Source organism: Calypte anna, chromosome 3, assembly GCF_003957555.1.
Source record: "Calypte anna isolate BGI_N300 chromosome 3, bCalAnn1_v1.p, whole genome shotgun sequence".
Lineage (NCBI taxonomy): Eukaryota > Metazoa > Chordata > Aves > Apodiformes > Trochilidae > Calypte > Calypte anna.
In genome coordinates, this window is record NC_044246.1 from 2,335,195 (window position 1) to 2,622,908 (window position 287,714).

General features: G+C 44.6%; 1 protein-coding gene across 6 annotated transcripts; it reads left to right on the forward strand.

Moving 5' to 3' along the window:
- Positions 1-35,293: 35,293 nt before the first annotated feature.
- SMOC2 (SPARC related modular calcium binding 2) lies at positions 35,294-191,707 on the forward strand. Of its 6 annotated transcripts, none has more exons than XM_030448386.1 (13): positions 35,294-35,894; positions 83,865-84,036; positions 96,920-97,026; positions 98,082-98,181; positions 107,800-107,847; positions 112,211-112,294; positions 113,072-113,146; positions 141,378-141,564; positions 145,893-145,975; positions 180,131-180,233; positions 181,052-181,326; positions 184,888-184,931; positions 190,058-191,707. In XM_030448386.1, exons 1-13 carry the CDS (start codon positions 35,814-35,816, stop codon positions 190,079-190,081), a joined length of 1,383 nt encoding a protein of 460 aa, XP_030304246.1. In that variant the 5' UTR covers positions 35,294-35,813; the 3' UTR covers positions 190,082-191,707. The 6 variants fall into 6 exon arrangements, with proteins under 6 accessions (XP_030304246.1, XP_030304248.1, XP_030304251.1 ...); XM_030448388.1 differs by having other exon boundaries at positions 181,052-181,299; XM_030448391.1 differs by having other exon boundaries at positions 112,244-112,294.
- Positions 191,708-287,714: the final 96,007 nt, after the last annotated feature.

The window sequence follows — 287,714 nt, forward strand, 5'->3', positions numbered from 1 at the left end:
TAAGCCAAGGTTTTCAATGTGACATTTAGTCATAGAATCATAGAATCATAGAATTGGCTGGGTTGGAAGGGACCTCAGAGATCATCAAGTCCAACCCTTGATCCACTCCCACTGCAGTTCCCAGCCCATGGCACTCAGTGCCACATCCAGGCTCTTTGGAAAGATCTCCAGACACGGAGAATCCACTACTTCCCTGGGCAGCCCATTCCAATGCCTGATCACCCTCTCCAGAAAGAAATTCTTTCTCATCTCCAACCTAAACCTCCCCTGGCACAACTTGAGACCTTTTGTGCCCTCTTGTCTTGCTGAGAGTTGCCTGGGAAAAGAGCCCAACCCCCCCCTGGCTCCAACCTCCTTTCAGGGAGTTGGAGAGAGTGATGAGGTCTCCCCTGAGCCTCCTCTTCTCCAGCCTCAACACCCCCAGCTCCCTCAGCCTCTCTTCATAGGATATTTGCTTAAGTCCCTTCACCAGCCCAGTTGCCTCCTTTGGACCTGCTCCAGGACCTCGATATCCTTCCTAAACTGAGGATCTTCACACTAGACTAAGCAAATGGGTGGCCTGACTTGTCTGAGCTCAGCAGAATGAGCTGGAATCTTAGTTTTGTCTATTGGTAAATATGACACAAAGCTGCTGTGGAACAAAACCAACCACCAAAATCACTTGGATTTTTATATCCTGGTGAGAAATTCCATTGATTCCACTAATGCTATGTTTGCTTTCAGATGAAGTTGTGGCTTACTGGACATGAAGAAGAATTTAATATCTTGAGTTGAGTTTAAACAAGAATTAAAGTATACAAAGTATACAAATAAAGTATACAAAACGTTTTTTTCATCCCATAAATCCCAGATCAGGTGCTGCCTAACCCCAGAGGTGAAATGCCTCCATTTTTGTCTTTAAGGTCTCCAGACTCTCCTTCAGGAGATGTCCAAGAGCTTTTCCATCTTACCAGACTCAGACCCCTGGGGCTTCTTGAAACTCTGTACAGTTTATTTCAACTTCACAGTAAGATCTCAGCTTTCCCTGATACTCAGCACTTTTGGAATAGGAGGACTTTTTATGAGCCTCCATCTGGGTCCCTCCAGATGGAAACAGCTGAAAATGCTGTTCATTTATTGCATTTATTTTGCTAAATCTGGAGTGTTGCTTCTCCAAGGCCATCACGCAGTACAATAAAATACTTGCTAATACTGGTTTGCCTACCCAAGCCCAGAAGAACCCTCTTGGTTTCACTAGAATTTTATTTTTGGCCTGTCACTTTTCAAGTCCTTTCCTCATCTCAGGATTACTCAGAGGCTGAACAGCTCTTCTGGGAACTGCAACCTGGCTCAAGAGTTTTGGCAGCAGTCTGGGCAGCAATGTGCCAGCCTGAGAAGCTGAAGGGTCTTCTGTGGCCTGCAGGGAAACCTTGGCAAGAGGCTAAAGCACTGGTGGGAAGGCATCTGAAAACTCATGGAAAAGTGTGGATGTGTTGGTTAATATAACCCAGCATAGTTATCTGTGTTCTCTGCAGAAAGATTCAGAAAAAAAGGGGAAAAAATTTCCATTTTTAACAGCTTCACTTCCCTGAACCAAACCAAACAAAACAAAACAAAAAAAACCCCAACAAACCAGAATTTCAGTGGTGGGACCAGTCCCTGAGGCAGGTGTTAGGTGTTTTCCTCCCTCTTTCTTTTCCTCCTTCTTCTTTCTTTTCTTTTCTTTTCTTTTCTTTTCTTTTCTTTTCTTTTCTTTTCTTTCTTTTCTTTTCTTTTCTTTTCTTTTCTTTCTTTTCTTTTCTTTTCTTTTCTTTTTTCTTTCCTTTCCTTTCCTTTCCTTTCCTTTCCTTTCCTTTCCTTTCCTTTCCTTTCCTTTCCTTTCCTTTCCTTTCCTTTCCTTTCCTTTCCTTTCCTTTCCTTTCCTTTCCTTTCCTTTCTTTCCTTTCCTTTCTTTCTTTCTTTTTCCTTTCTTTTCTTTCCTTTCTTTTCTTTTCTTTTCTTTCTTTTCTTTTCTTTTCTTTTCTTTTCTTTTTTCTTTTCTTTCTTTTCTTTTCTTTTTCCTTTCCTTTCCTTTCCTTTCCTTTCCTTTCCTTTCCTTTCCTTTCCTTTCCTTTCCTTTCCTTTCCTTTCCTTTCCTTTCCTTTTCCTCCCTTTTTCTCTGCCACTGGAGGGGTTGATGAAAACCCCACCTGCCCACCCAAGCCTCCAACCACTCCCCCCCTGCCCTGAAGTCCTTTTAATTACCTTTGGATTTCTCTCTGCAGCCTGGATAACCCACAGAGGGCTGTTGGTAACCACACCACACCACAGTCATAATCCTTACAGTTGGAAAAAACCTCTGGGATCATCCAGACCCATCCAACCATCAGCCCAACACCACTGTGCCAACCAAACCATGTCCTGCAGTGCCATGGGCACCACCAGAGAGTGAGGGCTGAGTCCTTTTAGCGTCTCTATCCCCAGGGACACAGCAAACTTCCCTGTGGGATGGCTCTGGTTGACAAATGGGGTCTTCTGCTCCTCTCAGAAGGAGTCACCTGTTACAATCACTCTCCTTTCCTTAGTTGAAGATGGGATGGGGGTGAGTGACCAGCCCTGGGCAACTCACTGCATGGATCTTCATCTCCATCCTCATCAACTGCCTCTCAGCTTCCAAACCCCATCCATGTTGGGCAACTGGGAAGGTGGGAGGGACTGGGAGAGGTTTCACTTACCTCTCTCCATTCCTTCTTGTCCCTTAGGTCCCCTCCTTCTACCTGGTGGCAGGAGGGGATCCTCCACTTCTTGTGGAACCTCCACCTCCTGCCTTTGCCTCAGGTTGTGGCTCCATCAATTTATTTTGTTCTTGCATTCCCAATGCTTCTTCACCTTTCTGCTTCCCCCCCTCAGCTCAACCCCCTCCCTAAGCAGCTCTCTCCTTGTGGCCTGAAGAAAACTGCTCACACTTTTGGGGCCTCAGCAAAAGAAAAAAAAAAAAATATTGGAGAGGCTTTTAGATATCTTCTCCTATTGTCTTCAACATGTGGATAGGATTCCCTCTGCCAAAAGAACTCAGAGGACTCTTCTGGGCTATAATTATCCCCCAAAATGACTGATTCTCTTGGTAGTGATGGAAAATATAAAGGATCAGCCATGGTGGGTCTGAGTTTTCAGCCTCATACTGAAGAGTGCATGTGAGGAAAAAGAGTTTGCATTTGATAATCTTAGCATTATGACAGAAAATGCAGTGCTGTATAAATCCAAAGGACTTAAGCCAGGGGGTTTCTAGGGGTGAAACTTGTTTCCTCCAACTCAGACTTGTACCCCTCGTGGCTGGTGTTTGGTTCCTGTCACTTGTACTTGGTTCCTTCAGCCAAGAACTGAGAAAGAACACCAGAGATGTTGTTTCATCTCCAGATGTTCAGTGTGACAAGTCCTTGCTCAGATGAAGCCCTCTGGGGCCAAACCATGACAATCTGAAGAAATGCTGCCAAATGTATGAAAATGCTCAATGTATTTGACAGAAATCTGAATATCTGTGGTGCTCAGGGAAGATTTTGTCAAGCTCTGTAAGTGATGTTCCATGGAATTAGCTTCACTACTAATGTATGGGTGCATTATTATGGGTAAAGGGATTGGCACAGAAAAAGTAAGCAAGTTGCCTTGGAGAAAGAAAAATATTTTATCCTCCAGGGAAAAGCAGAACCCAAGCAAGTCAAGTAGTAAACCTTGTCCATCTCTTAGTTTGCAGAACACCACTTTGTGGAGCTTCTAATGTGGAAGAGATCTCAATCAACAGTTCCTGGTTACAAAGCTGTGCTCTATAGCACATTTCTTATCAATGTCCTGCTCAGGGGTATCTGGTAGCCACTGCCAATCCCAGGAACACAAGGCATAAATTCCTGGAATTCATTATTCAGGCTTCAAAATGGAGGAGATAGTTTTAAAGGCTGTGTGCTTGCTTTTAAAAAGTATTTCTGTTGCCCTCTAGTTCCTGATTCTGTCTGATACATTTAAAATACTTTTTTTGGCTGGCCACTGTCTGACAGTGGCAATGAAGTCATCACCAAGTGGTGTATCCTACTGGATCTTTGGAAACGACATGATAAACTGAATTAGAGATCCTCCAAGTATTTAATTTCATGTTTTTAAAGATTCAGTATGTCTTCAGATGTGACAATCTTTGAAACATCATGGGTTTGAATGAATGCAGGGTTTTGTAGGTACCCGTTTGGAAGGATAGACCTTGGCAATACTCTTTGAAGAGACCTCCCCAAGCCAGGAACCCAAATGATGTTTTTCTGTTCAGCTGAGATGTGGGAACCCAACTGGGTGAAGAAGGTGCTGTTGCCCCTTGGCCCTGCCTCATCAGGGACCATCATGCAAATATTCACATTAAAGGGACTTCCCCCACCCTAACAACTTTTAGCATGGAGTAATAATGAGAAAATACTCAACACCTGACAAGGCAGAAGCACAAGGGTTGGCTCGGAGGGTCTGAGCACCAGGTGTCACTGTAGCCCAAGGAAAAGGCACCAACCATCCCAAGGGGCCCCAGCAACTGCCTGAGAAAAAGTAAGTTTTAAGTTTGGGGATGGTAGCAAAGAAATAGAAGGGAAAGGCAACCGTGTTATAAATAAAGATATAAGTATATAATGCAAATTTTATGTGGACAGCATCTTTATTTCAGAAGGGAAACCCTTTGTATGGTATATTGAAGATTATTTTAGGTGTAGCTTTTTTAGCTCTCATCTTGTTCCAGCTGAAGGCTCCCATCTTGAGCAGCTCTGCTCTGCTGCCACTGCTCTGTCTTATTTCCCTAACTAGCAGCAATTTCAGATAATTTCTACAGCAGGATTGAAGGCATGGGGGGTGTGGGGGAGATTGGGGAATTCTGATGTGTAAGTACAGGGCACACTCAAACAGAAATTTATGGGAAAACATCCATTCCTCTCCAACACCTCAAATTTCCCTGTTCACTCATCTTTCCTAAACTTGTGAACGTTTTCTCACACTTCCTTGCTCTCTGCATCTTAAATACCTTCATCTCCTCTGCTCTTCTAAATCTCCTGCAGTAATTGCAGATGTTGTGAGTTAGAAAAAGGAGAGTGACAAGTAAGGAATACAAGTTTATACTTGGAGATAATGAATCCTTGCTGTTCTTCATGCCTGGGTTTCATCATTTGCTGCTCTGTAGTGTAGAAGAGCAATGTGAATGAGAAGCAAGGTTCTGCAAATGTGGCTTTTTTCTTCTTTTTTCTGTCTTGTAACAAACACTGGCTTCTGTCAAATCAAACCCCTATAAAACCTGGAGTTTCTCTGTGAGATCATCCAGTGCCATTTAAATTCTAATGAAATCTATTTTTTTTATTTCCTTATTTATTTAACATGTCCAGACAGCCTCTGGCTGCTATTAGAAATTTGCAAATAAAGCAGACAGCTTATTGATCTGTGTCAGCTCAGCTCAGTCCCCTTCGGGATGAACTAGACATGTGCACCCCCCACATCCAAAGAGATCACCCACACATCCCAGCTGAAAAATCAACAGGCTGGGACCCTGGCAGACCAGTGGAGGAAAAGAAATTCCCAGGTAGACAGTTCTCCAAGTGGGTAAGAGGCATTTTCATCCTGGGGCAGGGGAAATTCCTGCTGCAAAGAACAAGAGGGGGATCTGGAGGCAGTTTGGGCTCTGCTGGGTCTTCTCCCAGCAGTGGGCTCAAAGCTGAGCTCTGGAGTCACCCATTAAGAGGAGCAATTCCCACTGAAATGAGAGGGCAGTTCATAGAATCCTAGAATCCTAGAACTGGCTGGGTTGGAAGGGACCTCAGAGATCATCAAGTCCAACCCTTGATCCACTCCCGCTGCAGTTCCCAGCCCATGGCACTCAGTGCCACATCCAGGCTCTTTGGAAAGATCTCCAGACACGGAGAATCCACTACTTCCCTGGGCAGCCCATTCCAATGCCTGATCACCCTCTCCAGAAAGAAATTCTTTCTCATCTCCAACCTAAACCTCCCCTGACACAACTTGAGACCTTTTGTGCCCTCTTGTCTTGCTGAGAGTTGCCTGGGAAAAGAGCCCAACCCCCCCCTGGCTCCAACCTCCTTTCAGGGAGTTGGAGAGAGTGATGAGGTCTCCCCTGAGCCTCCTCTTCTCCAGCCTCAACACCCCCAGCTCCCTCAGCCCTTCCTCACAGCACTTGTGCTGGATCCCTTCACAGCCTCCTTGCTCTTCTCTGGACCTGCTCCAGCACCTCAAGCTCCTTCCTGAACTTCCTGAGGGGCCCAGAACTGGACACAGGACTCAAGCTGTGGCCTCCCCAGAGCTGAGCACAGGGGCAGAATCCCTTCCCTGGACCTGCTGGCCACGCTCTTCCTGAGCCAGCCCAGGATGCCATTGGCCTTCTTGGCCACCTGGGCACACTGCTGGCTCATGGTCACCTTCCTGTCAATCCAGACTCCCAGGTCCCTCTCTGTCTGGCTGCTCTCCAACCACTCTGTGCCCAGCCTGGAGCTCCCCATGGGGTTGTTGTGGCCAAAGTGCAGGACCAGGCAGTTATGCATTCCCAAAGGTTCCTTGCAGGAGGGAAGCTTAAAGGATTTTGCAGTTGCAAGGAAAGGAAACATTTGAAGCCCTGGGTGAGCTGCTCTTGACCTGCTTTGACTCAGGGGGATTGAACTAGAGACATCCAGAGGTTCCCTTCCCACTTCAGCTATGCTGTGAATCTTCAAGGCTTTTCCAGTTCTAATTCCTAGGTTCATAGGTTTATGTTACAGAGAAAAGACAGAGAAACTGTGGGTTTTGTTTACACCTTTGCACAGGAGTAAAAAAAAAACCAAAACCCAACAAAACAGTGAGCTCGAAAATCTTGCAGTGGGATCAAAGCACTCTGTGAAAAGAACATGACCTCCTGGTGGCCTTCCAGATTTCCTCCAGTTCAGCTGAGAAACTTTATCTGTTTTCACCCAGTTTCTTCAAGTGCAAAATTACCCTGTTAAGGATGGGTGTTAGCAGGTCATAGAGCTGCAGACTGATAAATGCAGAGCTCAGTCAGGGCTGAGCAGAGGCACTCACATGCCCCATGCTGGGTTGCCAAAGGGACAATTTATCAACTCTGGAGGTATCCAGCCCAAAAAGGGGGGTCAGCTGGCAGGTGACAGGTAATTCTTCATAAGCTGTGACTAACAAGCTGTGTGGCACACAGTTAATAGCAGATGATGTCTTTTCCTTCTTGGTGTTGTAATAAACCCTTGATTTAAAGGTGAGCTGAGGTAAACTGGAAAGTTTTGGGTTGCTGGATTTATTTTTTTATTTTTGAGAGGTTAACAACAGTGTGCCTAATTGAAAAAAAACCCATATAGTTACCATGAAATGAGATTAATTGGTTGTGCTGGTTTTATGTCAAGGCTTACATTCAGGGTCCAGTTCTCTGAGTAAAATGAATGTTTCACAAGCAACTTGAAATGGCATTTTGTTGAATTCTTCTGACACAATTACTGCAGAGTATGGACATGCTGCTTTCTGCTGACTAACCCACTGACAGCAAGTCTACTTTTTCTCTACCAATCCTCTTGCTTTTGGTATGTTTGGTGCCTTTTTTTTCTCCTTTCTTCCAGCTTCTCTCCTGTACTTCTCTCCTCAGTTTATTTTCTTTCCTCTGGTCACCCTCATGTCTTTGCCATCATCTCCATCATTCCTTAGTTTTCTCCTCTCCTTAAACACAAGCTCTGCCTCACCAAGGGCAGCCCTGTAAATATCTGAGTCTTCCTGAATCATCCCCACAGGCTTCTCCTGAACAACCATTTCCAGTAGAACATCAGGACTCAGAGGGACCAGACTGCCACTGACCATGCTCAGCATCACCCCAAGTCCATCTGATGCCATTCCACAGCCACCTTCCTGGTTCTTTCTTTTGGTTTCCCCCAATCACTGGTACTGGCCTGGCAGCTTCACAAAGCACAGTTATTTAATGGTGCCTGGACAAGGCAGAGAGTTGGAGCTAGTAGAATCATGGAATCAGACTGGTTTGGGTTGGAAGGGACCTTAAAGCTCATCCAGTCCCAACCCCATGGGCAGTCCCAACCTCCCACAGCCCAGGTTGCTCCAAGCCCCATCCAACCTGACCTTAAACTCTTCCAGGGATGGGGCAGCCACAACCTCCCTGTGTCTCACCACTCTCACAGCAAAGAATTTCTTCCTAAGATCTCATCTCAGTCTCCCCTCTTCCAGTTTAAAGCCATTCCCCCTTGTGCTATCACTACACATCCTTTTATAAAGTCCCTCTCCAGCTGGCTTGTAGCCCCTTCAGGCACTGGCAGGTGGCTATAACACCCCCAGGAGCCTCCTCTTCTCCAGGCTGGACACCCCAACTCTCTCAGCCTATTTCCAGAGCAGCTTTAGGAAGCTGTGATTTATTTTCACCCCGGCCAGCTGGAGATTCAGCATCAAAAGATGTGTCAGGACACAACTGCAGTCAGACAGAACATGGAGGGCTGTGCTATCATGAGAGGAATTCAGGTTTTTAAGTGTAGGGACCAACAGGTGAACAGCAAAGGTTCTAGAGATTATGTGGAAAGGCAATGCCTTCTTCTCTTCCTGGACAAGAGGGAAAATATCTGTCCTCTTTTCTCTAGCTTGAAGCAAAACAGCTCCCTCCTTTCTTTCAAGGTAGGGGAATCATATGATGAGTCAAAATATGGAAACTGATTTTGGCTGCAAAGTAATAACCCAGATGTATGGTCTCTTTCTAGACCTTAGCCAGACCTTGAGCACCATCCATGGTGAAATATTTAACCTACATCTTTCCAGCAACATAGAATCATAGAATGGGCTGGGTTGGAAGGGACCTCAGAGATCATCAAGTCCAACCCTCCAACACAGAGCAGAGCAGCTAAGGAAAAAAAAAATCACATCTAGGTCAAGTGGAATGAAACAGAAGTGGTTCTGTAATGGCTTCTTCTCTAAAAGAAGCAATTATCAGAGCCCACAAGGAAAAAAGACACATCAATATTACTTGCAGAAATAAAATTGCAACCTCAGCACATTTTTCTCCGTGGCTTCCCATAGCAGAGAGGTGGTGGAGAGCCCAGAGAGCAGCCTCTGACACCCACAGGTACCTCCCTTGCCCTGCCTTCCTGTCAGAAAACACCTCCTTTCAGCCACATCCCTGCCTCTTTTGTTCTCTACCCAGCAGCTCAGCAGATCTGTATTTTTCTCTTGCTTATTTGGATCTATTTTAAACAACACCTGAAAGGTTTCTTCTGAGGTGTTTGGTCAAGAAGTCCAAATAAGACTCATCTCATCAAAGTGTGTCAGGAGGTGTTTACCTCCCTCCTTATTCATCACACCCTACGTGCTCCAGGGATACTTGTGCAGTTATTATGGAAAAGCTCTGCAAAAATTCCTGTTCAGTTTTTTTATTTTTCAGTCACTCTGTGATTTTTAGACCTTTGCTAATAATTCAAAATACTTTATTAATCATAGAATCATAGAATCATAGAATTGGCTGGGTTGGAAGGGACCTCAGAGATCATCAAGTCCAACCCTTGAACCACCGTTGCGGTTGCTAGACCATGGCACTGAGTGCCACATCCAGTCTCTTTGGAAAGATCTCCAGACACGGAGAATCCACTACTTCCCTGGGCAGCCCATTAATTAATAATACAAAATTAAACACTTTCACAGGGCAGGGGGGAAGGTGAGCCACAAAAAAAGAGAATTTTTTTTGGTGAATACTTTTGTGAATGCTGTGGACATCACCTCCAGTTCTCAGACAAGCCACAGAAATACCAAAGTTTCCACGCTGATACTTTCCCCTGAATATACTCCAAACATTCCCACTGAGTATACATTCTGAAAAATTCCTTTTGTATTCCATAAATTGCTTGTCTGCAAAATTTGAGCCTGGTTCTGACAAGCTTGTTTGCCATCGTGTGGTTTCATTTTTGTTATCTGAGGCTGATAAACAGGAAAGCATTTCCTGCAAGAACTGTTGCATGTGCATTTTTGTCTGTTAGTCTTGGGAGATAATATCCAAACAACTTCACTAATTCTTTTTTTTTCTCTGGGCAGTCAGTGATATGCAATCACTTCACTGTTTAAGGAAAGACTGAAATATTGAGAGGAAATAGACAGTGGCATAAGCATATAGATTTCCTTGGAGTTATAGAGGATTCTTGGACTATTTTTTTTTTTTTTTCAGTTCAGAACTTCTGGAATTTTAAGTAGATTCATGAATTTGTATATGCCCACAAAGAACAAAAAAATCTCATTTCAGTTCTCCCAGAAATGTAATTTACCCTCACAGATTTCATCACAGCTTCATATTTCAACTCAGGTTATCAGCAGTGGAATCTGTAGGACAGGAATAGGAATGCTATGGGTATTTTAAAGACTGATTGGTTTTCTGCTGAGTTTACTAGATGTACAAAGAACTATGCCAAATGTCTCTCTATTTTAACCACAGATTTGCATTTTATCATTGCCTCAGCCCAGTTTGCTTATTTCTCTTCTTTTGTAAAGGCCAAATGACAATTTTCTCTTGCAAGGAAAACTTCTCACCAGAACCTTTTGAAAGCCATCAAAAGAAAGAATGATAATGCTAAGAAAAAAATACCTGTTTAGGTTACAGATTGGGCTATCAGCTGTGAGCAGGATATATATTGAATTAGGAACCAAAATAAATAGTGAAGAAAAATCTTTCTTGAAGGGTCATTTGGATTTAGTAGCAATTTTCTATCCAAGTCAACATGTCAGACTCTTGTAATGTTGCCAGCTCACACAATTGGAGCTTGGGTGTTCTGCCATAAAGCTTTAAATTACCCCATTTGCAAGTCCTGGGCTGAAATCACCACCAGCACGTTGAGAAGTGCCCATTGGGTGTGCAAGTCCAAGTTACACCATTCCTTCAGGGACAGAAACCACCCAAGTGAGAGCAGAAATGGTGAAATCAGATGACTCAGTTTCCAACCAAAGCAACCAGAGAACATCTCCAAATCCCAAAAGGGCAACTTTGAGAGGATTAAAACCCCTGGGTGCAGCACTTTACACCAACCACATGGAAGGCTGCTGCATAAAGGAGGTAAAAATCCCTTCAGGAAAGTCTGTGTGATCTATTTCTTTTCCCACTAAAAGTCAGAAGTTAGGACAGGGCTATCAGGATCCTTTGGTGTTCAGACACCCATCACTCCTTCCTCTGGAAGGTCCATTACTGGAGCATGACACCCACTCATGCACCCATACATTGGTTCTTGGCTTATTAATGGCCCTGTTAATAACTGGTGACAGTGAGAGTCAATTTCCACAGTTCACAGCCCTTTGGAAAGCTTCTTCTGGAACATATTTCTCTCCACTATCATCACCAGGACTCCCCCTCTGACCTCTTTTATCAGTCAGTGAGTGGTACCGGAGGCTTCAGACACAGAAGCACAGCACAGTGCCATGTGTGCTCTGCAGAGCAGCACAACACTGAGGGAAGAACTAGTACAAAAAAAAAGAAAAAAAAAAAGAAAAAAAAAAAGAAAAAGAAAAACCCCCAAAACCCCCCAAACAAACAAAAAAACCCCACAAAAAAGCATCGCTTTAAAAAAAATGGAAGTTTCTCTTAGTCATAGAATCCTAGAATCACAAAACTGGCTGGGTTGGAAGGGACCTCAGAGCTCATCAAGTCCAACCCTTGATCCACTCCCGCTGCAGTTCCCAGCCCATGGCACTCAGTGCCACATCCAGGCTCTTTGGAAAGATCTCCAGACACGGAGAATCCACTACTTCCCTGGGCAGCCCATTCCAATGCCTGAGCACCCTCTCCAGAAAGAAATTCTTTCTCATCTCCAACCTAAACCTCCCCTGGCACAACTTGAGACCTTTTGTGCCCTCTTGTCTTGCTGAGAGTTGCCTGGGAAAAGAGCCCAACCCCCCCCTGGCTCCAACCTCCTTTCAGGGAGTTGCAGAGAGTGATGAGGTCTCCCCTGAGCCTCCTCTTCTCCAGCCTCAACACCCCCAGCTCCCTCAGCCCTTCCTCACAGCACTTGTGCTGGATCCCTTCACAGCCTCCTTGCTCTTCTCTGGACCTGCTCCAGCACCTCAAGCTCCTTCCTGAACTTCCTGAGGGGCCCAGAACTGGACACAGGACTCAAGCTGTGGCCTCCCCAGAGCTGAGCACAGGGGCAGAATCCCTTTCCTGGACCTGCTGGCCACGCTCTTCCTGAGCCAGCCCAGGATGCCATTGGCCTTCTTGGCCACCTGGGCACACTGCTGGCTCATGGTCACCTTCCTGGCAATCCAGACTTCCAGGTCCCTCTCTGTCTGGCTGCTCTTCATGAGGTAACAATAATTTCCTTTCATTTTACCTTCCCCTTTCGTGCTTACTATCATCACAAAATCACTGAATTTTGGTTGGAAGGGACCTTAAAGCTCATCCAATCCCAACCCCATGGGCAGGGACACCTCCCCAGGGTGCTACCAGCCCCATTCAACCTCACCTTGGACAATTCCAGGGCTGGGGCAGCCACAGCTTCCTTGGGCAACCTGTGCCAGGGGCTCAGCACCCTTGCAGCAAAGAATTTCTTCCTATTATCCAACCTAAATCTCCCCTCTTCAAATTTGAAACCATTTCCCCTTGTCTTCTCACTGCACACCTGTGTAAAAAGCCCTGTCCCAGTTTTCTTGTAGCCCTTTTTGATACTGGAAAGCCCCTATAATGTCACCTTGGAGCCTCTTCTTCTCTAGGCTGAACTTCTCTATCTTCATGTGCATATTCATATTTCATCTTCAAGTGGATTTTCATATTTTGAGCTATGTAACCTGATGTAAAAGCCACCCAGGACATTGGCAGTGCTGCTGTTGACTTCAATAGATTCTGAATCAAGTCCATATCTACCTTTGGGCTTTGGGCTCCCATGTTCAGAAGCTGAACAGGGCTTATCTTCATAGTTCAGGAATTAAAAGTAACATTAAAAAAAAAAAAGCAACAACAAACTCTATTTTTTCTTCCACTTCTGCTTTCCTTCCAAGAGCAAGAGAAATAGCAGCTCACTGCCTCAATTAAAGGTGAAATCCCCAGCTATGTGGTACACTTTATTTCAAGCATGTTTCTTGCTCAGGAAACTTTAGAATATGGAAACCTTTTGCTCCTGTCTTTTTTCTCCACAGACCAAGTGGTTGAGTGAATCCTCATTGTTTGGTTCAGGTAATGTTCTGTAGATGATGCTGAAGCACCAGAGTCTTGGACTGCCCTGGGTGTCTGCAGGGGCACCTGGAGTCTTCCAGACCTTGCACTTGGCCTTCCCCATCCCTAAAGATGTTGGTGCCTGGAACAGGGAGGGTGTCTGCAATGTTCTGCTCCATCTGAGGCTGCAGAGACACCAAATCTCACTGCTTCATCTCTTCAGACTGACAGAGGTTCCTTCAGACACTTTCTTGAGTGCTTGCAGCATGGATGGTTCCTGTGCTTCATGGAAAGTAAGGTGGACAAAACCATCCTGAGGATCTTCCCTCTGCCAAGGGACAACACAAGAACAATATCCATGCTTGGCTGCCCATTTTTGGTAACTCAGACTATGAGTTAGTCAAAAGAGGTTTAAAATACTCCTTTTTTTAATTTTTTTTTTTCCAGAAGCATCAAGGGTTGGTGTTGGGTAGCAATTCCCATAATTAAAAGATCAGTGAAGCCATTTTCAAGTCTGCTTCACAGTAAAAGTAACTTCAAGCTTTCTGTTCCTCCTTTTGGTGTTTTACAGCCGGCTAGGAGAGCTCTTGAATTAATCACTTTGGATACCTTCTGGGTTTTTAAAAATAATTTCTTAAAGGAATCTTTTACTTGCTTTGTTTCCTTAACAAAATTATCTATATAATCCACACTTAAACTCAGAGAAGTTGTTCAGTTAGCAGAGAATCACCCTGGCTTGCACAGGGCTGGTCAAATGGCAAAAATTTATGTATTTTTTCCCCTTTGTTTTCTTTTGCTTAACACCAGTGGTACATTTCAGGTTTATTTGGAGCCTTGGGGAACTGGAGGGGTACCTTTTCCTTAGGTAAGACTTCTTCTTTCCCAGAAGTCCCACCTCTAAATGTCAGGTCACTATATGATGCCCTGAGATGAAAAGCACACAGTTCTTTGGGAAGCACTGAGCCTGCTGCTGCCTGGCTGCCCAAGAGCATTGGAAATTATTTTGATATTTCAGCAGTGGGAGGATCCCTTGGTTTGTTTTTTTTTTTAACATCTGTTGCTAGTCCCCTGCTTCAGGGAAATTTGCTTGATGCTGATTTTCTCCGAGACTGCTGGTCCTGGTTAAATAGATAAATGGATTCAGAGGAGATGGGGCAGCAGTGAGACACAGCCAGACATGTGCAGGTGATGATAAACATCCAGTTTATTTAGGAGATGGGAGAGAAGCCCAGCTACGTGGTTCTGTTTCAGAAGAGTCTGGATTTCTGCAGGTTTTGCCCTGGGCTGGGCAGAGAGGGAGAAGCCTTGAGGTGAGCAGTGGTACTCAAGCCACCTTCTCAGCAGCTTGGTGGAGAGCTACAAGAAGCTGCTCTGAGCCATCCTTTAGACCTTGCCAGGTGGTGCAGATGTTGGCCTGAGTCCAGCAAAGCACTTAAGCAGATGCTGAACTTTCAACACTGCCATTACTCAGGGGGAAGTCAGGGCTGGAGAAGCCGCTGCTGCTGCAGAGATAGCGGGGAAAAGGAAACGGGGAAGGTGGTGACCTTACTGCTCCTCTTGCCCAATGGACCTGTCTGCAGCCATCATGTAGGGCCCCGGGGGAAAATGATCACTGAGGTTAAGAGGTCAGTGACCTGACTTTTCTGTCCTTGGCCAAGCCCCAAGCTTTGCCAGAGAGAGGGGAAGGGCTGTACAGTTTGTCAGATGTTATCGCGCTTGATAAGACAAAGCTTCGCTTTCAGGAGTTTTTGTTTCCCAGTTTGCTCGGGAGAACGATGGCAACCCCTGGGCTCTGTGGTGGCAAAGAGGAGGCTCACAGCCTTTTGTTCTTGCTCTGCCACTCACAGCTGTGACAGGTTTCCCTTCTCCCTGAAGCTATCCCAATTTCTGTGTCCAAATAAGTTCCCAGAGCAAATCGCCAGCGTACGGGGTACTTGGAGCTGTCATTTTGGTGTCAGGGAAAAGCACTCCCCGGATCAGCAGCATAGTGTAGTGATGGGGATGAATCTGGCATTTGTCTCAATTGGTTCTTTTTTGTTTTGTTTTATTTTGGTTTGGTTTTCTTCACTGGAGGGACAGGAGAAGGAAAAAGGAGAGAACTGCTTTCTGCTGCTGCCACACAAGCCCTTCTCTGTTTCCAGAACTCAGGAAAAACACTGCTGAGAGGCAGACAGCTATGCAGAACCATTGCAACACCAAGAAGTGACCTCAGAGTCACCTCTTCAGAAAGCTGAATTTGAAGATAATTTTTTAAAAAATGCATATATTCAAAAATAGCATTCAAAAAAGAAAATGGAAGCAAAGGGAATCACAAGATCTCCAGTAACGTGAAAACCTTTTAATACAAGTTTGGAGGATTATCTTTAACAAGTACAATGACAACATGCAACTTAGCTCCTCACTCTTCCAGAAAGACCCTCAGAGACACATTTGAAGCTCCCTCCCTAGAACCCCGCCAGTAATGGCTTTCTGACCAAGAATCAGCTCTAGATTGTTCTCATGGTTTTGTTTTAAATGTGAGCATTTTGTACTAATGGCAAAGTGCATGGAGATCATGACTTCAAAGCCTTCTTTTCTTCATGGGAGTCCAAATGTACACAAAAAAAGAAATTATTTTCCAAGCAAAACTGCCTTGATTTAGTTTCTGTACTCCTGTGTAAAACCTCTGTAAAATTACAGCTTTCTCCCCAGCCTTCCCTGGGGCACCTGCAGCACCTCAGCCACAGGGGATTTTGAGCAGAATGGAGCCAAAGCAGTGTTTGAGCTGTGGAAAGAGGGAACCTCAAGTGCATACTGCAGGATGGGAATGAAAATCAGGTTTGAGGTGCAGGGGCCTTGCCCTCAGGTTGCTGCTGGCTGATCCACTACTGGGGAGTCATTTGCTTTCAGGGTCTTTGGGTCCCCAGGGGATCATTGTGATTTATTTTTCCCATTTTTTCCTGCCATATGGCATTTTTGTGGTGTGCAGGGAGGTGCTGCTACTCAAGACATGGTTTAGTTGCTGAGATTGACAGAAGGACTGGATGATCTTAGAGTTCTTTCCCAACCTTGATGATTCTATGATTGATTCTGCGATTCTATGAATCTTATTGATTTATTTTTACTTTAGCAGTACTACTTCCAAAAAAACACTTTAGGTCTGGAATCTTTTACCCTATGTCTGTGTGTCTGAGCATGGAGAAGGGGCCTTGTGTTGGGGATATTAAAAAAATGGGCAGATGTGGTGCTTTGGGAGATGATTCAGTGGTTACAGTGGTGGCTGGACTTGAGGATCTTGAAGGTCCTTTCCAGTAGTGATGAATCTGTGATTCTGCTGGGAAATCATAGAATCCTAGAACTGGCTGGGTTGGAAGGGACCTCAGAGCTCATCAAGTCCAACCCTTGATCCACTCCCGCTGCAGTTCCCAGCCCATGGCACTCAGTGCCACATCCAGGCTCTTTGGAAAGATCTCCAGACACGGAGAATCCACTACTTCCCTGGGCAGCCCATTCCAATGCCTGATCACCCTCTCCAGAAAGAAATTCTTTCTCATCTCCAACCTAAACCTCCCCTGGCACAACTTGAGACCTTTTGTGCCCTCTTGTCTTGCTGAGAGTTGCCTGGGAAAAGAGCCCAACCCCCCCCTGGCTCCAACCTCCTTTCAGGGAGTTGGAGAGAGTGATGAGGTCTCCCCTGAGCCTCCTCTTCTCCAGCCTCAACACCCCCAGCTCCCTCAGCCCTTCCTCACAGCACTTGTGCTGGATCCCTTCACCAGCCCAGCTGCCCTCCTATTGAGCATGGAGAAGGAACCTCTCTGAGGAACCCTTCAGTGCTTTGCTGGTGGCATCACTTTGAGGACTCCTGCCCATCCCATCAGCTTGTCCCTCTCTGTGTAGCTGCAATTAACTGCCCTGTCACTTGTGCCACTCAGAATTTTGCTGAAAGCTGCAGAAAGCAGCTCAGGGAGCTTATCTGCTTAACAACACATCTCCCCTCAGCACCAGCACTTCTCATGTGCTGATAAACACCCATCAACAGGTCCCAGCACAAGCAAGTGGGCTCTGAGGGATATCACAGGGCTGGAAACCAAGACCTGGGGATTTCTTAAACCAGAATTTTGTTTCACTACAGTGAAATTGTATTTAATGTTTTCTTTTTTTTTTTTTTAGGTTGGAGAAGCATCACCTGTGGTCCCATGAGTCCGTGCTGTGACAGAGTTGTGAAACTTTGCCCTCCTGCAGGATTTCTGCTCATGGAGCAGAGGAAATCTTTACAAAGATGAAGTGCTGTGTCCCCACAACACCCCTGGCAGGCAGGTACAGTGTCCTCTTATCAGATGGGTAAAATGAGCTGCAGAGGGATGACAATGGGCTCAGCCATGCAGCACCAGCCAACTGGAGAGTCAGCAAGGAGCAGAAAGTCCTTGTGGCTTCAGGGACATTTGAACTCTGAGGCCCCCAAGAGAAACTGCCAAAGATGCTTCCAGCAGCAGTAAGAATAGGATGGGGAAGAGCAGTGATATGGCTTGCAGATGGCTTTCATTAAATGGGAGTTTTTATTGGATTAGAGACACGGTTTGGTGTCTACAGTACAACTGCTTGAAATACTTTAATCTAATCTCCAAGAGGGTTTTTTTTTTTTTTTGTGACCAAATCAAACGTTTGGCTGGGAGTTTTTCAACTCCACACTGAAATTTCCTGGGGTATTCTTGGTTTGAAACAAACAAGCAAACAAAATAATAGTGATAAAAAAGTAATTTCAAAGCAGTCATGTTAGTTTTACCACTAAAATGAGATGTAGCTTCTAGAAAATATATGTTTCTGCTTCTGGGAATAAATATTTTTTGCCAGTTTTTGCCAGTAGAATCTTTGCTATGGATTATCATGAGTCACTGGGCTACAAATACTGTGAAAACTGAAATGGTTTTGTTAAAGTAGCAACAAGAAAATACTTATTCCAGGGTTGAAACCAGTAGTTGTAGAGAGACATTGTCAACCAGGTGCCTTGAGTTGCCAAAGAGTGGGTGTGAGTCCACCTGTGCCTGATTAGGACAGGCCCCTATTGGGCATGAGCAAGACCAGGGGGCCAATAAAGGTGGGACACACACCCACAGAAGGCACCTCAGCTCACTCTGGTGCGAGGCATGGAGAGGCCAGCAGCTCATCGAGCATCAGGAGCAAGAAAGGCTCTTCCTGCTACACTTCTACCCTGGAAGTGCTGTGTGGTGGCTGGAGTCCTGGAAGAGACCAGCAGCTCGTGGAGCTTCAGGAGCAAGAATGGCTCCTCCCGCTACAAGTAGTGATTAACCTCTCCTGAAAGAAAGCTTCCTTCTTCTTATATTTGGTGTTTATCTTCAGTCCTTAAATAAATATCCCTGTTTCCACAGGAAAAATCATCCTGTGGCATTGTTTGGCTCAGGGGGTTTTGGTAGCAGGGGTTTAGCAGACAAAGGATAATTGTATTTAGCCAAATATTAACATTACCACATAGAGTTCTATCCCAAGATAGATCATCAAGGCACAAATTGCCTTGAGTTGTATTGCACAATCCACAGAAAATTCTATATTATTTCTATGCAACCTCTATTTACTGCTATACACTAAGCCATTAACACAACATTTTCTTTATTGAGGGGTAAATCCACACAGATATCTCAGGCTGAAGCTGTGAGTGGGCAAGGGAAGTAAGTTGGCCTTGTTTGAGTAGTCAAAGGAAGCAGAAGATTTCCCATACTAGGTTTTTAAGCCTATCTGGGATTGCTTCAGAAATCAAACAAACTGAAACATTAGCTGCACTTTCTTTCTAATTTTCAAGTGTTCAAAATTAGCTGTGGAATTCAGGCTTCAGTGTAAACAGCCACCTAAAACCCACTTAGGCTGAATCCTCAAATGCCAGAGAAATCCCTTTTGGTTATGGGTCATAAAAAGAAAAAAATTCTCTAAACATGGAAGAAAAAAGAAAAAGAAGAACATATTTTCATAAATAATGAAAAAAAGTGGTGAGGGATGTTAAGGGAAGGGATGCAGCTTGCAATTCTAAACCAAAGAAACAAACACCAAAACCAAAAACCCCCCCTGAAAGACTCAGAAGTCCCATCAGACCAAACCAAATGTTTTCAAAATCTACAAAAAAAAACCCTCCTGGTGTAAAATCAAGTTTCAGTGAGAGTGGGGTCAGCAAGAAACCATAAATCACTGCACAGAAAAGTTCCTGCCTGGCAAGGAGCAGACACATGAAGGCTGTTTCTCCATACTTCTGTTTGAAGACAATGTTTTTGATGTTGTTCATAAAGGAACACGAGTTTTATAAAATATCACTGCATTTCTCAGGCTTTTCACTCTCTCTGAGCCCTGCTGGTGAAATCCAGCTCAGGCTGACAGAGATCTGGAGACTTGGAGAGGCTGTGGTCCCAAATGTCCCATGAATGTCACTCCCCAGGTATTTGGAGAGTGGCACAGAGACACAGAAGAGCTGTGGCTGCATCACCAGACACTGCTGGCACCAAAGATGTGAGACCCATCTCACTGAGCAGATTTGGTATCTTATTGCTGGAGATACTTGGGGAAAGAACCTCTGCCCACTCTCAGCTCTTCTCTGTGGTTGTTTTGGGTTTTTTTCCACTTTTCTCTCCTTTAGCTTCATCTTGAGGGAGAAGGTAAACAACAGGAACTGAGCAAATGCCCCTGAATACTGAGGGATTTGGGCAGCCAGATGGTTTTGTTACAGCTGATGTATTGCTTTCTCCTTCACCTTCCAGAAATTCTTTATTCCACAGGGTTTCCACCCACAAAGTAAAAAATCAAATGTGTTCCCAGTGTCTGCAGGAGTCACTGCTCTGGTAGTGTCAGGTAAGCCCCTGAGGAGCCTGAACTCCTCTCCAGGATTCACTGATTCCTCCTGGGAACCAGCAGGCTCCTGGCAAAATGCTTTTCATAATCTCCCTTTCTGTTAATCTCCTGTGATAACATTTCAGCCACAGGCAGGAGAAGACTTGTCTTCCAGCAGCAGCTCCATAGCTGACATGGAAAGGGGAAAGGTGAAGGGATGAAGGGCAATCATCTGCATTCTCTGAGCCTCTGAGGACTCCTCCATCAGGGCCCAGGAAAGTCAGAGCTCTCCTGCAACACCTGGTGAGTCAGTTTGCAGACACAACCACTACAGGGACATCACCAACATTCCAGTTCAAAGCTGTGTTGCTTGCTGGATGGTGCAGACAGGACCAGGACTCAGCACTGGCCATCTGAGTGCTGACAGCTTCTCAGCAGGTTTTGAAAAGGTTCTGTGGGCTTAGGTCCTGCCTGAAGCCAGTGAGATGTCTCCTAACTCTGGGCTGGATGGTCAGGAATCAAGAGCTCCCTGAAATCTGGCTTTGCCTGTGTGGTCAGGTGTGGCTTTGGGGTGCATGGCAAAGCCCAGGAAGCTGAAGGTTCAACTCCTTGTGACCTTAAAAGCTCACTCAGAAAGGGTCTTTATTGTTTTGGGATGGGAATTAGCTGTACAGAGGAAAAAGGATGACTGTGTATAGTGATGCAGAATGAAACCTGAGTAAAGAGAGGGGCAAGAGAGAGAAGGGATACTCCCTGGGAGCATTCAGCTGGAGTTCTGTATTGGGGGACAGAAAAAGCAGTGAGCCAGCTGAGCTTGATGCTGGAGAGCAAATGTGATTTGTCTTTATTAATAAAAGAGGTCTCCCCACAAAGGAAATTCCCATCTTGGCCTGGTGATGCAGCACTAAGTGGTAACTGATCCAGGAGATGCCAAAGCCCATAGATCTCCAGTTACACTGGAGCAGACACTCTTTGGGGCTTGTAATTACAGGGAGCTGGCAGACATACAGATTTCATCTCTGAGAGAGAAAAGGACTTTCTGCTCTCCTGCCAGCTGGGCTGACTAAACTCAGTGCCAGTTGGACATACCTTCCAGAGCCTTGGCAAAGCACTGCTCAGTTTTACCTCGGATTCTGTCCCCTGCCAGCTTTCTGAAAATAAGCTAATAAAATATTTGTGATGGCACCTGCAGCAGTGAGGCAGCTGGGAGAGAAAAGCCAAGTCCTGCCTCCCAGCCAGAGGAAAGCACAGGCTGGAGACAGCAGCAGCTCAGAGCTGGGAGACAGGAAAAGTTTGGTAATGGCTGGGGGAGAAATGATGGCTGGAGGAGTGGTGATGTTCCTGGGCACTGTCCTGACCATGAGGGAACTCTGGAGCCATCCTGCTGGTGCAGAGAGCAGGCACTGATGTCCCTAACAATGGGGAAATTGTGGTTCTGCAGGCACTGATGTCCCCAACCGTGGGGCAACTGTGGTTCTGTGGGCACTGATGTCCCCAACTGTGGCTCCTCAGGCACTGATGTCCCCAACCATGGGGCAAAAGTGGTTCCATTGGCACTGATGTCCCCAAACATGGGGCAACTGTGGTTCTGTAGGCACTGATGTCCCCAGCTGTGGTTCCTCAGGCACTGATGTGCCCAACCATGGGGCCAATGTGGTTCCTCAGGCACTGATGTGCCCAACCATGGGGCAAAAGTGGTTCTGTAGGCACTGATGTCCCCAGCTGTGGTTCCTCAGGCACTGATGTGCCCAACCATGGGGCCAATGTGGTTCCTCAGGCACTGATGTGCCCAACCATGGGGCAAAAGTGGTTCCTTTGGCACTGATGTCCCCAACTATGGGGCAAAAGTGGTTCCATTGGCACTGATGTCCCCAACCATGGGGCAAAAGTGGTTCTGTAGGCACTGATGTCCCGAACTGTGGTTCCTCAGGCACTGATGTCCCCAGCCATGGGGAAAATGTGGTTCTGCAGGCACTGATGTCCCCAACCATGGGACAAAAGTGGTTCCCTTGGCACTGATGTCCCCAAACATGGGGCAAAAGTGGTTCTGTAGGCACTGATGTCCCCAGCTGTGTTTCCTCAGGCACTGATGCGCCCAGCCATGGGGCAACTGTGATTCCCCAGGCACTGGTGTCCCCAGTTATGGGGCAAAAGTGGTTCCATTGGCACTGATGTCCCCAGCCATGGGACAAAAGTAGTTCTGTAGACACTGATGTCCCCAACTGTGGTTCCTCAGGCACTGATGTCCCCAGCCATGGGGCAAATGTCGTTCTGTGGGCACTGATGTCACCAATTGTGGTTCCTCAGGCACTGATGTGCCCAACCATGGGGCAACTGTGGTTCTGTAGGCACTGATGTCCCCAGCTGTGGTTCCTCAGGCACTGATGTGCCCAACCATGGGGCCAATGCGGTTCCTCAGGCACTGATGTCCCCAACTATGGGGCAAAAGTGGTTCCATTGGCACTCATGTCCCCAACCATGGGGCAAAAGTGGTTCTGTAGGCACTGATGTCCCGAACTGTGGTTCCTCAGGCACTGATGTCCCCAGCCATGGGGAAAATGTGGTTCTGCAGGCACTGATGTCTCCAGCCATGGGGCAAAAGTGGTTCTGTAGGCACTGATGTCCCCAACTGTGGTTCCGTTGGCACTGATGTCCCCAGCCATGGGGCAACTGTGGTTCTGTGGGCACTGATGTCCCCAGATGTGGTTCCTCAGGCACTGATGTGCCCAACCATGGGGCAAAAGTGGTTCCTTTGGCACTGATGTCCCCAACTATGGGGCAAATGTGGTTCCTCAGAGACTCCACTGGAGGCATCTGTATAGTCCAGAGCTGTTGTAAGCACACCTGGAAAGCCAGGCCTGTCCTCTGTTGCTCTCTGCTGATTATCTCAGCACACTTGGGATTTGTAGCACTGAAATCAACCACATCAAGTCTGGCCTTGGTGATCTGTTCTGGATGCCAAGGTGGCAGATGATCCCTGGCACTCAGCTAGACATCTCCACATGAAATATGTATAAAACCTGTGGGCAATAGAGCACTACTAATACTTTTTAGCCAAATTCTCTTCTCAGTTACACCAGAGGAATGCAACTGAAGTCAATATGATTTACAGGAATTAAGGACAGCACATGGTTTGGGTTTTTTTTACTTTTTTTTTGGGTTTTTTTATTTTATTAAGATGACATTTAGACTCCAGTTGCAGCTAACAGGGCTGGCTGCAGACAAATCTGAATGAAAGTACCACTGCTGTTTGGTTTTCCTTCCCTAAATCCAGTGTCATTCCCAGTCTAACAAAGCACCCTCTCTAATGTTTGCTTAGGCACTGACTTGGTTAGCTGAGCTTATTTTTTACTGTTTATCCCACGTTTCTGTAAAAACTATAACATAAAGAACTAATAATAATAAACCTATGAGTGCCAAATAGTTCCCAAATACTCTTTTTCATAGTGGGTGCTAGGAAGAACTTGCAAGTGTAGCTATGCTGGAATTTTTATCTGAATAAACCCTGGAGGGGTGGTGTAGCATCCTGGCAACCTGAGAGCTTTTTTTGTTTGGTTTTTTAATAGAAGAAGAGCTGCAAGCCATTTGTTTGTTTGCTGAGACAGAATCTCTCTAAAAGCTCCTCCTGCAAAACAAATCAGGGGCTGCTCATGAAGCTGAGATGCTCACCTGGCACGAAGGAGGCAAAGTTGGACATCCCTGCTCTGCTGCACCCACCCTGAGTTGCTGCTGTGTTGATTCTGAGTCTTCCAGGACAACATTTCCCCACCCTTGACCCTGCTGACTGCCAAAAGATGACTCCATTCCTCTCTGCTCATCACTCAGAGCTGCTTCAGGATGGTTCCAGGATCTGGTGGTGAGGATGGGAGGTGCTGGGCACCTGTCAGGAGCTCAAAGAGGTCTCAGCTCCACCTCAGCAAAGCCTTTGACACCGTCCCCCATAGCATTCTCCTGAAAAAGCTGTCAGCCCCCAGCTTGGACAGGAGCACCCTGTGCTGGGTTAGGAACTGGCTGGAGGGCCGGGCCCAGAGAGTGGTGCTGAACGGGGCTGCATCCAGTTGGCGGACGGTCACTAGTGGTGTCCCCCAGGGATCAGTGTTGGGCCCAGTTCTGTTTAATATCTTTATCGACAACTTAGACAAAGGAATTGAGTCCATCATCAGCAAATTCGCAGATGACACCAAGCTGGGAGGAAGTGTGGACTAACTCGAAGGCAGGAGGGCTCTGCAGAGGGACCTGGACAGACTGGAGAGTTGGGATGATCCCAACGGGATGAGGTTCAACATTCCAAGTGCCGGGTCCTGCACTTTGGCCACAACAACCCCATGGGGAGCTCCAGGCTGGGCACAGAGTGGTTGGAGAGCAGCCAGACAGAGAGGGACCTGGGAGTCTGGATTGACAGGAAGGTGACCATGAGCCAGCAGTGTGCCCAGGTGGCCAAGAAGGCCAATGGCATCCTGGCCTGTATCAAAAACAGCGTCACCAGCAGGTCCAGGGAGGTGATTCTTCCGCTGTACTCAGCACTGGTTAGGCCACACCTCGAGTACTGTGTCCAGTTCTGGGCCCCTCAGTTTAAGAAGGATGTAGAGGTCCTGGAACAGGTCCAAAGGAGGGCAACCAGGCTGGTGAAGGGACTCCAGCACAGACCCTATGAGGAGAGGCTGAGAGAGCTGGGGCTGTTCAGCCTGAAGAAGAGGAGGCTCAGGGGAGACCTCATTGCTGTCTACAACTCCCTGAAAGGAGGCTGTAGCGAGGTGGGAACTGGACTCTTTTCACAGACAACCTTCAACAAGACAAGAGGACACAGTCTTAAGTTGTGCCAGGGGAGGTTTAGGTTGGATATTAGAAAGAATTTCTTCACGGAGAGGGTGATCAGGCTATGGAATGGACTGCCCGGTGAGGTGGTAGATTCTCCGTCCCTGGAGACATTTAAAAAAAGACTGGATGTGGCACTCAGTGCCATGGTCTAGCAACTGCTCCGGTGGGTCAAGGGTTGGACTAGATGATCTCTGAGGTCCCTTCCAACCCGGCTAATTCTATGATTCTATGATTCTATGATTCTCTGGACAGCCCAAATCTTTCCCAACAAGGATTTTGTGGCAGCTGTTGTGCCTCTGGGAAGGAGCTTTTGAAAAGTTGCTGTCCTCTGCCACAAGCAGACACCTGATGGTATTTCAGTGAAGAACTTCTGAGCAGCTCTTGTTGGGGAGGCCAAATGACCTCAGGGTTACAAGGTGCCAGTTACAGATTCTGTTTCACATTCTTTCTTAGAAAAATAGTTATGAAACTACTGGATTTTCTTTCCCTACTTTGTTCTGTATCTCTTCCAATGCAACATACTTTGTTCTCCCAGTGGGAACCAATCATTTACTAAATATTTAGTGTAATTCATATCTCTGTCTCTCAAGTGGGCCAGTGTTTACCCTTCAGAAGCAGGAATCTTTCTTCTCGTGCCACAGTCACTCCACAGAAATAAATACAAACCACAGAACCTGCACAAATCTTTTGCTGAGACACAGAATTTTAAACACCTCGTGGATTAATGTTTATGGAGCCTGTCAGAGACTTAAAACCACCATGAGAAGCAAAGGCTTTCTTCAGCCCTCAGAGATGAACTTTTTTTTTGTCTCATGTCAGCCCTCCCCTGCAAGAGCTTTGGCAGGTTGTTTCTCTGGGTCCTGATTTAATTGTTCATTATGTCTTTCCACTCTGTTCTTGCTAGAAATTGGTCTCTTTGCCACCTTTCTTTACACTACAGCTCAGTGTGCCTCAGAGCCAGCAGCTCACCACCAGCTCAGCCAGAGGGGAAACATTTGCAACAAAGACCAGGCTGCCAAAACCCATAAAACTTGCTACTTTTTGCCTTGCTTTAAAACAAAAAAATAATATTATCTTTTCTCTAAAGTGGTAAAGTAACACATGCCCAAATGAGTTCTTGACATTACACTACAGGGGTTTTTTTGGTGGTTTTTTTTTTTCTTTTTTTTTTTTTTTTTTTGGGTTTTTTCTTGAGGGTTTTAAAGAAACCTTGGCATTCATCAACATGTTCTCCAAAATGGCTGGCTGGTAATTGGTTTAGCAGTCAGCAAAAGTAACAAAATTGGTGGCAGGAGCTGCAAGCAATGGCTTTGGGGAAAGCAGTGGGAAAGCCATGAAAATCACAGCCTCTGAGATACTGAATAAATCCAAAAGGAAAGAAGCAATTAAAAGCAGAAATAGAGTCATGTCCACTGCCATGATAACCTCCTGTTTCACTGCTGCCACTCTATGAGAAAGTACCTGTATTTACCAGCTGGGCAAAGCTAGGTAATGAAAAATCCTAACCATGAAGAGAAACAGGTATTTTCCCCAAACTTTGGCATTTTTAATCTTGAAGGTTTCACTGAGCTTCTTGCATTACTTGTCATTATTTGTCCTCTTTCTGAAGGGAGCTTGGTAAGAAAAGATGGCACTCAATGGACTGAAAGCCACTGCCACCCATTGCAAAGCAGAATTTGGCTGGGGAAAGCCCAGTGATTTTAGCACAGATCACAAAGTGGTGAGAATGCCACTTTATGCCACTTTCTGACCAGAAAAGTGTCAGCTCCTCTGGCTGAGAGCATCTGCTGCACAGCTCCGTCCCTGCTGGGTGCCTCTTCCTGCTCTCCCCTTTTTAAAGGCTCCTTCCCACACCTTCCTCACTTTCCCAGTGTTCCAGCCCTGCAGGTGATGCTGTTCATTGCAGTCATGTTTTCCCTAGCACTGCAGAGTTGTTCTACCTTTTCTTGGACTTGGAAAACCTTTGGTTGAGGGCAGAGAGGAGAAAAGGCACTTTTCTTGGCTGCCAGCCTGTTGGGAGGATGGGGTAGGATGGAAGGGAGAAGGAGTGAGGAACAACACAGCCTGTGTCTGTTTGCTTTCTACTGCCTAATTTCTTCAAAGACATTAAAATCTGTGCAAGGTGACACAGGACACCTGGAGACCTAAGCCCTGCAGACTGAAGCACTGGAAACTGAAGCCTTGGAGACCAAAACTGTGGAGATTGAAGCTCTGGAAACCAAAGTCCTGGAGACCAAAACCTTAGAAACCAAGGCCCTGGAGACTGAAGCCCTGGAAACGATAGCCCTGGAGACCAAAACCTTGGAAACCAAACCCCTGGAGACCAAAACCCTGGAGACTGAAGCCCTGGACACTGAAGCCCTAGAAACCATAGCCCTGGAGACCAAAACCTTGGAAACTGAAACTCTGGAGTCCAAAGCCCTGAAAACCAAAGCCCTGGAGACTGAAACCCTGGAGACCAAAACCTTGGAAACCAAACCCCTGGAGACCAAAATCCTGGAAACTGGAGCCCTGGAAACCAGAGACCTGGAGACTGAAGCCCTGGAGACCAAAACCCTGGAGACTGAAGCCCTGGAGACCAAAGCCTTGGAAACCAAAGCCCTGGAGACCAAAGCCCTGGAGACTGAAGCCCTGGAGACCCAAACCTTGGAAACCAAACCCCTGGAAACCAAAACCGTGGAGACTGAAGCCCTGGAGACCAAAACCCTGGAGACTGGAGCCCTGGAAACCAAAGCCCTGGAAACTGAAGCCCTGGAAACTGAAGCCTTGGAGACTAAAACCCTGGAGACCAAAACCCTGGAGACCAAACCTTGGAAACCTAAGTCCTGGAAACTGAAGCCCTGGAAACCAAAACCCTGGAAACCAAAACCCTGGAAACCAAGGACCTGGAGACTGAAGCCCTGGAGACCAAAGCCCAGTGTTAATGTGTGAGTTATGGCTGGTGTGGGAAGGCACAGGGGGGTTTGCTCTTCACATGGGTGGCTTCTCCTCCATCCTGTCCTGGGTTGCTCTCTGTCAGTGGTGTCTGAACTGGCCCTGGCACAGGGCCCATTCAGGCTTTGGCAGCTGGGTTGAGGTTGTTCAGGGTGGTGAAGGCTTTGCAAACACCTCCTGCCCACAAGCTGCTGGTCTGGGAGCATGGAGCACAGGGCTGAGGAAGAGGCATGAGAACCTCATGGGTTTTGGGCTACTACGAGTTTACAAATCTGAAATAGCAAGATGGTACACAACACAAATGTCAGCCCCAGGAACTGGAAAGAAGAGATATTCACGTAGTTTACTGAGCTTTTTATTCCACATTTGGGACTGCATGAAGTTTCCACTGCTAAAATAACCACACTTTACCTGTGGAACCCTTTCCATTTCACTCCACAACAGATCTCTTCCTGTTCCTCTGAGAAGCAGTGGGATGCTGAAGGAGCACATCTGCCCAGGATCTTCTCCATAAGACTTCCTACATCTTCACAGTCAAACTGTTTGCTCCTTCTTTTATTTGCAAGTATGAAAAACCTCCTTCTGAAGATGATGAACCATAGAGCACAGAGGGAGTGACAGCAGAATAATTCTAGTCAAAGAAAGGGGATAATAACAATATAAGGATGTTCTGCTTGTGAGCCTCATGATTGCAATCTATTTTATGACTTCTGGTGTTGTTTTGTGTTCTGATTTTCTGATGCATCCCCCATCATTTCAGCTATTTCACCAGCACTGAGAAAACCATTTTGCTGCCAGCATTTCACTTCATGTCCTGGCTGTTTTCCTGTATGATTTTCATGGTTGGTGTCAATCTGCTTATGATCCCTCCCCAGACAGAGCTCCTCCTGCTGACATTTTCCACTCTATGGTTTGTTTTCAAGGCTCCAAGAACTGTGCAGAATCCCGTGGTTAATAGAATCATAGAATCATAGAATTGGCTGGGTTGGAAGGGACCTCAGAGATCATCTAGTCCAACCCTTGACCCACCGGAGCAGTTGCTAGACCATGGCACTGAGTGCCACATCCAGTCTTTTTTTAAATATCTCCAGGGACGGAGAATCTACCACCTCACCGGGCAGTCCATTCCATAGCCTGATCACCCTCTCCGTGAAGAAATTCTTTCTAATATCTAACCTAAACTTCCCCTGGCACAACTTAAGTCCATGCCCTCTTGTCTTGTTGAAAGTCGTTTGGTAAAAGAGCCCAACCCCCACCTGGCTACACCCTCCTTTCAGGTAGTTGTAGACAGCAATGAGGTCTCCCCTGAGCCTCCTCTTCTTTAGGCTGAACAACCCCAGTTCTCTCAGCCTCTCCTCGTAGGGTCTATGCTCGAGTCCCTTCACCAGCCTGGTTGCCCTCCTTTGGACCTGCTCCAGGACCTCGATATCCTTCCTGAACTGGGGGGCCCAGAACTGGACACAGTACTCCAGGTGTGGCCTCACGAGGGCTGAGTACAGGGGCAGAATCACTTCCTTGGACCTGCTGGCAATGCTGTTCCGGATACAGGCCAGGATGCCATTGGCTTTCTTGGCCACCTGGGCACACTGCTGGCTCATGTTCAGTTTCTTGTCGATCCAGACTCCCAGGTCCCTCTCTGTCTGGCTGCTCTCCAACCACTCTGTGCCCAGCCTGTAGCGCTGCATGGGGTTGTTGTGGCCAAAGTGCAGGACCCGGCACTTGGCCGTTTTAAACCTCATCCCGTTGGAATCAGCCCAACTCTCCAGTCTGTCCAGGTCCCTCTGCAGAGCCCTCCTGCCTTCTAGTTGATCCACACTCCCCCCCAGCTTAGTGTCGTCTGCGAATTTGCTGATGATGGACTCAATCCCCTCATCTATGGTTGTTTCCAGAGGATCAGGACACAGGCTGGTTCCTCCACAATTTTAAGCTTCACCCCCACATTGTGTTCCCTTTCCAAAAGGTTGGTTTGATAACTTTATTTTTCAGGATCAAATATTGCGTGGGCCTTGGTATTTTGGGATGAGGGTTTGGCTCACCTCTGTAGCTCTCAAAGTTAAAAAAGAAAAAAAAGGATCTCAGCCTCTGGTTCCCATAAACACTTGAAAAAATTCCACCCCACATTTCATCAGTCATAAGCTGCTTGCTCAGAGGTGGGTTAAAATAAATTGTGTGTTAAAGAAGTTTAATAATTTTCTCCTTAAAAAAAAAATAATTAAAGAAAAAAAGTAATTTTTTTTTTGTTTAAGACATCTCCCAACCTTCTGCTTTTCTCTTGGTCTCCATCTGCCTTATTATACACAGCAAGCACAAAGAAGTAAGATAGCAGAGGATTCTATTATAACTTTAAAAGAAACATATGATATATATAGGATATCCCCCATATCAAGTAGGAAAACCTGTGAGTCAGGTTTAATGATACCACAAGCACATCAGGGCTGGGGTCTTGGTTGGGTGTTTGTGAGCTTTGCATTCACATTCATGTATTAAAGCCATGGGAGATTTGCTATCAAGTCCCAGTTGGTTTTGATTTAGTATCTTTCTTCATAAGAAGCTAAGTGGGAGTGCTTTACAAATAAAAAAAAATTACTTCTGTTATCATTTGCCCAAGTCACTGCCCAGGACTTGGTGTTTCTCAGTGGTGCAGACACATTGGGGAAGGAAGGGAAATCCCAGGTACACAGCATGCACATAACTGTTCTGTACTTGTTTGCATGCCTGTAAGTGCCCACATATTCTCCAGGAACTGCTTTTAATATTATTTCCCATTATTTTTTGAAACTGAAAACATTAAGAAAGAGTTTCATGTACCTCAGTTGAGGCTGCAAATGCTGCTTGAGAAACAGCAAACTTGAAAAGCAGGGAAGAGAGCAGGGCAATTCCTTAAGAAAGTGCCAGGAATCCATAGGAGGAAAGGAATTTCTTTCTAAGAACTGCATTAACCTCTGCCAAGCAATACCTGATCCTGTTACAAGAAGCAGAACACTTACACACCCCAGCCAAGCAACACAGCTGGGATCTAGCTGCCCATCCCTGTCCTTCCAGGGCTGCACAGAAACCTGAGGATTTACTTTACCCTCAGTAGTTAAGAGACAGATAATTCCTCATTTCACACTGTTAGAATTTCCAAGACCCTTATGGCAACAATCTTGATGAGTTTAATGATGGATGGGCAGCTGTCCACAGGAGGTGATTCCTTTTTGCAAGCTAATTAGAAGCAGGAGCAGAAAGCACTCGTGCTCTAGTAAATTCTGCTGAGTAGTTCCTATCTGTTTGCATCCACTGATGTTGGAACAAACAGGATTGCTCCATGAGACTCACTCACCTAAGCAACAGGAGTTGCTTTCTACAGCAGTTCTAGAAGGATTTGGGGCAAGAGGAGATAACAGGGTTCTCACTTCACGACCAGAAGCAAAGGACCTCAGGAAACTTGGGTACAATTTCTAATACACCCCAGATCAAGTCTGGTGTAAGTCTGGACCTGGTGGAAAGTGGTAGCCAGGTCAAAACTGACCACAAGATGTACCTTGAGTCCTGTGTCCAGTTCTGGGCCCCTCAGCTCAGGAAGGAGATTGAGGTGCTGGAGCAGGTCCAGAGAAGAGCAAGGAGGCTGTGAAGGGATCCAGCAGAATTCCTGTGAGGAAGGGCTGAGGGAGCTGGGGGTGTTGAGGCTGGAGAAGAGGAGGCTCAGGGGAGACCTCATCACTCTCTCCAACTCCCTGAAAGGAGGTTGGAGCCAGGGGGGGGGTCGGGGAGGTATCAGAGGGATATCTGGGCACAGACTAAAGAATTTTTTCCTAATATCCAACCTAAACCTCCCCTGGCAGAGCTGAAGCTCTGCCAGGGGAGGTTTAGGTTGGATATTAGGAAAGGATTCTTAGCAGAGAGGGTGATCAGACACTGGAATGCCCAGGGAGGGGTGGATTCTCCATCCCTGGAGGTTTTTAGGAAGAGCCTGGATGTGGCACTGAGTGCCATGGGCTGGGAACTGCAGCGGGAGTGGATCAAGGGTTGGACTTGATGAGCTCTGAGGTCCCTTCCAACCCAGCCAGTTCTAGGATTCTATGTGACCAGAAAGACATTTGAGGGGACACTCATAATGTGAAAGGACACGAGTCCTTCTGAAAATCTGTTTCCTTTTTAAATGGGAGCTCAACACCAGTAAGGAACACTGATGTGATTCTCTCAGAGTCCTTCCCCAGCTATAAAAAGGAAAAATGTTCCTTTACCTTTTTATCTCCCTTATCTAAGCAGACTGAAAGCTCTAAGCAGGTTTCTTACCAGCACAGTGGTGTCTGAAAGCTCTGCCTCTTAAAATCTCTCTGGTTTTACATTCTGAAGCACTATTTTCAGCTTGTTAGACCTTGCCAGTTTTTTATCACTTGGTCTCATATTTTCCTTTAAAAATATTTACTTTAGGCTGAACTATCTTCTGGGATGGGGAGGCAAAGAAAGGGAAGAAGAAATTTTAAGCAGTGTAGTCAAGTCCTTTTTGAGAAAAAAAAAATTTGGGGAAATGACAGGAGGTGAAATAAGAGTGTATGTTTTGGCATCTTCATTTTAAAACCATAATGCCACCAGTTTCTGGCTTTTAAATTTCCCTTTTTTGCAGGGTTTTGGCTCTTTGGCTGTTGCCAGCTCTGCAGAAATCCGATCAAATTTAGCTAAGTTTGAAAACCTGCAGCTTGTTCATATGAGATGAACTTCTTATTTATTCTGAGGATGGATTTTTTTTTTTCCCTTGCAGTGTCAAATCCAAATGTCATTGAAAGGAAAGGGGCTGTGGGCTCAGAGAGCTCTGAGGAGTGTGGCAGAAGGGGAAGCAGGGGCTGTAGGATGCTCAGTGATGGAGAGGACCTGGACTCAAACTGGGAGACAAACTGGGAGAAGCTGGCAGAGAAGGAAGAGGACTGGGAAGATGATTCTGGAGAGGTCAGCCTGCCTTCATGGACACGGTGATGGGAAGGAGAGGTTTTATGGGGGGAAAGCGGAGCAAGGTACATGTGGGGAGTTAATTTTAATATGAAGGTGGCTGGAGTCATGGGCTGAGAGGCAAGGGCTGTGAAACTGGCACAAAGTTCTGCACTGCCTGCTGCAGAAAGCAGCAAAATCCGCTGCCCCCATGTGAGATGCTGCTATTGGAGACCCAGGGAGGGCTGTGTGGGGCAGTGAAGGGCCCCAGGCATGTTCTGACCTGGGCATTGATGTATCACAGGATCATCAAATGCTTTGGGGTGGAAGGGACCTTAAAGCTCCTCCAGTCCCAACCCCATGGGCAGGGACACCTCCCACAGCCCAGGGTGCCCCCAGCCCCATCCAACCTGGGCTGAGACACTGCCAGGGATGGGGCAGCCACAACCCCTGGGTAACCTGTGCCAGGGCCTCAGCACCCTGACACTGAAGAATTTCTCCTTAATGTCTAACCTAAATCTAGTATGATCACTTTCTTTTCTTTTTCCCATTTCAGAAGCCCAGGAGATGCTACAGGCCACACACACACACTCATGCACTCACAGATTTGGTGTTGGTACTGAGAGAACAGTTGGGTGTTAGCTTTCTGGGAGAGTAGTCAGGCTTTGGAATGGGCTGTCCAGGGAGGTAGTGGAATCACCATCCCTGGAAGTATTAAGAAACTATGTAGATGAGGCACTTCAGTACATGCTCTAGTAGGCATGGTGATACAGGCATTGATAAATTTATTTATTTGTTTATTTAATTTTATTTTTTTTTATTTGAGGGGGATGTTATGGTTGAATGTGGTGATCTTGGAGGTCTTTTCCAACCGTGACGATCCTGTGATAATTGAGTTGCCTAAACCCAAACCCTCCTGAAAAGCAAGCTTGCCAAATTCTTGTGACTCTGGGTGCTCAGCTGAGACCTGGGGAATCTGTGACCACTCAGTCTGCTGGCTGCTTGCCTCTGAACCTCCTGGGATCTGGAAAAATCAGAGCATCTGATTCAAGCAGAGCATCTGAGTCTGTCCGTAATTAGTATCTACTTCTGGATTAATATCTTCTTCTGGATTGACAGGAAGCCAGCAGTGTGCCCAGGTGGCCAAGAAGGCCAATGGCATCCTGGGCTGGCTCAGGAACAGCGTGGCCAGCAGGTCCAGGGAAGGGATTCTGCCCCTGTGCTCAGCTCTGGGGAGGCCACAGCTTGAGTCCTGTGTCCAGTTCTGGGCCCCTCAGGAAGTTCAGGAAGGAGCTTGAGGTGCTGGAGCAGGTCCAGAGAAGAGCAAGGAGGCTGTGAAGGGATCCAGCACAAGTGCTGTGAGGAAGGGCTGAGGGAGCTGGGGGTGTTGAGGCTGGAGAAGAGGAGGCTCAGGGGAGACCTCATCACTCTCTCCAACTCCCTGAAAGGAGGTTGGAGCCGGGGGGGGTTGGGCTCTTTTCCCAGGCAACTCTCAGCAAGACAAGAGGGCACAAAAGGTCTCAAGTTGTGCCAGGGGAGGTTTAGGTTGGAGATGAGAAAGAATTTCTTTCTGGAGAGGGTGATCAGGCATTGGAATGGGCTGCCCAGGGAAGTAGTGGATTCTCCGTGTCTGGAGATCTTTCCAAAGAGCCTGGATGTGGCACTGAGTGCCATGGGCTGGGAACTGCAGCGGGAGTGGATCAAGGGTTGGACTTGATGATCTCTAAGGTCCCTTCCAACCCAGCCCATTCTAGGATTCTGTGATTCTCCCTGCTTTGGTTCATGCAGCTGCTGTTCCAGAGACTGTTATGACATCCCCTGCCCTGGCTGGGGCAGCCTGTGTGACAAACCTGGCAGGGCAGAGCTGCTGCGAAATTGTCACTTGTGTGCTGGGAGCCTGTCACTTCGCAGCCTCCCTGAGCTGCTTTCACACCCGGATCTTCTCCCACAGAAGAGTAAAAGCAAAGCCCGGCTCCCTGGTGGCACCACCGAAACCCAAGCTCTCTGGGAAGGAGCAGGGGACTCCTCCATTGACACACAAAAAAAGAAAAAAAAAAAGAAAAAAAGAAAAAAAAATGCAGTAAAAGGGTTTCTTTCAGGCAGGGGTGGTGGTTTAGGGGAAAGGGGGCGGAGGGGGAGGGAAGGAGATCCTTTGGCGGTTGACCGTCAGGAAATAACAAAATACCTTCATTTAGCTCCCGAAAGCCAGAAAAGCTCTCAAACTGTGGGAAGGTTTCACCTGGCATTTCACTGCACCCCTATCGGCATCTCCCCAGGGGGCTCCGGGACACCCCGGCAGCCCCCAGGGACCCCCGACCCCTGTCTGCTGCCCGGCCAGCAATCAGCCTAACCCGGCCCTTGCTCCGGCTCCGAACCGGAGTCGAGGAGAACCGGAGGGTTCGGGAGGTTCGGGGAGGGCGAGGGGGGAAGGAGGAGGAGACGAGGTGACCCTGAGCACGATCGGGGTTCCCGTGGTCCCCTAAAACCTCCCCCGGGGCTGTCGGTGTTTGATGCGGGGAAGGGATGGGAAGGGGGGGGGTGGAAATGAGTCCTCAGGGGGGAGCAGCGGGGAGGGTTAATCCGGAGAGGATCTGTGGGTCTGGGAGGAGAAAAGCGGAGGCCGGGCAGGGGAGGGGGGAGGATAAAGAGGGGAAGAGCAGCGGGGTGAGGGCTCACACCCCCAGGCTCCGCAGTGCCGCCCCCCCCGGACGGGGTGGGTGGGGAGGGTCCTGCCTTCCAGTCCCGAATTTTTTCCTCCTGTTTTTCCCCTCTCACGGGGGAGGGGGACGGACGAGGTTGGAGAGGAAAGAAAGCTGAGCCCCAGGGCTAGGCTGCAGCCTGTCCCAGGCGGAGCGAGGCGCGGAGCCCCGGGGGGAAGGCGGAGGGGTCCGGAGGGTCCCCGTGAGGGTCCCCGTGAGGTTGGGGAGCACCTCCCAGCCGGGGCTGACTCCCTAGGAGCGAAAGAGAGAGACAGAAAAACCTCCGCCTCTCTGCTAGCCTCCTGAATTTCAAGGGGAGAGGTGGGAGGGGAAGAAGAAGAAAAAAAAAAAATTAAAAAAAATATCATAATCAAGGACTTAAGCTGGGACCTCCCAGCGGGAGAGATTGAAAAGGAGCCAAAGCGGGACGGAGGGAGAGACATCCCGAGCAGTGTGTGTCTCGGTTTGTGTCTGTCCTGTCCCCCCCCTGCTTTTTTTTTTCCTCCCTCCGCTGCCCCCCCAGGATGTGGGTGCCGGTGCCGCTGCTGCTGCTGCTCCCGGAGCTGCTCCCCGCCGTGCCAGCCCAGAAGCTCTCTGCCCTCACGGTAAGGCTGACACCCCCCCAAAAAATCCCCCCCCAAAACCCCATTCACCCCCAGTTTGGTCCCCTCTGGGACACACCTGAGCGGGTTGATCCCCCCGGGGTGTGTGGGACCCCCCCTGCTCCCCCAACCCAGGTTTGGGGAGGAGGGAGGGGGGGAAGCGGGGCAGCTGCCCCGGAGAGTTTGAAGAGGGGAGAGCAAGGGAGCCAAGTGGAAGTTTACTGTGGGTACCCGCAGAGCTTCGGGCCAGGGGTGATGTCGGTGTTAATGCTTTTTATTTTCCCCCGAGAGGAATAACCCAGCAGTGAGGTTCTCTTCGGGACCTCTATTTTTTATTTTTTAATTTTTTTTATTTTTTTCCCCCCGCTTTATTTATAATTCTAATACGAAAGGAGACTCTGGTGGCTATTCCAAGCTATTCTGTGATGCTAAACGTGGAACTCTGCGTAGAGAGAAGGGTGAGCCAATTCATTAGGCTTGCTAAATAAGCCATAACCACTTCTCTAGCCAAGACCTGAGGTTTGCAGCTAATAGCTCAGTTCAGGCTTCTTGTGGAGCTCGCAGTGTTTGCGAAGCTATAATTAATGCAATCTGTAGAAATAAAAACATTTTCCTTAAATGTGTTTTTAAACAAGTGCTTGAGTAAACATAACGGGCAGCCAGTGCCCCTTTCAAGCTGTTTTTAAGTGTTTTGGTGAAGGCTTTGCCCTTTGGAGTTCATTATGCTGAAGTTACAGGCTGTGGCATAGGGAAATAGACCCTGGTTTTGTTTTGGCTGTTCAGGGAAAAAAAAAAATCTGTGAAGAAGAGATGAGTTTTCCCCTTTCTTCTTCTTTTTTGGGTAAGGGGAGGCTCAAGGAGAAATTGTGGTAGGGGGTGGTTGGGTTGTTCATACCTGGAATTCTTCAGAAAAAGCTTTGCCTCGGATGGTTTTTTTTTGTGTTTTTTTTTTAGGGGGTGGGAATGATTTGTAGATTAGTAGTTGCTAATTGAAAACCTTAAAGGAGTGGGTTATCTCCATGAATTTTATAGTGTGGGGCATTTGAATGTGTGGGACAGATAAAGTCAAGTGATTCTCATCTTTTACTCCTTAAGAACCTCATTTGAACACTCTGAGACTGTCAGGTGATGTATATTATTCTATTTAATAGCTTAACATTGCAATTTAATTCCAAGTGAACGTTCACAAGTGTGTAAATGGAAGTTACAAGAGACTACATGTTGCATTCTTTCTTCTGTCTAGAAGAGAAGTTCTAAATGTTAGCATGGAAAAAAACTGGGAATGCTGCTAAACCATAATTTGTCCAAATGTAAAAATCAGTGATTGGGACTGTTACATCATCTTTAAATGCTCCATGACTCAGCTGATGCCAAAGCCTTTTGATAGATGTGTATAAATCAGTGCTGAATGGAACTGTCATTCCGTGAGTGGCTCCCTGCTTCATGAAAGGGAACAAAAAATGAGCCCAGGGCACTTGGCCAGACTCTTACAAAATGTCTATGTCACAAACTCATGTGGCTGCATCTGGCTTCACCGTTAGCTGGGAGATGTCACCCAGACACCCAGAGTGTGTAGTTTGGTTCCAGTGGTTTGCATCTCCATGAACCACGGCCAGAAAACCCCAGCCTGGTGGAATTCCCACTCTTTGCTACCAAACAGGTAAAGGCTTTGGTGACTCAAAGCTTTCAGACTAAATGAAACTTGAATATTTTGGTAGGGGGAGGTAGGCTTGTTAGTAGGGGACTGGAGGTAGGGAGCCTGTGATAGTTTATTTTGAGTTCCTGTGCTCTTCCTGCAGATCAGGAGAGTCCTGGACTGCGTTAGGAATCCTTCCATAAAATGGGTAAGGCAGAGTCAGACACACGGAGGAAGAAAACAACACACCCACTCAATACCCAGATTTGTTTTGCATCTTCCCACAGGACAGGTTTATTTCTTTTCCTTCTCCCTATTTAAACAACAACAAAAAGCCAAGGCTGTTACAGCTACCAGAGCACTACATCAGTCTTTCCTCCTGTAGTCCTTTTCCTTGGAGCTCACAGACTCCACAAGCCCTTCCCACATGTGCCTTTCTCATTTATTTCTCATTTATTCATGGGGAGTATTTGCATCATTCTCAGGAAAAGCAAACCCAGGCTGTGTAGGTAGACACTTGGTAGCATACCAAGAAAATACATGATTTTTTTGATTTTTTTTTCACCTGCTGTGCCAGTGTGTGAGGGCAGAGCTCTGCCATTCTGTTCTACACATCAAATAAACCTTTTTCTTTTCATTTGTGGTATCACCCAGTCATGGGTATGTGCAGCTTGCCAGGTGCTGGCAAAATCAGGGGCACAGCCTCCTTAACCACAGTGTTAAATATGCCAGGAGATGAAGCTTAGCAGGGATGTGATAATAAAATCACAAGTTCCCTCTAGCAAACATGCTGCTGAAGTTAAGTTTGTTTTCCAAAAGATGACTGCATGGATCAGAGGTGTTTTTGCTTGCCTGGGTGTTGAACAGCTCTCAGTTCTACGTGATAAACTGGATGAAGAGCAGTCAGGGAGGGGTGGATCAGCATCTGTCTTGATGTTTTTCAGCTGTCTAACCAGATTTCTGGGCTGGTTTCACTTCACATCCCCTCTACCAGAAGCAGAGCAAGTCTTGCTTTCAGAAAAGACTTTCAGTAGTATACAGAGCTGTATCTCTGTTCAATTAGCAATAATATTTTTTGCATTTCCCTTGGGCAGATACACCCTCAGCAACCACCCCCATCCACAATTCAAGTCACTAGGTGATTTTTTTCAGATGCTATAAGCTTGGCAAATAGTCTTATAGTAAGAAATCAGAGTTTTCAGACAAATAACACCTCCAAGAAATTTCTGATTGCCTGGCAGGATTTTGTGACTGCAAATCCTGCAGGGACTGATGAGCATCTGGCTTCCTCCAACCTTGGTAATACCACCAGGACAACTTCTGGCAGGCAAAATGCATCTGGTAGCTGGCAGCTGAGATGCATCAGGCAGCCTGGAGTCTGGTTCTCTGGTCCTCATGCTACACCTAAAAAAATTGAGTGTTGTAACATGTCCCTCTCTGCCCAAGCTGTGGCCTCAGCTACAACTCATTTAGGTCCCTGTCTGTGTGCCAGAGAAGTGGAGGAACATGAGAGCTGAGCTGATGAGCACCTGAATCTTTACTGGGCACCAGGGTCCAAGAGTTTCCAAGTTTTTGTGGTTTCACTGGGTGAGAGACAGCCCAAAGCTACTTGGAGTTTGTACCAACCTTGGTCTCTTTGCAGTCCAAAAATGCTTCTTTGCTGACATTGCTCCTGGACTCCTGTGTAGGAGCATGTTGCAATAATAGAGGGGAAACATAATATTCCAGTTCTGAATTGCTGACTGAGCTACAGGGATGCATGGGGGAGGAAAGCATCGTTTAATATTGTATTTATTGTTATTTCAAATAAACAAACATTGGCAACAGAACAGTGGATTTCATTCTGGGAAGGTAGGCTGAGAGCTGTCTCATAAGGAACCCTGAGATCTGGAGGGACTGCAGCCAATTTAGCTGCTCCTGGCTTTCCCTCCCCTTGTGTCAGACACTAATGTAAAACATTCTTCCATCCCCCCAAAATATCTTCAGTAACCTTGTCCTTTTCCCTTGTTTATGGCAGGCCAGGTAGCAGTCTGCAATTCTTGTGACACGTGGCTGGGAACAGGGTTTGCAGGGCTGGATTTTCCTTCTGCTCCCTGGGATGCACCCAGGCTTTCTGGGGGCATGAAGCCAAGGATTGCTGAGCACTGCTGGCATGTTTGATGAGGGGAATGCTTACACCTGAAGGGTTTTGGCACTTTATGATTTGAAGCACGGACTTTTGAAGAAAGCTCATTTTATTCCTCAAACAAGCAAGTTTACTGTCACCCTTCTTCCCACCTCACTTGCTCTTGCATTCTTTATGTGGCTGTTTTTGGAACCATCAGCTCAGCTTTTATCTCAGCTGTGTACCTGCACAAACAGTGCAACACAAGTGTTTCTGATTTCAAAACCTTGGTGAATTATAAAGTACCCCAAACTATTTATTTTTGTCTTTCAAAGCCTTGCTGAGCCACGGGTCCCTCTCAACCCAATATTGATCTTAGGTTGTACAAAGGAAGAGAGTTTGCTTGAAACCACTTGAAATGAACACCTCTGCTTCTTAGAAGTTCCTCTCATCAGAGGCTGAATATTTCAGGGAACAATTGTTTTCTTTTTCTCCCTTGGCACATGCTTTGTGAGTGTACAATAGCATTTAATGCCCTGGATAGCTTCCACAACACTCCCCAATATCAGATGGACCACTAAGGTAGCTCAGTAAAGAGAAGCTGAGCACAATCAAAGCTTTCCAACTTAAGGACCTATTTGGATGGCGCCTGCAAACCCAAACATTTGGAAAAGTTACTCTAATTGTGACTGCAAAACCAAGGCCATAAATAAAACTGTAAGTGGCTCCAGATCCTACCAGCATTGTTACTGCAAATGGGCACTGCTGCAACCAAGTGTACATCAGCTCTGAAAAAAATTCTCTTTTTCCACAGTGCTTCCTTGCAAGAAACACTCTGAAGGGGCACAAAGGAAAGCTGGGGGAGAGATTTTTACTCCAGAGTGTAGTGAGAGGACAAGAGGCAATGGTTTCCAATGTGAAGAGGGGAGATTTAGGTCAGACATTAGGAAAAAATTCTTTAACTTGAGGGTGCTGAGCCCCTGGCACAGGTTGCCCAAGGAAGCTGTGGCTGCCCCATCCCTGGAATTGTCCAAGGTGAGGTTGGATGGGGCTGGGAGCACCCTGGGCTGTGGGAGGTGTCCCTGCCCATGGGGTTGGGACTGGAGGAGCTTTAAGGTCCCTTCCAACCCAACCCATTCCATGGTTCTATGAGATGAGGAAACAAACCTAAAAGCTGTTGGAGTAATTATTGAAAGAGGTGCCAAAACTTTTGATTGAGCAGTAATTTTTCTGCATGCAGCTGACACAAAGTGCAGGTGAAAGACCCACAGGAGGTGACTTCTTGGCTGAGCATCCCTAAGATTTAAAAGAAAGAAGTGAAGATGGAAGCAAATGTGGGTGGGGAGGGAAGAGCAGGGGAAAAGGAACTAGATGGTGCCTCTTTTAGCCATTTTTGATGCTTTTATCTGTCCTTTTAGCCCAGTGAATACCTCGAGGAACACTTGTGTGTGTTCCTGGACAGCTGGCAAGCCTCTCTGCTTGGCTTTGAGAAGCCTCTAAAGGTTGAGCTGCTCTCCAAAACCTATCTGAGCCACGGTGGTTTGGAAATGGGGCTCTGAATATTTGGGAGGTCTAGGCTGGCTCAGGACTTTGCCAGGGTTTCCATCCCTTCAGCCAGCCCAAGCTCACCACAGGCACAGCCATTTCCACCCTGTCCTGGTGCTTCCATTTCCTGATGGGCCTGAGAGCAGGGAGGGCAGAGGTGCCAGGAAATTAAAAACTGAGTAAAGGAAGGGTTGGGTTCAAGGATCTGTTTTTGGACAGCCAGAGAAGGTCTGAGTTTGGTTCAGGGGTGGCATTTTTAAAATCTGAACAAATTCCTACATTCCTGGGGAAGCTGCGTGGTGGAGGAAGGTTGAGTTTTGCAGAGGCCTCAGGAGATTTCCAACCATTTCCTCTTTAGGTTCTGAACCCAAATGCTGACTTTCTGGTTGGTCCAATATTGCATTTTGAGGTGGATTTTTAAGAAGTTCAGATGAAGACTCAGAAGGAAGGCAATTTCACAGGGAAAAGTTGGAATGCTTTCTTTAATGCTTTGTTTTTTTTAATCCACCCTCCTCTGCTGTCCTCTACAACACAATTCAAGTGATGTAAATAATTCTGATCTCAACAATCCCACAAGTTCTCATGGGATATGCTTCTCTGGACATTTCTTTATCCACTTCTGGTTATTAATTGATAATCTCTGCCTTCATATTTATCTACAGTGGTAGATAAAATGCTTTCCACCTGTAAGCCTGTAAAGTTGAAATGCTTCAGGAAAAAACCTGTTTGTCATGTGCAGATGTTACACAATAACTTATGCCAGAGGAAAAGTAGGGAGAGGAATTTCCTGCAAAGGGCATAGAGTGATAATGGTTTCACACTGAAAAAGAGTAGATTTAGGTCAGATATTAGCAAGAAATTCTTTAATTTGAGGGTGCTGAGCCTCTGGCCCAGGTTTCCCAAGGAAGCTGTGGCTGCCCCATCCCTGGAAGTGCTGAAGGTCAGGTTGGATGGGGCTTGGAGCAACCTTGGAACTGGAACTTTAAAGTCCTTTTTAACCTAACCCATTCTATCAGCCTGTGACTCTGTGGTAAGATGTAGTGAGATTATCCACAAGCAATACCCAGCAAGGAAAAGAACTGAGCAGAGAAGAGCAGTTGTAGCATAAATCACTCCATTTTTTTCCCTATATTTTTTCAGTCTTTTCCTCTTTGCCCCATCTGCATGGGAATGGGTCTGAGTTACAGCCCTGCTGTAATGCAAAGGTGTGCATGGGGCATAAGGTTATAAACTTTGGCTACATAGAGGTGAAAGCTCCCCAAAAGCACCTGGAGTGGTATTTAGATTGGGGAGGGTAACACTTCTTATCAGAGGGGTTCTTGATGGGACTTTACAAAACCATCAATGGGCTTCAAAGAAGCAAAGTTAACAACAACTCAGATCTGACCACAGAACCCATCTGTCTGGAGTCAGTGCCCCAGCCTGGAGTTTCTGGCAGAAGAAATTGCCTTGATGAGTTAGTACCAAACCTTCAGGGATTTTTCTTTTTTTTTTTCCTTTCCCTGTTGCAATTTATTATCTTTAAAAAGTGACCACTGAGTGCTCTGTAAGCTGCTGAAAACCCAGGCTAAAAAATACATCCTTGAATTCTTCTTGGGATGGAAGGAGAAAACATTTTCTGAAGGTTCTTCCCAGCTTGTTTCATGTGCAGCTGCAAAACTTGCTCAATAATGTTCATCTCACACCTATCCAAACCCCAGCTTGATGTTTTCAAGAAAGAAGACTGCTTGTTCTGCCACCTTCTGAGTCACCAAGTCAAGATCTTTTTTTCTTTTGCATTACCTTACATTTTCCTGAGGAGTTTCTGCTACCTTCTCCTGTCTTTTAGGTGTTCATGTTTAAATTGTACACAGTGTTGATACATATGCTATAAATCTGTGACTTTCTTTTGAGGCTGCAAGGTGGAAATACATCATTGGCAGCACCTCAGCAGAGCAGTGATATTAAAATCTCTTCTCAGTGAGGCTGATCCATGTGCTATAGAGAGCAAAAATATTTTTGCTTCATGTCTGGGGTCATGAGATGGACCTAAAGGAGAGTTCTTATCAGAGACAGGGATGGTAAGGACATGTTGAATGTGATCCCCAAGCTGGCTCTGGTTCAATTCCCTCATTTAAAGTCTGTCCTCATGCCCCTTTGAGCAGGTGAAGAATTATTTACTGCATTTAATCCCAGTGTTTCCATCACTTCTTCACTTCAGCATCCATGGTGGTGCCTCTTAGAGCAGCTGAAGTGGTGACAGCAAAGCTCTGGAAGGTTCTGTTCTTTATAGTGCTCGACTTGAAACATCACTGGAGCAAATGCCACTTTTTAAAGCAAACATTTCTCTCAAGGGCATGAGGGGCTGATCTGTGTGGTTCAGGGGGCTGCAGGGCTCTGGAGGGGAGCACAAATTCCAGAGACACCTTTGTCCCCAGGAGAGGGTACAGAAGGGAAAAAAATGGCAAAAAAGAAGCTAAAGAAGGCTCAGACCACATGAGAAATTGTTCAGTTAATGGGCTCTGGTCTGGAGGATGCTGTAGTTTTAAGAGGCAGCCAGAGATCAAACCCAGAGAGGGGGCTGCCCAGAGCTGTCTCCTCCTCCTCTCTTCCTCTCCATCCCGGCTTCTTCTGTGATCCAGGAGCTCCTTTCCAACCCTAACGATCCTATGGCATTTGGGAGATCCACCACGGGAGGGAGTGCAAGGGCAGCACGGTCTGCTCCGGAGAAATCCTTTTTCTGATTTTTATTTTTAAAAAAATTAAAAAAAAAATTCTTTTCTCTTTCCTCCTTTTTCCCCCCTTTTCTCCCTTTTCTCCCTTTTCTCCCTTTCCCCCTTTTCCCCCTTTTCCCCCTTTTCCCCTTTTCCCCCTTTTCCCCCTTTTCCCCCTTTCCCCCCCTTTCCCCCTTTCCCCTTTCCCCTTTCCCCCTTTCCCCTTTCCCCCTTTCCCCCCTTTCCCCCCTTTCCCCCCTTTCCCCCCTTTCCCCCCCTTTCCCCCCCTTTCCCCCCCTTTCCCCCTCTTTCCCTCCCCTTTCCCCCCTCTTTCCCTCCCCTTTTCTCCCTCCTTTCCCTCCCCTTTTTCCCCTTTTCCCCCCTTTCCCCCTCTCCCCCTTCCCCCCCTTCCCCCCCTTCCCCCGCTTCCCCCCTTCCCCCTTTTTCCCCCCTTTTTCCCCCCTTTCCCCCCTTTCCCCCCTTTCCCCTTTCCCCCCTTTCCCCCCCCTTTCCCCCCCTTTCCCCCCTCTTTCCTCCCCTTTCCCCCCTCTTTCCCTCCCTTTTCTCCCCCTTTCCCTCCCCTTTTTCCCCTTTTCCCCCCCTTTCCCCCCTCTCCCCCTTCCCCCCTTCCCCCCTTCCCCCGCTTCCCCCCCTTCCCCCCCTTTTTCCCCCCTTTTTTCCCCCTTTCCCCCCCTTTCCCCCCTTTCCCCCCTTTCCCCCCTTTCCCCCCTTTCCCCCCTTTTCCCCCCTTTTCCCCCTCTTCTCCCCTTTTCCCCCCTTTTCTCCTTTCCCCCTTTCCCCCCTTCCCCCCTTCCCCCCATTCCCCCATTCCCCCCATTCCCCCCTTCCCCCCTTTCCCCCCTTTCCCCCCCTTTCCCCCCCTTTCCCCCCTTTCCCCCCCCTTTCCCCCCCTTTCCCCCCCTTTCCCCCCCTTTCCCCCCCCTTTCCCCCCCTTCCCCCCCTTTCCCCCCTTTCCCCCCTTTCCCCTCTCTTCCCCCTCTTCCCCCTCTTCCCCCTCTCCCCTCTTCCCCTCTTCCCCCTCTTCCCCCTCTTCCCCCTCTTCCCCCTTTTTCTCCCTTTTCCCTTCTCCCCCTTCTCCCCCTTCTCCCCCTTCTCCCCCTTCTCCCCCTTCTCCCCCTTCTCCCCCTTCTCCCCCTTCTCCCCCTTCTCCCCCTTTCCCCCCTTTCCCCCTTTCCCCCCTTTTCCCCCTTTTCCCACTTTTCCACCTTTTCCCCTCTTCCCCTCTTCCCCTCTTTCCTCTCTTTCCTCTCTTCTTTCTCTTCCTTTTTTCTCCCCAGCTACCTGAGGCTGGCAGGGGAGGAAAGGGGCAAACTGGGGAACCTTCACTTTTCAGCACTTGCCACTCAGCTGCCCATCAGACAGACCCTCAGGTGAGCTAAAAAAAAAAAAGAGAAAAAAATCTCAAACAGTAACAGATCTAAACAGAAAGTATTGAAAGGTAAAAGCCAGTGCTATAAAAATAGATGTCTGTAATGTCATGGCTTGCCTTGACACGGGGTAATTATCAGCACTGGTGAGAGCTCAGAGCAGGTTTTGGGGGGGAGAAAGGGGAAATATGGCCCAAAATCTGAGCTGCTGAGGATTCTGAGACACCAGGAGGGGATCAGCAAGCAAGTGGCCTCTTCATTTCACTGCATGGATCCATATCATTTCTTTTCTGCAGCATTTATTACAGGATTTGGGGTGAGCAAGACAAAACAAAGTGGACAATTCCTTTTCCACCCTGTATTTAATGGGATTAAGTTTCAGACTGCATCCTCCTGGGAAGGGAGTTTTCAAGCATGTCTAATTTTTGATGGATTTCAGCCTAAGTGGATTTAGTTGCAAATCTGAACTTTGTACAGGAGGTTTTCTCTTTCCATCTCGTTTCCTTCTTGAGAGATTCCATAAATTATATTTCTGAGAGAAAGGGAAGGAGTTTTTGAAAGAAGTGTTCATTTGGTAAATTGCTCTTCTGTTTCAGTTTCCCCTTTCCAGGTGTTGAACGACTCCCAGAGCAAAAGCTCTGTCATTGCTTGGTGATGGACTTCCATTAGTTTGCAATAAAATTACAAGTCAATATTCATGCACTGGTAATTAATTTCTTTCTGAAGCAAGCAAAAAAAAAAAAAAAGAAAATGGCAAAAAAAGCAGAGCTCAAATGTCTATTTGTCTGCACCTGGGGGGGCAGTGATTTTTTCCAGCAGACAGTGCTGCTCTTCTGGAGTTTCAGTGATTTTTGCAGACACCAGATCAGGAGAGATTCAAAGCAATGAGGGAGTCAAAGTGTTTCCTACTGGGTGGCAAAATCAGTCCTGAGCCCAAGATGAAATGGCTTTACTGGTGCTGCTTTCTGCATCTGGGTGCCTGGTGAGAAACCCACAGAAGTGCTGCTGATTTGGCAGAGGAACTGGGCAAATGAACACAGATTCCCAACACAGGTTGTGTTGGGGCAAACCAAAAGAGTTATTAGCAAGAGTTAACTTGTTAGGAGCAAGCCCAGAAGAGCTTGAATTCTATTCCCTTTGTGACTCGAGGTGTTGACTGGGCTGTCACTGCAGATTTTCCTCCAACCTTCTCCTTCCCCATACAGTTCTTTCTGAAGACCTTACAGATCTTTCTGTAGTTCATCTTCCCCAGTGCTTCCATGCCTTGCCTACTTGTTGATTGTCATCACTTTGGGTTTGTACCATGTTTTGGGCTGAAGATCCTCATTCTTGGCTGGCCCTCTTGGGCTACTGCCATTATCAAGTTCAATCATAAATAAGTTTAAATAATAAGCACCCCATGAGGGTGGTGAGACCCTGGCACAGGTTGCCCAGAGAGGTGGTGGAAGCCCCATCCATCCCTGGAGGTTTTTAAGGTCAGGCTGGATGGGGCTTGGAGCAACCTGGGCTGTGGGAGGTGTCCCTGCCCATGCAGGGGGTTGGACCTGGATGAGCTTTAAGGTCCCTTCCAACCCAAGAGGGCATGGACTTACCTCTGCCAGGGGAGGGTTAGGTTGGAGATTAGGAAGAAATTCTTTCCAGAGAGGGTGATCAGACATTGGAATGGGCTGCCCAGGGAGGGGGTGGATTCTCCATCCCTGGAAGTTTTTAAGAAGAGACTGAATGTGGCACTGAGTGCCATGGGCTGGGAACCACTGGGGGAGTGGATCAAGGGTTGGACTTGATGATCCCAGAGCTCCTTTCCAACCCAGATGGTTCTGGGATTCTGACAGGACTGATGGGGAATGGATTCCAGCTGGAGGAGGGGAGATTGAGGTTGGATGTGAGGAAGAATTTCTTCCCCATGAGGGTGGTGAGACCCTGGCACAGGTTGCCCAGAGAGGTGGTGGAAGCCCCATCCATCCCTGGAAGTTTTTAAGGTCAGGCTGGATGGGGCTTGGAGCAACCTGGGCTGTGTGAGGTGTCCCTGCCCATGCAGGGGTTGGACCTGGATGAGCTTTAAGCTCCCTTCCAACCCCGAAAATTCTATGAATTTAAGAATAAATCTTGAATGTCACCTGCTTACAGACAACCCCAAAACTGGAGGGTGTGCAAACAGCTGAGTTAATCAAACACTTGTGGCCACCAAATGGTTCTTTTCATCCTCTGCATAATACCCAAGCTGGTTGCTTTCTATAGACTTCCCTGGTTGTTTTAGGGTTTTGGTTTTGCGTTTTTTTTTTTTGGACCTAGTCTACCTTTTGTAAAGGATTGGAGCAATTAATTCATCACTCCAGGAGGAGATGAGCAGAAGTGTCTGTCCCCTGCTCTTGTCCCCTGGCCAAAGGGGACCTGCACAGTGCAGAGGGCCCAATGTCATCTACCTGCTAATTCCTGACTTGGTGAGAGCTTTAGTGTTTCAACCTTAGAATCATAGTATCCTAGAATTGGCTGGGTTGGAAGGGAGCTCAGAGATCATCAAGTCCAACCCTTGATCCACTCCCGCTGCAGTTCCCAGCCCATGGCACTCAGTGCCACATCCAGGCTCTTTGGAAATATCTCCAGACACGGAGAATCCACTACTTCCCTGGGCAGCCCATTCCAATGCCTGAGCACCCTCTCCAGAAAGAAATTCTTTCTCATCTCCAACCTAAACCTCCCCTGGCACAACTTGAGACCTTTTGTGCCCTCTTGTCTTGCTGAGAGTTGCCTGGGAAAAGAGCCCAACCCCCCCCTGGCTCCAACCTCCTTTCAGGGAGTTGGAGAGAGTGATGAGGTCTCCCCTGAGCCGCCTCTTCTTTAGGCTGAACACCCCCAGCTCTCTCAGCCTCTCCTCATAGGGTCTGTGCTCGAGTCCCTTCACCAGCCTGGTTGCCCTCCTTTGGACCTGCTCCAGGACCTCAATCTCCTTCCTGAGCTGAGGGGCCCAGAACTTATCACTGCCCTGAAGCTGGGCTTCTCAGGCTCTGCTCTGTCTTTCCTTCCATGGTGCCAAAAACTCTTTTCTCCCCTGGAGGGGAAAAAAAAAAGCCTTGAACCAACCCAGCCTGGGCTTTCCTGCAAAGAACAAAGAATGTTTGGATGCCTCTTCCTATTTTTCCATGTAGCTCTGAGTGGAGCTGGGAGCTTCTCTAACCCTGCTCTTCTCTACCTTTTCTTGAAGGAGATGGACCTGGATGCAAGATACTTCCAGCCTCTGGATGCAGCCCAAAGAGCTGAGAATTGTTCTTGCTGCTCAATTCACCACCTCTTGAATATTCTCTTTTTTAAAAAATCAGCACCAAGAACCTTCTGGGAAACCTGGCCCTAAGGCTCTGTTGACAACCCCAAGAGGTGTCAAGCATGATCAAGGGGCACAGATCTTCCTCCTGTAGGGTAACTGGGGGTTCAGAGCAATAAATTCCCTGGAGTGCCATCACATCAGTCATCCATGGGTATGCAGGGGGGGAAAACAGACATTCCTCTGCAATGATTTCCTTCCTTTTGTTTTCCAGTGGTGATCAGAAAGCCCCCATAAAAGCTTCCAGTTCCCTTGGGGTTAATCCTCAGAAATTTAGAGTTTTCTCTTGCTGAAGTTTATGCAATTTGATCTGACCACTTCCATCTGAGTTGTGTGTGTGTATGTGTGGGTTTGGGGCTGAGAAAGGGGATGATGCCCAGGAGTTCAGTGTTAGTTTTCATTTGACAAATTTTCTGGGTTGTTAAGCTTTGACTGTGGTGGAAAGGGTGCAATGAAGCTGGCTTTGGTGGCTGATAACTTTGTATTATCTCAAGAGGGAAAAGAATACAATCTCCTTTTAAATCTCAGATCAGATCCACTTCAGGAATTGCCTCAGGCAATAGCTGGTTTTATTTTAGTAGCTCTCCTGACTATTATCCTAAATGGTGAGAGAATAGAGAGGGCTTTTACTGCTTCAGTTGCTTAGTATGACAGCAGTATTCACAAAATTCACCTAATTTGGCACAAAAATAAATGATTTATTTCCAACTGCCATCCTGAGCCTCCTCCACACACCTGGGGGTGAGGAAACTCCCAAGTGAAATTCATTTTACAGCCCTGTCAGGAAATCCCACTCATTGCAAGTCAGGAGCAACCAGAAGTGTTCAATGAAATTAGGTGGTTACAAATAGGAGTAATTTCATGGAAAAAAACCCCCCAAAAAACAACCCCTCACTGTTTCCACCTGACAGCAATTCAAGCCATGTCAGCCAGGCAATGAAATTCCCTCCAGGGAGCTTCACATCAATGAGTTCAACATTAGAAGGGGTGTGGGTGATGGATGGAAAAGCTTGAGAGCAATGACAAATCTATCAAAGCTGGAGAAGGGAAAGGGGGGGGGGGGGTCACAGTTCATATTCTACAGCTATTCTGTGGTATGCAGGATGTCTCTCAGGAAGAGCCCTGCAGCTCTGTGCTGTCAGCAAAAGCAAAGCAGGTGTGTGTCTGAGGGCAGCAAGAAGAGCTGCTTTCTGTTTCCCCAGACCTGAGCTTTCTTGTTGGGAGTATAGGTCAGCACCTTTGAAACACCTCGGTGATTATTTTTTTATTGTCTCTGGTTTGGCTGGAACACTCCTGTTTAGTGGTGTGGCCTTCAGGAGTGGTGACATGGAAAAAGAAAAAAAAAAAAAAAAAGGTAAAAAAGAGTAATTGGAGCTGATTGTTTGATTTCCTCTCAGTTCTTTGTGAGTGTAAAAGTGTAGCTTTGAAAAGTGTGTTTAAAAAAGGGGGGATGTGTGCCAGGTGACTGCAGGGTGGTTCAAGTGATGGAATCATAGAATCATAGAATCATAGAATCATAGTGTGGGTTTGTGTGGCTTGGTTTGGTTTGGTTTGGTTTGGTTTGGTTTGGACTATCTCTTGACAGGACAGCAGCGTGGACAGTGTCCCAGCAGGGTCACTTTTCCAGTCACCTTCTCTGTTCTTTCTTGTCCTGTTCTTCCTGGGAGCTCCTCAAGCCTCCTGCCATGGATCCTGCTGAGGGTCTCAGGTAGAGATGCTGCTGCCTAAAGGGAATTTTCTGAGCTGGTGACATCTGCAGATGTTTAGAGGGTTACCTGGAGGATGTGGATTGGGCCCAGCCTAACACCAGGCATTGTCATAGAATCCTAGAACTGGCTGGGTTGGAAGGGAGCTCAGAGATCATCAAGTCCAACCCTTGATCCACTCCCGCTGCAGTTCCCAGCCCATGGCACTCAGTGCCACATCCAGGCTCTTTGGAAAGATCTCCAGACACGGAGAATCCACTACTTCCCTGGGCAGCCCATTCCAATGCCTGATCACCCTCTCCAGAAAGAAATTCTTTCTCATCTCCAACCTAAACCTCCCCTGGCACAACTTGAGACCTTTTGTGCCCTCTTGTCTTGCTGAGAGTTGCCTGGGAAAAGAGCCCAACCCCCCCTGGCTCCAACCTCCTTTCAGGGAGTTGGAGAGAGTGATGAGGTCTCCCCTGAGCCTCCTCTTCTCCAGCCTCAACACCCCCAGCTCCCTCAGCCCTTCCTCACAGCACTTGTGCTGGATCCCTTCACAGCCTCCTTGCTCTTCTCTGGACCTGCTCCAGCACCTCAATCTCCTTCCTGAACTTCCTGAGGGGCCCAGAACTGGACACAGGACTCAAGCTGTGGCCTCCCCAGAGCTGAGCACAGGGGCAGAATCCCTTCCCTGGACCCTGTGGAGAGTGTGGAGACGCATGGGGAAGCATGGGTGAGGGAAACTGAGGCAGTTTGTCCCTCTGGCCCAGGGGTCTGAGAGGTCAGCAGAGATTCCACTCCATGGTGCTGCTTGATTAAAGCAAGGTTCCAATCACAGCTTCTGTCCCTGCCCTCCTGACCATCACTTTGCTCTTGCACAGCCTCCTGTGACCTGAATTACACAAGTAATTTGGGAGCATCCTGATCAGGGCTTATGTGAGGTGGGCAGAGCAGCTGAGGGTGCAGCTGCCCAGAGGTGCCAGAGGGTTTGTGTGATGGCAACTCAAATATTCCACACTCTTCATCATGAATGTGCTGAAACTTCTCCCTGGCATCCTCCTGAGTCCCCTGGGAGTTTGAGCAAGGCAGAGTGGGACACGTGTCTGTCCTCTTGGAACAAGGGGAGTTTCATTTCTGAATGAGAATAAACTTAAATATGGGGAATAAACTCTCCTATAAGATGGAGCAGGCAGAGGAGCTTGGGGTGATTGCAGTGGTTCAAGGTGTTATTTCAGTTTTTGTGGGCAATAATCTCTCTTGTCCATTGACCTGGGGCTGTGAAATGAAGGCTACTCCTTCAGTTCTTGTTGCAGCACCTTGATCAGGCTTTGAAGTGTTTTTTTTTCTAGCCCAGAGCTCTCTGCTGCTCAGCCTTGTGATGTCACAGAACCAGAGAATTTTCAGGGCTGGAAGGAACCTTTAAGATCATCAACTTCCAACCCCCCTGCCATGGGGGAGTTGTTTTTCAGATGGACTTTTTTTCTTGGCAAAAGAAAGACTTCTTTCTTTTTGGACTTTTTTCATGGCAAAGGTGAACACCAATGCACTATTGCTATTTCATTTTCCAAAGGGCAGGGGGATCTGTGCCAGGGGCATCCTCTGGGACTGTTCTGGTGGTGGTCAAAATACACTGTGACTGGAATCAAACACTTGGCAGGTGTTGCCTGATGGACTGGGAAGCCAGGTGTCACCTTTTTTCTCTTCACCACCTAATAAAACCCAAACCCAGCTCTTTGTTACCCTAGGGAGAATTCATCAGTGGTGCTCAGCTTTGGCATGGACCCTTCCCTCATCCTGCAGAGGGTGATGGAGAAGTGGAGTTCCATTGTATGTAGCAGGTCCTTTGGGACCCCTTCCTCCTAGAAAGAGGCTGTGAGGGCTTGGGAGCTGATTCTGGAGCTCTGGCAGTGGCTGAGAGTGTGCTGAGTGCTGCTCAGAAACAGAAGAGGTTAAAAGAAAATAAAAAATTGAGCAAATATTTTTTCTCTATTTTTTTTTCTCTATTCCAAAGTGAGTGGTAAAAAATCTCTGCTGTTTTTCTGCTGGATGGATTGCCCAGTCTCATCCAAGAGGCCCAGTTCCAGCTTTTCTGTCCATTTCCCATCCTCCCCCTAAAACCTTCTTCTTTAGGAGGCAGTGAAAACTGAGGCAGTGGAAAGGATGCTTCCCTCACCTCCTAGAAGAGCCCTTCTGAAAGGCCAAACCAAGATCCCAGCTAGAAGAGGGGCTGGCAAAGTGGGGAGAGAAGAGTCCCATGCACCTGCAGATCCCTGCCTGATATATTTGAAAGATCAAAAAAAAAGCAAAGCAGAGGAGAAGAATGTTTCCATCAATATCCCAGATAGCCATCTAGCTCCAGGCAGGCTAGAAAAAATCCTCCCCTCTTGCCCAACTCATGTTTGTGCATGCACCAACTCCTCTGCTTGGTGATTTTTGGGGTTTTTGTTGGTTTTTAACTGATTTCCTTCTTTTTTCTGGGGAGATGGCTTTTCATTAGCTGAGATTGGAAAGGCATCTTGTTATCAAGAACACAACAAGTGAACCCTCTGCCAGCCAAACTGCTTTGCTGAGGGGCTCAGTGTTTCCTTTCATGATAAAAATCATGTAAGCAAAGCTACAAGTGATTAAAAGCTCCATTGGCATAAAGAGGGAAGGAGGGGAAAATACAGGGCAAGTTTTAATAATACTGTTTTAAAGGCAATTCTCCAGTGAAATGTTGCTTTTGAAAACAGAACATTTCTTAGCAAACAACACTGCTGTTTGAAAGCATTTCTAGAAACTTGATTTTAAGCTTGATTTTCTATGAACTTTGCTTTTTTTCTATAAACTTGATTTTAAATCCTGGGTTTCTGGTGCTGACGTTCTTGAAGAGATGGAGAAATAATCATTATGTGGCACTTTCGAAATGTGCAGTTGTCATGGTTTAACACTGGCCCGGCAATTAAACCGAATAACAGACGCTCTCTATTAATCTCTCTCTCCTCCTTGATAAAGAAAGGAGAGAGAATAAGGGAGAGAGACTGATGGGTTGGGAACTAAACTACACAACTTTAATGAAACAGGAATGAGAAATAGGAAAAATTACTAAATCTATACAAATATACAGGAAAATGGATCCCACATTCCTCCCCCCTTATCCCCAATAACTCTCATGTCACCCCCAAGGCTGCAGGGCAGCCCTGGGAAAGTCCAGGCTGGAATCCTGGGGTCAGCAGCAGTTGGAGCTGGAGGCAGGAACACACAGATATGGGCTGGGATGGATCAGGAGCACAGGCAGAGGAACGGACAGGATCCTTCCAGGATGCCGGGTGAAGGAAGGGAAGAAGGGAAATCAGGAAATCCAGAAGTCTGGAAATCTGGAAATCCGGAAAAGATCTGGCTTGGCCCTCGTGATGTCTCAAATTTATACTGAGTGTGACGTATATGGGATGGAATCCTCTGTTTGGTCAGTTCTGGCATCTATCTTGTCTGTTCCTCCCCAAAGGAGGGCTCAGGTGGGACCTCTTTGTCCTCCTGGACAGTAAAATGTTTTCCTCAGAGCTGAGCAGTGTCCTTGGCTCTGCACACCAGGCTCCAGCAGTAACTCTAAACATCAAGTGTTATCAGTCCTAGAAGCACACACTGTCTGAGAAACTTGCTGTTCATTTCAGCAAGTGCAACTACTTACAAGAGACTGAGCTAAAAGCACAAGTACAAGACAGAAAATCACCTTTGTCCTGGCCCAAACCAGGACAGCAGCAATGCAAAGAAGCTTTATTTCCTGAAAGAGCTGGCAGAAGAGAAAATTCTATGAAATGAAGCAATTTGTAAGTAGAAGGGGTTTTTAATTGGGAAGAACTTCAGGCAGCTGTTGTGTTTTAAGTGCAGAGTAACACACACAACTAAAGGTTGCTGTACTTAGGTCCATGGTTTTGTGGTACCTCACCAACCATGGCTAAACAGGAGCTAAGAGAGTTTTAAAAGCTTCAGGAGCTGAGTTCACCTGTGTGAACCTTTTCTCACCTGAAAAGGATTCTAAAAAAAATTGCAAACTCTTCAGCTTCTCTGACTTAGCTCCTTATTACCCATCAAATCATTTTATTTCAGTTTGGGGACATTATAACAGTACTCAGTGTTGCTTTTTTTATTTTTTTCCCAGTTAACTTTCTCCTTTTCAGGCTTTCTCTACCATTTTTAATATGAAAATATACATTTTCTGGAAACAGATTTGGTGTAGACTGAAAGTGGGGCTCATTTAAAGGCCAGGACATCAAGTCCTTTGTTCAGAAATCCATAGCTTAATACAGAGGGACAAAAATACCCAAGGATTTTGCAGATGTTACAGAATGTTTTTCAACCTTGCAATAACCTAGAAAACCAGATTCTATTTGTGAAACATCAGAAGACACCATAAATACTGTTTAACTGGGGTGTCAATACAGGAAAACTTCTCAGGTACACCTGCAATAGGGGAAAAAAACCCCATTGAGTCATTCTTGAGCATGACAAGATGCTGAGATAAGACAGCTCAGGTTGGTTGTTGCTTTTGCTTTGTTTCTGATTCAAAGCTTCTCAGACAGCTTCAGCTTTACCCCTGCAGAAACAGGGGGAAAAAAAAGTTATTATCCATATATAGCCATCATCAAAGACAAACTTGAAAAAGAAAAAGTGTTGATTTCATTCTCTCAGCTGTTCCTTTTATCTGTTTCATCCTCCCCAATCATCTTTGCATGGCAGATAAGAAGATTGCCTTCATCTAGAGACGTTTCAAGGTGTGATTTGGGAGGTGGCTTCAAAGTTCCACTCTTCAGACAAGCCTTTGAAAAACCCCAACCTGTTTCATTTGAGTATTTTTAAAGGCATCTTTGGTGTTGTATAGAAAATGACTTCAGGTTGCAAGTTTCATTGGGTTGCACAGTTCCTTTGCATTTCTATCCCTTGCATGATCTCAGTGTCACAGTGACCTTACCCCTATCAAACTCCTGAGAGTCAAAATAATCCAATCTTATAACTGTCTTCTCTAATTACCCAGTGTGAAAACATCCCCACAACCCAGTCTAAATACATTTGGATCCAACAAATTAGCACATGTAAGGCTTGTTTTCTTTTTTTTTTTTTCTTCTTCTCATATTATTCAATTAAAAATGAATTCCCCTTCCTGAGTCCAAAGCAAATCATTACACATCCCTCTCAGGGGACCAGTTCCTTTCTACTTGAACTCCACTCCAAGTGCCAAAACCATCTTAATAGGGTGAAAAAATGTAATGTGAAAGGCAAGTGGTCTGCATTAGAGCATCAGGCTCTGTGTGAGGACCAGGGGGGCTCCCCATGGGCAGTCCCAGCCCCAGCAGCACCAGAAGACACCCTAAAAAAATGTCTGTATGCTCTGGCAAGTTGTTCTTCCAGTGCAGAATTGCAGCAAGCAAGATTTTTGAGCTGGAAAGGGTGATGCAAAGCAATTCAAGGCAAGCAGAGGTCAAGCTGTTGTTTCCAGTTTCAGAGGACAGAGATTGAGTCAGTTGGTGGCAGTGTGAGAATCCCATTAAGCACCTCTGTGTCCTGGTTGGCTTTGGGGGGGTTCTACTTTGTGTAACACACGTTTTGTGGCTTCAAATTGCTCTGAAACATACAGGCAATAGAGAAGGGGAACACTGAATCAATCCCATTTGTTATTCAGGAGTTCCTTTGTTATTCCTTTGGGAAGACTTTCCATCCCCTGGAGAAGGAGGATCTCAAAGAAGAGAAGCACAACCCCAAACCTTAGGGTTCCATCATCCTCTAAGCATCCCACACGCTTTTGGGGTGATGAGAGGGGGTTAGTGGAGGAAGGGAGGAATAAAACCTGTTTCCCAGTTGCATTTCATGGAGATCACCTGCAGCTGTGTCACCAGCCAGCCCTCTCCCTGCCCTTTTTTTTGCCCCCTTTTACTACCTGGGGGTGCCAGTGAGGTTGAGCCATGGGATGAGCTCCTGGTACAGCTGAGATGTTAAGAAGGGGCTGGGCTTGCAATTTGGGTTTGCCTAAATACTGTGTTGGGGAGCTTAGCTCCTGGGTGCTGCTTTTTTCTAGTGCCAGAAGAGACTCCAATTTCTCAGGTAGGCTTTCAGGGTTTTTTTCTGTGTTTAGCAGCTTGTACCTCTAAGGGAACAGCTTCTTTTGGTGCTAAAGCCAGGGGATGCTGCTTGCTACCTAAATAACCCAGGCAATGTTTGTTAGGGTCTGCTTTAAGTTAAACACTCAGGCTAGGAATTAAATCTAGTGGAGAGCTCAGACCTGAGTGAGGCTGTCCTTAAGGTGGTGACTTTGGGGTTTTTTTGCCTGATAGGAAAGGATCCCATTCTCTCCCCCTGCTCTGGGGGTGCTGCAGCTCTGAGCAGGAGGAGCCTCCTGTTCCTCCCATGCCTTGGGTGCTTTTTGTGGGTGCTCTCTCTGAGCTGTTTTACAGCACTAAGAGGAAACCTCAGCTCAAGGTGGCAACTGGGAAGGTGCAAAATATATCAGGTTTTTATCTGGCTTTGAAAGCATAGATTGATGTTTTGCCTGGAAATGAAATGATTTCTTCTGGTGGTGCTGTCCTGCTCCCACCTCATGTTGTCAGGGCACAGATCTCTCTGTGAAGCAAGGCTTCCCAAGATTGAGGTTGTCCCAGTCCTGTAGAACACCTGGAATTGTTGTTGGGAGGTGGGCTGGATGGGAGCAGAGGTGTCAGGGATGTTGGTCTGGTTTATCCTGGTGGAGGCAGCTGCTGAGATCCTGCTGGTTGGGATGTGGAGCAAGGAAATGAGTTGAGAAACATCATCTCGGAGGCTTCCAAAATGTCTTTGTCAAGCTCTTTCTTTCGGGTAGAGGCAGAAGAAGCTGTTGGCTGCCTGGCAGGAACAACTGAGGCTTCCTGAGCCACTTTGTCCAGAGCAAACTGAAATTCCTCTGCCTTCCCCTTTTGGGTTTGGATAATCTGAGGGTAAAACTCCCCTGCCCACGTAGCCCTCCCTCAGGGGAGCAGTGGAATGGAGGAGAGGGTTTGTTGGGTAATTTTACAGGGTGGTGATGTAAAAGAGAGCAGGGAGCTGAACTTTAGGATGGACTTGTTGTCAGCTTCCATGCCATGATGTAACCTGGGGGCTCAGAGCTTTGTGGTTGCTCTCTGGAGATGGAATTTTCCTGCATTAGCACTGTGTGGGATTTGTTCCCCAGCTTCGTGGTTGGGGGAGGAAATGTCCCCCCTCTTTCTGAGGGTGGTGGAAAAGGGAATATGTGAGGAATGTTGAAAAGCTGTTCCTTAAACCACATAACAGAAACAATGGAAAAAGGAGGAGTTACTGCTCAAGCTGTTGTATCCCCTGTGTATGTTTCTGAGAGCTCCCCAAGTTTACTCTGGACACAGTGCCAATGATTTTAGGTTCAGCTGCTGCTGGGTATTTGTTACGTGGTCCTTGTTGAGCACTCAGGTGTCCTGGATCAGTGAATTTGCAGCAAATCTCCCAAAAGGGAGCTTGAGAATTCTGCTGGGTGCCCTCTGCCCCATGTCCCTTAAGCCCCCCACCTTTTATTTTCCTCTTATAAAAGGTGCTGTAGTTGTACACAAGGAAAATTCTCCTCTTATATCAGAGAATTCTTATTACTCAAATGGAAGGGGTTGCACAGCTGCAAGTTGGAAGAGTTTGACACAGGATTTACAGATGGGATCCCCAGTGATGCCTTAGTGATTCCTGCCCTTTATTTTGTCTTCTGTGAGATTCTGCTCCATTTAGGGATGATGAGCAGCATTCCTCAGCAATGCTTGATGTGCTTGTATTATTCAGCTAAAAGCCAAACAGTTCAGCTCCAAGGATGGAACTGAAATAATGAAAGCACCTGAGAAGATCCTGGAATGAACCAGGACTTGTAAAATGTTCAATCTTCTGAGGTGCCTGAGGATGAAAGCTGCACCTTTCCTGTAAGCCAGGTGTCTGCACCTGGGGCTAAAGGAAGGAGAGACAGGAAACACTTCTTGGGTTTGTGCTCGGTTTTAGGACTGGGGGAATAAATCCTACTGGAGGTTGTGTTGCAGATGCATCCTTGGAGAAGTGAATCAGCCTCTTCTCTTGTCTGTCAGCACCAGAGGAGATCCCCACCCAGCTGGCTCCTGGAAGCATCAAGACCTCACCTATTCTGAGAAGAAAGGCACTATTGTTAGCAGCACTTTACTGACTTCCAGAAACTGGATTGAGTTCAGTAGCTCAGAAAAATGCTAAGATTGTGACCACGGAGCACACCTATTAATAGACTCTAAGAAGGATAAAGCACAGGGTAAAGTGGTTTCTCAGGCTGCTAGGAAGGTTCCTGAAGCAGAGGATTTCCAGCACAAATTCTATCAGCTGCACTAAAACAACTGAAATGCTGTAATATAGGTTAAGTTATTTACAGCTTCTCTGGATGGGCTTTCAGTTCATAATTCTATGATAAATATTCCAGGTGATGCCTGTCTCTTAAAAATAAGGAATTGCAAGATAAAGGCAAAGAGGATTTTTTAATGAGTTATTAGAAGAGCAACAAGAAGTAGATGGGGATGCCTTTCTGTGCTGAATCTACAGCTCAGACAAGGTTTAAATCCCAAAGTGAAATGATAGATAATTCATCGTGTTTCTCCATTGCCTTCATGATCTTTAAGGTCCTTTCCAACCCAAGCCTTTCTATGATTTTAAGTACTTCTGATCTGAATCACATCACTTGCAAGAAGCAGCAGTAGCTGGGGATGCTGATGCAGTTTATAAGGGGTTGGTAAAGAGTCCAAACCCAAAATTAAAACAAAAACCAAAATCCTAAAATTAATCATTTACTTGGAACAATATTTCCCAAGCAGATTATATTCTTAATATTAGAGATTGTTCTCCTGAGCCTGGCAGGTAACTGGGCTCTATAAAACCCTTCTCCATGCAGGGTGACTCCCACTTCCCGGTTGTGGCTTTGCAGATGGCATAAAGAGTTCTGGAAAACTTGTGTTTCATGCCCATCAGTCACAGACAGAGCCAGGATCCCTCTCAGCCACAATAAAAGACCACAGAAACTTTGGTCCAGGCAGTTTCTCTGAGTGTGTGAATTCATCCCATTCACACCCAAGCAATTCAAAGCCTCCTCTCTGTGCCAGGGTGAGGAATCCTTGCAGCCAGCCTTGGCTTTTCATAACAAATTCTTATCACCCTTAAATGTAGAAAGAAAATTCCAAGCAGCCAGAGGTCAGAAGACTCAGAATCAGCTCCTTCCAGAAGCTTGTGTTTTATCTCTCAGTATTCCCCTAAGATCCAGCCAGGCTGACAAAAGGCTGCCTGAGCTTTTTGGAACCAGCTGCCAGTTTCCCACTTGTTTCAGTCTTAACTTGAAATTTTAAATTGAGCTCTTAAGTGTTACATGCAGCAGTGAATCAAATATATGTGAATTTTCCCACTGCTTCCCACTAGAGGAATTTCCTACTTTCTAATTACTCCTTGGAGGAAAGATACTGATAATTAACTCACCTTACTCCATGGACTTTCTGGGTAAAATGATGCCTTTCCCCCTGCTCCCATAGTAAACAATTCTTTACTGGGGCTGAACAACAGCATTAAAAAGTCATTTAAATAATCTACTTTTTCTATAAATCTCACTTTGTATTATTTTCTTGTTTTTCATATTGGAATCTTAGCATGAGCAGTAATAAAGCAGATTTTCTCAGTGCTTCCTTGACTCAGATACCCTTTAATTAAAACAGTTTCAATCATAGAATCATAGAACTAGCCGGGTTGGAAGGGACCTCAGAGATCATCTAGTCCAACCCTTGACCCACCGGAGCAGTTGCTAGACCATGGCACTGAGTGCCACATCCAGTCTTATTTTAAATGTCTCCAGGGACGGAGAATCTACCACCTCACCGGGCAGTCCATTCCATAGCCTGATCACCCTCTCAGTGAAGAAATTCTTTCTAATATCTAACCTAAACCTCCCCTGGCACAACTTAAGGCTGTGTCCTCTTGTCTTGTTGAAGGTCGTCTGTGAAAAGAGTCCAGTTCCCACCTCGCTACAGCCTCCTTTCAGGGAGTTGTAGACAGCAATGAGGTCTCCCCTGAGCCTCCTCTTCTCCAGGCTGAACACCCCCAGCTCTCTCAGCCTCTCCTCATAGGGCCTGTGCTTGAGTCCCTTCACCAGCCTGGTTGCCCTCCTTTGGACCTGTTCCAGGACCTCTACATCCTTCTTAAACTTCCTGAGGGGCCCAGAACTGGACCCAGGACTCAAGCTGTGGCCTCCCCAGAGCTGAGCACAGGGGCAGAATCCCTTCCCTGGACCTGCTGGCCACGCTGTTCCTGATACAGGCCAGGATGCCATTGGCCTTCTTGGCCACCTGGGCACACTGCTGGCTCCTGGTCACCTTCCTGTCAATCCAGACTCCCAGGTCCCTCTCTGTCTGGCTGCTCTCCAACCACTCTGTGCCCAGCCTGGAGCTCCCCATGGGGTTGTTGTGGCCAAAGTGCAGGACCCGGCACTTGGAATGTTGAACCTCATCCCGTTGGAATCAGCCCAACTCTCCAGTCTGTCCAGGTCCCTCTGCAGAGCCCTCCTGCCTTCGAGTTGGTCCACACTTCCTCCCAGCTTGGTGTCATCTGTGAATTTGCTGATGATGGATCATGCAGCCTTAGTAGGCTCAGAGCTTTTTGGTGAGGTACTCAAGAAGGTGACTGTGGTAGGGCAAATATTTTTCTTTAATACAGAAAAATCCCACGTCAACCCCAAAAAATGACCAACAAACTTCTGATTTCACATGTGAGCTAATTCTGAAGAGGCAGACAAATATGCAGACGTGCACAGAAAGAGGCTGATGTATGAAAATCCCCTGGTTAAACAAAACTACCAGACTTGATGGCTTGTGAAAGCAGTGAGGTTGCTGCTGTAAAAGCAAACAAAAACATCTGGATGGGGCAGGTGTTGTGGTGTGGATCACTCTGGGGCTCTGGAGTTGATTTATGGATATTTGGGAACAAGTACAGCTTTGGTAGTTTTCTCCATCATGAATGGTGCCAGTGTTGATGTGGGGAGACTCAAAAAACCAGATTTCTGCCCACCTTTTTCATGTTTAATTCTCAGCTGAGAGTCAGAGGAATAGCATCAGTTCATTTGGGTGAAAAGAGGTGGATTTATAGTCTGAGGTCGGCCAGTTAGAGCTGACAGAAGAGGTTGCTGTCCTCGTAAGGGATGCTGGCTGGGGATCTGAGGTCTGTCTTAACCCCAGGCAGTATTCCTTTTGCTGCCCCAGGGAAATCTGTAGAAATGGTGCATGGGGTTGGGATGGAGTCAAACTGGTGGAATGTTCTTACACTGGGAAAAAGTGAAAGACTGAGCAGTTGTAGAAGTGCTTCATGGAGAAAAAATAAGCTGGGATCTATAACTGAGTGCTAGCATCCAGCACAGAGCTTGAATTGTGTATTTTCAGTCTTTAGTTCTCCTTGCTGGGAAAGAGCATCCCAAGTCATCCAACCCCAGTACCAGGAAAACTCTTCAGATCAGCAGAATGTCAGAGCTTGGAGTGAAAGGGGAAAAAATGAAGGCTTATTCTGCATGTTCCTGATATTTCTGAGTTGTCAGCTTGGCTGGCTGCATTTACCTCCTCTGAGGGAAAACATCTGTGGCTGGAGTCAGTCAACCTTTAACTTAATGGGAAAACACTTTCTCAAGCTTGGGATTCCTGCTCTAGACTCTAGGAAGGAAACCTCTTTCCCACAGCTAACTGCATAGCTGACATAATTTGGTTTGGGCACTGCTTCTCAGAGTGGGAAGATGAGTCCATTTTTATTACTAGGTTAATCACTTCTTATTTAAGCAGTTTCAGGATGTACTTTTTAAACATTCACTCTTTCAAATCCAGAAAAAAATCATTTGCTGTTAGGGAAGGGGCTATTTAGCATATGAATATTCATAGATAAATCCCTCCTGTTCTCACTCGTACTGATGAGTATGTAAATCCACCTGATAAACTCCCTTTCTTTATGAAAGGTCACTCAGGTTTTAAATCTTTCTAATTTTAGTTTCAACTTACTGGATCTTTGCCTTTGGAAGTTAAGGCAGCCCCCAGGAATAAGAGGTATTTTGCTAATTTAATACTTTCTGAAAGGTCATTTGCATTTCAGGTGTTGTCAGAATAGAGAAGTTCTGTTTTCTAAGGACTTGTCCTTCAAAAGGAGAGAAGATTCCTGCTGGGAATGACACTGACAGAGTTCAATCCTTCCCACAGATGGTTGAGTGAGGAAGCAGCTGAGATTGATGGATCATCTTCCTAGGAAAAGTCCTAACTTGAAGCAGAACCTGGTTCAGGAGCCAGAGCAATGTTTCTTGCTGGAAGTTGTTGGGTTCTTTCCTAAGGTGTCCCTGCTGCTTAACTCCAGAGTGAGTTTTTCTTATTATCCCATATTTTCTGGCCCAGCCAATGCATATTCCCATCTGAGTCATGGACAATGGAAATTAGAATTTCAGTGGAATATCAAGTTGGCCCTTGCCTGTCAGTCTGTTTATTTTCAGTGTTTCTTTTTTGTTCTAGACCAGGACAAATCACTGCTCCTGCTCCAAAACTGAATTTATCAGTTACCACAAAGCCTGTAAAATCCACAGTAGGTGCTGATCTCTTCTGGATGATCTATTAGTTAAATCCCAGCAAACTGGAAATCAGCACAATTTCTAGAGACAAGGGTTTGAATCAAAATCTTGGACCTAAAATGCACCAAGCTGGAGGAGGAAGAATTGGATTCAGATCTGAACTCTTGTGGTTTGGGTTTTGCTTTAATCACATGGTGTTACAAACATCCATTTCATGTGTCTAAACTGTCCCAGCTGTGCAGATGATTTCCTTGTACACACTGGGCTTATTTTTACACAGATGTAAATCAGGAGGAACTCTGCTGAAGCCAATGTGATTGGTGCCAGTAGATGATGTGTGAGGAAAGGTCTGTGCTTTCCACAGCTTGTCTGGGTGCTATAGGACAGAAATTACATGGATTCTTTACACCACCTCTGGGAAGGATGTCTTGGCACATCTTTGGATGTGCATGAACATCATGTACATATGTTAGCACAAAATAGAAAGGAGATGGAATCATAGAATCCTAGAACTGGCTGGGTTGGAAGGGAGCTCAGAGATCATCAAGTCCAACCCTTGATCCACTCCCGCTGCAGTTCCCAGCCCATGGCACTCAGTGCCACATCCAGGCTCTTTGGAAAGATCTCCAGACACGGAGAATCCACTACTTCCCTGGGCAGCCCATTCCAATGCCTGATCACCCTCTCCAGAAAGAAATTCTTTCTCATCTCCAACCTAAACCTCCCCTGGCACAACTTGAGACCTTTTGTGCCCTCTTGTCTTGCTGAGAGTTGCCTGGGAAAAGAGCCCAACCCCCCCCTGGCTCCAACCTCCTTTCAGGGAGTTGGAGAGAGTGATGAGGTCTCCCCTGAGCCTCCTCTTCTCCAGCCTCAACACCCCCAGCTCCCTCAGCCCTTCCTCACAGCACTTGTGCTGGATCCCTTCACAGCCTCCTTGCTCTTCTCTGGACCTGCTCCAGCACCTCAATCTCCTTCCTGAGCTGAGGGGCCCAGAACTGGACACAGGACTCAAGCTGTGGCCTCCCCAGAGCTGAGCACAGGGGCAGAATCCCTTCCCTGGACCTGCTGGCCACGCTCTTCCTGAGCCAGCCCAGGATGCCATTGGCCCACCTGGCCTTCCATCTGCATCCTCTTCCAGTCTCCTCCAGTCTCCTCCGTCCTCCTCCATCCATCTCCCCTTGCATGGATATCCAGTTCTGGATTCAAGTCTGGCTCTTCCTGTGGTATTTCTTGTCCTGACTGGAAGCAGGGGGTCCTGGACACGTTGCTGTAGAATTATTTTGTTGAGTGTTCCTCTGTAGTTTTCAGGCTTGCTGAATCTCATCTTTGCATGTTTTCAGATTCACAGTGGATGACAAAAAATTACCATTCCTTTCTTTTTATTTAGTGGGATACCATTTCTATTTTTCTTGTTCCCTCAAAGAAAAAGGGCCTTGACTTCTCTGTCCCAATGCAAGTGGCCTGACCTGCACCATGTTATGCCAGCGAGGAGGAGCTCTGACAGATTTTTATTTTCCAAAGTTTCTCTGTGGTCTCTGCACAGCTGCAATTTCCCTGTAGGAAGATGGTCAGGCTTCTCATTGGGAGGTTCTTAATTCTTACCTCTTTTAGCCAAGAACAATATGAAGCAGGGTGAATCCAGGGTAAGATCTGTGCAATTACCAGTCCAGTGATTCTTAGGATGAAAATATGAGGGATCCACTGAGGGAGCAAGAGAATAAACAGGGCAGTCCATGAAATGCTTTGCTGCAGACTCTATCAGAAGAAACTGGTGCTCCAGATAACTCTGGGCCAGTAATAAAACAGATTGCAAGATGCTGATTAGATCTACAAGCTTTCCTTCAGCCAAGTGTTAGGTCTTGGCTGAGGAACATACAAATCCTGGCACCTCCTTTTAAGTTGCCATTCAAGCTTGTAACTTTGAGGGATGAGCAATCCCAGACTGCCTCCCCCTGAGAACAGAAGGATTTCAAAGCTTGCAGACAGGGTGAATCCTTTAGGGAGCAGCAGGGCTCTTCCTTTGGTCTACAGAAAATACACGACTGGTCAAAGCCTCCTCTGAAGATAGGAAAGTTTTGTAGCACTTCCCAGTTGTTCTTCCCATCTCTGAAGAGCACTTTAAACAGATATAGAAAGAACAAGCCTATTTTTTCCCTGGATATTTTTTTTTATACTGTTTTGTTTTGTTTTCTGAGGTCCATAATGCATCCTACGTGATTCAGAAAGGGTCAATCAGATTCAAACTGATGACTTGTTTGTGCTGTGCCAGAAAGCAACTTTAAAGTGTTCAGCTGACTTAATAAACAAGCAAAAGGACAACTGAGCTGGGGAAAAGCCAAAGGTAAAGGGCTTCCCACAGGGTGAGAGAAGAAACTCATACAGCCCAGAAACTTCAGAGCAAGGCACGTTCATAATGATTAAATAATTCTCTGTTCTCTCACTGAAAACTATGGCAAAACCCAGGGTAGGTCTTAAAAGTTTAAATTAGAAGACTTAGTGCTGAGAATAATATTTCCCTGTGACTTATCAGTCTCTCTACTGGAATTTTATGTATGCTCAAGAGTAGACAACTTCTGGAAATCTTCTTTCTGTTGGTGTCACCAGGTCACCTGCTGCTTTACCTGGAGTTCAAGATTCAGCTTAAAACCTCACATTTGTCTGTACTACTGCTGGGATTGTTAGATATGGCCTTAAAATTAATTGGTTAAATCCATTCATAGCATTTTTCTCTATTTTCAATATTTCTCTGTCACTTCTGTAAGGTGCTGTATTTTCTGGGTGGGACTTTATAGCCAAAGAATAAGATTTTAACTGGGTTCTGCTGCAGGGTTCTGTCTTTCTGAAAGAGCTTGGGGTATCTCTTGATCAGATTTTTAGGGTTTGTATTGGGAAGCAGAATGTCTGCTGGTGGGCAGCAATGATTGATGAAGCTGGGGATGCCACACAGCTACCATATGAAAAATAATCCTGCATTTGTCTGGTATTTCTTTGGATGTTCTGTGCACATGAAAACGTATTTTTCATTTCCATCTGCCCAATGTACAGGACTGTTATGCTTTTAAGTTTAGGAAGAAAGGAAGCATTTGATAAATGGGTCTGGCTGTGCCTCTTTATATTTTGTTTTTCTCAAAGGTTAGGGCTGGAACCCTGTTGGAAGAGGCAAAGCTTTGACTGGACTGATTTAGGCAGCAAGTGAGCTGTTCTTTATCATATTAATTTCAGTTGACTCATGTCATTTCACCTCCCAAAACCAATGATGGTTGGTTAAGATTATATCCAAAGCAGTCATAAGTTACCAGTGAATCAGTAACAGAATATTTTGGGCTGGTATACAAACACATGTCCTGCTCCATATTTAGTTAGCCTGGATCCTCTTGTGGTTTAACAAGATTTTACAGAAACCCAGCCTCAACTTCAAGAAGAGTGCAGTTTCCTTAATGAAACCTCTATTGCCAGGAGGGCAGAAAGTTTACCCACTTTAATTTCATTCCTCTTGGAGAGCAGCTAAAACCATACATCTTGTACATCCTGTGCTCCAGACTGATTTATTTTGATTATCTGAGAGATGCTGGGATCTTAGAAGCATGGTGTGCAGCAGATAAATCATGATATCAACTCCTTGTCATCCTAATCCTCCCTGCTTTTCCAACTGGAAGAAAATCTTGAATTATTTGGGTAGGAAGGTCATGCTAAGGCAGGTTGTTCTTCATTGGAGTATTTTCAAGGTGCTCTTGTAATTTGGTTGAACTCTTGCTGTTGTGAAGAACAAGTTGTAGCTTTTAGATAAATTATTGGTGAGGAATAATGCTTAGAAAAACCTTGAAAATATACTTCTGCCTTAACAGTGTCAGTTTTGCAGAAATATTAATATATAATATTTTGTATTTGATGGATTTGCTCTCAACACTGTCGTTGTTTCTCCATGGGTGAGAGCTACATAAAAGAAGAATCTGAAAACTGAGGTGCTCCTGTAGTTAAAACCCCTTAGCTAAATAAAACACTGCTAAGCTGTCACAGAAAATCCAAGAAATCCATGCTCAGCAATAAATAAACCCAAGAGAACTGAAGTGAAAGTCAAGTCTGTGGCCTCATTCAGAGCCTGATCTTGTGGCTTTGGCATTTACTTTATGTTTTGCTCTGATTTTGCATTTTTCATTCATGGTTTATGAAATGATTTACAGAGGCAAGTAATAATAGGCTGAATTTCATTTTTTTTCTTTTTTTTTTGGGGTGGGGGCAAAAGGACTAAAGAAGGACCAAGAGATCATAGAATCATAGAATTAGCTGGGTTGGAAGGGACCTCAGAGATCATCTAGTCCAACCCTTGACCCACCGGAGCAGTTGCTAGACCATGGCACTGAGTGCCACATCCAGTCTTTTTTTAAATGTCTCCAGGGACGGAGAATCTACCACCTCACCGGGCAGTCCATTCCATAGCCTGATCACCCTCTCCGTGAAGAAATTCTTTCTAATATCTAACCTAAACCTCCCCTGGCACAACTTAAGACTGTGTCCTCTTGTCTTGTTGAAGGTCGTCTGTGAAAAGAGTCCAGTTCCCACCTCGCTACAGCCTCCTTTCAGGGAGTTGTAGGCAGCAATGAGGTCTCCCCTGAGCCTCCTCTTCTCCAGCCTCAACACCCCCAGCTCTCTCAGCCTCTCCTTGAGTCCCTTCACCAGCCTGGTTGCCCTCCTTTGGACCTGTTCCAGGACCTCTACATCCTTCTTAAACTGAGGGGCCCAGAACTGGACACAGGACTCAAGCTGTGGCCTCACCAGTGCTGAGCACAGGGGCAGAATCACCTCCCTGGACCTGCTGGCCACGCTGTTCCTGAGCCAGCCCAGGATGCCATTGGCCTTCTTGGCCACCTGGGCACACTGCTGGCTCATGGTCACCTTCCTGTCAATGCAGACTCCCAGGTCCCTCTCTGTCTGGCTGCTCTCCAGCCACTCTGTGCCCAGCCTGGAGCTCCCCATGGGGTTGTTGTGGCCAAAGTGTAGGACCCGGCACTTGGAATGTTGAACCTCATCCCGTTGGGATCATCCCAACTCTCCAGTCTGTCCAGATAAAATTGTTTATCTGTGATGTTTGTTCATTGTAGGTAGAAATGGCAGAGGATTACTGAAAACCTGACTGTATTCTTGTTTTCCTTGGTTCTTCCAGCCACAGAAGTGGAGAAGAACTTTGTGAGACCTCAAATTCAGGATTTACCCTGAAAGAGCTAAAAAACCCAATCAGTACCAAACTGCTCTTCAGAACTTGAGAGAATTTATGGTGTGCAGAGCCAGAACAGCTCAGCCCATGCTTTCCCCTTGGAACATCATCCTAATCCCATTAAAAATGACCTTAAGCAAAGATTATATATAGAGATAATTTAAAAAAAAAATGGAAATGGCCACAATTTAGTTTACAAAACACCCTCAAAATTTTTTAACAAGAAAATCCAAGTGCCAGGGTTGAAGGATTCATAGAGTTTCACTTGCTGGGGCCTTTTTGAGCCATGACTGAACCTTCTCTGTAGGAAAGAACGTTTGGAAGGCTGATGCATGTGGTTAAGAAGGAGGAATGAGTTTCTGGAGCCTTGGGTTTAATTCCCAGAATCACCACAGCCTTCCTGTGTGACTTTGGACAAGCCCCCACATCTCTGTCACTGAATTCACTGCCTGTAAACTGATGCTTGGGGAATTTCTCTTCAGAAGTAATGAGGAGAACATATATATGTTTATATAGATGCTCCTATATGTAGGTATAGGAGATGTAGATTTTTAACTTTCTGAAATGTGTGAATCCAAAAGAATTATTTAAAAGTGTGGATGTGTTCTTATGGATTGTCTGGATCATGGGAAAGTGCCACGGAGTGATTGGGGGGATTTATATCAGCAATCTGTGGGACTTGGGCACCTTTTCCTCTCAGACATCCTTCCCTTCCTCCCTCCCAGTGACCCTAAACCTCTGGCAGATGTTTCAGGGTCAGCTGATGATGCTCAGAGGAAGCTGTGGTGTGGGGATTGGAGCTGTGCTGGACCTCAGGGAACTTGACTGGGGATGGCAGCCCAGTGGGACACATCCAAAAAGTCAAGTGGCAGATCCCAGAATGACAGAAGAAGAGCAGTCCAGGTATCACCACCTGGTAGGGGATAAACTTTTTATGTCCCCAAGCCTCTTAACTAGAAGAAGGTCCCTTAAGTATGGGAGCACTGAGTTACCATGAAGCTTTTGCTCTTGTTTTCTGACCAGTGAAACAGCTACAGCTGCCAAGGAGCATGAAAAATCCCCTTATTCATTTAGTCCCAGCTAAATTCATGGCTGAACACGTTTGGACTTTTTGTCATTTTTATCCAGACTGCTTTTAAACGTGGTTGAGAACTGTCCATGGAGTAATCCATGGCAGGCAGCTGGAATTCTGCTTTTTAGGTGTTTTTCCAGCCTCTCCCTATGGGGAAGGGACCTGACTGAGCAATGTCCCATCACCTGGTGCTCCTTTTCCTCAGACAGGAGAGGTAAGAAGTCCTCAGCATCTGCTGTGCCATCTCCTCTTCCCCATCTCCGTGGGAGAAAGGGCAGGAAGCAAAGGCCAAACTGTTTTAAAAAATGGTTTCAATATTTCTTTCCTTCCTTTCATGCCAATGAATTTGGGTTGAAATCAGCCAGCTCACTGCTGCCTTTCCAGACCACTACATCCAACAGAAGAACAAAGCTGTGGCCATGCTTGCTCTGCTTGAACTTGCAAGCCCCCCAAAATTAAAATATAATTTGCAAAGGCCACGTCCCAAACTCCCAAGAAAGACAAGAAGGGAGGAAAAGGTGATGGAGTTCTCTTAGAAGGGGGATAGGCTTTATTAAGTATTCTTTCAAATGCTCTGAGCTGTGCAAAGTTGTGCCAGGAAGCCCAAAGAAATAGGAAAGTATTTTGTAGGTGCCACCCCTGTCCATATTATTTTTTTGTCTGTTCACTGCATAGGAACGTGATCTGTAGCATGGAGTAATTATATGCTTCCAACAAAAACAATCTGAGAGGGTAAGAGCCTCTGATTTTTTTCTAGTATGATTAGAAGCCACAAATATAAAATATTGCATCAGAGACTTTGGGCTCTGGAAATCTTTAGTCCTGGGTTATAGAAATGTGATGTTTGGTGAGAGCTGGGCCTCAAATATTCTGCTTTGGGAATTCCATGCTGAGGAGCATTGGGTCCTGGGTTACAGCTCTAGAGACATTTCTCATTCCCTGTCCTGATTGTGGCCTTCCAGGGGCTGGAGGGGCTACAGGAAAGCTGGGGAGGGACTTTTGAGGCTGTCAGGTAAGGATAGGACATGGGGGAATGGGTTCCAGCTGGAGGAGGGGAGATTGGGGTTGGATGTGAGGAAGAAGTTCTTCCCCATGAGGATGCTGAGACCCTGGCACAGGTTGCCCAGAGAGGTGGTGGAAGCCCCATCCATCCCTGGAAGTTTTTAAGGTCAGGCTGGATGGGGCTTGGAGCAACCTGGGCTGTGGGAGGTGTCCCTGCCCATGCAGGGACCTGGATGAGCTTCAAGGTCCCTTCCAACCCAAAGGGACATGGACTTAAGCTCTGCCAGGGGAAGGTTAGATTAGATATTAGAAAGAATTTCTTTCCAGAGAGGGTGATCAGACATTGGAATGGGCTGCCCAGGGAGGGGGTGGATTCTCCGTGTCTGGATGTTTTTAAGAAGAGACTGAATGTGGCACTGAGTGCCATGGGCTGGGAACCACGGGGGAGTGGATCAAGGGTTGGATTTGATGATCCCAGAGCTCCTTTCCAACCCAAATGATTCTGAGATTCTCATAGGACTGATGGGGGAATGGATTCCAGCTGGAGGAGGGGAGATTGAGGTTGGATGTGAGGAAGAAGTTCTTCCCCATGAGGGTGGTGAGACCCTGGCACAGGTTGCCCAGAGAGGTGGTGGAAGCCCCATCCATCCCTGGAAGTTTTTAAGGTCAGGCTGGATGGGGCTTGGAGCAACCTGGGCTGTGGGAGGTGTCCCTGCCCATGCAGGGGTTGGACCTGGATGAGCTTTAAGGTCCCTTCCAACCCAAACCATTCCATGATTCCCACTTCATGGAACCTCTCCTTGTGTTTTCTCCCAACCTCACAGTCTCTCTCCCTTCCTCCCTGCTCCATCCCCCCCTGGCAGGCAGTGCGAGGATAACAGAGCATCAATCACCTGCTTGTTGGCTCAATCTGGGACAGCACTTTGAGATTAAATGGTATTTCTGGGTAACCTTTTAGCATGGATTTGAAAGCAAACAGATCTGTGTAAGGGCAAAGAACAGCAAGGAAAATGTGTTCTGCTTCAAAGCAAGCAGAGGCCACCTAAAATGTGACACAGAGCTTGGAAAAAATCCTTTTTATTCTGGTAAATTGCCTGTTTTGGATCATGGTTTGGTAGTTCCTCCCACCTACTTCTAGATGCACACAAAATTTTGTTTTTCATATTCAAAGGTTTTTCTGGTGAGTTGTAAGTAGAAATAAATGGCTTCCTAATGATATTTTTCCTTGGAAAACAATGGTTTAAATTAAAGGAAAAATGTTTTTGCCCAGTGTACAAACAAACACACAAGAGTTCCATAAAACCCCCAAACTGGGAGGAAGTAGAACTGCCTGTGGTTTGAGACAGCCACAGCCAGGTTCTTGTGTCCCTATGGAAAGTGTTAGTTTGGTTTAGGGTTGTTTTTTTTTTTTTTCCCCCTCATTATCCTGGCTTGTTAAACCCTCACATATTCCAAATGTGCCCTGTTTTCTTCTTTGCTTTTGCTCTATTTCTCCTTTTGAAGATGGCAGCATTTATGAACCTTGCAGCATCTCGGTTTTAGATCAAGGGTTTAACAAGAGCAAAAATCTTCCTCCCAGCCTCACCTGCCTGCCTTCCATCCCAGAATACTTTATTCTGAAGCAGCTGATGGCAGTGATAAATGTCAGAGAGTGAGAGCCCTGGAGTTATTGTCAGCAAGTCAGCTTTCTGGGCTGGGGATGAAACCTTTGATGTCTTATTGAGTTTCTGCTCTGCGTGAATCGCTTGCTTTGCTCGATTTGAATTCCCAAAGAAATTCTCTGTTGGGATTCTGCCTCGTACTGTGCCTTGGTCATTTGAGATGCCCTCCTTGTTCTTTGGTTCCCCAGGAAAAGAAGGCAAGCAGCCATATGGAGAGTGGCCAGTTGCCTGCTGATGGGGATGGCATTAAACCCGGCTGCATAGAAACTCGGATGGAGAAAAAGCCCCTTTTGAGCTGAGCCTTTCTGTGCCCCCACAAAGGGAGATTTGTTCCCTATGGGTCTGTAACACATCCAGCCCCCTTTACTTGGGAGCTTTTCAGGGGGCTTCTGCTATTCTTTTCATAAATGATTTCCTTTCCACCAGGGCTAAGAGGCTTGGGATGAAGTTATCTTTTTGAACCCCCCCTCCCCATCCCAGTCCCAGTGGAATTGGTGTTGGACTGGTATGGAGAACTGGGGGCTGCTGGGGTGTGTGTGGGGGAAGAGATCAGAGGTGATGATTGTTTGAGACCATCTGGAAGCTGCTTTACAAGGCAGGTTTCACATAGCTGTAGCACCATGAGGATGTTTCTAGCATTTCTTCCACTCTATACTTCTTATTTTGAGTTAAAAGTCATTTCCCTTTAATTTTAGTGTCTTCAGCTACCTCAGACACATGAAGGGTGTGTGCTGGTATTCTTTACTCCTAAAATAAACCCTTCAAACCTAGAGATGTTGAGCATCCTTAGCTTTTTTTTTTTTTTCCTTTTAAAATAGCTTTTCAACGCTTCAGAAGCCAAAATATTTTGATGGGAGCAGGCTGTGAAGACAACTAAAAAATCAAATGTGTCTGTTTGCCCAAATCCTGGCTGTGGTGGGTAAAGACACTGACCAGGCAATGAGAACAGTGCCTGAAAGGATGGCTGTGCTGACCCACTTGTGTTCTGAGAGCTGGGTCAGTGCTCATGAGGAGCTGAAGGAAACCAATCCCATCCACAATGCATCCCACTGCTTCTCTGTTTATTTTCCCCCTGTGTGACTCCTGGCAGCTGAGAAGAAGCACTAAAGGAGAGCAACTGGCCAAAGAAAAGCTTATGAATAACAATACCACAAGAATGAAGGGCATAAAGTTAGCAGTGACTGGGGAAAAATGCTGGACAGGGGACAGATGTAGAAACTGGTGGAGTGCAGGACATGCTGAGCTGTGTCTTCATGTTGAGAAACCCTCCCTGTTGGCTGGAGAGCAGCCAGACAGAGAGGGACCTGGGAGTCTGGAGTGACAGGAAGGTGACCATGAGCCAGCAGTGTGCCCAGGTGGCCAAGAAGGCCAATGGCATCCTGGGCTGGCTCAGGAACAGCGTGGCCAGCAGGTCCAGGGAAGGGATTCTGCCCCTGTGCTCAGCCCTGGTGAGGCCACAGCTTGAGTCCTGTGTCCAGTTCTGGGCCGCTCAGGAAGTTCAGGAAGGAGATTGAGGTGCTGGAGCAGGTCCAGAGAAGAGCAAGGAGGCTGTGAAGGGATCCAGCACAAGTGCTGTGAGGAAGGGCTGAGGGAGCTGGGGGTGTTGAGGCTGGAGAAGAGGAGGCTCAGGGGAGACCTCATCACTCTCTGCAACTCCCTGAAAGGAGGTTGGAGCCAGGGGGGGGTTGGGCTCTTTTCCCAGGCAACTCTCAGCAAGACAAGAGGGCACAAAAGGTCTCAAGTTGTGCCAGGGGAGGTTTAGGTTGGAGATGAGAAAGAATTTCTTTCTGGAGAGGGTGATCAGGCATTGGAATGGGCTGCCCAGGGAAGTAGTGGATTCTCCGTGTCTGGAGATCTTTCCAAAGAGCCTGGATGTGGCACTGAGTGCCATGGGCTGGGAACTGCAGCGGGAGTGGATCAAGGGTTGGACTTGATGAGCTCTGAGGTCCCTTCCAACCCAGCCAATTCTAGGATTCTGTGATTCTATGAAACCAGCTGTTTGTGTCCCACCAGAGTTCAAAAGAACTAACAAAATCCCAGGGAAATGCTTTGATCCCCCCAAATCCAGGTAAACTCTTTATTTTTTGAAGAAAATAGAAATTTAGAAAAAAGATGCTGTCTGTTTATCCCCGCTGTGGTGTGCTTTTCTGGCTTTTAAATATCTCTGGTATTAAATGGATGGTTTGTTTTTAATCTGTAGTGAAGACACTAAGCTCAATTTGCAGAACTGGAGAGGTTTTGTGGGAACATGGAGGACTCCTAATTTTGGAAGTGGGTGAATGAAATCAGATAACAGATGTTTTATTGCCACTGAGAGTCTTTTATCATCTCTTGGAAATGAATTGGTTCATTTTTAGCTATAAGGGTGTCAATGCCACCAAATTGTTCAGACATTGTTTCTGACACTTCTTGACTTTGCAGCTTCTGGCATGAGCAATCTGGAGGGAGTGCTCTGTGCTTCCAAGGATTATAATTGTGGGAGCATCCCAAGGAATCAGGGAAAGGTCCTTCTGGAAGGGGAGTTGGCCAGGGCTGAGTGCTGCTCATCAGGAACCCAAACCTGCTCCTCTTGGAGTCTGGGGATTAACCAGAGCAGAGATGGAACCAGATCCTAGAATTAAATTATTGAAGAGAAGGGCCCTTCAAGAAGTGAAGACAAAGCCTAATGGAGGGAAAAATGAGTTTTAGACCCCTGGTCCTTGTAGTGACACCGTCCCCCATAGCATTCTCCTGAAAAAGCTGTCAGCCCCCAGCTTGGACAGGGGCACTCTGTGCTGGGTTAGGAACTGGCTGGAGGGCCGGGCCCAGAGAGTGGTGCTGAACGGGGCTGCATCAAAATGGCGGCTGTGGTGTCCCCTAGGGATCAGTGTTGGGCCCAGTGCTGTTCAATATCTTTACTGACGACCGAGACGAAGGGATTGAGTCCATCATCAGCAAATTCGCAGATGACACCAAGCTGGGAGGAAGTGTGGACCAACTCGAAGGCAGGAGGGCTCTGCAGAGGGACCTGGACAGACTGGAGAGCTGGGCCGATTCCAACGGGATGAGGTTCAACATTCCAAGTGCCGGGTCCTGCACTTTGGCCACAACAACCCCATGCAGCGCTACAGGCTGGGGACAGAGTGGCTGGAGAGCAGCCAGGCAGAAAGGGACCTGGGAGTCTGCATTGACAGGAAGGTGACCATGAGCCAGCAGTGTGCCCAGGTGGCCAAGAAGGCCAATGGCATCCTGGCCTGTATCAGGAAGAGCGTGGCCAGCAGGTCCAGGGAGGTGATTCTTCCCCTGTACTCAGCGCTGGTTAGGCCACACCTCGAGTCCTGTGTCCAGTTCTGGGCGCCTCAGTTTAAGAAGGATGTAGAGGTCCTGGAACAGGTCCTAAAGAGGGCAACCAGGCTGGTGAAGGGACTCGAGCACAGGCCCTATGAGGAGAGGCTGAGAGAGCTGGGGCTGTTCAGCCTGGAGAAGAGGAGGCTCAGGGGAGACCTCATTGCTGTCTACAACTACCTGAAAGGAGGCTGTAGCCAGGTGGGAACTGGACACTTTTCACAGACGACCTTCAACAAGACAAGAGGACACAGTCTTAAGTTGTGCCAGGGGAGGTTTAGGTTAGATATTAGAAAGAATTTCTTCACGGAGAGGGTGATCAGGCTATGGAATGGACTGCCCGGTGAGGTGGTAGATTCTCCGTCCCTGGAGACATTTAAAAAAAGACTGGATGTGGCACTCAGTGCCATGGTCTAGCAACTGCTCCGGTGGGTCAAGGGTTGGACTAGATGATCTCTGAGGTCCCTTCCAATCTGGCTAATTCTATGATTCTATGATTCTATGATACTCAGAGTGCTTAAACAGCCCAAAAGTTCTCGGTGTAACTTGCCCTATGTCTCCAGTGAGCAGAAAAAGTATTTTTTGTTCAGAATTATAATAAATAGAAGAAAAATCTGCTCAACTGGCACTTCTGAACCCCTTACAGAGTCCGTTTTCTTTCTATTTCCCTAAACTGGTTATTTCCTTGCCTTCCCAGCCCCAAAATAATTCTCCTGTAGCCAATGAGTGATCCTGAAATACTCTGGAGCTACCAAATCACCTGAAATCTCTTTAGGCTTTTTTTGGGAGGAACTTTTTTTGGGTGAGATGGTAGTGATGAAACTTGGGAGTGCACAGGTGACCAAGTGTTGTCCATCCTTTCTCCAAAGCTGGGAAGATCATTTTCACTCTGTTTGCTCCAGTTTCAGCTCAGGCCTTCCTAATTTATGTGGTTGCACAACTGAGAGGTTTTCCCTTTTTTTTTTGAGTCAGTTGTGAAGCAGCAGTAAAAAGAAGTGCTGGTTATTCCCTGCCATTCCTCTGTCAATACAGCAACTTAAAAATAATATCTGTTAAAGGAGTAAAGCAAAAACAACTTAAAAAAAGCTTAAAAATCTCTCCAAAAATTAACATGCCAAAGCAAAGCCTATCAATCAAAGCACAATCCTGTTTAATTGTCAACTCTCTGTGCTGATCATAGCAAGAGAGTGAGGGTTTGGAGCTTTGGCAGTGTCTCCAAGAGCTTCACTTTGCTCTGTGCACTGAGGGAATAAAGCAAAGTCCTGTCCTAAGGGTAGGAAATTTGGAGCTGACTTTGGGTAGTGCCCCAAAAATGAGGAAAAAACCCAAACACTACCACCACCAACCTCACCAAAAACCCCAACAAATCAAAACTCCCCCTTCCCACCCAGTGAAGTTTCATAGTCCACCCATTTCTTTCCATCATCCTGGGTGGAATTTCTGTGGAAAGAGTTTGGGAAGTTGCACATGGAGAGTCTGATAAAATGATGGTTGGACTTGGTGATCTTAAGGGTCTCTTCCAACCTTAATTATTCCTTTTATGAAATGAGGCAGAGAGGTGGGGGTGTGGGTTCTGTGTTGTTTCACAGAAGCTTTTCCAATAACACAAGAACAATCTCAGCTGGCAAGAGAGCATCTGCTCCCCTCTGCTGCCCTCCAGATGTAGAAGCCCCTGCTGGAAACCTTGGATAAAATTCTCCTGGAAACCTGTGGGAACAGGAATTGTCCCAATCTATCAGAATAATAGGATTAGTTCTGTGTGTTGGCTTTCTCTGTAAATCCTTCTGTGCAAACTTGACCTCAATGCTGATGTTCTCTGTCTGGACAAATGTCACAATTTGGAGGTGGCAGCTCTGGGTTTGTGCTGGAACAGGCATGAAAAAGTGTTTTGTTTCAGTGGGATGGCACAAGGTAAATGAATCAAAGTACAGCAGTTAAGAATCTTAATTTTAAAGGGATCTTCTGGTACTGTTTTAAAGAACTGAGTGATAAGGAGAACTTAGGTTCTCCATACATCCAGTCCTAGTGCTGGAATATTTCTCTGTGTCATGGGGTAAGAGCAGGGTTTGTACCTTCTGCTTCCTTCCTTGCAGCAAAGTGAGGAGATGAGTATTGAAAAAAATGAGTGATGTTTTAATAAAGCAGATTAACTGAGGGACTGGCTGCTTTCAGTGCTCTGATCCTGTTGGATCAGGAACTGGTTGAAAGGAAGGAGTCAGAGAGTTGTAGTCAATGGGGCAGAATCTGGTTGGAGGTGTGTGACTAGTGGAGTCCCTCAGGGGTCGGTACTGGGACCGGTGTTGTTCAATATCTTCATCAACGACTTGGATGAGGGTATAGAATGTACCCTCAGCAAGTTTGCTGATGACACTAAGCTGGGAGGAGTGGCTGACACACCAGAAGGCTGTGCTGCCATTCAGAGAGACTTAGCCAGGCTGGAGAGTTGGGCAGAGAGAAACATGATGAAATTCAACAAGGGGAAGTGTAGAGTTTTGCATTTGGGGAAGAACAACACGATGTCCCAGTATAGGTTGGGGGCTGACCTGCTGGAGAGCAGTGTAGGTGAAAGAGACCTGGGGGTCCTGGTAGACAAGAAGGTGACCATGAGCCAGCAATGTGCCCTTGTGGCCAAGAAGGCCAATGGCATCCTGGGGTGCATTAGAAAGGGTGTGGTTAGTAGGTCAAGAGAGGTTCTCCTCCCCCTCTATTCTGCATTGGTGAGGCCGCACCTGGAGTATTGTGTCCAGTTCTGGGCCCCTCAGTTCAAGAAGGACAGGGAAGTGCTTGAAAGAGTCCAGCGCAGAGCTACTAAGATGATGAAGGGAGTGGAACATCTCCCTTATGAGGAAAGGCTGAGGGAGCTGGGTCTCTTTAGTTTGGAGAAAAGGAGACTGAGGGGTGACCTCATCAATGTGTTCAAATATGTAAGGGGTGAGTGTCAGGGAGATGGAGTTAGGCTCTTCTCAGTGGTGACCAGTGATAGGACAAGGGGTAATGGGTGTAAATTGGAGCACAGGAGGTTCAAGTTGAATATCCGGAAAAATTTTTTTCCTGTAAGGGTGACAGAGCCCTGGAACAGGCTGCCCAGGGGGGTCGTGGAGTCTCCTTCACTGGAGACATTCAAAACCCGCCTGGACACGTTCCTATGCGAGGTGCTCTAGGTGGCCCTGCTATGGCAGGGGGGGTTGGACTAGATGATCTTTCGAGGTCCCTTCCAACCCCAAGGATTCTATGATTCTCTGATTCTCTGGGGCAGACTGTAGGGTGTTGAGACCTAAACATCATTGCCTTTGGCTGAGATATACATGGCAATAAATCTTTACATACTACAGCCTGCATGTGTGGATAGATCTCCACAATAATGTGTATATATAGATATATACACATGTGCATACATAAATACACAAGCACACATATATATTGCTATTGTCTAACTCATTTTCCCATTGCAGATGAGCCCAGAGGGAGCAAAATATTCCTAGCCTGGAGATTTCCCCATCTGCCCCTCAGGCAGCTATCAGACAGAAACTGCACAGATCCATAAATCACTGGGAATCAGCACATATTTCAGCAGCACAAAGCCCTGAGCACGGAGCCACTTTAGAGCCTGCTGCTCCAGGGGCTCTTCCCAGACCTCCCATGCCAGCAGCAGGGGAGTCCCAGACCCTTCCATCCAACCTCTTACAGTAACCAGATGCAGGAGAAAAGAAAAAAAAAAATAAATTGCCTTTCAAAGCCATTGTCTGCACGAGGCTTTTCCAAGCTAAGCTGGGATGTCAAACATCCATCTCTGCTCTTCTGCTTCTTTTTCAGGGCTTTTATTTTATATTATTGTTTTTTTTTTTTGGCCCTCAGCCACCCCAGATGAAGTGTTCTTCTATTTTTTTTGCAAGCAGGCTTGAACTTCATTTTGGATTCTCAAGCAGTAGTTTTCATTTGGTCAGAGGGAAAATCCTATATATAGTTATAAAAAAAAAAAGTAACATAAACCCCCCCCTTCTTGTATGTCTAAATATCTACTGTTGGTGGAAGGTTTATAGGTCTGGTGGAAATTGAAGGGGAAGTTGAAGAAAAGAGGTTGAAAACCTCTGGTGAGCAATCCAAATCCATCTTCTTGAAGGTTTCTCTTTTTTCCCTAGTGCCCAGACTCCAACCTGAGCTTATAGAAGGGAATGGGAGTTTCTTTCCACAGACAGAAAAGCAGTTTCTGGGGCTTCAGCTCCAAAAAAAAAAAAAAAAATTCCAGAAACTTAGAGGGGGGCAAAGTAAAAATAGGTTTAGTTTAGTTATGAGTGATGCTTTTTGTTCTGTAGTCTCTTGAAGAGTGCAAGTAAACTTCTTTAGGGTTGAGCTGGCCCAAATAATAAAAATAATAATAAAAAAAAGTTGGGGAAGACTCCCTTGCCTTGCTTGGGTTCATAAGGCAGTGGCTTCTGACCAAAGGAAAGTGGTCATCATGTTGGGATGTTGATCTTCTCTGCCCTGGCAGGGATGTTGAGCAGAGAGAAGGACACTGAATCCCTCCCAGAGAAGTGGGTAGTGTATGGTCAAGAGCAGATGCAAGTGGTAGCACTGCACTGAACAAGTTCATGGCCATGCTAGCTTGATAAATGGTTTAATAGCAAGGTAAATGGTCCACAGAATGCCTCCAGTTGAGGTACTGGAAAAACTTCCTCATGGTCTCCACCATGCTGCTTGTGGCCAAGGAAATGAGCATCCTGCCCATCCACAGCCCAGGGCTTGGGAGCAGTGACCACAACACAGCTGAAAGATAAAGCAGAGTGGAGAACAAAGGAGAATTAATTGTTTTTTTGTATAAGCAAGGTTTTGAGTAGCTACAAGTTCTAAATCTGACTGATCTAGTGTTCAACTCCAGACCAGAGGGAGGAAAGATCCCCAGGACTGCCAACTCTACAGCAGGGCACATCTCACTCCCTTTGAAGTCTTTGGTGTGTGAGACAGAGAAGGAAAATACTGGAATTCCATGATGCCTGAAAGACATGTCAGTAAATCATATTCACAATAAATCATATTCACAATAAATCAATGTCCTGGTTTGGGCCAGGATAAAGGTGATTTTCTGTCTTGTACTTTTGCTTTTAGTGAAAGCAAACTGCTTTGCCCCAACCAGGACAATCATATTCACAATTAATATTATTCACAATAAATACTATTCATAATAAATACTATTTGTAATAAATAATACAATAATATTTATAATATCTGTCAAGAGGATGCATGCAGTTTCTAGTGACTTTTGGGTTTATTTGCTGAGGGAAATTAAAGATTTTTTCTGCTATAACCCCATTCTCATTCTTCTCAGGAATGTTCCATGAGGCTTTAGAGCAGAGCCTTGTGTAGAACAGGAGACCCCTTGAATATTGGCTTTGGAAAGGCTGAAAGGAATTGAAGGCTGTAATATTGTTTTATGATGTAAAAATGGTAAGAAGGAGATAAGTTAAAGCTTAAACTCCAGCTGAGTGCCTGTTAATCCCTAGCAGAAGCTCAGATTTGTACTTGAAAACCATTTTCTGCAACTTGACTCTGCTGGGTTCTGTGTTCTTAGGGGCAGGAACACCTCTGTTAAAAGTGGGTTCCTTTTTAATAGGGTTTAAACAGAACATTCCAGTTTTTGCTCCACCTTAGGGTGGTCACCTTGTGTTGGCTTTACTTCAGTTGCTACCAGGACTCAACAAAAATGTTGGTTTAAGCTTCTCTTCCAGTGAATCACAAGTTTTTACAAAAATAGATTTGAGTGTTGAAAGAACTTAGAGATACACGAGCCAGATCCAAGGTGAGTCACTCTCTGGTGCATCTAGAACCCCCTTTTTCTCTCTGAACTGCCCTATTTTAATGAAAATGAATATTTTCCCAGGAAAATAGAGCTCTAAAACATGAATTGATACCATCCCAGTTTTTGTGTCCCTGACTGCTTGTTCCTGTTCAAATAAATAGCAATCCTGTGAGAAGTATCATTGCTTATTTCAACATTTTGTATTACTTTAAACATAATTATTGATTCTTCTGGCTACCTGTGGGCCAGCAATGCTGCTTTGGCCTTGCACCATCTTCTGCTCTTGTAGTGAAAATGATAATGGAGTGTTTGAAATAGCAATCACGTTTTCCCCCTTTTTTTTTCTTTTTTTTTTGGATGGGTTAAAGTACATTTTCTATTCTCTCCCTCAGTTCCTTGCCTTTTTGTCCTTCCTGCTTTTAAATCCCTCAGTTGCACTAACTTGGTGGAAATTGTTTAGCTGGATAACCCCAATTCTCCAGTGAGGTTTGGCTAACCAACAAGTTATTCAAGTGGTTTTGTCTCCCTGGTATGTCTTCATCCTCTGCTTTTCCAGGTTCCTTAAATATGCTTGAACCCATAATTTACCCTAATCTCCTCTAAGGCTTTGAAATAAGAAAATACTTAAAGGAAAATCTTTGGATAAATACCCTTTAAAATAATAGAGCTTTATCTGTGAGCTGTCATGCTCTCCAGGGAGTGGATTTTGTTCTTCTGATGCTTGAGGGGGTTTTCTGCCCACTGTGTTTCTGTGGTTTGTCCCCCACCATCAGACATGCCCAGCTGAACCCCTGCAACAACTCAAAGCAGAAAAGATGGGGAAAGTCTGGGAGAAAAATGGGAAAGATGCAAGGATGTTGCTGTGGGTGATTTTTCTTTTTTTTCTTTCTTTTTTTTAATTTTTTTTTTCCTAGTGCCTGGGTTCAGTTCGCTGCTCCACCCCATGATTTCCTGTGGGTCATGGAACCTTCCTGTGCTTTTTGACAAATAATTTTCTGCTCACCAGGGATGTTGTGAGGAGAAATGAAAGACCCAAAGTGCCCACCCATTGCTTAGGGGTCCTTAGAAATAAGGAGTTGACAAACTAAGGAGTTCAGTTGATCTCCCATCACCAGATCCAGAGCAGAAACTTGAGGAATAGATGAAATTTATCTGCCAGATGCCCCCTTTGGTCCTTTTTTCCTAAACCAGAAGTCCTGCAGATGTTTTAGGCCCTGAAGACCAACATAATTTCATGGAATCTTGGCTTCACTCTTGCCCAGGTTGTAGGTAAAGGGAGGTGAGGAGTTTTCCTGCCTTCTCCCTCAGCTCAGTAAATTAGGAATTGCTGTCAGCAGGAAGGATCTGAAACACGGTGCTGAAATGGGGCAAAAAGGAACATCTTTTCCCTGCTTTTGGAGCTGAGCAACTAAATTCCAGGAATAAAGCTTTTGGGGTTTGTGTGCAATTTGTGAGTAATTTACTTCTGAAGCTAATGGCTGTTGGCAGAGAAAAGTGTCTCAAAAACATTGTGAAAAGGAAGATTTCCTTTTTATATTGCTGCCCCACTAAAATTTAACAATTTTGGTCAAAACTCCACCATATGACTAATATTTTAAAGTGATACTTTTGAGATTGTGTCTCTGTTTCCAGGTGTGCTCTCCAAAAAGGGATCTGCAGTTCCTCCCATGCAGTGATAGGAAATGCAAATAGAACACACTTTAAGTGGGAAGTTTAAGGAGATTTATTACTCTCTTTATGCATTTTTTTATTTTAGTGTAATAAACCACAGGGAAACTACCTTAAGCACATATTTTCTGAATTTTTTAGCTTGTCCTACACTTCCCTCTTCAAATACTTGTAGTATTTGCAGTTTCTTGTTTGCTCTTAGGAGCCTCAGTTTCTAAATTTTCCAAATTTTGTGTTCCAGAGGTTTGTGAGGATGAAGTAGCTTGGATAAAACCAATGTTTCTGCTGGATTAAGACATTTTTTAGGTCTTCCCTTGTGCTTGGAGGAATTATTAACTCCTGGTAGCTATGTGCAAAGCATCATTTCATCATCAGCAAGTTTGCAGATGACACTAAGCTGGGGGGGAGTGTGGATCAGCTGGAAGGCAGGAGGGCTCTGCAGAGGGACCTGGACAGACTGGAGAGTTGGGATGATCCCAACGGGATGAGGTTCAACATTCCAAGTGCCGGGTCCTGCACTTTGGCCACAACAACCCCATGGGGAGCTCCAGGCTGGGCACAGAGTGGTTGGAGAGCAGCCAGACAGAGAGGGACCTGGGAGTCTGGATTGACAGGAAGGTGACCATGAGCCAGCAGTGTGCCCAGGTGGCCAGAAGGCCAATGGCATCCTGGGCTGGCTCAGGAACAGCGTGGCCAGCAGGTCCAGGGAAGGGATTCTGCCCCTGTGCTCAGCTCTGGGGAGGCCACAGCTTGAGTCCTGTGTCCAGTTCTGGGCCCCTCAGGAAGTTCAGGAAGGAGCTTGAGGTGCTGGAGCAGGTCCAGAGAAGAGCAAGGAGGCTGTGAAGGGATCCAGCACAAGTGCTGTGAGAAAGGGCTGAGGGAGCTGGGGGTGTTGAGACTGGAGAAGAGGAGGCTCAGGGGAGACCTCATCACTCTCTCCAACTCCCTGAAAGGAGGTTGGAGCCAGGGGGGGTTGGGCTCTTTTCCCAGGCAACTCTCAGCAAGACAAGAGGGCACAAAAGGTCTCAAGTTGTGCCAGGGAAGGTTTAGGTTGGAGATGAGAAAGAATTTCTTTCTGGAGAGGGTGCTCAGGCATTGGAATGGGCTGCCCAGGGAAGTAGTGGATTCTCCGTGTCTGGAGATCTTTCCAAAGAGCCTGGATGTGGCACTGAGTGCCATGGGCTGGGAACTGCAGCGGGAGTGGATCAAGGGTTGGACTTGATGATCTCTGAGGTCCCTTCCAACCCAGCCAGTTCTATGAATCCTACAGCATGAATTTCTCTTTTCTAGTTTTTGAGAGTGGACCAAGACAAAGACAGAGAATGCAGCCTGGACTGTGCAGGTTCCCCCCAGAAATCCCTCTGTGCCTCGGATGGAAGAACCTTTCTGTCCCGCTGTGAGTTCCAGAGAGCAAAATGCAAAGACCCTCAGCTGGAAATTGCCTATCGGGGCAACTGCAAAGGTGAGCCAAGAAAAGTTTCTCATGAGCACAATGAAACCCAAGGGACTTTTCAGTACTTTTTGGGAAATGTTTTTGTGCTGCAATCTGGGAGCTCTCGGAGACCTCTCTGAAAAACAAGTAGGTGGAATCCATCCTGCTGGTTTGATGATCAGGTGCTGCATGAAGATAAATTGATGTTGATCTGTCAGCAAAAATAAGGTTCCTGCACCCACTGACACCAGGAGAAATCCCTGCTCAGGAAATGGGAAGTTCAGGGCCTTGTTCTGAAGGACCACATCATTGGCAGGCTCAGAATAACTCAAGAATCATCTCCTTTTGGTTGCTTGTTGTGTTTGGAGTTAGAGATGGACAAGTTTAGTCTTATTTTTATCTGACTGCAATCCTTTAGTTAGAGGAGGAAAAATAATAATAATAGTAAAAAAAATCCAGAATTTACTGTTTTTAAATGCTACTTATCAACTACTGGTGTGTTGGGTTTTTTTTTTTTCTATTTTTTTTGGGGGGGGAGGGGTTGGTGGGGTTTTGTTTTGTTCTTTAAAAGTAATGTTCCAATGTAAGTATGCACATGTTATGTTTTACTAACTGGCAGTTGTGTAAAACCTTCAATTTTATTCAAATAATGTAATACTGATATTCTGCAAAATGGTTTCGAATGCCAAAAAAAGGTTTGTAAAGCTCTTCCAGGCTGTTCCCTACCTACATTATCCACTCTTGTACTTTGGACTCCTCTTTGGAGAAACTGCCCAAGATGTAGCCCTCACATTTCAGTCCCAGTACTTCCGAATTACTCCCAGTTAAGTCTTTTCACTCTTTTAGAGTAGCCTTCTCCTACTGGGCTCCTTACTGAAGGGTAGGGAGATGCCCAAGGCAATCATCATCTTTTTTCAAGTCTTAGAATAAGAGTGGTCATAAAGATTTAATTTCCCTTTCTGTCCAAAATAGTGGGGTGGGAGGGAAGGAAACCTTAGGGACCACACCAACCTCTAGGAGGCAATTTTCCACCTCATCTCTTTCCATTACCTCCAGCAAAGCTCTGAAGCATCAGGAGTGCTTCAAAGAGCTTTTCTGTCTCATCTCCTGCCTGGGTGAAACACTGTGCTCATTCTTCAGCCCTTCCACAAAAAGCCATTGTATGAGCTACTGGATCTATTTACTTTTGTGAACAAGGATAACACGATGCAGCTACCTGAGCCAGAGCTTTTGTTACAGCCCTGAACAACAGAGAGAATTATTGAGCACTTTGTCTTTGTTCATTTTACCCTTTGCAGCGTTACACACTTTAATGGAAATTTTACAGAATGATTTTCTTTATTGGTTTTTGGTTTTCCCCCCTCTTATCATGATGGCAATGTCATCTGCAAGACATTTTTTCCAGAAAGATGCAGTGAGGTGCCCTACCAAAGGTGTCCCCAGCAGTGCTTGAAAATTTTTTTTCTGCAGTGAAAAACTTTGGAGAAATTCTCATTTGCTGTTTGGTTTTTAATGAGTAGTGTGCAAGTACAATTGTAGGCTTGAAATTAGGCTCCTCAGGTATTTTCAGGGTTGCTACCAGCACTTACATGTTATACCCTCATCAGATGCTTCTAATCTCTTAGGAAAATGAATGCAAACATCACTAATATCAAAATATTGTATCATTTGGCAATAGGCAAATGATTACTAGTGATACACTTGAGCAACACCAGCAAGAGACCAGTGCTCTTTTAATTTTGTACATTTTCATAGTACTAATTATTAAGTTAAAGCAGTCTTAAATTTTGAAGTGCCCAATGTCTTCCTTCTTACCTGCAATCACCAGAAATATTTCAAGTTGTAAAAACAAGTTTCAAAGAAAAATCAAAAAAGACAATTCATTGGCCTAGCAGGAGTTTCAATTTCAGTGTTTCATAGAATCACAGAATCTGCTGGTTTGGAAGGGACCTCAGAGATCATCAAGTCCAACCCTTGATCCACTCCCGCTGCAGTTCCCAGCCCATGGCACTCAGTGCCACATCCAGGCTCTTTGGAAAGATCTCCAGACACGGAGAATCCACTACTTCCCTGGGCAGCCCATTCCAATGCCTGATCACCCTCTCCAGAAAGAAATTCTTTCTCATCTCCAACCTAAACCTCCCCTGGCACAACTTGAGACCTTTTGTGCCCTCTTGTCTTGCTGAGAGTTGCCTGGGAAAAGAGCCCAACCCCCCCCTGGCTCCAACCTCCTTTCAGGGAGTTGGAGAGAGTGATGAGGTCTCCCCTGAGCCTCCTCTTCTCCAGCCTCAACACCCCCAGCTCCCTCAGCCCTTCCTCACAGCACTTGTGCTGGATCCCTTCACAGCCTCCTTGCTCTTCTCTGGACCTGCTCCAGCACCTCAATCTCCTGCCTGAACTTCCTGAGGGGCCCAGAACTGGACACAGGACTCAAGCTGTGGCCTCCCCAGAGCTGAGCACAGGGGCAGAATCCCTTCCCTGGACCTGCTGGCCACGCTCTTCCTGAGCCAGCCCAGGATGCCATTGGCCTTCTTGGCCACCTGGGCACACTGCTGGCTCATGGTCACCTTCCTGTCAATCCAGACTCCCAGGTCCCTCTCTGTCTGGCTACTCTCCAACCACTCTGTGCCCAGCCTGGAGCTCCCCATGGGGTTGTTGTGGCCAAAGTGCAGGACCCGGCACTTGGAATGTTGAACCTCATCCCGTTGGGATCATCCCAACTCTCCAGTCTGTCCAGGTCCCTCTGCAGAGCCCTCCTGCCTTCCAGCTGATCCACACTGCCCCCAGCTTAGTGTCATCTGTGAATTTGCTGATGATGGACTCAATCCCCTCATCTAAATCATCACTAAAGATATTGAACAGCACTGGGCCCAACACTGATCCCTGGGGGACACCACAGCCGCCATTTTGATGCAGCCCCGTTCAGCACCACTCTCTGGGCCCGGCCCTCCAGCCAGTTCCTAACCCAGCACAGAGTGCCCCTGTCCAAGCTGGGGGCTGACAGCTTTTTCAGGATTCTGTTTGTGTTTCTAGAGCTACTTTTGCTGATCCCATCAAACATTGCTCTGAATACCTCAGAACAAACACTGCTCAGCTGAAGACCTCTTCTGAGCTTTTGAGTGGTGAGAATTTGGTGTTGCAAGTGATGCTTGACCAAAGAGCAGAGGGCATTTTTTTAACAGGTCACCAAAAAGTGATGGTTCCAGTTCGAGGCACCTTTCAAGGTTCCTTGCAGCACTCTGGGTATAGGGTAAACTTTGAAAGTGGCCTTGGGACTCAGGATCCATGCCCAAAATGGCAATGTAAGGAATTTAATGTGTGAATTTAATGTAAAATGGAATTCTGTCTGAAATTTTGCCTGGCTGGCACTCAGGGAAGGTGTTCACTATTTTCAGCTCTTGCTGCTGGGTGAGCTGCCCCACACAAAGTAGCTTTGTTATTCCCTGTATAGATCCCCTTTCTCCACTGGAAACCCTAGATAGCTCCTGTTTAGCTGAATTAATTTATAGTATCTTAAAGAGGCTGGCTGTTTAAAAATGCCATTCTTTTATGGGCTACCATAGCCATAACAAAAGGTACTGTTTTCATTCACACCATGCAGAGGAAGAACTGAATCACATCAAAATATGAGGGGAATTTCCCATAAAAATGTATTTTTACTATTTGCTGCTAACTTTCCTTAAAGAGAGAAGTATTCAGTATATATTTTTTTCCATTAAAATGAGTGCTGGTGAGAAGCTTCATTCATTTGAATTATTAGTATAGTGAGTTAATGAATTAAGGACATGCTTGAGTGTAGCGGGAGGAGCCATTCTTGCTCCTGAAGCTCCACGAGCTGCTGGTCTCTTCCAGGACTCCAGCCACCACACAGCGCTTCCAGGGTAGAAGTGTAGCAGGAAGAGCCTTTCTTGCTCCTGAGGCTCAACGAGCTGCTGGCCTCTCCATGCCTCGCACCAGAGTGAGCTGAGCTTTTCTCTGTGGGTGTGTGTCCCACCTTTATTGGTCCCCTGGTCTTGCTCATGCCCAATAGGGGCCTGTCCTAATCAGGCACAGGTGGACTCACACCCACTCACTGGCAATTCGAGGCACCTGGTTTATCTTGTTTCTCTATATTTCCCCCTTCTTTTTTTTTTTTTTTTTTTTTTTTTTTTTTCTCTCTTACAGCAGAGCTTTCCTGGTTTGCCCTAGCTTACAAATATTTTATTACAGAATACACTTATACAGGATTTAGACATACAGGATTTTTCTTCGGGCCCCGTGGGACACTCAGCTAAGAGCATCGAGGGGGCGCCAAGTACAGGATTTTTACACATGGGATTTTTTACACAAAAATACACTTATAACTTACACACAGGATTTTTTACACAAAAATACGCTTATAACTTACGGGATTTAACCCTAGCTTCTCAGGCAACCGTTCAATGTCAGCCCAGGCACTTTTCACAAAGTCTCTACCTTTTGAGTTGTTCTTCTCCCTCCTGTATCTGCTGTTCTCTTGGCTTCCCTCTGCTCAGGGGCTTCCAAGGAGAGAATCCTTATCTTGGCTTCCCTTTGCTCAGGGGTTTCCAAAGAGATTTCTGGTTCCTCATGGGTTTCTGGTTCCTCATGGGATTCCATACATGGGTTTTAACCCTTCCTCATGGGATTCCATCCTTTTTTTTTTTCTGGTTCCTCATGGGATTCCGTACACGGGTTTTAACCCTTCCTCATGGGATTCCATCCTCCTGGCTTCCCTCTGCTCAGGGGTTTCCAAAGAGAGAATCCTTATCTTGGCTCAGGGGTTTCCAATCCAAAGAGCTTGCTGGTCATACCTTTCAGGGAGAGTGTTAGCCCAGGCACTTTTTCAAATCAGGGAAAATGTTCCTGTTGCCAGCTCCTCATGCTGCTGCTTCTTTAGATGTCTGTATGTTGCCCGCATTCTCCACCAAATGTAGCGGGAGGAGCCATTCTTGCTCCTGAAGCTCGACGAGCAGCTGGTCTCTTCCAGGACTCCAGCCACCACACAGCGCTTGAGGGATTTGAAACAAGATGAATTAAGTTGCCTTTCTCTCCTTGGATACTGATAGGACTTTCCCTTGATGAACTGAAAGAAGAACACTTCTGGGCAGTAGCTTTTTTGGCTCATAGATGAGACTTGGTCCCATAATACACGAATTAAGCATCCTCTGAGGAGGGAGGGCCACAAAGATGGAACTGGATGAGCTTTAAGGTCCCTTCCAACCCAAACCATTTTGAAGCTCTGATTGCTGTTGTCTCTTAGTTAAAGAACTGGGTTGTAAATGCTGAGGGGTTTTTGAGTTTGATTCTTTTCTTTTCCTAACTGAGATGTGGGAATGGGAGAGGACAAGTGTAGGAGTCTGTAGAATAAAGCTGAACACTGAGAGCCTGCACACTGCAGACCTAAAGCAAAATGGATTTCACTTGTCCTCATCACCACTCCTTTCTTTTCAGGCTCTTCTCTGTTCTTTTTTTCCTCCTATTTTCAGAGCAAAAGGAAAAAAAATAATTAAAAAAAATGTTTAAATGCAAAGGCACTGAAGTGGTAGTGTTGGAGTTTTTGAAAATAAAATTTCTGAGGGAAAAATTATGTTTATCTTGAAATAATATTAACTAAGACCTCTCTCCCCCTTTTTCAGATATATTTTCCCACTGTAGGCACCAAGTTTAATCTGTAGGAGAGCTGAAAGTTTCCAGACTCTAAAGCTGGCAGTCCTGAGACACTGTTCAGCCCCAACCTCATTTTCTTTCTGAGCCTTCATTGCTGTTCTGTGTTAAGCTGTTATGTGTCAAGTCACCCCAGAAAAGGTGGTAATTTGAGAGACAAAGGATCCAACATCTTGATGAAAAATAAATGTATCTGCATGTAGATTCATTGTGTGGTCTGTAAAAGCAAGAGGAATTGGTTTCTGGATTTACTTTCTAGGACTTATTATATGGGGGTGGGTAAAGCTTTATGTTTGGAATCTTTTTTGTGGAATATTTTTCATCCTTTGCTCTTTAAATGTGTCTGCTCATACATGGAATACTTAAGTAGGATCCACAAGCTGCTGCTCTTGGAATTTATCTCTTTTTAAAAGGACTTCTCCCAACTATTTATCAACTCTCTGTTCTTCTCCAAAACCCTTGTCTGCCCTTTTTTATGTAAAAAAAATAAATCAGAAAGCTGCACTTTTAGTTTTCCTTGCAAATATTTGATTCAGCCCTGGTCAGACCGTATCCCCCCAGATGTGGCTCTTAGCAAATAGAGAGAAATTATTATTGTGCCAAGAAGGAATCCAGCACAACATTCCTTATTTTATCTTAAAGCTTTTGCTATCTGAATTGCTGGGTGGTTGCAAAATGTGGAAAAAGAAACCCCAGAAAGAAACCCCACACTGCTTGCCCCTCTTAGATACCAGGAGAGGAGAATTTAGGAGAAGATTCCTCTGCTGTTTTGTTTGAATCCAGAATGCAGCAATAAAAATAAATAGTGGAACAATCAGCCAGCCCTTGTTGTGAAGCAGCAAGTCTGGATTTTATGGCTGTGTCAAGCTAAATGCCTGTGCTGACATCCTGCCCAACCCAAGGGGATAATAAGCTCTGAAGCTTTGAAATTGGAACTTGGAGCACGTATGGTTTGCTTTGGGTTCCCTATCACTAGGGGCTGCAGCTAGTTCTCTGCTTTCTTGGGTTATTTGGAATAAAAAGAAAACTTCTTGTTATGAGGAGTTCATGCCATCATAAACCAAATTGTGTCCTGTGCTCTGGATAAAGTATTTTTATGGTACATTTGGGTGCCAGTGAAAGCCATTCAGCTTCATCACCCCACTACCAGGTAGCAAAGAGCACAAGGGTGGGAAAGAAACATAAAGAATAACAAAAAAATTCTGCTTTATTTTTAGCCAAGTCAGTGCTCAGGTGAGTAGCTGTTTTTCAGCAGCTTGTTGCACTGTATATTTTAAAATTTAAGGGCAAGGAAGTGTGTCTGGGTTTTCATAGAATCATAGAATTAGCCGGGTTGGAAGGGACCTCAGAGATCATCTAGTCCAACCCTTGACCCACCGGAGCAGTTGCTAGACCATGGCACTGAGTGCCACATCCAGTCTTTTTTTAAATGTCTCCAGGGACGGAGAATCTACCACCTCACCGGGCAGTCCATTCCATAGCCTGATCACCCTCTCCGTGAAGAAATTCTTTCTAATATCTAACCTAAACCTCCCCTGGCACAACTTAAGACTGTGTCCTCTTGTCTTGTTGAAGGTCGTCTGTGAAAAGAGTCCAGTTCCCACCTCGCTACAGCCTCCTTTCAGGTAGTTGTAGACAGCGATGAGGTCTCCCCTGAGCCTCCTCTTCTTCAGGCTGAACAGCCCCAGCTCTCTCAGCCTCTCCTCATAGGGCCTGTGCTCGAGTCCCTTCACCAGCCTGGTTGCCCTCCTTTGGACCTGTTCCAGGACCTCTACATCCTTTTTTTTTTTTTGTGGCATAAGAAGGAAAACCTACATAGAAAAAAGTGTGAGAAAATTAGATTATTATTGTCTGTACCAGTTCTGCTTGTTCACATCTGTGACTTCAGAAAAACTTTCTCTTTAGTGGAAGAAATCCATGGAAAGCCCTCAAGGGAGCTTTTTCTTCCAATGATTAAGCTTAACCACTTTTTATAAAGAGTTTTAACAAAATGGGAAATGCTTCTGATCTGTTCAGGATGGATACTCCATTTATATCAAAATAAATAAATTGTGAAGTGTATTTAGTGCCCAGATCCATAACAAGCTTGGGAGACACAGAATAAGCTCTTTGAAAGCAAAGTCTGCTCAGTGGGTTGGGAAAGGTACTTTTATTTTTACTGGAATATATAGCAATCCAAGAAATCCCAGATGAGCTAAATGAACATCTTTGCAGATTTATCTATTCTCTTGGCAAGCTGTTTACTTTTCCATGAGAGAATCTGGGTTAGATCTCCCTACGGAGCCCCGAAGTTGCTGTAAATTAATTTGTATTAAATGTCACTTCAGAGATGGTGTTTACACCCTTGATGAGTTTGTGTCATTGTTTGAAAGATAAACTTCTAGTTTGCAGTAATAAACTTCTCTCTGCGATGGAGTATTCAAGGCTTAGCCAGCAGAGTTGAGGTTGGTGGCTGTTTTATTTTTCTGAAACTCGGTGGTTTTGGTACTTTGGAAATAAAGCATGTAATCAGGTCCAAGTGGGTGCTGTTTGGGATGCTAAATCTGTCTCCAGGATTTCTTTGGCTACTGCAATTCCCTCTTGACTGCAGCACTGTCCCAGGGATGCTCAGGACCCTCAGGTGTCCTGTGGGACAGAACCTGGTCCTGGATCCTGCATCCCCTGTGCTACTTCATCAAGGTCCCTCCCAACCCTGTGAAGCCCTTTGGAGGTGAAAATCTTCCCTGTTGGGTATAGAAAGGCAGTGCTGAATTAAGATGATTTAATTAATGACTGGTCTAGAGCCAGATTGGTCACCAGGATAATTCAGAAATACTTGGCCAAAAAGCTTTGGAATCTCCAAATTTTCTGTCAGTTTGACATCTTTTTGTCTGTCTGTCCACTCCCCCACACCCCTTTTTGTCCCCAGTTTTACACCCCAAGCTGTATTCTTCCCCTGTACTCAGCGCTGGTTAGGCCACACCTCGAGTCCTGTGTCCAGTTCTGGGCCCCTCAGTTTAAGAAGGATGTAGAGGTCCTGGAGCAGGTCCAAAGGAGGGCAACCAGGCTGGTGAAGGGACTCGAGCACAGACCCTATGAGGAGAGGCTGAGAGAGCTGGGGCTGTTCAGTCTGGAGAAGAGGAGGCTCAGGGGAGACCTCATTGCTGTCTACAACTCCCTGAAAGGAGGCTGTAGCGAGGTGGGAACTGGACTCTTTTCACAGACGACCTTCAACAAGACAAGAGGACACAGTCTTAAGTTGTGCCAGGGGAGGTTTAGGTTAGATATTAGAAAGAATTTCTTCACGGAGAGGGTGATCAGGCTATGGAATGGACTGCCCGGTGAGGTGGTAGATTCTCCGTCCCTGGAGACATTTAAAAAAAGACTGGATGTGGCACTCAGTGCCATGGTCTAGCAACTGCTCCGGTGGGTCAAGGGTTGGACTAGATGATCTCTGAGGTCCCTTCCAACCCGGCTAATTCTATGATTCTATGATTTGGCTTTTTAAGCCTCTGGCAGCCTTTGCATCCCTGGTGCTGTCCCCAGGGGCAATCAGCTAAGGTATTGATGCTGAAATGCATCCCAGCCTAAACCAGCCCAGTCTGACAGCAAACCCAGTCCTAGGGAGCTAAAGTTAAAGTCAAACTCATTCATCTTCATCCTCAGCTTCTGTGCCAGGAGAATTCTGTACCTGGAGCTGAGAGGGTAATGCCTCACATTGACGTAATTCACATTTACAGCTGGCTTTACATAGCTGCAGAATTAGGTTTTTTCCCCCCATGGTCTGAATATGGGCAAATAAGGCTCCATTTGTCAGCTTTTTACAGGTTTTATAATGAAACCTTTTTCACCAGGTCATACCCCAGAGTCTGGCCTGAGCCTGCTGGCTCCCTTATTAATATTAAACTAGGGTGAGAAATAAAGTGTAGAGGGAATTCTAGTCAGAAGTCAGCAACAGCTCCAAGCTCCTTATTTTTCTTCTAGGTGGTTCCAAAACTTGAAACAAAAACAGATTTAAAAAAAGAAACCTATTTTTTTTTCTTTTTAAAGCTGTAAATCCAATACAACAGCAGTGAGACAAGACTGATCTGTCCCAGTGATGCCCAGCTTTGCTTTTTATCCTTCCAACACCTTGCAGTCCCCTCTTCTCTTATGTTGGTTGTCACCAGTGTGACACCAAGGACCTCAGAAGAGTTTGGGCCACTTTGGTCAGGGTCCATAAGTTCAAAATTAAAGCTGTGGGATGATTGATCAGCACCGAGGTACCAGAGGAAGTTTCTCCACCACCTTTTGGTTTTATTTCAGATAATGTCTCTATCTTGATTTGATGAGTTCCTGGTCTAGATAAAGAGGGAAATTAAATTTGTATGTGAGATTTCACTGAGCAGGAGCCCCATGGAAGGTTCATTTCCCTGTGGCTTGGGGTCTCATCCATCACTGAGTTTTGCCTGGTAGGAGCTGAAATTTTCCCTCCAGCTCTCTCTTGGTTCATACTTTGATGTGAGCTCATGGCTCAGCCTTTCTCCCACTCATGGCAAGGATTAAGTTTCTCCTTCTTTTTCATCTGATATTTTGCATAGATATCCAGCACTCAAATCTCTTCAATTCTTCTTCTTTGTACAATTTGTTTGAAACCACAGAGTAATTTTGAAGGTATTGCAAGCAGGACACAGAGGCAGATGCTCAGCTGGTGTCATCTTACTAATATATTATAAAAAAACCCCAACACTGTAACTTCTTTTGGCTTCAGTTGTGTTTTATTTGGAAGGAATTTAACTCCTGAATTAACAATCTAATGCTCATTAAGATTCTGAGGAAGAATCTTTTCATATATCTTCTTTTTTATCCTGACCACCCTATTGCGTTTCTTCTCTGAGGTTTGGACCACATCTCTGTGTCAGAAGTGTTCCCCTGGGGTAATTCCTTGGTGAAATAAAAAAACAAAACTGAGAATAATATTTTGACTCTCCACAGTTTCAGATGCTTAACTTGATAAGATATCTTCTGCATGGGGTTATTTTGGGCATACTGAAGCACAGCAATGCCCAACAGCTTTAAAACGTTTCCATGGTTATAAAATTAAAATAATAAAGGTTCAAAAGTGAATTTTCTCTTCTACTAAAATTGGTCATTGTTGGTTTTAAAGCACATTAGATCATTCACAAGTAAGAGGCCTTTAAGCATCAGGCTGTTTAGGCACCAAGTGGTGGAGAGTTTTGGAGAACTCTTTCTCTTGGCATGTTTTTTGTGATAATTCAAATATTGGAGATAATTTACAGCCCTGCTGGTACTATACCAGAGACTTTATGTGATGGAATTTATATCACTTTTCCTTTTGGACATTTAAACCACATGTCATTCTAGAAAAACGAGGACAGAGGTCCAACAAAGGAGTGATTTATTTCCAGTTAAAATACTAGCTACATTAAAACCACATGTTATTAAGTCCTGGATAACCAAACCATGCTCAGAACAAGGCTTACGACACTAAAGCTTGCTTAAGATGTATTTTTTTTTCCCCCCCAAAAAAAAAAATTTGGCAGTGCAGACATTGACAGACTTTACCTGAGTTTCACAGTACATTGCCCATCGTTTTCCTTTGGTGAAAAAAGTTGTTAAAGTACCAGAGTGCCAATTAATTAATTTCCTTATTATTTTCCTCCTCACATTTCTGGATGGTTGAACTTTCCTGTCCATTTTAGGTGACATTGCATTTCTGTGAACACCCCTCCTCAACCAATATAATATGATTAACATTGTGAAGGCAGAAACATGGTTTTTCAAAGTGAGACAACTTGAATTTTGGGGCATTTTACCAGTCTGGACTCTCATAATGCTCCTGGGAGAAGAGTAAATAATGCACAGAAGAAGGGAAATCAATACAAAAATGAGAATAGAGGGAGCCTGGTTTGGGTTTCAGATGCTGAGGACAAGTCCCTGTCCTGAAATTTTGATGTTTATGTTGCCAGATGAGTTGCCCAAAACTCTGGAGAAAGTCAGTGAAGGATTTAAGCTGTAGAAAGGATTTCTGCAGGTGCAGGACCAGCTTCTCTGCTGGTTTTCCACATGGATGCCAGGATGCTACTGGCACAGAGAGGTTGCTCAGGGGAGAGGGAATTTATGTGGCTCCCCTGTATGCTGCTGGGGATGGTTATATGGGAAAAGCCTGTCAAGATCATAGACTCATAGAAGGGTTTGGGTTGGAAGGAACCTTAAATATCAAGATCCAACCCCTTGCATGGGCAGGGATCCCTCCTACCAGCCCAGGATGCTCCAAGTCCCATCCAACCTGGCCTTAAACAGTTCCAGGGATGAGGCATCAACAGCCTCCATAAAAACCTCTTACAGTATCTTTCTACCCTCATGGCAAGGAATTGTTTCTCCCCTCTTTTAGTTTAAGAGAAGTTGGTATCAAACAGGGAATGAAAGCAGCTTCACTGTTCAGATTCAACTTGCATGGACTGGAAATGCTCTCCTTGGCCTTTCTGAACCAAACATTTCTGAATCCCCCCAGCACCTGTGTCTCCCAGGTAATAACTGGGCAGTTTCACCCCTAGAAAGAACTCTCCAGTTACTGTCAAACAGGCTTTAAACGAAGCAGAGATCAGAGGCAGTAAATTTATCTGCTTATATTCTAAATCAGATGTTAGTTACATCTTGAATTCATTAATAATACCTTAGGCTTGCCTGGGATTCTCGTTTGTCCTGGAACTACTTAACTCCAGCAGATTCTGAAGGACTGATTCTGCCTCAGCAACATGCTAAAAGCTGTAGTGGCTTTAAACAAACAAAAAAACCCCATAGTATGGGTCTTTTTTCACCTTTTAGCTGCCTGACTGAAATGGCTTCTACATGTTTTAGCTGATATAATACATAAACTATAGAAATACTACTCAGAGTTGTGTAGTTTTTCTGCCTTGTCCTGGATGGAGACCAGTGCAAAGTAAAGCAGGAGATGATGCAAGAAACCACATGGTGGACACAAAAAAACCCCAACCCCTGTGCTAGGCATTTTACCACGTCTAAACCATGAACTGTTAGAGAAAATTTTAGCATAATATGAATCAAGCATGTCCAAAATTATTATTGAATCAGTGCAGGTGAATGAGGACAACATTGCCCAGAGGTTTTGTTCCTAAAAACTGTGTGTTTGCCCTGATTATAATCCCAATTCTCTTCACGTGGCTCTTGGATCCTTCTTCCTTTTTCTTAATTTAGGTTTTCACCTGTGTTACATCATCCAACTGACTTGTCTTCTCTCTTTCTCCAGATGTTTCCAGATGTGTGGCTGAGAGGAAGTACACCCAGGAGCAAGCTCGCAAGGAATTCCAACAAGTCTTTATCCCCGAGTGCAATGATGATGGCACATACAGCCAGGTTGAAAATTTTTCATTTAGCATCCTGAGTGACCAGAAAGTCAGAATAGGAGTGTTTTCAGGGGATGAATAAGAGGGAAATACCGTTTTAAAATGACATTTAATTTGTCCTAGCACAGATGTTAAAAAAAAATGGAAGGAAAATTCATGTTTTGTGCCGAGTCCCCATTCTTTTTTTTCAGAGTTGGACAGCAAAAGAGCCAAACATTGCTGCTGTTCCTGTGCTGCATTCCCTCTTCTTCTAGGCTGAGGCAGCTGAGTCATTCTTGTAGCCCCCTGAATACTCATCAGATGGTAAAATGCTTGGAATTTCAGAGCTGTTCCTGATCCCAAGCAGAAATCCTGTGTCTTCACGCTAAAACCTGAATCATGCAGAATTCTTCCCAATTCTCAGCTGAATTTCTGCAGGACCATATGGGGCTGATTGGCCGAGGTTGGATCATGGAATTCAGACATTTAGAAGCTTGGCCTGGGATAGGTGTCCCTCTGAAGGTCACTTTCTGCTGCCCCTGTGAGCAGAGGAAAATCCCTCTGGGTTTCAGCAGGGTGAGGGAATGTGGTGCTGGCCCCACAGGAAATGCAATTGGTTTGGAAGAGGAATTCCAAGAGTTTCCTTTCTGACAGCTTGGGATATGATTAATGCTGGCAGAAGCACTCTGTCCTCTCCTTTACTGGGTGGAACAAGATGTTCTCCATGTAGAAAACAAAAAAACCTGGAGGTTGCTTCTTTCAGGAACAACTTCAGTGTCCCTTGGGGAGCATCATCGTGAGGTTTGCCTAACACCTGCACCTCACTCTTTTGAAACAGGGAGCAAACAATCACAAATTTCAATGGTTTCCTCTTCCTTTGGGTTCTGAAGGACCTGCCACACTTGAAATAAACTCTTCATTATGAAGAATCACATGTAGGGCTGTGATGAGCTGCATTATGGTTTATTCTTCCACCTTTTTGCCTGTGTAGCTGGACTGGTCTGTTTTTACTTGGGTGTTATAAAGGCAGTGGGGTAACAGACATATGCCTGACAAGGTGCCTGTGGTTCATCTCATTTCCAACAGGTTCAGTGCCACAGTTACACAGGATACTGCTGGTGTGTCACTCCCAATGGTCGTCCCATCAGTGGCACTGCTGTGGCTCACAAAACCCCCAGGTGCCCAGGTAAGAATTGTGTGGTTATGGAATTGTGTCCTAAACATGAGAATTCAGCTGTGGCAACTGGTTAGGGAATGAAAATCCTTCCCTGGAAGGGTAGTTCAGCCCAGAAAGAGGTGCTGGTGGGAGCTGTGGACTCCTCATCCTTGAGGATTTGCAGAACTCATGGAGGCTCTGAGGTTTTTAAACTCTGTGTAGTGCTGAGATCCTCTGCCATCCTGAGATCTGCCAGCCTAAACTTTCCTGTGGTCCAGCTGCTTCATTTGTACTGTAATCCAGCTACTGAAGGTGTTTTCTGCAGAGGTTATTTGGGTGATATTTGTGGGTCAGGGTACAAAGCTGTGCAACTGACTTGCTGAGATTGTCCTTTCTTTTTGCTGAGACTCTCTTGGATGTAAACCCACTGCAAAAAAATTCAGAGAGCTTTTGCCTTTTTAGAATTTAGAATATGGAAAATAAACCACAGACTGTGAATAAAATGCATAAAAGTCTGTAAATAAAATACAGACTGTGAATGTCCTGATTGTGATAAAGCCAAAGGAAAGAAGACTCACAGCAAATCCCATGAATGAGGGAATAAAAATGAAACAAAATATTAAGAACCTAATGGAATCAATTATATAAATTAGTTGGTAAATCAGACTCATTGCCACATGTACTGCTCTTTGTCTTTCATCAGGCAACTGACAGGTTAACTGGTTTTTTAGGAGCTTGCTTCTGACCCCATTTCATTGACACTGATAATAAATATGAATCCCCAGTGTATGAAGAGTCACTGGAATTGCTATTTTTCATCCTTGAGGCTGACAGAATTGCATGGAAATATTTAAACTCTGTTGCACTTTTTTTTTGTGCTGCAGCACTACTCTCTGTTTGAGAGTGAAAGAAATAGCTTAAGAAGTCAACCCTGTAATATAAATAAAGTGGAAAAGAAAGAAGTTGATCAGAGCCTTTGAGGGATTTCACTTGGTCTGATCTCCTTCCATCCAAGCATCCAGTGCTGATGTTTTTAATAAATAGATGGAGGAAGGAAGAGCACACTGAGAAGTTTCAGTGAAGATTATGAAAAGTTAATTCCAAGTTTAGGGCCTGTCTTCTTTAAATGATTTACAGAATATTCCATGCACCTCGGCTGCAGTTGAACATTTGCCAGAAAGTACTTTTCAGATTAATCCTGAAAAGTCACTGTGGGATGACAGGTAATTTGAAGAATAATTTGATGTGTTCAGAAACCTTAAGATAGAGAATATTGTGCATTCATTTAGATGTGATTATTTTTTTATAGCTGGATGACATCTTCATGGTTAGGATTGCATTTTTTGCTTCAATGTATTCTTGGACAGAGGTGCTTTCCATCCCCAGAACCAGGGCATCCCTAACCATGTGTTTTCATTGCTTTCTCTCCAAAACCCATTCTATAGCTTCCTCCCTTTCCCTTTCCCAGCATTGAAAAAAGGGTTTTGCTGGTGCTGAAAGTCCAGCAGTTGTTTGGCAAATTATCCCAACCCATGGCATTACATTGGCCTCAAAATGCTGCTGGGTTGGTTATGGTGCTTTTACTATTTCCATTTGCATTCAGGATTTCCAAGGAGAAACTGTAGGGTGGTTCTGGTTTAATCAGTAGAGAAGTATGAGAATTATTCTGTGTCTGCAGGAACCAAGCCAGGGTTCTTCTCCAAGGTTTATTCATCTGCCTGGCAGAGAAAGTGCCAGATTGCTCCTTTCTGCAGGGGTGGGGAGGGAAAATTAGCTTTACAGAAATGCAAAGAAGAAAGATGAGAGCAGCACAGGGTTTTAATTTAGTATTAATTTAATTTAGTAGCTCAGAGACAAATAGACTGCTCCAGGGCCCAGGTGAGTTTGCAGTCTGATTTTGCTTCATGAAAGAACAAAAATAACAAGTGGGTAATTTTCCAGTTGTTATGAGACCCTTTGGGAATATTTGCACATATCCTTCCCATATTGGTGCTCTCCTAGAATAGTTTGGGTTGGAAGGGACCTTAAAGCTCATCCAGGTCCAACCCCTGCATGGGCAGGGACACCTCCCACAGTCCAGGTTGCTCCAAGCCCCATCCAGCCTCGACTTAAAAACTTCCAGGGATGGATGGGGCTTCCACCACCTCTCTGGGCAACCTGTGCCAGGGTCTCACCACCCTCATAGTAAATAATTTCTTCCTAATATCTAACCTAAATCTCCCCTCTCCCATCTTAAAACCATTTCCCCTTGTCCCATCACTAGACACCCTTCCAAAAAGTCCCTCCCCAGGTTTCTTGCAGTCCCTCACTTTTTCCTGCTCACCCCTTCTTTGTCCCTCAGGAAAGAAGCCCAGCAACAGAAGAGTCTGGAAAAAGATTTGAAGTGTTAGGGGATTTTGTAGTAGTGGGGGCTAGAGGCTCAGTTTTAAGAGGTCTGGAGAAACCTCACTCAGCAGAGAAGTTCTGTGGGATAATAAGGCAAAACTGCTCCTCTAAAGCAGAATGAAAGCCTGAAGCACAATGCACCCTTCTTCCATTTCCCAATAGATGGGTAAAATTGCCATCTCCTTAGTGTAACAGGTTGCTGGTTTGATTTTTTTAGGGTTTTTTTTGTCTCCAGGATTGCTGATGTTTTCCAAAACACCACTGATTCTCTTTTATACCCCTCTTTTATACCCCTCTTTTATACTCCTCTTTTATACTCCTCTTTTATACTCTTATTCTCTTTTATACTCTTTCATACTCTTTTATTCTCTTTTTTTCTCTTTTACAGTGTTTTTCTCTTTTCTAGTGTCTTTCGTACCACTGTGCACAGGAGTTAAATCCAAAGCATTCATGGGGATGCTGCAGTTAAGTGGATGTACTCCTCTCTTACCTGGTATTTCAGGGCTGGTCCTGGGCAGCATAACCCATGGTGTGATTGCAGGCACTGCCTTGCTATTTTTTGCTCTAGCAGTGGCCTCCTGACATCACCATGTTTCCAGATTTTCACTTGTTTCTGTGGATTCTGCAATGTATTTTTCCAGATTTCCCAGTTTGCAGGTGCCAGGCTTTTTTAATCCCAGGATTGCATTTTGTCACCTTTTCCCTTTGCAATGTTGATGGCAGTGAGGGCCACTGGTGAGCACCCTTGGATAATGGTTTTCTCCTGGAAATGTGATAGCATGGAATGTGTGACAATTTCTCTTTGCAGTGGAAGTGTTCAGTGTCTCAGTTCTACATTAATCCTTCAGTAAGTTCAGATGAGCTTTGAACATCTGAACCACGGTCACCAGTGGTGTCCCCCAGGGATCAGTGTTGGGCCCAGTTCTGTTCAATATCTTTATTGATGATTTAGATGAAGGGATTGAGTCCATCATCAGCAAATTCACAGATGACACTAAGCTGGGGGGAGTGTGGATCAGCTGGAAGGCAGGAGGGCTCTGCAGAGGGACCTGGACAGACTGGAGAGTTGGGATGATCCCAACGGGATGAGGTTCAACATTCCAAGTGCCGGGTCCTGCACTTTGGCCACAACAACCCCATGGGGAGCTCCAGGCTGGGCACAGAGTGGTTGGAGAGCAGCCAGACAGAGAGGGACCTGGGAGTCTGGATTGCCAGGAAGGTGACCATGAGCCAGCAGTGTGCCCAGGTGGCCAAGAAGGCCAATGGCATCCTGGGCTGGCTCAGGAAGAGCGTGGCCAGCAGGTCCAAGGAAGGGATTCTTCCCCTGTGCTCAGCTCTGGGGAGGCCACAGCTTGAGTCCTGTGTCCAGTTCTGGGCCCCTCAGGAAGTTCAGGCAGGAGCTTGAGGTGCTGGAGCAGGTCCAGAGAAGAGCAAGGAGGCTGTGAAGGGATCCAGCACAAGTGCTGTGAGGAAGGGCTGAGGGAGCTGGGGGTGTTGAGGCTGGAGAAGAGGAGGCTCAGGGGAGACCTCATCACTCTCTCCAACTCCCTGAAAGGAGGTTGGAGCCAGGGGGGGGTTGGGCTCTTTTCCCAGGCAACTCTCAGCAAGACAAGAGGGCACAAAAGGTCTCAAGTTGTGCCAGGGGAGGTTTAGGTTGGAGATGAGAAAGAATTTCTTTCTGGAGAGGGTGATCAGGCATTGGAATGGGCTGCCCAGGGAAGTAGTGGATTCTCCGTGTCTGGAGATCTTTCCAAAGAGCCTGGATGTGGCACTGAGTGCCATGGGCTGGGAACTGCAGCGGGAGTGGATCAAGGGTTGGACTTGATGATCTCTGAGGTCCCTTCCAACCCAGCCAATTCTGTGATTCTAGGATTCTATGATTCTATGAACATGTTCCTGATCAACTGTGCTGTTCCTAAATTCTGGGATAATTTCCTGCCTTCCCTTTTCTCCAAGTAGAACCACCTTTGACTTTGAGGAATATCCAGAAATAGGAGCATGAGAGCCTGGAAGAACTTAGATTGTAATAGAGAAAATGTGGAGCAGAATTTAGGCTGGGCAGTTGGGTTTCTCTATTTCCTGTCTGTGCCTCACCTTTATTTTAGAATATCACAACATTAGTTAGGTCAAACCATCCACCTGCAAGTCTAAGTATTAATATTGTTTAACTGGATAACGATGTTTCCTGAAGTTTTCTCAGGTCCTGAGACAGAAAGCTGTCACATCTCTTTTATTTTATGTATCTACAAGAGGGGTCTGAGCAATTTTGTGCTTATTGAGTTGGTTCTGGCTGCTCCTATTGAAGTTGATTTGCTGGAGGCACAAAGTGTGGAAGGACGGAGGTTCTAAGGAGCATTTAAAAGATGCAGGACTGTTCAAACCTTTCTGTTCAAACCTTTGCTTCAATTACTACATCTTTAGCTGAAAGAGGCTCTTTTTCCACCCTTCCCAGCTATTCCCACACCAACACTTGGCCATGCTAAAGCACACCTGATAAATCTCAGGATGCCATTCCACTCCACGGGGGTGGGAGCAGTGGTGAGGAGAGTAAATCAAACACATTCCCCTGACAGCATTAAATAGAAAGCTTCTTAAAAATGATGAATGTCCCCCCATTGCTTTCACTAAAGAACACCAGATGTCAGAAAGACATTTTTACAACTCCCCCTCTCTGTTATCAGCCCAGCAGGGAAGTGCAGAAATTCCTGGAGTCCTGGGAAATGGGGCAGAAATTGAAAAGCAGGTGTTAAGTTGTCCTTGGAAAATCAAATGTTCACCTATTGCAGGGGTTTTGTGCCATATTGACTGTTCTGGGCTTTTTCCAGTGAGGATGCAGAGGTATGGATACAGGTTTTAGTATTCTTTGGAGCAGTTTTACTACCTTACAAGTAAGATGCTACTATCGTCTTCATAGCCAAAACACAAGTACTTGTAAAAGTTCAGTCCTCCTCCTGTTTGTATCATATTATAATCAAATTAAGATATTTAGCAAGGCTGTAAAGTTTACATTTCATTGCTTTTAGTAGCAGGGCAAACATCCACCCTTGAATTATCTAATTCTGTCCCAATACCCAGTAATTTCCCTTTAAATACAGCCAGACACAGACATATGGGAAATATAGCACAGCGTGGGGAATTTACTGTCCTGCTGTTTGATACTTGCACTCAGTGATTCCATACCAAGTAGTCTTTACCATGAGATCAGAAATTGTTATTTAAACTGGGTAATAGAAGCCACTCACCTCCTCTTTTGAAGCCCAGACACACAAGATCAGAGCTATCAGCAATATACATGATAATTCACAAACAAAAAACTCACCTCAAGCTCCCTGGAAGATCTATTGGGGCTCAGAAGCTCTTGGGCTGAAACTGGGCAGAAGTGAGGGGCTTGCAATAAATAAGGCCTAAATCTGTAGGGTTTTTTTTTTAATTTTAATTCATCAGAATCATAAACACAGAGATGGCAAAGGGAATGTGCAAAGTAGAAGGGGATTGGTTCCTCTTTTTAAAGTAATCTTCCTTGCCTGGTCACCTTCCATACATGTATTTATCTGGTGATCTGGTTGGTAATAGTACACTGAAAGCTTAAAAGCTGAACTTGCCTAAAAATGTGAGTATTGAAGATACTATTTCCTAGAACCTTAAAAAATGCAACTTCCTCTCACAATTCAAGCTAGAAGGAATTCTACCTCAAACAGTCACAAAATAGTAGAAAAAACCCAACCTGATAGAAGCTCAGAGGGGGCTTGACCAAGCTGCTGACCTCCAGCTTGGAGACAATCAAAGTTTTATCAGTTCAGAAGTTCAGGTGAAATTGTAGGAAAAGTGCAGATTTCCCTTTGTAGGAAATTCTGTGACCATTTTTGTTCCATTCTGGGACTATTTTCCTTCACTTCTTAAGATTATTAAAAAATTGACAGCCCAAGTGAGCCTAATTTTCTACTATCCATCTAATTTCGTAGTGAAATGAGATTCTATTATATTCACTATCATAAAGCTGGGTTTTGTAAATGCCACTCTCTTCATCCATCAATTTTCAATCAATATTTAGGTTAAAAAAAAGAGCATAGCATAGTAAAAAAAAATCCAGTTAGAATCATAGAATCATAGAATCATAGAATTAGCCGGGTTGGAAGGGACCTCAGAGATCATCTAGTCCAACCCTTGACCCACCGGAGCAGTTGCTAGACCATGGCACTGAGTGCCACATCCAGTCTTTTTTTAAATGTCTCCAGGGACGGAGAATCTACCACCTCACCAGGCAGTCCATTCCATAGCCTGATCACCCTCTCCGTGAAGAAATTCTTTCTAATATCTAACCTAAACCTCCCCTGGCACAACTTAAGACTGTGTCCTCTTGTCTTGTTGAAGGTCGTCTGTGAAAAGAGTCCAGTTCCCACCTCGCTACAGCCTCCTTTCAGGGAGTTGTAGACAGCAATGAGGTCTCCCCTGAGCCTCCTCTTCTTCAGGCTGAACAGCCCCAGCTCTCTCAGCCTCTCCTCATAGGGCCTGTGCTCGAGTCCCTTCACCAGCCTGGTTGCCCTCCTTTGGACCTGTTCCAGGACCTCTACATCCTTCTTAAACTGAGGGGCCCAGAACTGGACACAGGACTCGAGGTGTGGCCTAACCAGCGCTGAGTACAGGGGAAGAATCACCTCCCTGGACCTGCTGGCCACGCTGTTCCTGATACAGGCCAGGATGCCATTGGCCTTCTTGGCCACCTGGGCACACTGCTGGCTCATGTTCAGTTTCTTGTCAATGCAGACTTCCAGGTCCCTTTCTGCCTGGCTGCTCTCCAGCCACTCTGTCCCCAGCCTGTAGCGCTGCATGGGGTATGCACACAAATACATTTAGTCATCATTTCTCACCATTTCAGATACAGGTGGAGTAATCTTGGAAGCCTCTTGGTGTTAATGTCATCTGAAAACAACTTTCTGCCTTTGGTTTAATGGCATATTATATACATTTTGGCAATGTTTTAAATTGCTTTGGAATAAACTGACTTGTAAATTCAATTTATCATAGTGGTTCTGGATGGAGGGACAACACTGGTGTCCAAGTGAGGCTTTTTTTAACATTTTATTGCTAAAAGGCTGTAATTCATCACATATTCCCCAGGCTGAGACCTCATTTCTGCTCATAAATTGGTGTAAATTCCTTTAGTGAGGATGAGAATCAGACCTAAACTCTCAGTATTTACAAGAGAATTGTGATTATACCCCAGCATCAACATTAAATTGAGAAACTTCAGGGTTGGTTGTTAGTGGATGAAATTCAAGGAAAGATTGGGTCACTGTAATTTAGTGCAACTAGGAAAAAAACAAAACCAACCTGTAATTTTCTAGGCAACATTTCCTAAAACTGGAACATCTTATTGGAGTTCAAGCTGAGCCTCTTATCAAATTCAAGCCAAGTATCAAAAAACCCTCAAATCTTTTGGCTTCAGGTAACTTCAGTGCAAGAATCTGACTCCTCCTGAGTGAACAGAACAAATGATTATTGCAGTCTGTTTAAAACAAGTTATCACAAACCCTCTTGGATGTAATTCCTACAATAATAAAGGCTTGATTTTTTTCCTGTCTGAATCAATACTAATTTACGAGTTTAACACGGCCAAGGGCCGGGTCCTGCACTTTGGCCACAACAACCCCATGGGGAGCTCCAGGCTGGGCACAGAGTGGTTGGAGAGCAGCCAGACAGAGAGGGACCTGGGAGTCTGGATTGCCAGGAAGGTGACCATGAGCCAGCAGTGTGCCCAGGTGGCCAAGAAGGCCAATGGCATCCTGGGCTGGCTCAGGAAGAGCGTGGCCAGCAGGTCCAGGGAAGGGATTCTGCCCCTGTGCTCAGCTCTGGGGAGGCCACAGCTTGAGTCCTGTGTCCAGTTCTGGGCCCCTCAGGAAGTTCAGGAAGGAGCTTGAGGTGCTGGAGCAGGTCCAGAGAAGAGCAAGGAGGCTGTGAAGGGATCCAGCAGAATTCCTGTGGGGAAGGGCTGAGGGAGCTGGGGGTGTTGAGGCTGGAGAAGAGGAGGCTCAGGGGAGACCTCATCACTCTCTCCAACTCCCTGAAAGGAGGTTGGAGCCAGGGGGGGTTGGGCTCTTTTCCCAGGCAACTCTCAGCAAGACAAGAGGGCACAAAAGGTCTCAAGTTGTGCCAGGGGAGGTTTAGGTTGGAGATGAGAAAGAATTTCTTTCTGGAGAGGGTGATCAGGCATTGGAATGGGCTGCCCAGGGAAGTAGTGGATTCTCCGTGTCTGGAGATCTTTCCAAAGAGCCTGGATGTGGCACTGAGTGCCATGGGCTGGGAACTGCAGCGGGAGTGGATCAAGGGTTGGACTTGATGATCTCTGAGGTCCCTTCCAACCCAGCCAATTCTGTGATCCTATGATTCTAATACATTACTGAGTATATTGAATTTTTGGTGATTCAAACAGAAAAAAACCCCAAAACAACAAACACATTACCACCAAAAAAAGGAAAGAGGTTTAAACTAGAATATTTTTTTAATATGGATTTATAAAAGCTGGGTAAAAACCTGAACCCTTCAGATGGTAACCCCAGCGTGGCTCCATTGTCATGGGTTCTTCTGGAGGTTTTAAAATCAGATTTGTGCTGTTTGTTGTCTTCCCACTGACTGAGATATGTGCTGAAGTAACTATCAGTTCAGCCATCCCACAAGGTCTGGGATTTTGGGGGGTTCTTTTATTTAAAAATCTTCTTTTCAAACAGATTTATTGTGCTACAAAGTTCAGGGTGTTTGGCTTTGGTGTTTTTTTTTTTTCCTTTTTCTTTTTTCTTTTGTTTTGGGGGGTTTATTTTATTTTATTATTTTATTTTATGTATTTTGTTGGTGTTTGTTTCTTTTAAACCCAATGAATTTATCTATTCCAGAGGGAAATAAAGAAAGCAAATTAAGGCAACCAAAATATTTCACCTATTTTTTGAGCATCTGTCAGATCTGGTATTTTGGTTTTCTTTCATTACAAGAGGTGTGTGGACAATGCACTAAGAATTGAGTGAGAATCCTGCATTTTAATTACTCCCTGTGGCTCTTTTAACTAAGACCACTTCTAAAGATGTAATTCAGAATAAAAAGCCAATTTTTTTTTTTTTTGGTATTTTTTGGTATTATTTTGGTATTCTTTTTTATTTGTTGGTATTTATTGCTGAAAAAACCCAATGAATTAATCATTAAACTTGTGTTAAAAAACATATTAAAAGTTAAAATAACATTTTGTTTTCTGGTTAATTTCTTTCCCAATTGCAGGGTCAGTGAGTGAGAAACTTCCCCAACGAGAAGGTGCAGGAAAAGCAGGTAAATATCTCAGTAGTCCTTTGAAGGGAAATTATGGAAGTTCAGAGAGGTGTAGGACACCCCACTGTGCTTTTCCATTAGTTTAGATTAATAATATATATTAATAATTTAATAAACCTATAATATATATTTATAATGTATTATAAATGTATAATATATATAAATACACATTATTAATTGTATTTCTGCATTTTATTTTCCATAAGTTGAGATTAATAATATATATTAATAATTTATTATAAACCTATAACATATATTAATAATGTATTATAAATGTATAATTATATGAATACACATTAGTAATTGTGTTTATGTATTTTCCATAAGTTTAGATTCACAATATATATTAATAATTTATTATACATCTCTAATAAATATTAATAATGTATCATACATGTATAATTATATGAATACACATTATTAATTGTATTTTCCATATGTTTAGATTCAGAATATATATTAATAATTTATTATACATCTATAATATATATTAATAACATAATATACATGTATAATATATATGAATGCACATTATTAATTGTATTTCTGTATTTCCCATATGTTTAGATTCATAATATATATTAATAATTTATTATAAATCTATAATATTATAAATAATGTATTATAAATGTATAATATATATGAATACACATTATTGATTTTTTTCTGTATTTTCCATAAGTTGAGATTCATAATATATATTAATAATTTATTATACATCTATAATATATATTAAAAATGTATTATAAATGTATAATATATTTAAATACACATCATTAATTGTATTTCTCTATTTTCCATAGGTTTAGATTCATAATATATATTAATTATTTATTATAAATCTATAATATATATTAATAATGTATTATACATGTATAATATATATGAATACACATCATTAATTGTATTTCTCTATTTTCCATATGTTTAGATTCATAATATATATTAATAATTTATTATAAATCTATAATATATATAAATAATGTATTATACATCTATAATATATATGAATACACAATTTAGTTGTATTTCTGCATTCTATTTTCCATGAGTTGAGATTCATAATATATATTAATAATTTATTATACATCTATAATATATATTAATAATGTATTAGAAATGTATAATATATATATAAACACATCATTAATTGTATTTATGTATTTTTGATAATATATATTAATAAGTTATTATAAACCTATAACATATATTAATAATGTATTATAAATGTATAATATATATGAATACACATCATTAATTGTATTTCTGTATTTCCCATAGGTTTAGATTAATAATATATATTAATAATGTATTATAAATCTATAATATATATAAATAATGTATTATAAATGTATAATACATATGAATACACATTATTAATTGTATTTCTGCATTGTATTTTCCATAAGTTTAGGTTCATAATATATATTAATAATTTATTATACATCAACAATATATATTAATAATGTATTATACATGTATAATACATATGAATACACACTACTAATTGTATTTCTGCATTGCATATTAATTTTATGCATGCATTTATCCATATATCCACAGAAATTATACTTTTCTGCTCTCATTCCTCCAGACTTTGCTGCTCTGGGCTGTCTAGAAAATAACTTTTCTTCCCATAGCCACACTCTGAATATTTTCCCATCCTCTTTGCTTGCCCTGGAGCACAGATTATTCTGTCTGCTTGATAAGGGCAGCATTCTGCAGCCACAAAACCTCTGGAACTGGAGCCCTCCCTTTATTTCCATGGCAGGCAGTCCTCCAGTCATCTTGGACCCAGCACTTTGCTCTCTCTTATGATTAATTTATCCAATGATTTAAATTCATGGCCAGCTGATTGTTGTTGTTAGAGATAGGGCAGGGTGTGTAGTGTGCTGGCAGGCCAAAGTCTGGTACAACTCCCAACAGAGCTGGTAGATTTCAATGAAGGAGTTGCTTCTGCTGTAGGAAAAAATAAAGTATGAACTCTCCAAGCACTTCAAAATATTCAGCTGAAAATAGCACATGAAATGTTGCTGTCTGTTACCAGGGCATAAATTAATTTTAAATGAATCATAGAATCATAGAATTAGCCGGGTTGGAAGGGACCTCAGAGATCATCTAGTCCAACCCTTGACCCACCGGAGCAGTTGCTAGACCATGGCACTGAGTGCCACATCCAGTCTTTTTTTAAATGTCTCCAGGGACGGAGAATCTCCCACCTCACCGGGCAGTCCATTCCATAGCCTGATCACCCTCTCCGTGAAGAAATTCTTTCTAATATCTAACCTAAACCTCCCCTGGCACAACTTAAGACTGTGTCCTCTTGTCTTGTTGAAGGTCGTCTGTGAAAAGAGTCCAGTTCCCACCTCGCTACAGCCTCCTTTCAGGGAGTTGTAGACAGCAATGAGGTCTCCCCTGAGCCTCCTCTTCTTCAGGCTGAACAGCCCCAGCTCTCTCAGCCTCTCCTCATAGGGCCTGTGCTCGAGTCCCTTCACCAGCCTGGTTGCCCTCCTTTGGACCTGTTCCAGGACCTCTACATCCTTCTTAAACTGAGGGGCCCAGAACTGGACACAGGACTCGAGGTGTGGCCTCACCAGTGCTGAGTACAGGGGAAGAATCACCTCCCTGGACCTGCTGGTGACGCTGTTTCTGATACAGGCCAGGATGCCATTGGCCTTCTTGGCCACCTGGGCACACTGCTGGCTCATGTTCAGTTTCTTGTCGATGCAGACTCCCAGGTCCCTTTCTGCCTGGCTGCTCTCCAGCCACTCTGTGCCCAGCCTGTAGCGCATATGAGTGCTAATTTTAATAACTGTTTTGTCCATCAGAAATATAACTGAAATATTTTTTTTTATAGGATTTTTTTTGCTTCCTTGCAGTATGCACAACGTTTAAATCCACTGCTGCACTCTTAGGTTTTAGAAAATCAGTGCTTCCCTACAGCCTAATGGCTACAAAGTACTGGAAAATTGTTGCTTCATGTATTTCCAGACTATTTGTGGCTTCCATTAACCTTAAGTGACCTGTTTGCTTTAGGTCAGGACTTTCATTTGCAGCTCTGAACCGAATGAACTCCCACACATATCCTACTTGTTTAGGATATTTCTGTGACTGAGCTGCTGAACCCTGACTGAAGAATGAGGTGAAATCTGAGACCTCCAATCCTGATTTTACCTGGCATCTTGGATGGGCTGGGAATTAGGCTGTGGCCTCCAGAGCCTCTGCAGGATCTGCATTTAAAAAATACAGATTAAAATAAATAAAAAAAACCCCAACACAAAACCTGACAGCTGTGATGGTGACAAGAAAGAGGAGGAGGATGTTCTGCATTGCAGCAGCAAGAAGCAATGGACACAGGTAGTGTGTGAGCCTTAAACCTGCTCACTCCTACCCTGATAGGGCTAAATTCAAGGCAAAGCTTCTCAGTTCCTTTCCAGTTTCCATGAAAATGCCAGGAAAACCATCTGGAAAGTATGTTGGGCTGAGAGGCAGTTGTGCAACTGCAAGAAATGCTCATAAAACCCTTGCACAGAAGATGCTGTTTGCTGGGGACATCTTGGGCTTGGAGTGAGCTCCATGATGCTGGAGCAATGATTGGAAAATGTGGCCTAGCAGAGCCCACTAAGTCATATTTAACCAATATCTGAAATAATTTTAAATAATAAAAGCATAATCATGTTCAGATAGGCCTCTGGGTATCACCTTTCCTCACCAAATGCTAACTTGAATGATTTCTCATGTTGAATTTTTCTTTTCCAGCACGACCCCCACAGAACCTCAAATCCCCCACATCCTCTCACCAGTCCTGCAAATTTTCCTCCCCCTTTTCTTCCAGCAATGGTTTGGTAGTGGATGGATGGAGATGGCTGTTTGGAGGATAAGAATTACACAAAGTTTTGGTTCCTTAATCTGTGAATCTTGCTTAGAAAATCTGCTTGACTCTTGAACAGATCCTGCTGTGCCAAAAGAAACTTTCCTTTCATTTTAAGGTGTCAGCATGTCTGCAGCCACTCATTTGCCCCAGACTGCTTTTGCTTTCACAGGTCTCACCCCTCCTATACATTTATCTTATTGCTTCTTTAGTTCACTTATCACCCTTAGGTATTCCCAGGCTGCATTAGCAGTGAAGAATTATTATCTGGGAAGTGATGGGATCACTTCAGGCCTCGTTAAATACCCTGCAATCATTTTCTCAGCCAGAACTTCAGAAACCATCCATTTTTAGTCCATGATCTGCAGATATTTATGCTGGGTAGCACCTCGAAATGATGCTGGAATTGTTTGTTTAGGGGCCGGGGCTATGTGCAAATCATGAGTATCTGTCACCTATGTGCACTTATTTAGCTTACTCTCATAATTGTAGTCTCCTTGCAAATCTTTTCCATTCTGAATTCAGATGATGCCTCAGCTCCTGCCCTGGAGACTCAGCCTCAAGGTGATGAAGAAGGTGAGCATTAACATGTTGGGCACTGCAAGTACACAGGCTGGAGCTTGTACCACCAGCTCAACTGCTGCTTTGGAGTTGGGGTGACTGCTGGAGCAGAAATTGCAAGAAATTGAAAGCATCTGCATCTTTTCCCAGATAAAGGCAGCAAATTCAGTTTTTATTTACAAGCAATGACTTTGGTGTGGGAGCTTTGAGGTGATGCTGCAGCTACAGAGCCCAACATTAGCAAATTTTAATTGTCACTACTCAGGGTTTAAACTTGAGCCAGAGTGGGGATTAAAAGTGGGCAAATAAAGATGTTAAGGGGTAAATTCTCTCCTCAGCACATTGCCTGGAGATGTTCTGTCAGGCTGATTTCCCTCTGGGGAAATGCAGAACTCTGGAAATGGAAAGCTCAAGGCTTGCATGCAGTGCCAGCCTCATTTTGTGGCTGCCTCAGCACTTGCTGCACATCTCCCAGAATCTGAGCTGAAGTTATGACCCATTTGGGGGCCACACTGAGAAATTTTTATTCCAGCTAGACATAATTTCAGTCTCCAAGTATTTATTGCAGTCACTTGTATGGATGGGATAAGAGAGGAACTATTTGGGCCTTTGCATGAATAAAGATTTGAACTGTACTGATAGAAACCAGTGGGCCCTTTTCTTATTTTCTTATTATAAATGTCTTTAAAATTAGCCACTTATTATGCTAATAAATTAAAAAAAAAAAAAACAAAACACAAAACAAGAAACGTAGTAGCATTTACAAGCTTTGTCCTGCTGTTTCTTTTCCAGATATAGCATCTCGTTATCCTACCCTATGGACTGAGCAAGTAAAGAGTAGACAAAACAAAACAAATAAAAGCTCAGGTAAGAACTGGTGTTATCCTTGCTTGGCAAAGCTCCTGTGGAGACATGTATTAAGCCTTGCTAAAAGTGAAGCCTATTATGGGAAAACCATTTTAATAACTTGTATGCTTTCATTCTCATTAGATGATGGCAACTTGGTTTTCATTGTGCTGATTTTGGAGGCTTAAATGTTCCTTTCACATGGAAAGGTTTTTGCCCAGGCTTTACTAGGTGTAAATTGACATTACTCCACGAAAGGGTCTGGCTCACATCTCTCTGCATCTCTGAGTGGGTCTGACTTTAATTTTTGCATCTTCTTTAATTCTCTGCCTCTTTGTTATCTATTTTTCTTATTTTTGATGTGTAGCAAGAAGGTGCTTGGAAAATGACAGAGTGGGTTACATGGGTTTGATGGTAAATCTGAGGAGGGAAAGAAAAGAAGCAAACTCCTTCCTTGTTATATCTGTCAGTTCATAGGAAACATAAAGCCAACGTTAGCTGCTGTTTGCTACATCAGGCTGATTGCCAGCTTAGTGTGAATTATTTATGTTTATTTTTTTCATAACTATTGAATTTTGGCTTTAATTTTTTCACCCTCTTCAACTTTGTAAACCTGAATTAGGACTTCCAGGCAAATACCCTAATGTCAGGGTTTAACACTGGCCTGGCAATTAAACCGAGTACCAGATGCTCTCTATTAATCTCTCTCTCCTCCTTGATAAAGAAAGGAGAGAGAATAAGGGAGAGAGACTGATGGGTTGGAAACTAAACTACACAACTTTAATGAACAGTAATGATAAATAGGTAAAATTACTAAATCTATACAAATATACAGGAAAATGGATCCCACATTCTTCCCCCCTTTTCCCCCAGTAACTCTCAGGTCACCCCCGAGGCTGCAGGGCAGCCCTGGGAAAGTCCAGGCTGGAATCCTGGGGTCAGCAGCAGTTGGAGCTGGAGGCAGGAACACACAGATATGGGCTGGGATGGATCAGGAGCACAGGCAGAGGAAGGGATGGAATCCTCCCAGGATGCCGGGTGAAGGAAGGGAAGCAGGAAATCAGGAAATCCTGAAGTCTGGAAATCTGGAAATCTGGAAAGGATCTGGCTCGGCCCTCGTGATGCCTCAAATTTATACTGAGTGTGACGTATATGGGATGGAATCCTCTGTTTGGTCAGTTCTGGCATCTATCTTGTCTGTTCCTCCCCAAAGGAGGGCTCAGGTGGGACCTCTTTGTCCTCCTGGACAGTAAAATGTTTTCCTCAGAGCTGAGCAGTGTCCTTGGCTCTGCACACCAGGCTCTGGCTGTAACTCTAAACATCAAGTGTTATCAGTCCTAGAAGCACACACTGTCTGAGAAACTTGCTGTTCATTTCAACAAGTGCAACTACTTACAAGAGACTTAGCTAAAAGCACAAGTATAAGACAGAAAATCACCTTTATCCTGGCCCAAACCAGGACACCTAAGAATGAAGCCTCTAAAATATTCAGATCCATTCAGTGCTTTGATGCCTTCCTCAATGTTCCTCCCTTTCAGTGAAAGAAACTTCAGATAATCTCCTTTAGTTTCCTGATTTCCTTTTCTCTGGAAAAATGTTTAACTTGAAGCATTAATGATCCAGGCTGTGACTCAGTAAATCACCCAAAACCACTCTTCAGATCCTGTGGAAACAGATTCTGCTTCACCTTAAGCACTGTGTTTAAGTATTTGACTGAACTGAGGCCCAAAAGGATTTCAAAAGACAAGCAATCAGCATAAGACAGACAGACATATCCTCACTAAGAGGATTACACGTTCCTTTATATAATCTATTTTTGAATCAAAGCAATAATTACTCATAGTTCTTCCTCTCTGATGATGCTCCAGTGGTACTTAAGTAAAGGATCTTAAACAGTGTGGATGAATTTGAAGCAAACACTTCCCATGCTGGAGATTTATCCCTTCATTTGTTTAGCCAGTGTTAGCCAGACAGAATTCCTTTGGATTTCTCTCTTGTAAAATATGTGTAAAAATTAAATAAACACTCATTTGGGGAGTGTTTATTTATTTTTATGGTGCTGGACTCTGGAATCTAAGCAGGATTCTCGAGGTTGCAGAGGCAGCTGCTGGCAGCCAGAGCTTCAGCACATGCCCCCCCAAAATAGAAAAACACCAAAGAAAAGGTGCTTTGAAATGAAAAGAGGTGAAGAGGTATTTCCAAAGGACAAGAAACCCAGAAGCCAGCCTGCCTGTTTTAGGATTGCTGACCCACATTACGTTAGCATCTAAAGGATGCTGTGTTGGGTTTGCTTACAGCTGAAGTAACTACAGAGGATCTCTGGAAGGTTGTAGTAGCTGCTACAGCCTGGGATGCCATCCCTGGCCTGGCAGAAGTCATCAGACACCCCATAGCCAGCTTGGCTGTCATTTGTAGCCATGGCTGAGGTGTCAGAAGGGATCTGCTGTCCCTTCCCTTCTCTGTGTGATCTGAGAGAACCAATGGAGATGGATTGGGGTTGTTCAGCCTGGAGCAGAGGAGGCTCCCAGGTGAGCTCAGAGCAACCCTCCAATATCTGAAGGGGCTACAAGAAAGCTGGGGGAGGGCTTTGGACATGGGGTGGTAGGGAGAGGAGAAGGGAAATGGGTTAAAACTTGGAGAGGGGAGATTGAGGTTGGACATGGGGAAGAAATTCTTTGGTGTGAGGATGCTGAGCCCCTGTGCCAGGTTTCCCAGAGAAGTTGTGGCTGCCCCATCCCTGGAAATGTTCAAGTCCAGGTTGGATGGGGCTGGGAGCACCCTGGGCTGTGGGATGTGTCCCTGCCCATGGGGTTGGGAGTGGATGAGCTTTAAGGTCCCTCCCTTAAAGAAAAAAAAGAAGAGAGAGAAATATCCCATCATATCCCTCCAGCTTGGTCTGCAAAAAGCCCTGACCCTGTTTATGAGAGGCTGCCATACCTGGCAAGACTGAGCATGAGTACACAAGTGAGGAGTGAAATTCTTTAAATTAAGGGAAAGAAATTCTTTAATTTGAGGGTGGTGAGCCCTGGCCCAGGTTGCCCAAGGAAGTTGTGGATGCCCCCTCTTGGAATTTGTCCAATGTGAGGTTGGATGGGCTTGGAGCACCTGGGCTGTGGAGGTGTCCCTACCCATGGGTTGGGACTGGAGGAGCTTTAAGGTCCCTTCCACCCAAAGATTTTATAATTCATCAATCTAGGGGCTGAGGGACAGTGTCCTCACCAGCTGTGCAGGCAGTGGGTCTCTTCCAGACTCCCAAAATATGTGTCAGTGACTGTGTATTTATTTATCAGTTGTTGATGGCTGAGCCTGAGTGCACTCAGTAAAAAAGTCTTTTAAGACTTAAAAAACCTCAAATTTTCCCTATTACTTCTCAGAATGGCACCAAGGCTTTTTGGTTACAATTAGCCTGCAACATCAGCAAGGCTTGTAGGTTTTGAAGATAGAAAATAATGTCTGAGGGCATTCTATTTTATATTAGTTATCCAGTGCTTCATTTGATTAAATCGGCCTAATTTAATTTAACAGAGTCATGGCATTTGGGAGACTTAGAGATGCAGGGCATAAAATAGGGAATTTCATATCCATGCTCTGTAGATGATTTCTAGTGCCTCATCTTTTTGTTGGTTCAGAAAAACAGGTCTTTGCTGCTCCCCAAAAGCCATTTGAAGGTTGGTATTTAACCTTTAGCTTACAAGTGTTACTGCTGCAAGAATTCTATCACCACAAGGGATCTGTTCAGAGTGAGGATCTGGTTAGAAAACTTCTCCCTCTAAGTCTTTTTTCTGTGTTGAAGATTGTAGTGAAATGAGGCAACCAGGTGCCACTAATTACCAGGTAATGGGAATAAGCTTGTGTTAAGCCCACCTGGCCTAATAAGGGGGGGCTCCAGCTGTGGATGAGCAGGATTAGGGGGTCAATAAATGGTGAGGCTTGAAGCACAGGCTCAGCTCATTCCTGAGCAAGCCAGCAGAGAGGTTGGTTGAATCTGGAGCAGTAGCACCTAACCAGGGCAACTAATCCTGAGGACAACAGACTCAGAGCACTGTTTGTGCACTTCTGCTGGAACACCTCTTGGACCCCAGGAGCCCCGTGCCCTAAGAGAGGTTTGTCTTGCTACATGTAGAAATACCTTTTACTTTAAACATTGCCTTCTTCCTACTGGGAGACACTCTTGGCAGTGGGAAAAGGAGGAAAATGTATTTATATAACTGCGTTTTGGTTTGGGTGATGGTGTTGCCCCCCCTAGCATGCCAATGTAAAAATAATATTTATAAGGAGCATGTAGAATGAGACAGGGACACTGAGCTTGTTAAATCTTGACTGGCCAATAGAGGATGTATCCTCTCAAATCCTGTTTAGACTTAAAAGGGTTGATTTATATAACTTGTGAATCTACTGGGCTTTGTCATTGAGTCCTTATCTGCTATGTTACTTAATTAAACTTTAAAGTACAGGTAAATTACCTCCCTTCAGTAGCATGAGCGTTGGGCCCTAATCAGGCCTAGGTGGGGCTTAATACAAGCTCATTCCATTACCTGGTACTCGTGGCAGCTGGTTGCCTCATTTCACTACAAAGATGATTTTGAAATGCTTTAAAAAACCAGCTTCTTTCCAGAATTAGGAAAAAAAAGGAAAGAAAGAAAAAAGAACAAAAGTGTGCATCTGGTAGCTAAAAACCTACAGAGTCACAGATGGGACCCTACCTCATCATGGAGGTGACACTGACCTGGCCAGCTAACCAGGTAACTAGTGAGTTGAGTGACTAGTTTAGGCAGTTTCCTGATGATATCGTGGTTCTCCTTGCTATATTTGCTCTACCAGGCGTTTATATCCCTATGGGATTCTTAGGACCCAAATGTGACATCTTTCAGAGGATGTGTGCCCTTTTTTTGTGAGTGCAGACAAGGGCAGTTGAATCCTTTTCACAGTCAAGCTCAGGATTCATTTTATTAACTTGAATTTGAGAGCCAGGCTTTTCTAATAGTTGTCATGGAGCACTTTCTGTGAAAAATGGGATGAGTTTAAGTGATGTTGTTAATGTTACAAAACAATAATCTGAGTACAGTCTGTGCACCATGCAACTGAGAATAAATAATAGTATAAAATGTCATTAATTTTGCAAAGCATGGGATGCAATAAGCCAGCCATAATCTGGAATAAACCTACAGGTCTTAGAGATTCTGGTGATAATTCAAGTTTAAATAGCTAGGATTAAACTTGGCTGAGACACGGCTTTCACATAGTTCTTATGTACTTCTATCAATCTTATAGTACTTTTATTCTGTTTCTATGAAGATTGACTGCCTATGGCATCATTAACACTGAGGGTCTGCATGTTCATTGATCAGTTGTGTGGTTTATTTAGTGAGCATTGTAAAATGCTTGAAAAAATGAGTGTTGCTAACAAGAGAGGAAGAAATCATTGTGCTTCTTTGCACTTGACTGAACTTCACTTTGCTTCATGCATTAATTTTTAAACTGATGGGATGGATGGGGCAGAACTCCCAGACACCATTCAACCTCTGGGGATGTTCTAAGAGTTCACCCAGTAGCTGGATTTCCTGTGATGGGATCCTGGTGCCAGCTCCGTGCTCTCTGCCAGCTTTCTGCTCTCTGCTTTCAGCAGGTGCTGGAGGAGAAGCCAGAGGTGATCCAGCAGAAAATAAAGGCTTTGGCTCAGAGGAAAACCACTTTGGGCACCAACACCTGCAGCGGTCAGGCTGTTCAAAATTCTCAAAACACCAATGGAAAGAGCAGTGGGTTGTGTGATTATGGTGCTTTCCATCCAGAATGAAGAAGAATCCTAAACACCGAGTACACCTCGGAGTACATGTGGTCCAGTTCTGGGCCCCTCAGTTTAAGAAGGATGTAGCAGGTCCTGGAAACAGGTCCAAAGGAGGGCAACCAGGCTGGTGGAAGGGACTACGAGCACAGACCCTATGAGGAGAGGCTGGAGAGAGCTGGGGCCTGTTCAGCCGAAGAGAGGAGGCTCAGGGGAGACCTCATTGCTGTCTACAACTACCTGAAGGAGGGCCTGTAGCGAGGTGGGAACTGGACTCTTTTCACAGACGACCTTCAGACAAGGACAAGAGGACACAGTCCTTAAGTTTGTGCCAGGGGAGAGTTTAGGTTAGATATTAGAAAGAATTTCTTCACCGAGAGGGTGATCAGCTATGGAATGGACTGCCGGTGAGGTGGTAGATTCTCCGTCCCGGAGACATTTAAAAAAAGACTGGATGTGGCACTCAGTGCCATGGTCTAGCAACTGCTCCGGTGGGTCAAGGGTTGGACTAGATGATCTCTGAGGTCCCTTCCAACCCCGCTAATTCTATGATTCTATGATTAAATCAGAATTTGTTGTCTCCTCAAATTTAAGTGGCTTCAAGGCTGCCCAGATTTCAGTCTCTTTATGTTCTGGTTCTGTAGAGTCCTCTATATTTCATTTCTGGCTTTGGTTGTGCACCTATTAAAAGGAACACAGAGATTTAATTTCATTTTCTGACACACTGGAGTGGTGTTCTATTGCTGCCATTTTACTGCAGACCTTCAGTTTCAAGCCTTTAAAAATCTGTTATGAGGTTTTAATCAATGGGCCCCAGAGGGCTCAATCCAAGAGGAGTTTAATTCCTAAAATTCCAGCTGGGATAACACTGAGGTGCATGTGCAGTTTTGTAGGACATGGCTACAAACAGGATTACATCTACTGTGAATAAATCCTTATGAGAACAAAAGGGGGACTTGAAAGTGATGATGGAACTAGCAATTAAATGGCTGAATTTATCCCAAATAGCTGCTTGCATTTATCTGCCTGGCAGAGCCTGCCAGAACCCTGACTAATGTGACAGGGTGACATCCAAAGATCTGAATGCACTTTTTATTGCCTTGTCATCTGCTTGCTGTAAAGCATTTGTGCATCAGAGTTTTTCTCAGATGGAAACTATGTTGGTTGTCAGTGAGGTTTTGTTTTGCTGGATTGCTTTGGGTTTGTTGCTCAGAGGCAGAAGTTGCATTGGCATTGAGCATTCTCTGAAAGTCCCCTTCTTACCAAAGGACCAGCAAGCAAACCTTGCTCTGTCCTCCTCGTGTTCATCCCAAACTGAGCCTGACTGATGTCCTCCTGATCCTGGCAAAACTCAGCCCTGAGGTTAAAAAAAAAATAGAAATGGCATTTTTTAATTTTTTTTTTATTCAGAAGGAATAAATGCAAGAACTTGTGTGGCTGCCCTGATGGCCCTTCCTCCCTAAGCATAGGAAAATGAGTAACTTGCAGGCAGGAAAATGAGTAACAGCTCAGTGACTTTGGGTTTATTCTCAGGAATTGTTGCCTTTTCCAGATGTTGCTTTTAATATTGACTGAAGACAAATTCTGTGCGAAGATGTGGCAGTGAACAAGAAAAAAAAAATATAATACCCAGGTGGATGTTCCTTGTTTATTACAAACTATTTAGAAGTATCCTGGAACTATTTTGAGTTAGGCTTGTTTCACCATGTGAGGAGGAGAGATCTGAAACCTGTTAAAAGGAAAAGAGATGAAAAGGGACATCATAAACTGGGAAAAGAATACAAGGAAGAAAGTGTTTTAAAAGGATTTTAAAAGGATTCCTTAGTAAGTCATTTGTTGGCCCAAAGAACCCTGTCCAATTTTCTTTTCTCAGATTTGCAAGTGCTCAGCATTAAAAGAGGAGCAGATGAGGACTTCAGGGTGGAATATTCATATATGTCCACTCTGAATCCATCACAACTATACTGGCCGCTCAGAAATGGAGTTTAAATGAATATATAAAGCATATTTGTAATAAAAGTAGCAAATAGCTTGGCTAGGAGTGGTGCAATAATTTCAAACCACTGAATCACATAGGAAAACAAGGTTTTTTCCCCCATTATTGCTTGATTTCAGCTTAAAGACTGTTTCTTTCCAAGGTCCCCTTGCATTCCCAAGGTTGTGCTGCAAATATAGCCATGAGATGGAGAACCCAAGCCTTTGGGAAGAAGTTGCTGAAATAAAAGCATCTCAGGACTTCCTATGGCCTGAGGATCTGGTACCTGCATGGCCAAACACCTACTGGGAACCTGGGATGTGCTGGCAGAGGGGCTGGAATGGGCAGAGGAACAGAAATGACCCTGAACTGAGCCCTAAGAACCTCAGTTCAAAGGAAAATTGAGGGCAAAACCATTGATTTGAAAGAATTCTTTAAACCTCCCCCTTGGCTGTTGAGTCCACACACAGAATGTCAATCAGGCTCTGCCAAATTTTGGACAAGCTCAAACCCAGGTATTATTCATGTGACCTTGGTCTCTCATCTGGAGGTCAGTTCCCTCCTCAATAAAAGGCATTTTTGCATCATACCAACAGATTTTTGTGAAATTTGTGTTGGGAGACATCAGCTGGTACATTAGTTGTGCTCTGGCCTGGTGTCTTGGCATGAAAGATAAAGAGAAAAGCTTTGTGAGGAAGTTAAGTGAGAAAACCTGATAGAAAGGAGGACTGAAAGCTCCCAGACCAAGTCTTATGGCCTCCTGAGATTCTTTGCTTTGGTTTTGGTTGTTAACTCACTAAAAATTCCCTTTAGATTTCCAGAATGGATTTGGAGTAAAGGGTAAGTGATGATTTGGATTTTATTATAAAAAGGTTGTTAAGAAACTGGTATGGAGGGAGATGTCAGGCACTGTCACATCTTGTTATATCCCCTGCTGTTATATTTTAATACTTTCTGAAGGGTAGGAGGTAGTTCTCTTCCATTTTTTGTTATTTTTCTTTCAAGAAGGGTTTCTGAGTTGTGAGAGCTGAAAAACTGGTGGCTTTGAAACTACAAATTACTCACACCAGTGAGTAAATGGTTGACTTAGTTCTGATGGAGACCTTTTGTCTTTTATTTTCTCAATAACAACTTCTTAAGATATCCTCCTCTTATTTAGCTCTTACACTAAGAGACAAAAGGACTCTTGCATCCTCTTCACCAGTGAAGAAATTTACTCTTCATACTCTTTGGTCCTTTTTCCTGGCCTGGCCTTGCCTGTCCTAATTTGGTAAAGGAAAATTAGTTTTCTTTCAGTTCTTTCAGCCTCTTCCAAGAAGATAAAGCTTTCCAGACCTCCCCACAGTGCTTGTATATCATGAGATATTGTTAATTTGGAGGCTGCTGGATCATGCTTATTATAGTGCTGTCCTATCTTTAATCATCATTTTCACAAGCATTTTAATTTATCTTCATTTTAATTTTACATATTAGTTCAAAACCTTTCTATAAGGATCAAGCACTGACATTTCCAGTTTTTCCTCCCACTAGAGGAAGATCCTCCCATCCTAAATCATTAAAAAATTAGTGCTCTGTTTTGCATCCAGTTGATGTTCTTTATGCTCAGGATGTTCTGGGGGTTTATTGGGCTCCCTCCAGGGAGGTGGGGGAATAAAACAAAAAAAAGAGAAGCTCTGTTTTATGCTATGTTGATAATTCCTCTTTTCCTGCATGTGTTATAATTTGATGCCAAAAGATAGTAATCTTTCCTGGCCATTTTTAATTATATCTCATTCCTTTCTGCAACAAATAAATGACTCAACAGTCCCACTTGAAGTTCTCCTTTAGTTTTCATGCACTCCCCCTCCTACCTGTTGCTTTCCACTCCTCAGTTTACCAGACATCATCCTGCATCATCATAAAAGCATCAATAAGCTTTATAAATATTATGGGGGATGGCAGGCAAACAGTCTGTGTTTTAATGACAAATGCAAAAAAAAAATAAAATGATGTAAGCCTGTTGATTCAGAGAAAAACATTGGACTGAATCACATCTAAAGACACAATCTTTCTGGGAAATAGATAAAGCTTCCAGTCAAGATAGCCTGGATCTGGCTGTGCTGGTGGCTGGGTGTTATAGAGAAGACAGATCTCCTAAATTTTGTAGGCTATTGGTTTTTGAGAGTCACCAAGGAGAAAATTGCCCTGCTCTGTGCAGAGATGCTTTCCCTTCCTTACTCCCAACAACCCTGAAAGCAGCAAAAACAGTCAGTAAGTGTTGAATATCTCTGTAAAGGCATTTTTCTGGATTCTGATGCATTTTCTGGGGCAAGAGGCACAAGTGTGAGCACGTAGAATTAGGCATCTGAATTTGCCAGCTGCAAAACTTCCGTCTTCACCTGTGAGCTGATCAAAAACTCTTGAAAATGCTGGAGGTAGGAAAACCAGAAGTCTAAGTTTTACCCTCAGTTTTAATCAGAATGACCCAGGGAGCTGTTCTGGTTTTATAAGAGAGACTGGATAGTGCTGAGGAAAGCAATTTTCTCTTTCTTCCATAAGGATCATAGAATCACAGAATCAACTGGGTTGGAAGGGACCTCAGAGATCATCAAGTCCAACCCTTGATCCACTCCCGCTGCAGTTCCCAGCCCATGGCACTCAGTGCCACATCCAGGCTCTTTGGAAAGATCTCCAGACACGGAGAATCCACTACTTCCCTGGGCAGCCCATTCCAATGCCTGATCACCCTCTCCAGAAAGAAATTCTTTCTCATCTCCAACCTAAACCTCCCCTGGCACAACTTGAGACCTTTTGTGCCCTCTTGTCTTGCTGAGAGTTGCCTGGGAAAAGAGCCCAACCCCCCCCTGGCTCCAACCTCCTTTCAGGGAGTTGGAGAGAGTGATGAGGTCTCCCCTGAGCCTCCTCTTCTCCAGCCTCAACACCCCCAGCTCCCTCAGCCCTTCCTCACAGCACTTGTGCTGGATCCCTTCACAGCCTCCTTGCTCTTCTCTGGACCTGCTCCAGCACCTCAAGCTCCTTCCTGAACTTCCTGAGGGGCCCAGAACTGGACACAGGACTCAAGCTGTGGCCTCCCCAGAGCTGAGCACAGGGGCAGAATCCCTTCCCTGGACCTGCTGGCCACGCTGTTCCTGAGCCAGCCCAGGATGCCATTGGCCTTCTTGGCCACCTGGGCACACTGCTGGCTCATGGTCACCTTCCTGGCAATCCAGACTCCCAGGTCCCTCTCTGTCTGGCTGCTCTCCAACCACTCTGTGCCCAGCCTGGAGCTCCCCATGGGGTTGTTGTGGCCAAAGTGCAGGACCCGGCACTTGGAATGTTGAACCTCATCCCGTTGGGATCATTCCAACTCTCCAGTCTGTCCAGGTCCCTCTGCAGAGCCCTCCTGCCTTCCAGCTGATCCACACTCCCCCCAGCTTAGTGTCAGCTGGGAATTTGCTGATGATGGACTCAATCCCCTCATCTAAATCATCACTAAAGATATTCATAGAATCATAGAATCATAGAATTGGCTGGGTTGGAAGGGACCTCAGAGATCAATATCAGAGATATTGAACAGCACTGGGCCCAACACTGATCCCTGGGGGACACCACAGCCGCCATTTTGATGCAGCCCCGCTCAGCACCACTCTCTGGGCCCAGCCCTCCAGCCAGTTCCTAACCCAGCACAGGATAAATCAAATGACAACTGTCTGCCTTCCCAATAATTGAATAAGAAGTGTTTTAAAGATAAAAGCAGTTAGGGCAGAATATTGTTAATATCTGTTAATATATTCTGTTAACTGTGGATTTCTACTGCTTCTTCTGGCCATGTTCTGCATAAAAATCTCTTTCTGCTCTTGACAGAAATCCATCTCAGGGATGAACACTGGTACCCATGGAATGTTTGTCATTCCTGGTGGATTTCTGCCAGTCTGAGTTCAGTTCAAAATGTTCCCTGGTAGATGAGGTGATGGGCAGTCACAGTGGTAAATTTGGAGGGATTTTTTTTAAGGGATGGTTTATCAAATGTGATTCCCAACTTTCTGATTTGCCAAGCTATGTATTTGTGAACAAAATCCCTAGCAAAACTGACACCTCACGTTACAATTCCTGCATTGCTTAATTTTCTCCCAATAAATCCTTGCCTTTTTTTCCTTTCCTTCTTGAAAAACCTGCCTTGGCACCGTGGAACTTTTTGAGGCTCCATCAATAATGCTGGCATTTTTCCATTTGGTGCAAAAGCAAAGAGGAATTAAACTCCTACACACTCCAAAACCTGGGTCTTGGCCAGGTGTCTGCGTTGCAGCTCTTGCATCAGGCCAAGCCTTTGCTGCAGCATCTGCTTTTCTGGGTTGTTAGCATCCCTGGTTCCTGTTGTCATCCATGGATCCTTTCCCTGAGCCTGCCTTTGATGCAAAACACTTCTTTCTTTCTGTTTGTAGAGTCTCTTTTCCATGAAAAGCCACACCAAGGCTCATAATTGGCACCAGGGACCTTGTTCTAGTCAAATTGGGTTGGTATAGTACATAAAACCTCTTTGAGATCTTTTCCTCTGCAAGATGCTGTAAATCCCCAAGCACTGTGTTATTCCTGGCTTGTTTACTTCTTCTCTCCACCCTGTCCATCATGCTCTGTCCTCTCTCATAGCAGACTGGTCCAGAGAAATGTTGGACACTGTGTTTTCCCTGCATCCTGAGCTGCCTGGAGATAACATTCATGGTTGTGCTCTAGATTTCTGTGTTACTGGAGAAGAGAAAGCCCAGTGGTTTTCATTAGGCTGATTTTAATACCTGTTTAAGAACAGTAGGATGAGTATCTGCATTGAACCACAAAAAAAAATTTAAAAATCCCTCTGTTTAAATAAGATTAAGGCTTAAATTCTCCTGGTGCATCACAAAACACAAGAGAAAAGAGAGGTAATTTTTGTTTTGTGGTTTGCTTTTTTTTCTTGCTAGCTGTTGGCATTGGATTTTTACCCCTTTTCCCTTGCAATTGGTTGATGATGACTTCACAGGTTCCTCCCCTCCTTTCATCAAACTTTGCCTGCCATTGCATGGCATGCAATAAATACCATTTATAATGGTATAAATAGTAAATACCAATAAATACTATGCATGCCATTGCATGGCTGCAATAAATACCATTTATAATGGTATAAATAATACATACCAATAAATACCATGTATGCCATTGAGTGGCTGCAATAAATACAGGTGCAGAACACAAGGAAAAAGAGGATGCCCCTGGTTTTGGTGCAAGAGGAAGCTGGCTCCACGTTATCCTTATGTGAATGAGTAAGGATATTTGTTCTAGTAATCAATAACGTGTATTATGGGACAGTTCACTGAATTATAGAATGGTTTGGGTTGGAAGGGACCCTAAAGATCATCAAGATCCCAAGATCCACCCCCTCTGCATGGGCAGAGACACCTTCCACCAGTCCAGCTTGCACAGGACTTTTAATTCTGTATTTATTCTGTATTATTATTTAATTCTGTATTTATTCACCAGTGTCACTGAAGGCAAGCAGGTTTATAAATACACAGCCTTTTCCACTCTGCTTGGGCTTGTATTTCTTCCTCTGCTTGATGAAAACAAATCCCACTAAAGGCCCTTGTGGACTTCATTAATTATTTTAGTGGTGGATTGGTCTGGCCCAGAATGCTTTATAACAATAGATTTAATCAGCAACAGCTCTGATTGCCACAGTTTCACAACCTCCTGGGAGAATCATGCACTGGGCTTCCTTTTGCATTATTTTCAAGCCATCAAGCAACCTTTAATCTGCCCAAATTAAAAAGAAAACAAAGCATACAGTGTGTAATATGTGGAAAGAACAACAGAGCTGTCTTCACATGAGCTGTAATAAAAATGGTTCCTTATCTCCCCCATAGCATTCTCCTGAAAAAGCTGTCAGCCCCCAGCTTGGACAGGGGCACTCTGTGCTGGGTTAGGAACTGGCTGGAGGGCCGGGCCCAGAGAGTGGTGCTGAACGGGGCTGCATCAAAATGGCGGCTGTGGTGTCCCCCAGGGATCAGTGTTGGGCCCAGTGCTGTTCAATATCTTTATTGATGATTTAGATGAGGGGATTGAGTCCATCATCAGCAAATTCACAGATGACACTAAGCTGGGGGGGAGTGTGGATCAGCTGGAAGGCAGGAGGGCTCTGCAGAGGGACCTGGACAGACTGGAGAGTTGGGATGATCCCAACGGGATGAGGTTCAACATTCCAAGTGCCGGGTCCTGCACTTTGGCCACAACAACCCCATGGGGAGCTCCAGGCTGGGCACAGAGTGGTTGGAGAGCAGCCAGACAGAGAGGGACCTGGGAGTCTGGATTGCCAGGAAGGTGACCATGAGCCATCAGTGTGCCCAGGTGGCCAAGAAGGCCAATGGCATCCTGGCCTGTATCAAAAACAGCGTGGCCAGCAGGTCCAGGGAGGTGATTCTTCCCCTGTACTCAGCACTGGTTAGGCCACACCTCGAGTCCTGTGTCCAGTTCTGGGCCCCTCAGGAAGGAGATTGAGGTGCTGGAGCAGGTCCAGAGAAGAGCAAGGAGGCTGGTGAAGGGACTCGAGCACAGGCCCTATGAGGAGAGGCTGAGAGAGCTGGGGCTGTTCAGCCTGAAGAAGAGGAGGCTCAGGGGAGACCTCATTGCTGTCTACAACTACCTGAAAGGAGGCTGTAGCGAGGTGGGAACTGGACTCTTTTCACAGACGACCTTCAACAAGACAAGAGGACACAGTCTTAAGTTGTGCCAGGGGAGGTTTAGGTTAGATATTAGAAAGAATTTCTTCACGGAGAGGGTGATTAGGCTATGGAATGGACTGCCCGGTGAGGTGGTAGATTCTCCGTCCCTGGAGACATTTAAAAAAAGACTGGATGTGGCACTCAGTGCCATGGTCTAGCAACTGCTCCGGTGGGTCAAGGGTTGGACTAGATGATCTCTGAGGTCCCTTCCAACCCGGCTAATTCTATGATTCTATGATTAGGTGACTGAGCACCAGCATTGCTATTTCCTGGGATGCTGGTTATCTGGAAATGTTAAATATTTAGAATCTGGTTTATTTGATCAGTTCAGCCAAAAAAATGGTCTTTTGGGTTTTCTCTGGTTGTCATCTTCAAAACCAATGGGGCCTGAGGTAGAGGCACACATGTGATGGGAGCAGCTTTAAAAGGGATGAAAATATTTGTGGCAAACATGCTGAGCAAATATTAAAAAAAAAAAACCAAAACAAACAAACAAACAAAAAACCCCCCAACAAACCAACCAAACAAACCAGAAACAAAACCAAAAAAACCCAAAACAAGAAACCCACAGGACACTTGGATTTAAAGGATTAAGACTCATTAGCTACAGTTCACAATGTTAATTTTACTGGTCCAAAAAAGCCTCAGTTTGCTGCTATGCATCATCTTAGGAAGCCTTTAAAGTTGTTCTGGGTGTACTTGGGATTGACTTTCCTGTTGGTGATCCCTGCTGTGTGCACTGGGATGGTTCCAGTTTGCAGGAGCAGTAATTGTGCCCTGGCACTTTCAGAATGCCAGGGGGTCTCCCATCCTTCTGAATCAGTGGAATATTTCTCTAGCACACCATATTTAGCATTGTTTACTCTTTGGAGAGCTATTTTTGTTTAAAAGCAGAGATGAAAGTGGGGTGAAATGAGAACTTTTTAATTTTGAATTCATGCTGCCCTTGCTTGTCTCCAGAATTTGGAGGGAGAGCCAAGTCAAAGATTTGGCTTTGGTCTTCAAACCAAGGCACAAGCTGAGCTGTCTAACCATGGCCATATGAGCAAACAAAAAAAGGGAACAAAACAAAAAAGACCTATATAAAACTATATTAAAAAGTTGTTGGAGCTGAAAGAAAGAGCATTAGGATATTCTTGGTGGATTTTACTCTTCTTTTGTGCTTAATTGCACACAAAACTGGGCCAAAACCAGAAAGCAGACCTCTATCTGAATCCTGTGCCTCTCCTGTTCCAAGAAGTGATTTCCTGCATGCTGTAGGAATGTGAGTTTGGGGTATGATGTGCTGAGGGTGATGACACATCACAGGATTCCCATCTTCCTCTGTTAAAAGACTTTGCACAGCACAGATCTTACAATGAGAGTCTGCAGGAAAGTGGGGAGGGACTTTGGAGGCTGTCAGGTAGGGATAGGACATGGGGGAATGGATTCCAGCTGGAGGAGGGGAGATTGAGGTTGGATGTGAGGAAGAAGTTCTTCCCCATGAGGGTGGTGAGACCCTGGCACAGGTTGCCCAGAGAGGTGGTGGAAGCCCCATCCATCCCTGGAAGTTTTTAAGGTCAGGCTGGATGGGGCTTGGAGCAACCTGGGCTGTGGGAGGTGTCCCTGCCTATGCAGGGGTTGGACCTGGATGAGCTTTAAGGTCCCTTCCAACCCAAGAGGGCATGGACTTAAGCTCTGCCAGGGGAGGGTTAGGTTGGATATTGGGAAGAAATTCTTTCCAGAGAGGGTGATCAGGCATTGGAATGGGCTGCCCAGGAAGGGGATGGATTCTCCATCCCTGGAGGTTTTTAAGAAGAGACTGAATGTGGCACTGAGTGCCATGGGCTGGGAACCACGGAGGGAGTGGATCAAGGGTTGGATTTGATGATCCCAGAGCTCCTTTCCAACCCAAATGATTCTGGGATTCTGACAGGACTGGTGGGGAATGGATTCCAGCTGGAGGAGGGGAGATTGAGGTTGGATGTGAGGAAGAATTTCTTCCCCATGAGGATGCTGAGACCCTGGCACAGGTTGCCCAGAGAGGTGGTGGAAGCCCCATCCATCCCTGGAAGTTTTTAAGGTCAGGCTGGATGGGGCTTGGAGCAACCTGGGCTGTGGGAGGTGTCCCTGCCCATGCAGGGGTTGGAACTGGATGAGCTTTAAGGTCCCTTCCAACCCTGAAAATTCTGTAATCCTCTGACATGAGATATTTTATGTCTGCTCATTTTCCATCTGCTTCCTCCCTTCTCTTGGGGAAGGTGAAGAAGAAGAGGTCAGTATAAAATTGGGCACTTTTTAATCCCTCTGTCATTGCTTGGCCTTTATGGGTGCAGTGATACCCTCAGCATTACTATGCTATTTCTGACTGTTGGGGTTTTTTAAGTGAAGTAGGTTTGAAGAACACATACCTGGGAGCTCTGGAGGGGGAATTGTTCTGCTTAGACACAGAAAAGGCAGTGAGGATGATGGAAGCATAAACTTTTGCTTTGTGGCTGTCAAAGTGACATTGCATGAAACACTGAGGAAGAAAGTAGAAGGAAGAGAACTTCTGCTTCAACAGCCTCTTTAATCTTTGTGTTCCTGCTTGTGTCAGAGGGCCAAAATCTTACTATTTTGTAATGCCCACCCAGTCTGCCATGGGCATTTTGTAAGATACTCTGAGACATGCAAAGGAGAAGTACTTAATGGAAAATAATCTTTTTTTTTAATATGTCTGCATATTCTTTCACTGTGCACCCCAGATCACAATCCCATAAACCAGTCAGAAGCCCCTCTAGCTCCTGCTGGATTCTCCAAGGGTTCATATCCTTGTGGTCTGGAACTATTCCTGTGAAATCTGAAGAGGATATAATGATCAAAAATCCAACTGCACTTTGTCACTGAGCTTGCCACCAGCTCTTTTTCTCTTTTGCAGAGGACCATAGCAGAGCAGAGCAATTCCTCCCTGGCTTGTGTTTTCCCAGGGCTAATCTGGGCCTTCAGGTGCCCTGGCAGGGGATGGGGAAGCAATTCCTGGCTCCCATCCCAAGGCAGGGGGTTGAGGTTGGCATTTTGTGGACCAGCAGTGGTCACATCCCAGGCAGCCCAGAGACAGTGGCTGCTGTAACAAAACTAATCCAGAAATGATGCAACAGTTCTATAAATTATAAAAATAATAAAGCAGCAAATTGCTTGATTCTCAGGTTAGACTTTTTTACACCTTGAGCAAGTCTGTGTTGAGGAGAGATGTCTTTAAGGTGGCAGGAAATGAGCTAATCCCTAGAAGATCATAGAATCATAGAATTAGCCGGGTTGGAAGGACCTCAGAGATCATCTAGTCCAACCCTTGACCCACCGGAGCAGTTGCTAGACCATGGCACTGAGTGCCACATCCAGTCTTTTTTTAAATGTCTCCAGGGACGGAGAATCTACCACCTCACCGGGCAGTCCATTCCATAGCCTGATCACCCTCTCCGTGAAGAAATTCTTTCTAATATCTAACCTAAACCTCCCCTGGCACAACTTAAGACTGTGTCCTCTTGTCTTGTTGAAGGTCGTCTGTGAAAAGAGTCCAGTTCCCACCTCGCTACAGCCTCCTTTCAGGGAGTTGTAGACAGCAATGAGGTCTCCCCTGAGCCTCCTCTTCTTCAGGCTGAACAGCCCCAGCTCTCTCAGCCTCTCCTCATAGGGCCTGTGCTCGAGTCCCTTCACCAGCCTGGTTGCCCTCCTTTGGACCTGTTCCAGGACCTCTACATCCTTCTTAAACTGAGGGGCCCAGAACTGGACACAGGACTCGAGGTGTGGCCTAACCAGCGCTGAGTACAGGGGCAGAATCACCTCCCTGGACCTGCTGGTGACGCTGTTTCTGATACAGGCCAGGATGCCATTGGCCTTCTTGGCCACCTGGGCACACTGCTGGCTCATGTTCAGTTTCTTGTCAGTCCAGACTCCCAGGTCCCTTTCTGCCTGGCTGCTCTCCAGCCACTCTGTGTCCAACCTGTAGCGCTGCATGGGGTTGTTGTCCAGTGTTGATGGACTGCAGGGTCAGGAAGGGTTAAGCAATGGTGATGGAAAAGCTTGCATGGTGCCAGCAGCAGTCTGGAGCACAGGCAGGACCATGGGACAGCCAGAGAGGCCACCAGAAATGAAGATTCCTTGGGTTCCTACGGTCTCAGGTATCCATAATCAGATCCAGGGAGTGATGGAAGGATCTCAGTTTCCCAGCTGGTGAACATGACTCCTGTTTCACTGAAGGGAAGTGCTTGGATGAGAAACATTCCTGTAAATTGCTTGGCTTCTTCAACATGCCAAAGCATGAATTACAGCACCCCAATTTGCACATTTTGTTTGGTAATTGTGTTTAGGAGAGCTCTTCAAATACCCTCAGCTCACCTGGCAAAGGCTTCCATTTTCACAGCTCTGTGGGAAGAATGAATCAGCTTTATTTGCACTTCAAAGATGTCTTTTCAAAAAAAAAAAAAAAAAAAAATATTTTTTTCCACTGGCAAAAAAACCCCTAACACTTGCTGGTCAATATACTCACAGACCAAGCATGATAACTTTGTGCAATCCTACTTAATGAAGGAGCCTTCAGATTGCTGCAGCAAACTGGCCACAGCCTTTGGGAAGAGACAGGGAGTTTTATTTGCTGTCATTTTGGGTGGTGGCTTTTTGGTTTGGTTGGGTTTGTATTTTGCAAGCTGTGGTGCAGGGCAAGGCAGCTCAGCCCAGCAGTAACAGGAACCTCTGTTTCCTCTGCTGTAGGAAAACCATTTTCCCCTCTTTTTTTTTGGCAAAGAACTGCTTGAAAAAGAAAGAACCCTGGCAGAATCAGGCCAAGTTTTTACTGAGTCTTTTGCACAGTATCTGATTTTGAAAGAGCCAAGTTACCAAAGTCAAGCAAGAGCCACTGGAGATGATGTCCCATCCTTACTCATCCTCAGCTCATTCAGCAAAAGAGGATAAGGGACCTCAGCTCCTCAGAAGACCAAAAGGTTTTTCACTCTCCTTCTCCATAGGATTTATCAGCTGGCATTAAAGGGGTTTTTCTTTGTGTTAAGGGTGTATTCAAAGATGTAGTGTAGAGGATAGGGTGTAAGCAGCCCTGGCATCACCTCTGGTAAACGCAAGGCACTTGGCCATAGGCCTGCAGGGGTTTAAAGAATAGCACAAAAAAGTACTTTGTGCTCTGATTTCTCATATTTAATAGATGCTTTAATAAATGCTGGACCCAAGATGTTTAGGATATACATCCTGGCTCTAATGCAAAATGCATCCTTGATATAGCTCAGATTTATAACATAGTTTGTACTTCATGTCAGCTACAGGAGTGAGTGCTAATACTTAAATATTTAGAGCCAGTTTCTGTCCCACTTGTAAGTGAATCCAAGCTTCTCTGTGAGTTTTCAGCAAGTCAGTGGACAGATCCTACACTGCTGCTTCATTAAATCTCAATAAAAATAGCAATATTTAGAATTACATCTGTCTAAAACCAGGGAGGTGGTTTGGTCTCTTATAATCTGCACAATAGGAGTGTGAGCTTGGTGAAGGAGAAAAAGGATTATGAATGAATAACAGTAATTTAAATTACTTTTCTGTGAGAGGAGGATGTTGAATGCTTGCATAATATTACTCAGATCTTTAACCAAGAATTTGGGCTTAAAATTAAACAATGAAGCAAACAAACTGCTCAAATGGCAGGTTTTTGTGGCAAAACAGTTCTTTTGCAGTGTTGTGGTTACAGTCTTTCTCCCAGCACTCCTAATATTTCAGATTCTGGAAAAAAAATAATTTCAGAGATATTTGCAAAACCTTCCCTAAACCAGAAACTCTTAAAAGAAAAAAAATAATCCAGTGCCCTAGTAGGTTTATATGTTGGTTAAAGAGCAAGTTGTTCTGTTTTACCCTGAGATCTCTGTCTTATGGGTCCCCAAAGTGTCACCAATTTGTAAAACCAGAGCTTGTGTCTTGCAAAAATGTTGGATGTGACCCAGTGCCTCTTGGCTACTGGAAGCCAAGGGTAAAAATTGAGGAAATTCTGGTTGACAGAGGTGGATTGGATGCCCTGTGGCCATGTGGTGTTCAGGTAGAGCTAAATGGGAGCTTGGGGTCACCTTGGTCTTGGCTTTGATGGGCTCAGTGCATTTCCAGATGATTCCTTCTTGTGTTCTGCACTGATTTGGCAGATGACACCACAGAGATGCCTGAGCCCATCTGGCTGGGATTTCTCCTGCTTTGCTTAGGGCAGTGAAGTCCATAAATCAATCTTTAGGGCTGTGTTGAAGCCATGAGCTCTGTGTTCAGCCATAATCATCCACCCCAGCTCTGAAAGTGCCAACTGGTACCCAGCTGGTACCTGGAGAGTGCACTCAAGGGGCTTGAAATATTTGGTTCCCCCAAGTTTTCACAAAGAGAAGTATGGGGAGGGATGCTTCCAGCTTTCCCCAGGGCTTGAGACCCCTCATGCTGATGAATTTTACTGAAATTTGCTCCAAATCCAAACACCAGATGAGTATTAGTGCTGTCATTTAGTCTGAAGTTTTGGTTGCCACCTGGATTCTGGGGCTAAAGTTGAGTGTTGATTAATGTTACCTCTTCCTTACAACCAGTGCTTGGTCCATGAGAAAATATTTGAAACATCCCTTCACATGAATATATTCAGCTGAGATGATGTCCATTGAATGGAGTGGATGTTTTTTTGTGTGGACTTCTCCTGGGGGAAGATTGGGCCAGAAAGAGAAATTATTTGCTTGATTTAGGTTTCTGAATGGTCTTTATTAGAAGCTAATAAAAAAAAAGTTGTTCTTGCATTTTCTGTAGCATGAAGCTGCACTTCATTTCTGTCAGAGCTGAGTTTATTTGAAACAATCAGGAGACAGCAGGAAGGAGTTACAAGAATTACAAGAAATTACATTCTTCTTGCAAGAAATTCTTGTAAGAACAGGTTCTTAAAAAAGATGAATGTGAGATGTCCATGCTGTGGCCATGAAGGAAAAGACATTTGTGTCCATAAAAGATAAAAGGTTGGCATCTCAAATCACATTATACCACATCACCTGCCTCTTCAGAGAAGGAATATCTGATGCTAGGATATGTTTAAATGCAAGCTGGAAAGCCTGAAAGGGTGAATGAATCTGGGGAGTTACACTTCTTCACTAGAATGAACTCATTTAAGGGTTTTTTCCCATTTTTAGTAGCTAACATATTTCCCTGGATGCTTCATTCATAGCAGGAAGAGATGGGGTGGATTCTGGGTGATGAAATTGGTCAGTGAGAGGTAAGGAACCTGGAAGTTTAACTTGAGGGTGCAAGTTTGCTGGAGTTGGGAATATTTGGCCACTTCTGTAAAGGATCACTTTGCCATCCAGCCAACAGAAATTCTATTCTGCTTGAATAGAAATCATCCCACTTCCCAGCACCTTGCTGAAGGGAACCTTCCAGTCCCCTGTGCAAACACAGTTTGGTGCAGGGTCAGTGGAAATCCATCCAGTGAAGTTTGATGCTGATAAAAAATAGTGGAAAATCACATTAAAAATCAATTTCCCACTGGGTCAAGGAGGGTTCATCCCCAGCAAATGGATCAAATTCTTACCCTTATCAGATGTGAGTTTGCTGCAGGGTTCCATGGGTGTTAATAGGATGAGTATTTATCCACCCTACTTATTATAGTTCTGAAATAAACCAGCCCTGAACTTGTGCACATCAATATTTGATTTACTCTGAAAAGATGCCTAAATGAGGCTTCATTAGTTTAATTAGGGTAGGTGGCTGATTTGCATATTATTATTTAATTATATTTATTATATTTATATTTAATATTATTTTTAATTATTTAAATTATATTTAATTTTATATTTATATTTAATATTATTTTAATCAGCATCAACTGTCGTTGCAGTCTCTCTAAACTGATATTTGGGTGTAAATGTCTTATTTCTGGGTATCCTCTGAGAAACAGAGAAGTGCAGCATCAGCTGTCTGTAATGTTTCACTGCACACAGATCACTTTTCAGGGGTTTTCTTCACAGGTTTCTTGTTACCTGCTTTCTAGAGAGGACATTGAGCTTCAAGCCCTAAGAATAGATCCCTGCTGGGGGGAAGCAAGCTGCCTAAATTATCCTTTCATGGCCCATTCTGGGAATGAGAAAAGGAAGGAGAAGGAAGCAGCTGAGAACAGAATTTCTTCGAGTGGATTCTGTTTCTCAGCTGGAACTTGTAGGGTTGAAGGAAACTGAAAGGAAATGTCTGTCTGGTGGCAGGAAATGTTACAAGTGGCATCTGGATGCCTTTGTAATTTTCTGCAGAGCTGGGGACTTGTTTCAATTCCCTGAAATTGAGACATCAACACAGCCATTCACATGAAGAAAAAAAATTTAAAAAATGTGTTATTTATAATCAGGACTAACAAGATGGTTTTCTGAACTTACTGGGAGATCTGTTACTCACAGGTGCACCCCGCATGCTTTGCTCAGGAGAGATCTTCCAGAAAAACCACTTCTTTTCAAAGATCAAGGTTGGGCCCAGTTCTGTTCAATATCTTTATTGACGATTTAGATGAGGGGATTGAGTCCATCATCAGCAAATTCACAGATGACACTAAGCTGGGGGGAGTGTGGATCAGCTGGAAGGCAGGAGGGCTCTGCAGAGGGACCTGGACAGACTGGAGAGTTGGGATGATCCCAAGGGGATGAGGTTCAACATTCCAAGTGCCGGGTCCTGCACTTTGGCCACAACAACCCCATGGGGAGCTCCAGGCTGGGCACAGAGTGGTTGGAGAGCAGCCAGAGAGGGACCTGGGAGTCTGGATTGACAGGAAGGTGACCATGAGCCAGCAGTGTGCACAGGTGGCCAAGAAGGCCAATGGCATCCTGGGCTGGCTGAGGAACAGCGTGGCCAGCAGGTCCAGGGAAGGGATTCTGCCCCTGTGCTCAGCTCTGGGGAGGCCACAGCTTGAGTCCTGTGTCCAGTTCTGGGCCCCTCAGGAAGTTCAGGAAGGAGCTTGAGGTGCTGGAGCAGGTCCAGAGAAGAGCAAGGAGGCTGTGAAGGGATCCAGCACAAGTGCTGTGAGGAAGGGCTGAGGGAGCTGGGGGTGTTGAGGCTGGAGAAGAGGAGGCTCAGGGGAGACCTCATCACTCTCTCCAACTCCCTGAAAGGAGGTTGGAGCCAGGGGGGGTTGGGCTCTTTTCCCAGGCAACTCTCAGCAAGACAAGAGGGCACAAAAGGTCTCAAGTTGTGCCAGGGGAGGTTTAGGTTGGAGATGAGAAAGAATTTCTTTCTGGAGAGGGTGATCAGGCATTGGAATGGGCTGCCCAGGGAAGTAGTGGATTCTCCGTGTCTGGAGATATTTCCAAAGAGCCTGGATGTGGCACTGAGTGCCATGGGCTGGGAACTGCAGCGGGAGTGGATCAAGGGTTGGACTTGATGATCTCTGAGGTCCCTTCCAACCCAGCCCATTCTAGGATTCTAGGATTCTTTTCTCCTCCAGGAGATCCCCAGTGAACATCACTGAATTAGGAAACCCATCAGAGATGACTAACTTGAGTTTTTCTTAAATAAGAGTTTATTTATAATAGATACAATATAAACTTATATATAATGTATAGACTTGAATCCTACTGCTCTTTAGGTGTTCTGCTGTTCCTGTAAATTAACTTGAAGCTTGAAATGCAGCTGGTTCTTTAAGAGAGAATTCCTCAGTGACAACAAGGACTGAGTGAAGATTTTATATAAAACCTGTAGTTTATTCACAGCTTTGGTCTATAGCTGGAATATCTTTTGCATTGACAGAAGATGCTGTATTTCACCTTACAGGACTTCTACCTTAGCATTTGGTATGCATCCTGCTGTGGTTATTTTCCTTCCTGTTTTTCATCCTTTTGCCACAAAGAAGAAGAATTTTTATCTTTCATCTTCCCTCTGATTGCTGTCCTGAGTCCATTCCCACTTGCAATCCTAAATTCCAGCCTTTTCCTGACTGCCACTCCTAAAGCCACATTTCCAGCCCTCCTTTGGCATCTCTCCCACAACACTTCTTCCCTCTGCCTCTGGGATTCAGATCCACTCAGAAGGGAGGAAAAGGACCTGAAGAAGCCCTGACCTGGTGCACAGGAGGCAAATTTATGGCTTGAGCTGTAACTTGTAGAAAACCTTGCCTTGGCAAGCCCATTTATTTGGGTCTCTGCCACTGGACCAGGACTCCACGGGTTTCAAGGCAGCCCTTGGCTGTTTTTTTTTTAGTACTGAAAGAAATAATAAGAAAATATTTTTATTAAATAAATAATAAAGAAAACTGTTCAGAAATCAGGTGGTGAAGCTTCTGCTCACTGCTGATACAGTCCAGATCTCCATTGGGAATTCTCCATCACCCCCTCTCTCTGCTGTTGGGTTTTATCCATCTGGATGGAACTAAATGATGCTTAAGGTCCCTTCCAACCCAAACCAGGATCCTCTGACCTGACTGTGCAGTCTCCAAAGGCTAAAGTATTTTTAAAATGAAATTAAGAGCATGAAAACCCCCAGGGCTGTGAGAGGTGGAAATTCCTGCACTTTGCTGGGTTATCCTACTAGTTACAAGGATATAAACCCAGGGAATGCTTCAGTAGCTGATGGAGTGGTCTCAAGGTTCATCAGGATGAATGAGAAAAGAATTTATTGGACTTTAAAGAGGCATTATGATTTCCTCCCTCTTCCTGCAGCTGCTTCACCCTGCTTGCTACTTTTGGTTTGATTACATACAAAACATAAAAAGTTAAGGTGTGAGCTAAGGGATGTGTTTCCCAGGGCTGCTGTACCTTGGAACCTGATAATCAGCATCAGCATCCAGATCCACTGAGGGAAAGATTTATTTTGGCTGCTTCTAGAGGATGTTGGTGATGGATTTCTAATTTGTGAAACCATAGCTATTTCTGTGAAAGTTTTAATATGCAAACAATTAGCTATTTCCTTTTTCTTTATTTTTTTTTTTTTTAAGCAGCCTCTCTGGCTTCACTTCACTGGTTCTTTAACTACAACTAATTAGCTAAACCCTGGTGCTTTGAGAGGTATTCAATCTCTGAGTATGTCACTGGATAGACCAAGACAAACCCATGCAATATAAATCAATTTATCTACATGTCCTGCTCAACTACTGAATATTGAATAATGAAATAACATGGGAAAAAAAATCAGCCAAAGGACTGAAAAAATCCCACTCCATCTATGCCTTGTAATCAAGTTAGCAAGTGATATGCTGGTTTTTTAAACCTTATCTGTGGATTGGAACAAAAGACACAATTTTGGCCCCCAAGCCTCGTTTCAGCTGGAACTGTGTCCCATGTATAGTACGGAGCTCTTTCATTTCATTAGACTGGAGAGTTGGGCTGATTCCAATGGGATGAGGTTCAACATTCCAAGTGCCGGGTCCTGCACTTTGGCCACAACAACCCCATGGGGAGCTCCAGGCTGGGCACAGAGTGGTTGGAGAGCAGCCAGACAGAGAGGGACCTGGGAGTCTGGATTGCCAGGAAGGTGACCATGAGCCAGCAGTGTGCCCAGGTGGCCAAGAAGGCCAATGGCATCCTGGGCTGGCTCAGGAAGAGCGTGGCCAGCAGGTCCAGGGAAGGGATTCTGCCCCTGTGCTCAGCTCTGGGGAGGCCACAGCTTGAGTCCTGTGTCCAGTTCTGGGCCCCTCAGGAAGTTCAGGAAGGAGCTTGAGGTGCTGGAGCAGGTCCAGAGAAGAGCAAGGAGGCTGTGAAGGGATCCAGCACAAGTGCTGTGAGGAAGGGCTGAGGGAGCTGGGGGTGTTGAGGCTGGAGAAGAGGAGGCTCAGGGGAGACCTCATCACTCTCTGCAACTCCCTGAAAGGAGGTTGGAGCCAGGGGGGGGTTGGGCTCTTTTCCCAGGCAACTCTCAGCAAGACAAGAGGGCACAAAAGGTCTCAAGTTGTGCCAGGGGAGGTTTAGGTTGGAGATGAGAAAGAATTTCTTTCTGGAGAGGGTGCTCAGGCATTGGAATGGGCTGCCCAGGGAAGTAGTGGATTCTCCGTGTCTGGAGATCTTTCCAAAGAGCCTGGATGTGGCACTGAGTGCCATGGGCTGGGAACTGCAGCGGGAGTGGATCAAGGGTTGGACTTGATGATCTCTGAGGTCCCTTCCAACCCAGCCAGTTCTAGGATTCTAGGATTTCTTGCCACCTTTCCCCTGCCACAAAAATCTTCCTGAGTGGAAGGAGCATTCTGGACATCACTGGTGACATCCTGCACTAGTTTTTACCTACTGTTTGCAAAATATTTCCTGAACCTGTGGATAAAAATAAATTAGATTAGACTGAATATAGAATAAATAGAATTTATAATTAAAAAAAGGAATTTATAATAGAATTTATAGAATAAATAGATCAGACTGAAGCTGAGGCTCATTAGAAATGCACTAGGAAATCCAGTCAGGATTCTGCTTGTCCTTCTGTGGTCTGAACTGGGAGAAATCAAAAGGTAAATCTTGGTAGAGATTGGGAGAGTGTTTGTGTCACTGGTCTTTAACTGGCTTGAAAGAAGAGCAAATCCTACCCAGATTATTATTATTTTTATTACTATTACTACTAATATTTTATTATTATTACTGCAATTATTTATAATAGCAAACTGTTCTTTCTTTAACTGGAGAAAATTTATATTGATTGAAGTTCCAGCAACTTGAAATCTTTGTCTGTATCTTTGTAGAGTTCTTATAGTTATACCCATCTTTTCTTTTCAAATATTTTTTTTTCACTAGATTAATTTGAGAGTTGTATAGAAACCACTTTATTAGTTATCTCAACTTCCCATGGTAGGAGACTGACTTGAAAGCTCCTGGAGAAATAATGGCTTGGGTAAATAGTTTCTCCTTTGTTATCTCTGCAGTGCCACAAACCCTATCTTAGTAGTGAAAAAAAAAAAAAAATCCTTAGCAGGGGTGGTTTTTTACTGATCAAAATGTCTTTCTCAGGCATGAGGTTTCTGTTGGATGTCCCCTAGGTCATAGTTCCATGGAAGAACTTGGAATGTGTGGACATGAAAGCTTTTCTCACATCCAGAAAAGATCTGGGATGTATTGTTTATGCTGAGATAAAAATGTATTAATTTATCTTCTGGGTCTTTGGGGTCCAGAGCAATGGGTACATTGCCAGTTCCAGAATCACCAGAAAAGAAGGTGGAAGGATTTTCACTTCTCTGAAGTGGTTATTCCAAAACTGGAAAGAAAAAGCAGAATTTGCATCATGGAATAGCCAGAGTTGGAAGGGACCTTAAAGCTCATCCGTGTCCAACCCAATTCCATGGGTAGAGACACCTCCCACAGCCCAGGGTGCTCCTATCCAACTTGGCCTTCAGGTTGGACATCTCACCATCTAAACCTTCAGGCTGAAGATCTGAATGGTATCAAGATGAATAATTAATATGAGGAATGATAAAAAGCTGGGTATTTCCTGTTTTCTCTGGAAAAAAAAAAGAAAAAAGAGTAGTTTGGTGACTGTGGAGTGGGTGAGGATTTGTTTTAAGGTGGCAGAGACAGTGTTTGGTTATCCATAGGTTAAATCTAGTGGAGGACAGGAGGTGAAGTGTCATTTGGAGTGTGTTTTAAAGCAGCTGCACACAAAGGAGACTGAACTTCCTAAAAGCACACACCATAAATGTGGGATAAACACACCATAAAGCTGGGATTTGAGCTCCAGGCACTCCTCTTCAAAAAAAACTTCAAAAAATCCAATCCTTCCACACACTGGAAGACTGACAGAAAAATCTAAATTTTCTTCAGCATTGTCTTTGTTTCTGTTTTGTTTTTTTCCTTCCAAAAGCATCATCATGTGATCAAGAACTTCAGTCAGCCCTGGAGGAAGCCAAACAGCCCCAGAAAGACAACGTCTTCATCCCAGAGTGTGCTCAGGGGGGCCTCTACAAACCAGTGCAGTGCCACCCTTCCACTGGTTACTGCTGGTGTGTTCTGGTGGACACAGGACGTCCCATCCCTGGCACATCAACCAGGTAAGGGGACACATCCAGAGCTCAAAGCTGGAGTAAAAAGGTGGCTGAGTGTTCCTGTGCTGGCAGGGAGGTTGCTCCTCTCATTGATGCTTCTTCCACTGTGAAGATGGGGGGAGATATTTTGAACACTGCCATGTCCCAGTCTTCCTTTTCACTTTTCTGTTTTTCACTTTCTGTATTGTTCCCATCTCTTTGCTCTACCAGAAATGACATCAAGATTTGGGAAATGGATTTCTTGAAGCTTTAGGGATGCAGCAACAAAGTTTGTTCAGTGAGGGCAAAGATTTTAAACCCTTTTAGCTTCCAGTGTGACCAAAGTCTCACTCTGCTTATGCAAGGATGTTATGGTGGGCACAGACAATCCCTCAGTGTCTCTGGTCAAGTCCTTACAAGCAGCATTTTTTAAAGGCTCTGAGATATTTTCTGCAAGGCCAGCAGATCCAGAGAGGTGAATCTCCCCCTCTACTCTGCACTTGGGGAACATCACCTCTAATAGTGCATTAAGTTCTGGTGTCCCTATCGTAAGGAGGACACAGATTTATTGGAAGATGATCCAGGGGCTGGAGCAGCTCTGCTATGGAGAGAGGCTGAGGAGCTGGGATTGTTCAGCCTGGAGAAGACTCCAGGGGGACCTTAGAGCTGCCTTCCAATTCCTGAAGGGAACCTCCAGGAAGGCTGCAGAGGGACTTTTCCTAAGGGTGTCCAGTGGCAGGACAAGGGGAAATGGATTGAAACTGAAGGAGAAGAGGTTTAGATGGGATGTTAGGAAGAAGTTCTTCAGCAGGAGGGTGCTGAGACTCTGGAACAGATTGCCCAGAGAAGCTGTGGCTGTCCCCTCCCTGGAGGTGTTGAAGGCCAGGTTGGATGAGGCTTGGAGCAGCCTGGGCTGGATGAGAGCTTGGAAGAGATGAGCTCTGAGCTCCCTTCCAACCTCAGCCGTTCCATGATTCTATGATTCTAATTTGTGCTGGGAAACCAAGGCTTGGAGCAACCTGGGCTGGATGAGAGGTGTCCCTGCCCATGGACATGAGGCTGGAGATGATCTCTGAGCTCCCTTCCAACCACAGCCATCCCATGATTCTCTGACACAATGATATTTGCTTATTTTCCAGCAAGCAGTTCACACCAAAGCATCACAGATAAATTCTATCTTTCTCATTAGGCAAGAGACATCCTTTTGCAGCACTATTGTATCTTGCACACTTCTTTCTGAAACAGTCTCACAGGGTCTCTGTTCTTGTTTCAAGTGTCCTGAAAATCCAGGGCCAGGTTGGATGAGGCTTGGAGCAACGTTGGCTGGATGAGAGGTGTCCCTGCACATGGAGGAGATGAGCTCTGAGCTCCCTTCCTAGCTCAACCATTCCATGATTCTATTTTGTGCTGGGAAGCCAAGGCTTGGAGCAAATAACCAGTAAGCCCAGAGGGGACCTCACACTCCTTAGCCTGGGTATAGAAGCCTCAGGTCAGATGGGCTATGACAGGAACCAACCCAGCCTCAGAAATGTTCAGTTATTTTTCCAGCAACCTCCTCAGCTGGTTCATGTGACTTGTTGTGATGGAAAAACTTGGGAAACCAGGGAAAGGAAATGCCCTTTCAGTGTGTTATTAAAAGAAGTCTGGAGTTCAGTTGCCTCAGCTGAGGTGGATACATGGTCAGGCTCTGTTGGCCACACAGAGCAGATGGAAGCAAAGCAAGTATCAAAAAAAAGTTTTTTAGGCTGGTTATTGAGGCTTGGCCATGAAAGGGATGCTATACAAGCTAATATAATGCTGCTCTCACTATCTTGCTGAAATCATAAATCTTTTCAAGATTAAGTCAATGTATGTTTTGCATAAGGTTTGTGAAAAAAAACCCAAAACCAAAACACTATAAGCCAAGTGTGTAAGTGAAGTGTTATATTGGTGAAGGAACATTTCCTAACATCCAACCTAAATCTACTCTTCTCTGATTTAAAATATTAATACTCATGGGCCTTCCAACTGTCCTGGCATCTGAAGCAGAGAGAAATCCTTTGTCTGTGAAGGTTTTCTAGAAAAACCTACATGGACTTCTAGAGTTAAAATAAATATACTTGAATGTAGCACCATTCTAGGACCTTGAAGAACACAAAACTCACCAGAAACAGGTGAAGTTGACACATCCAAGCGTAAAAAACCCTGAAATTCTGTCAAGTTGCTCCTCACAAGTTAGGTCCCAGTGCCTCCTGCCCAAGGTGCTGAGACTCTCAGGAGGTTTGGAAGCCCATGGTCTCACAGAGGACTTTTTAGCAGCTCAGGTCATGGGTAAAATAAGGCCCAATCCTCTTGCAAAAGATTCTCTGAACTTAAAACCCAGCATAAACCTGCTACTTCAGGAGGCTGGACCCATCCCTACTGCTGGATTCCTGGGGAACTCCCCATCCTCTTCTGCTTTGGGCACCTCAGGGAATCTCAGTGGTTCCTGGGGGTATAAAGCAACCTCAGAAACTCTTGCCAGCTTAGGTACAGGTTCATTGCTAAGGATTCTGTCCCATTTAAAATTCAAAAGAGTAACTTAGGATGTCTTTTGGCACCCTTATTTTTAACCTTGCCAGTGCTCCATCCTGACACCCTCTCCCTTTTCTCACTCTTTCCCCATGAAAACTGAGGCAAGGGTGGTTTTCTTATCAGCTCTTAGCATGGCTGTGCCTGGCTGGTAAATTTGTGATGATTTGTTTCATCTTTCTTTGGTTGCTTTCAAGAGCTAAAGATGGATTTTTCACGGTTCATCATTTTAACCTCTATTTGGCTTTCAAAAATTTGGTTTGTGCACGTGTAGAGAACAAAAATAGAAGCTAAAAAAGGTGGAAGAGTGGAGGCCAAAAAAAAAAAAAAAAATAAAATAGAAGCAGTTAGCCATCAGATTAACTGGGGACCAGGCTTGTTGTGAGCTGCTGCATCAGTGAATCTTGCTCAGAGATTCCCTTTTCACCCTTTTCTCAGCTGATTGAAGTGCTCATCCCTCAGCTGTCTGAATTCAAGCTATGTTATCAAAGCAGCTTCTATTCCTGCAATTCTTTATTTTGGGGGGAAAAAAGTGGCCGTAGATCTCCCAGGTCTGTGAAACAACACTTTGCCTTCTTGCAGCAGCCAAAATTTGATGGGCCAGTGGATGATGGGTTCATTTGATGAGGTGGAAATAAATGAAAGACTCCAAGGGGAAAAAGCTTTGCATTTTTTTTTTCCATTCCACCTGGTAATTAAGCTGAAAGTGCTTTGGTAATTTGCTTAGGGGCAGGCTGGCCTGGGCCCAAGGCATAGCCACCATTTAATGACTGCTTTTAAAAAAGATTTTCTTCCAAAAATGTGGATTAATATACTTTAATTAGACATTTTAGCATGCTACTCAATAAATGTCTGTTTGGGGAACTCTGGAGCAGGAGAATTTCAAAGGAAGATGAGCAGTTATATGGAATACAAAAGAACCCAGATCCTGTGAGCAGGTGTGTGTGTGAAACACTTGGATCTGCCCCCAAATCCTGGTGCTAAAGGAGATTTGAAACTTTCTCTGCAATGTTACACACTTCAGCTTCAAGCTACTTTAGTGGGACTGTTAAAAAAAAAATAAAAGAAAAAGAAAAGAGGGTTTAAGCAGCAGATGCTCCCATACTTCCCAGTCTTGAAGTGGAGTTTAAGTCCATGTTTGGTATAAAAACCAAATAGCACAGAGTTTCTCCCTCCCTCCTTCTGAGCAAACTCAAAAAGAATATTCCAGTAGCAGGTGGAGACTCAGTGGGTTTTTCCAATCCATTTTAAGCTGTTCTAACCCCACTCCCTTCCTTCTGGAAACCATTTGCTCTTGGTAAAATGGCCATGGTTAGTCCTTTTGTAAACCAACTTCTTTTTCATGGAGATGATACAGGGCTTTAGAGCTGCAGGAGTAGCTCTTGCTGTGATTTGGAAATTGGTTCTCTCTGCTTCATCTGTCCTGATGTCAGTGCTGGGTCAGAATTCATCATTGGTTATGGGTCTTGGGAGGTGGAAGGAGAGACTTTGGGTTTGGTTATGTGGGGTTTTTTATGGTTTTTTTCAAGCCAAATCCCCCACAGTTTTCTTCTTCTTTACTTTTCCTCCCTGTAGAATGGGATTTGGAATAGATAATATTTTTTTTTCATTTAATATCAATAGTGGAAATGTTTAATTTTATATCAATAGTGGAAAATAGGCAGATGGATTTGTATCACCCCTTCTGAATGCAAACCAAGCTTGTTCCCTGACTAAAAGAAAAGACAAATTTAATTTAGACTAGAAAGTTGGAAATAAATTTGTTCTGAAACAAACGACTGCTTTTTCTTCTGTTTGTTCTTTAGGTATGAACAACCCAAGTGTGATAACAGTGCCAGAGCTCACCCTACCAAGACAAAGGATTTGTACAAAGGACGTCAGCTCCAAGGTCAGTCAAACAGATACGTTTTGGTTTCATGCATTCAGATGCTTTGTTTATTCCCTGCAATAAATTAGAAAAGAATTTCTTACCCTCTATCAAAAGAATGTATCTTGTAGATCCTCTTTTATTGATTTGCCACTGACTGAAGTCTTGGACTTGGGAGTGTGTGTGTGTAACCAGAGGGCCTGGGATGCTGTCAGAGAAATGAAGGCTCCTTTTTCTCAGCAGTTTAAAGCCATTCACATTTACTCACTGGAATTATTCCTTGCTGTTGTCATACCAAAGCAGTCAGCAAATATATCCAGAGTAACTGGTGTCCCCCAGGGATCAGTGTTGGGCCCAGTTCTGTTTAATATCTTTATCGACGACTTAGACGAAGGGATTGAGTCCATCATCAGCAAATTTGCAGATGACACCAAGCTGGGAGGAAGTGTGGACCAACTCGAAGGCAGGAGGGCTCTGCAGAGGGACCTGAACAGACTAGAGAGCTGGGCCGATTCCAACGGGATGAGGTTCAACATTCCAAGTGCCGGGTCCTGCACTTTGGCCACAACAACCCCATGGGGAGCTCCAGGCTGGGCACAGAGTGGTTGGAGAGCAGCCAGACAGAGAGGGACCTGGGAGTCTGGATTGACAGGAAGGTGACCATGAGCCAGCAGTGTGCCCAGGTGGCCAAGAAGGCCAATGGCATCCTGGGCTGTATCAGAAACAGCGTCACCAGCAGGTCCAGGGAGGTGATTCTTCCCCTGTACTCAGCTCTGGTGAGGCCACAGCTTGAGTCCTGTGTCCAGTTCTGGGCCCCTCAGTTTAAGAAGGATGTAGAGGTCCTGGAACAGGTCCAAAGGAGGGCAACCAGGCTGGTGAAGGGACTCGAGCACAGACCCTATGAGGAGAGGCTGAGGGAGCTGGGGCTGTTCAGCCTGGAGAAGAGGAGGCTCAGGGGAGACCTCATTGCTGTCTACAACTCCCTGAAAGGAGGCTGTAGCGAGGTGGGAACTGGACTCTTTTCACAGACGACCTTCAACAAGACAAGAGGACACAGTCTTAAGTTGTGCCAGGGGAGGTTTAGTTTAGATATTAGAAAGAATTTCTTCACGGAGAGGGTGATCAGGCTATGGAATGGACTGCCTGGTGAGGTGGTAGATTCTCCGTCCCTGGAGACATTTAAAAAAAGACTGGATGTGGCACTCAGTGCCATGGTCTAGCAACTGCTCCGGTGGGTCAAGGGTTGGACTAGATGATCTCTGAGGTCCCTTCCAACCCGGCTAAGTCTATGATTCTATGATTCTATGAACTTGTTCATAGTTCATCATCCTTATTTCATCAAAGTCCATGGGAAATTGGCCTCTCTCTTCAAATCAGTCTAAAAATTGTATCATCTACTTGCTTTTTTTCCAAGCCAACCCTTCTCAGTTTGCCAGATTATTCCATTCTTCTCTTTGGCAGGAGCAAACCTTGGTGTTTATTAACTTTGTAATTTTTTAAACCTTTTTATGAGCAAGTGAGAGAATTTCTCTCTAGGCAGAAGTAGACTTGCTTCATTTCTGAGATGACTTTTAATATGTTTGAATAACTCTTGGTGTAGGTTTACACCAAATTTGGTGTTATTAAAGATATTATGAGGGATTATGAGTCACTGTCAGTTATTGTAAAGAACCAGAAACAAGCAACTAATATGGGCAGATTTTTTTGTGTACCACTCAGAGAAACATCTGGGCAATAACTCTGAACTGAACATGCCCATCAGTGCTGAACTGCACATTGAATGCAGCAGATTTTAGTTCTCTCTGTCCTGAAACAAATTTAATTACACAGTATAATTAAATGAAAGTAAGAAATACAAATTATATGTTTTTATACCATGTATAATTATATGTTGTATTATATCCACCTAGATTGGACTTGATGATCTTAGAGGTCTTTTCCAACCTTAATGATTCTATGAAGTCAACCACAGGATTAAATGCAGGGTGTCCACTTGCTGTGACTGTGAAAATCTATCTAAAAATCTGATTTACACCAAAATTCACCTTGGAACACCAAATATCTCCAGTTCTCTTCCTTAAAAAAAAAATATATTTAAAAAATCCTTGGGTATTGGAACCTTTATGTGAAATCCCCCTGTGTTGAGAGGCAGATGGAGGATGTTTATCCATCCTTTACTCAGTTGCTATTTGCTTTCTGAAGTTGCTGCTGGAACTCCAGAGAGGTTATCAGGTATTTCAGGGATTTATTTAAAAATCCTGACCTTGTTGAAGGGGGTTTGCCTGGGATATTTGAAGCTGCACTTGGAGAGTTACAGACTTGGGGTGTGGTTTGATTTCATGTGTTTTTTCTGAGTGAAAAAACCTTGCACTCATTAGAGAATATAGCAAAGGAAAAGCTGAAGAAACAGGTTTTGCACTAAAAAATACCAGTTCCTGGCCATTCCTGCTTTTTGCTAGAAAATATGAAGGATTTGCAAGCTGGAATCTTGGATGATGTGGAAGGGTTTTCAGTTTTCTGTTTCTTAGCCAAAGAGATAGTGCTCTTTTACTGTACAGTAATTAAGATTTAACCAAAGCCAAAGCATTTTGCCAGTGAAACAATTAACAAGAACTTCCCCTGCTGATAAATCCCTTTTCAAGAAGTTAGGCAGCTCTCTTTTGTATTTGTTTATTTGATAGTATTTTGCATTATGTGAGCTTTAGTCCAAGCACTGTTAGCTTGTGCTTATAAACGATTATATATAATATCCCATTATATATGACATGGCTTTGCTCTCCCATATCTTACACTGCTTAATCAGTGACTTCCAAGTGCTTTATTTTATTTTAAAATAGAGAAAATATAAAGTTTTCTTAATGTTTCATAAATAATTAGGGATTAGCTAGAAAATCCTTCCTCTTCTACTCTGCAGCAGCTTGGAGTAAGTGCATAGCCATGGAAGTAAAAGGGGGAAGAGGTTATTCCACAGCTGGACTTGTGTTAAGGTGTTTATTTTTCTTTCCCTCTCTTCAGGCTTTCTTTTTGCTCTGTCTTAACTCAACAATTAAATGTCAGTCCCCAGCCTGCACGTTTTTCTCTTGCCATAGGAATGTTACATGGAGTCATAGAATCCTAGAACTGGCTGGGTTGGAAGGGACCTCAGAGATCATCAAGTCCAACCCTTGATCCACTCCCGCTGCAGTTCCCAGCCCATGGCACTCAGTGCCACATCCAGGCTCTTTGGAAATAGCTCCAGACACAGAGAATCCACTCCTTCCCTGGGCAGCCCATTCCAATGCCTGATCACCCTCTCCAGAAAGAAATTCTTTCTCATCTCCAACCTAAACCTCCCCTGGCACAACTTGAGACCTTTTGTGCCCTCTTGTCTTGCTGAGAGTTGCCTGGGAAAAGAGCCCAACCCCCCCCTGGCTCCAACCTCCTTTCAGGGAGTTGGAGAGAGTGATGAGGTCTCCCCTGAGCCTCCTCTTCTCCAGCCTCAACACCCCAAACTCCCTCAGCCCTTCCTCACAGCACTTGTGCTGGATCCCTTCACAGCCTCCTTGCTCTTCTCTGGACCTGCTCCAGCACCTCAATCTCCTTCCTGAGCTGAGGAGCCCAGAACTGGACACAGGACTCAAGCTGTGGCCTCCCCAGAGCTGAGCACAGGGGAAGAATCACCTCCCTGGACCTGCTGGTGACGCTGTTTTTGATACAGCCCAGGATTCCATTGGCCTTCTTGGCCACCTGGGCACACTGCTGGCTCATGGTCACCTTCCTGTCAATCCAGACTCCCAGGTCCCTCTCTGTCTGGCTGCTCTCCAACCACTCTGTGCCCAGCCTGGAGCTCCCCATGGGGTTGTTGTGGCCAAAGTGCAGGACCCGGCACTTGGCCTTGTTGAACCTCATCCCGTTGGGATCATCCCAACTCTCCAGTCTGTCAAAATGACTTCACTTGCCACAGTTTTTTGGGAAAAAGGAGATTCAAAGGGGATCTTGCAGAGGTGTTAGCTGCCAAATGGCACAAGTGGCTAATGCCAGGCAACTTTTTAGGAGAAATGGACCCCAGTTACTCAGAGCTTGTTGTGTTGCAAAGGCACATTTGCATTTTTGCTGCCTAAATTTCAATACAGCACCTGCCTGCACCAGGGGTGCATAAAGAAGTGCAGGCTCATTGTGTGCTCTGAAGGAATAATACATTTCTGAATGGATGATTTGCAACTTGTACCCCTAAAAATGCAGTAGCCCTCTGGGAACCTGCTGTGTAAAACCAGGAAGATTTTAAAACCAACCCTTACTTCCCTACTATGAGTGATGTTAAATAGGATAAACCCCACTGGTGCATCCTCAGGTGGGTTGAGCTGGCATCCTCCTGCAGCTGAGCAGATGCAGACCACCTGGATATCTTAATCCATTCAACTGAGCTTAGAATTATCCTCAAATCATCTGGGGAACTTAATATGAAGCATCTGAAACTGAAGGCTAATCTAATGGTGGTTAGAATGACCCAAGCCACCTGAATCTTTTAGATTGGATTGCAAGTTATAATAATTTTTCCCATTGGATTTTTTTTTTAAGCATAAGAATTTTTCTGAGGTTGCTTGAGATCCTTCTCAGAAACTAGGTATTCCAAGATAATGAAAATGAACCCAAAAAGAGGTCTAGAGAATATCCCAGACTGGGGAAACAGAGGGGTTTTTAACCTTTCTCAGAGTCAGACTTCTAAACGTTCAAGTTTTGACCTTTTGTCCTCTGTGTTATGCAGTAAAATGGAAGCTCTGGGAGGAACTGGAATGTTCTGTGGAGTGTCTTGAATGGTTTATTTCAGGCTGTTGGATAATTGGTGGCTTGAACAGAAACTCAGTTTTCTCCACCAGCTGGTCAAGAGGATTTAAAAGGGCTCTCAGCATCAGGGCTGTTGGAGCTAAATCTGTAGTGTGATGGAGTGAGGTGTAGCTGCCCTTTTATTTTCCTAAAACCCTGAGTGGCAAGAGGTTGAATTCAAGCAAGATGAAGAAATAACAGCTTCTGGAAGTGCATTTTGTCAGGCTGGGTGTAGTAAGGGTGAGGTTTTAATAATTAGTGAAACCTTTTTCAGCAGCAACCTCAGTAGCTGAATATTTATTTATGACTTATATACCACTGCACTAATGCATTAAGTACATTGCAAAGCATAGCCTGATATAGACATTAAAAAATAAAAAAGGATGAAATAAAAGATGGAAAAAGTACCATTTCAATTTTAAAAATTTTATTTATTAATAACACAATTTTTCTTCTCCCTGCATTCCATGTCTTGAGTCCCCCTTGGGGTACCTGCACCCTGCTTGGGGGATCTGTGCCTTACCCAGGGATGGGCTACCTGATCATGATGCCAGTTTTGCCTCTGTTCTAAGCCACCTGGAAGAAAGGGACTTGGATATCTAAGAGAGCAAGACCTGGGAGAATACTGAGCCAATGCCAGACCACTCTGTTCATTTCCCTCCAGGACAAATCTTTTTTTTATTTAAAAGGCATCCATTGAATGCAAGCTGCCTGGTTGAGGCTCCTCTGTGGGTGAGGGTTGGGTAGACTTTGGATATTCCTTTATATAGCTTCAGATTTTTGTTTTCTTGCTTAACCTGGGAATTTATTTGCTTTTCTTTTAATATAATTTTCACTGTCTCGACCTGAAGTTTGAAAAGTAAGTGGGAAATGTGATTTTGTTCACATATCTTTCAACTAGAAGTACCCTTACTTTTTTTTTTGAAGCAAATAACCCCAAAAGACACCAGCTTGAGAGAAGAGCACAACATCAAGCTGGATTTTCAGACTTTGCTGAGTTTCTTTGGTTTTGTGGCTTCAAGTCAGACCATTAATTCTGTTGATGTTTCCTTTTGGTTCATTTCAGCTTCTCCTTTTTTTTTGTGCACAATATGATTTTGGAAGTCACTAGAGTTGTGATACTTCCTCTCATTAAAAAAAAAAAAAAGAAAAAAAGGATAATTTGGGAGGGGAAACAGGAGTTTGGAAGTAGCAGTGCCTCATAAGCTGTAGCAGTAACACAATCTACTGCTTTGGGTGATATTGGAGATTCAGTAAATCACTCTACTCAAAGTCCTGAACATCTCCCTTCTGTATTTTCCCCAAATTGCCTAGCTCCTCACCACTGAATATTGCCTTTTCCTGGGATGCTGATACCAGTTAACCCAGGAGAATCCATCAATTGCTTTGAAGCCACCATGGATTTCTACTGGTGAAACAAAATCAGCATTTCCCTCTTTTTTCTCCTTCCTGCCAATCCCACAGCTCTCTGAAAAGCCCCACTTCACATGCTTTTTGTTACAGTTCTTGATCCTTGAGTATTTCTCCAAAAAGATGAATATTTTGGAGTTTTGCTAGCACTGAGTTAAGACCTTTCTGTCAGGTTTCCAGTTCTAATGATTATCCCCCCAGAAACACAGCAACTAAAACCATTACAATAGGAAGAAAATTGGGCAGTTAGAATACTTTTTGCTCCTCTTACATAACCCAAATCTGAAATAAACAACTGAGTTCAACAGCTCTCCTGCATGATTATCAGAGGATCTTGATGAAGATGAAACTAAATTTAGGGAGATCCATGGGACAAAGAAGATGAAACTAAATGTAGGGAGATCCATGGGACAAAGCAAGAGCTGTGAGCAGAGTCATCAACAAGCTGGGAAAACAGAAAACCACCTGTAATTCACCAAACTAATGCCTCAGGTTTATTCAGAGACACCAGAAGGATCCAAACGAGTAAACTGAGCATCTTTGCTCAGCCTTGATGAAAGAGATACCAAATTCTCAGCCTGGATAAGAGTTTAAACCACTGCCCCTTCCTCCCCACAGCCCAAACCCAAACCCCAGAGCTTTCCATCCAAACTTAAGCTCTGCTGCTGGCTGTGTTGGTATTTAATGGCCTACAATTAAAGTCAGGAATATTAAACTATTGCTTAACTGCAATGTCAACTATAAAGTCAATTTACTTAGTAGCAAAAAAATTCCCTTAAAACTCTCCTTTCAATATAGTTTGGTGAATTACAGGTGGTTTTCTGTTTTCCCAGCTTGTTGATGACTCTGCTCACAGCTCTTGCTTTGTCCCATGGATCTCCCTACATTTAGTTTCATCTTCTTTGTCCCATGGATCTCCCTAAATTTAGTTTCATCTTCATCAAGATCCTCTGATAATCATGCAGGAGAGCTGTTGAACTCAGTTGTTTATTTCAGATTTGGGTTATGTAAGAGGAGCAAAAAGTATTCTAACTGCCCAATTTTCTTCCTATTGTAATGGTTTTTGTTGCTGTGTTTCTGGGGGGATAATCCAGCACTGACCCTGAACTGTTTATATTTTGTGGAGCAAAAACTCATGGTTTAAGTTATGGGGGAATGATGTGTGGGTAAGTGCAGTTTGCTTTTGGTTGCTGGCAGAGCCTCTTCTTTTTCCAAAGTGAAATAATCGGAAATGCTGAAACCACAATGATGCAACCCAAGCAACCCAACAACCATCCCAAAGAGCCTCTTACTTCAAAGGCATCTTTAAAACAAAAAAAACCCCAAAAAACCCCAACGAAAGTGATAGAGTCTTAACTGCTTTTTTCCTGTTGAGGTCTGTTCTATTATATTTTAGAGTTGCTTCACTTTTGACCATGGATTTCATAAGGTACCAGACTGTTTCCCAGTTGGAATGAAGTGCCAAAACTGGGCTGCCCCATCTTGCTTATTGTTTCCTCTTTGTAGTCTGGGTACTACACCAAGTAGAAACCAATCTTACCTTCCTAGACATTCTTAACCATTTAAAACTTGGCTTGTTTTTCAAGGCATTAGTGAGGTAATTGAGTATTTCTGATCATAATGCAGATGATACACAGCTGCCTGCCTTCCCTGGAGCTTAAAATTGTTGGCATAGGACTTGCTCCACTGAGCTGTGATTTCAAAGGGTTAGATTTTCATGATGTAACCAGCTTTGGGGCTGTATGAGGTGATATAATAAGTATAAATAATATAAAATCTAATCATATAAAATATCATAAAATACCCCTTTCTACTCTTGAGTCTTAAAGCTCCAAGTTGCCAAACAACCATCTGAAGATGCTGGCTGGTTAGAACGAGCCTGTACCTCTCCTCCTGAGCCCTCTACTACTTCATTTACCAAGAAATTCTTGGCTGAAAATGGAGCATCCCTGCTGTGTTAACAGCCCCAAACTGCCCAGGAAACATTGGTTCAAACCTGGTGCTGGCAGCCCTGAAAATCTGAGTGAGGAAGGAGAGGACCTGTCTGAAGGCAGGAAGAGAGGAGGGGGGAGAGAGGAGAGGAGAGATGAGGAGAGATGTTGGGGGGTCCCCAGCCTTACCCCTCCTCAACCCCAGGGGGCTGTGGTCCTGCCAAGTTGCCCAGGCCATAATGCAAGAAGTTATTGGAGTGTCCACTGTATAATAATAATAATCTAATAACATATAATTATAATAGGATATAGTATAATAGTCTGGTAATATAATATGATATTAATATTTATTATTAATATAATATTATTATATAATTGTCCAGTTCTGGGCCCCTCAGCTCAGGAAGGAGATTGAGGTGCTGGAGCAGATCCAGAGAAGAGCAAGGAGGCTGTGAAGGGATCCAGCAGAATTCCTGTGAGGAAGGGCTGAGGGAGCTGGGGGTGTTGAGGCTGGAGAAGAGGAGGCTCAGGGGAGACCTCATCACTCTCTCCAACTCCCTGAAAGGAGGTTGGAGCCAGGGGGGGGTTGGTCTCTTTTCCCAGGCAACTCTCAGCAAGACAAGAGGGCACAAAAGGTCTCAAGTTGTGCCAGGGGAGGTTTAGGTTGGAGATGAGAAAGAATTTCTTTCTGGAGAGGGTGCTCAGGCATTGGAATGGGCTGCCCAGGGAAGTAGTGGATTCTCCGTGTCTGGAGATCTTTCCAAAGAGCCTGGATGTGGCACTGAGTGCCATGGGCTGGGAACTGCAGCGGGAGTGGATCAAGGGTTGGACTTGATGAGCTCTGAGGTCCCTTCCAACCCAGCCAGTTCTAGGATTCTATGATAATATAATAACCTCTGTAGGTCCACTGGTTTAAGCTCCAGATGAGGTGTTCAGCAGAAATTCCTCTGGGATTCTGAAGCTGCTGCCTCAGAGCATCCAAATCTTCAGGGAGGATTCTGTCCTTTTAACCTCTAACTGTTTGCTTGGGCTTTTTGGATTTACCAGCTTCAATATCACTCCCTTGTTCTCTGGTTCTGGGATTGTACCAGAGTCTCCTGGTGGGCAGTTTAATTCCAGAGGAAGGAAAACATGCAAGTTGTTTTTTCAAGGCTCTGCAGATTCCATTTGTTTCCTGCATCCCCTCTTCTGTCCATCTCCCCACCCTGTCTTTAATTACCAGTGGTCTGCCCACAGTTCTTCCTATTGCTTTATTTTTGCCATTTCATAAGGAAACAGGATCTTCCCCTCAGCCTGAAGCAGAAACACTGGAGAGCTGAAACACAAATGGTGCTCAGGCACATAAGTGAGGAGCTGACTTCCAGTTTTGTGGGAACTTGTCTAGAAAAATGACATTTTTCAAAGCCCAGTGAAAGGCAGAGCTGTGCCTCAGGGAGCAGAAAAACAAAGTTCTTCAGTTGATGCTGCTGGCTCAGCAATAGCATTTCATTCATTGCACTCTTTAATTTGCCTCTAATTTTATGTTTATTTTAAAAGGCCACCTTAGGACTAATAAAGACCGACTTCATTTGCTTCTCAGCATTACAAAAATAATTAAAAAAAAGAACCCATAAAATTGCTGGAGGCTATGCCAAAGAATATAAATTCTGTTTCTCACTTCACTTGTTGCTCTCCTCTTCCAGCCAAATCTCTTGTTGGGGACTGCTCTGTGCCTTTCTGTCCTGCTCTTGGTGGCAGCTGGAACAATCCCTGGAGTGGGACACTTCCAGGGAATATCCAGGATATCCATCTTCCTGGCTGGCTTCCTGGGAGGGGTTGACCCAGCAGCCACACAGTCACTGTCTCTTTACCAGCATTCTCCAAAAAATTGCTGGTTATGGTTGGGTTTTGGGTTTTTTGGGTTTTTTTGTTTTTTTCTGGGCCAAAGAATGATGAAGTGAGAGAACGTTTTCTGGCAGAAAGTTTTTTTCTGAGAGCACAGAAAATGTCCACTGCCCCCCCTGAAGCTGTGCTGGTTCCATGGGAGGTGTAACCATGCAAACTCAGTGATTTGATCAAGGTGAACCCTTGTCTTCCCTCTTTACCTGGAAAATTATTATCTTGGTATGAGTGGATATACATCTGTCAGGGTTTAACACTGGCCTGGCAATTAAACTGAGTACCAGACACTCTCTATCAATCTCTCTCTCCTCCTTGATAAAGAAAGGAGAGAGAATAAGGGAAAGAGACTGATGGGTTGGAAACTAAACTACACAACTTTAATGAAACAGGAATGATAAATAGGAAAAATGACTAAATCTATACAAATAGACAGGAAAATGGAAACCACATTCTTCCCCCTTTTCCCCCAATAACTCTCACGTCAGCACCGAGGCTGCAGGGCAGCCCTGGGAAAGTCCAGGCTGGAATCCTGGGGTCAGCAGCAGTTGGAGCTGGAGGCAGGAACACACAGATATGGGCTGGGATGGATCAGGAGCACAGGCAGAGGAAGGGATGGAATCCTCCCAGGATGCCAGGTGAAGGAAGGGAAGCAGGAAAGGCAGGAAGGGCAGGAGCTGGAAGCAGGAAATCAGGAAATCTGGCTGGGCTCTCATGATGCCTCAAATTTATCCTGAGTATGAGGTGTATGGGATGGAATCCTCTGTTTGGTCAGTTCTGGCATCTCTCTTGTCCCTTCCTCCCCAAAGGAGGCTGCAGGTGGGACCTCTTTATTCCTTCTGGAGGGTAAAATGTTCCTCAGAGCTGAGCAGTGTCCTTGGCTCTGCACACCAGGCTCCAGCAGTAACTCTAAACATCAAGTGTTATCAGTCCTAGAAGCACACACTGTCTGAGAAACTTGCTGTTAATTCAGCAAGTGCAACTACTTAAAGAGACTGAGCTGAAAGCAAAAGTACAAGACAGAAAATCACCTTTATCCTGGCCCAAACCAGGACAACATCTAAATGTAAATGTATGTAAAAATAGATGTACATATACATAAAAATACATGTATTTGTTTTCCTCTCAGTGGGAAGTTATAAACTGTCAAGTCTCTTCCACCATAAAAAACTCAGTAAAGATGGAAAAAGGCATTTCAGAAAGATATTAAATTCCTATCTTTGATTTAGCTATAAATTTTAATCCATATATTTAATCCAAAACTTTACACATTCAGTTTTTTAAATCCAACAATGAAAAAAGCTTTGGATGAACACAGATACTTTTATATTTCATGGATATTATATATGAATATTTATTTTTCATGCACCATGGAAAGCAATCTCATTATCATGAGCATTATTTGCTCATGCCATTAGTTTAAAGAGGTGGTTTTGTTGGGTTGGTTTTTTTTTTTAGTGTTTTACTGCAAAGTTTCTAACTGCTCTATAAATCTGTGCTTCTCTTTAGCAGTTCTCTACTTCCCCATGGTGTCATTTGTTTGGATATCTCTGAGCTGCTTGTAGGAAGAATCCCACCCATTGACAATGATCCTAAAAGTCAGCTTTCTATCTAAAAAGCAAACGTTGTCTTGCAAGTCAGGGAAACTTTGGGCAGATTTTGCAATGAAGTCATCACATCAAAGAGGGAGGGAAATCCTTAAGGCATCATTCTTACCCATCCAAGCAAATCTCTGGTTTTGTAGGATATAGAAGTAGAACAGAGATTTTTTGATATATAAATATTCAGTGGGTTCAGATCCTCATGCTAGAACGATGTCTCTGTGTTCCTTTGCTTTCTGGTTTAGTTGAATCTCCTCTGGAAGTCTTTGTACCCATTGACTGGGGACAGGAGTTGATTATATTTTATATATCAAGTTAAATAATGCAACTTCCACCTTTCCTGAACAGATCCTGAAAATGAACAGCTGGAAACTCCCCAGGCAGTGAGATGCAGCCTGGGTTTGGCTCTGCAGTGCTCAGCTGAGATTGGATCATGCAGCACCATTTATTTTTCTTGCACTGATCCACTCTGAGCTGCTTTCAGGAGGGAAATAAGTCTGAAAATATGAGTGGGATATGAGAGCATCTGTTTGAAAAATTGACTTTTTTTCAGATCCTCCTTTGTCTCATTTAAGGGAAGTATCTGGAATAATATCTACACTACCAGGTCAGAGGAGGGGGAGAGGAATGACTGATGGCCCCCTGAAAGCAATTGAGTCTAATGAAATTTTAGATTTCATTCTGCTTAAGACAGGACTTGGTGCAGTCTGCTGAGCCCTTTGATGACAAACCCTGAATCTCTGGGCCTGGATTTACATTCTCTGTTTAAGGAGATTTCTCTTGCTCAGCATTCAGCTGCTCAAAAGCAAGCAGAGTTCAGCCCTCCTGAGGGATAAACAGAGAAGGTCTAGATTGAAGCATTTCCTTTCTACTGAACATTACATTGCTTCACTTTTTATCTTCATTCCTTTTTTTTTTTATTTTTTTTAACTGTTTTCATGCAGAGATCAGCCCAAGCAAAAACTCCAAGAGAAAGTGCAGAACAGTGCATGTTAAACAGCTTTCTTTCCTTTTGGGTATTGAGAAAATCAAGAGACTTTTAAAATAAGCCTGAAGTTTACAATGAAAATCATAAAATTATAGAATCAGCATGGCTGAGGTGGGAAGGGAGCTCAGAGGTCATCTCCTCCATGTGCAGGGACACCTCTCATCCAGCCAAGGTTGCTCCAAGCCTCATCCAACCTGGCCTTGGATTTTCAGGGCACTTGAAACAAGAACAGAGACCCTGTGAACTGTTTCAGAAAGAGGTGTGCAAGATACAATATTGCTGAAAAAGGATGTCTCTTGCCTAGTGAGAAAGATAGAATTTATCAGTTTATCTGTGATGCTTTGGTGTGAACTGCTTGTTGGAAGTGAAGCAAATATCATTGTGTCAGAGAATCATGGAATGGCTGAGGTTGGAAGGGAGCTCAGAGATCATCTCCAGCCTCATGTCCATGGGCAGGGACACCTCTCATCCAGCCCAGGCTGCTCCAAGCCTTGGTTTCCCAGCACAAATTAGAATCATAGAATCATGGAATGGCTGAGGTTGGAAGGGAGCTCAGAGCTCATCTCCTCCAATGTCCATGCCCAGGGACACCTCTCATCCAGCCCAGGCCACTCCAAGCCTCATCCAACCTGGCCTTGAACACCTCCAGGGAGGGGACAGCCACAGCTTCTCTGGGCAATCTGTTCCAGAGTCTCAGCACCCTCCTGCTGAAGAACTTCTTCTTAACATCCCATCTAAACCTCTTCTCCTTCAGTTTCAATCCATTTCCCCTTGTCCTGCCACTGGACACCCTTATGAAAAGTCCCTCTGCAGCCTTCCTGGAGGTTCCCTTCAGGAATTGGAAGGCAGCTCTAAGGTCCCCCTGGAGTCTTCTCTTCTCCAGGCTGAACAATCCCAGCTCCTCAGCCACTCTCCATAGCAGAGCTGCTCCAGCCCCTGGATCATCTCTGTGTCCCTCCTCTGGACTCATTCCAACAACTCTGTGTCCTTCTAATGATGGGGACACCAGAACTTAATGCACTATTAGAGGTGGGGGTCTCACAAGTGCAGAGTAAAGGGGGAGATTCACCTCTCTGGATCTGCTGGCCATGCAGAAAATATCTCAGAGCCTTTAAAAAATGCTGCTTGTAAGGACTTGACCAGAGACACTGAGGGATTGTCTGTGCCCACCATAACATCCTTGCATAAGCAGAGTGAGACTTTGGTCACACTGGAAGCTAAAAGGGTTTAAAATCTTTGCCCTCACTGAACAAACTTTGTTGCTGCATCCCTAAAGCTTCAAGAAATCCATTTCCCAAATCTTGATGTCATTTCTGGTACAGCAAAGAGATGGGAGAAGCATCTCATAATATCTGGGGGCAACTGGATTACAGTTCTGGGAGTAGAGAGGAGGAAAAAAACCCAACAACAAACAACAGTAGAGGGAAAGTTTGATGTAGAATGAGTTCAGTGTTTTCTGCCAGAATGAGTTCAGTGTTTTCTGCCAGAATGCCTGCAGAAGTTATCATCACACAATCTGAAAGATGGCAGGAAAACCCCAGATGACTGAAAGGAAAAGGTGAAAACCTTTTAGTCTGGCAGGGCTGTAATCAGCAGGAAAGATGACACCTGAACCTTATCATAACACTGAGTGGGAGCTGTACAAAAAGACACAATTTCCTCTAAAAACACAGCACAGGGCTGCTTCTTTTTCATCTGATAAAGTGAATAAAAACATGGCATTGATTTGTAAGGCTGCTCCCAGCAAAATGGGTATCTTGTTTTGTTGTGTTTTCATACTTGGATACAAGCTTTCCTTGATCATCTGGCAGAAGCAGCTCCCCTGCTTAATCTGTGAACAGGGAAAAGTCAATGTTTTTATTTCTGAATGAACATATGTCTGCAGCTATATTTTCAAGAGGCAACAACAAGGGTTAGGCATTTATTTTTTGCATGAAATCACTTGGAGAAGTCTTCTGGCACTCAAACACCAACATCACTGATTTCCCTGTGAGTTCAGTGAGGTTTCCAGTTCCAGTGACTCTAAAAACAGCCTGCAGTGATAATGAACCACTATCATAATTTTAATTTTTATAATATACATATATAATATATGTGTGCTATAGTCTACAATACATAATATAGATAATATGTATTTTTTTTAATATACACAGTGATGTCTCGAAATCTGGGCGGAGGTAAAACCTTGGGACTTGTGAAAAATTAAGCCAGGTCAAGGCTTCCCACTTCCAATCATAGAATCATAGAATTGGCTGGGTTGGAAGGGAGCTCAGAGATCATCAAGTCCAACCCTTGATCCACTCCCGCTGCAGTTCCCAGCCCATGGCACTCAGTGCCACATCCAGGCTCTTTGGAAAGATCTCCAGACACGGAGAATCCACTACTTCCCTGGGCAGCCCATTCCAATGCCTGATCACCCTCTCCAGAAAGAAATTCTTTCTCATCTCCAACCTAAACCTCCCCTGGCACAACTTGAGACCTTTTGTGCCCTCTTGTCTTGCTGAGAGTTGCCTGGGAAAAGAGCCCAACCCCCCCCTGGCTCCAACCTCCTTTCAGGGACTTGGAGAGAGTGATGAGGTCTCCCCTGAGCCTCCTCTTCTCCAGCCTCAACACCCCCAGCTCCCTCAGCCCTTCCTCACAGCACTTGTGCTGGATCCCTTCACAGCCTCCTTGCTCTTCTCTGGACCTGCTCCAGCACCTCAAGCTCCTTCCTGAACTTCCTGAGGGGCCCAGAACTGGACACAGGACTCAAGCTGTGGCCTCCCCAGAGCTGAGCACAGGGGCAGAATCCCTTCCCTGGACCTGCTGGCCATGCTGTTCTGAGTCGGTTAATGTGTAATACAGAAATCACAGCAGTTTTAGCTGCTGTTGATGACTGAAGGTGTCAGGCAATGAGCTGAGCTCACTGAACATGCACAATGAATGGAGGGAAGTCAAAATTGATGGTACTCTGCTCTCACATCAGCAGGCACAGCAGAAAAGATTTAGATTTTAGCTGGCTGCATTAGTTTTTCTGTTCAGTTTTGAGAAAAAGGCTGAGAGAGTATATTCCATCCTCACATTTTCCAGGCACTGGTATGGCTTCCCTGAGAAGAGCCATGGCACTGGTCACCCGTTGCCTCCTTGTCACCAGTGGGAGACAAAACCAGTGCTGCATGCTCTCCCAGAGGTGGGTTTTCTTTTAGGAAGTAAAATACCAGTATTAAGCTCAGATTCCAGCCCAGACAGAGAGGGACCTGGGAGTTTGGATTGCCAGGAAGGTGACCATGAGCCAGCAGTGTGCCCAGGTGGCCAAGAAGGCCAATGGCATCCTGGGCTGGCTCAGGAAGAGCGTGACCAGCAGGTCCAGGGAAGGGATTCTGCCCCTGTGCTCAGCTCTGGGGAGGCCACAGCTTGAGTCCTGTGTCCAGTTCTGGGCCCCTCAGGAAGTTCAGGAAGGAGCTTGAGGTGCTGGAGCAGGTCCAGAGAAGAGCAAGGAGGCTGTGAAGGGATCCAGCACAAGTGCTGTGAGGAAGGGCTGAGGGAGCTGGGGGTGTTGAGGCTGGAGAAGAGGAGGCTCAGGGGAGACCTCATCACTCTCTCCAACTCCCTGAAAGGAGGTTGGAGCCAGGGGGGCCTTGGGCTCTTTTCCCAGGCAACTCTCAGCAAGACAAGAGGGCACAAAAGGTCTCAAGTTGTGCCAGGGGAGGTTTAGGTTGGAGATGAGAAAGAATTTCTTTCTGGAGAGGGTGATCAGGCATTGGAATGGGCTGCCCAGGGAAGTAGTGGATTCTCCGTGTCTGGAGATCTTTCCAAAGAGCCTGGATGTGGCACTGAGTGCCATGGGCTGGGAACTGCAGCGGGAGTGGATCAAGGGTTGGACTTGATGATCTCTGAGGTCCCTTCCAACCCAGCCAGTTCTAGGATTCTATGACTTTAATGTCCTTCTTGTCATTAGAAACACGATTGCTTTTCCATGGAGCCACCAGCCCTGGAGGTATTTGAGTTGTAAAAATATGGTACTTAGGGATACGGTTTATTTAAGGACTTGTCAGTGTCAGGTTTATGGTTGGAAGTCATGATCCTGAAGCTCTTTTCCAACCAAGGTGATTCTGTGGGTACTGTTAATATGGAGAATTTGGGACCAGGGGTGATCTTGAGAAGTCCTCATGCTTTGTGCTATTCTTTGGTTGTATCCTGAGTGTTGATAGCTGGATAGTCTGAGGTCCTGCTGCTCTGCCCACTGTGCAGAACAAGAGGATGCCTGGACATTTTTCAGTCCAGCTGAAAAACTGGGCTTAACTGGACTGAAAAACTGGACTTTTATCAACTGAAGAGGCAGTGGGAGTTCCTGCCAGTTCCTCCAAGTGCTTCCATTAGCCAACATCTCTCACCTCCTTTTTCACACCTGAGCTCTTCTCCAGGTCCCTTTTTGCATCAGGTCTGTAGGCAGAGGAGAAGGCATTTCTCTGGGCTCAGAGAAGGGACAAAGAATAAATATTCTTGTTGAAAGGGTGACCTTGTAAGCAAGAGCATCTCGAGGGTTTTCAGGTGGATGAGGTGAATTCCTGGGGTTCAATACAACTTGTAGGGCTCCACAACTAAGAGCCCTTAGGAGGAAATGAATTTACTCCATACAAACATCTGGGAATTCTTTCAAAGGATTCAGAGTGCTTCACAAGGTTCAGAAATCTGCTTTCTCTGTAGTTCAGCTGCTGCTCATTGGTACCTGGTGTTGGCACATGGCAGAAAGCTATTCATCATTTTGGAACAGGAAATATTCACAACTTTTGCCCTTTAGGCTTGTGGAGGTCTTGAATTTGTTTGCTATCTAGAAATGTCTTGTGGGAAAGCCTCTTGCCCTGTAAGCCATCCCCAAGCAATTCATTGTAAATATTCCTCAACTCCAATTCATGACCTGCTGAACCCTGATCCTGCAAACACCCACATTCTTCTTGTGATTAGTCCCATTAAAATCAAAGGAACCTTTACATGTGGTTGTAAAGTTAAGCCAAGCATAAGTGTTTTTTAGGATGAAGGTTTAGGATGGTTCCATTATCCTTGGTATTGTATGAGCTACGTAATCTCTGATTGCTAAATGAGATGCAGGCACTCAGCCCCTGTGGGTTTGTTGGTCCCAGGGTTACAGCTCCTATTCCCTAACTGGAAAGTTACAGAATCCATCCTTAAAAGTCTGTATTGTGGGTTCTTTGAGTACATAATCCAGATTTGCTGGCTGGGATCCTACTTGAAGTTCACTGTGGAGCAGAGTTAAAGGCAAAGCAAAGGTTAAGGAGCTAAATTAATTTAAGAACCAGGGTGACACCAGCTCTGTGCACCCGTGTGCTGAGATGGTTTGGGACAATCAGCTCCCTCAGATTTCAGTAACAAATGGGTAATTAAAAATGAGAGAAAATACAACTTCTAACTGGGTCTTAACATCTCAACAGAGGATGATTCCTTCTGAAGAAAGTGTGATTGATGCATCTAATGCAGCAGTTCTATGTCAAAGGACTACTTTCTGTGTACAGTTTTTTCTCTTGGCAAACCAGGACACTTAGTTAATTAACCAATTTTGGTAAATATTCTCTGTAATCATTTAGTGGAATCCAAGTTTTCCACTCCCCTTGTACAACAAATATTTGAGCCCTAATTAGAACAGGGCTGTAGAGTTTGGAATTATCTTGACTGTGTAAACAGCACCTACAGAGAGTTCAGCTCCTAAATGCCATTGACATTGCCATTTGATTGGAACTGAAGTCAGATAAAAATAATTAATATTAAATATACAATTCCCATGCCAGATTGACAGTGATTGATTTCTCTGGCTGAACTCATTCTGGTCCCTGCAGGTTGAAGGGAAGTTTCTCCTCTTAAAAGAAACTACTTTGTTTTCTGAATTACTTTAATTTTTAATATTTTTTTTCCATGAAATTCCAACTGCAAGCTGAGCAGGGTTTAGTTTTTTGCAGACACTTAAAAGCTGGTATGAGCTGTTGGAAATCACCCTCTCTGTTTTGACTTTCCACTCTCTTTGACACAATGCTGATTTCATCCTTTTGTCTCCTGTGTTTCTTTTCCCTTGTTATTGCTTTTTGATTTAAGAAAAAAAAAATCAAGGCAAAAAGAGCCACAACATCTGTGTCTCACATGTTGACAAACCCAGTTCTTTCATTCTGGGAGCTGGGCAGAATTTATCCTGAGCGTTGCATTCACTGTGTGTGTTTGTCACTAAGAAAACTTGAATCCAGGAAGATTTTACCAAAAAAAAAAAAAAAATCATTCATTTAAAGTTCTTCTAAAAGCCTGATTTCTTCAGACAGGTATTTTGACCCCTGTGCTTACAGGGTGCCCAGTTCTCTGGGAGCCAAGCTCATGGTCCAAGGCGTGCATCAGACAACCTTACAGCAAACTTGGCAGCTGAACAAGGAGCAAGATGAATGTGCTCTGCAAGGTCCAGGAATCAGGCTTTCATTTACAGTTCTATCTGTGGCTTGGTAAAAAAGAAGGCCCACTGCTGCAGTGCTGGCATTACTGATGTCCAGAAAAACAGGGCTCACTCTTCATGGAGAGTTGTTTTGACTTTTGAAGTTCATTAATTCCCTTGACATAGGCAAGGTGGCTTGGTGAAAGTAGGGTTGTTTGGGGAAGTTCTTCTGGGAGAGTGAAAACTGGATGGTTTATTCCACAGTGAAGCCTTGTTTGGTCTAAAACCTCAGCTGCTTGAGCTTCAAGCTGGGAAACCTGGCTAAGCCTTGGGGTGAATGCTGTGGTGTTGCTACCTCTTGTTGGGATGTTTCACTTGTGGGATGTTTCACTTGGTGGATGCTTCACGTGGAAAGCTGGGGTGGAAATAGGGGAATGTGAGCAGAAATAGGAATGTGAGCAATTACCCCATGATCTGATATTAATAACCTGGGAGTTTGGGATCACCCTGGGAAGCAGGTCAGAAAAGTCTGATTTCTGTGAGAAGAGGGATCTGTATTTCTTATCATAAAACTGTTACCTGGATGAGTCTCTCCAACCTGGACCCCTCATTCTAAATGAAACATGGAGGGAGGGTGAAAAGAAAAGGCAAACCCTTGTTAGACCCCCTTATTCTTGCTGTAACTCCAAGGTATGGCTGATAGAAAGTGAGCTCATTGTGGGTTACAGGGAATGTCCTGGTGCTAAAGTTTTCCCTCCTCCCATGGATTTCAGAGGCTGTACATCCATGCAGGAAGAGAAGGGTACCTTGTCTGCCTTATCTTTCTGATAGCACTTGTAAGTGGGCCTCTCCTCAGTCCTAATACTGAGAATACTTTTTTTTTTAAAGCTTTTATTTCCAAATCTCATTTATTATAAAGGTTCATACCCCGTGCATAGGCACAATTCAAGTTTTCCCTCACAGCTTTGCTTTCTCTCCCAGTTGTTTCTCTTCAGCACTTTCCCTCAGCAACCTGAATGATTTGGAGACAAGTAGGAATTAATTGAGTCAATTTGCTTGTAGCTAAACCAGAATTTGAACTCCTTTCTTCAAGAGCAAAAGATTAATTCTTCAACCCCTCTACCCCCTGGTTGCAGTTTTTATATTTTATCTCTGTTTACAGATAAAGCAGAACGCTGTGACACAAGACAGATAAAGTGAGGACATTCTATGCTCATTATATTTGCAGTAGAGACTACAGATAAATGCCTGTCAGAAAGAAGAGGAATTTATTCTTAAAACATGCTTTGAAAGCTAGGCAGTTGGACTCTTTTTTCATTACTAGAAAAAAGGAGGCTGAAAAGCAAACTTGTGCTCTGTGTTGTGAATAGAAATATAACCCCCAAATTCAGATAGAACCACTGCAGTACCCTGTGCTTTTTGCTGCCCCTAGCAATGATCTGGCTTGGTTGATTGGGTTTTTTTTTTCCCACTATTTTCCTTGATATCTGAGTGTTGATTCCTTCCAGCTCCCCTATTTTTTCCACTGGGCTGAGAATTAAACTTTATCCCACTGGAAATTGTATTGTCTCCCCTCTTCACATCTCTTAAGTAATTTATCTTGAATAACAGACAAGTGAAATAATTTTAAATAGAATTGATTTCAAGTTAGGAAATAAAATTCAACAGATTTAGTAAGTTTTTCTATCAAACAAAGGGTTCTCTTGTGTATAACCATTGCTGAAAAAACCAACAAACAGTGGCCTATAGCCTGGCAGGTTGATAAAGTGCTGCTTAAGCATCCGTTCCCACAACTGTCTTGTTTGGGAAGCAGAAAGTTTTCAGTCCCCAAAGAACTTATTTACTGAGAATTCGACTCTTCAGCGTGCAAAGTGCTTGATCCAGCAAAGCAATGATGCCTGTGCTTGTTTTTAATCCCATGAATAAGTTTGCCCCAGTAAGAACACTCTGTTTCTTCACCCCCTTGCCAGGTTTTTTGGAAGACCTTTGTTGTGTTTCTCTACCAGGAGAAATCTCATGCAGGATTAAGCCCTAATGCAAAGAACATGCTGTCCAGTCTGACATGATTGTTATTTTCCTGCAGAAAAGGTTTTAATGGAGCAATAGAAGTGGTTTCAGCTGCACTCTTTGTTCTGAAGAGTTTGCTCACAACAAAAGGAAGCCCTTCTGGGGACACACAATCCCTCGATGATTACAGCCCTCAGCTGAAGAGGGAAGGACCTGGCTTCAAATCCCTGATCCAAACCAGACAGAGCAGGGAATTGAACCTGACTCTCTAGTGTCAGAGATTAGGGATAACTCTGCTGGGATAACAGCAAGCCAGGTTTCAACTCCCTGCTCTGTCTGGTTTGGCTCAGGGAGCTCAAGCTCTGCCTCCCCCATCCCAGCCCTGTGCCCTCATCCCCAAGCTATTTGGTCAAGATGGGATGGGGTGTTTTCTTCTTAAAGAAAAACCCAAAAAGCTCATCCTGCACCAGAGTGAAATCTAAATTGCTCAATCCCACCTCTGTGATGGAATTGTTGTCTGGCCAGGCTTAGAGAGAGCTGCTTTGTGGTCACATCCCAAGAGCATCAGCAGCAATAGGAAGGTATCAGCCTCCCCCTGTGATTGCAGCTAAAGATGCAGAGACATCCAGCCACCTTATCCAGAGGGGTTTGGCAGAAGCAGAGAAAACAAAACCAAACCAGAATTCTCTGCTCATGTGAATGCCAGAGCTATCTCAGTGAACTGCAGATTTGTTTGGAGAAGGGGGGAGGAAGATTAATTCTCTGTCAGTGTGGGTGCTGTCGGAGGTGTCTGTGTCAGAGCACAGGCTGTTTGCTTGAGCTTGCTTCAAACTTCAAGCAGCATTTTCTTCCACTGCTTTCCATGCCTTTCTTCTCATTTTTGTGATTTCTATGCTTGTCTCCTCCTTTTCCTGCCCTTACCATATATTCATGTCCTTTTGCTTCCCACAAAGAAATAATTCTGGCTCAAGCTTTGGTCTCTGTGATGCCAAACACAGCTGAACCCTGGTGCAACCCCCCCTGTTAATGTGGTTCTCCAACTGACAGAAATTGATGGGGTTTAAGCATTTATCTTGTCTTTCTAATCCCCACATATGTATTGAATTTCTTAATCTAATCTCAGGCATTTTTAAAGGTTTTGAGCAGTTTTGTTGTCATTACCATCTCTTCTGCCTTTCATTTGAGCCACCTATTGATGTGTGACAATCTAGCATGTGAATCCTTTTATAGCCATCTGCTGAGGGCTTAGTTCAGCCATAGAAATGTTATTGACTCAAAATCTCAGCCTGATGGAGTTTGCAGTGTTGGGTATCTCCAAGACTGGTGCGTGGACCTCTAATTTGGAATAAGAGTACTTTGCATTCATTCACTTGAGATGGAAAACGACTGCTATTTACTAAATCAACACTAGAGTTTGTATATTTATACCAAAACAAGTATTCACAGGAGGGTTAGAATGAAAACATGGGGTGTATAAATTATAATCAGTTGTTATTTCAGTTCCATTCACCAACAGGCAGGCACTTACTGTTGAAATGGCTGGAAATCAGGTTATTATACATGCACAAGAGTGCTGGGTATGAGCATTGGGGTTGCTGCTGTTGTAAATTCAGATTGTATTTTTCCTTATTCCCTGCAATGCCCAGAATATGAAAATATTATGTTTCCTTCTCTCTCCATTTACGTGGCAGCAGGCAGCAAGATGCAGGAGAAGCCTTCTGTGCCTTCCTATCTCAACAACAGATGAGATTCCAGGGCCTGCTCTAGGTGTAGGACACAGACTCAGAGAATTATAGAATGGTTTGGGGTGGAAGGGACCTTAAAGCTCATCCAGTCCCAACCCCATGGGCAGGGACACCTCCCACAGGTGTCCGCCCAGGGTGCTCCAAGCCCCATCCAACCTGGCCTTGGACAATTCCAAGGAGGGGGCATCCACAACTTCCTTGGGCAACCTGTGCCAGGGTCTCACCACCCTCAAATTAAAGAATTTCTTTCCCTTAATTTAAAGAATTTCACTCCTACACTTGTGTACTCATGCTCAGTCTTGCCAGGTCGTGGCAGCCTCTCTATAAAACAGGGTCAGGGCTTTTTGCAGACCAAGCTGGAGGGATATGATGGGATATTTCTCTCTCTTTTTCTTTCCTCTCAAGTCCCATCCCAGAGATGGTTTTTACTTTCCAGTAGCCTCTCTCCTCAGCCCCAGCAGATATTACTTTTTAATCCCAAGTGCCTGACTCTAGGCAACCCAACTCTTGGCATTTGCTCCACAACCTCTTCTCTACCACCTTCTGCACAGACACAAGGCAATCCAGGGCCTTGGAATGGTTGCAGGGTATCCCTAGGTGAATTCCTGACCAAATGCTGGATGTGCAGCACACAAGAAAACCAGACAACACTCTGACACCAGCACAGAGTGCAGGGGTCCAGTTGAAGAAACCATCCTGATCCATCACAGAGTGCTCTCCTGAAACTGGATCTCCCTGCTGTAAAAGGACTCCAGGCATTTTGTAATCAAACCCTGTGCTGTGAACCACTGTCAGATGCATTGCATCCTTCCTGGCAGGCACTTTAGAACCAGGAATATATTCCTTTCCATCTTTAATTTGCTCCATTGTGCTGCTGTCACTGCAGGGGCTGTGCTGCCCAGTCCCTGGTGTTCCTTTCCTTAGTGCTGGCTCTAAATTGCAAATGGAGGGTGGGATGATTAATTCTGACTGCTTGGCTTTTGGGGGGATGAAGTCAAGCTCATCAGTGCTTGAACATTAGGTTCTTGGGGTTTAATGAGGGACAGGGTATTATATTTGGCTTGGGGGATCCATTCCAACCAGAGGTCAATTTGCAAAGCAAGTTTGGAAACCTCCTGTAGCTCCAGTGATCTCTCTCTGTTGACCCTGGAGGGGTGAGCTGAATAATGATGAATTAGGAGTGGACTTTTATTTTTAAATTAAATGTCTAGTGCCTCATTATTAAGGCCTGAGCCTTCAGTCTTTCAGGGCATGCCCACTTCCTTCAGAAACACCTCTTGCCTGGTATCATACCTTGTAAAAGTTTCACACCAACCAATTGCAAGGCAGTGATTGTGCTTTTGTATTTATCATTTTACAGTTTGGGGTTGTTTTTTTTTCATTATTTATTTAGCAAAGGATGTGCCAGTGAGATTTGAAATGGTATTTGCAGAGGAAATCCATAATGCTTAATGGAAAGCATCCAGGAAGGGAACACCACTGCCAATCCCAAATTAAATGCTACATAAAGAGAGAGAGATTTTTGTGATGCCAGGTTTCCAAGGACTGGTTCATTCCATAGTGCTCAAGTAATGCATTAATGATTCTTGCTGACTCTTGTTTCACTTCAGTTGCTTCCAGAATTTCCATTTTATAAACCTTTTTTTAATCACTGCTGTAAAAACTCATTCTGAGTTAAAAATTCAGCATGTAATTAATGCTCCAAGAAATAGCCAGGGCTGCCTCCCCTTATTCCCAGCTATCCTCTGTGCTGCAAATCCAATTTCTGAGTCTTTTATGTGCCACTTATGGCAGTGAGGGAGAAAAAAAAATCAGGTAACAGTAGGGAAAATTTGTCTCCTAATCTAAAGTCACTATTAGTAGGTATCTGCATAAAGAAAATAAAGAATAGGTAAAGATTTTGATTCTTCACCAGGCAACTTGCAATACAGATAGATCTTCCACCTCCTTAGTCTCCACTGTCTGCATTTGGATTTAAAAAGAAAAAGTGCAGTGTTTCAATGATGCATTTGAAGCAAAACCATCAGGATATAACCCTTTGAGGGGTTGAAAAGTGTCTTTTGGGAGTGCTGGCTTTAAATCTCTGTCCACTCTGTGTTAGGAGTGTAAGAGCCACAAACTGATGTGTGAAGTCTGCTTTTCTCTCTGAAAAGCAGAATTTTCTCTCTATCTTCATTGATGATTTAGATGAGGGGATTGAGTCCATCATCAGTAAATTCACAGATGACACTAAGCTGGGGGGGAGTGTGGATCAGCTGGAAGGCAGGAGGGCTCTGCAGAGGGACCTGGACAGACTGGAGAGTTGGGATGATCCCAACGGGATGAGGTTCAACATTCCAAGTGCCGGGTCCTGCACTTTGGCCACAACAACCCCATGGGGAGCTCCAGGCTGGGCACAGAGTGGTTGGAGAGCAGCCAGACAGAGAGGGACCTGGGAGTCTGGATTGACAGGAAGGTGACCATGAGCCAGCAGTGTGCCCAGGTGGCCAAGAAGGCCAATGGCATCCTGGGCTGGCTCAGGAAGAGCGTGGCCAGCAGGTCCAGGGAAGGGATTCTGCCCCTGTGCTCAGCTCTGGGGAGGCCACAGCTTGAGTCCTGTGTCCAGTTCTGGGCCCCTCAGGAAGTTCAGGAAGGAGATTGAGGTGCTGGAGCAGGTCCAGAGAAGAGCAAGGAGGCTGTGAAGGGATCCAGCACAAGTGCTGTGAGGAAGGGCTGAGGGAGCTGGGGGTGTTGAGGCTGGAGAAGAGGAGGCTCAGGGGAGACCTCATCACTCTCTCCAAGTCCCTGAAAGGAGGTTGGAGCCAGGGGGGGGTTGGGCTCTTTTCCCAGGCAACTCTCAGCAAGACAAGAGGGCACAAAAGGTCTCAAGTTGTGCCAGGGGAGGTTTAGGTTGGAGATGAGAAAGAATTTCTTTCTGGAGAGGGTGATCAGGCATTGGAATGGGCTGCCCAGGGAAGTAGTGGATTCTCCGTGTCTGGAGATCTTTCCAAAGAGCCTGGATGTGGCACTGAGTGCCATGGGCTGGGAACTGCAGCGGGAGTGGATCAAGGGTTGGACTTGATGATCTCTGAGGTCCTTTCCAACCCAGTCAATTCTAGGATTCTATGATTCTAAATCTCTGTCCACCCTTTGTTTGGAGTGTAAGAGCCACAAACTGATGTGTGAATTCTGCTTTTCTCTCTGAAAACCTGGTACCCGTGCTGCCTGCCAGGGACCCTTTGAAAACAGCTCTCCTGTAGATGTACATTGCTGAGCCAACAGTTTCTAACTCAGCACTGAAATTTCTCCTTCTTTTTTTTTTTGCTTTTGTGTTCTTAGGATCTGAACAGAGAGGGGGGTTTTGTGGCTTTAGCTGAAAGTGGATGCTCTTGGGATTTTCAGCTGATGCCTCCACTGGTAAAAAACTCAGTAAGAGATATTTAGAAAGGTTAAAATCAACATCAGTTTGTAGAAAAGACTGTTTTTCATCCACAGTTCCAAGGAGTGGGCTGCTTAGATTAATTAAGTAATGTAAAAACCATCCCCATGAAGCCAAGTCCCCATAGTTCAATTTTTCCAGCAGGAGACCAGAATTATGCACCTTATTTCTGAGGTCATTTCCATAATTGCAACAGCATACATTTTTTGTAATGGTTCCCCCCCTTTAATGGAGATTTAAATGGAGGTAATTAAATCTGGTTATTTCATCCCCATCTCCTGAGAGGAAACATAACAGCATGATGAAAATACAAGTGAATTGGACCTAATACATGTCTACAAAAAATGGGCTACATTTTGACCCTCTAAATAATGGTGGTGGTTGATTGTTCAGCCTCTGAGAGTGATAATGTGGAGATTCAGAGAGCTGCCATGCTAGAAACAACTGGATTTCAAAATATTTCTATTTAATTAGTGGGCTGATTGTGCCAGCACTTCAGATGGATGGGTTTGTTTCTGCCACTGGAGCTGAACCCCCATGGCTGTAGTGCTGGTCCTGTTATACAGAAGGTGACAAACATCTAGAAGTTGGGAGCTTGAATTTGCACAGACTGAACCAAAATAGGAAGGTGACCATGAGCCAGCAGTGTGCCCAGGTGGCCAAGAAGGCCAATGGCATCCTGGGCTGGCTCAGGAACAGCGTGGCCAGCAGGTCCAGGGAAGGGATTTCTGCCCCTGTACTCAGCCCTGGGGAGGCCACAGCTTGAGTCCTGTGTCCAGTTCTGGGCCCCTCAGTTCAGGAAGGATATCGAGGTCCTGGAGCGAGTCCAAAGGAGGGCAACCAGGCTGGTGAAGGGACTTGAGCACAGATCCTATGAGGAGAGGCTGAGAGAGCTGGGGGTGTTCAGCCTGGAGAAGAGGAGGCTCAGGGGAGACCTCATCACTGTCTACAACTCCCTGAAAGGAGGTTGGAGCCAGGTGGACTTTGGTCTCTTTTGCCACACGACTTTCAACAAGACAAGAGGGCATGGTCTTAAGTTGTGCCAGGGGAAGTTTAGGTTAGATATTAGAAAGAATTTCTTTCTGGAGAGAGTGATCAGGCATTGGAATGGGCTGCCCAGGGAAGTAGTGGATTCTCCGTGTCTGGAGATCTTTCCAAAGAGCCTGGATGTGGCACTGAGTGCCATGGGCTGGGAACTGCAGCGGGAGTGGATCAAGGGTTGGACTTGATGATCTCTGAGGTCCCTTCCAACCCAGCCAGTTCTAGGATTCTAGGATTCTATGATATTCAACATTTCAGATTTTTTATCTGTGTAGGCAGTGGAATAATGACAAACATCAATGCCCTCTGCCTGTTCAGGCAGGACCAGACCTCTCTCTGCTGAGTTTTGAGACCTTTTTCCTCTTCCCAGTCCAAAGTAGAAAAGTAAAAGTCCCCAGGAACATGTTGAAAATGGTTCACAGACCTTCTCAAATTCTGCTTTTGGGTTTTGGATGGCATCTGAGAGGATTCTAGCTAGAACAGAAAGGTCATTGAAAAACAGGAACAAAATCAAGAAGTTAAATATTTCTGGAGAACCAAAATCTGCTTCCTGCCCTTCTCCAAAAATAATTGTTCATCCCTGCCTAGCAGCAAGAGATTTGCTCCTCCAAACCCTTGCAAACTCTCCTGGAGGAAAAGGCAACCCAAAAAGTGGTAATGAAAAGGGAGTTATTTCCCACTGCCTCTGTTAGGCTGTGATGTTCTGCTTCATCTTTTCTTGTTTAACAATAATCCCACAAGATCTGAATGGATGTAAGGAACTGGTTTTCCTATCAGCACATGCCCTAGCCTGACTTTGCCCCTAAGTTGCCTGTGAAAACTGTTCATAGGATCATATGTTTCTGCTATCAACATTAGCCCTTCCTTCCACCCCTTTTACCCAAAGAATAAAAGGGCATTTAGAGACTAAATGAACTTATAAACCAGATACACAGAGAATTCATCTCAGGTATTTTTACACCACCTGGGAGTTACCTGTCTGGGCTTCCTTCTATTAATAGGGGAGAAGAGAGACCTTTTCAGGGAGATCCTATCCTCTTCTAAGAAAAAGTTGAAGGCAGTTGGGATGAATTCCTCCTGAATGGGTTCCTTTATGCTGAGCTCAAATAACTGCTAGGGCTGAGACACCTCATTTCAGCAGGCTGGAGTTCAACAAATCCCACTCAATGCACTTTGGAATGATCTGAATGCCTGGGATTGAAGGGTAGGGCCTTAAAAGAGCATCCTTTGTTAACTCTTCTGCTTCCCCCCTCCTCCCCTGGAACTAGAACACAAAGGTCGTTTAAAAATAGTAATAAAAAAAGAATTGAAGTATTTCTGGAGCACTGAAATCTGCTTCTCCCCCAATAATAGTTCTTCCCTGTAAGACACAGAGATCTGGGGCTACAGAGCAATGGGGCTGTAGCTCCCTTGCAGATAACATCTGCTCTGGTCTACTTTATTATTTCTGAAATTTGGGTGAGCACAGATAAAACAGAATTTGACCCAGAGTTTAAATTTATTCTTTTAATATGAAAGAATATCTGAGAGAAAAAAAAAAAAAAAGGGAAATAAGAGCAATACCTGAGGGATGGTAACAAGGACAGATGATAATGTCCTCAACCCCTCTTGGACAGAGACTAAGAAGTAGATAATTACTTTTTATGAGAGGTGCAGTGAGGGAAAAACTGCAATGAGCCATAAAACCATCATGTGAGAGCCAGGATTTTTAGTCTGCAGCAAAGTTACAAGTTTCAGTTTCCAGGCTCATCTTTGAAGTTGTTTTTGGGTTTTTCTTTGTTTTTTTTTTAGGCAAGCAAAAGCTGAGATTTATGTGGATCACCAGAAATGAACTGTAGGTAGATCTATGTTAAGAAGTCCAGGAAATAATTGTCCCTTCTATTGGCTGCCCTCCCAGAGTAATCAGTACCACTGAAAAAAACCTGGTAAAAATCTTTTCTCCTGTATCCCACTCTATGGGGCCAGATGGGATCCAGCCAGGGGTTCTGAGGGTGCTGGCAGAAGTGCTCACCAAGCCACTTGCCATCATCTCTCACTGGGGGGGTCCCAGTTGACTGGACCTGAGTAAAACCCATCTACAAGGGCTGGGAGGAGGATCTGGGGAGCTCCAGGTCTGTCAGGAGGGGTTCTGGAGGAGCTGGTCCTGAGGAGGATCAGTGGGAGAAGCAGGAGATGAGGCTCAGTCAGCATCAGTTTGTGGAAGGGAGGTCCCACTTGGCCAACCTGATCTGCTGGGACAAGGTAACCCCCCCAGTGGGTGACACAAAGGCTGGGGATGTTGTCTACCTAGATTTGAGTAAAGCCCATGGCCCAATTTCACATCTTTTTTCCTGGAGTAGCTGGCATCTCATGGCTTGGCCTGGTGTATGCTTGGCTGGGTAAAAAATGGGTGATTTGGGCTAAAAGAGTTGTGGTGAGTGGAGAAAAAAACAGTTGGTGAATGGTCACAAGTGGTGTTCTCCAGGGTTCAGGGTTGGGACCAGTTCTATTGAATATCTTTATTGCTGGTCAGGACAAGGAGGTTGTTATCAGCCAAGCAGGGAGCTCCAAGACATGTGGGTGAATTTTTTAGAAGGTTTATAGGAAGCCTTAACCCCAGAGATTTAACCAGAAATCCTCAGTACTGAAGACAGAGCTATTAACAGGGGGATGGAGATATGAGAGATGGAGATATGGCTACAATAACCCCATGCAGCGCTACAGGCTGGGCACAGAGTGGTTGGAGAGCAGCCAGACAGAGAGGGACCTGGGAGTTTGGATTGACAGGAAGGTGACCATGAGCCAGCAGTGTGCCCAGGTGGCCAAGAAGGCCAATGGCATCCTGGGCTGGCTCAGGAACAGCGTGGCCAGCAGGTCCAGGGAAGGGATTCTGCCCCTGTGCTCAGCTCTGGGGAGGCCACAGCTTGAGTCCTGTGTCCAGTTCTGGGCCCCTCAGGAAGTTCAGGAAGGAGCTTGAGGTGCTGGAGCAGGTCCAGAGAAGAGCAAGGAGGCTGTGAAGGGATCCAGCAGAATTCCTGTGAGGAAGGGCTGAGGGAGCTGGGGGTGTTGAGGCTGGAGAAGAGGAGGCTCAGGGGAGACCTCATCACTCTCTCCAACTCCCTGAAAGGAGGTTGGAGCCAGGGGGGGGTTGGGCTCTTTTCCCAGGCAACTCTCAGCAAGACAAGAGGGCACAAAAGGTCTCAAGTTGTGCCAGGGAGGTTTAGGTTGGAGATGAGAAAGAATTTCTTTCTGGAGAGGGTGATCAGGCATTGGAATGGGCTGCCCAGGGAAGTAGTGGATTCTCCGTGTCTGGAGATCTTTCCAAAGAGCCTGGATGTGGCACTGAGTGCCATGGGCTGGGAACTGCAGCGGGAGTGGATCAAGGGTTGGACTTGATGATCTCTGAGGTCCCTTCCAACCCAGCCAATTCTAGGATTCTAGGATTCTATGAGCCATGCAGGGCACAAGGATGATTTTTGGATTTCCTTTGTGTTATGGCTGAAACGAGGCATTGGTTTATTCCTGTCATTTGTGGGGTGGATGTTTGGGGTCCAAGATTTACTCTGGGTAAAACTATCCTTAAAGCAACCACTCAGCTCTGCTGGGTGAAATCCCTGAACCTGGAGGTTAACTCCACCTGGTTTCAACTTCAGCCCTTTCCCAACAAATTATTATTTCTTCAAGCTGTAAAATCCACCCAGGACAAGCTACAGAAGGAACTGAAGCACAAAAACCATAGTGAGAAGCAAAAGAGCCCTGTAAGGGGACTGCTCTTTCCCTTTCTCTGTTTTTTTTTCTGCCAAAGAGTAAATTATTCACACAATCAAGCTCAAGCTCCTCAGTCTCACCATTTCTTCTACAAGCTTGTTGAAAAATAAATCCCAGCATGAAGCCTCCAGAGATTTCTTCTGAGTTAATAACACCTGCAAAGAACAAAGATTTCACTGTGAGGTGAATTGCTGTGTGATTGCCCACACAGCAGCAAAAATTACAAGTGGGAGAAACTGAATATTTTCTCTGTATTTCACTGGTGAGGATTTTTTAGGGTGTCCTTTAACCTTAAGTAGTAGAGTTATAATTTAGAATGTTTCACAGCAGCTGATGGTGTTTGTTTTAACAGGGAGATTTCTTTCCTAGGAGAGGATCTCTCTTGCTGTCAGCTGCTACTGGAGCTTCATGCAAGAAATATTTAGAAACCTTTCTTAATCTTAGGGACAATTGTCAGAAACAGCCTTTGAACTTGGGAATTTTTTTGCTGTGGTTTCTTGTGGATTTAGAAGTTGAGACTTTCCCCTACATAGCACTGTCTCCTAAGCAGCAGGATAACTCATGATTTATACTTATAATTTATTTTTTTTTTAATTAAAATACTGAGGGGGCTGGAGCCTCTCCCCTATGAAGCCAGGCTAAAGAATTTGGGGTTTTTCAGCCTCTAGGCTCTGAGGTGACCTTAGAGCAACCTTCCAATATCTGAAGGGGCTACAAGAAAGCTGGGGGAGGGTTTTGGACACAGGGGGTATGAAGAGGACAAGGGGAATGGGTTAAAACTTGGAGAGGGGAGATTGAGGTTGGACATGGGGAAGAAATTCTTTGGTGTGAGGGTGCTGAGCCCCTGTGCCAGGTTTCCCAGAGAAGCTGTGGCTGCCCCATCCCTGGCAGTGTCTCAGCCCAGGTTGGATGGGGCTGGGAGCATCCTGGGCTGTGGGAGGTGTCCCTGCCCATGGGGTTGGGACTGGTGGAGCTTTACGGTCCTTTTCTTAAAGAAAAAAAAGGAGAGAAATATCCCATCATATCCCATCAGCTTGGTCTGCAAAAAGCCCTGATCCTGTTTTATAGAGAGGCTGCCACGACCTGGCAAGACTGAGCATGAGTACACAAGTGTAGGAGTGAAATTCTTTAAATTAAGGGAAAGAAATTCTTTAATTTGAGGGTGGTGAGACCCTGGCCCAGGTTGCCCAAGGAAGTTTTGGATGCCTCCTGTTTGGAATTGTCCAAGTCCAGGTTGGATGGGGCTTGGAGCACCCTGGGCTGTGGGAGGTGTCCCTGCCCATGGAGTTGGGACTGGAGGAGGTTTAAGGTCCCTTCCAACCCAGCCCATTCTGGGGTTCTCAGATCTCTACATCTGTAGCACATGTACACTCTGCACCTCACTGGACAGCACTGGTAAGTACCTAACACAAACATTTTTACTTTATTCCAGGTGTCTCAGGAGCACACACAACACTAACATGAAAAATTCAGGTTGTGCTCCTAAATCAAATGGGATCTTAACATTATTGCCTAGCCAAAACAAGAACAGAGAAAGAAAAAAATGCCAAAATACCTTGTATCCACATTGCCCTGCATTGTTATATGCTGAGGTTTTACTGTCTGGGTTCTCCATGAACCCTGTATCAGTTCACAAGTCATGTCTGGAGCAGCATTCAGTGATCCACCCCCAGCATTAGATGGATGAAGCTTCTATGTCTCAAGAGAGGTTTTCATGGAATTCCTCCAACAACCCTCTTGTTGCCTGTCCTTTGAAGGGAATTATATCTGGTCTGCAGCCTCTGCCTGCTCACCCCTGGGGCAATCTTTTTTTTTTTTTTTTTTTTTTTTTTTTTTGTGGCTTGTGTAGTTGGGTAGCTCCACTTAAACCACAGCTCCCTTTTTACTGATATGGGCACAATCTCTAAGCCTGAGCAGCAAGCTCTTTGCTCCAGAGAATATCATAGAATCCTAGAACTGGCTGGGTTGGAAGGGACCTCAGAGATCATCAAGTCCAACCCTTGATCCACTCCCGCTGCAGTTCCCAGCCCATGGCACTCAGTGCCACATCCAGGCTCTTTGGAAAGATCTCCAGACACGGAGAATCCACTACTTCCCTGGGCAGCCCATTCCAATGCCTGATCACCCTCTCCAGAAAGAAATTCTTTCTCATCTCCAACCTAAACCTCCCCTGGCACAACTTGAGACCTTTTGTGCCCTCTTGTCTTGCTGAGAGTTGCCTGGGAAAAGAGCCCAACCCCCCCCTGGCTCCAACCTCCTTTCAGGGAGTTGGAGAGAGTGATGAGGTCTCCCCTGAGCCTCCTCTTCTCCAGCCTCAACACCCCCAGCTCCCTCAGCCCTTCCTCACAGCACTTGTGCTGGATCCCTTCACAGCCTCCTTGCTCTTCTCTGGACCTGCTCCAGCACCTCAATCTCCTTCCTGAACTTCCTGAGGGGCCCAGAACTGGACACAGGACTCAAGCTGTGGCCTCCCCAGAGCTGAGCACAGGGGCAGAATCACTTCCTCCATGTGTCAGCATCCCTGTGCTTGGCAGAGGAATTTCTGTGCTCCAGCTGCACTGCCCCACGAGTGGAGCTTTCAGGCTGTATTTATCTGACATGTTATGTGCCTGGGATGGGCTGCCAGTTCCTTCCAGAAGAAGGATTTTGTGGATTAGAGGGTGCTGGAGCCATCACCGGAGGATCCCATGGGATCAACCCAAGCTCTCACTAACAGCATCTGCTTGGGCTGGGTGCCTAGAGTGGGAGTTTCACTTTCCAAGGGACAAATGAAAGAGGCAAGGGAGCTGACTGGCATTTTAGAGGAGGAAAATTGGAAATCTGAAAGAAATGTTGGGCTTCTAGACCGTGTCCCAACCAGTCGGTGTCATGCACAAACTTCTGATGTGTCAAAGCTCTGCTCTTCAAAGTGTGAGACCCATGGAAAAAAAAATATCTTAAAGAAGGAAAAATAATAATGGCCAACATTGAAGGAAAGGCACCCAAGATATGGAAACCAGATTCCCACTTGCTTGAGTTAAAAAAGATGTTTTTTTTACTCCTGCTCTATGTTACAGACGTGTACCTGAACACAGAGATTGCCTTGGAATGATGTTCTGCACTTGTCCCCAGTTTGTGGGGATCTGTGTGGAGGGAATCACAGCTATCTATGATGTAACAAGAGGAAACAGAAACAAGAAAAAAATAAATCTGTTTTTCTAGGTTGTCCTGGGGCCAAGAAGAATGAGTTCCTGACTAGTGTTTTGGATGCCTTGTCCACGGATATGGTGCATGCAGTCTCGGATCCATCCTTGGCTTCTAGCAGGTGGGCTGCAGATTCTTTTTGTGTGGCTTGAAAAGCACCCTGGAAGTGGTGAAGAAATTGTTGAGGGTTTTGAGGAGTAACTATTTTTCTTCTTGGGTGAATTTCCAAGGGCAAGTTTACTCCAAAGTTAGCACTGTGGACCATGTCCTCTAAACAGGGATGTTTGGAGTTTATCTGGAGCTGCTGGGACAACTGTGTCTCAGTTTTTTCTTGTCCTGTCAGGCTTCACACCTTCCTCATTCATATTTTTGCCCACTTGCTTGTCAAACAAACTCATTCCATCAGCAGTCACAGGCAGAATTAAAAGAGGGAGGTGCTCTCCAAGTTTGGGTGGCTGCAGGGGGGGTGCTTGCTCCTTGAGGAGGAGATGACTTTTATTTTTATAATTTATCCTGCAATTCAAGGTAAGGTTTTTAGCTTTAAGACCATCATCCATTGTGGGTGGGAACTGGAGCCTCCACATTTGGCTGCTGACCCATTTCAGTGGGGTGTATTGCATGTTTTAATCTGTGTCATCTATTAAATTGTCTTCTTCTCTTTTCTTTCTCTCATCCCTTTTCTCTCTTTTAGGAAAGGAAAGGGGAAAACATTGTTCTTAGTATGGTGCTGACTAAAACACTGTTCTGGGGAGTTAATTAAGAGCAAAATCCATCACTTTGTTTAAATTTCAGGGTAGAGTTGGCTGAAGGGAAAAAAGAGGGATTTGTTACAGGTTTATGGACCAAATCATCTCTCAGTAGTTTAAATACTGAGAAATAAAGGTAGAAGCTGATGGTTGTATTTCAGAACTAAAACTAAACTCTCGTTTTCTGTTTCAGGGTTTCAGAGCCTGACCCAAATCATACTTTGGAAGAGAGAGTGGTCCACTGGTATTTCAAACAGCTGGACAAAAATTCCAGTGGTGACATTGGCAAGAAAGAAATCAAACCGTTCAAGAGATTCCTCAGAAAGAAATCCAAACCCAAGAAATGTGTGAAGAAGTTTGTGGAATACTGTGATGTGAACAATGATAAGTCCTTATCAGTTCAAGAACTGATGGGCTGCTTGGGAGTAACAAAAGAAGAAGGTAAAGCAGAAACAAGGAAACGCCACAGTAAGAAACTTTTCTAACTGGGGTCCCTAGAATCTGCAGGTCTGGCAGGGTCTGGTGTTTGGACATGCCAGAAGGATGCAAAAAAATAAATAAAATAAAAAAAATTACAGCTGTCTTTATCTACTGCAGCTGTTGGGGTTGCTGCAAAGGCAAATGATGCCTTTGCTCCAAGAGAATCCAAACCTTCCTGTTGCTTCTGACGGCTCCAGCAGGAATCCAGAGAGGATTTGATAATATTAATATTAATAATAAAAAAAAACAACCCAGTTTCATGGCATTGCAATGATATCTCCTGAATGAGTGGAAGCATCACAGCTGTGCTTCTTGGATTCCTGCTGGGGAGGAAGCAGATTGTTGAGTTTTCTAATGATTTCTCCTTTCTCAAGGAGATGGTTTAGAGATGGAGAGAGGAATGTGGACACCTGCCAAACTGGTGGATTTAAACATCTGCCAGTTTGCCTTGCTGCCAAACTGGTGGAAAGGGGAATCAAATGCCTCCAGTGGGTGATGGTCCCTGCAGGGGGTAATCACACAGTGCCTGGAAATGAAGGACTTGAAAAAAAAATTGGTAAAACAGTACAGGAGATCCCATCCTGTAAGAAGCTGTTGTGTTTGTGAGGGACCTTAAAATGAAGTCAGAGTGGTTAAAAAAAAAAAAAAAAAAAAAGAGAAATGAAAAAGAAATAAAAAGAAAGAGGAAAGGAAAGGAGAAGGAAAGGAAAAGAGAAAGGAAAGGAAAGGAAAGGAAAGGAAAGGAAAGGAAAGGAAAGGAAAGGAAAGGAAAGGAAAGGAAAGGAGAGGAGAGGAGAGGAGAGGAGAGGAGAGGAGAGGAGAGGAGAGGAGAGGAGAGGAGAGGAGAGGAGAGGAGAGGAGAGGAGAGGAGAGGAGAGGAGAAGGAAAGGAAAGGAAAGGAAAGGAAAGGAAAGGAAAGGAAAGGAAAGGAAAGGAAAGGAAAGGAAAGGAAAGGAAAGGAAAGGAAAGGAAAGGAAAGGAAAGGAAAGGAAAGGAAGGAAAGGAAAGGAAAGGAAAGGAAAGGAAAGGAAAGGAAAGGAAAGGAAAGGAAAGGAAAGGAAAGGAAAGGAAAGGAAAGGAAAGGAAAGGAAAGGAAAGGAAAGGAAGGAAAGGAAAGGAAAGGAAGGAAAGGAGAAAGGAAAGGAAAGGAGAAAGGAAAGAGAAGGAAAGAGAAGGAAAGGAAAGAGAAGGAAAGGAAAGGAAAGGAAAGGAAAGGAAAGGAGAAGGAAAAAGAGAAAGGAAAGGAGAGGAAAGAGAAAGAAAAGGAAAGGAAAAAGTCATATGGAAAATGCAGCCAGAAATTAAAAGGTTTTCCACTAACTGGTTGTATTCTTGTATTCAAACCTAAGAAAGTAAACAGTTCAGAAAGAAGGAATAGCTCTACATGATGCTAATTGTGTAACACAGATTTCTTGAAACAAGTATATCAGTGGCAGATTACTTGTTTTTTCTGTGTTTTATGGACCTAATGATAATACCATGCAATTTCCACTTAATTGAGAGAGATGAAGGTGGATGAGTGTTGCTGTCTTTATGCTATAAGTGTGGAAATAGAAATTTAACACCTTTTTCATTGACACTGCCTGGCAGGCTCCTGGCTTGAAGTGTTGAGCCTTGTAGTCTCTCCCTCTGTGACCATACAGAGACTTCTGTCCTGCTGCACTCAGCATCCTGTTCTCTTATTGGAGATGAAATTTAGGTCTGAAGTTATTGTTCTGAGCCATAAAGGAAAGTTCCAGTAAGATTCAAACCAAACCCCAGCTTTTCCTGTGCCCTTTCAATGTAAAAAAAAAATAAATTGAATATTAGGATTCTTCTGTTTCATATAAGCTGCCTGTTTCAGAAAGGAAAGTTGTAAGAGGCATGAAATTATGTGAAGATCCCAGATAGATTTAGATAAAGAATAAAATTATGCTTGCCAGAGCTGGGGATTTTTTAAAGACCTTAAAAAAAAAATGCTGCTAATAATGAATTCATCAGCAAATTTGCAGATGACACCAAGCTGGGAGGAAGTGTGGACCAACTCGAAGGCAGGAGGGCTCTGCAGAGGGACCTGGACAGACTGGAGAGCTGGGCCGATTCCAACAGGATGAGGTTCAACATTCCAAGTGCCGGGTCCTGCACTTTGGCCACAACAACCCCATGGGGAGCTCCAGGCTGGGCACAGAGTGGCTGGAGAGCAGCCAGGCAGAGAGGGACCTGGGAGTCTGGATTGCCAGGAAGGTGACCATGAGCCAGCAGTGTGCCCAGGTGGCCAAGAAGGCCAATGGCATCCTGGGCTGGCTCAGGAAGAGCGTGGCCAGCAGGTCCAGGGAAGAGATTCTGCCCCTGTGCTCAGCACTGGTTAGGCCACACCTCGAGTCCTGTGTCCAGTTCTGGGCCCCTCAGTTTAAGAAGGATGTAGAGGTCCTGGAACAGGTCCAAAGGAGGGCAACCAGGCTGGTGAAGGGACTCGAGCACAGGCCCTATGAGGAGAGGCTGAGAGAGCTGGGGCTGTTCAGCCTGAAGAAGAGGAGGCTCAGGGGAGACCTCATTGCTGTCTACAACTCCCTGAAAGGAGGCTGTAGCGAGGTGGGAACTGGACTCTTTTCACAGACGACCTCCAACAAGACAAGAGGACACAGTCTTAAGTTGTGCCAGGGGAGGTTTAGGTTAGATATTAGAAAGAATTTCTTCACGGAGAGGGTGATCAGGCTATGGAATGGACTGCCCGGTGAGGTGGTAGATTCTCCGTCCCTGGAGACATTTAAAAAAAGACTGGATGTGGCACTCAGTGCCATGGTCTAGCAACTGCTCCGGTGGGTCAAGGGTTGGACTTGATGATCTCTGAGGTCCCTTCCAACCCCGCTAATTCTATGATTCTATGATTCTATGAATATTCTTGGGGGGAAAAAATACCTCAGAACTTTTACTTTTAAAAACAGCATCCAGGTAAAAGAAATAAATCTAAATAATCTAAAAAATAAATCTGATTTGATTGCTTTCCTGGAAATACATATTTTTAAAGATAAGGCAATAAAAATGGCTTTGCTTTGAAAGTCAGCATTCTGGTTTCTCTCTCATTTAGAGCACTGCAAAAAACTTAAAAATGAGTGAGAATTTTGTTGTTTTATAGATTAAATATTAATAGTGTCCTGAGTTGGTAGAGCTGTTCAAATGCAATGACTTGGAGCAAAGTGAATGCTTCCCAGACACTCTGCTTCTCCAGGCTTATTTCCTACCAATATATTAAATTTACTATCAAAGATTTAATAAGTTTGAAATGCTGGAATAGATATATTCTATTTTATATATATATACATATAATACAATCTATCCTAAGCAAATTTCACATAATAAGAGATGGTGTCAGGCAGGTTTCAAGCAGAGGCAACACCTGCATAGAGGAAAGGAAAAAAAAAATGGATATTTCAGCTCCAAACCTGAAATATTTTATCTCACTTATGGAAAGCTGGGTTTTTATCCCACAGGAGGATGAGGGTTTCATTTCTTCAGGATGCTGTAGGATATGCCAACTCTATTCATACCATGTTCTTTTCTTTCCTTTAGCAGCCCCCAAAGCCAACACTGAGAGCACTTCATCCAGCAGGCAGGTGAGTAGCAAAGGGAACAGAATCTCAACTCCCAGTTCCCCTCCTGGGGAATTCAGCTCTTGTCATTGCAGCATCCATCTCCCATCCTGCAGGCTGGCCAGGAAAATGTACAGCAGCCTCCTGATTAACAAACTTTGCCTTAATTCTATCTAGGGAAAGCTGAATTCATCACCTGCCAGTGCAGGGCATTGCTGGCAAGTGGGTTATGTCTGGACCTCTGTGCTTCTAGGAAAGTGGAACTGCAATTATCTGTGTTAGTGATAATTACAGAAGTGTCACTGAGCCCCTGGTTAAGTCTTCTGCATTCCCATACACTTTTAGAAGTGTGCTGCTTTAACTTCTTTTTCCTCCTTTTATTCTCAGAGCTTTCCTGCAAGTCATCCTCAAGACACAGATTTGATTAACAAACTTTGCCTTAATTCTCTCTAAGAAAAACTGAATTAATCATCTGCCAGTGCAGGGCATTGCTGGGTTATGTCTGCATCTCTGTGCTTCTAGGAAAGTGGAATTGCAATTATCTGTGTTAGTGATAATTACAAAGGTGTCACTGAGAACTGGATAAGTCTTTACTGTAAGGGTGACAGAGCCCTGGAACAGGCTGCCCAGGGGGGTCGTGGAGTCTCCTTCACTGGAGACATTCAAAACCCGCCTGGACACGTTCCTATGCGAAGTGCTCTAGGTGGCCCTGCTCTGGCAGGGGGGGTTGGACTAGATGATCTTTCGAGGTCCCTTCCAACCCCTATGATTCTATGATTCTACATTCCCATACACTTTTAGAAGTGTGCTGCTTTAACTTCTTTTGCCACTTTGTTTTATTCTCAGAGCTTTCCTGCAAGTCATCCTCAAGACACAGATTTGATTAACAAACTTTGCCTTAATTCTATCTAAGAAAAACTGAATTCATCACCTGCCAGTGCAGGGTATTGCTGGAAAGTGGGTTGTGTCTGCATCTCTGTGCTTCTAGGAAAGTGGAATTGCAATTATCTGTGTTAGTGATAATTACAGAAGTGTCACTGAGAACTGGATAAGTCTTCTGCATTCCCATACACTTTTAGAAGTGTGCTGCTTTAACTTCTTTTCCCTCCTTTTATTCTCAGAGCTTTCCTGCAAGTCATCCTCAAGAGGCAAATTGGATTATGGCAAACTTTGCCTTAATTCTATGTAGGGAAAACTGAATTCATCACCTGCCAGTGCAGGGCATTGCTGGGTTATGTCTGCATCTCTGTGCTTCTAGGAAAGTGGAATTGGCAATTATCTGTGTTAGTGATAATTACAGAAGTGTCACTGAGCCCCTGCATGTCTTCTGCATTCCCATACAGTTTGAGAAGTGTGCTGCTTTAACTTCTTTTCCCTCCTTTTATTCTCAGAGCTTTCCTGCAAGTCATCCTCAAGACACAGATTTGATTAACAAACTTTGCCTTAATTCTATCTAAGAAAAACTGAATTAATCATCTGCCAGTGCAGGGTATTGCTGCAAAGTGGGTTATGTCTGGACCTGCGTGCTTCTAGGAAAGTGGAATTGGCAATTATCTGTTTTAGTGATAATTACAGAAGTGTCACTGAGCCCCTGCATGTCTTCTGCATTCCCATACACTTTGAGAAGTGTGCTGCTTTAACTTCTTTTCCCTCCTTTGGGCTTTCCTGCAAGTCATCTATGAGACACAGATTTGACTGCAATTTCTCTTTGTGAAATCAGATTTCCCATGCCCTACAAAAATCTGGGGGTTTCTCAGACCCCCCTGAGTTCCTGTAGGGTGGTTTTAAACACCTTTTAAAATCTTAGTGTAGAGAAAAGAGCTGTCACTTCTAAATGCCTTGGCTGGCAGAGCAGAATAATGCTGGAGAAGAAGGATTTGCATCTGTCTGCTGAAGTTACAACTAAAATTGGTGAAGTCTGCAGAATTATCATAGCAAATAAAGTGTCAAGTGCCCTGACAACATAATCCATGCTGTATTTTACATTAGTTTTCTGCACAGACTTGATTTTGTTGTTTCTGAATGACACCAGGAGTATCATTCATGGCATTTGGGCTCTTCATGGCATTCAGAGCTACAAAAGGCACAAAAGAAGAATTTCTAAATCAAAGAAAAGTCCACATTGAAAAGGAGGGATTCAAATGGAAGCTCAGAAAAAAAAACCACATTAAAAGGGGCTTTGAATTTGTGTGTGTAGATATTCATAGTCATTATTCTTAAAGATCCAGTTTTCTGGACAACATGGGCAAAACTTCCTGGCATGGGTCTGCAGAAGCACTTGTGAGCCTGCTCTAGTAAAAAATTCATTTTTATACCTTTCTTGCCTCATTTTTCTATTAGTTACAGGAATTAAATCATTGCTCCCCCCCCAAAAAAAAAGAAAAAAAATCAGTACATGATGGATTGCTTTTGATATATTCATATAAACAAATCATAGGAATAGCTCAGGTAACCCTGCAGGGAAAATATCCCCAAACCATAGCTGTGGTTAATGCCTTCCCCTCTATCAGAAAGCAAGGTTAATTTCTTAAAAACTAAACCTCCCACAACCCAAGAGAAATCTTCCTCTCATTGCTAATCAATTTGTTTCTTGCTTTCTCTCCCATGTGTTTGATGTTCAGCTCAGGCAAGCTCCACACTGGTTGTGGCTTCTCCAGGAGCCCTTTGATGGCTTTGAAAATATCCTCCCAGCTAGAGGGATGTGATAAGTTTCTGTTTGTTTAAACAAATGTTTGTGGTCTTCACTTTTCAAGTTCCCCCCACAAATCACTCCTGCTCTAAGCTGGCCAGCCTGAAACCAATTACCCAGTGGGAACTCCAAGCCATTCAAAGGGCTTCTTTTAATTAGACAATGGCAATTACTGGCACACGTGCATTACACTTGAAGCATGACAAACCCTCTCCCCTTTCTTGTAATCTGATCCTGACTTGTAGAATCTGAAATAAAAGTGTCTCGGAGCTTCTATGTTGTTGGTTGGGTTTTGGTTTTGTTTTTTTTTTTATTATTCCAGTCCTTTTGCTGACTCAGCAGCAATTATTTTAAAAGCTGTTGCTGACAAATGAGAGCCTGGAATTCAGACTGGCTCAGCAAACCAGCTGTTGGCAGCTTCATCCCCCCCAACAATGCAAGGCTGGAAATGCAGAAGGTGGCTTTCAGCAGGGGAGTTTTTCCCTTGAAAAAGGAATTCAGTGAAAAGCAGTAGGGCTGGGTAGGACCCTTCCAAAGGAAATCACCCACTGAAGGACTCTTTTTTTTGATTCAAAGTTGAATGAATTCAAAGGTGGTGATTTGCACCACTCAGGAGCTCATCTAATTTATTCTGGCACTTCATTTCTCTGTATGTTTATGTGTGCTTAGACCTCTATGGCTGGATATTATTTTCCATACAATTATAGAATAAGCTGGGTGGGAAGGGACCTCTCCAGGTCTCCCAGTCCAACCCCTGCAGTATCAGGGACACCCTCATTAGATCAGGGTGCTCAGCATCAAACCTCACTTTGAACATCTCCAGGGATGAGGCCTCAACCCCCTCCCTGGGCAACCTGGGCCATTTTTCTATTACCCTCATGGTAAAGAACTTTTTCCTAACTTTTATGTAGGTGCAGATCTGTCTATAAACACCCACAAAAACCTTCTAAATGAATAGAATGCTGAATCTCAGCTATGTTGGGTCTAAAAGAGACCAAACATGATGGATCTGAGAGACCTGGGGTTCTGGTTCCCTTCTGAGCTCCCCCCTCCACAGCAATCCCAAAGGGACCTGGGGGGTTTTTTGCTTCCTAGCAAAAAGTTTATGAGGAAATCAGAGATTGTTCACCAGGTTCTGGACATCCCATGCCTTAGGAAGCTAAATTGCACCTGAAATTTGCCCAGGCAGGTGTTAGAGCTGTGTGTTTGACACAGAGAAAGAGCTAAGAATGGATGGTACTGCATCCAGTTGGCAGCCGGTCACTAGTGGTGTCCCCCAGGGATCAGTGTTGGGCCCAGTTCTGTTCAATATCTTTATTGATGATTTAGATGAGGGGATTGAGTCCATCATCAGCAAATTCACAGATGACACTAAGCTGGGGGGGAGTGTGGATCAGCTGGAAGGCAGGAGGGCTCTGCAGAGGGACCTGGACAGACTGGAGAGTTGGGATGATCCCAATGGGATGAGGTTCAACATTCCAAGTGCCGGGTCCTGCACTTTGGCCACAACAACCCCATGGGGAGCTCCAGGCTGGGCACAGAGTGGTTGGAGAGCAGCCAGACAGAGAGGGACCTGGGAGTCTGGATTGCCAGGAAGGTGACCATGAGCCAGCAGTGTGCCCAGGTGGCCAAGAAGGCCAATGGCATCCTGGGCTGGCTCAGGAAGAGCGTGGCCAGCAGGTCCAGGGAAGGGATTCTGCCCCTGTGCTCAGCTCTGGGGAGGCCACAGCTTGAGTCCTGTGTCCAGTTCTGGGCCCCTCAGGAAGTTCAGGAAGGAGCTTGAGGTGCTGGAGCAGGTCCAGGGAAGAGCAAGGAGGCTGTGAAGGGATCCAGCACAAGTGCTGTGAGGAAGGGCTGAGGGAGCTGGGGGTGTTGAGGCTGGAGAAGAGGAGGCTCAGGGGAGACCTCATCACTCTCTGCAACTCCCTGAAAGGAGGTTGGAGCCAGGGGGGGGGTTGGGCTCTTTTCCCAGGTAACTCTCAGCAAGACAAGAGGGCACAAAAGGTCTCAAGTTGTGCCAGGGGAGGTTTAGGTTGGAGATGAGAAAGAATTTCTTTCTGGAGAGGGTGATCAGGCATTGGAATGGGCTGCCCAGGGAAGTAGTGGATTCTCCGTGTCTGGAGATCTTTCCAAAGAGCCTGGATGTGGCACTGAGTGCCATGGGCTGGGAACTGCAGCGGGAGTGGATCAAGGGTTGGACTTGATGAGCTCTGAGGTCCCTTCCAACCCAGCCAATTCTAGGATTCTATGATATTTAAGATGCTGCTCATCTTATTTCACAGATGCTCAGAACCTGTGAAAGCCTTCATGGAAGGCTTTATTTTTTTTTTCCCCATCTATATTTGTGCAGAACTTTCTGATAAGCATATGGACACTGCTGAAAAAGAGAGCTGAAGGTTTATAGCTGCTTACTTGAAACCACCACTAATAATGCAAATTTTTCCAACTTTCTTTCTTCCAGCAGGTTTCTAAGAAGCAAGGGTGAGCAGCTGACTGAGAGAAGGCAGATCTCTTGACATGTGGGAGATTTCCTCACCAAAAAGGCAATAAAAACAACTGTAGTATTTGCACTTTGTACTTAAAAAAATGTAAATTCACTTTGTAGAAATGAAATATTTAAACAGACTTTTTTTTTTTTTTTTTTAATCTGTGAAAATGTACTGGCTAGTTTTGAAAAATTATCACATACAATGTATGTGTATTCTGTTGTTGTCTGAATTATGTAAAATGTGTTGGAGATGTAAAAGTTTGCATTTAAACTGGGTTTGTTTTGTTTTGTTTTGTTTCCATAGCTTGTTGGCAACCAGTAGCATAGAAACCTGATTCTATGTATTTTGGTTTCAATAGTATACCTTGTTTTTTTCTTAATCAATAATGTCATTTAAATAGAGTTATGCTGAGAAGTCTACTGTATTCTCAATTTTGTCCAAGCAGTGTTGGATGTTTCAGCTTTGCAGGACTGAGGGAAGGGTGTAAATTGATGTTTACTTGGTTTTGCAGCTTTTTAACTGAACAGATTTCTCATTGGTGGCAGTATTTTCTTTCAGTTGGGTTTGATTGTTATTAATGAACCTTTCCAAAGGTCATGAAACGAGAATACAACCACTAATGGATTCAAAACAAGCATTCTGCAGTGGGGATCCTGGTAGAAAAATGTCTCCTTTTATCCATTTTTGATATTTATCCATTAGAATTTTTGGCAGGATTTTTCCCCCCTGTTTAGTTTCCCTTGGCAAACCAAGAGGGAGTAGGGTGGATTGCAATGTCCCCCCCTGATTCTGCTCCAGCCTGGGCTTCCAAGCATCTTTCTGTGGGCAGAGCAAAGCAGGAGCAGAGGTTCTCTTGGTCACAATTGTAAATTTTAACTCCAGAGAGAGACAGGGGAGGCTCAGGAGATTGCTCAGCCATCCCTGCCCCATTACCTCTTGGCTTTGCCTTGGGGCCAAAACTCAAGAGATGTGAAGAGTTGCCATCAGGAGGGGCTGGTTCCCCACATCACCCCTGCCTGAGCCATTTCCCTCCCTGTCTGAAGGACGCTCTCCCAAGTTTTCATACCTTCTCTGTCATTCCCCTCCACTCCCCAGTCCTTTTTTTAATTTTTTTTTTAATAGGCATGCATGAGGGGAACCAGAATTTGAGGAGGTGGATTTAGAGCAGGGGACCCAAGAGAAAAAAAGGTTCAGCTGTGAGTTACAAGCAGCTGGGTTGATGGATGCAGTGGTAGATGGGCTGCTGGCATCTAGGAGCTGACCTGGAAAGGCAGGAATGTTGCAGCAAGCAGTGATTTCATCCTGGTTTGGCTTTTTTTTAAAAACTTGTGGGATCTGACATGTGACTAGCTAATCATGATAGCACCCTGGTGTGAGCTTGTACCTGGAAAAGTGGTGGGTTTTTTTTTTTTTTCTTTTTTTTTTTTTCAAACAAAAATGGTTTATTTCACTTTTTTTGTGCAGTAGAATTGTACCCCAGGAATTGTGTACCCTTCAATTCTGGGAGCAGGAGGAACCCAGGTGCAGCTGTGTGTTATCTTTTTGTTTTCAAAAGTATTTGCTATTCTTTTATACGGTTAAACTTTGAATTTAATCTTCTTTCTAGATTAAAGATCAGTATGTTATCAACCCATGCTCATGGTTTTTCTTCTCCAACACCTTGTCAGGAGGTACCCAGGGTGATGGCTTCACCACTGCATTCACTTTACAAGAATTTTTCCTTTGCCCCTTTACTGAATTCTCTCCTAAGTCCTTCATAGAACTGGCTGGGTTGGAAGGGAGCTCAGAGATCATCAAGTCCAACCCTTGATCCACTCCCGCTGCAGTTCCCAGCCCATGGCACTCAGTGCCACATCCAGGCTCTTTGGAAAGATCTCCAGACACGGAGAATCCACTACTTCCCTGGGCAGCCCATTCCAATGCCTGATCACCCTCTCCAGAAAGAAATTCTTTCTCATCTCCAACCTAAACCTCCCCTGGCACAACTTGAGACCTTTTGTGCCCTCTTGTCTTGCTGAGAGTTGCCTGGGAAAAGAGCCCAACCCCCCCCTGGCTCCAACCTCCTTTCAGGGAGTTGGAGAGAGTGATGAGGTCTCCCCTGAGCCTCCTCTTCTCCAGCCTCAACACCCCCAGCTCCCTCAGCCCTTCCTCACAGCACTTGTGCTGGATCCCTTCACAGCCTCCTTGCTCTTCTCTGGACCTGCTCCAGCACCTCAAGCTCCTTCCTGAACTTCCTGAGGGGCCCAGAACTGGACACAGGACTCAAGCTGTGGCCTCCCCAGAGCTGAGCACAGGGGCAGAATCCCTTCCCTGGACCTGCTGGCAACTGAAAGGAATTTGAATAATTAAAAAGGTGACTTAACATTTGTTTTAATTTGAAAAAATAATTCTCCAGAGCACTTACTCAAAAATGTCCTGACAGGAATTGTTCAATATTTCATGATTTAAACTCAGATCAATCGTTACAAGCCCTTTGCTCATCATTAAGTGTGAAAATCTCCCTAGGCAGCAAAGCAGTCATGCAGGATAAAGAAAAATAAACAACAAGTATATCATATTGATTCAGTAAAGTTCATCAATATGTGTTATTGTTAGCACCTGCAGTGCTTTCCTTTCATGTAGGAAAAAGGAAACTTTTGAATGGGAGGACAATCATCTAGGATGGGAGAGAACATCACACAAAATGGGGGCACAGTCAGTAATGTGATTGTACAAAATGACATCTCTGGAGAGGTCAATCAAGCCAAGGTTTGTAGTCCAATGGACAGGGTAGCTATTAAAGATAAAAAAACATGCCTTCAATTACATGAAGACTTAAGGAGGTTTCATACCATTGCACTGGGAAGTTCATAGCTGAATTTATTTTAGATTTAATTTAATGTTATTTTAGAAAAAATACTGTGTTTCACAAATAAAAATCAGTGAAAAATGTTTATTCATACAAATGTAAATAAAGGGACACCTCATTGTCCAGTTTAAAAATGTTAAACATCCACCAATCAGATTTATATTTTTTAGGTATGAGATAATTTTTAGGGAAGGATTAAGCAACTAAAAATGAGTTATCAGACTGTTTTTGAGGCTTTCGGTGTGGCTTCATATTGAATGCAGTCATATTGCTCATGGAACATGTCTGAACTGAAAGGAATTTGAATAATTATAAAGGTGACTTAATGTAGTGTAACAAGGCAACCAGGTGCCACTAATTGCCAGGGAGTGAGCATGAGCTTGTGTCAAGCCCACCTGTGCCTGATTAGGGTAGGACCCACTGCGCATGAGCAGGACCAGGGGGCCAATAAAAGGTGAGGCCTGAGACACAGGTTCAGCTCAGTCCTGAGCTAGCCAGTAGAGAGGTCAGTTGCTCTAAGAGCAGCAGCACTGATCTGGGCTAGTCAACCCTGTGGGCTATAGGCTTGGAGCACTGTTTGTGAGTCTCTGCTGGAACACCTGGTTGGACCTTGTAGCGCCGTACCCTAAAAGAGGTTTGTCTTGTTATACATTGTGTTTTTCTTCTCACCCAATTTTCCAAGACTTGTGGAGCTCTGGTCAGCCTCACTGGCCCTTTTACCACATAGAATCATAGAATTGGATGGGTTGGAAGGGACTTCAGAGATCATCGAGTCCAACCCTTTTACCACCATTGCGGTTGCTAGACCATGGCACTCAGTGCCACATCCAGTCTCTTTTGAAATAGCTCCAGGGACAGAGAATCCACTACTTCCCTGGGCAGCCCATTCCAATGGCTGATCACTCTCTCCAGAAAGAAATTCTTTCTAATATCTAACCTAAATTTCCTCTGGCACAACTTAAGACCTTTTGTGCCCTCTTGTCTTGTTGAAAGTCGTCTGGCAAAAGAGACCAACGTCCACCCGGTTACAACCTCCTTTCAGGGAGTTGTAGACAGCGATGAGGTCGCATCGTTCTTCCTACTCAGTGTGCTTCCTATACTACATTCTGGAGCAGTGTGGAGAGATCCTCAGGTTATCCCTGGTCAGAGCCACTCTGAAACTGGAAGCAGGGCAGTTGTTTTGTGTGGTATTGCATCTGGGTTCCTAGTCCTGATTCTCAGTTCAGCTGCTGGTGGCTACAAGGCTCTTGCTTCCCTGTCTGCATGAGCCTGGTGCTAGCTGGAGGACACAGAAATATTATTGTTGTGTTGAGCCATGTAGACATGCCCATAAGTCACTTAACTGTTTATTAAAAATCTGGACTAGCAAAAATAATCAATAACACAAGCTCATGCTCACTCCCTGGCAATTAGTGGCACCTGGTTGCCTCGTTACACTAGAACTTAACATTTGTTTTAATTTGAAAAAATAATTCTCTTGAATTATTTCAGAACACACTTGAAGTTCTACTAAATTCACCTTGAGTTTTGCATCTCCCCTAAATTCACAGGACAGCTAAACTTGGATAACTTTTCACCTTCTAGGCCCTCATTCCAGTGAGGATTGGATGTGGGTTGGCCCTCAGGCTCACACTACACCCCCGATGTTCCTTTAGTTCCACAGGAATTAAGGAGCTCTACTTTTCAACCTCTTCCATGTGCAACAATTTAGTTTCAGTTTTAATTCCATTCCTCTTGAAAGCACAGCTGAGATTCAGCTCCTTACGGAGGAGTCTTTGCTCTGGTTCCAGCTCTTGCTGACCAGATTTCTTTAGAGCTTTTAGGAAGTTGTAAGTGGAAGAGTATTAGGTTTTACAGAACGTGGATGTGCTCAATGATTTGCTCTGCCTGTTGCAACACCCATTAGTCAACTGGCCACACAGTGAGAAATGTTCCATATTTTGTCAACACTTAGGATAACTTTCTCATCTTGTTCCCAGCTCTTGGACTAAGCCAACTTCAGGGTTCCAGTTTTACCAAAATCACTTCATTCTCAGCCTTCTCCCAGCCTCACAAAATCCTGATGCTCCTTTTCCAGAACTGGGACCTAGGGGATTGCTCATAATGAGAACTTTCCTTCCTAATGGCCTCTCAGATAATCAGAAAGAAAAAAAGAATTATATAAGCAAAATGGAGATGCTTAAACTAAACACTCTCTGAGGATAAATCAAGGAATACGTGGTATTTTTCTCATTTGGATGAGAGTTTTGTGCTTCCTAAGTGCCATAAGTTAATGGAGGAAGCAGGAAGGAGAAACAAAATTATAGATTCCCTCAGCATGTTCAAGATCTGATAGATTTAATCAATATTCCTCCCCCCCCCTTTTTTTTTTTTTCTTGCAGTAGTAATAAAGGATGGATTAACTGGTTAAGCAGTTTTCCCTTCAAAGATAATTAGTCTCTTATTTACACTGGCATATTGTACAACGAGGTTATAGAAACAAGTGTGAAAGGGTCTTTTATGCAGAAAGTGAAAGGTTTATTAGTTTTGTTTTCCTTAGGATGGCAAATTGATGTCATTTTGGAATCATTACATTAAATAAAATGACATTGTGATGTTTGAACCATTAGAACGATCACAGTAAATTACTGATACAAAGAGTTCTCTCTTTGTCCCATTTAATTGTTTGGGTTCATGTTTTACAAGTGAAAATATTCCCTTTGTCTAACAAGCATAAATAATACATGCTAATTTTTTTTTTTTTTTTCATTAAACAAAAGCTCATGTGGAAAGCATTCAGAACAACCCATTTCTCCAGAACATCCGAGGAGGGGGGTGGCAGGGAGAGAAGTCTGTCTGGTTTTAATCTAGGTTAGCAATATAATAGAAGCAATATTTTGCTTTTCCTAGGTTTACCTTCCCTATCTCATCCTTGTCCATGATTCATGTCCCTGCTGGGATACAGAACCTGTTAGATGGGAAGACTGGGACTTGAGAGCCCATGCTGGGCATGAGAAGAATCTTCTCCATAAAATGCAGGCATCTGAGGCAGCTTTTCCATAAAATACAGTCAGCTAAGCCATCCTTTCCTTAGGGACACTCTTTAGCCTTGGTAACAACTCCATCCATAGGATTTCTTGCTTCTCACCTCATACAGAATCCTTTGCAGAGTCATGGAACCCACTCTTGGGTAAGTGGTTACTTTCATGGGTACTTGAATCACTCATGAAAGATGAGTAGGATTTAGGAGATCGTAGGTAGAACCTGGAGTTTTCAATTACACCACAAATAGAAGCTGATAAAGTTTTATCATAGAATCAGAGAATCATAGAGTCCTAGAATTGGCTGGGTTGGAAGGGACCTCAGAGCTCATCAAGTCCAACCCTTGATCCACTCCCGCTGCAGTTCCCAGCCCATGGCACTCAGTGCCACATCCAGGCTCTTTGGAAAGATCTCCAGACACGGAGAATCCACTACTTCCCTGGGCAGCCCATTCCAATGCCTGAGCACCCTCTCCAGAAAGAAATTCTTTCTCATCTCCAACCTAAACCTCCCCTGGCACAACTTGAGACCTTTTGTGCCCTCTTGTCTTGCTGAGAGTTGCCTGGGAAAAGAGCCCAACCCCCCCCCTGGCTCCAACCTCCTTTCAGGGAGTTGGAGAGAGTGATGAGGTCTCCCCTGAGCCTCCTCTTCTCCAGCCTCAACACCCCCAGCTCCCTCAGCCCTTCCTCACAGCACTTGTGCTGGATCCCTTCACAGCCTCCTTGCTCTTCTCTGGACCTGCTCCAGCACCTCAATCTCCTGCCTGAACTTCCTGAGGGGCCCAGAACTGGACACAGGACTCAAGCTGTGGCCTCCCCAGAGCTGAGCACAGAGGCATATAAAGCCCTCTTGGTAGCTGAAGAACATCCATGAAGGTGCCTGTGCCACTTCTAACAATCAGGAATGAACAAAACAAAACAAAAAGAAGGAAAAAAAAGTGTTGAGTGAAGTTCCTGTTGAGAAACATTTTCACTAAACCATGACTGACTTCACGTTGATGGTTTCCATGAAATTTCACTTTTAAAAGTGGTTATTTTTATGTTGAAACTTCCTTTATTTAAAAAGCATGGCCCGTCAACACTGAAAAGGAGCCTTTTGACACCAATTTTATCCCCAAATTAGATATCTGGGAAGGTAGCAGCATTCCTCATCTTCTCCCAACACTTTTTAAAAGGGAGATTACTTCGTCATGCTTCAGCTGAGTCTCATTTCACAACCTGCAAGTACTTTGTTATCCCTTTATGAGGCAAAGAAATGCTATGGTTTCATTTTAAAGGACTGGAACTTGATGAACTGATGGATTTAGCTCTGCATCCACACAGAACATGAAGAAAACTGCAAGGTAAGGCTATTTATAGAGGTTTTTGCCTGTGCAGCTCAGATGAAGCAGTGGGAATGAGTGACCTGCAAACAAAGATGCCTTGAGAATGGATGCAAACACCCTCAAACCTGAATTAATACCTGGCATAGATCTGTATTTTACCTGGCATCTCACTCAAAAGGTTGATGTATGCCAAATGCCACTTTTTCCACCTCTAGAAGAGCAGCTTTAGCTCTCTGTTGGCTTGTAGCTTCCTAGGTACTCTTCCAAAACCATAACTTGACCCTTCTGAGCCCCCAGGCTGGGGACCAGGACCCAGAACTCAGTGACAAACCTTAACTTCTGCCTTCTTAAACCATCAAATCCAAACTCTTCTCTGCTTCAACCAAGTGGGAGGCCACAAGAGTGTCCTCTAAGGAGTGTTTGGGAAATACTGTGACCCCTCAAATGATGCATGTGCTTGGCTGACTCCCCCCTAAGGATTCCTCTTGCTGCTCAGCACCAGGTGATGGGGAAGTGTCTAGGATGCTCTGCAGCTGGGAGGTGTGTGCTCCTTTTTGGGTTTCCTTGTGTTGGGGAGGTTTCTTTGGGTTGTTCCCTAGCCCATCTCTTGCTGGTATCCCAGGAGCTTGGATTGTGTTCCTGCTGCTTTATATAAGTATCAGGAGATATTTGGAAGACATTGTATGATGGGTGAGATGTGGAAAGGGAAGGGAAGGAAAGGGGAAAGGAGAAAGGAAAGGAAAAAAGAAAAGAAAGGGGAAAGGAAAGGAGAAAGGAAAGGAGAAAGGAGAAAGGGAAGGAAAGGAGAATGGGAAGAAAAGGAGAAAGGAGAAAGGGAAGGAAAAGAGAGAAGAGAGGAGGAGAGGAGAGAAGGGAAGAGAAGATATGCATTTTTCAAAGGATTAATAAAGAAGAGAGGGAAGAAGAAATGAAGTAGAGGAACAGGCAGAGGAATGAAAGGAGGCTCCTGAAGAGGCCATGGGGAATGGAGGAGGGTGGGCAGAGCTCTGTGCTAAAGCCATCAGTGCTGAAGCCATTTGTGAAAGAGGAGCACACAAGGAGACAGAGCAAGGAAAGGAGTGAAGATAGCAGGTAGGAACGTTGAGAGAGGGGCAAATGAAAGGAATGACAGAGGAAAGACAAGTGGAAGCAAAGAAAGGGTAAAAATGGTAAAGACAGAAAGAAACAGAGCTGTCCATAAAACTTCAGTGAGGAGGAAAAGGCTGAGGGACAGAGGGGAGAAAAAGAACAGAAGGGACACAGGTGAAAAGGAGATCCCAAATTTTCCTCTCCTTGGGATCCATCTCACTCAGCATCATTTTCTGACCTCTACAAGAGGTTCAGCCTGTCCATGCAGAAGGTCTGAATTTGGTCCTCTGTATCCCAGTGATTCCAGTGCTTTGTTCCAGGAGACATTTGTTTTTGTGGCCAGTCCCAAGGATTCCTTTAGATCCAGGAAGTCTAAACAACATTTAATGAAAATGGAAAAGCAGAAACTAGCATATTTCTAAATTAAAAGCAGATTTGAGCAGGATGAGGAAATCTGAACCACAACAAAGATAAATTTCCTTTTGTATTTCTTATTCAGTAAAGATGCAAGCAAAGTGTAATTAGATTTTTTTTTTTTTTTGCAGTTTTCATTTCATTCATTGTACCAATAGATCCTCTACAGGCTTGGCTGATACCCTACAGTTTAACATTTTCTTTAATCAACACATTGATGGCAAAGGATTACAAGAGAGTGCTGGCTTCTCATTGTTATGTTTTGTGGTTGCCTTCATGTTCATTCTTGGGCTGGCTAAAAACTAATTATTTAAATACTTCTCAAAACCTTTAATCTAAAGGCTTGTATCTGACTGTGAGGGAGAAAAAGGCAGAGAAATAGAGTACAAGAAATATGCTCAAGAAAAAAATTGGAGCCTATGGAGGCTTCAACAAAAGTTAAACCTGATGACAAGGGGTCCCAGCCAACCCATCTTGCAACCAGGCCCTGCAGCTCCACTTAAAGCCCAGGGAATTTTACCAATCCAGATCCCATGTCCTGGCCTTAAATGGTGCAACCAGTCCATATTTTGGTTCTTAGGACAATTTCTACCTGGAAGGCTTTGACATGGAGCCAGACAGTACAGCTCTGACATGGAGGAAAATGGCAACTAGGAAAAACTCACTGGATGCTTGGAGTGCATGGAGGAGGGGTGTGAGTATAGGGGAGGTCTTAAACTCTTTTACCTCTTTAAAAGAGTTTTTCTCTTTTCTTTAGAAAGACTTCTTTCTCTCTCTTTTCTTTAGAAAGAAAAGTTCCTTATCTCCTGAGGTTGGTGACATGCAACTTCCCAGCTCATCCTCTTCACAAAGAGGAATGAAGGCAGGGATGAGCCAGGTGTCCCTGTGGAAAAGATGGTCCCAATAGCAGGGCTGTTCAGTCAGAAACACTGAATATTGCTTTTAAATAATAGCTACACACATAAATAATCAGTATATCCCACTTGTGCCATCTGCACTCTGTAATGAGCAGTGAGCCAGTCTTCTGGATGGAAAACACAGATGAACAAAATCTCTCAGGGCAGGTTATGCAGCATCAGCACATCTGGGCATGGTGCTTTGCTGATGCTATTTTACATTTTGCTCTTTGTGTCTTTAGGTTACACTTGGCTTCCATCAGAATTCAATTGATTCTTACTTCTTAAATAAGAAACAAAGAAAATAAACAAAAAAAAAAAAGAGCCATTTTTGGAGAAGTAAAATTAAATTTTGCTACTGTATCACCAGATTTATTAATGGTTATCAGATTTTACACCTAATTCTATCAGGAAAATTCAGTGTGTGCTGCTCTGCTCCATGGCTTTGTCAGGTTCCAGGATTCCACAGGAGTTTCCCATTGCTTGAGTGTCTGCCATAAATACCAGGAAGCTGACTATTTCCATCCTCACTTCCATGTGGTTGCAGTCCATCAGAAAACCAGGAGAAAACTGGATGGGGCTGACAGCTTCTGCTTCCAAAGTAGTGAGGAGGGGACCACAAGTGATGCAGGAGGCAGTGGAAAGGCAAAACCAGGTGTGGAAACCTGCAGAGTGCCTCCTGCTAGGAGCTGGCCTTTTGGGGAGCTTTCACCTTGAAAAACCTTGAACAGAGAGGGAAGGATGAGGCATTTGCTCCAGGCAGATGTGTACAGATGTTTCTGGATATAAAGATTATTCCCTCTGACCAAGACCTTTTGGGAATCTCCTCCAATGAACGCTGTGGTCAGTGGCAAAACCCTACATTTATTCAGATATATCCCTGAGAGGCAGCTGGGGAACTCTTCCCACAGGATGATCCCCACCTTTCTGTAAAGCCTTGAGCAGCTGGGCTGGGCTCTGCTTCCCTGGGAACAGCATCCAAGGATCCAGCCCTGAGCCTGCGACTTCCTTGAGGATGGTTTGGGATTGAGGAAGGTTTGAGAGGGGCAGGGAAGCATCGTGGGCTCCCAGATTGTTCTGTGAGGGTCAGCATGGAAAGGCTCTCATGAGGAGGGGGTGAGGGTGCTCTTGCAAGACAAGGATTACCAATTCCCTTGGAACCAGGGGCTGGGAAGCAGCTTGTTTGGAAAATGGTGCTACCATTCCTCCTGGGGTCCAGAGGGTCTGGTACTCTGTGTCCTGGTGGGTGAGGAGGAGAATTATGGAATCACACAAAATCATTTGGGTTGGAAAGGACCTCTGGGATCATCAGCTCCAACCCTTGATCTACTCCCAATGGCATCCTGGGCTGGCTCAGGAACAGCGTGGCCAGCAGGTCCAGGGAAGGGATTCTGCCCCTGTGCTCAGCTCTGGGGAGGCCACAGCTTGAGTCCTGTGTCCAGTTCTGGGCCCCTCAGGAAGTTCAGGAAGGAGCTTGAGGTGCTGGAGCAGGTCCAGAGAAGAGCAAGGAGGCTGTGAAGGGATCCAGCACAAGTGCTGTGAGGAAGGGCTGAGGGAGCTGGGGGTGTTGAGGCTGGAGAAGAGGAGGCTCAGGGGAGACCTCATCACTCTCTCCAACTCCCTGAAAGGAGGTTGGAGCCAGGGGGGGGTTGGGCTCTTTTCCCAGGCAACTCTCAGCAAGACAAGAGGGCACAAAAGGTCTCAAGTTGTGCCAGGGGAGGTTTAGGTTGGAGATGAGAAAGAATTTCTTTCTGGAGAGGGTGATCAGGCATTGGAATGGGCTGCCCAGGGAAGTAGTGGATTCTCCGTGTCTGGAGATATTTCAGAAGAGACTGAATGTGGCACTGAGTGCCATGGGCTGGGAACCACGGGGGAGTGGATCAAGGGTTGGATTTGATGATCGCAGAGCTCCTTTCCAACCCAAATGGTTCTGGGATTCTGACAGGACTGATGGGGGAATGGATTCCAGCTGGAGGAGGGGAGATTGAGGTTGGATGTGAGGAAGAATTTCTTCCCCATGATGGTGGTGAGACCCTGGCACAGGTTGCCCAGAGAGGTGGTGGAAGCCCCATCCATCCCTGGAAGTTTTTAGGGTCAGGCTGGATGGGGCTTGCAGCAACCTGGGCTGGTGGGAGGTGTCCCTGCCCATGCAGGGTTTGGACCTGGATGAGCTTTAAGGTCCCTTCCAACCCAAACCATTCCATGATTCCCACTTCATGGAACCTCTCCTGGTGTTTTCTCCCAACCTTTCAGTCTCTCTCCCTTCCTCCCTGCTTCATCCTCCCCTGGCAGGGTGGTGAGGAATGGCAGAGAGCATCTGTCCCCTGGTTACTGCCCCAAGCCCTGAGATGCTGCTGGGGCTGCAGCTGCTGGGTTTGCCCAGGTGGGAGTCAGAACCCCAGGAGCTGAGCTGAGACTGAGCTGTGGGAGTGTTTTCAGGTGAGCTCAGAAGTGTGCTGGGGATGGGCATTTCCTGAGCAGCCTCAGTTCTCCTTTCTCTGGTGTTTTTGCTGAAGTTTCATGGCAGAACTTGGGGCTTTTTGCAGGAGCCTGAAGCAGCAGCTGAGCTTCAGAAGCACCCGGAGCCTCAGCCCTGGCAAGGCTTTTGGTGAGCTCTTCAAATTTATTTTCTTTGCCAGATTTCTGTTGATGCTTTGGCCGAGGGTGGGAAAACACCTGGGTCACTTTAACTAGGATCAAAATAAACTGCTGTGTTTGCTGGAGCACACAAGGCTTAAGGTGTGGAGTAGAAACTCCTGTCCCCTGGCTGTGAGCAGCTCAGCTCAGAGAGGGATCAGCTCTGCAGTACCATGGTAGTGTCAGGCTGTAGCTGTCTGATTGTTGGCTCCAACTGTGCCACCCTGTGCCACCTTGGAGCTCCTCCTGCCACTCTTTTCCCTCCAGGACCCTGTCAGAAATGTGCTGCTAGGTGGACTCCATCCACCCCTGGGGAGGTGCCAGCTGGAAATGTGGTGCCTGGGTGCATTTCAAAGCAAGGCTCCATCACCGTGGCCTCAGATCCTGGCTTTGTGGGCTCAGCCATGGAGCAGGACTCCAGACAAGCCCCAGCAGGAACCATCCCTCCCCACGGTGCCAGGCTGTCCCACCAGCCTTAATTACTGGTTAATTAGAGCAGAACAAAGAGATGAAAGAGATGGGACCTACTCTGGGCTGCAGGAGGGTGCAAGGACTGGCTGCCACGAGCAGGGAGGAGGAAGGCTTGGTTGCCAGCACCGAGTTAGGGCAACTATTAGTTTAGCTCTAATTCCTGCTAAGACCTCAGAGAAGGGCAGAGTTGGCCCCAGATACAAAGGAATTTATCTGTGCCTACTGGCTCACTTTCTGAGTAATGAAAAGTATGTGAATGCAAGGCAGGGATTGCAGGAACAAGGCAAGTCTGGTTTTAGGGACCATTTTTTTTTTATTATTATTATTATTTTTATTTTTTTCAGCTTATTTTTTTCTCGTGGGTGAAGCTAGGATCAAAGCCTCTAATGTGCAATCCAGACATCTGTATTGATGTAATGATTTAGGTCATCATCAGAAGGAAAAAATGTTATTATGTATTAATGTTATTAGGTATTATGTACAATGTATTATGAGAAGTCATCAAATCATCTGCTTTAGAGTCAGGGATCTGGAAGTTGAGTTAGGAGCAAGTGGATAATCTGAAACTGAAAGGTCAGCCAGCAAATTAGAATCATAGAATCATAGAATAGGCTGGGTTGGAAGGGACCTCAGAGATCATCAAGTCCAACCCTTGATCAACTACTGCCACAGTCACTAGACTATGGCACTGAGTGCCATATCGAGTCGCTTTTTAAATGTCTCCAGGGACGAAGAGTCCAACGCCTCCCCAGGCAGCCCGTTCCAATGTCTGATCACCCTTTCCATGAAAAAATTCTTTCTAATATCCAATCTGAACTTCCCCCGGCACAATTTAAGACCATGCCCTCTTGTCTTGCTGAGAGTTGCCTGGGAAAAGAGCCCAACCCCCCCCTGGCTCCAACCTCCTTTCAGGTAGTTGTAGAGAGCAATGAGGTCTCCCCTGAGCCTCCTCTTCTTTAGGCTGAACAGCCCCAGCTCCCTCAGCCTCTCCTCATAGGAACTGTGTTCGAGTCCCTTCACCAGCTTGGTTGCCCTCCTTTGGACCTGTTCAAGGACCTCAATATCCTTCTTGAACTGAGGGGCCCAGAACTGAACACAGTACTCAAGGTGTGGCCTTACCAGGGCTGAGTATAGGGGCAGAATCACCTCCTTGGACCTGCTGGTGACGCTGTTTCTGATACATGCCAGGATGCCATTGGCCTTCTTGGCCACCTGGGCACACTGCTGGCTCATGGTCACCTTCCTGTCAATCCAGACTCCCAGGTCCCTTTCTGCCTGGCTGCTCTCCAACCACTCTGTGCCCAGCCTGGAGCTCCCCATGGGGTTGTTGTGGCCAAAGTGCAGGACCCGGCACTTGGCCTTGTTGAAGCTCATCCCATTGGAGTCAGCCCAGCTCTCCAGTCTGTCCAGGTCCCTCTGCAGAATCCTCCTGCCTTCCAGCTGATCAACACTTCTCCCCAGCTTGGTGTCATCAGCAAACTTGCTGATGATGGACTCAATCCCCTCATCCAAGTCATCAATGAAGATATTGAACAGGACTGGGCCCAGCACTGATCCCTGGGGGACACCGCTGGTGACCAGCTGCCAACTGGAAGCAGCCCCATTCAGCACCACTCTCTGGGCCTGGCCCTCCAGCCAATTCTTAACCCAGTGCAGAGTACGCTTGTCCAAGCTGTGGGCAGACAGCTTAGGTTTAACCCCTGCTTCTAATAGTGGATAAAATCTGCCTTGCCCCACAGAAGTCCTTATATCCTACCTGGGATTCACCATCCTTGTGCAAGAGTCTTCTCAGATCCTGGTTCCAGTAGTAGAGTGAGGTTGGAAGCCCAGGCTGGACACAGATCTGTCCCAAGGAGCATGGCAGAGCTGAGTTGCACATGTTCTAGAAAGCCCTGGACACTGATTCTGAAGAGATATTTAAAAAAAAAGAAAATAAAGGATAAAAAAAAAGAAAAAAGAAAAAGAGAGAAAAAAGAAAAGAAAAAAAAAAGGCTGTTTTATAATGGCTTTCAGCTCGTTATTCTGGAAACATTTTTATACTGAAATTCTCATTAAAAGTAGAGCTTTTTAAACTGAAAGCTTTTATAGCATAGAGTTGTGGTGCACAGCAAACTTGCCCCCTAAAAGCCATGCACAAGTTTTTGGTCAGGTTTGACAAAGAGTGCCATGAGAAGACAGAAAAAAAAAACCAAGTATTTTCAGGAAATAAGAATGAAAAATCATTTATTTATACCTCAGCTGAGCAGAAGGAAGTTTTGTTTGTTTGCCTGACCCACACAACCATCACACAGATTTGGGTTGGGTTCTTTTTTCCTGCTGTTGTTTGGGAACAGCTAAAAGGCAAAGAGGAATAACAAGTTCTGGGTGACTTCCCAAGTCATGAACTGGGGCTATCCCTGAGGTGTTGTGGAAAACATAAGAAATGGGACACAGAATTATGAAGTCCCACACTTCCAACACTCCACAGGGGATTCACTAGGTTGGAATTTCTTGTCCTTGGGCCAGCAGGTGTTAGGGAAAGCATCTTAGGCATTTGTGACTTCATAGGAAATGATTCCATAAACTCCACCAGACTGGTAATTTAAGTATGGATCCAGGCAATGCCATTCTTAATAAAAAACTAGTGACTGACATTCCATTTCATTGTAACCTTCTTAGGATAAATGCCATTTTTCCACAGAAACCCCTAAAGTGGGTATTTCTGAAATCTCTCTGATAGATCTTCATCAGTTTCTCTTCCCTTTGTCTCAGCTTCTCTTCTCTTTAAGGGTCAAATGGCCAAGTGAGTTGCTAATGCTGGGCAACAAACTCTTAAAATAGTAGTTCCTAGGCTTTTTAAGTTTGTCAATATTCTGATTTTTTTTCCAAAGGAGGTGCTTCCTCTGGTGGAGTCAACAGAAGGTACTAGAGTTGATATTTCTTGTGTTTTGTGGATTTTTTAGAAACAGCCCTTGACCCATGAACTGATCCAGCTGAGAGTTGGTAGATGGGGTGATGTTACTCATGAATCCACTGCAACTCATTTTCATCTGCTGATGCTTATTCTTCCACCTTGTAAAAGAATCAGTTCTTGGAAAAATCAGATTTCTCCCAGTTTGGAAAGGAACTGATACTGCAGCCTGGTAAATTTACTGCTTTTTTTGGGCTCTGTAGCAGCTCTGCTGATTGCCTGGATTACAGTCTGTTTGTATCTCATTTTGGATTTATCTCTGGTGATATTTAATGAAATGAAGAATTACTTGGAGCTCTAGGGACCAACCACTTCATCAAACAACAGCAGTGCAGATCCCAGACACAGATGTGCAAAGAAAACCTCACCAGGTTCCTCTGTACTTAATATTTGCTGAAAGTTTCTCATAGCCAAAGGTTTAGGTAGTGATTATACAGGAAGCATGTGGGGAAAAATTTCCATGTTCTGCTTTGGGGACAGAATTGCACTTCTTGGATCAAGGTTTGTGTATCCCTGAAGATATTCCCTGAGTCAGGATGCTGAGTCTGGAGTAGTGACTGAGCAAGGCTCTCCGTGGATTCCTGTGGGAAGGAATCAGCTTCTGGTGGTTCTTGGCTTTCATGGGTTGTGAAATTCAAACTAGAGATGTGCAGAGGAAGGAGGGCAAAGCACCTTTGTTGCCACTCAGTTAAAATGAGCTCTTCAATCTAACTTTTAATTAGAGGTGAGGATTATATGTAGAACTTGGGTCTGCCAAACTTTACTGATGTTGCTTTTCCAGGGGGAAATAATGACTCCAGTGTTTAGTTTACTTTATAATTTCTAGTTGTTTTATCTTCTCTTTCAAGTAAACAAATAAAAGTTTTATCTTCCCTTTAAAGTAAACAAATAAAAGTGTGCACAAGATTGTGCCATTTGACTGTTCCCAAGGCTCAATAGCAAAAAACCCCCAGAGATCATGAGTCTGAGATTTATTCTGATTTTATCTGCCTTTGTGTAACAAGATGTTGGAATGAAAACCATGAGAGACTGTGCTGGGACCCCCTGACTGACAGAGATGGAGCTGACCAAAGGAACTTTGCTTTTTCCCTTGTTCCCTGCCCTGTAAGAAATCAGAATTATCCTGGGCCCTGCTCAGAACCCTCCCATCCCTGCAGCTCAGCAAACCAAAGAGGAATTTACTGGAGCACTTGCTAAGTTGGGATCCTCCATCTGGACTCACCCATGTCTGTCCAGCTGGGAGTCTTAGCCTATTTTATTTTTTTTTTACATTAAGTTGTTTATACATTTCCCAGAAATGGGAAAAGTTCCTGGCATTTGATGTATGTCAGGGTTTAACACTGGCCTGGCAATTAAACCAAGTACCAGACGCTCTCTGTTAATCTCTCTCTCCTCCTTGATAAAGAAAGGAGAGAGAATAAGGGAGAGAGACTGATGGGTTGGAAACTAAACTACACAGCTTTAATGAAACAGGAATGATAAATAGGAAAAATGACTAAATCTATACAAATATACAGGAAAATGGAAACCACATTCTTCCCCCTTTTCCCCCAGTAACTCTCACGTCACCCCCGAGGCTGCAGGGCAGCCCTGGGAAAGTCCAGGCTGGAATCCTGGGGTCAGCAGCAGTTGGAGCTGGAGGCAGGAACACACAGATATGGGCTGGGATGGATCAGGAGCACAGGCAGAGGAAGGGATGGAATCCTCCCAGGATGCCGGGTGAAGGAAGGGAAGCAGGAAATCAGGAAATCTGGCTGGGCCCTCGTGATGCCTCAGATTTATCCTGAGTATGAGGTGTATGGGATGGAATCCTCTGTTTGGTCAATTCTGGCATCTCTCTTGTCCCTTCCTCCCCAAAGGAGGCTGCAGGTGGGACCTCTTTATTCCTTCTGGAGGGTAAAATGTTCCTCAGAGCTGAGCAGTGGCCTTGGCTCTGCACACCAGGCTCCAGCAGTAACTCTAAACATCAAGTGTTATCAGTCCTAGAAGCACACACTGTCTGAGAAACTTGCTGTTCATTTCAGCAAGTGCAACTACTTAAAGAGACTGAGCTAAAAGCAAAAGTACAGGACAGAAAGTCACCTTTATCCTGGCCCAAACCAGGACAATGTAGAAGTTTAAACAAGCTTCATGAAGTTAATTCTATAGTAAAGGTTGAACCAGGTAAGTCCTGGAAGGAGGCTTATAAAAAATCAGTATTGCTATGAGCAGTGGGTTTAATAAGTGAAGGTTTAATATTGAATTCCCTGGTATCTAATGAGATGATAACAATTTTAAAGAGATTTATGGAAACAGCATCTTGAAAATCCTCATTCCTTTGTCTTGAAGTTGCATGAGGAGATCAGGATTTGTTAGGAACACAGATAAATCACAGCTGTTTAGGAGACCCAGCTAACAACTTGTAGGGAGGAAGAGAAGGTTTCAACTTGAGACACTTTGGAAGCTGTCTAAAGACACCCTGGGATGCTCAGGTTTTCTCACCATTTTTACAAGAGGCAGCAGGGAACCCTCTTTAGAAAACTCAGGCCTCTTCTTGTGGTGCCTAGCACCACAAATACTAATTCTTTGTCCCAAAGCATACCTCATATTGCCTGATTTTATAGCAAAATATCAAAGCTCAGCTGGGCAGAGAGTGCTGATAACAGCAGCTTTCAAAGCTTTCCTCCAGATGAAGCATCTGTCCCCCTGCTGCTGCCCCAGTGTCTATAAAACCCACTGTCATTAGCTCACTAAGTATTTTTTATTGTGTAAAATGAAGCCAGGAGCCTGCTGTGGTTTAGATTATTGTTCCATTTATTAATATTAAGCATAATTTCCCAAACAGGACCAGTAAATGAGAGCTGGCTTGTGGGGTTAGTGCTGTATGGGGACAGGCACTCAGCAGTTCTGCAGAATTCAGTCTCTGCTCAAGCTGCTGAAAATCTTATTATTTGAAAACATCAGAATTGCAGGGGTTTTTGTAATGATTACTTAGCAACTCTGGAAGAAATATATTCTTCTAAAGAAAGGCTTTATTATTTGTCTTTGGTTAGGAGCAATCCTATACTGTTGAAGGGGCTACAGATTAATACACAATATTAAGACACCATGTCTTACTTTTCAAGTAAAAGAAGAGAAATTGGTTTCTTTTCTGTTCTCTTTTCCTTTCCTATCCTTTGACATAAAATGAGGTCAGCAAAACATTCCTTCTTGGTTTTGTTTAATGTAACATCTCCAGACTTAGTTCATGGTTCTTTGAACCTTTGTGTTTCTCTTTTTTTTACCCTTAAAATCAGAGGAAAATGGGTTCCTTCAGTGCTAAAACTCCAGAAATGAGTCTGTCCTCATAGTGTTCATTTTATACACATCACCTGAAGGGATATCCTTCTATCCAGCTGTTTGATGGAATATCCCACACCCTTCCTGTGGTAGCAGAGGACTCCTTGGCACAGGATTTCCCTGGGGAGGGAAGCAGGGAAGCATCTTCTTACCAGCATCCTCTGCAGGATGACAGAAAGAGCAGGAGATTCCATGAAAATCAGGGAAGTATTTACCATTTTTATTCACATCCACACATTTATGCTGTGTTACATCCAGGAAGGTCAGAAAGATTCTATTTTTTCTGAGGGTTTCAGATGGACAATGTTCTCATGAGAATCCAGAAGGGTTTAATGAGGTTGTAGCTCTTCCACCTGGCCCTGGAAAGACCCCAGTTGCAGCCTGTGCACTGAGTGCCTTAATCTTTAATTAATTAATTTAATTTAATTAATTCTCTTGCTCAGCAGAGAAAATTATCTCTGGTTTCAGTGGGAGGGGATCTAGCTCTTAAACCTGCCTGTGTTAATTACTGAACTGAATCAATCAGGGAGTTGCTGGATGTGGCACCTCTGTCCTTCAGCCCCAGCTCCTCTCAAGCAATTCCCATGTTTATTTCTTGTATCTTCATCTGGAAAGAGTTCTAGATAGCAATCTCTTGCAATCCCAGCTGCTTAGGCTGGTGGAAATGATTGCTTTCCTACCAGCCCCAAGGCCTGAAATATCAAGGAGTATTTAGGCTATAATAGGATTTCCAGAACATCACTGCCACACTTACATTTCCTGGTAGCTTTGTCAAAGCAGAGGGGAGGGAATCTGCTCAGTTAAGTTCTAAGGAACCTTCACCCCACACCAATCATTTTGCTGCAAGGTTCTGAGGCTGTGAAAGTTTTTTTGAATCAATCTCTTGTGTCCTACCCACTGGAAGGCAGCAGACCTGGGCTATCCAGCCAAACTTTACTGTGATTTACCTCCTGCTGACCTGGTTTTGATTGAATCAGAGTGCTGGATCCCTCTTTTTTAGCTTCTTCACTTTGTCCTCCCTGACTGCTAAGGGTAAATCCTATATCTGGGACCTTTTCTCCTCACACACCCAGACCAGTGGGGAGAGGAACCTCTCCATAGGAACTGGACATTTCTTTTAAATGAAAACTTTGCTCTGGGATGCTTCTTACTTTGCTAGAGAGGGAAAGGAGCTCAGACAGAAGTAGCAGTAGCAAGTCAAGGCATCAGATTTGTCACCTGGACAAGAACTTGGGCTCTAAACTCAGTACTTTATAAGACTTTGCAATAAACCTATTTTAGAGCTTGAGTTGCAAATTTTAGAGCTTACAACAGATATGTCATGCTTTTGTCTCTCTTTCTTTTCCAAACTTCATTCCCTCCTCGAGCACAGGGGAAAATTTATCCCACAAAGCTGCAAGGTTTAAGGGTGGAAGAGCAAGGAGCTTGACCCAGAAGGAAGGGAGAGCCATGTCGTGATGAGGAAGAAGGAGACGCTTAATATAAGAATCCACCAAGCTCGTTTATTGTATTCCAAGTTCAGGTTAATATACTCTTGTTAATTAGCTCATACATATTGCAAAAGCTGAGCTCATGATTGGTGCTTTAATTTGAAAGTTAGTTTCATTCTCTGTTCCTTTTATTCACTGATACAGCCGTTTCTACATCTTGCTTTACTGACCACAATGTGTTGGGAAGCACGTACAAGGACACTTGAGCAGCACGTACAAGGACACTTGTGACTCTAAGGTTGGCAACTGCTGAACTTGTGCAACCTCAGCAAGTCAGAGAGAATCATAGAATCATAGAATAGGCTGGGTTGGAAGGGACCTCAGAGATCATTGAGTCCAACCCTTGATCAACTACCGCCACAGTCACTAGACTATGGCACTGAGTGCCATATCGAGTCGCTTTTTAAATGTCTCCAGGGACAAAGAGTCCACCACCTCCCCAGGCAGCCCCTTCCAATGTCTGATCACCCTTTCCGTGAAAAAATCCTTTCTAATATCCAATCTGAACTTCCCCCGGCACAATTTAAGACCCTGCCCTCTTGTCTTACTGAGAGTTGCCTGGGAAAAGAGCCCAACCCCCGCCTGGCTCCATCCTCCTTTCAGGGAGTTGTAGAGAGCAATGAGGTCTCCCCTGAGCCTCCTCTTCTTTAGGCTGAACAGCCCCAGCTCCCTCAGCCTCTCCTCATAGGACCTGTGTTCGAGTCCCTTCACCAGCCTGGTTGCCCTCCTTTGGACCTGTTCGAGGACCTCAATATCCTTCTTGAACTGAGGGGCCCAGAACTGAACACAGGACTCAAGGTGTGGCCTTACCAAGGCTGAGTATAGGGGCAGAATCACTTCCTTGGACCTGCTGGTGACGCTGTTTCTGATACATGCCAGGATGCCATTGGCCTTCTTGGCCACCTGGGCACACTGCTGGCTCATGGTCACCTTCCTGGCAATCCAGACTCCCAGGTCCCTTTCTGCCTGGCTGCTCTCCAACCAAAAAGAGCTTGCACTCTGACCCTTGCTAAGTTGTCTGCAGCTTTGGTCAAGTCCATATGTCCTTGTTCAGCTATCCAATCCTCCACAGAGCCAGGTGTAATTCATGGTGAAAGTTGTGGTGGGTAGGTCTGACCAGACCAGACTTGGTTTGCCACTCCCCCAGGTGCCCCAGCATTCCCCACAAGGTTCTGTTCTTCTGATTTTCTAATGTAATGAACCAAGTGTCCTGAAATTCCCTGCATACAGAGGGCCAAATTCAGACATGGAATTAACTGCTGCCATTTCCCTGAAGTCTGACAAGAGCTGGGCTCACCTCTCTCCCAACTTTTGCCCAATCTTAAGGCAGCTGAGTGCACATAAACTCAGAGTATGGATTAAATGCACCTCCAAACCAAGCTTAATACTTGGGCCATGCTGTAATACTATCAGAAAATCTGGATTCATTTTAAAACAAATGAAGCCCTGCAGCCCCTCAGCAGAATTCAGTGAAGAGGGCAGCTCAGTTCTGTACAGAAGCAAAGAATGAGCAGACATGGGGTTTGAAATAAAAAATATGTCTGACCTCATGAAATGGAAGCCTGGTGTTCTTGTGGCCACTTCAGCTCCCTCCCCATCTGCCCATTATTGCATTTCAGCAATTAAATGCAGCTAGCAAATATCACCTTCATTCTGGGACATGTGCTAATTAATAAATTTTGTATGTGGTTTGCTTAATTCCTCTAAAAAGATTTGCTTGGGGAGCAGTAAACACATGAAAATTAATTTGAAACCATCAGCAGCCTATGCAGAACACAGCACAATTATTCTTTCCCAACCAAAATAAGCTTCAAGAAATCTCATGCTAGTTTTCTTCTGTCGGGGCAGGATGATGAGCAGAATGATTCTTTCCAAGGGCTCCATAATTTCTTTCCATACCTCGTGTTGAAGAGTTGCCCTGATTCTGCTTTTTCTCTTCTCTTTTGTAATCTGCTAGGAAAATGTTTTGGGAATACCACAAATGAACTGCTCAGGACCTTGCTTGTATTTATGCTGTGAAGAGCATAACATTTTTTTCAAAGCAAAGATGCCAGCTGCACTGGTTTTATGCTGATTGTAATCTTTTCCTGTTGTTTGTTTGCTCTAAACCACCAGGTCTCCTCCCAGGACACATTTAGAGAGGGATTCTTTTTTTATTTTATTTTTTTTTCCCCTTATTACTAATCTGCCAAGAATTGTTAGGTTGTTATGAAGATACAAGAGACTTCTGTGAGGAACAGAACCTGGCATTTGGCACCAGACTTGGGTTTGCTACAACCACCACAGGAACCAAATCCCCAGGGAGCTGAATTCAGATTTAAAACAGATTATTTTGCTCCACCTTTGCTCTCAGAGGAGCAAAGCCACCCACTTGCAAACACTTCACTGCTGAGGTGCTGGCAGGTTTGGTTTCGTTGCCACTAATCTGAATTCTACCTCCATCAACTTGTGTCAGAATCAGGAATTTCAACCCCAGGCAGGAACAAAGCTCCATAGTATGAAGGTTCTTTATTTTTTGTTCCTTGTGTAACAATTGACAAGGATAATTTATTAGAATCATGAGGACTAGAGAAATACTCTCTAGCCCAAAGAAAAGCCAGTTAGGTGGCACTGTTATTACTCCTATCTGATTATGTGATCTGCAAAAATAATGGGTACCTTTTAAAGGTCTTTGATGAATATATTGAAACTTGAAGGCATGAAGCTAGCTTCTAAATTAAAGGCCTGATTTCTTCTTATTATTCTTCTGTGTGTTGGATGCCAAGCTGTTAAATCAAGCCAAAACCCAGTGGCGTGCCAGCAGGCTAAAAATCCACCACCACCAGAACAAATTCAGATAGATTTATGATCCCTCTGTCTGAACCTTTTCCTTTTGATGATGCTGAACTTAACTCTGCACCATGGGTGGCAGAACTAAAAAAAAGGAAAAGGCTTCAGTCACCTCCCTGGTCCCTCCTTCAAGGCTATGGCACAAGAGCCCCTCGGAGGGGTCCCTGGATATTCAGGCTCAGACAATCTAGCTCCTCTTTTCCTAGGCAGAGCATTGCCCTCTCAGGAGTTGGTTTTCTCTGCTTGAAATGTTACAGATAATCAAATTATTTTCTAATCTGAAGCTTTCTGGGGAGTGGAGGTGATAGGAAAAATCTCTCTGCCTGGGTGCTGGATTCTTGTCCCTGGTGCTGTTTTAACTATTAGAGCAAAAGAGGGGAGAAATCACAGTGGAGAAAAACAAGAGAAAAGGTGGAGAGAAAATCCCTTAAATATCTTATTGGGCAGGAAAATAAAAAGAAGAAAAAAAGCTTTACTTTTGGAGTCCTTGGGACCTAATTTTTTTATTGTGCCTTTCTGCTGGAAACCTCCAAACCAACCAGGGAGACAATTTTTCATGATAAGCACTGGACAAAGTCTCCTTCTGTAGATTACACTCAAGCTTTTTTGTCTTGCTCTGCTTCACATTTTGAAGGTGTAGCCAAGTCCTCCTGCTTGGATTTCAGACTTGTCAGGAACACAGGCACTCCAGGGAGAGAGATTCTGGAGTAGACTCTTCCCCTGGCAGTCGTTCAGAACTGGTAGGAGGAAAACAAGGATCCTGCAGGGAGCCAGCATTGTCCTCCCTCTGCTTTCCCCATCTGGCAGAAATCCCTGCTGCCACTCCCACCCCTTCCTATTCTACCTCCCAGAGGATCCTATGTGGAGGGTTGGGTTTTTTATCATGGCTGGAATTAGTTATGTGAACTTCTCCCTCCTCCTGCCCAGATTTCTCCTCTGAATGCCTGCCCAATAGTTTGGAGGTGCCTTCTGTGGCCATCCTGCTGTGTTCTTGGGATAAATGCATTGATCTTGTCTCGTGGAGTGTCAGAAAGATCAGAAATCAGGACTGTGCATTGCACTGAGACCTGAAAAAAGAATAAGAAAATAAAAACCTGGTTTATTAGCAGGTTTGTCACAGTTTATAACACTGCTAAACAGCAAAATCACCTGACTGGGCAAGAACCATTCTACTGAGTCCATCTAAAAGGTAAAACTCCAGATTTTCTCATCTTCAAAGTCATTTTTTTCTTGCACAGCAGTTGGGCAGCCCGGGGAGCTTTTTGTTCCAAACACAGAGCAGGCAGAGCACCTACAGCTCTGCTGGAATTCTCACCACTTCCCTTGTTCCCCTTCCCTGTGCCTGACTCCCCCATAAACCCCCCCAGGGCTGATGTCTGAAGGCAGCCTGGGGGGGGTTGCCTGGATAATCCCAGTTCCAGGAGATGTCCTTGGCCCTGCTCCAGCAGATTTAGGAAAGCTTTTGGGACTGATTTTTTTTTTTTTTTTTAACTTATTTTTTAACCCAGGCTTTTAGGAACTCCACCTAAGAAAAATAGGTTTCCTGCCTGCTGTCACACAGGATAGATCATTTGAGGTTCAACACGGCCAAGTGCCTGGTCCTGCACTTTGGCCACAACAACCCCATGGGGAGCTCCAGGCTGGGCACAGAGTGGTTGGAGAGCAGCCAGACAGAGAGGAACCTGGGAGTCTGGATTGCCAGGAAGGTGACCATGAGCCAGCAGTGTGCCCAGGTGGCCAAGAAGGCCAATGGCATCCTGGGCTGGCTCAGGAACAGCGTGGCCAGCAGGTCCAGGGAAGGGATTCTCCCCCTGTGCTCAGCTCTGGGGAGGCCACAGCTTGAGTCCTGTGTCCAGTTCTGGGCCCCTCAGGAAGTTCAGGAAGGAGCTTGAGGTGCTGGAGCAGGTCCAGAGAAGAGCAAGGAGGCTGTGAAGGGATCCAGCACAAGTGCTGTGAGGAAGGGCTGAGGGAGCTGGGGGTGTTGAGGCTGGAGAAGAGGAGGCTCAGGGGAGACCTCATCACTCTCTCCAACTCCCTGAAAGGAGGTTGGAGCCAGGGGGGGGTTGGGCTCTTTTCCCAGGCAACTCTCAGCAAGACAAGAGGGCACAAAAGGTCTCAAGTTGTGCCAGGGGAGGTTTAGGTTGGAGATGAGAAAGAATTTCTTTCTGGAGAGGGTGCTCAGGCATTGGAATGGGCTGCCCAGGGAAGTAGTGGATTCTCCGTGTCTGGAGATCTTTCCAAAGAGCCTGGATGTGGCACTGAGTGCCATGGGCTGGGAACTGCAGCGGGAGTGGATCAAGGGTTGGACTTGATGATCTCTGAGGTCCCTTCCAACCCAGCAGATTCTGTGATTCTGTGATTCTATGACTCCCCATCTCTAACTAAAACTCTGGGAAATAATCCGTGGTAGTGCCAAGAGGGATGGATCAATGGAGCAAGTAACAATACTGCTGATAAAATTAGCAATGTGGTCACTTTAAACCCTGCTGGATGTGTAAATTGAGTGTTCCCTTTTCAGAAGAATCAGTTCCCTTCAAAGTACCCAAATTAAAATGGAAGGAGACAGCAGGAAATTTTCTTATGTAGCAAAAAAAAAAAAAAAAAAGTTTTAAATTCTCTTCTCCTTATTTGGATCAACTGGGGAAATTTAACTGAGAAAGGGAAAAAACCAGAAACTGATTCATCATTCAAGACAGATTTTTTTTAAGTTTTATTAGAAGATTTCTGAGAACTGAGCTTAATTTCAGTGCAGGAGACACCTACTGGAAACACAAACTGCCTTTACAAAAAAGACTTTTTTGAGTTTCTAAACTTTTTAAAGCAGAAAATTTTGTTCTTTTTAAAAAATTGTATGGCTTGCTTGTATTCTTTTTTTTTTTTTTTTGTCATAAGAAACCAAACTGTTTGCCATATAATAGAAATCTTTCCTTTTACTCCTCAAATATCCACATGATTCTGACTTTAGCTATTAGGAAATGGCAATATGTCCAACAGGAGCATCTCTTTCACACATTCCTATGCCACAAGCTGAGGAATAGCTCCTCCAAGCCCTAATTCTTGTTATTTCTGTTCTGATCTATACTTCCTCATATTTACTCAAACTTCCTTAAGATGCTTCACAGCCATTGATTTTATTATTTTTTTTCCTATTAAGAGTAAGCTACATATGATATAAACTTCTTCCTACTTTCTGTCACGTTATTTCTCCTTTTGGAGTTATAAAACTTGGGAAGAAAGCAAAGACAAGTGAGATCTGGGACCTGCATCTTTCAGATGCTGAAGCTGCCTCATAAAATCCCTTTAACTCAGCCCATGGATATTTCTTGTTCTAGGAAAGGATTAGGCAGATAAAACTTGTCCATATGATACCCAACAGCATTTATACTGAAGAGGAACTTTGTGAAGGCTTTAGGATTCTGGTTGATGTTTTACAGACAGCCAATAAAAATAGAATTAATCATATCAGAATGATAAAATTTATTATGTTTTTATCATCATGTGTAGGAGGTGTAAGAAAGAGGCTTCCTGGCTGTGGGTAAGACCATGGGATGAGTCTGGAGGTCTGGGAAAACCCTGAACTTGAATAATGCTTTAGAATTTGTTAACCTTTAAATACACTTCACTTTCAACCAGAATATGGATTTAACCTGAGAGCATGATGCAGAGATGCAAATGATCCCATTTTCTGTGCTTCATCAGTTAACTGAGGTCACAAAGAAGTCCTCTCTCTGTACCTTGGCAGGGACTGAGCCTGGCAAATGAATGCATCTTTTTGTACCACCTTTTGGCTTATAAATGCAAACAAATATTCCTGAGGATATCACCTCTCCCTGTACTCTTCAGTTTCAAGTGAATGCTTTTTGTTTGGGGCTATTATGAGAACACTGCTCCTTCTCAGCCTTTCCAAATGAGAACCACATGCTGGGAGCTTGGGATCTCTTGGAGAATTCTGCTCCATGCTTTTGGCTCTCTGCATTGACAGCTCTCTCAAGGGAAGCAATGAAAACCTCTGAATGACAACTGTTCTATTACAAATATTATCATCTTGGGAAGGAGACTGGAGGAGAACATAATGAACAAGAACCACATTACCTGAGCTGCATTAAAAGGGCTCCTTTCATCATGAGCAACCAAAATACATTAAGCCAACATAAGCTGGGACAATAATTTATATGCCCAAGTGGACAGAATGTGCAGCTAGAGGTGAGACTTAGATTTGTTTCAGAAATAAAAAAGGGATAGGCTGACTGAGATACATGGATTTTATTCCCATTCTGACCTGCAGTGGGACTTGGGGCTTCTCATTTTTACCTTCCTGAATCTGAGTCTGCATCCCCACTGCCAAAGTTCTGTCTCCTGATATCCCCTTCTCCTTCCCACCTTCTCTACAGTTCATGCAGAAATGCCAAGCATTAGTACCAGGTATAATTGCCAAAATAAAAAAAAAAAAATCCAAAAAACCCCCAAACCACCCCAGGACATCCTGTGCCTGATGTTGGAATGCAACCTGTTACCCTGACATCCCCAAACTCTGCCACTTCCATGGTCTTGTTGAAGTAGAGATTTGTGGGAGTGTCAGAAAGAGAACTCAGTTCCTCTGAGTCCCAGGGCAGTGCTTTAAAATATAAAGATTGATATTTTATATGAAAAAAAAAAGATTTTTTTCCACATACATATATTTTCCTAATAAGTTCTCTTCTGTCCTGCTCTCTGTGCAGACCAGATTTCCAAGAAGCAACATCCATGTTGTGATGTAAACCCATGTTATTTGCATGCACTTTTTGGTCCCATGGTGAAATCATGAGAGTAATTAATGCTGAGTGCATTTGCAGTGCCCTTGGAAGCTTTGGGGCTGGTTTTTTGTTTTGTTTGGTTGGGTTTTTTTTGCACTTGAATCTACTTTTTGCTCATTAAAAAAAAACAAGCTGAAAACAGCATTCCCACCTAACCAAAATATGCTGAATCTGACTTGAACAGTATGAGAAGGCAGATGTAGGACCTTATAATCTAAACCCCTGGAACTATCAAGCAGTTGGTAACACTGATGTGCTAATACTTATCCCCTTCTCCTTCCCACCTTCTCTACAGTTCATGCAGAAATGCCAAGCATTAGTACCAGGTATAATTGCCAGAATTAAAAAAAAAGAATCCCAAAAACCCAAACCACCCCAGGGCATCATGTGCCTGATGTTGGAATGCAACCTGTCATCCCCAAACTCTGCCACTTCCATGGTCTTGTTGAAGAGGACATTTGTGGGAGTGCCAGAAAGAGAACTCAGTTCCTCTGAGTCCCAGGGCAGTGCTTTAAAATATAAAGATTGATATTTTATATGAAAAAAAAAGATTTTTTTCCACATACATATATTTTCTTAATAAGTTCTCTTCCGTCCTGCTCTCTGTGCAGACCAGATTTCCAAGAAGCAACATCCATGTTGTGATGTAAACCCATGTTATTTGCATGCACTCTTTGGTCCCATGGTGAAATCATGAGAGTAATTAATGCTGAGTGCATTTGCAGTGCCCTTGGAAGCTTTGGGGCTGTTTTTTTGTTTTGGTTGGTTGGTTTTTTTTGCACTTGAATCTACTTTTTGCTCATTAAAAAAAAACAAGCTGAAAACAGCATTCCCACCTAACCAAAATATGCTGAATCTGACTTGAACAGTATGAGAAGGCAGATGTAGGACCTTATAATCTAAACCCCTGGAACTATCAAGCAGTTGGTAACACTGATGTGCTAATACTTATCCCCTTCTCCTTCCCACCTTCTCTACAGTTCATGCAGAAATGCCAAGCATTAGTACCAGGTATAATTGCCAGAATTAAAAAAAAAGAATCCCAAAAACCCAAACCACCCCAGGGCATCATGTGCCTGATGTTGGAATGCAACCTGTTACCCTGACATCCCCAAACTCTGCCACTTCCATGGTCTTGTTGAAGAGGACATTTGTGGGAGTGCCAGAAAGAGAACTCAGTTCCTCTGAGTCCCAGAGCAGTGCTTTAAAATATAAAGATTGATATTTTATATGAAAAAAAAAGATTTTTTTCCACATACATATATTTCCTTAATAAGTTCTCTTCTGTCCTGCTCTCTGTGCAGACCAGATTTCCAAGAAGCAACATCCATGTTGTGATGTAAACCCATGTTATTTGCATGCACTCTTTGGTCCCATGGTGAAAACATGAGAGTAATTGATGCTGAGTGCATTTGCAGTGCCCTTGGAAGCTTTGGGGCTGGTTTTTTGGGGGTTTTTTTGGGTTTTTTTGCACTTTTTGCTCAGTAAAAACAAACAAGCTGAAAACAGCATTCCCACCTAACCAAAATATGCTCACTCTGACTTGAACAGTATGAGAAGGCAGATGTAGGACCTTTTAATCTAAACCCCTGGAACCATCAAGCAGTTGGTAACACTGATGTGCTAATACTTAGTGGGGATGCTGGCCAGCATGTGGTGGGGGGGGTGTTGAACAACAGATTAAGAGGAAAAAAATAATATTGGTTTCTATTCTTGCCTCTTCAAATGTCTTCCTAGCTCATTCTCATTGCTTTTGATTTCGTAGTTTTGTCTTCTATTAGAGGGATTGTTTATTAAATGAAAGCAACTTTCAGTAGTAATGATTTACCTAAGATTTAAAATTACAGACATAACTAATTTAGCTTTATAGCCTCTTGTCAAGCCCCCTCCACTGGAGCCATCTTATAGGAAGGCATTATAAAAAAAATAAAATTATTGAAATTACAATAAATGGCACATAGGGTTTCACAGGTAAAACGAAATGGGAGCAAATTTTAGTAGGTTGGATGGGGCTTGGAGCATCCCTGGGCTGTGGGAGGTGTCCCTGCCCATGGGGTTGGGACTGGAGGAGCTTTAAGGTCCATTCCAGCCCAACCCATTCATTGAAAGTTTCGTTGTATTTGCCAGAAAAGTCTAAACACAAGCAGAATGGTTTTTGCAAAGTGTGGGGGCTAGCTGGAAATGTTTTGAAGTCTTTTTGAGAAAGAAAATAATGAATTATTTAGAACAGATGAAGCAGAAGCATCTGTTCTGAATTAAAGAAAAATAATTCTATGAAAAAAAAGATCAGGTTTGGAGTTGTTACCACCTGGGTGTTGTGGTTCAAGTACTTTGTTCTTCTCTGGCCAAGAGGACAAGGGCACAAGGGGTAGATCCTGTGTGATCTTAAAGCAGTTTGTGCTCTGGGACAGCTCATCTGGGTAGTAAAGATGAAACACCAAAAATAATGCATCACGATGACACTTCCCAACAACAATATCAGTTTGTACAATGAAGCTTTGGCCCAAAGTGCACATCAAAGCTTTGAGCAAGAATTGTCTGTTTCTATGTCTAGCATATCCATAATTTTGGAAGCTAAAAGGCCCCAGAACTGTGGGACTCTCTGGAAAGGTGGGTTCAGTGCTTTCAAATCCCCATCAAGAGACTGAAAGGCTGGGGATGGCATTTTTACCCATCTCCAGACCAAGCTGAGCACAATCTTCAAACAGCTCAACTCTCCTTCACAGGATGGGAACCTCACAACCAAGAAAAAAATGACTTTTAGCCTTTAAACTCTATCTACTCCACTTGGGATTGTCTATTTCTTGGCTGCTTTAAACTGAAGAAAACTTCAGCCAACTCCATTTGCAAGTAGAGCTGCAAGGTAAAAGCTTTGTTTTAATTGGCAGTGATGTCTTTGATACAGAAAAAAAAAAAAAAAAAAAGCAACAACAGGGTGAACAGGATAGGAAGAGGTGAAGGACCCACCACAGAGAACTTCACACTCACCTTGCACTGCCTGCTCCTGCCACCATCCCAAGTATTTCCCTATTTTATTTTTTTTTTTGGAAGGATTCCTTTGCAAATATGAAATAGTTTACGAATAGGGGCACCCACAAGTATTTACTAGGGCTGATAAACAATGGAAAAGTCAGTGAGCAATCTCAGCTGGTTTGTAGGAAGATGAAAATCTGGTGGTGGTTGCCAGGTTTAGGAGCCTCAGGCCACCAACATTCAAGTTAACAAAGGCACCATCAAACTCAAAGGAACTTGAAAATGGAGGTCTGGAACCTTGTCTCTAGAGCAAAATGCACTTTTTAAAGTAAAATTATGGCTTTCAAACCAAATTACTCAAACACCCATGAATATCAGGGTGGGCATTTATTACGTTGCTCTACCAGGCAGGTCTGAGCCTCTGAGTGAAGCTGTTTCCAAACAGATTTTGTCTTCTTACTTTGAAGATGAGCACAGAAGAAATATTATCTCTTATTTCTGATATAGATCCAGGGTGTAGGAAAACAGGGGATTGAGTCTGAGTACTGACAGCTTTGAAAAGGCTTTGCAGAATGGGCTGAAATGGGGTCCTGAGTTGTGGGCAGTGTTGGGGGAGTCCTAGGGTGGACGAAAGGATGTGGGGGATTAAGGTGATGGCTCCTTAGGATGCTGCCATGGAGAAATCAGCCCCATTTAACACAAAAAGAAGTAGAATATTCCTTATTTTTGTAGGATTCAAATGAATCTTGGGTGACTTTTCCAGAAGATTGGCTTTTGCTGTTGGAAACACATAGGCTCAGTCAGATGATATGGTCTGCTGGTGGTTTATGGTGTCACAGTCTGTGGTTTTCCTGTCCTGCTCCAGTTTAAACTTGGTTTCCATTCAGCCTAAATCAGAGCTTCCCTGCTTCAGAAACAAAAATATTAGGAAGATTAGAAATATCTTACCTTGAGGACAAGTCTACAAGGACTTGTCAAGTTACCTCAGTTCAACTCAGTCCAAGTAAATTTTGGTGCATCTCTTGGCTCAGGTTTGGGCTTTAGGTTGAACAGGTCCTGAGCAGGGTACCAGGTCACAAACCCCTAAGTGACCACAAAAAAATCTCCTAGCAGTGTTTTCCTTATGTGTCAACTAAATCCTAGAATCAGAATAATTTGGGTGGGAAGGGACCTCTCCAGATCCCCCAGTCCAACCCCTGCAGCATCAGGGACACCCTCATTAGATCAGGGTGCTCAGCATCAAACCTCACCTTGAACATCTCCAGGGATGAGGTCTCAGCTGCCTCCCTGGAAACTTGTGCCATTTTTCCACTGCCTTCCTGGTAAAGAACTTTTTCCTAACATCCAATCTAAATCTCCTCTGATTTAAAACCATTTCCCTTCATTTTACCACTCCAGGACTTGCACACAGTCCCTCTCCAGCCTTCCTGTGGCCCCTTCAGATACTGGAAGGTCTCTATTAGGTCTCTCCAGAACCTTCTTTTCTCCACCTCTGTCTTGTGCTTCATAGGAATGGTTTAACCAAGGAAATCAAGGAGCAGCAATTCCCAGGTGCCCACAGGATGTCTGATGCAGGCTCCAACAGGAATAGTTCTGGAGAGATTAAAAGTGGAGCTTGCTCTTGACCACTTCATTGCAAGCTGACCCTGACCAGGGCACAGTCTGGGGGGAAAAGACTTTTTCACCCCCTGGTGAGGCCACATCTGGAATCTTGTGTCCAGTTCTGGGATCCTCAGTTCCAGAGGGAGAGGGAACTGCTGGAGAGAGCCCAGCACAGAGCATCCAGGATGCTGAAGGGAGTGGAACATCTCCTGGGGAGGAAAGGCTGAGGGAGCTGAGGGGCTTTGCAGGTTGGGGGAGAATGAGGGGGGAGCTCAGGGATGTTGATAAATATGGAAAGGGTGAGAACCAGGAGGATGGAGTCAGGATCTGCTCAGTGATGTCCAGTGATAGGACAAGGGGCAGTGGCTACAAACGTGACCATGGGCAGCTCTGTATAAATATTAGGGAGAATTTTTTCACTGTGAGGGTGACAGAGCCCTGGCCCAGGCTGCCCAGGGGGGTTGTGGAGTCTCCATCTCTGGAGCCTTTCCAAACCCCCCTGGATGTGTTCCTGGGTGACCTGCACTGCTCTGGGGCTCCATCATCTCTTGAGGTCCCTTCCAACCCCTGACACTCTGTGATTTTTCCTTTTCCCCACCTGACCCAGGGCTCTGATTGTCCCAGGACACAACCCAAAGGTGCATTTCTACCCCAGGTCAGAAAGGGAAATCAGAGTTACTTTGGTGAAGCAGCTGCTTATAAAGCCAAGCATTTTGGAGAGCTGATAAAGACAATTCCTGGACCATAGCAAAGGGGCTGACACTTGCCAGGAGCTGTTCTCCCAGTGACTGCTGTGCTACCAGCCTGCCAACTGGGTCAGTGGGACCAGAACCTGCAGGACCTGAAAGCTTCTTGGCCCCTCTTTCTGCAGCAACCCACGAAGCTGAACCTCTCCCTGCCTTTTATTTGTGGAGTGGCAGATTGCCTCCTTACCACAGATTTTCCACTACCTGGTTTTAAAATGCCCCAAAACCTTCAGAATTGGTTTAAGAGGGTTTTTGTTGTTTTTTTTTTTATTTGTGTCATGATTCAACAGCTTGGGAAATGACAGAGAAATGGTGGTGAATGGTAGAGGGAGGAGGAGGAGATGTGTAAAGGTTGGATCAGATGATTTTTTTGAGGGTTCTTCCAACCTGGGTTGCTCAGGGTGTGTTTCTAAAGGAAAACCAAAAAAAAAATGGGTGGGAAATGGCCTGCAATGAGCTGGGAATAAATAGTGTAAAAATAGTGTAAAAAGCCCCACGCATCCTTGCCCTGCCCTGTTGGTACATACAAACCCTGAGGGAGAAAGCAGATTTGGAAAAAGAAAAAAAAAAAAGGTTCTTATATGTCTGAAATGGAGATTTTTGTAATTCAGATAGTACAAAAAAAGAGCAGAGAGTTTGAATAGCACAGTGGCAGCTTTGTTTCTCCATGATCCAGAGCCTCTGGTCTCCTGTGAGAGACCTAGGAAGTCACTATCTGAGTTCTACACCAAGCAATTCATAGAATCATAGAATCCTAGAATAGGCTGGGTTGGAAGGGACCTCAGAGATCATCGAGTCCAACCCTTCATCAACTACTGCCACAGTCACTAGACTATGGCACTGAGTGCCACATTGAGTTGCTTTTTAAATGTCTCCAGGGACGAAGAGTCCACCACCTCCCCAGGCAGCCCGTTCCAATGTCTGATCACCCTTTCCGTGAAAAAATTCTTTCTAATATCCAATCTGAACTTCCCCCGGCACAATTTAAGACCATGCCCTCTTGTCTTGCTGAGCGTTGCCTGGGAAAAGAGACCAACCCCCCCCTGGCTCCATCCTCCTTTCAGGGAGTTGTAGAGAGCAATGAGGTCTCCCCTGAGCCTCCTCTTCTTTAGGCTGAACAGCCCCAGCTCCCTCAGCCTCTCCTCATAGGATCTGTGTTCGAGTCCCTTCACCAGCCTGGTTGCCCTCCTTTGGACCTGTTTGAGGACCTCAATCTCCTTCTTGAACTGAGGGGCCAAGAACTGAACACAGTACTCAAGGTGTGGCCTTACCAGGGCTGAGTATAGGGGCAGAATCACCTCCTTGGACCTGCTGGTGACTCTGTTTCTGATACATGCCAGGATGCCATTGGCCTTCTTGGCCACCTGGGCACACTGCTGGCTCATGGTCACCTTCCTGGCAATCCAGACTCCCAGGTCCCTCTCTGTCTGGCTGCTCTCCAACCACTCTGTGCCCAGCCTGGAGCTCCCCATGGGGTTGTTGTGGCCAAAGTGCAGGACCCAGCACTTGGAATGTTGAACCTCATCCCGTTGGGATCATCCCAACTCTCCAGTCTGTCCAGGTCCCTCTGCAGAGCCCTCCTGCCTTCCAGCTGATCCACACTCCCCCCCAGCTTAGTGTCATCAGCAAACTTGCTGATGATGGACTCAATCCCCTCATCCAAGTCATCAATGAAGATATTGAACAGAACTGGGCCCAGCACTGATCCCTGGGGGACACCGCTGGTGGATTAATTAATTAAATGATGTAAAAGGCTTTTAAAGTGTTTTCCCCAGATTTCAACATCTTGACAATACTTAATGAGCCAGCTGAACTTTTTGGTTGGGTTTTGGGGCTTTTTTGGGAGAATAATCCAATTTTTTTTTTTTTTTGAGTCATTGCTCTTTTGTTTGTGTGGATCTTTCAGACTGCCAGGAGAGTGGGTTTGTTATTCTTGTCATGTTTTTCTGGAGGGAAAATATGAATGTAAAGCCACCAAAAAAAAAAAAGAAAGAATAAGAAGAAAAAGAAAGATATGAGGGCAAAAATGAATTATAGCTCCTTGAAATGAAAATTATTAGATTGTAAATTGCCTGCCAGGGTGATAAGATAGTATAAAAAAAAACCTGAGGGGAGACAATGTAGTGATGCTCCCATTTAATATTTATTAAATATTGCCATGGATATTTAATTAAATATTAAATATTGTCATCAAGGAAAGGACTGGAAATGGTGAGTTGGAACTGTCAAAATCCTCTTCAGTGGTTAGGACAGGGCCATGCTGAAGAATGAAGGAGGGATGAAGGCTTAGGGTCTTGAGGAGCAAGTTGTAGTGTTATAAAGATTGTGCTCCTCTCACCCTCCTCCAAGAAAACCTCACCCCAAACAAACCCCACAGCTACCCTTAAATACACCTAGGACAAATGGCATTCTCTCATCCTTATTGTAACTTCCTTTGTCCAATCCTAACTTTTCAGCAGGTATTTAATGTGTGAACTTTGTGTTTTAGGATCTTGTCCAGGTCAGTGAAATTCCCTGAGGCAATTTCATCCCAAATTTAGGGCAACTGTGACTTTACACAAGACAGGTCTGGCTTTTCTAGCCAGATTGTCTTGGGGTGAGAGGTAAAAAAGAGATGTAGCAGCATCTCCAGCTCTGATCTCAAGGATTATTGTGATTTACCCAGATCCATTCCCCTCCACCTCCTCCCACAGGTACTGATGAGCTATGCAAGGAGCATGCAAGGATAAAGGGCTCAGAAAAGCTCTGATGCCACAAAAGATCAGATGCCCCAAACCCAATCCACCTTTAAAAGTGGGGGACAGTGCCACAGGTTTATGTGACCCACAGCAATTTCCACCACTCTCCTCTCCTAACTTGGAGCCTGGGTGATGGATTTTACAGCAAATCTTGCTTCTGATGGGGCCATCTGAGAAATGGCATTTTGGCATTTTTCTATCTCTAATTTCATTGATGACTTTGAAGACTGTAGTGTAACGAGGCAACCAGGTGCCACTAATTGCCAGGGAGTGAGCATGAGCTTGTGTCAAGCCCACCTGTGCCCAATTAGGGTGGGACCCACTGCGCATGAGCAGGACCAGGGGGCCAATAAAAGGTAAGACCTAAGACACAGCCTCAGCTCAGTCCTGAGCAAGCCAGCAGAGAGATCAGTTGCTCTTGGAGCAACAGCACTGATCTGGGTTACTCAACTCTGAGAGCCCTAGGCTTAGAGCATTGCTCGTGAGTCTCTGCTGGAACACCTGGTTGGACCTTGAAGTGCCGTTCCCTAAGAGAGCTTCATCTTGCTACAGAGAGACTTCTGTGATGGATCCTACTTTCTTACTCATACAGATCCAACAAACATTATGATAGGTAAGTGTATTATTTCACTGCCTTTCCAAGGGACCATACCCTTCTTAGTCATCTCAATGTTTTCACTTAGTGCAGTGGTGTTCTGGAAGCAGGGGCCTCAGGGTGGCTTCTGCAAGAAGCTGCTGGAAGGTCCTCAGGCTCCAGTTCCAGCCCTGCCACTGCCCAAGGTCTGGTAGATATTGGAAGCTGGATGTGCCTCTTCTAGTAGCTTAAAAACAAAAAAAAAAAAAACCCCAAAAACCCCTTACCTTTTATTGGCCCCCTGATCCTGCTCATGGGGGCCCACCCTAATCAGGCACAGGTGGGCTTGACACAAGCTCGTGCTCACTCCTTGGCAATTAGTGGCACCTGGTTGCCTCATTTCACTACAGAAGACAAATGAAGTTTTGGGGGCACAAGGAGGGATTGAGTGCTCCAAAACCTGCCCACCAGTTACATCTCCTTTTACACACAGCCTGGGGCTCCCAGTTTTGGATAGAGGAATCCTCATTACAGCATCTCTTTTCCATGGATTCAGAATGTTGTTGTCTGCAAGAAATCTGTCCCTTGATATTATCTCAACATGAAAAAATATCTGAATTATCAGGGAGGCAGTAAAGTGATAGTGCACAGATCATCCTGTGGGGAAGGACAGGGCATTTCATGTGCTCTTCTTTCCTCCCTAATTCCTGTGGTAATTTCTATCACTCTGAAACCATCCCATAAATATACCAATAACAGGAAACTCTGGGTAAGGGTGATGGAAAGTTGGGTCCCAATGGTTCACGTGGCAGAGGCAAATATCTCTGTATTTTAATCTCAGATTTTAAAGTATTTTATCCTAGGTTAAATCCTCTTCCTTCTCTCCTACATTTATTATTATTATCATGTCTTTGATACAACTTGACCTCCTGTCCTTGGTTCACATTTGGCTGTGTTTGCCCCTGGGCTCACAGCCACCTTTGTTTTGTTTCAAGGTAGGAATGAAGCAGAAATGCTGAGATAAAAAGGGCAAAGAAACATTTTGCCCCCACTCAACCCCCCCATGTAATTATAAGAAAAATGTCAGTTTTTTCAGGACATTTGGGTAGGCTGCTACTAGGAGAAAATTTCATAGTCTTGTTCTAATGCAGGATCTTTCCTATGGGATTTTGAAACTATTTGGTATATTTAAGTACATTTTTTATTCTGAAATAGGAAGGCTGAGATACAAAGTCCAAGGCTGAGGAAGGAGGCAGTGGAAGTGGTCAGAGTGAGTCAGGAGCAGTGAGAATAAACCAGACATTTCCTAACACTCCAGCCCTGCTCCAGAACCACTTTAATGATGCTGGAGGAGACACTTTGAGCTGCTCCCTGTTATTCCTGGGTATTTCTCTGCCTCTCATGGCACCATTTTGAGGTCAGAAGTGAAGCAGCTGAGGCTCAAGGCTAAAGACCCAGATGCTGAAGTTTGCATCTCAATTATCAATCCCATGTAGCCACAGCTGGGAAAATATAACATTTTTTTTTAATGGGTTTGATGCTTTTTGTAGACAATTCAATGTTATCAAGCAAAGAAAGAATGGTGTTTGCATTCTGTGTTGGGTCTTGGGTAAGAAACTACTTCTCTCAGTTCCTGCACATCACAAAGTGAGCTGTTTAGGTGCTTTTTGGCACTGAGGAGCACAACCAGACCCCTTCACTTCCACAGCACTCAAATGGCTGGGGGAGAAAAAGGCCTTCATTTCAGAGCAGGATTTCTGAGGGAAATGATTTCAGAATGGGCTATTACACAATATCAATTTGATTCACTTTTCTCATACAAATCCAGGCTGGTTTAGTTCAATCAGCACTCAGACTTTCTGCAGGCCAAGTCCCAGGGTTCTCTTTTCAAAATATAATGTTTTCTGAAGAAAACCCCCCCAAAAAACAACACCAACAAAAGAGACTGAAGAGATTAGACTGACCTGGAGATTTCAATCTTCCTACATTTCACCTTTAATTTATTTTAACATGTTACCTACTTGTAACTAACCCATCACTTAGCTGCTTGAGTACTTGTTTTTTAACTTCAGAGTAAACACCAAGCCACTTAACAGATCTCTGGCTGCTTTTTTGGAGGCTTGGTAATCAGTTCTGCTTTTGAGTGGCTGTTTCCAGAACCATTTGGGATGTCCTTTACAAAACATTGTCACTGACTTCCCTTCCTTAGTGACTGGGTTAAGCTCCAGGGGTGTGCTCAGGAGAATCAAGAACTTTTCCAGACCTCTAAAAATCTGCCTTGTTCTGTGTTTTGTGCAGTTGGCAACATAGGTTTTTATTTTATTAGTTTTTTGAATTATTGTTTTTATTTTTTAATGTTTTTATTAGGGTTTTTATTTTATTATGTTATTATTTTTTATTTTATTAGGCTGTCTTTATCTACTATTAACTGTTAGCTATAGACGAGCACAGGACAGTAGCTTTGGTTTGTTGCTTTGCTGATGTTGGGTTGTTTGTTTTTTTAAATCTAAACAGCTTTTTGAACATCATGCTTTGCTTTCAGTGGGGCTGGGGGCAGAGCTGAAAATGAAACAAATCAAAAATCAAAACAAAGAAACCACACCAGTGAGCAAATAAATAATGAACCCCATGATGTTCTCTGTATGGAACTAGCTGCAGACAAGGTCATTAATTAAATCCTCTGACATGAAATGTAAGGGATAGTAAATGGATAGCAAAACTGGTGGTAGTTTCTCACATTATTTGGCTTCTCTTATTTGAAGCTGTTAATTATTCTCAGGCTCTCTTTCTCTTCCACTGGTGATTCTTGGAATAATATATTCCAAATGACATGAAGTTAACTTTGCAAAACAAGCCTGGATCAGCCCAGGAGCCAGACATCCCTCCTAAATCTGACTCCAAGGAAAATAGAGAATTCTAGAGGGCCTTCATCTACCAGAGGAAAAAAAAAAAAACCAACAAAAAAAGGCATTTCACAAGGGCCTGAATGTCAAGCACCTTCCTGGAGGAAAGTTTTATGTCAAATTAAGTATTTACTGCCCCTTAGGTATCAGCAGAGTTCTTACCACTGACAGTTAAATACCAGTGGCAATGAGAGCCCAGGCTGGAGCCTTGCTCAGAACCAGCTGGGTGTGTAACATTTCCACACCACTTGCCAACCAAAACATGAAGGAAAAAAGAGTTTGCTTGGATGCTGAAGAGAAGGGGAGAATCTAAACCAGCCTGGAAAAAAAACCCAAACAAAACCAAACCAACAAAAAAACCCAAGCAAACCCAACCAAATAAAAAAAACCACCAAACAACAGAAAGCAAACAAGCAGAAAATAACAATAATCTGAATGAACTGGACATTGATGCAGGCAAGTCGTTCTTAGCCAATGGCTCAGGGCTGGGGGAAGTCTGGATTTGGTGGGGAAATAATTTGGGTTGAAAAGGGGAGGTTTTCTAGCCCTCACCCCAAAGAATTTTTGCCCCAGAGCAATAGGAGCTCTTGAGGTTTGGAGGCATTTGGCATGGGCAAGGTTGGAGTTTGATGGGGAAACATCCTGTTCCCTGTGGGGCTGGGAGAAGCAGAAATCACACCCTGGGACTTGGATGCAGAAGCAGCTGATGAGCTCTCCAGAGCAGCCACCACCCAGGAGACTTTCAGATAAAGATAAAATTCTGTAGGCTAAAGGTGAAGACCAAAACTTGTTCTCTCCTCTCGGGAGGAGTTCCATCTCCCATTTTCTTGCTTTAACATAGGAGAAGCCAGAAACCACTGAAGAATTTTTGCTGGAGCTCAGGAGCTGCTCACTTGCTCTGCCTGAGGAATATTCTTTCCCCTCGAGTCCATCTCTCCCTCCAGGATCTCTCCAGCCCTTTGCAGACTCTTTGTGGCTCCCCTCAGGACAGGTTTAATAGCAAAAAAACCCACCAAAACACCAAACCCAGAGGAATATAGTGGGGCTGGGTCAGCACCACCTTGGCCAGACTCAGAGTCTGTGCAGGGAGAGGCTGCACCACACCCTGCAGAGCACACCAGAGCTTGCAGGCCTGAGCCTGCTGCCCAGCTCAGGGTGCCAGGAAGGATGCTCAGCAAATCCTTTGGGATGAAGGGAACACACCATGACTGGAGGGACTCTGAATTCCTTTGCCAACATCCCCACTTTTTTTCTCTTCCCCCAAACCTGGGTGCCCACTGGGATGGGAGCTCAGGTGGCCTTAGGGACACATCTGCAGTGTCCAGCTGGGTACCAAGGCAGAGGGACTTGGAGGAGCTTCCTTCCTTTTGCTGTGGATGCTTCAGGTGTCACCTCTGAGCCCTTCATTCAAAGTCTGATGCTCCAGCTACCTCCAGCCCGAAGAGAATAGAGAGAACTCAGCTGCAGCTTTGTCCTATATCTTCCTAAGATACCCCCTGAATCTGAAAATATTCAGGTTATTTAGGAAGCCATGGCCAGTTCTGCATTTTTGCAAGAGTGTGAAAAGAGAAGTGAATGAACTGATGCTAAATCATCATTTTTTAGCAGTTTTAGCTTGCATTATTCAACCTGGAGTTTGTCAGCTCCATGTGTACCCATATTCTTTAGAACCTTTCTTCTCCTCTCCCTCTATTTATTTTCTTCCTGGTTTCTGCATGTTGTTGTCATTCTTACACTGGCTCAAAGGTAGTTTTTCCTGGCAGCACACCCTTTTATTTGGGGGCTTTCACTTGTGTTGTCTCCTGAAAAGATTTTTCCATTCTGACTGGCAATTTTGACCTCTTTCTATTTATTTTGCTTTGCTTTCATCAAGCAAAGACAATCCCACTGTAGCTAACATTCCTGAGTGGGGCATTCAGGAAAAATTACATATAAAACCCCAATAATATACATGGGGTTTTGAATATACATTTATGTGTGTGGCTGTATACACACAGAAATATTTGCCTTTTAAATATAGATGTGATACACATGTAGAGGAGTGACTTTAGCTGATTTGGAGCAGACCAAAAAAACTGCTCTTTGCAGCCCATTGCTCCCCAGTCTTGTGCCCTGTTCAGTGGTAAAGAACTGGTGTGTACATCCCCTGAACCAGGGACTTATTGAGTAGCAGCTTGGAAGGGACCCCAAGGATCATCTGGTCCAATGTCAGGTGGGAAGCGACCCCAAGGCCCATCTGGCCCAACCCTTCTCATGTTATTGTTGAGCTGAGATGTCCCAGCACCCCGTGGAGCTGAGACTTCAAACTTCCCAAAGTGGGGGAATCCTCCCCTTCCCCTGGGAGACCATTCCAAGGTCTGACTGTCCTCATGGGGGAACATTTTTGTGTCTAATGGGAGCAGCTTGTGCCCATTCCCCTGGTCTTGTCCATGGGATTCCCTCTCAGTAGAGGGTCTGTAACTTCATTTTATTTTTCCTTTGAAAGGTGACTCCTTTTTGGAGCAGCTCAGGGGCAGATGGAGCAGTAACCTCAGGAGATGTGGGCTGGGAAGGGCTGGAGGAGAAGGGAGGAGGGGAGAAAGGGGAACTGAAGGTTGGGAATGAGCTGAGCTGACCCCCAGAGCTAATCCAGATGTAGCCAGATGTGGAAGGATCACTGAAATATTGTATCTGCAGTGGGCAGAGAGGAGACATGGGATGTGTAGGAGGACAAAGCTGCCTCTTCATCCCAGTTTCATGGGAAATGGGTCAGAGCTGAGGCTTCCAAGTCCTCAAAACTATTACAGTTTAAGTGCTTTAATAAGAGCTTAGATCTTCCCTGGAGTCTGAGCCACCCAACTCCCATTGAAAGCCCTGGCCAAGACTAAATGACTAATTTATTTTTATTTTTTTTTTTAGCCAGACTGAGCATTCAGACATTACAATGACAGAAACTGGAAGAAATCCTAATAACATTGGGGTGGTGTGGAGGAGGGGAATGTGGTTTTTAGAAGCCACTGCTCAGGACCTCTTTGACAAAACAAACCAAACCTCCTTTACTCATCCACAGCAACAAAATTCCAACAAATGATTCATGTTCTTCCACCTTGTCCTGGATCATGGGTGGCTTTTTTACACACAAGTAGAAAAGCAGTGATGAGCACAACTTCCAGGAGATCTTGTACCTCTGAGTCACTTCTGAAACACTTGAACACTGTTGTGAGCAGACCTGTAAGAAGAAATCTTCATTTATATAGTCTGAAGTATGAAACACCCCAATCAGTGCTTGTGACTCCTCATGTTTGGGCTCAGACATATGTGGGAAGACTCAGGTCTCAAGAGGAAAGGGAACCATACCTCAGGGTTCTCTATTTTTGATGTCTCTGTAAGTGTTGGGTTTTTTCTTCTGTAGGTAGGTTTTGAAAAAGAAAAAATAATAAAAAAAATTAAGCAAAATACCTTTTGTTGCTGGTTGAAAGGCAATTTCTGATGACATAAATGAGTCCCTGTGATGCACAGAATGAAATGATTAGGAGTAAAATAGGTTTAATGGCAGCAGAAGGCCTGATTCTACTCCCAGATGGTCTTCAAAGCTCCTCCTGAGATTTATTCTTATCTGGACTTCTAGCTTTTCATTTTGTACTGTTGCATCTCTACATCCATCTTCCTCATTTATGTACTGGCTTAGTCTGCAGTATGAAACACCCCAATCAGTGCTTGTGACTCCTCATGTTTGGGCTCAGCCATATGTGGGAAGACTCAGGTCTCAAGAGGAAGGGGAGCCATACCTCAGGTTCTCTGTTTTTGGTGTCTCTGTGTTGGGGTTTTTTCTTCCATAGGTAGGTTTTGAAAAAGAAAAAAAAAAATTAAGCAAAATACCTTTTGTTGCTGGTTGAAAGGCAATTTCTGATGACATAAATAAGTCCCTGTGATGCACAGAATGAAATGATTAGGAGTAAAATATGTTTTATGGGGGCACAAGGTCTGATTCCACTCCCCCATGGTCTTCAAAGCTCCTCCTGGGATTTATTCTTATCTGGACTTCTAGCTTTTCATTTTGTACTGTTGCATCTCTACGTCCATCTTCCTCATTTATGTACTGGCTTAGTCTGCAGTATGAAACACCCCAATCAGTGCTTGTGACTCCTCATCTATGGGCTCAGCCATATGTGGGAGGACTCAGGTCTCAAGAGGAAGGGGAACCATACCTCAGGTTCTCTATTTTGGATGTCTCTGTAAGTGTTGGGGTTTTTTCTTCTGTAGGTAGGTTTTAAAAAATAAAAAAAAATTAAGCAAAATACATTTTGTTGCTGATTGAAAAACATAAATAAGTCCCTGTGATGCACAGAATGAAATGATTAGGAGTAAAATAGGTTTTATGGCAGCAGAAGGCCTGATTCTACTCCCAGATGGTCTTCAAAGCTCCTCCTGGGATTTATTCTTATCTGGACTTCTAGCTTTTCATTTTGTACTGTTGCATCTCTACATCCATCTTCCTCATTTATGTACTGGCTTAGTCTGCAGTATGAAACACCCCAATCAGTGCTTGTGACCCCTCATGTTTGGGCTCAGACATATGTGGGAGGACTCAGGTCTCAAGAGGAAGGGGAGCCATACCTCAGGTTCTCTGTTTTTGGTGTCTCTGTGTTGGAGTTTTTTCTTCCATAGGTAGGTTTTGAAAAAGAAAAAAAAAAATAAGCAAAATACATTTTGTTGCTGGTTGAAAGGCAATTTCTGATGACATAAATGAGTCCCTGTGATGCACAGAATGAAATGATTAGGAGTAAAATAGGTTTTAGGGCAGCAGAAGGCCTGATTCCATTCCCCCATGGTCTTCAAAGCTCCTCCTGGGATTTATTCTTATCTGGACTTCTAGCTTTTCATTTTGTACTATTGCATCTCTACATCCAACTTCCCCTTTTATGTACTGGCTTAGTCTGCAGTATGAAACACCCCAATCAGTGCTTGTGACTCCTCATGTTAGGGATCAGCCATATGTAGGAGGACTCAAGTCTCAAGAGTAAGGGGAACCATACCTCAGGTTCTCTATTTTTGATGTCTCTGTAAGTGTTGGGGTTTTTTCTTCTGTAGGTAGGTTTTAAAAAAGAAAAAAAATTAAGCAAAATACATTTTGTTGCTGATTGAAAAACATAAATGAGTCCCTGTGATGCACAGAATGAAATGATTAGGAGTAAAATAGGTTTTATGGCAGCAGAAGGTCTGACTCCACTCCCACATTGTCTTCAAAGCTCCTCCTGGGATTTATTCTTATCTGGACTTCTAGCTTTTCATTTTGTACTGTTGCATCTCTACGTCCATCTCAGCTTGTAAAAAAGGGTGAAGATAAAGGATGTCTCCCTTTGTAAAGCCAGGGAGGATGCACAGCTGGAAAGGACCCTTTAGGAGTGAAGAATTTTTACTGATTTCCCTGATTTCCTTTCATTTTGGGGAATTGCAGGACCAGGATTACAGATATTTCTGTTGGGTACTTAAATAACTATAGAAAAAAAAACCCTGGACTGGTGCTGACTGCTCCTGCCCTTATCTGCAAATAGATTCTGAGTGTATTTGCAAGGATTAGCATTGCCTGGGTGGGATTGGACCCACTTTGAGCAGGGCTGTGCAGAAACCACAGAATAAGTGCTGCCCAGCCCTCTGTGTGCTGCCTTGCTGTCTGCTGGTTTATTAGAGGTTGGTGCTTCAGGGAGGGGTGCAGTGCTCAAGCAGCTTTTAGCCAGCATTTCTGATATTGCTCTCTAGACCCATGGCAGAGTCAGCACTGATCATTTCATCACAGGTCATGTTTTTTTTTTTCTGTGGTCCTTTCAGCACTGGGGATGCAGCTCTGTCACTGCAGCAGAATTGTTTCTGTCACCCTTCAGACCCCCAGGGAGTCCCTTGGCCTTACTGCTTGCAAATAAAACTTTCTGGTATGGATGAGGCAGTTAAGAAGAGTGAACATACCCCATGGTTTAGATTGTTTTATCTAGATTTAGAAAAGCTGGAAGCTCTTCCAAGATGCTCCAGTAGCTTTCTGTGTCATCCTCAGCCCTTCCCTCATCTTTCAGAGAGGTGTAAGCACCAAACCCCCACTCTAATCTAGGAAAAAATGAGATGCTTGAGCCAGTCTGAAAATCTGGGCTTCAGTTCTGTGCTGTGATCCATCCCTTTCCTGCCAAGTGAGGATCAGAGATCATTCATGTCTGTAGTTCAGGGAAGGGTTGAGGTATGAAGCCTCAGCTGGAATCCTTTGGGAAGAGAAGTGATGTGCACCAAACAGAAATCCAGAGGTTATAACTTCACTGGGAAAAATGTCTGTCCCAGGTCACTGTCCCCAGAGTGAGGAGCCAGAAGAGATAGAGGGTCCCTCTTCCCCAAACATGACTTTTCTCTGCAAGTTGGGGACTCAGAGATGCCCCAGGTCCTGTGCTGTTACAGGACATACCATGGTCAGTAGGATCTAAATCTTCACCAGAATCTTCTCAAGGTTTTCTTGATACTTTCTTGGTACTTTACCAGGTGTTTCTTTGCCAGTTGTGTGCTAGATCTGAACCTTCTTTCTGTTATTCTCATTTTCTGGGCAGTGAAAGTTATGGCTCCTTTCCATGTCTGTGTCCACAAAGCTGTAGCCAAGCCCTGGGACAAGTACATACCTTCCTGTGGAGTCTGATGTATTCTGTATCATATCATTATCTTTTGGGGTTTGCTAGCTAGAAAAATAATAATAATACTTAACACTGAGATAGCTATTACCTCTTCAGAGCCCTTTGTAACCATTGGCTGGGTCAGGACTTCCCAAACTCTGATCCATGAACTGGGAGGGGGGAGCAGAAAGCTCTTGCTTCAGTTTTCACTGTGTTTGCCACTGCAGCAAAGACAGCAACATAAATATAAATATAAATATAGATATAAATTAAAAATAAATATAGATATAGATATAAATAAATATATTTAATTCAGTGCTGAAGAGTAGCAGAAAGATGAGAACTTGGCACCTGGCCCCTTTAGTCTGAGCATGGCACAGTTCTTGCTCCTCTCCCCACTAAACCCAAAGTTTCTGAGCAGGTTCTCCAGTGGCTCCAGGGATGTTGTGTGATGGGGCAGGTGAGGAGGAATGGGCTGCATGGAATGAGCAGGAGTGGTCAGGAAGCAGGAGAATTTTTTTTGCAGGTCTTGATGGCTTCCAAAGCCTGGATGCTGCATGGTAGGGATGAGACCATCAGCAATGGGGTCAGTTAAGTACTGATCCAAGGAAAGAGATGGGCTGACTCCAATGGAATGAGCTTCAACAAGGCCAAGTGCCGGGTCCTGCACTTTGGCCACAACAACCCCATGGGGAGCTCCAGGCTGGGCACAGAGTGGTTGGAGAGCAGCCAGACAGAGAGGGACCTGGGAGTCTGGATTGCCAGGAAGGTGACCATGAGCCAGCAGTGTGCCCAGGTGGCCAAGAAGGCCAATGGCATCCTGGCATGTATCAGAAACAGCGTCACCAGCAGGTCCAAGGAGGTGATTCTGCCCCTATACTCAGCCCTGGTAAGGCCACACCTTGAGTCCTGTGTCCAGTTCTGGGCCCCTCAGGAAGTTCAAGAAGGATATTGAGATCTTCGAACAGGTCCAAAGGAGGGCAACCAGGCTGGTGAAGGGACTCGAACACAGATCCTATGAGGAGAGGCTGAGGGAGCTGGGGCTGTTCAGCCTGAAGAAGAGGAGGCTCAGGGGAGACCTCATTGCTCTCTACAACTACCTGAAAGGAAGATGGAGCCAGGGGGGGGTTGGTCTCTTTTCCCAGGCAGCTGTCAGTAAGACAAGAGGGCAGGGTCTTAAATTGTGCCGGGGGAAGTTTAGGTTGGAGATTAGAAAGAATTTTTTCACGGAAAGGGTGATCAGACATTGGAACGGGCTGCCTGGGGAGGTGGTGGACTCTTCGTTCCTGGAGACATTTAAAAAGCGACTCGATATGGCACTCAGTGCCATGGTCTAGTGACTGTGGCGGTAGCTGATCAAGGGTTGGACTCGATGATCTCTGAGGTCCCTTCCAACCCAGCCTATTCTATGATTCTATGAAAGAAATCCCAAACATCTTGAGGATGCAAAATCTCAGCAGAATCCATCCTCTTGTGGTGGTTCTTTGAGGACCCCATGAAACATTTGCAGCCCTGAATAATCCCCTGGGGGCAGCTCCACTCAAATCAGAGCTGGAGTCCTCTCAGAGCTTTGCCACACAACATCCACACCTTCCTGGCACGGAAGAACTTACACATTTGTCTTGTTTTTTAATGCAGAAATGCCTGGCTTTGCTTTGCAATGTGAGAAAAAGTCTTTTGATAGATTTGTGTATCTTTGAGCAGAAGAGAATATTGTGGCTGGGAACTACAAAATTAAGCTGGAGGTCTCCAGAGAAAAGGGCTGTTTTGTAAGGTTATTAATCCTTCCTGTTTCCACTCTGTCCAAAAATACCACAATTTCAGTTTTGGTCACGGCATTTCAGCACTTCTTTCCCAGCCAAAATCTCCAAGTATTCAAACACAAGGCAAGGAAAATAGTAAGGGATATTCCCAGCCTTGCATCCTTCTTTTCCCTCTGCCCCCTCTGCAGCTTTTCCTGCTGACCCTACCTCCCCCATTCCCTTTTTTATTGACTAAAGGACTCTTTTTCTGTTTGCAAATTAAATTGGATCCAGTTGTTTAAAGCTTTTATGCTCCCGAGAAGACACTGAAAAGTGTAATTATTTGTAAAAAAAAATAAAAATAAAAAAAATAAATCCATCCTTCACATAAAAGACAGCTGGAAAGCTTGACAGAAACGTTTTGACAGCTACTACCATTAAGTTCATTCCAGAAAACATGCATGCATTTGATTAGCTTAGATCAGAAATACCTCTCAGTGTGTTGCTCCAGCAGAAATCATCACTCCAAATGTCTCCAGAAAAAACTTTTTACCAGCTGGGACCCTTAGATCAGAACCAGAGATGGGCACAAGGAAGGATGGGAACAGAGGAGGGAGGGCTGGGATTCTTGCTCTCTTTGGCTGTTGGCCTTGGGTTGAAACATTTAAAACCTTGCAATAAAAACCTTGCAATTGGGGTCCTGGTAGACAAGAAGATGACCATGAGCCAGCAATGTGCCCTTGTGGCCAAGAAGGCCAATGGCATCCTGGGGTGCATTAGAAAGGGTGTGGTTAGTAGGTCAAGAGAGGTTCTCCTCCCCCTCTATTCTGCATTGGTGAGGCCGCACCTGGAGTATTGTGTCCAGTTCTGGGCCCCTCAGTTCAAGAAGGACAGGGAAGTGCTTGAAAGAGTCCAGCGCAGAGCTACTAAGATGATTAAGGGAGTGGAACATCTCCCTTATGAGGAAAGGCTGAGGGAGCTGGGTCTCTTTAGTTTGGAGAAAAGGAGACTGAGGGGTGACCTCATCAATGTTTTCAAATATGTAAGGGGTGAGTGTCAGGGAGATGGAGTTAGGCTCTTCTCAGTGGTGACCAGTGATAGGACAAGGGGTAATGGGTGTAAATTGGAGCACAGGAGGTTCAAGTTGAATATCCGGAAAAATTTTTTTCCTGTAAGGGTGACAGAGCCCTGGAACAGGCTGCCCAGGGGGGTCGTGGAGTCTCCTTCACTGGAGACATTCAAAACCCGCCTGGACACGTTCCTATGCGAAGTGCTCTAGGTGGCCCTGCTCTGGCAGGGGGGGTTGGACTAGATGATCTTTCGAGGTCCCTTCCAACCTCAAGGATTCTATGATTCTATGATTCAATTTTAAACTAATTCTAGTCTTGTTTTTGGTCCTTTGAAATGGTGGGGTTAGGGGCCCAGCAGCTTCCAGGAATGCTCCTGACAACACCATGCTGACAAATTGGGTTTTGCTGCCTGGGTAGGCGTGAAAGGGGTTTTGGCTTTTGTGAAGTCTGCTCATTGTTTGCTCTGGTTTACAGAAAAAGAAAATAATAAAAAAAATCTTTCAGAAGGAAAGAGGGTGACATGCAGCTAAAGGCAGATGTTTTCTTTCTTCATCAGGCAAATCTGGGTCCTGGTTTATTGGCTATGAGGGAGGAAAGTAGAAATCTGCTTCTGTACCCAAAACACAAAGATCAGAGAAATGATGAAAAATAGAAATACACAGCCTGAAGTGGACAAACCAAACTGGAGTCCCAGGAAAAATAAGCAAACAGTAGAAATTCAGATTTCTTGCTTGCAGTAGATAGAGAAGGAGGGGATGGCAGCAGCAATGCCACCTCCCTCCTTTCCTCTTTTATTTTCCTCTTTTCCTCTTTTTTTCCTCCCGTCCTCTTGTTGCAGGGACAGCTTAGGAAACCAGGAAAGGGCTGCTTGGTCCCTCTGTTTCTTTGGAATAATCTCACAGTTCTTTTATTGAAAAAAAATAAATTAAAAATGAATATTTCTCTGTAAAGTGGAAGGTCTTACAGGGGTGGGTTTGGGTTATAACTTCCTAGTTTAGCAGGGGGATCTGTCTGATTTTAGTTAGGTTTGGGGGCTGATGGATGCTGTAGAAACAGGAACACAAAGCAGATCAGAGAAATGATGAAAAATAGAAATACACAGCCTGAAGTGGACAAACCAAACTGGAGTCCCAGGAAAAATAAGCAAACAGTAGAAATTCACATTTTTTGCTTGCAGTAGATAAAGAAGGAGGGGATGGCAGCAGCAATGCCACCTCCCTCCTTTCCTCTTTTATTTTCCTCTTTTCCTCTTTTCTTCCTCCTGTCCTCTTGTTGTAGGGACAGCTCAGGAAATCAGGAAAGGGCTGCTTGGTCCCTCTGTTTCTTTGGAATAATCTCACAGTTCTTTTATTGAGAAAAAATAAATTAAAAATGAATATTTCTCTGTTAAGTGGAAGGTCTTAAAGGGGTGGGTTTGGGTTATAACTTCCTAGTTTAGCAGGGGGATCTGTCTGATTTTAGTCAGGTTTGGGGGCTGATGGATGCTGGGTTTGAGGGAACCTTTCTGAGCAGGTTAAGAGTGATTTATTTTTAAGGGAGAATTATTCCCTGGCCATCTTAACAGTCACTGATTTTAACCTGGTTGGTGCTGTCTTTAAGACTTGAGTTTAAACTCCCAATGCTTATTTTGTTTTGCCAGGGAAATGGTAACCAATTGTAGGAAAAAATTGTCATGAAAAATTGTGATGGGAAATTGTAACAGAAAATTGTAAGAAAATAGTAACAAAAATGGTAAAAAAAAAAAAATGCCCATTTTTAACAAAATAGTGACAAAATGATAGCATTGTGGTTCACAAGGCCACACCTCGAGTCCTGTGTCCAGTTCTGGGCACCCCAGTTCAGGAAGGATGTCGAGGTCCTGGAGCAGGTCCAAAGGAGGGCAACCAGGCTGGTGAAGGGACTCGAACGCAGATCCTATGAGGAAGGGCTGAGGGAGCTGGGGGTGTTGAGGCTGGAGAAGAGGAGGCTCAGGGGAGACCTCATCACTCTCTCCAACTCCCTGAAAGGAGGTTGGAGCCAGGGGGGGGTTGGGCTCTTTTCCCAGGCAACTCTCAGCAAGACAAGAGGGCACAAAAGGTCTCAAGTTGTGCCAGGGGAGGTTTAGGTTGGAGATGAGAAAGAATTTCTTTCTGGAGAGGGTGATCAGGCATTGGAATGGGCTGCCCAGGGAAGTAGTGGATTCTCCGTGTCTGGAGATCTTTCCAAAGAGCCTGGATGTGGCACTGAGTGCCATGGGCTGGGAACTGCAGCGGGAGTGGATCAAGGGTTGGACTTGATGATCTCTGAGCTCCCTTCCAACCCAGCCAATTCTAGGATTCTATGAAAGCATCATAAAAAACAAGAGAGCAAGAATCCAAAAATGCCAAGCAGGATGGAGAGGAGTAAAGGGTGCCCCAGGGCAGGCAGAGCTGGAGGTGATGAATCCATATGGCTCAGGGTGGAGTTAGGGCTCCAGGCTGCCAAAACAATTCAGGTCCAATTAGCAATCTTGTCATGGATATATTTGGGGTTAAATTCCATGGTCATGTGTTCTGTGCCTCACATGCTCAAATGAAGGGAGCTGGTTCTGTGTCTATTTTTCCCTAGCATTAACATTTCTACCTAAGTCATAAGCATAACTTTTCTTGAAAGATAATCCAGTTAAAGCTCAGGATGGGTATTAAAGAGGCAGCATTTCCCCAATCAGCAAGCATTTCATCTGACTTCCCATCTGCTGGAACACTCAGGCATCTTTTAGTGATAACCAAACAGCAGAATGCAGAAGTGAATTTAAGTGCCCTGACTACATGTTCCTTCATTTGCACTCAAAATAGTTAAAAATAATTCAAAATAATTCTCATTCAAACCAGCTCAGATGCACCAAAGCCTAGACCACCAGGTTTTCTTAGCATTTTCCATTGCTATCTTCAGAATTTGAACTCCTGAATGTGCTGAAAATGAAGAGATTTCCCATCAAATCTTCTTTTCTGCTCTAGGGTCTCAGTGCTGAGTGATGACAATTTTTAAATTGATGCTACAGCTCCTAAGAACAGACACCATAAACTGGCATCAGCATCTTGCACCTAACTCAGGGCACGTATTTGCCTCTCTGTTGGCATCTTTCCTGCAAATGTTTTCCTAGAGACATCTCCCAAGCTTAACTTTGCATCTCTGAGGTGTTGTTCAAGCAGCAGAGGGGGAATTCTGTCATCTTGTCAGTCAGCCCAACTTTGCATTTTCCTTTCATCTTAGAAAACAAAAACTGATCCTCCCTTCAGAAGAAGTGGATTAGCTCTGCTGTGAAAATACATCACTGGTGTTTGGGATTAACCAGGCAGTGATATCTCCTCTTCCCAGAGCTAGAATCCCCTCAGCACCTTTTAGAACTTATAAGAGAGGTAGATTTCTTCATTTATTTGCTTTAAAAGTCCATATAAACGAGATTAATACCTTTTGGGTGTGAAAAATAAGAAAACTGATGAGATGGGATCTGTAAAAAAATGACAACTGACACCCTCCTAAATTATCAAAAGGGAAAAGTCACAGTGAATACCAAAAATCCCCTGAACTCTGCAGGTGTTCCCCAAAATCATAGAATCATAGAATCCTAGAACTGGCTGGGTTGGAAGGGACCTCAGAGATCATCAAGTCCAACCCTTGATCCACTCCCGCTGCAGTTCCCAGCCCATGGCACTCAGTGCCACATCCAGGCTCTTTGGAAAGATCTCCAGACACGGAGAATCCACTACTTCCCTGGGCAGCCCATTCCAATGCCTGATCACCCTCTCCAGAAAGAAATTCTTTCTCATCTCCAACCTAAACCTCCCCTGGCACAACTTGAGACCTTTTGTGCCCTCTTGTCTTGCTGAGAGTTACCTGGGAAAAGAGCCCAACCCCACCCTGGCTCCAACCTCCTTTCAGGGAGTTGCAGAGAGTGATGAGGTCTCCCCTGAGCCTCCTCTTCTCCAGGCTGAACACCCCCAGCTCCCTCAGCCCTTCCTCACAGGAATTCTGCTGGATCCCTTCACAGCCTCCTTGCTCTTCTCTGGACCTGCTCCAGCACCTCAAGCTCCTTCCTGAACTTCCTGAGGGGCCCAGAACTGGACACAGGACTCAAGCTGTGGCCTCCCCAGAGCTGAGCACAGGGGCAGAATCCCTTCCCTGGACCTGCTGGCCACGCTCTTCCTGAGCCAGCCCAGGATGCCATTGGCCTTCTTGGCCACCTGGGCACACTGCTGGCTCATGGTCACCTTCCTGTCAATCCAGACTCCCAGGTCCCTCTCTGTCTGGCTGCTCTCCAACCACTCTGTGCCCAGCCTGGAGCTCCCCATGGGGTTGTTGTGGCCAAAGTGCAGGACCCGGCACTTGGAATGTTGAACCTCATCCCGTTGGGATCATCCCAACTCTCCAGTCTGTCCAGGTCCCTCTGCAGAGCCCTCCTGCCTTCCAGCTGATCCACACTCGCCCCCAGCTTAGTGTCGTCTGCGAAGAAGAAACAGGACATTAGAAGACATTTCACACACTCAGATAATTCTGACAGGTATTTTTTGCTCTTAAAGACATGATTTAGTAGGCAGTGTCTTTAAAACTCTTGTGGCTTCCACGCACCCAGCTCATAGGCAATCCCTCCCTTCAGCAACCCTGCTATCATTTTGCCACCTGCAAACTTCTCAGAACTGATTTTCCTGTGTTTCTCCAGAAAAAAACATAAAAAAAGAAATAATTCAGTGCCAGATCCTCCTCTCTGGACTCCTGCAGGAACCACCCCACTCATAGAGCTTCCTGTGAACAATTCCATTTTGGTTACTACTTCATTAACAAGTTTTATATTATGTTTTTCTCTTTTATATTGTGTTGTTGGTAGTAGTTTTGGGTTTTTTTTTAATAAGTGGAACACATTAGCCTGTCAAATGTTTCACAAGAGTTTGGCAGTGTTGGGTGGCTTCTTGCATTTGTATCAATCAAAATATGTGACTTGATAATTTCCCATCATTTCCCATATTAATTGACTTCCCTTTTATCACCTTCTCTCAGTCTTAATGAACTCCTCCATCAGCTATTTTGTTTGCTGGAATAATGCTTGGGAAGGCCAGGATCATAACTGGTTCATCCTATTTATCTTTTATGAATATTGGCATAAAGTTAGGATTTTTCTGCTCATTTGGAACTCCCCTACTCTTTCCAAACTTACTGGAAAATAATATTTTCAATTTAAACAGACACTCAACCAGCTTTTTCTTAAAATCTTGGATGCAAGTTAACCTTTATTCACTGGTTGAAATGTCAAGTTTTAATAGTTTTTGTTCAGTATCTTCTCTCAAAGTGGAAACTATTTCATCAGCCCAGGAGCTAATAAGGATTTGCCAGCAGTAAATCATGCTTTATTTCTTTCTCTAACACAGTAACAGAGCAGGGAATACACAAAAGATGTTGCCTAGCTTACTTTTAATGACATTTTTTGAGCATCTTAGGAGGATGCTAGGGAAATAATCCCAAACTGCATCCAAAGTGATGGGCAGCAACTCCAAGAACTCTTCTGGTCCCAGCTCAGCAACAGGACATCCTCAGCCTTGGATCTGGGGTGAAGGCCTGAAAGGCAGGGAGAGAAATTAAAATTAAAGTAGTTTGGAAGAAAAGGCTGAAAATTCAGTAGTGACAAGTGGAAGAAAAAAAAAATAGCCCCACTGAATGGAGAAGAAAAAAACCCCAACCCAACAAACCAACCCAAACTAAAAAACCAGGCTGGTGGTTATTTTTTAGGTGGGGGTTTGAGTGAATCATAACTTGAACATGAGTCAGAAATATTGTGATGTTATGGAAAGGTTAAGCTCACAGTGGGATGTACAAAGAAGGGAAGACACATGAAATAATCCCTCTGCTCTGCCCGTTCCTCACTGCTAAAACCTCAGCTGGAGCTCAGCTGGGAGCTGTGGGTTTCAAGAAAAATGGGAAAATATTAGAGGCAGTCCAAGCAGGAGGGATGAAAAAGAGCAGAGGTCTCAAAAACATGACCTATGAGGAGAGAATGAAGTCACTTGACTCTGGGTCACCTTTCAGAAAAAAGGCTGAAGGGGGCACAATACAAACTTCAACTGGGCCAAAGGCTTTTGTAAGGATGAAGGGAATAATCTGCTCTCAGTGACCAGGCTGGCTTGGATGAGAAACTGGGCTTAATCTGAAGCAAAAACCCAAAAGATTTTGGGAAAGGTTAGATGGGAAGAAACTTGGTATGGGGGGAGAATAGTAGAAGACCAGAACAAATTATCGAAGGAGACTCAAAGAGTTTTGGGTGCTGGAAGGCTGTAAAAATACATTAGACAAAAACTGCCATTCAAGACAAAGGTATTTTGAAGTTCAGGAATTGACTACATAACCTCTTAAATCCCCATCAAAATATTTTTCTGTGTTGTGTCTATGATAGCTGTGAAGTATGAATAGAGCCTCTGTCTTTGCCCCGTGTACTGACTGTGAAAAAATGTGGAAATTCTCATTTTAACTTTCTCTTCAAGCTTCATCTGATAGCACATTTCCTGACCACTTTGTAGCCTTTTTTTCTACTCCACTTAACAATTCCACCATTAGCAACTAGAAAAGGATTAACACTGCAAGTATTCTATCTGTTCATGATCATGTTGAGTTTTCCTAATCCATTTTACATCTTAATTCCTGGTATACTTTAATTTCTACCAATTTATCTTATTTTCCAATAGTCAGACACACTTCAAATACCTGCTTAAAGTTTTCAGTCTCAGTCAGGCTGTTTTTCTGATCACTGTGGCCTTAGAGTCATAGAATCCTAGAATTGGCTGGGTTGGAAGGGAGCTCAGAGATCATCAAGTCCAACCCTTGATCCACTCCCGCTGCAGTTCCCAGCCCATGGCACTCAGTGCCACATCCAGGCTCTTTGGAAAGATCTCCAGACACGGAGAATCCACTACTTCCCTGGGCAGCCCATTCCAATGCCTGAGCAGCCTCTCCAGAAAGAAATTCTTTCTCATCTCCAACCTAAACCTCCCCTGGCACAACTTGAGACCTTTTGTGCCCTCTTGTCTTGCTGAGAGTTGCCTGGGAAAAGAGCCCAAGGCCCCCCTGGCTCCAACCTCCTTTCAGGGAGTTGGAGAGAGTGATGAGGTCTCCCCTGAGCCTCCTCTTCTCCAGCCTCAACACCCCCAGCTCCCTCAGCCCTTCCTCACAGCACTTGTGCTGGATCCCTTCACAGCCTCCTTGCTCTTCTCTGGACCTGCTCCAGCACCTCAAGCTCCTTCCTGAACTTCCTGAGGGGCCCAGAACTGGACACAGGACTCAAGCTGTGGCCTCCCCAGAGCTGAGCACAGGGGCAGAATCCCTTCCCTGGACCTGCTGGCCACGCTGTTCCTGAGCCAGCCCAGGATGCCATTGGCCTTCTTGGCCACCTGGGCACACTGCTGGCTCATGGTCACCTTCCTGTCAATCCAGACTCCCAGGTCCCTCTCTGTCTGGCTGCTCTCCAACCACTCTGTGCCCAGCCTGGAGCTCCCCATGGGGTTGTTGTGGCCAAAGTGCAGGACCCGGCACTTGGAATGTTGAACCTCATCCCGTTGGGATCATCCCAACTCTCCAGTCTGTCCAGGTCCCTCTGCAGAGCCCTCCTGCCTTCCAGCTGATCCACACTCCCCCCCAGCTTAGTGTCCTCTGTGAATTTGCTGATGATGGACTCAATCCCCTCATCTAAATCATCACTAAAGATATTGAACAGCACTGGGCCCAACACTGATCCCTGGGGGACACCACAGCCGCCATTTTGATGCAGCCCCGTTCAGCACCACTCTCTGGGCCCAGCCCTCCAGCCAGTTCCTAACCCAGCACAGAGTGCCCCTGTCCAAGCTGGGGGCTGACAGCTTTTTCAGGAGGATGCTGTGGGAGACGGTGTCAAAGGCCTTGCTGAAGTCCAGGTAGACCACATCCTTCTTTTTAGATTATGGGATTGCATCTCATTAACTCAGGAGTGGAAATATTCTTAAGCAATCCTCAGTTCCTGTGCTTATTTTCTGCTTCAAATCATTCCTACCAGCTAAATCTCATTTAAAATTCCCTTGAGCCTTCTGCAATTGGCTTTGTTAAAGCCTTGGAGTGCTAATTTGGATTTTATTCTGCAAATGTCTGTGAGGTGTAGAGTGCTTGGGTGAGCACAATTTTTTAGAGTACTGGGAGGAAAATGTCCTTTTCTGTCTGGGGTTTTTTTCCCCTGACTTTTTTGACCTGGGAAATATTATAGGTGCTTGAGGAACATTCTGAGGAACATTTGCTTTGGCTATATTTTTTTTTTTGTTGGTTTTTCTGTTTTGTTTTTCTTTGGGTTTTTTTGGGGGGGGGGGGGGAACTTGTTTTTTTTTGGTTGGTTGGTTGGGTTTTGGTTTGGTTTTCGTTTGTTTGGTATTTTTTTTTGTTGTCCTTTTTAAAAATATGGTATATTTAAAAGAACCCAAGCCAGGAAGGGATCCCTTTATTTTAAATTCTCTCAGAAAGGAGAAAAAAATAAAAAAGAAAGAAAACCAGGACGTCCTGGAGGACCTGAATGTCTGGGTCTGGTTGAGTCTCTTGTGTGATGGGGAGAGGCAAACACAAGGGATGGGTTTGAACCCTGGGTGAGCATTTACACCCTTGAAATCCATTTCTTGTGCACAATTCTACCAAAAGACTTCCTAAAGCAAGGTTAAGACCTATTTAAAATCCTGTTTCAGTGGCAGGGGAATGAGCTGGGTAGTTTGCATCCCTTGGCTGCAGGTATGTTTGAGGTTTCAGCTTAAACCTAGAACTTTAGTCCTCCTGGAATGAAAAATATCTGGAAAAACCCCACTGAGCAGGATGTGTCCATCAGGGGGGCAGTGGGGTTCTTTCTACATTTGCTCATTCTGAAAACAAATCCCAGCCCTCCAAAAATCCCTAATTTCCTGACAATGTAAGAGATGCTCCAATCATTTTCTAAATGTCAGTCTTTTGCAAGAAATCCCTCATAAATATCAGTTTTCACCTCTCTTTTCAAAACATAAGTGATTGTGTCCATTTCCTCCCCTGAATCACTCCGGGATGGGTTTTTACAGCTGAGTCTATTGATTTGCACTCAAGTCAGAAAAAAAAAACCCTAAAAAACCCAAACCCAATAAAAAAGCCTTTCTTTTGGTAATGGATGGCTAAAAGCTGTAGAGATGACTGGCAATTCCAAATGCTGGATTTATTCCATGGCCCTGTAGCCTCCAACACTGGATGCTCAGCATTTGCTGAGAGTTAGGTGTGTGGAAAGTGTCATAAAATACCACTCTCCCCAAATAAATAGTTATTTGATAAGGCACTGGTCATGGGAATCAGGAGTACATATACACATCTATTCCTAGAAATGAAATATTAAGAGAGATTCTGATGATGTGGTGAGATAGAACAATTTTATAACCATTTATTTATAGTGTGGCTGCTTCAGAGAGAAAAACTGAGGACTGACATTGAGCCTGATTGCCACAGATGCTGTGTCAGAATCTGCAAGTTGGAAATGTCCCAGCTAGGGGTGGTTTTCATATTTTTTCCCTTAGAATAAAACATCTTTATGCTTTATCACCCTTGATCTTGCTCTTAGAAGAGATCATGGTAGCTCAGCAAATGGGCAGCAAACCCTGGCTGTGGCCCTGGAGGAAGGAATTGTCCTGGTTTGGGCCAGGATAAAGGTGATTTTCTGTTTTGTACTTTTACTTTTAGCTGAGTCTCTTGTAAGTAGTTGCACTTGCTGAAATTAACAGCAAGTTTCTCAGACAGTGTGTGCTTCTAGGACTGATAACACTTGATGTTTATAGTTACAGCCAGAGCCTGGTGTGCAGAGCCAAGGCCACTGCTCAGCTCTGAGGAACATTTTACCCTCCAGAAGGAATAAAGAGGTCCCACCTGCAGCCTCCTTTGGGGAGGAAGGGACAAGAGAGATGCCAGAATTGACCAAACAGAGGATTCCATCCCATACACCTCATACTCAGTATAAATTTGAGACATCACGAGGGCCGAGCCAGATCTTTTCCGGATTTCCAGATTTCCAGACTTCTGGATTTCCTGATTTCCCTTCTTCCCTTCCTTCACCCGGCATCCTGGAAGGATCCCGTCCATTCCTCTGCCTGTGGTCCTGATCCATCCCAGCCCATATCTGTGTGTTCCTGCCTCCAGCTCCAACTGCTGCTGACCCCAGGATTCCAGCCTGGACTTTCCCAGGGCTGCCCTGCAGCCTCGGTGGTGACGTGAGAGTTATTGGGGGAAAGGAAGGAGGAATGTGGGATCCATTTTCCTGTATATTTGTATAGATTTAGTCATTTTTCCTATTTCTCATTCCTGTTTCATTAAAGCTGTGTAGTTTAGTTCCCAGTCCATCAGTCTCTCTCCCTTATTCTCTCTCCTTTCTTTATCAAGGAGAGAGAGATTAATAGAGAGCATCTGTTATTCGGTTTAATCGCCGGGCCAGTGTTAAACCGTGAAAACAGGAAAAACTCTTTGGTTCAAATGGGAATGGAGATAAATTGGTGTTTCCTTGAATTTGAAAGTCAGAGCTGAAGGAACCACTCAGCCACCCTCTGCTAAACCTGGAAATGTGCTGACTCAGCACTTGCCTTGCTTATCTTCTGTATCTGATGGGTTCTGCAGGAGGTTTCTATCTCTGTGGGGTTTTTTCTGATTTGTAGGGGAGTCAATCAGTGGGAAATACTTGGAGCATCAGTTGGATTGGGACTGCCACAAGATTCCCCTGCCCTGATTGAGCAGCCCACTGTCTCTTTTAGGTATCTCCAAAGAAAATTAAGTTTAAGGAAACTCCTTGCTATTCAAACCATTAGCACAGGTTTGACACTAGCAAAAAAACCAACCTAACAAAACAACAAATAAGAAAATTATTTCTCCCTAGTAAGATGTGCTTTGTTATCTCAGCCCAGAGAAAACACCCTGAACCATCAGAATTTGGCCAATCTGTTAACATAATCCTACAAACACTCCTCCAGCCCTGTCCTTCAGCAGCTCCCCTTGTGTCTTAGGAGCTTGCAGGTCTTGCCAGTGGAGTCAAAAATAACTTCTCCTCCTTCTTGTCCTCCCTGATTCCTGACCTCCCACCTAGGCTGGGCTGGAGATTGCGTCATCCCTGGGGTTTGCCAAAATTCACTTTGTTTGCCTGGTTTTCCTGGCTTTCCAGCTGATGTTTGCTCTCACCTCCCAAGGCTCCTTGTCTGGAGACTCCAAGCTCTGGCTCAAAGCTGCTTTTTTGGCAGGAACCTCAGAGCCACAACTGGGGCATTTTTATCTCTTTCAGAGCCCAAAAGAGCTAAACCACAGGAGGGGTTTGTCCCATCAGTGTAACCTGGTCAAGTAAGGAACATTTTCCAGGTTCCCTGCTCTTTCTGGGGCTACCTGAGGTTTTGTGGCCTTTCCCTGGCTTCTTTCTTTCATGAAACAATGTGGAGTTTCTTCCCAATCCTTTTCAACTTTCCAGGCTACCTGAACTGTCTTGGCCAGCCAGCTCTGTTTTCCTTCACAGTCTGAGGTAACAGAGCTTATTTTGAACACAAACATCACAGTTTTGACAAAAAAAAGAACCCAAAACCCAAAAAAATCCCCTTAGAGCTGCCTACATGAAGGCACTGTCCTGGAATCCAAAGAAACAAATGGTTGGAGCCCACATGGGACACATCCATGGGAGCAAATCTTGCACTGATACCTGTAGGGTATTTAAAGCAGATCCTCACAGTTTCATTTCTACCCCCCTTTTTTTGGTTTTCTGTAATAGAAATGGCAACAAATGAAGACAAGAAAGACAAAGGAAACAAAGCTGTCACAGGTCTTTTCAATAAGAATATTTTCAGATTTCAGATTTCCACAACAACCCCATGCAGCGCTACAGGCTGGGGACAGAGTGGCTGGAGAGCAGCCAGGCAGAGAGGGACCTGGGAGTCTGGATTGACAGGAAGGTGACCATGAGCCAGCAGTGTGCCCAGGTGGCCAAGAAGGCCAATGGCATCCTCGGCTGGCTCAGGAACAGCGTGGCCAGCAGGTCCAGGGAGGTGATTCTGCCCCTGTACTCAGCGCTGGTGAGGCCACACCTCGAGTCCTGTGTCTAGTTCTGGGCCCCTCAGTTTAAGAAGGATGTAGAGGTCCTGGAGCAGGTCCAAAGGAGGGCAACCAGGCTGGTGAAGGGACTCAAGCACAGACCCTATGAGGAGAGGCTGAGAGAGCTGGGGCTGTTCAGCCTGAAGAAGAGGAGGCTCAGAGGAGACCTCATTGCTGTCTACAACTACCTGAAAGGAGGCTGTAGTGAGGTGGGAACTGGACTCTTTTCACAGACGACCTTCAACAAGACAAGAGGACACAGTCTTAAGTTGTGCCAGGGGAGGTTTAGGTTAGATATTAGAAAGAATTTCTTCACGGAGAGGGTGATCAGGCTATGGAATGGACTGCCCGGTGAGGTGGTAGATTCTCCGTCCCTGGAGACATTTAAAAAAAGACTGGATGTGGCACTCAGTGCCATGGTCTAGCAACTGCTCCGGTGGGTCAAGGGTTGGACTAGATGATCTCTGAGGTCCCTTCCAACCCGGCTAATTCTATGATTCTATGATTCAGATGGAGTTTTATGCAACATTTCCTTCAAATCAAATCACTGATGAAATTCTATGTCTCTAGGCCTTATATCCTGGAAGGAAGGATTGCTCCCATTCAGATATTTTTCTCCATACATCCAATTTAGTTTTACAGTCTTAAACTTCAACAATCTTCAACAATTTAAACAATCTTAAACGTAGTTTTCCAAACTTAAGTTTCCATCCCTTCTCTCAGCAGGCTGTATTTCTGTCTAATCGATATCCCTGTCACAGGAATTACCTTACTCCCACCCCACATACTCTAAATTTTATTATTTTTTTTTTTTAACTCATTGCCCCAGCAGACACAAAGAGCCCTTATGCACCTCTTCTCACTTGTAAATGCCTGCACAGGAAAACCAGAGCTGCTGAAGAGAGGGAAACCAAGTGCTGCATTTTTGGCAGCAGCACAGAAATCCACAATTGCTTCGTTGAGTTTTGCAAAAAAATAAGGATTTTTTTTTTTTTTTTTGCAAGTAATCACAAAAATCACTTTTCTATTCTGTTTCAAAGCAGCCTAAGCCAAATTTGGCTTTGCCACAGCCTTTTGTGGCAGAAGAACAAAGGTTGTGAAATGCTTCATTACCAGGAGGCCACACGTGACTGCTGGGTTGAGTTGGCTCCACCAAGCTCCAATTATTTCACCCCAGTGGGGCTGAGTAAGATTGATACTTGGCCTTCACCCAAGGGTTTTCATCATTCTCCCAGAAATAAACAGAGCACAGATTATTCTCCATGTGTTTATGCATCACTAACTTATATTACATTTGGAAACTGTGAAAGTTATGCCAGTTGGTTGTAAAAGAAAGCACAGTTTTCTTTTTTTTTTTTTTTTTTTTTTCCCCTCTCATCCCACAACTCTGAATCAATCTGGGCACCATCTCCATTCTCCTTACATTTCATGCTATTCCTAAGACCTAAGATGAAGAAATAAGTGGAAATAACGATTTTCTCCATCAATACCCTGGGTCTCTCTGTCCCTTTGGCAAAGATGAGGAAAGGGTCTTGCAGAAAAATTGAGATCTGAGTTTCCCTGAACATTTGGAGTTAAGAATCTAAGGACAGAGCAGGCTCCTCTGCCCCAAAATTAGCATTTGTGTGCCAAACCTTCTGCAAAGCCTAGAAATATGGGGGCACATATGAGCTCCATCCCCAGGGGTGGGTAAGTCCCTGTCTGCAAGGGGGCTGAGGGTAAAGGTGTCATGGAATGGGGCTATGGGGGTCCCAGCTCAGGACTGGGTCAGGTACAAAGCAAGTTCTAGGTCCCTACACCTGAGCATCCTTGTCTGCTTTTAGTTCCCTTCCAATTTAGAAACACAACTGGCAGAAGCAGTGGGTTGGGATAGTGACAAAGACATAAAAACAGGGATCTTCTTCTCTCCTTCCCACCAGGCTTTTCCATCCAGCCTTGTTTTGAGTAGGAGGAGATGAGGAAAGTCCATTTGCCTTTTCTATACCAAAGTCTCCACTGTGGCTACAAGAGTGACAAGTGATGCTTCAGTGGCAGAAGGGAACACAGGAGGAAAATGTTTCCCCATGAGGACAGTCAGACCTTGGAATGGTCTCCCAGGGGAAGGGGGGGATTCCCCCACTTTGGGAAGTTTGAAGTCTCAGCTCCACGGGGTGCTGGGACATCTCAGCTCAACAATAACATGAGAAGGGTTGGGCCAGATGGGCCTTGGGGTCCCTTCCCACCTGACATTGGACCAGATGATCCTTGAGGTCCCTTCCCACCTGACATTGGACCAGATGGTTCTTGGGGTCCCTTCCCACCTGACTGGGTCCTTGAGGTCCCTTCCTACCTGAAATTCTATGATCCATAAAATAGTTAAGGAAAAAGCTCAGCAGGAACATGGCCCCAGAGATACAGCAAGCAGTGAAACACAGAGTTTTTAACTGTGTTCATTAAACTGTCTTTACATCATTTTCCCACTCTTGTACTATATTTTTTTTTTGTAAAGAATCACATCCAGTCAGAGGCATTATTAATTAATTTTAAGCTATTCTTTTAATGTGTTTTACATGTGTTAGGACAAACAAAAGTCTCCTGGAGCATGGCTCTGACTGCCTGACCCAGGAAGCCAAATCATCTCTGTTCTGAAGGCTCCACATTTTGCAATCCACTGATTTTCTGTAATCAGGCTGAGGTCTGACATAACTCTCAGGTCTCACAGCCCCTCCAAACAAAGCTATTGTTCAGTTGTCACATGAATAAATAATTCCCATACAGTGGTTTTCCCTTTACTTACCACACTCCCAGAGACATCTTGTTTGTGTGCATGGGCTTAGTCCTGAATCTGCTCCAAGTTAACAATCCCATGTGCTCCATATGTTTCTATGACTTTTTTTTTGTTTAGTTTGGGTTTTTTAATTTTTTTCTTGATCATTTGGATTAATTCAAGAAGGGGTTGGTATGCAGGAAGCAAGATGCCATCTCAGCTGCTTTTTGCACTCAGGTATCAGTGGGTTGCTGAGACCACTTCAAGTGGGCTTGAAGGCACAGGAGAACAGAGCTGTCTGATTTTAGCAAGGAGATGTCTGATTTTAGCAAGGAGATGTCTGCTTTTAGCAAGGAGATGTCTGCTCACATGGAATAGAAACCCCTGAGCTAAGGAAAAACCAAATTATAGAGCAGGGAGAGGCAAAGTAATAAGAGCTGACCTAGGGAATGAAGGAAGGTTGATGTGTGTACACTGGAATGAATATTTTAACTGCTTCCCTTAATTCCTTGAAGAGAAATCCCTGGCATAATATGGCACTGATCCCACCTCCTGAAGGAAAGGTTTGGAGGTGTTAAAGCTGGATGAGCTTTCCCAAGGAATGTGGTTGGCATGGATTACATCCCAACATGGTCTAGAGCTGCAGAATGAGAATGGAATTAAGAATGAAGAGCTGAGGCTCAGGACAGGTGTAGCTCAGATTCAGCCTTCCAGCAAAGATTCTCCAGACATTTATATCAGCCTTGGACCCCATAGAGTTACATTTGCAGTACAAATGGCATCATTAGTTTTAACTGCTTACCCAGTGGAAGTAATAATATGGAGAATAATTGGACCAGATTTAAAAAAAAACCAAAAAACAAACCTAAGCCTTAATTTTTTTTCTGTTACTCCTGTTTAATTTTTTCTTAGTTAAACCAGAATATCTATTTGTGCAGATAACACAGCTCTGATTTTATAAAACTAGGTGTTTACTTGAGTTAATTACAAAGTTTTTCAACTAGCATCAATAGTGCTGTGCAAATGGATGAAGTTAATAGGTAAGGGTGTAAAAAGCTGGACTTGGTCAGCTGGAGAAACTGGCACTCAGGAATGAGTAGAGCTCTCTTTAACTTCAGCTATTTTAGGTAAATGTTTTCTCTGAAGGTTCCAAAAAAGGCTGAGAAGATATCTCAGGATAAATCCTTTATTCTTCCTCCTTGAATTTTCCTGGGGTTTTTATACAAGCTGCATAAGGTTCCTTTCAGCACTGAGGTCTGTGCTGGATAAATGGAATAAAAGGAGCTGATATCAGTTAATAAGTCAGTCCTTCATCAGAACTCAGTTGAAGGTGATGCCACTTTGCCTTTTAATACAAGTTTATAATTAGAAACTACCTGGAGGCAATAAAATATTCTTGGAGCCAATCATGGAAAGTTTGGAGGCTCATGCAGTGTAATGCTGCAAAATCAACACCAAAAAATGACAAAGAATAAACAAAATTGACATAAGTAAGTAGGGTAAAAGTTTGACTTCTTTCTCCATGCCACTTTTTGCAGAAGGAGCTGCAGATATTAAACAGTTAGAATTCACCTTCCATGAATTAAGATGCTGCTTCTATAGCTCCAAAATTTCTTTCCAGTTCTGACTTAAGATGAGTTTGGCTTTCACTTCATGCCCCTCCCTTTATCTGTCACAAGAACTGGTTAGAGAACCCATTAAGAGCTGTGCACCTAAAGTAGAAGAGATGACCTGAATATTCACAATGGAGAAAAAAAAGAGAAGAGAGCAGAGAGAGACAGAAAAAAAAATATCTACTTTTGGGGTTTCCTCCTTGTAATTTTTTATTATCTGATCCACAGAAAGTAGGGACATTTTCATTGAAACATTATCATGTTTGGTCAGTCTTTCTCTGTTCTTGCTCTGTGATTGAACCCTCTGTGTTATTTGTCATTTCCTTGTATTTCTTTACTTTCCAAGATAGTCAAATACAAAGAGACTTCACAAATGTCCTTAAATGTCCTTTCCAATGGGATGAGGTTCAACATTCCAAGTGCCGGGTCCTGCACTTTGGCCACAACAACCCCATGGGGAGCTCCAGGCTGGGCACAGAGTGGTTGGAGAGCAGCCAGACAGAGAGGGACCTGGGAGTCTGGATTGACAGGAAGGTGACCATGAGCCAGCAGTGTGCCCAGGTGGCCAAGAAGGCCAATGGCATCCTGGGCTGGCTCAGGAACAGCGTGGCCAGCAGGTCCAGGGAAGGGATTCTGCCCCTGTGCTCAGCCCTGGTGAGGCCACAGCTTGAGTCCTGTGTCCAGTTCTGGGCCCCTCAGGAAGCTCAGGAAGGAGCTTGAGGTGCTGGAGCAGGTCCAGAGAAGAGCAAGGAGGCTGTGAAGGGATCCAGCACAAGTGCTGTGAGGAAGGGCTGAGGGAGCTGGGGGTGTTGAGGCTGGAGAAGAGGAGGCTCAGGGGAGACCTCATCACTCTCTGCAACTCCCTGAAAGGAGGTTGGAGCCAGGGGGGGGTTGGGCTCTTTTCCCAGGCAACTCTCAGCAAGACAAGAGGGCACAAAAGGTCTCAAGTTGTGCCAGGGGAGGTTTAGGTTGGAGATGAGAAAGAATTTCTTTCTGGAGAGGGTGCTCAGGCATTGGAATGGGCTGCCCAGGGAAGTAGTGGATTCTCCGTGTCTGGAGATCTTTCCAAAGAGCCTGGATGTGGCACTGAGTGCCATGGGCTGGGAACTGCAGCGGGAGTGGATCAAGGGTTGGACTTGATGATCTCTGAGGTCCCTTCCAACCCAGCCAATTCTAGGATTCTATGAAATTCATGTCCTCAGTTTGTCCTGGTCTTCCATCACAGAAAGACTGACGTAGTCACTCAGAAACTTGTCAGTAAATAATTTTCTGTAGTACAAAATTTCTCCCATGTCTGTTCCTATGATACCAGGAGCTACGTTCTGCATAACTACAGCCATTTTCTAGAGGTTAAAATTCATCTCTTCAGAAATAGTAATACAATTCATCACCAAATAAACAAGAAATAGTTTTAGAAATATTTATATTATTCTTAGAAACATTCCCCAGTCTAGAGAGAACTGAATTTTACACTTGAGAAGCAGAATAGAAGGCACACTGGGCAACCATAATGCTTGATAATTCCAGAGCTTCCCTCTGACTTTTTTCAATCTTTTTGTGCTTACACTGGGTAATGAGTGAGTATTTGCCACCCCCCAGACTATTCAGGGGAGAAATCAGGTTTAAATTAGAAATATTCAACAGATGAGCCTGAAGTGGGACAGAAATTGGAAATTTATGTGCTGGGATAGTGTTCAAAACAACTGCAAGTCCCTTAATGAGAGTGGCACTAAAAATCCCAAAGGGATGTTCCCTTTGGGAACACCTGGAGGAGGCTGAATCCCCTTTTTCCCCACTTTCCTTCCATCACCACTATGAATCAAATTATCCAGCTCTGTGTTTGCATTCCTAACTCCCACTTGATGCTATCCACTTAATTAGCTGAACCACCACCCCATCAAAGTCTTTTGGGAAGAGCAAAGCACAGAACTAAACCTCCACAGCTCTACCCTTGAAGTTATTCACTAATTCCTCTCTCCATTCCCATTTCCATCATTTCCATGCTGTGGTTCTGCTAGCACTACACCTGGCAGCTAAGCATAGATCCAACTATTCACAGGGAGACACTAAAGTGATATTATTGTCATGGAAACTTTTTTTTTTTGGATGGAGTTCTTCCTAAGAGAGGTTGCCTGCTAATTCCTGAGTGCTGGCAAAGGTGGACAGGCTGATGTGGAAGGTGTTTATTTGCTGCATGGTCTTTTGCACTTCCATCCCCTCATTTAGCCACTTGTTTGGTACAAGATTTAACCACAGGCTCAACTGGAACTCATTTCCAGGTTATCCAAAGCAGCTGGGAACCAGGGAATGAAGCAGCAACCTTCCATGGCTCCAGGGTGCCTGAGCCAGCTTGGGATTGTCACAGGGACAGCACCAGGGCACAAACATCCCAACTGGGACACAGCAAACCAGAGGACCAGCTGATTTGAGCAACTGAGATGCCAGCCAGCTCAGATGTAGGCACAAACCTCCCTAATACAGAAAATGGTGCAATTTTCACAGAGGAAAATTCTTCCTGACTCCAGCTGTTGCTCAATGATGTCCTGAAGCATGAGGATTAATGGCTCTTGTGACTTTTGTCCCAGCATGAGGGATTGCAGATGCCATTCTTGTTGAGATCAATGGATATTTCTGCTCTGAACCTTTCACAGTGCTTTGTCTTCTACTAATCTGTGACCTCAGATGGCAGGAGATGTCACAGCATTCTGGCAGCACATCCCAGCCTTATTCTGCCAGGGAGCCAAAATGTAGATTTTCTTTGGGTGTGAAACTAGATTTCTCTGCAGAGAGATATTACTGGAGATGATCAGTTATGGGATCATGTGGCTGTTGCTCTTCCCTCCAACCAACACATTCTGCTCTTGGCCACCCTTGTCACATTCCATCAAGGCCAAGGACTTGAGATAAGATGGGAGAGGAGATAAAGTGGGAGAGGAGATGTTGGCCCATGCAAGTTGTTAGCTACTGTCTGGAAGATGCAGCAGGTATCCAGAGCCTGACAGATTCCATCCCTGGAAGTTTTTAAGGCCAGGTTGGATGGGGCTTGGAGCATCCTGGGCTGTGGGAGGTGTCCCTGCCCATGCAGGGGTTGGACCTGGATGAGCTTTAAGGCCACTTCTAACCTAAACCACTTAAAAAGACTTCTGTGGCATGCTGTATTTTGTTTTCTCTTAATTACTACTTGTCATGCAGGAAGGGATCTGTTAATGAGCTGGAAATGTCTTCATCTGATGGTTTTATCTAAAGGAACACTCACTGCAAGAGGAAGGAAAAAAAACCCAACTAAAAATGCCAGGGAGTCTTTGAGTTTCTGTGGAAGCTCCCAGGCAATTGTTCATCAGCCTGATGGTTACTGGGAGCCCAGGACTCCTGCCTGCTGTAAGATCATTTTGGGTTCATGCACAGGCAAAACAAACCAGCAAACTTTGCCCAAGAGTCATTAAAACAACCAGAAGGCTTAGCTGGGCAGGTACACTAAATGATCACAGCAGAAAGAACAGACTCAGACACTTCTTATGGACAGAGCAAAGAAATTAAGCAAATATTAAAAAAACAAAACAAAACAAAAAAAAGGCAACATTTCTCAGTGCCCAAGGAATGAGTGTTGCCAAGTATTTTGCTGCACATGCTGCATCAGCATCTTGCTGGCAGGTGCTTTAAAGAAACCTTTCTGCACATTCTCTGTTCCCATTAGGAGACACCATTCCTCAGGCTGCCTCTTGGGTTGTGTTTGGCAGCCCCAATGATTCACCAGAAAATGAAACACATTTTTGATTGTACAGAGTACACTCAGGTCTTTGATCAAGAGGAAAAAAAAAAATAAATGTAGAAAAGCAAGGCCAGATGCTTCGAGCCTCTTTTGGAGGAGCCAAACAAACAAACCCCCCCCCTGGTGTAAATGTTACAGCAGAGAGAGAAGAAATCTGGGGGAAAAAAGTTGCAGGCATGGTTAAAATTGGAAGCAGGGGTGGATTTATGGGAGCTACTAGCAAAAGCTGGGAATCTTTGCATGGAAGTGTTTGGTCATAGCCATTGGATGGAGAGAAGGTTTGGTTTGGTTCTGAAACAGAAGGCCAGGATTAACTGTATCTGGAAGACAAAAAAAACACCCTTTTTTTTAAATAGAAAAGTATTCACATGTTTGCCAAGTGATTTTCTGGTAATATGTGGCTTATTTTCTCTGCTGCCAAAACTTGGGCCTTTGCTTTCTGCTCCTTCTGTGTCCCAGAGCCACCTTTGCTCTTTGGGAGGTCTTTTCTTCATGGGTTAAGGGAGAGTGGTGGAGTAAAAGTGTTAATTATATAATTAAACAATAATTAAATCTAACTGGACTACAAGGTGTTAATTTGCAGGCAACCATAGCCTGATAAGGGCTAAACTAAAACTTTCAAATCAGGTGTGAAAAGCCTTTTGTCCCTTCTCTTCCCCAGGAAGAAAACGTTTGGTAGGGTCCTGCTCATGTTGCTTCTAATGACTCTGAGCCTGCTCACTGCTTTCTCTTCCTTCATTTTAAATCTTTCTAGAACCTTGGGAGTTTCATCTTTCCAGAAGCCTTCCTCAGCTGCTTTTGCCATCCTGCAAAACTTCATCACCCTCTGGGCCTCCCTCCCAGCTCCTGATGCTCAGGTAAGCACCACTCCTGGCCTTGCTTCTTTTCTCTTCCCAAGAGACTGGAGGTGATAACTTCGAGCAGAGCTGCTAAGATGGAAGTTGTCACCTCATTTCCATTCCTTAATCCCACTTGCAAGAGAATATTCCCAGATAAAATGCCCTCCATCTGTCAAATGGATGTGTAAATCACTTATAACCTGGGACATTTCTCATCTCATAAACCAAAGCTGCAAATCCCAACTCTGTCTTGGAATTTCAGAGAGCTGCAATATTCCTGGGCTGCTCAAGCTGGATATTTACAGCTGGATTTGAAAATAAATATACAGGCTGAAGGACCTGGGTCTGCTTTAGTGTGGAAAGGATTATTTGCCAGCTGTAGTTAGCATGGGAGCTGAGTCCAAATTGCAGATTTCAGCTTTTTAAATATTGTGCAAGTCCACGGAGAGTGGCAGGGCTCCAGGTATAAATAAATAAAGTGTGGTTTATGTAGAAAACTGCCTCAACCTGCTCGTATCAATTTGACATGGACAGAATGCAATTATTGTCAGTAGAATTGGTTTGAGAGGTTCTGATGGTGCTCAAGGAATGCTTGGCTGTGGCAGCCAGATGCCACCTGGCTAAACTACAACTCCAGGTTAGCCCATGAAGCAGATTACATTTGAAAGACAGAAAGGAGAACAGATTTCTAGTATGGGATAGTTTTATTTTTTTTTATAATGGGTGATTTTTTTCAATAGTGAAAGTTAAGCTTTTTATCAGGAAAATTATTCTGATTATGGCTTGCTAGTCTACTAAAAGCAGCATGTAATTATATAGTTTATACAGTAGAAATATGGCAAGCTCTATGAGACTAAACTGCACATAAATGCTGATAAAGCTCTAGCAAATGGCAAGATGTTTAAACCTGAATTTTAGAAAGCTAGAGGAGAAAAATACCACGAAGAATCTCTGAGCTTACTTGCTTATTTATTGGGAAATAAACACAGCTTTAATGAAACAGTCGTGGCATTCATTTAATTGCTGGCCCAGCCTGAAACCATGACACAATATTTGCTTATAACTTAAGAAGTGTGATAGAAGTGCAGCATCAGCCTGGATGGAGCAGCTCCTGTCTGCTCTTGCTGCTTTTATGGGATATTACAGAGCCCTTGACACAGGCAAGGGCTTGTAAAACAGCCCCTTAAATGTTTTCATTTTTTCCTCTATAAATTGGTTATGTTGGTCATGAACATGTGGTAAATCCCATTTCTGGGAGACTCAAAATAAGATGTGGATGTTGATTAAAAAATCTTTTCTGCCTGCTAGAAAAGGGCACTGAAATACCAGAAACTTGGGCAACATGCTGAAATCTCTTTGTCATGCCCTGGAATAGATTATCTTGAGGGGCTTTGGGTAGCATTTAACTCCAACAAGTCACCATTCCTAGCTTGGTTCATCCAAGGGTTAAACCTGGGGAAATGTGGTCAGCCTGCAGGATTCTCTGCTGGAGAGAAATCCTTCTGGTGCTGGCTGAAGAAAAGCCCCAAATGTGTGACCCTCACTGAAATCCATGCTGAGAGTTATGGCAGCAGCCACAGTCACATGGGAAATTCTGTTTGGAAGTGGCATTTGCCTCTGGAATCCTTTCCATGTTCCATTCCCCACCAGTATGATGGGGAAAAGAGGAGGAGAAAATCATAGAATCACAGAATCTGCTAGTTTGGAAGGGAGCTCAGAGATCATCGAGTCCAACCCTTGATCCACTCCCGCTGCAGTTCCCAGCCCATGGCACTCAGTGCCACATCCAGGCTCTTTGGAAAGATCTCCAGACACGGAGAATCCACTACTTCCCTGGGCAGCCCATTCCAATGCCTGATCACCCTCTCCAGAAAGAAATTCTTTCGAATCTCCAACCTAAACCTCCCCTGGCACAACTTGAGACCTTTTGTGCCCTCTTGTCTTGCTGAGAGTTGCCTGGGAAAAGAGCCCAACCCCCCCCTGGCTCCAACCTCCTTTCAGGGAGTTGCAGAGAGTGATGAGGTCTCCCCTGAGCCTCCTCTTCTCCAGCCTCAACACCCCCAGCTCCCTCAGCCCTTCCTCACAGCACTTGTGCTGGATCCCTTCACAGCCTCCTTGCTCTTCTCTGGACCTGCTCCAGCACCTCAAGCTCCTTCCTGAACTTCCTGAGGGGCCCAGAACTGGACACAGGACTCAAGCTGTGGCCTCCCCAGGGCTGAGCACAGGGGCAGAATCCCTTCCCTGGACCTGCTGGCCACGCTGTTCCTGAGCCAGCCCAGGATGCCATTGGCCTTCTTGGCCACCTGGGCACACTGCTGGCTCATGGTCACCTTCCTGGCAATCCAGACTCCCAGGTCCCTCTCTGTCTGCCTGTTCTCCAACCACTCTGTGCCCAGCCTGGAGCTCCCCATGGGGTTGTTGTGGCCAAGAAGAAATAACCCAGATTTATTTCCATCCCAGCTACTTGGGAGAAAGGATGTGTGAAAAAGAACGGCTCTCTGGTTACCCAAAAGATGGTTCTGCAAATCAAGGTTTCAATTTGGGAAATTCCTTTTGAAGCCTATTTATGAAAAAACGGGAAAAATAAGAATAAAAAATCTGCTAGTGCTGCAGTTTCCAGGTGGGACAAGGAGGACAGGCAGAAAGCATGCAGGATTTTCTCTGCAAGGCCACAGAGTCAAAAAATATAACTGTGTTTGTGCTGAGCTTCTTCACACATGAATAATCCTAATTAAAAACTGGAAAAACGTCTGAACCTAAATTTAAAGTGGAGTCTGTTCATGAGACTCATGGGTGACTAAAAGTGATTAAGGCCATCACTTAATGAAGCAGATGTGACAGATTAACCATGTGTTTCTAGCTTTGAAGTGCAGTTTTTTGTTTTGGATGCAGTTGCAGTTTCAATTCCTTTAATACTGCTGGAGATGCATCTGCTCTTCTTTTGGTTGGGTATAGTTCTTGTTGAAAATGCTGACATTTAGTTTGTATAAACAATCAAAAGTGTTTACACGGAGGAATACTTGCTCAAGCAACCCACAGAGCAGAGAAATGCATTTAAGCTGCAAAACAAAAGATGTGCAGATAATAAAATACACTTCCATGCTGCTTTTTGCTCTGATTTGTGTTAGAGAGGGATTTGGTAAAAGTAAAATAGGGAGGACTCCTTCAGCCAACACCACAACCCCCCCAAAACCCTAGTCACATTTCTTCCAAATATGACATTTTATTTTTTATTGTGTTGAGGACTTTGACTTCTGAGCACCTCTGATACCAACACAACCCCATGGGGAGCTCCAGGCTGGGCACAGAGTGGTTGGAGAGCAGCCAGACAGAGAGGGACCTGGGAGTCTGGATTGACAGGAAGGTGACCATGAGCCAGCAGTGTGCCCAGGTGGCCAAGAAGGCCAATGGCATCCTGGGCTGGCTCAGGAAGAGCGTGGCCAGCAGGTCCAGGGAAGGGATTCTGCCCCTATGCTCAGCCCTGGGGAGGCCACAGCTTGAGTCCTATGTCCAGTTCTGGGCCCCTCAGGAAGTTCAGGAAGGAGCTTGAGGTGCTGGAGCAGGTGCAGAGAAGAGCAAGGAGGCTGTGAAGGGATCCAGCACAAGTGCTGTGAGGAAGGGCTGAGGGAGCTGGGGGTGTTGAGGCTGGAGAAGAGGAGGCTCAGGGGAGACCTCATCACTCTCTCCAACTCCCTGAAAGGAGGTTGGAGCCAGGGGGGGGTTGGGCTCTTTTCCCAGGCAACTCTCAGCAAGACAAGAGGGCACAAAAGGTCTCAAGTTGTGCCAGGGGAGGTTTAGGTTGGAGATTCGAAAGAATTTCTTTCTGGAGAGGGTGATCAGGCATTGGAATGGGCTGCCCAGGGAAGTAGTGGATTCTCCGTGTCTGGAGATCTTTCCAAAGAGCCTGGATGTGGCACTGAGTGCCATGGGCTGGGAACTGCAGCGGGAGTGGATCAAGGGTTGGACTTGATGATCTCTGAGCTCCCTTCCAACCCAGCCAGTTCTATGATTCTATGACCTCCTGCCACCAAGGCTTTTTAAGAGGAAGAAGGAATGGTGTGCTAAGTTTTAGATCACTCATTCAGAAATAAAATAGTCCATAGAAATAAAACAGTTCCATGGGATAAACACCATTTCTCTGCCAGAACCCCACTCCCTAACTTTAGGCCATGCAGGCAGCACAGCCTCTGAGTCCCTCACTATTTTCTTTTTAAAGTCTGGATGCCTCTGGTTTTCTTTGGAGCACAATATTCCTCTGTATCAAAAGAACTTGAAACCTCAATTAGGAGAAGGTATTTCTGAAGCCCTAATGGGAACCTTGTCTCCCTAGATCCAGTCCCTGAGGGAAGAGACAGCTTCCAGAGGACACCTGTCTACTTCAAATAATCCCAAAAAAACCCTTTTTCTCCCTCTCCACTGGCTAAAAAGAGCCTGACGTGGCAGATTTCAGTTACTCTGAGCTTTTGTGGTTTTTCCACTAAACATTCTGTACTCTCATTTGTCTCCTGTTAGAGAGAGCCTGGAATTCAAAGAGTCATAACACAGAGCAAGCACAGCTAGAAAAAAAAAAATAAAATAAAAAGCCTCAAAGTCCTGGATCATCCTGTCTATCCTCTGCTTGCTTGGGATCATTTCCCACACACTTCAGGGATGTGCAGCCCAGAAAGCAGCTGCTGGGAGCACCAACTGAGCCTGAATCACAGAAAAAGAGGGGAGGGAGATGTGTAAACTCTACAGTAGAAGAGGAGGATTTTTTTCCCAGTGTTTTAAGGAAACATCCTGAGTCTGATAGCTCCTAGCAGCTGCAAATCTTTCAAATTTGACCTCAGTTACTGAGCATTTTTCAGGCAAAATGGTGACTTTATCCTGTCTCCTTCCATGCTCACAGGAGGTGGAATATCCAAGGCAATCACTGAATAGTCAGAGCTCTCTATAGCTGCCTGAAAGGTGCTGGTGGGCTGATGGTTGGACTTGGTGATTTTTGGGATTTTTTCCAACCTTAACAATTCTATGATTCTATAAAGTTTTTGTTTCTTTCCCTGGAAAGCCAAGGTTAAAATTACCTCTTCTTTATATGCAAAGATTTCTGAAGTTTGAAGTATTTGGACCTTCTAGGAGAAGAAATAAATAAAATACAAAGTTTGATAGTTGCTAAATGATTGGCCAAGATTTAATAGGATGCACTGAAGTAAATATTCTGGCCATGTCTGAGTCTGGAAATGTAGATCCCAAGTCATTTGGGATGTCAGTCCTGCTACTGATTCCACACAGAATATTCTCACTTTCCAGAGCAGCCAAAAGAGGCAGGAAAATCAAAAGCACTGCAAAGAAAAAACTGCTGAGTTAAGACTTATTATAGTCTGATAGCTTAATTGTTTATTTTATCCACTTTGGACTTCAGACACCTATCTGCTTAATTTTCAAACTGTTTTAACTACATGGATATCAACAAAGCCCTTAAAGATCTGCAAACCCTCATGGTATTGCTGCTCCATCTTAACTTTCTGTTGAAAGTTAGGTTGCTTTGGGGGGATGGCTGGAGGAGGTTGGAGTCAAGAGGAAAAAACACTTTTTCCAGCTTTTCTGAAGAGAATGAAGTGGAATGTATGTATGTGTGGCTCTTCTGAGACACCCAGGACATAATTTTTTTCCTCTGGAAGGCCATCACTCTTGGTCATCTTGCAGCAGACCTTGGGGAGTGAAAAACAGGGTTTTTTGCCTTTCTTGTCACTTATGTTGGAAGTTCACAGCAGGATGGTCTTTCTCTAGAGATCTTTTTATCTTTACAGGAATGCATCATCGTATCAGCAATGAGAAACCTACTCTTTTTAACTCAAATCACTTCAGAGGTAATTTAGTGCTGAGTGATGGCCCAGATGTCCCTCTGTCCCCTTCCATTCACACCTCTGAAAAGGTTTGCTTGCCCCCTAGAAAAGAACGGCCCCTGCTGTAAAACCAGAGAGGATCTCTGAGCCAAATCCGTGGTCAGCTGTCACTTCCTTCTGAAATCCCTGAGAATTCAGCCCCACATTTGTCTCAGCAGGAAGAAGTGGAAAGTTTTCTCCAGCTGACTCCGTGCCGTGTGGTTTGGGCTCCTCATGTAACACATCACAAATTCTGGGCCAGGACCTTGGCCAAAGAAATGATAATATTCCTCACACTGGTCTTTCTGACAGCTCAGCCACTTTGGGGAGATTACATAGCATATTACTAGAGCTGTCCATTTCCAGGGTTTTAACCCAAGTAATTGAGATTGTTTTCTTTCCTTGCTGTAGTTAAGGTTGCTGAAGAGTTGTTTTTTTTTTACATGTTATGAGCTTTAACTCTAAAGCCAAATGGCATCAAGTTGCCAGGAAACCATCCTGCCTCTTTTCTGCCCAGAAACTCTCATGTTTGCCTTCCACACAAAAGCTGGGTTTAAATGTATATTATTTTATACTGTTTAGAAATTGATGTCTCATAAGACTGAGTGGGCAAAAATCAGGCATAGACAAAGCTGCTTGCAGAAGGTTTTGTTTCACATGTCCCTGACTGCTCACAAAAAGGAATCCAAGACTTGGTATCACATTGAAGAAATAACAAAACATGATTCTGGTTTCCAGAAGAGCAGACCTGAGCAGCAAACTCTCTTATAGAATATCAAAGAACCTTGAGAATAAAAGAACTTGAGTATAATCTCCCCTGATTTCAGTGCAGTGGGGCCAAAGAGTATTTCAGCCTAATGTGGTTAAATTCTGGTACATGTCTAATGCTGCTTTGGCCAACAAAAATAGAAGAAAACCTTCTGATTCTTGCACTGGAACTACTGGCACGTTGCCTTCTGCAGTACAAATAATTCTGCATATACATTAGGGGCTTTGTGTAAAATGTATTGTTTATGCTTTGTAATTTAATTTCTTAGGAGAAGCACAGAAAAAGAACACTGTACTCAGTTTAAACAGCAGTGGAAGATATTTTTTTTTATTATTTTTTTTTAGTTATTTGCCTCTTTTCTGCAACCCAGTGTGTGTTTGAAAGCTTCTTCCATGCTCAGGCACTTGGTGGCCCTCAGAACACCAGCAGGACTAAGAGGAAAAGACTCCAAACATCACCATAGGGTGGATCTGGTTGTAATTACTTCACCATGCTTTCATTTGGCTTTGCTTTTAACATCCCTTCTTTACACACTTGGATTTGTGCATAAAAGCCCTTTTAACATTGCTCTGCTGTAGAGTCACAGATTTCCCAGCAGCTGAGGAGCTCTGTAACTCCAGCTCTGCTGAAACCCCCTTTAGATCAAATCCTCAGGGGATTTGTTCCTTGCAGAGCTGCTCAGAAAGCTTCCAGTGAAATAATTTGGAGAGTGCCAGGCTGGGGGCAGGTGCAGGTACCAGCAGTGAGCTGGATTGCACTGCCATCCAGTTTCAGCTGGTCATTTAGGTTTCCTGTATAAAATGGAGCTGTCTGAACCTCCCAAGGACCATGGAGTTCAGCTGCCCAGCTTCTAGTGAATTAAACTCCTCTTTGGAGGATGCTCACCATCTCCTCTGCTGAGAGAAGGAGCCTAGGTAGGCTTGCTTAGGGCTGATACCTGCATTTTAGGCTCTCAGATCAAGGAGGGATGGATTCCTCCTCATCTGCTCACAATCACTTAGCTGTGATTTTTGCCTTTGTTTCCTAAATCCGTCAGGGAATGTTGCTGGATAAGTCCTGATCAGTTGTGCTGTAGCTTAGAGACAAGAGACCTGAGATAGCTACCATAAAAATAAACATAGTAAATAATAAAAGCCCACATTCCAGATCAATGAACACTCCCATAGCATGAAAAACTTAGGAAAGCAAGGAAAAACTAAGCCAGGAGAAGGAAACAGCAGAGATGCTGAAATCATCAGACTACTGGAACTATGAATGGTACCAGGAAAGAGCAGAGCTGCATGGGACAGGCTCCCACTGCTCTGGGGACAGAGGCCAAGCTGAAGTCTGTACTCCCCAGCAAGCAGCTGACCCAGATAAACAATTACCAAACAGAAGGCTGACTTGTAAAAAAAACTTTTTTTTTTTTTTTTTTTTTGGCTTTCTGGCACCTGCTGTCTTGGCCAAGCACTCCAGCAAACCCAACTTCTCCCTCCAGATGTGGAAGGAGCAGCTGCAATTCAGGCTGACATCCCTCCCAGTGCTGAGCTCCAGCATCTTCCTGGAGGCTGCAGGACCAAAAATCCCCTCTGCTTCTCCTCCTTCAGCAGTCTGAGAGTCACTGAGGCTGCAGGAACATCCAGACCAAGGGCTCAGAGAGCTTTTGCATCTTGGAAAGAGCTGGGAACACGGAGACATTTGCTGTGCCTCTGGGACACTGCAAACAGCAGAATAAACTTTGCTGTAAAAGAGGCCATTTGGGTAAATTCATCTCATTCCTCAGCTTTTTTTTTTTTTTTGGAAAGCCCCATACACCTGCTCCACAATGGGTTTTCTGAGTATGAAGTATGAAATATGTATAAATATAAATTTCAGCAGTATTTCTTCTGAAAGCACTTGCTCATTGGATGTATAGATGGCTAGACCTCAAAAAATGATTCCAGTGTTTTTCTTAAAACAAGCCAAATGTTTTCAAGGCATCTGGTTTTGGTGAGAGCACACTGACTGTTTTGTAGAATATTTATAAATCTTGATACTAACAGGTTTGGGGTTTTTTTTAAAGAAAATATTTATATTCTGGTTTCTGAATCAAACAACATTAAGTATGTAAATAATGAAAGACTGGACATTTCTTTTTCAGGGTTTTTTTAGCTCGGGTTAACTTCTTGAGATCTGACTGAAATGCAGAAATTCCTTAAATGGTGTCAAATGTAGGTAGGTGCTTTCAGACAGGAGGAGAATAAAGACCCATTTGTTTGTTTGAAAGATTTTATACGATTTGATTGACATTGAATTATAGGCCTGAATATCCTTTAATGGTAGCAAGCAGAAAGTGAAGTGTTTCAGCAGAAGGAGGGACAGATGCAGCATTTAAACTGTAAAGATCCCAGGAATAATTGAGCCTTTCTTACCTGAATGAATTGGGTAAAGTTTCAGTGACATTCACAGCCACCTGAAAATCCCTTTTTTTCCTGCACCAATTGGTTTGTCAAGGGCTTTTTAGGGGACAAAGGAAACCCAAGAGAGGTCACTTGCCCTTTTTTTTGAGCTGGGTATGTTTTGAGTTGTCTTCTTAATCCTCAATTTGTCCCACATTTGTCAAAAAATCTCTTCCAAGTTTTGCTAGCCTGCCAGGGTTTAACACTGGCCCGGCAATTAAACCGAATAACAGACGCTCTCTATTAATCTCTCTCTCCTCCTTGATAAAGAAAGGAGAGAGAATAAGGGAGAGAGACTGATGGGTTGGAAACTAAACTACACAGCTTTAATGAAACAGGAATGATAAATAGGAAAAATGACTAAATCTATACAAATATACAGGAAAATGGATACCACATTCCTCCCCCCTTTTCCCCCAGTAACTCTCACGTCAGCACCGAGGCTGCAGGGCAGCCCTGGGAAAGTCCAGGCTGGAATCCTGGGGTCAGCAGCAGTTGGAGCTGGAGGCAGGAACACACAGATATGGGCTGGGATGGATCAGGAGCACAGGCAGAGGAAGGGATGGAATCCTCCCAGGATGTCGGGTGAAGGAAGGGAAGCAGGAAATCAGGAAATCCAGAAGTCTGGAAATCCGGAAAGATCAGGCTCGGCCCTCGTGATGCCTCAAATTTATACTGAGTGTGACGTATATGGGATGGAATCCTCTGTTTGGTCAATTCTGGCATCTCTCTTGTCCCTTCCTCCCCAAAGGAGGCTGCAGGTGGTACCTCTTTATTCCTTCTGGAGGGTAAAATGTTCCTCAGAGCTGAGCAGTGTCCTTGGCTCTGCACACCAGGCTCCAGCAGTAACTCTAAACATCAAGTGTTATCAATCCTAGAAGCACACACTGTCTGAGAAACTTGCTGTTAATTTCAGCAAGTGCAACTACTTACAAGAGACTGACCTAAAAGCAAAAGTACAAGACAGAAAATCACCTTTATCCTGGCCCAAACCAGGACACTAGCCCTGGAACTAAACTCAGGCTGAATTTTCAGAGCACAGCCTGGCAGTCAAGAGGATGCTCTCTCTGGGCTCCACACAAATTTACTATTTTGCTCCAAACCATGGAAAAATCATGATGATGGTTGAGCATTGGTGTGAGCCCAGAAGCCCAAAATGAAACTCAGTGAGTGTACCAAATTTCTCAGAGCTTCAGTACATGCAAAAGAATATTACAGCATCAGAAATGTTCAAGAGGATGACTCTGTCCTTAAAAGTGTTGAACTATCATGTTGCTTTTGGAAAAGGGGGGATGATTTGGTAGCTCTGATTCCTCATACACAGATCCTTCAACTCAAGCAGAAAGAAAAGGACAAAACCTCGTAATTTTTAAAAAACCTGTTTGGTAACTCACAGCTGAGGCTGCAAATCTGCATTTAATCTCCATTTCTGTGTTTTAAAAGGATTGAAATAGTGTTAGTTTAAACCATATACTCCTGATAAGAAAACTTGCAGAAAATATGGAGAAAATGCTCTGTATTCTTCCTTCTGGAAACTGCATGGGGAAAAGTGCCCTTTTCCTGTAGCATCCAGCAATGCTAAATCTAAATAATGTAACTAATGGCATGTAATTTAAGGCAGGAAAAAATGTTAAGCTTGGATAGATTGAGAAGCTGCACTATATAAAATCTTTATAACTTACTTTCTTTTACAAATCTTACTGAAATCTGCAAAGGGCACTTTCTGATGTAGGTGTCTGAGCACTTTTCAGCTCTGACACCAGTTCCAAGGTTCTCATATGAAGTGATTTCCATATTTACATCTCCTCCTCCAGGAGAGTGTAGATGAAATATCATAGAATCCTAGAATTGGCTGGGTTGGAAGGGACCTCAGAGCTCATCAAGTCCAACCCTTGATCCACTCCCGCTGCAGTTCCCAGCCCATGGCACTCAGTGCCACATCCAGGCTCTTTGGAAAGATCTCCAGACACGGAGAATCCACTACTTCCCTGGGCAGCCCATTCCAATGCCTGATCACCTTCTCCAGAAAGAAATTTTTTCTAATCTCCAACCTAAACCTCCCCTGGCACAGCTTAAGACCTTTTGTGCCCTCTTGTCTTGATGAAAGTCATCTGGCAAAAGAGACCAACGTCCACCCGGTTACAACCTCCTTTCAGGGAGTTGTAGACAGCAATGAGGTCTCCCCTGAGCCTCCTCTTCTCCAGGCTGAACAGCCCCAGCTCTCTCAGCCTCTCCTCATAGGGTCTGTGCTCGAGTCCCTTCACCAGCCTGGTTGCCCTCCTTTGGACCTGCTCCAGGACCTCGATATCCTTCCTGAACTGGGGGGCCCAGAACTGGACACAGGACTCGAGGTGTGGCCTCACCAGGGCTGAGTATAGGGGCAGCCTATAAAACCTCAGCCAGAGGAGGTTTTTTCTCTTTTTGCATCTTCTGACTGAATTCAGCTTAATAAAACTGGCTGGGTTTGCAGCCTGCAAGTTCCTTTGGCTTTATAGCCAGGGTGGTATATTTCATCTTGAAAAAAAAAAAAAAATTCCACTTGGATATTAATACTGAAGACTTTAGGGCTTTTTTCTTCTATTTCCTTATCTCTGAGAATAGGAACAGGGATAAATGCTGATGACCAAAGGCATTTCAAGGGAAAGAAGATGATCATCATACCTGGAAGGGAGTCCAAAGAGTCTGCAAGGAAAAAATGGGGTCATCTTTCTGTCATCTTTCTGAACTGCTGTTACTTGGACTGAAATAATTGCCAGCTGGATGAGTAGCAAACCCTCCTGCAGTGGGCTGTGCTGCTTTCCTTTGCTCAGCAGGTTTCTCCTTGCCATGGTTATTATTTTCCATGTGCACAATCAAACAGGTCAGGCCACTGGGAAGGTGTTGGCACATGGTTTCATCAGTAGCAGCTGCCTGAGGGATTGCTGCTTTCATCCAGATCCCACAGGCTGTCCTCAGCCCTGGCTGAATTCAGTGGGAATTTTGCCTGCAAAAATTCAAGCACTGGAGGATGAGATCCCCTTCATTTTCCTGAGAAGAACCTCTCAAAAGGGAAGATCCAAAAGACAAGAAGATCCACGTGATTGCAAAAATCATGGTGTTGGGGTTGAGAGGAACTTTCTGAGCAGTGTGCAGGAAATTCTGGGAGCTGTACTCCAGATTTTCAGGAAAGGAAAAACCACAAACCTTAGCAGAAATTAGTAAAACGTCTTTTGATTTGAAAACCACACTAACCAGTGATTTGCCATCCTTCCAGGTAATACTCAGCATCTTAGAATCACAGAATCCTAGAACTGGCTGGGTTGGAAGGGACCTCAGAGCTCATCAAGTCCAACCCTTGATCCACTCCCGCTGCAGTTCCCAGCCCATGGCACTCAGTGCCACATCCAGGCTCTTTGGAAATATCTCCAGACACGGAGAATCCACTACTTCCCTGGGCAGCCCATTCCAATGCCTGAGCACCCTCTCCAGAAAGAAATTCTTTCTCATCTCCAACCTAAACCTCCCCTGGCACAACTTGAGACCTTTTGTGCCCTCTTGTCTTGCTGAGAGTTGCCTGGGAAAAGAGCCCAACCCCCCCCTGGCTCCAACCTCCTTTCAGGGAGTTGGAGAGAGTGATGAGGTCTCCCCTGAGCCTCCTCTTCTCCAGCCTCAACACCCCCAGCTCCCTCAGCCCTTCCTCACAGCACTTGTGCTGGATCCCTTGCTCTTCTCTGGACCTGCTCCAGCACCTCAATCTCCTTCCTGAGCTTCCTGAGGGGCCCAGAACTGGACACAGGACTCAAGCTGTGGCCTCCCCAGAGCTGAGCACAGGGGCAGAATCCCTTCCCTGGACCTGCTGGCCACGCTGTTCCTGAGCCAGCCCAGGATGCCATTGGCCTTCTTGGCCACCTGGGCACACTGCTGGCTCATGGTCACCTTCCTGGCAATCCAGACTCCCAGGTCCCTCTCTGTCTGGCTGCTCTCCAACCACTCTGTGCCCAGCCTGGAGCTCCCCATGGGGTTGTTGTGGCCAAAGTGCAGGACCCGGCACTTGGAATGTTGAACCTCATCCCACTGGGATCATCCCAACTCTCCAGTCTGTCTCATCTTCCCAGAGAGCTGGGATGTTTGCACTTCTCTTTATGCCACATGACGAAGAATGAGTATGAGATTCATCTCACCCAGCTTTAGTCACCCTTTGGACTAAAGACAAAGGGACCCAGTTCAAAACATTTCCCTGCAGTCCTAAGGTGAAAGGGAGAGGTGGGCACCCACCTGTTTGTCTTATCTTTAAATACTGGATGGTAGCAAAATGCATCTTGGTGTCTGTTCTGAGAAACCCTAACCTTGTCAGCTAGGCTAAGTATTTCAGATTCAGCTAGTTAATCCTATTTTATTACCCTGAGCATGGAAATGGTAAACAGTGAGTTTTGTCTCTGGGTCTCCTTTATAAATTGAATAAAAATAAAAATAATAAATAAATAATTGAATCAATTAAATTGAAGAAAAACCACCCACAAGTAAAGCCTGGCTTAAGTAGCTTCCACTTAGTGATGTCGCCCTCCTTGAAGTTTCCTGCTTCTGTTTCAGTCCTAAAAAGAGAAATGAATTTGACTCCTAGAAGCCAACCACTGGTCTCTTATCCTCCCACTGCACCCTGAATTCCCTTTGAAATTCCAACCTGATAATTGCAGCAAAATGAAATAACAGCACTTCCCTTTTTATGTTTCCAAAGGTGAGTTCTCTCCATGCTTCACACATGAACTCTGCAATAATTCTCACCGTAATTCTCTGGAGGATTTAATTTCCCTGCCATGTTTAGATGTGGAAATGTAGAAATCGTGCCACCTTCTGTAATCCCAACATCTTTTCTCATCTCTGTTTATTTTTCTCTAGTTAAACAGGGAGATTCTGTAGAGAAATAAATTCTCATTCCCACATGGGGGAAAGATCACAAGTAACCTTCACATGGAGTGAAACCTCTGGTACAAACCAGAGGCTTCTTTGTTTCTTTGTTTTATATTTTTGCAGAGGGCTCAGAGCCCCTTTCCAAAGCTACAGAACACTGACTTGATTCTCTCATTTTACATTACAATGTTGCCCTTCACATATATATCATGTAAATATGTATGTGTATATATCACATGAATATATATAAATGTATATATACACATATACTTTCATGAAGTAGATGAGTTTATAAAAAAAATCTATATTACTGGAGCATCTTTTTCAAGATTTTGAGTTAAAATAACTGAAAACTTTCCAAGGTTGAAATCTGACCACTTTCATAATCAGAATTTTTTCTTTCTGATTTATTTTCCTATTCATTCATAACCTGATGAATTTTTTTCAGCCAATATTATTCCTTCCTATTTAAGAAGCTGTGTCAGCAGCAGTGGTCCTGCATGATGCTGACACGCTCTGACAAGACAAAGATGCTGATATATTTCACTCCAGTTTTATGGCACTGTTGCTTCAAGCTGATTGAAACAGCTTTCCTTTTTCTATCACTAACTGTTCCCTGCTTGAATTATATTTGAGCTATTTACATTTTAACCCAGCTGATATATGAGTGGAAATGACCTTCCAAAGACCTAAACCTCCCACAGAGTGGGAAAGATTCCAGCTTTCATCAGCTCTGCAGCCAAACATGGGTGAGATACACCATGGTAGCTACAAATTACTTCCCAATTTGATGTGGGAGGTTATAAAATTACCCATCATAATTCTGTAGTCAGTCAGTATTTACACACTCTTTATATTCACAGGCTTGAAACCCAGTAAAATCTGCAAAGAAAACACCAGGAACGGGAAAAAAAAGTATTAAAAATATCACTTGAGGAAATAGAGGCTGCTTGAACTAATATATCTCTTTATGTATTTACAGCTTTCAGTGTTGAGATGGTGGCTGAGGTAAGGAGAGGTGGTTGGGAGGTGGTAAAACATGGGATTGATGGATGGACTGGCTTGCTGACAGCATCCAAAGAATGACTCTCATCAGATCCATGTCCCACTGGAGTCCTACAAGGATCAGTTTTGGGATGGCTCCTCTTTAACATCTCTGTGGGTGACATGGATGGTGGAATTGGGTGCATCCTCAGCAAGTTCACTGCTGACCCCAAGGTGTGTGGTGTGGCTGAGATGCTGGAGGGAAGGGATGGGATCCAGAGGGACCTGGACAGGCTGGAGAGCTGGGGCCATGGCAACCTCATGGAGCTCAACAACACCAAGTGCAGGGTCCTGCATCCCAAGCACTGATACAGGCTTGACAGGGACTGGAAGCCCTGAGGAAAAGGAGTTGGGGGTTTTGGGGGATGAGAAGTTCACCAGGAGCCATCAGTGAGCACTTGGAGCCCAGAAATCCAATGGGATCCTGGGCAGCAGGATGAGGGAAGGGATTCTCCCCCTCTGCTCTGCTCTCCTGAGACCCCACCTGGAGTCCTGCATCCAGTTCTGGATTCCCTGTGCCAAGAAAGAGGTGGAGGTGCTGGAGAGTGTCCAGAGAAGGTGCAGGAGGGTGATCAGAGGGCTGGAGCACCTCTGCTATGAGGAGAGACTGAGAGAGTTGGGGTTATTCAGTCTGGAGAGGAGAAGGCTCCCAGGAGACCTCATTGTGGCCTTCCAGGGGCTGAAGGGGCTACAGGAAAGCTGGGGAGGGACTTCTGAGGCTGTCAGGTAGGGATAGGACATGGGGGAATGGATTCCAGCTGGAGGAGGGGAGATTGAGGTTGGATGTGAGGAAGAAGTTCTTCCCCATGAGGGTGGTGAGATCCTGGCACAGGTTGCCCAGAGAGGTGGTGGAAGCCCCATCCATCCCTGGAAGTTTTTAAGGTCAGGCTGGATGGGGCTTGGAGCAACCTGGGCTGTGGGAGGTGTCCCTGCCCATGCAGGGGTTGGACCTGGATGAGCTTTAAGGTCCCTTCCAACCCAAACCATTCCATGATTCCCACTTTATGGAACCTCTCCTGGAGTTTTCTCCCAACCTTTCAGTCTCTCTCCCTTCCTCCCTGCTTCATCCTCCCCTGGGAGGGTGGTGAGGGATGGCAGAGAGCATCTGTCCCCTGGTTACTGCCTCAACCTGTGACAGTATTTTTATTAAAGAATATAGAAAGGACCACAGACATATGTTGTATTTTTTTCCACTTCTCTAATCCTATCGGATTTACTGTAATTTGCTGTCCTTCAGCATTTTGATGTTTGCTCAGAAAGGAGCAGGTTTTACCTTCCAGGTGTGAGTAACTCCAGGGGGAAGCAGACAGATGTTTGAAAGAATTCAGAGTTGAAACTCTTCAAACTAGAAAGTGTCTCTGATGAGAAAGCAACTTTTGTTTGCTTTATGGCTTTATCCTGAAAGAGATCAGAAAGATGTTGAGGATTGTAAAGTATGTATACAGAAGGTTATTCCATTTCATTTAGCATTTGACAGGGTGTAGAGACATCTAAAATCCCTCTACATACTTTGAACTTCTCACTGAAAGGAAGACAGGCTTCTCTCTTGTGAGATGTAGTTGCTCAGCTTACATTAAAGAGTTCAACAGAATCAGTAATGTGGAATAATACTTTAGTTTTGTTTGGTGTTTTTTTAACCACAATATTCCCAGTCACTAGTCCCAACTTGAAAAAAAGGGAAATAGCTCACAGGAAAAGAAAAGGTTGTGATGATCAGAAAGGGGATCGTATTAGGAACTTCACACCTGAGGTTTTTTGGAATCTGATAAAGCCAAGCCAAATATTTGAGCTCTGTCAAAAGGTCAGACATCAGGCTCTTATCACCTAGGTAAGAAGTGGGGTTTGGCAGGAGCTTGGAAGGCAGGGATCCAAAATGCTGGAGGCAAAGATGTGAACTCCAGGATGTGACAAAGGTTCAGGAACAGCAGCAGCCAAGATATATTTTGCATGTGATGTTTTGTTTATCATCTGCAAAGTGAAAGGCAGATGGAAACAACAGGTTACAGAAAAATGGGGCTTGTGGGGCTTGGTGGTTCTGACCAACCCTGGATGGGACCTGTCCCATTGCCTAGTTCTGCCCAGCCAGGACCTGTTCTGATGGACACAAACCCTCAGCTGGATCATTGAGCACTTCTGGTTTGGTTTCCCAGGAGGTGAAATAAGAGTGAAAATAAGTACAGGAGTTTGGAAGTAGCTTTGTGAGTTCTGGTGTGGCTGAGATTTTTGCAGCCTGGGGTGGGTTTGAGCAGGAGGGTTGATTTCTTCTCTACCTGAATTATGGAAGAAAAAACAGGAAGGATTGCTGAGATTATCCTGTCTTTCTCTTCCTGTCTTTTCTTCCTCAAATTCATTGAGGCAAGGACTATCTTCTGCTCTTGGACCTGTGGCTATTCCTAGGAGTGTATTTAACTTCACCTGTGTAGCTATACACAGGAGGAGGTGTCTGCCTTACTTTTAGTATCTTTTTTAAAATAAAATTAACTATCAGTCTTTTATTCCCATTTTGTTTGTAGGGGAGGGAAATGGTGCATTTTCTCTCTCCCTGCCAGGTTCCAAGCTCTTGATGTACCCCTTTTAATAGGAAACATAATTAATGGTTTTATAGGTAGTGACAATTATTTTACAGCCTTTCTCCTGTGACTCATTTGGTGCTGGTTCAAGTTACTTAAAAGTGAAGTTTTATCACTTCTCAGCTCTGTTAGGGAAAGCTTAACTGTGCCAAGAAACACCAAGGAGTAAGGTTCTCGCATCACTACAACTGCTTGAGTATTCCTGTTGTAAGAGTCTTTCTTGTACAAGATGGGTTTGGGAGTAAATCTGTTGTTTTATTGATTGTAAAAGACCTGTAATCAATAACAATTATTACTATTTAAAATACCTATTTTTCTCTTAGATTCTTGTGCACTGGACACATTATAAATAACTGATAATTATGTGACCAAGCAAATGCTCAACACGTTTTGCAATGCCCCAGTTAAGAGTAACAGAATATTAATGGTCTGGAGATACTGATTTTCAGGGTTTTTTTAATCTTTTTCTTTTCCCACCAAAAATAAGGCCTCCAAGAATAACTCAAAACAAAACTTAAAAAAAAAAACAAAACAAAAACCAACAACAACAAGCAGAAAAAGACCAACCAACCAAAAAAAAAAAAAACAAAACCCAAACCAAACAAGAACACCCCACTGAATTTTTAATTTGGCTGTCTGGAGTCAGGTAGCCAAAGTTAACCTTGAAGTCAACCAGTAAAATGCCTGAATAGTTCAAGATAAACAGGGGATAAAGCAGTATTTTAACATTTAGGATGGATTATCTAGTAAAAATGGAGAGTCACAGAGGGTTTCCATATATCACCAGAGGAATTCTTTCTGTGGGAAAGTAGAGCTGTTAATAATTCAATCTGTTTCTCTTCAAGATTATTTTTCTTTTAATAATACTTTCCTGTTTATTTCTTGGACTTGGTAGTGCTTCTTTCAACCAACCTGCTTTCCACAGGAATGTCATTAATTTTTCCAGAGCCAAAAAAAGTTTATTTTTAAGTCTGGCCAGTAGGGATTGAAGTGACAGAAAGCAGAAGAGAAGTGACAGCTGAAATAAAATGCCAGCTTGAAATGGTCACTGCTCCTTGAGTCCTGAGGACCTTGCTGTGCAAAACTGCTTTTGAAGCATTTGTCTAACTTCAGATTGTTCTGGCTCAGAGGAAATCTGGGGCTCATCCCAACCACTCTTTGTGGTCTCTTCAATCCTTGCAGGTGAGATGTCTTGCCAAGCACAAGTCCAGGAGTGAAAGAAGTTGGTGAGGCAACTCCTGCAGTGGTCCTTTGCCCTCATTTGGGTTACAGGTACAAGAAACTAATTTTCAAACTCAAAAAAATACCCCAGGGCTCAGTATCTTACAAATCCAGGTCAAGCAGTCCCCAGGGAGGGGAGGGGAGGCTCTCCTTGGGTACCTTCCCATCCCCAGGGCATCTCTCCTCTTGCTGACATTTGCATCCCAGTGGGAGGGATGCAGAAGGATTTTGGAGCTCAGAGAACAGGGATGCTCCTGTACAAACCCCCCCGTTTCTTGCCTGAACCTCAGTAACCACCAAGTGCCTGAAATTAACCCTTTCCTCTGCCCTGGAACTGCATCCATGGGCACAGGGAAGCAATCACAGCAAAGCAGCACCCATCACACTGAGGCTTTTCTGGTAATTTAACTCCAAATGGGTTAGAACCAGTCCCAGCAGACCCATTTCTTTCCCTCCCTTTATTCTCCTTTTAAAATAAAATGAGAGATACCATGGGCTGAGACAAACTGGCTGTGGGCTTCAGTAGCAGAGCATTCTTAGATCGTTTTGCCATGTTCACTGGGAGGCTGAATATGGATCAGCTGAGGGAAAAATATGGGAAAAATATGGCCTGGTTGATGTCTTTGAGCTCAAGTGGTTATCTTGGAGCTGTGTACTGGGATTAGAACTGACTGAGACCCATCCTATCTCAGTTCCAGTTTATCTCAGGTTCTGAAAGTTTTGTTTTCTCAGCTTTTTAATATAGCTTGTTCAATACCAAATATAACAGAAAGAGCTCAGCTATGCTTGGGTTTAATTCTGGTGGGTTTTTTTCCTCCTTGCATCCTTTGCAACGTCTCCAGTTTATGGACAATAAAAAAAATACTGAAAAAAAAAAATGAAAACTTCATTTTTGTGATGCAGTGTAGAGGAGAAAAGTGGAAGTGCTGAATCAGTAGAATTTGAAGGAGATGGAGAAAAAAATTGAAAGAGTAAAAATACCTAAACCACATATATGACTAATGTATTTAGTGGGAAAAAACCCAAAAAGAAGCAAAAGACCTAAGCATAAGCTTTTAAAGCTGCTTTTGTCCTCCTATACCTACTGTATTTGCAAAGCTAGTTGATGTCTTTTTCTGCTGATTCTAATTAACACAACCCTCAGAAAAAAAAAAAGAATTTTACCATTTGGCACCCCTTGTCTTGTTACTGAGTCCCTTGAGTTTGGGTCTCAGAAATACTAAATTTGTGGGGAAAAAAAAAATAAAATAGTGGAGTTCCTCTAGTCCACCTGCAAAATTCAGAATCATAGAATCATAGAATCCTAGAATTGGCTGGGTTGGAAGGGACCTCAGAGATCATCAAGTCCAACCCTTGATCCACTCCCGCTGCAGTTCCCAGCCCATGGCACTCAGTGCCACATCCAGGCTCTTTGGAAAGATCTCCAGACACGGAGAATCCACTCCTTCCCTGGGCAGCCCATTCCAATGCCTGATCACCCTCTCCAGAAAGAAATTCTTTCTCATCTCCAACCTAAACCTCCCCTGGCACAACTTGAGACCTTTTGTGCCCTCTTGTCTTGCTGAGAGTTGCCTGGGAAAAGAGCCCAACCCCCCCTGGCTCCAACCTCCTTTCAGGGAGTTGGAGAGAGTGATGAGGTCTCCCCTGAGCCTCCTCTTCTCCAGCCTCAACACCCCCAGCTCCCTCAGCCCTTCCTCACAGCACTTGTGCTGGATCCCTTCACAGCCTCCTTGCTCTTCTCTGGACCTGCTCCAGCACCTCAAGCTCCTTCCTGAACTTCCTGAGGGGCCCAGAACTGGACACAGGACTCAAGCTGTGGCCTCCCCAGAGCTGAGCACAGGGGCAGAATCCCCTCCCTGGACCTGCTGGCCACGCTGTTCCTGAGCCAGCCCAGGATGCCATTGGCCTTCTTGGCCACCTGGGCACACTGCTGGCTCATGGTCACCTTCCTGTCAATCCAGACTCCCAGGTCCCTCTCTGTCTGGCTGCTCTCCAACCACTCTGTGCCCAGCCTGGAGCTCCCCATGGGGTTGTTGTGGCCAAAGTGCAGGACCCGGCACTTGGAATGTTGAACCTCATCCCATTGGGATCATCCCAACTCTCCAGTCTGTCCAGGTCCCTCTGCAGAGCCCTCCTGCCTTCCAGCTGATCCACACTCCTCCCCAGCTTAGTATCTCTGCTCTTAAATACTGGTGTTGAGCTTCAGAAAAAGGCTCTGGTGAGTCTGTCCCCTCAAAATTAAGTAGTTTGGGGTAGGAGCTGACAGAAAATTAGCAGGGAGCAGTAGAAAAAAGACAGAAATAGATGAATCTTCCCAACTCTAGCACAGCAAAAATAGGGAAATAAATGTCAGGGAGGCAGTCACCACTTGGGGCCATGTCAACTGATGGTTATTTAGGTACAACCTGAAGGAAGAGAGTAAGAAAAAAAAAAATTCTTATTTCAGGGGAAGAAGGGATGGTGTCTGGAGGGAGCTCTGAACAGCCAGCAGGCAGGGAGGTCTTCAGGAAAACCCTGGGGAGAATAATGTGGATCTCAGGCAGTCTGTGAAACATGGGACAGTTCTGCCTTTCCACAGTCTGAAGATGTTTAGGATCTGTGTTTGTTGAAAGTTGGCCCAGGAACAGAATAGAGCTTGCCTTGCAGTTTTGTGCAAGCTGCTGTAGTTTCTTACACAAAAACACTTAAAAAAAATGCAAAAATTCTAGGCTGATTCTCAGTTCCACGGGCAAATTGTCAGGGCCTCAAAAACTGAAGAAAACTTTGGGAAAGCTAATCCTGAAGTCTCACAGAATCCTTACATAAGAGCCTAAGATGACTCCTCTTTTACTTTTCCTTTTTTTTTTTTTTTTCTTCTTTTCCTTTTTTTTTTTTTTTTTTTTAAGATAGAAATAACTCACAGTTGCTGAAATAAGTTTATTTCCTTATCTGACAAGTTCTGGCAAATGAGCAAGGCTGCAGAAGAGCAAAGCTTTCAAGCCTTTGGTGTGGCTGCTGCTGACATCTGAGAGTTGGAATGTGTCTGCAGCAGAGTTCAAGAGTTACCAGGTCCCTGAAAGAGGTGTGAGAAACCCCTGCCCTTCTAACCAGGCTACTTCTATCTTTGTTCAAGAGACTGTTTATGTTCAAGATGTTTTATGGTCATTTAAAGTCAAAGCAGAGTGTGAATTCACCTGACATGAGCCAGCACAGCTGGGAGAGAGACTTCCTTCTCAGCAGTTTTTTTTCCTCCATCAAACCTTCACTCTAGGAATTTTAAATACATTTGCTTATTTGTCTTAGTCCAACTCTGTCTTCTAAGGTTTGTTTGAAATCCTGGAGTCATTAACTTTGTCTTGAATAAATACTGAGGGGTGAATAGATAGGGAGAGACATTGAGCCCCAAACACCTCTCCAGCTCTGGAGTTGTTCTCACTCCTCTGACACTACTTCCCACCAGGAAAACATTGGGATGGATTTCAGGCTGTAAAACACCTCTTTTCCACTCCAGAGTTTAATGTCCTTTCTACCAGAGGAAGAATTACAGCAAAACCCAACTGAAAAATATGTCTGCACTTGCACATCAGGACAGGAAACCTGGGAGCCAACCCCTGGGTTGAGAACTGCAGAAATTATCCTCCTGGAGAGGCTGCAGCTCCTGAATGGATCCAAGGCTTCCCAAGTGCTCAGTGATGGGCTGAGGTCTGTGTTCTACCACGTCACCTGTGGTATCCCAGGGTTTCTGTGGTCTTCCTGTATCAGCATGCTCCAGCTCCTCTTCAAACACTGGCAGTCATTTCCTTAGAACCTTGGATATTCCAGCCTAAAATGATAGGCTGCAGTTACTCATGGGATTTATTATTATGTACTCAGACTCATCTTTTCCAGAAATGAAAGTAGCAGAAGTATCCACCACACAAATCCTAGACTTTTAGGTAGGAGGGGACCTCAAGAATCACTTGGTCCAACCTTTACACATACAGTACATTAGCCCTGAGATATGGTAGCTTCTTAAACAGCCCCTCTGGCTAAATTGTAATTTTATCTGAGATTTTATTTTGCATTTTTTGCACTGTAAAATGAAATAAGACAGCTGAAATGACTCAGAGATGAAGCCAGCCTCTTTGATTTGCCCTCAGAAATGCAGGGGTGCTGGTAAATACAGCTGAGAAGAGCCCCTTAGCTGATAGTCTGAAGGCTTCTGTTATGAATCCAAGAAAACTGTTGTCTCTAATATTTTTATTTTGCTTTCTCCTGAAGTGTTGCCAAGAGCAGGTAGAGCCAAGGTAGCTTAGGAAGCTCCCAGCTCTTTAGGATGCTATTAGGTCCAGCTGTGAGTTAAAACTGCAGGGAAGGAGCAGCCTCTCTAATGACCTCTCAGGTGTAAATCTCCAAGATAAAGTGTGATTCTGCTCTTTCCACCTCCTTATGCTCAGAATTTCTTCAAGAGGTCCTTACCCCACACCCTTCCCTTCCTCTGGAGGATTTCTGCATGAATATTCAGGCATCTGGAGGCTCCTGCCAGGACCATGCACAACTACTTGAGGTAGGTAATGATGGGGAGGGTGTTGGAAGATCTTTTGTTTTGGAAGAGATGTGCAATGTCTGCTGCAAAACCTGGAAGGTCAGTTCAAAAACTGCTAGACCTCAGATTTGTTCCAATCTATCCCTTAAAACCTGAATTGAATTGTGGAGCCAGAGTGACTTGAGACTCCAAAGACCAGGAGGGAATCTGTGGTCTTATTGACACTGGAGTTAATTTTTGCTTTTTTCCCCCCACTTAGACCCTTGTGAAGAGTGCATAAAGAAGTATTTTAATTCTGAAAACCAAAGCTATGCAAAATGTTTACAATGAAACCCAAACCATATTACAAATTTGGAATCCAGCATGGGGTTGCTCACTGCTTGTGAAGCTGCTTTGGGGGATGGTTTGGAGCTGGAGTTATGGGAAGCAGAATGCTTGGCTGAGTTTCACATTGAGTTCATTTCAACCTGAGAATTATGCAGAATTCTAAGCGTGAAAAATCATGGATCAATACTGGGAAATGCACTGCAAAACTGTTGCCATGATTCCTTTAGAGCTCCAGGGCCAGCATTTGGTGTTGTTTAGTGCACAGAAGCTGTTTGTGATTTTCCTGACTGAGGTCTTGAAGAAAACTCTACTTGGATGAATTACTGAATCACTTTAATGTAGCTTCTCTGTGCTTGGTTTTTCTGCCTCCCACCAGACTACAGAAAGAGAAGGCACAAATATTGGTCTAAATTCGTGCTGCTGATTTATAGGAAAGCTGGAGATGTATGGTTTTTCAGTTGAGGTGCAAACTATTTTATTTTACCTTTTGGAAAGGCCCAGAAATATAAAGTCAAAATATTCCCCCCTGGGAATGTTGGGGAAAAAGATTTAGAGAAGTCCAAGGGGAGTGGGAAAAGCCCAGAGAATTCTCTGCACCATGACGTGGGCACTGGGGTGTAAAGGTTGTGAGGAGGAAGAACAAGTGTAACACAGAAAGTTGGTATTGTGTGGAAAAATGGGAAAGACCTGGAATAATATTCAGCCCTGGTGAGGCCACAGCTTGAGTCCTGTGTCCAGTTCTGGGCCCCTCAGGAAGTTCAGGAAGGAGACTGAGGTGCTGGAGCAGGTCCAGAGAAGAGCAAGGAGGCTGTGAAGGGATCCAGCACAAGTGCACATCAGGACACATCAGTGCACATCAGGAGGAAGGGCTGAGGGAGCTGGGGGTGTTGAGGCTGGAGAAGAGGAGGCTCAGGGGAGACCTCATCACTCTCTCCAACTCCCTGAAAGGAGGTTGGAGCCAGGGGGGGGTTGGGCTCTTTTCCCAGGCAACTCTCAGCAAGACAAGAGGGCACAAAAGGTCTCAAGTTGTGCCAGGGGAGGTTTAGGTTGGAGATGAGAAAGAATTTCTTTCTGGAGAGGGTGATCAGGCATTGGAATGGGCTGCCCAGGGAAGTAGTGGATTCTCCGTGTCTGGAGATCTTTCCAAAGAGCCTGGATGTGGCACTGAGTGCCATGGGCTGGGAACTGCAGCGGGAGTGGATCAAGGGTTGGGCTTGATGATCTCTGAGGTCCCTTCCAACCCAGCCAGTTCTAGGATTCTATGATAATTTGGGACCTGGATAGAAAAAGGTGTGTTAGATTTTCAAAGAATGTGCAGGAGGAATGCAACAACAACCCAGAGGAGTGAATGGAACTGAAAGAGCTGTGTGTAGTGTAATGACAACTTAAAGCCTCCTGTTTAACCTGACCCAAGCAAGTTTCTAAATTCCATGTATAGAAAGCCTCAATAGTGCAGGAATCCAGTGAAATTTCCACCATTAAAATGCCAGAGGTAGAACAGGAGCAGCTGCACTTGATGCAGAACTACAGCCCAGGTGGTGGTTACCAACACTCATTTCTTTACTGCATAAAAAAAGCACCAACTCTAGGAGGAAATACTTTGAAATATACATATCTCAGGTTCCTGGTCAGAGGAGTCTTAAATAATGCAAGCAACAGAAGTATTGTGGAAAATTATTTGGGTTTTGCCCTGGAAAAAGCCCACCAAACTAGTCTGGCAGACTGAAGTCAATGTGCTTGTGTTTTACCTGACTTGATGGGTTTGTATTCTGGGAAGCTGGAGATAATATCAGAGGAAGATGCTGGTGCAAATTCATGGTTTGAGTTAAATGTCTGGAGAAGGTGGGAGTCTTTTGGCTTGAGGTCATTCTTAGCTTTCCCACCCAAGTAATAATAACAAAAAAAAAACCCCAAAAAAACCCCCAACAAACCCAAATTTTCCTTTTTTCTAATGGAATCTATCTGCTGTAGATGTCACTTCCCAGCTGTACATCTCACTTTATCAGGAAGTGTGCAGGAGTTCAGATAAAGTTTGTTATCTCTGCTGGAGTGACCACCCTGTTAGATAGCAGCAGCTACCCTGTCTGTAAGGCACAGAACATCTTCAGCACACAACCCCTCTCCTCTTTTCACTACAACCTTAAAGCAGAAAATAAGTTTTCTAGGGAAAAAAAAAATCCCCAAATTGTCTGAATCTCTGGCTGTAACAGCCTCTCCTTGGGAAGTGTGAGCTGGATGTGGCTCAGTTACCTCTCTGCAGTAAGAAATGGGGAAATTCCTTGCTGAGGCTGAGTTCTGGTCTGATCTCCTACAGGTTGTGTTTAAAACCTGATGAAGGTTTTATCTCATAAATGAGAGCAGGTGGTTTCTGGCTTTCACAATATTGTCTGGTTTGTAGCCTTTATAGCAACTAATTTTCAGTGAAGTTCATTATTTGGCTGATATGCCTTATATTTTATCTTAAAAAAGAATTCCCCTCCTCAAAACAATCAACAAACAAAAAAACCCCACAAAATACCCCACTACTACAAAACCCAAGAAGCCATGGGCAGGTGTGTTTGATAAATTAAAGCAGAGAAGGAGAGAGCAAGAAGAGAAAGAGCATGTTGAGAAAATGTCAACTATTAGCTACCCAGAACTGGACAGAATGGTGAACACCATATCCTCCTGTCTGCCTTTATGGACAGGCTAAAAAGGAGTGGAATCTCACCAGATTTTCATACCACTTTAGATCAGAGAGAATTATGTACATTTTTTTCTGTATCACCATCTACCTGGCTGAATTCCTCACTGGGGGCTGATGGTGCCTCTTGCATCTCTTTATTCAGGAGTGACCTCTCTGAGCATCTTTGCTTCTAACAGGTGAAAATGATCTATTGCACCATCAGACAGAGTTTCTTTTGCAGGCTGAGGGCTCTCCCCAAGCCCAGAGTGAATTCCATGATGAAATTTCGTGGCAGAGAACTTCTGTCAGGTCAGGAGAGCTCCGAGGGGACCCAAAGCTCAGCCAAGGGTTGGCAGAGTTAGAGTGAAAAGGGCAAAAGGGGCCAAAGGTTTTTCAGCTGTGTCAGCACATAACTGATGAGCACTTAATCCTTCAGTAAGGGCTTAACCTGCTGCCCTGTTCCAACCATCAGAAGTGTTCCTGGGAGGAATTCCTTGTCATTCCAAGTGGCAACCTCCTCTCATCACTCTGCTGCAAACCCAAGCTGCTCAGAAGCACCAAATCACCTCCTTTTTTCTCTCTCCTGCAGGTATTTAATTCTCAAATCATTCTTCCCCTTATCTCTTCCTCAAATGCTTTGCCAGAACCCGTTGGGGAAAATTTTGCACTGGGAAAACTATCAGTGGGGAAAGGTGGTAAAAAACCCAACAAAACACCTCAAATATGAAACAAAATTAAAAGCCTCTTCTAATTTAATACTTTGCATTCAGAGTTGATGTCAGTGTTTGTTTGGCACTCTTGTAATGTTTCATTAAACTAGGATGCTGTTGAGGCTTCATCTTCTGATTCGTGAGGTGTAACCTGTCAGGAAATGGTGTGTAAATCAGTAGTTAAGATACTCATCTGAGAGGTGAGAACCTGAAAAGGGAGATACAGAGCACATAGCACAGTTAATCTAGAATTCAATGGTTTCCCTGACTCCTGAAGGGAGTGGATGTCCAAGCTGAAAGTCTGTACCTCCCATAGCTCTGAGTGAACCAAGACTTTTTTTTTTTTTTTTGGTCTTGACTCTGCTGATGGGAAACCCAAAGGTGACAAAAAGAATTCCCCCAAACCTTTAGTAAATCACTGCTTTGCTCCAAACAAGCTGACTGGATCCCCAGAGCAATGCTGAAGTTTTCTTGTTGTGGCAGGTGAGGAGAGCTCCCATTCTTCCTTTCAAAAGAGACCCAAGTGCTGGAGGAGATGTTTCCCTCAGAGTTTCC

Coding starts and splice junctions, on each gene's coding strand:
- SMOC2 (XM_030448386.1), top strand. CDS start 35,814: ATGTGGGTGCCGGTGCCGCTGCTGCTGCTGCTCCCGGAGCTGCTCCCC. Junction 35,895..83,864: donor AGAAGCTCTCTGCCCTCACG/GTAAGGCTGACA, acceptor TCTCTTTTCTAG/TTTTTGAGAGTGGACCAAGA. Junction 145,976..180,130: donor CAAAGGACGTCAGCTCCAAG/GTCAGTCAAACA, acceptor CTGTTTTTCTAG/GTTGTCCTGGGGCCAAGAAG.